We start from the raw sequence: 281,152 nt of genomic DNA, 5'->3' as shown, positions 1-281,152 counted from the left end.
AAACACAACATATCTATCTACATGAGCATTTTTCCCCAAACCATCTAACCTAAATCTTTCTGTCTGCAAATTAAATCATTTTCATCCTTTCTACCCTCTTTGTAATGAACATTAGCACACTGGAAGACTGCTTAGTTTTCTATTTTTCAATGTTCTTTTCCAACTTTTCCTCTCAGTGATCTCTTCTCCACTTCTAATTCTTTTTCTCTTTATGACTACCTTAATTTGTGCATACTGTTTTTCTTAAAATATGATATGTCAAGTTGGACAAATATCCCAGCACCAGCCAGAATGGAATAATTATTGTAGGAGTTATCTGTAAAACAAAAACAACAAAACAAAACAAAAGAGCCCTGTGATGCAGCAGCAGTGAAGGTTATGTATTTTTCTAGGCAATGTGGGGAAAAGTTTATTCCATTCCACTCTTTTTTTAGTAGCTGCTTGCTTCTGATCTCCTGTAGCCTGCTCTTCCTATCCCAGAAACTTCCTTAGCTGTGATTCCCCTCTGTCTCTGTTACCTTGGTAATGTGCCAGCACGGGTTATTTGAGGACACATCTTGAATTTTCACTAATGTTAAAAAGGTGCAGATTGTTTGAAGTATAAGTTTTCTGTGTAAAAATACAATACCAATACAGTTTTAACATTTTCATTAATGAGCTGGATGATGGGACTGAATGCAACCTCAGTGAATTTGAAGACTACAACATTGGATGGAGCAGACCAAGTAGTTGTGCTGCTGTTCAGAGGGACTTCAGTGAAACAGAGAAATGAGCAGAGAGGAAGCTCTAAGTTCGTAAAAGCAAAATGTGGATACCATCACCTGGGGAGGAATAACTCCTCCCCAGAGGAGGAATAAGACATAGTACAGAGACCAGAGTACAGAGAAAGACCTAGTCGCTAACAAGTTGAATATAAAACTGTAGTGTGTTCTTACAGCAAAGAAGGCCAACAGCATCCTGAGCTGTATGAGGAAGAGCATTGCCAGCAGGTCAAGGAAGGTGAGTCTTCCCCTTAGCAGTGGTGAGACACAATTGGAGAGCTGGGAGCTCTCCAAAGCTCTCCAGAGCTCTCCAGAGCTTTGGAGATTTGCCTTTCTTCTATCATGTAATGATCTACACTAGTCTTTAATTCCCTCTTGTTTTTCCTTCTCCCTTTGAATTTAAGCTGTTCTGAATTCCATCCCCATCCTCCAAACTGCTCGTAGGTTGCCTTAGTTCTGTCCATCACTGAAAAATTTTGTATACATGCTCTCTATTTTGCCCTTCAAATTGTTAATATTGAATGGAATCTGACCCCAGGACAGTCTCCTACTCCTCTTCCTTCTCTGTCAACAACCTTGAAATGTCTTCTGATTTCAGCAGTGGTAATTCACGTAGGACATGTTTTTTAGCTATACTCTAGGTCACTGGTCTTCAACCTGCCTGTGGGCAACTGTACAGGAAAAGTTTCTCACCTGTGGGCCTTGCTTTATTTCCCAATCAGTATAAATTCAGGTGGTCACCAGTAAGGTGTTATATAACACAAACAACAGCCAGCCATACCTCTCTTAAATTACCTGTGATAATTCTTAAACCCAATCAAACTCGATTTCCCACTGCAAATGGGGGAAAACCAGGTTGAGCAAAGCTAGTTTAAATGCAAGATCAAATCCACTTGGATTCCTAAAGGCAAGCCTATGGCTTGCACCAGAAAAGCCTCCACTTCCAGAGCTCTGATTGTGTGGCTGGGTTCACAGCTTACTAAGGAACACTTCTGGGCATGCTGATGCTGTGCAATGCCATTGGCACAGTTGCTGTGGCTGATGTCCCTTGTCTCTCAACATACTATTACTCTCCCAAACTCAAGACTTTGGAAGGCATAGATGGGGTTTCACTTCGAAGAAGCTGGACCTTGGATCCTTGAAGCACGTGTGCACAGTATTTGAAGTAGCACAGGTTTCTGACGTGCAAACCTGGATTTTTTTTTTTTTTCTTTTTTTGCTAGAACTACATAATTTGGGAGATGCTCCTGTGTATTCACTTAACATTGGCCACTTAAATCTAGTGTGTATTCAAGGAGGCTTATCTCTGCAGGACTTCTCTTCAGTGAAGGGAAAGAGGTCCTTGAACAGGCATTACAGGGCACTTAAATTCATTTCTGCTCTGATTCAGCCTCTGCAAGCATCTATCTGACTCTGTTGATTATAAAGCAGGGCCCTGGGAATGCTAACTCAGGTATTCAAGGTCAAGCATAGCCATACCTCCTTGAGTCCTGAGTCCTTATCTGGGGAATTGTTGCCATTTGTTGCTGGCCTTTTCAGTTTAAATGATTGCTTAGTATGCCTTTTGACTTGAACTTTTTTTTTTTTTTTTTTTTTTTGGCAAAATATACTGGCAAGCTCAGCATTTGGTCAGCTGCTTCAGCAGGAGTACAGAGCTCAGATGGTAGGCCAGGCAGGATTTGTTTTTGTTGTAATGACAGTAATAATGTTATAAGATAGTAGCTGTCCCTTCATGGGGTAAGAGACCCTATGTACACAAGTGATGGGAGATCCAAATAGCCAGAGAACTGGAGGAAAATATAAGTTACAAACCATCTTGGCTGAGGTCACACAGCAAGTCAGTAGAGTTAGGACCAGCCAGGTCTCCTGACAGCAGCAGTTAGCTACATTGCCTTTCTAGATGCTGATGCTGCAAAGCTGTACATACGAACTGAATCCCAACAGATCACTTGATAGAGTTGGTCAGGTATTTGCTAGGGTTGTTACATACTGGGAAAAATAAATGAATAAATAAACAAAGCCATCTCTGGAGACCAAATGTGGTTGCTCATGTGATTGGCACTCACAGAGCACAAGCAGCAGATGGTTTGTATGTACCTGCACAACACACAAACCACACCTTGCTCCACACCTGGGGTGGGGGGAAGCTGGTTCCCCTTTAGCTAACTCACACAGTGTTGCTGGAAGCCTTTTGATACTTGCTTTGTATGGATTTTGGTGTATTTCATGGACCTACCTACACATCACTAAAAACTGGTGTTGCTTGCTGTGTAACAGCCTCACACGCCTCAAAAACAAGTTGTTTTACACAAAACTGGGGAGAACGGCAGATGACTTACTATCTTGTTGCTTTAAGTCTTGGAAAATGCCAGCACCACCACAGCTGCAATGAGTAGAAATTTCATTACCAGAGATGCAGAGGGGGGCTCCTCTAGCAGGCCAGAAACAGATAAATCTCCATGAATTTATTGGTAAGCTAGTGCCTTTAAGCTATCGTATGTAAAAAGGATGCGGTTTAAATAGCATCCAGAAAGTTATTTGTGGAACAGGAATTAGCTGGTTTCAGCAAGGATCTGCCCTTCCAAACTGGGCTCTGACTGTAAAGGCTGTGACAGAATTTAATGCTTGGAAAAATAATACTTGTGTGAAGCAAGTGCTGAAGTGGTACAAGTATCCATATTTTGTCTAAAATTGTGAAAAGCCTTAAGGAAATGATCAGTCATTTCTTTTTAAAGTGGTGTTAAAGTTCACCCACGCTTGTACAAACAGCAGCACGCAGGTAATGCTGCATGCCACCCTGTTTCTCCTGGAAAAAGTAGAAAAGTTTAGTTTTATTGCTGGGTTAAGTATGTACATGCAAACATGCTAACCAAAGTGAGGCAGACACCAGAGACTCTCTTGGCCCAGCTGGGCACAGGGAGCCAAGGGTTCCCTCAGCCCTGTTCTACAAATGCCAGTAGGGCTTTGCTGAGGCTGCTCAGGGCCCTTCCTGAGCATCAACAACACCTGTGACCTCTCCCACACCTGCATGGGGCTGCTCTGAGTGCTACTCCAGCCCCACAGTGTGGGGGATTAATGCTAATGGGCTCCTCTCTGCCTCGCTGCAACCACAGCCCACAAGGGACAGAAGAAGCTGTTGTGGGCCTGCGCGCAGCCCTGGCTCTCCCTGCTCCTGCATGGCTGATGTGGAGGTGAGGCGAGGCCCCGGCATGCCAAGGTAAGGCAGAGGTTTTTTCCAAGCAGCATATTAATTAGGGTACTTGAGGCCTCGGATCAACCCTGGGCTTGTGCCTGGGGAACCGGTTCTTGGGAGAGGCGGGATGGGGAGGTTGTGGGGTTTTTGTTGTTTTGTTTTGTTTTACCTTAGCTGTGAATGACTTTCAGTGCCCTGTTTAGTCAGCTGTGTCTGATTATATAAAGTAACCCCCTGGCTTTTTGTATAACATATAAAGCTTATCACCTTTTTCCAGCCGCTTCAGCACAGTGTGTTCATTAAAGCACCCCTCTGTCGCTAAAAAAAAAACAACTGCCTGCTTTTAGTGTTAAAGATGTGTGTTTTGTGCCTGTGTGTATCGGGCGGTTACCGGTGAGGCCCTGGTGACTGAGGTGCTGGGCAGCGTGCTCTCCCCTGAGGGGCTGCCTGTCCCTGTACCTGGCCCAAACAGAGCAAACTTGTAATCCTGTTTTTTCCAGATGGCTCCCTCTAGCTATGTTTTAATGGCAAGGTAGAAACAGTGGAGAAAAATGGAGTGGAGTGCCTTGAAGCCCCTCCATCACTAATTTCTCACAGTCTTAATATGGAGAAAATAGAGGCATCGGCCTGTGTAACTGCTGTGGGTGTCTGTAGCACGTAATGCAAGTGCTAAAATGAGGAATAAGGCTTTTGGAACTCTGTATTTAGTCAGCCTACTGAGGGATGGCTCAGAGGATGCTTCAGGCACCTTAAATCTGGGTGTGAGCTGGCTCCCTGAGGAGAGCCCTGCTACAGGAGCTGGTGGCTGAATTCACCAACGGGGCTGAGTAACTTGAACATCTCCGGGTGTTCCAAATGGTTCTGGGTCTAACACGTTGCACTTTGCAAGCACTAAGGAGGACTCATTTTGCTTTGGGTTAAAAATAAAAGCCCAGTGTTGTGGGGCTCTGCGTGTGAATGCTGATCAGCCATTGGGGTGGCCCCACAGCAGCCATTTTGGCTCTTCTCAGGCCAGAGAGGTGCAGACAGGAATTTGGGACAATCTAACAGAGAAGGTGTGGAGGTTGAAGCAAAGCTTCATCTACCTTGTGCAAAAAGAAGAGCAAATCTTCCCAGTAAAACTTTGACCCCTCAGTTATGGGTGCTTGGTTGTCAACAGTGTGAATGGCCGCTGTGCTACTAGACAAGTAACAGGCTGCTGTGGATTCTCTCATGTCTAGTAAACACTTCAGTACAGTGGGTTTTTTAAGAGCATCTTCATCCTTTGCCCAGCTGTCTATCCTGTGAAACCCACAGGAGCTTCCTGTCTTTGAAACCTCTCCTGCTCTGTCAGCCTTGGCTGAAGTTTGCCTGTGGCTATTACAGCCGAGGACAGGCAAGTGCATGTTTTATTATTCTATATCTTCCCCCAGTGTACTTTTTAACGTGTGTGCATATATACTGCCACTCCTGAATCAATTTCATGTTGAATCTTCAATTTAGTTTAACTGGCAGAGATGGGAACTTGGAGGCTTTCTTTTCTTTTTCTTCTGACTTGTTTCCATTTACTGTTTTATGAATGTTCCATTGCTCAATAATGGGAGGTGGAAAATGAAATCCCAAGATCATATTTTAAAGGATGTTAATGACTGTGAATGTAACCAATATAGTTAATAACAGTCCATGCAGAGATGGAAGACCGTTCTCCTCTTTTGACTAAAGGCCAACATAGCTTTCTGATTATCCCTTCTAGAGAAGGATCTGGATATTAAGGGATAAGTCATACTAAGTATTTCCTTCTTAGACTCCTTATTCACTTATGCCTACTGCTTTTTTGTCATCTTTAAAGGTGTTGTTTAGCCTGTTTTGAATTACTTTAAAACAAACAAGTCTTTTAAAAAAGACAGCTTTTAAATCCATGGAGATATTTTCTAAATTCTTTTGATTAAAGGGGTCAGATTTTTCTTCTTTTCTGAAACAAAATTAAGAGTAGCTCCTAATTTGGAGGGTGAGAGCGAGGAACAAGGACTCTGGGCTTCAGAAAGCTCTGCTTGGTGGAGGGAGAAGTGAACATTCAGTTTCCTTGTGCTTTGCTGAGTTAAACTTAGAAATATGGAGGCTCAGCAATGGAATACCATGTCACAGATTCCAGTGCAGAATTACTAAGAAAAAAAATGTACTGTTTTGTTTCCATAAACCGAAAAGCAGTAGAAGTTATTTTAAGCTTAGAGCAATGAGAAGATAAGGAAGTACTGGGCAGAGAGAAAAACAAAACCCCTTAGGCTAATGAGCCCCTTGCCTCCAGGTTTATCTTGGCTCCACCTCTCTCCTTTGTCATTGTATTTGTCAGTCTCCTCCTCCAGTCTAGCTGCCTCTTAACCTCATTAATACTTCACTTTGATGGTCTTAAGTTCTTGACAATTTACTCCAGATGTTTGCTACTTTGAATGAAATAGATTTCCCAGATTTCCTGTTTACTCTTAATGTCTTTTGTCTCTTTCTTTTTCTTTGAAAGTGTGACAATTTTTTTAACCTCTTAGCAATCTGAATATGTGAGTCTACTGTTCCACTCCCCTCCTCCTAGCATCCTACTGAAGCTTTGAATGCCTTCCTTAGAACGACGCTCCTTGTTGTCGTCATCTTACAAGATAACCTTGCTCTTCTTTCACCTTCAGTTCTGAACACGTGAAATTCTGGGCTCTATTTTTTTTCCTCTCTCTTGCTGGACAGACATGTGTGTACTACACACATAGAAGAATCGTGGGAGAAAAAGCCCACTTCTTGATATACTTCAGACCAAATGTTCTTATAACCTGGGATTGCCCGCATTGTTCATCCCATTGGGTGCCTTCCATGGATGAAATACCTGGAGAGACTTGAGTAGAAGTAATGGGCTGGCGTCTCCTTGTCAAGCTGCTCGAGGCACACAGCTCGGGGCTGCTCTTGGAGGTACCGACACAACTGCCTAGAGCACGAGTGTGGTTAGAGCGGTGCAGCTGACCTGGGCAAGGCTGTGCTGTTGGAAGTTCCCGTTATAGCAATAAAAACGTGTCCACTTTAAAGTGCTTGTATGGCTTTAATTATTCTGTTGTTTTCTTTAAAAATAAAACCAAAAACAAAACAAACCTTTAAGTGAACCAGTTCTTCAAGTACAAAAGCTGTGCCTAGACCAGGCCTTAGGCCTCAGTCTTGCAAACACTTTCACACGTGCTTAACTTTACCGCTATGAGTAATCCTATTGATTTTAAATGGCACTACTGAGGCAATAAAGAGTGGATTTGTATTATCTGGGGCTTACCGTGGGCTATGTTAGAAGTCAGTCTTATGAAATGAATGATTATGTGGGTGCAATAGGAGTGTCCAATCCAGGATTTAGTTAAAATGTACTCTTCCCTACAGACTTCCTTGGAAGTATTTAGCTGTCTTGCGTGCTCTTCTAAGTGCTGTCTCTTGAAGGCCATTCATTTTTTTTAACTGGTGACTTTTGTTATGATGTCCTTTAAAATAAATACTCAGGTAGCACTTGGCGTACTGTGGCTTTCCATCTCTTCTTGGTCAACTGTAACCTCCTATTGAGGCCAATCCCTATGTTGGTGCCTTTACAATGGCATTTTCTGGTTTCTAACACTGGGTGTACTCATGCTGCAGCTTTCCAGCCTCTGCAGCTCTCTACTATCCCGCTGCCTTTTTTCACAAAACTTGTAGCAACGTGACAGCTCTGAAATTCGTGTCTCTCTATCAAATTGAGCTGAAAGCAACCAGCTCATTCAAAAGTTATTAGAGATGCATGCTTATGCATACCATGATCATACATACGTTATTTTTAAAGGAAGTCAGGCAGGGGAAAAAAAAAAAAAATTGATTAGAGAGAGATGCATTTGAATGTTTCATGAGCTTGAAAAAATGACTTCGTGGCTGGTCTTACAAATATGTTTTACCCCAACTCATCCCCATTGAGGAGAGCAAGGGGAGGGCTAATTTTAATGCAGAACATAGGTGGACAAACTGTTTTGGAAGTCACAGAAGAAAAATTCACCTCTCAGTACTTCAACAACATAAGCAGGCTTGGCATTAGGGCTTAAAGATCTGCACCAGTTGCCAACACGGTGGGTGAGTCATTTCTTCTCAGGTGCTTGCTGGAGAAGGAAACCTTTGAGTTCTGCTTAGTTAGAGAAATACTTGGGGGAAACAGCCCTGTTGTGTTAAAGCACCAGCAATCTGACATCATAGCCAACTTTGTCCCAGCTGGCTGTGCTGCAGATCATTAAAGGGAGAGGGTGTTTCATGCACTCCGGCCTCTTTTCTTCTTTGTTTAAAAGGAGAGATCCTTGATTTTTTTTTTTTTTTTTTTTTAATTAAAAGTCAAAATAGCAAAAACAAACAAAAAGAAAACAAACGAAAAAATGCACACACACACACAAAAATAAATAAAAAATGAAGAGGGATGAAGAAGAGAACATTTAACTTCAGCCAGAGCATGTAGGGGAGGAGTGGTCTGTGTGAAGGGTTTTATTCCTGACAGCTGGAGTACCTGTGTGTTGCACAATCCTATGTGTTACCATTCCCAGTCTTGCACAGCAGGTGCCCTTAATGCAGCAGCTGTGCTGTGACACTCATGCAGGGAATGTGACACCTTTGGCTGGCAAGAACCTAACTCTCCAGCCTGGCACAACTCGGGGCAGGATCCCCACTGAGTTCTGTGTAAGCCAGTCAGTACCGATGGTCATGGCTGAAGCATGGGATTCGTGCTTCATTGCAGGATGCCCTGAGGAAGCAAGGGTGGGGGTGTAGCACAGCAGGTGAAAATTAATGAAGCCCAAGTCTGTCACTTGCTTAATGAACTCTTGGAAAAATTGCTTTGCACTTGCTCATCTCACTCCTTGGATTAGTTCTGGCACTTTGCTAGGATTCTTGGCCCTGTCTGGGTGGATGCTTTGCAGGAGAAGCCTTCAAGACCTGCAGAAATTACAAGATTGATGATGATAACCTGCATATTCATCATTGTTTCCCAGACTGTGTGAGATGGCCTCATTTGAACCCAGTTTGCATGTTCAGTTCACAAGACAAATATCAAAAATCCAAGCTTTGGTAACAGGTGTAGGAAAGCGGCATCTACTCTGATGTTATTTCTTTTGTTGTTGAACAGGGAGTGCTGCCAGTCCTGTTCGCCCTGCTCTGTTTTTAGGAGATCTGTGGTGCTCTTTGGATTGAGGTTATAGCTGGTTTTCCTCCCTCTAGATTGCAAATCCAGACTTCTGGGTGCTGCTTGACCCTCTCTGGTGAGAGATGGGGATCCTGGCTGTTGGACAGCCCAGGGGGCTGCTGTTGGCCTTACTCCTCCTAAGTATTGCTCTTGGGGCACGGCCACTGCTACTGCCAGAACTCGAGGCCCCAGCTCAGCCCCTGTTGATGTTGCTGGCTTGGATGCCTCCCTTGCAGCTTTCTGGTTAGACATTTGTTAGCTGCAAACCTGGGCTGTGGAAGATGGGTCACTGCTTGTCTTAGTTGTTCTCCTCTGTCTCTTTGTTTGATCTTCAGTGATTTTGGAGGTGAGTGTGGAGGGAAGTGCAGTGGGGTAGAAATAATGTTAACTTTGGGAATGAATGAAAAGACTTTTTTTTTGGATCACAGTCTTTGATTAGATTAGGACAGAGTTGTGTGTCCACATCAATGAATCAGTGAATTCAGATCTGAAGGCACCAGCATCCTAGAAGAGATCAAATGAAACTGAAGCTCAGGATAGAAAAAATGTCTTTACCAGGTTGTCAGAGATTTACAACTTTGTAAATTCTTGTCAGTTTTGCAAATCAGCTGTTCTAGATTTTCACTATTAGCCTACAAAATAGTCCATCCCTTTTTCTGTCTCCCACATACCCTTCAGGTTCTGCCCCCAAGGAACAGCATCAGCCAACATCGTCCACTTGGGACCTTCCCCTATTCTGTGCTGTCTGGCAAAACAACACAGTAGAATTTTTAAAGAAGAGATGTTGGTTACAAACTACACATAATGGGCATTTAAAAACATAGAATTTGCTAATACTTCTCTTTATAACTCTTGCATCTAGAAGTCCCAGCTGTGATCCAGGGTCTTGTTGTGCTAGACATCATGCAAATACGTATTTTGTACAAACAGGATGATGCAATCACTTGGAAAACTTTAGAATCAAAGCAGAGAAAGGGCAAGAGGGGAAAGAAAAACACATGGAGTGAAGTGACTTCTTCAGGGCCATGTGGCAGGTCACTGGCAAAGGCAGAAATAGCAGTGGGTCTCCTGAGTCCCAGGCAGGTCCCTACCCACCACGGAGTCCTGCCTCTTCTAAAAGCACCCCCCGTCCCTTCCCACTGCTCCCCAGCCGCTCTTAAATTCTGTCGCAGAACTGGAACGCCAAAGTGGGTCCTGCTAATTCAATTTAACCTTTGTTTGTCGAGCCGCTCGCCTCCCCAGAGCGGCGTGGCTGCGCTGTGTTGCTGGGAGCTGAGCTGGCTTTGTTTGGTTTCCAGAAAGGAAATGGAGCACGGCAGAACCGCCCGTGGAGCGGAGCAGAGCTGGGATGCTGCACTGAACCATGGAGATGCCATAGCAGGAACAACTCATGGTTGCAAACCAGGCTACCCGGTTTTAAGTCACATCCAACTTTTTTTTTCTTTTTGAGCCAGGCAACTAAATATTTCTGAAGCTTATTAAATTAACCAGTTAGACCAAGGCAATATACAAGGTATAGAGGCCAAAGAAAGCAGCGTGGGTGTAACTTTTTGAAGGAGAATTATAGTTGCTGCTGATCATGCTGTTACAGTAAATGTTGTGTCAGTGTTTCCATTATTGGTCTTTTTTTTTTTTTTTTTTCCTCCTTCAGTGAGTTGTTCTGGGGCTGCGTGAAAAGGTTTCCACGTGCTGCAAAATGTAACGTGAAACCAGCAAATCTCTTACCCAAGGAATCCCCATGGTTTAGACTAGGAAGAAGCATCCTCCAAAGCTGGCATCTGAACCTGATGCTGGGCACCCAAAATTCTGGGGGAGTTCAGTCCATGCTCAGCTCTCCCTGATGTGAAACGTAGTCACTTTGGTTCTCGCACAGTGTCTAAAGAGGTGACAGATCTTCAAGTTGGGAAAACATCTCTGGTTCATCTCTGATACAAACAGAGCTTGGCTGTGTTTGTGATTTGGCTTACGCTCTTTGTATTGCATCGCTGCGTGGGGACTCTGCGGCTGACAGTAAGATGCTACACAAGATGACGGTCGTACTGCAAAGACCTTCTGTTACTGAGTAAGCTTTGTGTGTCAGCCCACGCAAACGTGCTGTACTTGATTAATCGTGTTCATTAGGGTTGTATTTTCAGGCAGCCGAGAACAGGGCTCCCTTATGTTGGGCACTGTGCAGATCTGGAGAACCAGCAGTGCTTTGTTTCCTGTGTGATGTGCCAACGTCTTTCTCCAGGCCAAGCCTGCTTTCTAATTCAAGTGACAAAATTAGTGAAAAACTGGTTTGCATCTTGCTCTTCCATCCGCCTGGGCATGTTTGGGAATCCCTTAGAATGACTGAATTCAGTGGTTTAAGCTTTTTTTTTTTTTTTTTTTTTTTTTATTGCACACCTCCCACAATAACTCTGAAGCAGCTTCATAATGGAAATGCTGACACAACACTATCGCCTCAGCCCCAGGAGTGTGTTCCACCTTCTATTGTTTGCCTTGGCCTCTGTATATTGTATACTGCCTCAGTTTAATTGGTTAATTTAATAAACTTCTGAAGTGCTGTATCAGTTGTCTGGCTTAGCTTTCATCCACTAGCCTGATGAAGAACGTATAAGTTTCAAAAGCTTTCCTGTATGAAGTTAATCAAATAAAAGATATCTCCTACTGTACGCTGCATGTATGTCTTGGAAAGACTGCTTGAACCAACACGTTTTTACAATTAAAAAGCATTTAAAAAAAAATCCTAAAAAATCTTCGTTTAGCTAATGTTCTAGGTCTGACCCGCTTAACTTCAGTTAAAAAAAAAAATAATTTTTTTTTTTATTTTTAAGTGTGTTCAGTACTTCAGTAGCCCCATCCGAATTATTTGCCAGGCCAAACTGTACTTTAGATGGACTCTTGGGGTTGGAAAGGATGAAGAGAAGTGGGGGAAAAACACAATTAAAATGATTTGAGGGTATTACAGAGGAGAAGTCTGACACAGGGCTTAATTGCAAGACTTGGGTGATCTGTGCTGAGTTTCTGGCTCTTGCCAAAGCCCTGCATAACTGTGAGCAGGTCCTTCAACACCTCTGTGCTCCATTCCTGATTTGGATGTCTCTCTATCTTTTTTTCCCCCATTTTGTGCATCTCATTAATTGAGGTTTTGAGATCTGGGGATCGTATGCTACAGTGGGGCTCTCTGTTGCATGAGCTGTGATAACAGCAAGGCAGAAAGCTCGGTAGGTCTTGCAGTGCGTTTCCACGGCGGGTGCAGTATGGTCTCTTTCGGGCCAGTGCAGAGAGCACTTAAGAGAGGCCTCATGTGCCACACGTGAGGGAAAATTTATCTGCCTTCAGCCAGCCATGGAGTGCAATGCACATGTAACATGAGTCCAGCTTTATCTATTTTAATCCCCAGTTTGAGCATCGCAAGATTTAGGGGTATTCATCTATCAGGAGTGATTTAGATATACTCGATCATGCCTCAGGGCAGGGGAACAGCCTAGGTTACCTCTTGATATCCCTTCCAGCCCTGTTTTTTTATGACTCTATTAGATCTGACAACAACAGAGCTGTATACTTTGTTCCAAAGGATTCTTCCATTAATTAGTACTTTGTGGTGCACAGCTCCTCTTCCCTTGAGGAGCTCTAAGAGGTTGACAAGTGCTAATTAAGTCCTACAAGAACTGGTGTGTTGGGTAATTATTATTTTACAGGTAGAGAAACTGAGGTGCAAATGTAACCCACAGGAAGTTTTGGGACAGAATCTCGCTCCGATGCTTAGCATTTTAGCTACTTAAAATTCTTGCCGAGCCGTGCCTCTGGGCTGTTTTTGCCAATGGAGAATACTGCTGGTGCTTCCCTCCTCCTGCCCACATCTGAGCTAGCCAAGGCTCTAACAGGCTCGGCAGCCACATTTGGGCTGCATCAGTGTCAGAGGGGGGCTGCTAGCAAAATGAATCTGGCCTGGGTGCCAAAAATAAGTTTATTTTCTCTCTATTTCCAGGCCTTCTGTACTTGTAGAATTATACTGCCTTTAAAGGGGAGCTGCCCCAGAGTCCCAAATCAGGCCTTCTGTACTGGGAGGGAGGTAACCTCTGGCAGTCTACGTTACTCAAGGGTAATTTACAGTCAAACATTTACCCGTGTAATTAATCTGCTTCAGAGTTCTCCGGTGTGAAGTGGCATGGCCAAGTGGCATTTGAGAACCCTTTAAAAGGAAATGGGATGACTGGTTTAGTTCTGGGTCAATAGTATAGCAGGAGCCATCAAGCCAGACTGGTACCTGGGTCAGTGGTGTTTAAGCTCTGTTCAGCCCACAATGCCTGGCTAAAGGGGGGTCTCTAGGTATGGAAGATGAGGTGTGGCTGGAGTGATTTCCTTTGTCCTGTACTAGGGTTATTATCTGCCTCTGTCTACAGTATTGTACTGGAGCCATAGGAGAGAGATCATGGTAGTAGAACTAGCATGGAAAAGCTGCCCCCTGTGCCCCAGGACACCTGTTGGCAAGGTCAGATTTTGTGTGGAATTCCAAGAAAACCTGCAACTTCCAGGAATAGTAATATTTATTGTCTTCAGTCAAACTGTGTCCTGAATCTCCAGCAATTCCACTGACTTTTTTTGGTCTGTGTAGACTGTGCACAAGGATCTGAATTTGATCTGTGGATTCTGGTGAAGCAAATTTAATTCCACTAATCCAGTCCTCAAGACTGCCATCTGCAAATTATCCCCGTGAATTGACCCCTTAGGTCTGTGCTCACACAGCAAGAGCAAGTTCACAAGGGTTTTGCCTGGCTCCATCCGAGACACACAATGCATGCTGGCAACCCAGGAAGCACCAGGATTTGTGTGCTCCATGTGATGTAGGGGAGCTGGTTAGGCAAGTTAAACTCTGATTTGTAGCTTTCATGTGATAGAAATACTTGTCCTGTTTTCACTGTCCGGCTCTGTCATGCTGCTGCACATCAATTCCCTTCGCTCTTTCAGGGTGTGGTCTCGATTAATGTTTGCACACTGTAATTTGTGATGTTGCTCAGTTTAACAGGACAAAATTTGCCAGTCCAAACCCTGTCTTGGTGCGAGGGTGAGGTGCTTATTAAGATCAGGTTTCTTTCGTGATCAGACATCTGTCTCTTGTAATCCCACAAGCCAAATTTGTAGCGCAGCTTCGCACGGCAGCAGTGGCTGGGAGATAATGGGCTGGTTACGAGGAGGTCGGGGGGAAGTGGTAAGAACGAGCCCCACAGATATTTCTTGTATGAACATTGTTTTTCTCCCTTATGAAGAAGCTTTGTTGGGACGCAACGAGTAGGGCCACACAGGTCAGATTTGCAAGAAGTCTTTTTGCAAACCATGCTGGATGTGCAGATGTTCCTGTCTCTTGTCCGGGTGATTGCACCATGGCTGCTCCGATCACATCTGCTGTGCTGCAGTCTCTGTAGCAGCTTCTGTTTATGGGGAAGGCTACCATAGGGTCACAAGCCTTAAAGGAGCTATTTGTGCAGTTCTGGGTGTTTTTAGCAGTCCCTGTATTTTCAGAGATGGGCCTGGTTTCCTTTCAGAGGCAGCTGTTATATGATGTAGAAAGAGGACGTGCATCTCCCAGCTCTTCCCAAGCAGGCAATCCCGACCCGTTCGGCTGGAGCAGCAGCCAGGTGGGGAGGGAGGTACGGAGTGCTGGGACAGCGCCCCGCATGTTTTCTCATGGTTGAAGAGATGAAAAGGCTTGTGAATGGACATCAGCAGCCTGGCCTCCCCCTCCTTGACTCATTGTGGGCCAAACCTCCTCAAACGCGTGTCCTGCTCTGTTGTGTATCCAAGTCTGGAGTCTGTGCCAGAAGGAGAGGCTGAGTTTATGGTTGTGCAGAGGAATGGGGCTGCTATGGGAAGGGCTGCAGTCGGGAGGGAGGCCTGGTTAAGCCGGAGAGCCCAGCTGGGTGGACTGGCCAGTTGCTCACGGCTAAGAGCTAAAACCGCAGAGCAGAACTGTTCCAGAGCGTTGCTGAGGTGGCCAATGAGTCTGTAAGACAGCCTGGCTGAGAGCTGGGCATCTTCAGCCTGAGCACTTGTGTGAAACCAAACACGAAGCACAGAAGGGGATGGCATCTAACTGGTGTCTGGGGAGGGTGTGCTGAACACCCCCTTCCAGTGCAGCAAGCCCCTCTGAGCGCGTTAGCATCCATCTGGTGGGTAATTAGCTGGCTCTCTAGTAGAAGAATCAGCGAAGGGATCTCTCTTCCCACATCTTGTAAAGTGCTTACTCTAATTTTTGTGACATCCAGCTGCAGGGTCTCTGTGTCTGTCATTACAGACCATTAAACTGCTTCAGATCCGTCTATGTGTTTAAGTAGTTCCTGACCCTTGGGTGACAGTGGCCGAGAGGGATCTGACCTTTTTCCAGTTAAGGAACATTAGCTTGGGTGTAATGAGTCAAAACCTTCCTGGCTAAGGAGGGTGAGCGCTCACAGGCTCCTGTCCTGGCAGGCTGGGCACGGGCAAAAACCACCTTGCACTGCGGCGTCGTGTTGTATTGCACTGCCTTTACAACCTGTTGGGTTGCTCCTGCTCTTACTGGTGAAGGGGAGAGTCTTCTCTCCAGTGAGAATCCCAGTCTCGCTCGGGTTTGTGCTTCACAGCACTCTTAGCGTTGGTCGGCACAGATCCGCCTGGGAGAGGCAGGAGGCAGCTGATGTGCTGCAGGGAACAAAGCACGCTGCCCTGTCAGCTCCCGAGAGCTGCGAGGAAAAGGTTTCTTAAAAACAAACAAACAAAAAGCGGATTGAGGAGAGGTTGATGACACTAGCGGAAGGACCAAAAAAGGGAATAGGCCGGATAAAATATTGTTTGACTCAATGCATAATGCTTCCTTTCATTAAAGGGCCTGTAATCTTTTCTTCTTAATTGAAATTAATTTATTATTTTCAGTTCGAAACTATGTAAGCACTTTCAGGCTGATGACTCTTATTTTTTCAGCTGAAGTGACAAATCCAACATAAATTTGCAATGTTTTTGTTGACCCAAATATGCCTGTTTTCTTTGGGCAGGGATAAAAGTTCCAGCTGAGAAACTCAGCCTGCTTCTAATCTGGACAACACCTTCTGCCTAAGGATACTTTCATTCATAAATAAAAAGACAAATATCTGGATGGAAACGAAACCCAGGAAGTCAGTACGTGCGCCGTCAGAGTTGAGAATTTCATACAAACTGACAAAAAGTGAAATTGAAAGAAACTGGGCAGCATGGTGTTAATTAAAACCCTCCAGCGAGCCAAACTTACAGGTTTATTTTCTCAGAGAGAATTAATGATAGCGTGTGTGAAAGAAGCTAGTTGTTCTGATTAGCCTGTCACTGCGTAAGGTGGTGTCGTGACTTCTGTGATGTTATCCCATCTCTGAGGTATCCTTAAGAGCAGTGAACTTCTATAAATCCCCTGAGCTAGAGGTTTGCATAAATCAATTAGTGTGTATGTAGGAATGCGTGGGGCAGCAGGGCAGGTAGGAGACCTGCCATCTCGGCCACTGGTCCCACGTCATGTCACAGCAATGGTGAGACTGGTGTCTCTGTTGCCTGGTCAAAACAGAAGAGTTTTGAGCCTATTTTGTGCTAAAACAGAATCCTCTAGATACTGCACATGTCCAGGATGAAGATACAAGGCTTTCTTTAGTTGTCAACGAGTACTTTCTCCTCACAAAAAGATGACAGGAAAGCATTACAACATTAATTGCTGGCAGAAGCGATTCTCCGAAAGGTGGATCTGGTCTCAGCTGTTTAAATGTTTACTTGCTGGTGCTTGATTAATAGCTAATTAGAGAAATACGATTTTATGTAGTTTTTAAATCTGTGAAATGTTGTGTCATTCAAGGCTGTAATTATTTACCATGCTGGGCTGGACCTGCTGATGGTCTTCACTGATGTCCAAAGAAATAGCTGGCATGAATATAAGCGTGAGACTCCTTGGAAGGGATAACTTTCTGGAGGACTATACAGGCCCATGTGTGCATATGAAATTAATGAACTGGAACTGGTGTTTTTTGTTCCTGTACTTTTTTCCCTTTAATGGAAAGTTAGAGGGTTGGTGTCTCTTCTAAGAAAGGTGGAAGGCACGCTTTTGGTTCTTTGTTTTCTGTTTTCAAGGCGTTCAGAGCTGAATTTAGGTAGCTAAGTAACAGGGTATTAAAGTGTGTCATGTTAGGTGGCACTTAGTAATGTTGGGACTTCTCTGAAAACTGCAGTTGTGAGGTATCTTGACTGTGGGCCAAACTCCTGAGCCATCAGCTCTGGTGCCACCGCGAGCATGCAAAGGGAAGTGCCTTTCCCAGGGGCACTCACTGGAAGCCATGTCTTTGGGTGTCTGCTGAAACAAATTGTGCTTTATGTAAAGATTCAGTAACGAGTAAACGCGCATTTCTGCTACCCTTTAAGACACTTCCTTGTGTTTGGAAATCTTCCATGAAGTCCTTAAAGGCACAGAAGAAAACATAAGTAAATTTAACAATGCACATCAATTCATGCAGAAGGGAAAGGTAAGGGCGGAGGAGTATAATTCTGAAGGAAATCAAAATACACTGGCCTTCTACAAATTCAGAGTAGATAAACTGTTTACCAGTGACTACCTAGTTTGGGAGAGTGATGTATTTTGAAATCCATCTCTAAATAAAAAAGCATTTTGTGCAGTTGCAGTAATTAATGGTTGCTTTCTTGCAATAGCCTCCAGAAAACTAACTCATGCGTTTGACAGCAAACATGAATATGCTTGTAAAACTGAAGGGAATCGTTAGGCTTGTGTGAGCTTGATCACTTAAAAACAAACCGAGAAGCTGAACATGGAAGCATGTTACGACTTAGGGGCTTGATTGAAGTCGATGGGAGTATGTCAGCAGTAAGCCCTATGGAAGGGGTGAGGGCCCAGCTCATTTGCAGCCTCGCCAGCTGGGGCACACGGGTTACACGAATGAGCACAATGTACGTGTTAAAGCAGCACACTTGAGGTGCTGAACTGACCAAGTGACGGGGATTTTAAAAGAGAAAGGAAATTGTAACACCTTTATAGGAGATTGCTTTGGAAAATTGGACCTCAGTGTAAGCTGGTGTGACACGACGGTGATGTGCTGAGATCACCGGGCGCTCTTCTAATGTCACTTCCTTCTTCCTCTGACTACATGGAGTTCCTGTAGGACAAAATCTGATTTATTTACGAGGGTAGAGAAGGGGAGGATTATGACAAACTATGTAAATACTAAAAATTTCAAAAAAAGTAAGCAAAAAGGTGATGCAGATTGCCTCTCTCTTTGCATTTGCTTACTATGGTTATCCCATCCAGTAAATTTGCAGGCATGAGTTTCCAGAAGTGTTCATTAGAAAAGCTTACGAGGAAAAATAGCCAAAAATAAAATAAAATAAAATAATGTTGTGGTGCTGCAGATGATTTTCTTCTATATATCTGGCCATGCATCTCAGGGTCTCTCAAAATTTCTTCTCAGGCAATCTGAATGTTTAAGGTTTGGTCTGTATGTTAGGAAGTTACCAAGGCATCAGTTTTCAAAATATTCTGAACTATAGAAAATTCATACACTGAATAATGTGAAGAAAATGCTATTTATTTGCTTTGTCTGCTCATCGAAGTGTAAGATGGCATAGCAACTTGTTGAAGATGAGGTGCATAAAGTATACTGAGAATAATTCATATTATAGAAATTAAATATCTGTTCTCTATCTGCTCCTAATCTGCATCACGGACTGCAGAACATAGGGTTCTTACAGCCCAGATGCATCCAGGTACACCAAACATACTAGTTACCAGGCAATTTTAAATTTTCTACTTAAAGAGATGAAATCTTCATTTGGTTCTGGGGGTTTTTGCTCTTACTTATAGAGAGGTGAATCAGGAATAACTCCACTCTGATCTACCCATTTGGATAGAGAACAGATCACGTGAGCTGTAAATCAACACTTCTCTCCATAGCAGGGGCTTCACATAAGCTGTTCAGAACATCTTTATCATGTTTATCGTGTAATGGTTTGGGTTGGAAGGGACCTTAAAGATCATCTAATTCGTCCTCCCCACCCCCATGCTCTCTAATGTTGTTTCGAGTTGCCTCTTGGACCACGTAAGAATGCTTTGTCCCTGGCATTACCACAATTATGAGTTTGACAATTTCCTGATAGATTGTTTATCAAAGAAAATATTATGTCAATAATGTCTAAAAGCTGTAGCAATATTGCTCCCACCCCAGAGATGTAAATACTGTGTTATCTCATGGCACAGCCTTAAATGACGCCACACATCTTGAAATAACATGTCCAAATGTGTCAGAGGAAGAGATTGTTAAAGCGTTTGCCTTATATTACCTGCCTGCCAGCAAATGGGTGGTGAGAGACCTAGAGTTTAATTTTTTTCTCCCCCCCCCCCCCCCCCATTAGGCAGATCATGCAACTATCTAAGCACAGTTCTGGAAAACCTGTTTGCTAGCTTACTCACAGCCCCAAATGGCTTTGGGTTGCAATAGTGCAATGCCTAATGCTTCGGGGGGGGGGGATGAGGGGAGAGGGAAAAAAAACACAGCAAACCCAACCCAGTGCACCTTCTAGAACAACATCTTCCAAATTTGTGAATATTTTGGGGGAGGGATGAAGGTGGGGGGGGAGGGGGAATGGCCTGTGTGTGAAACCACGAATTATATTATGTCTGCCAAACCCCTTTGAGAATTGGACCAACTGTCGGTTCAAATGATTTGTGATTATCCAAACTTTACTCATCAAAGGTTTTTATGAGTTCACTTTGGCAAAGGCTGTGTTTTTCCATGTGGTGAAATCATACACCTGGAAAACATGCAGCCAAAATGGTGTGGAGGTTGAATAACCCTCCTTGTTCTCCAAAAGCTCTCGAGTTTTAAGCATCATGGTAGTTCAAGTGTTTGTAGTGCTATAAAATTTGTACAACTTTACTGTAAACCTGACTCTTGCATAACCCTCTTGGCCAGATGATTGGCAGCTTGGTTGTGATCTTGTAACACAAAAAGGAACAAATATTGGCCTGAAGTTTTTACTGTACAGAGGGAAGAAAGCTGAAAATTTTTACCTTTGTACAAGCTGTGTGTGCATGGTGGCATGGAAGACATCCTGCAAAGCAGCAGCCTATGAATAATGCTATTTTATGGTTTGTTTCACAAACAGCGTACAGAGCCTGATCCAAAATCAGGCAGCTCTGGGATGGAGAGCAAGCAAGCAAGGTGGTGGCCGTGCTTCACAGAAGTGATGGTGGGAAGCTGACAGAAGATATTGGCAGGAAAGTCAGGAGAAAGGGTATGTCTCCAGCAGTACTTGATGTTGACCTTGAAGTTACCTTACCCAGTCTGTCTGTGTTGCTTCTGGCAGCCTGTACCAAAGCCACTTTATATCGCCCTCCTAATTTACACGTTGGGCCCTCCTAAGACTTGTTTTGAGGCCAGCTTGCCTCTCCCTGTGGGCAGCAGGGAGAAGCAGAGCTGGGGAGAAGTGGGAGTGATGGCACTGCTGTGGGTTGGCTTCTTTGCCATGAGCCTGTGCTGGCTCCAGACAAGGTTCAGGGCAGCACAAGGTTGGAGGACTGGCAGTGGTGGGAACGATCGCTGATGTGTAACTGAGCAAAGGTCTCAGGATTGAGGTGGGACCAGTGGTAAATCGTGGCTTTGCAACCTTGAGGTTAACCCTAAGGGCTTCCTGGGTATTGGGTGGGTCATTGAGCGTGGCTGAAAAGGCGTAACTTGTTAATTGAAGAGTCCTTCCCCTATATGGTGTATAATTTTATTTTCCAGTTGCAATTAAGCTGGAGTTGTCTAGGAAAAATGGTACAGCTAAATTCTCAAAATGGTGCCATGAAGTAAAAGAGGCATAAAACTGGTGTAACAGAACTTGTGAAGCTGTAAAGGAGTTGGGCATGGCAAACATCAGTTTCTAGAATGCAATGCCCAGTCACTTGCCTTTCTGTTTACACAACAAAATAGCCTGAAGAGAGTTAATATGTTTAGAAGACGGCACTTGCATGTCTTTCTAATGGGAGAGGAAGCTCAACAAATTGATGTGACTCAACAAATTGAGTATACAGAACAGATCATAGCCCTGATTAGGCCATTTGCAGAATGGTTTGAAGAGCGCTGGCCTCTGGCCAGTGAGCTACTTCTTACTTGCAAGGAACATAGCTCATGATCCTCATTGTTTGCCTAATGCTGTTCTAGGCTTTGTCTGAAGCAATGATGATCTCGTACTCACTGCATACGCTCGCTGCTGCCTGCTTAGCATAATGCAGGCCTGCACCACGCGTGGCTACGGCCACACTACAGAGGCTTCACCGCAGCATAACTGCAGACCTCTTCCTCTAAGACTGTATAAATGGCACAGATTAAATATACTATGGGTAACATAAAATGGAATTTAAAAGAATATGGATGGCTTAATATGAAAGTCATGAATAATGCTGCATAAAATGCCTGAGCTATTAGTTCACTTATAACCAGTGTTCCTGTGCACAAATCTGTGTGCTGGTTTTGCGAACTGTAATATAAATGGTCTTTGTTCTTGTCTTTATGTAATAACACCCCTCCTAATATCTAGACACCCTTGTGTATATTTTTTGCATACATCTAATTTAGTTGTTAAATATTGCTCCAAAACCCACACGTACACCAGAAGAACCATATATTGTCAAACTGGTTTGAAATCTATAAAGGAGCAGTGCTTGGGAAGGGAAGGGTTGAAAGCTCAAGAATTAATCAACATTCCTTTCAATTTAGTGGCCTTGTAATATGCTACTGAGTAGGAGGAGAAAAGAATGAGTCTGGTTGCTAGATTGGGTCCTCGTTTCCTGTGTTGACATGGGATGGGTGGAGCAGGATGGTAATGGTGTCCCCAGCCCTGGAAGGAAGAAACTGCCACTTGCTCTTGATGGGACTTTCAGGCTTTAACTCCGAGTGAAAGATGTTAGATTCTCTGCTCAGGATGGTTTTCTCCCTTTCAAGTTAATGCTAATGCTCCTTCTGTTAAATTTTAATCTCTTGCCTTTGAGGAAACCACTTCTTGTCCTGGAATACATCACTGTGGTCTTGACTTGGAGGGTCTTGTGGCTGCCAGGCACGGGACTGGGACCTCCCGGCTCTGTCCCGTGCTGGAGCCGTGGCAAGAGGCTGTGAGTGCCTGGAACCCCAGGGGCAAGCCAGGGAGAGGGAAGAGGCTTTGAATTACCCAGCAATCTCAGCAAAGCCAAAAAACAACAACAAAAAAAACACACTTGGGTTATTGGAAACCTGAACAGTGTTTGTGAATTCAGTGTTGGACTGATGGCTTTTGTCATTATTGCTTTCTTTTCTTGGTGTCTGCTATTGTGCGAGGGCAATAATCTGAAGGAGGAGGAAAGAAAAAAAAAAAAAAAAGCCCAACCCCAAGGAGCCTGTAAACAAAGCTAAACTGTTAACACATGAGTCTGCCCTGAATGAGAAGGGAAGGGGAAGATGTTTTTCATTTTGTGATGAGTTGCTCGCTGGGAGCCAGTTTGCCATCTGTTTGTGGGAAAGCCCTAGGAGGAGCCTTTGACGTACAGCCCGTGGAGTTCCCTACCGCTCCCCCTCCAAACCATTCCTCAGCGTGGAAAGCCGAGCCTGCTGTGAAAGCACTGTGCTCTGGAAGTCTGCCATGTTCGTGCTGGGGAAGCCCGAGGCAAGATGCTTGCTCTGTGCGCCCTATGTCCCTCCCTGCACAGGAGGGACAGCCAGTGCATCCCTACTGCGCAGGGGTTTCGCAGGGGCTGTACTTGTTGTTTCAGGTGAGGTTGGGATGCTGAGTGGTGGGAGAGCATGAGCAAATCCTGAGTGATGGAGAAAGTGGGCATGGGGGATTTGTTCCCCAGTGGGAAGAGGCTTTTCTGCATGTTGTGGGGATGTTCAAAATTAAAAGCTCAGTGGTTGTGACCACCTGTAGATAAGTTTATCCATCAGCTGCAGATGTGCCCCATTCTTCTCCTCTGCATCCTCTCTCTGTCCAGCCAGTTCCCCAAAGAGGTTTCTCCAGAGGCCACAGAGAAGTTACTCTGTGGCTTCAGTTCTCAGGTGCCCATTACAGAGATGTTAAATACATAAATTAAAAACATCCTCCCTCCTCCTGTCCTCCCCCACACCGTCTGGAGCACCCATCCCGTGACCTGCTTGGTAGAGCTGATGATGCAAGGGTAGAGATTACTTTTGCTTGCAAGAATCGCATGGCAGTTCCAGCCACGTATTATAATTCTGTGCCGGTTGGCGCCAACTAAATAATCTCTGTGATAGCCTTAGGAGCAGCTTTGCCATGAGATTTTAGAAATGATATGTTGTCTCCCTGTGAAAGTGCTGATTTAAACAAGTATTGGCAAATTTTCATGACAGTGAAATTCCATTCCCTGAACAGAACTGGGGAATTTTCCTGAATGTGTGGAAATGAGATATCTAGAGGAATACTGTAAATAGTGTGTCTGCCCTTTGGAGGAGACAAAAAAAAAAAAAAAAAGCTGCCCTCTGTTGTTCTTGCTTCTTTGAGAGTGAGAATTGTTCTAAAAATACAAGTGTTATGGTTCGATATGTTCTCTATCACAGGGAGAAAAGAATCTGCAAATCTTTTATTATTATCCCAGGAATTTTGCTCTGTAGCTTTCCAAAGCTAAGCACCTGCCCCTTCTATTGAGGGAAGGAGGTGAAGTTTATTAAGCCTGTTGTCTTGTTGACTTCAACACTTTGATGTCCCCCAGATTATCAAATTCTTTGCATTAGCATATGATAATTCCTAGCTATATTGATAGATAATTATACATGCAACTGCACTGTATCACATGATAGTAAATAAGTGAGTGATTCATCCTTTGTTCCTTGTGACTCTAGAAACTGGGTCTCCTGCCTCCTCAGACTGTCTCTAATTTAGACTCCAAGCTTGAGGCATCAGGATCTGCTGTGCTACATCTATGGTTTGTCACAAGGGTTGTGGATTCTTCACCCAGTTACACCAGTGAGGGCAAGAGAGGTTTCCTCAAACCCAGGCTATGCTGGGAAGGTGGAAAGGCTGAGTCCTCCTGTACCTTTGACTCTTTTGAGGATAGTGGATATGTTCTTCCATTTAATGTATATTTAGAGCAGTGCTGCTTTAAGATCAAAAGAATTGCCCTGGATTTATACCAGGGCAGCTAAACATGGAATCATACATAATTCCCAAGCACATTTGTCTTGCAAGAGCCACACCTGATCTGCCTCCCAGCTCTTATTTACATAAGACATCTTCATTGTGTTGAGAACATCTGGGGTGGGGTTGCTCGCTGCCAGGGTGGGCAGCAGTCAGGGCCATGCGAGCCTGAACCCTACCGCATCTGTAACCGTTGATCAGAAATGCTCACAACCCTTCCTCGGGCAGCAGGAGCCTCTCTCTGCTGGGTCTGTGCATTTCTGTGGTCTTAATACTGTAACCTATTTTATCCCTGAACACAATGGGATGAAATCCTACGGAAGAAAGACATATCTCAAATGTTTCCAGGATGTGTACTTCAGTGATGCATGTGTAGTTTCTAGCACAGAGAGGATTAGAATAAATGCATTCTTTGTAGATGCTGTTTTAATCTTTCAAGCTAAACTTAGATCTCGGACACCTGTCTCTGCAGCAGTCTGTCTCTTGAGCTCATGAATTTTGTGCACAGCTGTCAGTGCTGTATGTGGGGTTCTCTTTTCAGCTGGCTCTATTCCCAGTTGGCTGAAAAGTGGAGCCTGTCTTAGAAAGAGAATTTCCACTCCTGCATACTTTGATGGAAACAAGAAGATATAAAACAAGATTTAATGACCCAGTTTTTTTTCTTTTTTTTTTTTTTTTTTCTTTTTTCTGGAACCATTTATTAGCTGTTCTGTACATACTCAGTCTCTGGGGAACTAAGTTACATATTATGATAAGTATAGAGTGCCTGTTCCCTATGGACTTTGTTTCATGATTTATGTGGATAAAATAAAGCATATAAACTAAATAAATTACCTTGGATAGCTTACTTTGAAATAGAACTCCGGGAAGTACCACGAGGTGGCCAAATGAAATGCTGACCCCAAATCAGTGGTGCTAAAGTGAAGATAGCATCTCTTGCCCTTACTTTTAACTCAGAGATTGAAGATTGCAAAGGGAAGGGGAAAGGCTGTTAGGAAAAACATCCACCTATGTCATCTTGCTTCCTCTGGGACTGATTAGATGGAGGCAATGTGTCGGAAACAGACTGGCTTCACCATGAGCTTAACTGCAGATGGTGTCTGTGGAGTCTGCAGTGTGGCTGGCTTTGCGCTGAGAAATGACCAGCTGAGACGTTGGATCCCACTGTGCTCCACTTGACTTCTTGGGACGGGAGCAAAAGCAAAGCTGCTTGAAATGAAGGATGGCTTGCTAGGACCTACAGCCTGTGCAAGCCTTGCTCCTGTGTAAATGGGTATCTTCACTCTTCTAGTCCTAGTTGGCTTAGGTGCAATTGTTCAGCTCCAGATAAACAAGCAAGTCTGCGTTCTCAAAAAAGGTAGTTACTGGGTGTTCCTGCTCAGGGGGAAATCTTGCCCTCAGATTTCTGCACAGAGTTTAAGAAGTCTGTTGCCATAGGAGGGAAGCATAAAAGTGACGTCTTGTCTTTTGTTAGCAGTAGCAGGGATGTGTTTCCAGAGGAATGCTTGACTTCTTGCTAAGGTCAAGGGTGAGGTTGCAAGTGGAGGTCAGGTTTGCAGAGGTGCAATAATTGTATATATACATATATATGTATGTATGTATATATACGTATATATATGCTAGTAAAATATATATATATTTATATATATTATATATATTTTTTATTTTTATTTTTTTTTTTTTACTAGCCTGTCATGCCCTGAGTAGTAACAAGGTGGAAAGGGAGCTCAAAAGTTTCAGTGCCACTTCTTGCTTGCTGCGAGTTCAGGCAGAACTGGAACTATCAGCAGTTTTCACCGTGCCTGGCTGTCTCTGGAAATGTAGATTGTTGTGCCATACCCCTGAGAAAGCTGGCTTGTTGTTTTCGCACGTTCTGTATGATAACACTATGGGCAAAGTAATTCTATATTTGGGAAGCAAAAAGCATAGTGTCCCTCGGGTGAACACGAGCCACTCTGCAGTTTGCAAGAGGCTACGGAAGCCATCAGCCACGTACCATGGGGGAAGGAGCCTGCTGGAGCCGTATCCTCTCTAGAAAGGAGAAGCAGCAGCCGAAGGAATTTGGCTCGTGTTAGACGATACACCTACACTACCAGATAATGATTTGATCAATCGGCAAGCTTGTCAGATCGGACCCCAGATAGGATGGCGGCGTGCCAGATGCTGGATCAGAGAGACTTTGTTTGATGTTATCGGAGTACAATTAGGTTACACGCATTGCTTCACGGCCTAGGCCAAGCGCGGGCAACCAGGAGGTGCGTTCGCCTGCCACTGGAGGCCCTGGGTGTGCCTGGCACCCGCGTCCCTGCTGCAGCAGCCGGGGGGCAGTGGGAGGGCACCCTGCAGCCCCTGCCCCCTTTGGTTCCCCCCTCAAACCCTGGTCGGCCAGCAGAGGAGAGAACAAGTAGATTCAGTTTCAGGAGACCTCGGGGCTTAGTAAAAAAAAGAAAGCTCAAAGGAATTACTCTGTAGAAGAGTAAAATACCAGGTGTAACATGCAGCTAATTATGCCACTGGTTTACAGGAGGGATTTTAAATGTTTCTTTCTGAAAAGCCTGAAAGGAAAAAAAAATCAAAGGGGAAAGATTGAAAAACAAGTATGAGAAGATATAAAACAAGATTTATATCTAAATAATTTCCTCTAATTGCTGTTAGAAGACATTAATTTTCCTTTTGATGCTCCACTTTACCTTAGGCTTTGCAGTACCTGCCAGGATGGCAGGGAGTCAAAGAGGATTAGCTCAGCAGCTCTCTACCTTAGTAGCCTCTGTAAAAGATTTAGCAATGGGAAGAATATACAAGGGTTTAAAAAAAAAAAAGAAAAACCAACAAAACCCTAATTTAAACAGGCCAACTTCAACCTTCGTTTATCCTGTGTGATCATGATGACTTCACCAGCAACCCATGGGTACAAATGAGGTAGAATCTGGGTTCAAAGTGCCAGGGGTGTGTGTTGCTTTTTAAAGACACAGAAGTGCCTGATGTATATGTGACTGCACAGGTGTCAGCAGTGGTTTCAAAACCATTTCAAGTGGAAAACATTTTGACCATACAGAGAACCAGCCTAAAACCCATGCGCCAATTAAGGTTTACCTAAGTCTTGCTCTGGAAAGCAACATTAAAAAATGCCCAGGGGTAAACTATGGCTTTTCCGAAGGGGCATTTTGCCTGGGGAGAATCCAGACAGAAGCAACATGATAATGTTTAATTTGCCCTGATTTTGATAAGCTTCCTTTCTAGCTTGCACACACGGGGGACATCTCACGCTGTCTGCAGCAGTGTTTGGGCTGTGATTCCACTGTTGTCCGTTTTTGTCTCTTCTCTGTCTGACAATTGTGCAATTTTCTTGATGGAGGCTGGGAGCGCAGGGATTGCAACTTGCCTGGGAGTTTGCTTGCTGAGACTAAGTCTGGTAGCGATGCCAGTTGGATGGGTCAAACGCTTTTTGTTTCACCTCTTTCTTTGTCAGAGATTTTCAGTTTAAGAGGACTTCTTGATCTCTGGTTGCACCTGAAACCCAAAATTGCTTTTAGTGGTTGTGGCAGCTACTTCCCAGCTTGACTCAGAGGTACAGATTCCCATTCAGTTCGACGGGAGTGGGAAAGTCCACATTCCTTAGGCTGCGCTGAATATCTCAGCCTGGAAGTGTTGTTTATCAAATCTTCTCTTAGATGAACCTTGCGGTAATTCTCCATTAATTTATTTCCTCCAGTTATTACAATGAGTTCTGCTCAGGGGTATCCTAGAAAACCACTTGGAAGCATCAGCGGAGAAAAATGAAGTGCGGTTGGCTGTAAGAAGCACCCTATGCCACATCATAAGGCTCGATCCCTTATTTTCCCACTGCTTTAATCTATTCTGTTCTCTGTGTAGGGCTTAAACAAAAGTAACCGAAGAAGATACTGTCTCTTTGTTTTTGTCCTGCATATCATTTTGTACTAGGCAGCGATTCTTAAACAGCTCATAGCTCAGCAATCGTATAGACAGGCCTTTTGGGTGAACAATAAAAGAGATGCAGAAATAATGAGAATCAAAAGCTGCTTTTAAGTTGCAGGTAGAAGTTGCAAATAAATCACCTATGTCAGATGAAAATATAGGAATGTACAGTGTGTACTAACTGTCCGGTTCACTAAGGTCATGGTTTTCATGAGCGTCATTCTCATTTAAGCACTGTAATAAATAGCCAGGCTGTCCGAGAGAGTCAGTGTGTTGAAGACATGCACTAGTAGTTGAGCTCTCCTAAAAATCTGGTCCCACTAAATCAAGAGCAGACAGTCTCCCCTATTCATCTCCTTGTCTGGTGGTGGTTAAACAAATGCTTTTGAGTCTGAGGAACATTAAAATTCTGCAGCTTCCATAAATGACTTTGATTTTAAGATGAACAACGAGATGTTACAATCAAAACCAAAACCGCTGCAGAATGTAGCATTGAAGGAAGCTGTGCTAATTTCTTCAGAAACAAATGTAGAAGTTTGTAACATGAAACAGCTGACCACGAGCCAGATGCTTCAAAGTGATAACAAGTAGTTCAGGAAGCCCCCAATAACTTTGGCTTTCCAGAGAACTTTAAGATCCATATGTATACCTTTAGGGGGGAAAATACCTTGGTAAATACAATAGTTCTCCAGATACAAAAATATGAACGAATAGGCAATGCTTGCAAATGCAGTGAGTGCTTCTGGAAGGGTGGGATCAGTAGACTTGTCCTTTTGAATATCAAGTTAGGTTATTAAATTCTTTTGCACAAGAAGCACCTGCAGAGTAGAATCTGTAAGAACAAAAAAGGCTTTCAGTTGCTTTAATATTTGATGAAATCCCATTACTATCATATTTATAAGAAGTTCACAAATCCCTACCAACATTAGAAGATTTCAAACAACTGCTCAAGAAAACACGCATTATTTTTGATTCTTCATTCCTGCTTCAGAAAACTATTCAAAGGGGTCTATGCCCTCTGTCAAATCCTTTACAGGCTGACCACAGTCTGACCTGTTACACCCTTTTTAGTCACAATATGACCACATTTAGCCCATTTACTCAGTTTTGTACGTCACACTGGGTAATGGTGCAGACTCTGAACTAGGTAACAGTGGCATGAGTTCTAAGTAATAGCAGAGTTACTGGGACTTTCTAGGATCAGACGTTCTTAAAAGGACAGCCTGTTCTGCTGTCAGACTCCTCAGTTTCAAAACAATAGATGAGTGTTTGGGAATTGAGGGAAGGAAAGCTAGTCTCCTACAGGAGATAAGATCTGATATAGAGGCCTCGGAAAGAAAAGTATGGCTGAATTTATAGTTGCTGGAGTGACTGCTTGGTATCTTATTTATCTTTTTTTACATTCATCTGAACACATATTTATTGCTTCTCAAATGATTTTCTGTCACTAAACACATTATGTCCAAAGAATTCAAGGAACTCTTGGAGGGAAAAAAAAAAAAAAAAAACGAACAAATTTCATAAAGCCTCCTACCTGCAGTTTCTTCTGTTGGGGGCAAAACTTTTAAAGGCAGTCAAATTGGTTATTATCTGTCACAACGAGATTTCTTTGTACTGCCAGGTGATGGATATCAAGTCTTCCTGAGGGGACATCATAGTGCTGGTTGCTGTACAAAACAAAGACAATAATATCTAAGTACGTTTCAGAATGTTTTTTATGTGGTCATGTGTCATGCCTAGGATTGCATACAAAATCCTGAGGAAGGCAAAGGAGAGGAAACTGCCATTTTCTAGGAGTGCTCCCGTACTTTATCCAGCAGGCTGATGCACAAGCAGTGTTGAAGTGGCTTCCAGTCAGTGCCCTTATGGATGCCACTGGCATGATCCCTCAGCGGTGGGAGGGATGCTGGACAGGGAGCATGGAAGGGAAGACCTCATGTTCCAGCAGAGATGGAATTCACTAATATCAAATGTTCCTTTTTATCCATTTATTTTTTCCCAACTATCCTCCTATAAGCAAAATTTGAGAGTCACCAGTCAGGGAACTGCAGGTCTTGCTTTCCAGTTTTGTGCATCGTGTCTATCAGCTACACTTGCGAAATAACACATGCTGAAATTCCCAATCTCGGTTTCAGGGTGCAGTGCTTTCCAGTTTCAACTCCTCCTGTCTCTGTCTGGGCCTTTTTTCATGTCTCTGTATCACACAGTGCTATATATTTTAGTATGGTATCTAAATGTCTTTGAATCCTTCCTTCTCTTTCATGGACTTACCTCAGCTCCCTTCCCCTAGTGACTTTGACTGGAGCTGTAAACACTCATAACCTCTGAAAGCTCTGAAAGTCAATCCCAAGCTCTCTGAATGACAAAAGCAAATTAGGGAGTGATTTTTTAAAGAAAAAAAAAAATATATATATATATATATATATTTACTTATTTTGGCAGTGAGGGGCTTATTTACTTGCCTGGGAGCCTGGGGCATAGCCAAAGAGAGACCTGAACATGTTCACAGCCCCAGTTCATACCGGCTGTGCTAGACAGTGCTGCTGCCTTATATTAGAAGAAACTTGATGATTAAAAAGAAACAGCTAGCTATATCTAATTTAATAAGATACAACCCATGTGGATCATAAAAGGGAGATCATAGCTGATTAAAACTGCATGAATTGTTTTAAGTGCATTCCTCAATTTTTAGACTAGAACAAAGGAGATGACCTGATTTATCCTGGAATATGGAGATAGATAAGAGCAACTACCTCGGCTAGACTTTTCCTCTGCCAACTCAGGATTGTATATTTAAAAACTAGTCTGGACAAACACTAGCTGTGTGCCAAGCAGCAATGTTTCCATCGCTTCCCTTGGAAGATTATTCCATACACTAATAGATCTTCTTGTCAGGAGGTTTTTTTCTTGCAGCCTGATTCACCTCACAACATTAAGGAACTGAGGCAAGAGTCTAATAGGTTTTTTCCCTCGTGCCTTGCTCCTCTGCCTGTGTCTCTAGGCTGCAGCCACAGTATGCAGAGTGCTGCTCAACCAGATTATCAAGCGTTTGGGAAGACTTTGTATGAAAGCAGCCTGCTCCGAAAAGCCAGGTTAGAGGCTGCTTAAAAATTGGCTTCTGGACAGCAAATAGAGGATGTCACAGCCAGGAAGCTGTATGGGATGGGGAGGTGTGGCAAGGGTCAATTTTAGCTACGCTTTTGTTTCCTTCATACATAGAAATGATCTTTGCACGTTTTAGGCTTGAAACAAATTGCTGTTCAGGCAAAAGGAGACCAAGAGAGAAGGCTTTTTTGTTAATGTCAGAGTGGTGGTGTGACAGTGAAGTGAGCAGACCTGTCTGTACTTCTGTCCTTATCCCCGGTCAGTCAGCACTTACCCCCTGGGCTTTGTGGAGCTCGAGCATCATCCTTACGTGCTGCAGGTCATCTGTAAATAAATAAAAGCAAAGCAGAAGCAGTTTAAATAGGCTGCCTTAATGTATCGGTCTGATAACTGATTTATGGGACTCTTTCCACTCATGTGAATTGGCACAGCTCTGCTGGCTGAATTAGGGCTGCGCGGATTTACACCAGCTGAGGATGTGGCTCGTTGCGTTTAATATACTAGGAACTCTCAGGCCAAAAATAGCCATAGATACCTTGAAAGGAAATGCCATGTGAAATGCTGACCGAGAACAAGCCTGTTGGGAGGAGGAGGAGGGGAGAGTTGGTGGTGACTAATACACTACGGCCATCTGCACAAATTGGCAGCTGTAAAGTAAAAGCAAGGAGGTTATTGCACTATATATATATTGAAGCATTAAGTGTAAAGCATGTGGATATACTGTATGGAAGCATTCAGCATTAATCAGCAGGGAATGTGAAATAAAACACGTAGGCTATTGTGTGCAGTTTTAGTTACCTTATTATGGGAAGCGTGCCGCACATTTGAGAATGCAGAAGGAGCAGTGTAGGGCAACCAAAGTTATTCAGGGATTTGGGGAATGAATTATAAAGAAAGATTAGCTAGGCTTGGCCTCTCTAACTTTGAAACAAGAATCGTGTTGAGCTGAGCAGCTTGCTTAGGCATGGTGATACTGAATTGGAAGCTCAGGAAAATAATACTCAGCTGAGCTCTTTGACAGACTTGCTGGAAAAAGCACCGTGAAAGATTTGGAGGGTACAGCTCTGTTGCAATGAGCTGAGGCTGACCCTGAATCTACAGGCAGGATTTTAGAGCAGGTGCAGATGAGAGCACAGGGAATTTAACCACCTGAATTTCATTCTAAATTTGAAGTTGGAGGATACTTTTATGGTGAGCGAACAGAGAAAACATGGAACTGTGGCCTGCTGAGGCACTGGTGGTGCTGGCTCTTACCAAGGGACTCTATATTTCTTCTTTGTGTGCTGAAGTCCCAGTCATTGACTTCTCAGGATGTAAAAAGGAGGACCCAGAAGCCTGGACTCAAGTGGTTTTTAATTTCAGTGTGTCTTAGTTTTCATTGTGATGTTTTTAGTCAGGTTTTCTGGAAAGCTTTTTGGAGAATTCAGCCTATTTTTGCCTTTCTGTACAGAGGAGCTCTTTCCAACCTACCCTTTGTATTATTGGGAATTAAATTGGGACACTTAACCTGTCCACAGTATTTCAGATCACCCATCTGTAGTACAAGAGCAAAGACAAATCTACAATACCTTGGTGATCTGGATATTTGTGACTGCATCTGTGCATGCGGAATTTGTGGCTTAATGAACATCTGAGAGGGGATTCGAGGTCCTCAGGTTAAAGGCCCATATCCTGTAAAACACCACATTATGATTATTATATTCCTCTTCATTGATCAGCTGTCAGGGAGACAGACTCCAGTGCCACTTCGCTGATGGAACGGCAGCAATACAAATACCAGCGCCGCTCCGCAGAGCAGCTTGCAGTAATGCTGCCAAGCGCAGCTCCAGTAATTGCCTGGCAGCGATACAGGCAGTAGTGCTGCCCCATTGATCAGCTGCTCAGCACCGAGGCTCCAGCGATGCTCGGCACTGCTGCGGCCTCCAGAGCTGCTCTGCAGACCCAGCTCCAGGAGGTCCTCATCCACCTGCTGGATGTCTTGCTCCAAGAACCACATCGGGCTGCCCAGATGGGGCCTTGATGATTTATTTGGTTTCCCACCTGATTTCTGTCTCAGCCATGGTGGAATATGCTGCACTAATGCAAAGTTGCTCCACTTGAAAGCCTGAGGCTCACAGCCTGATATTCTGAGTACTTGCCACAGTCCCCAGCCCTCTGCTCTGCCATCCAGTACTGCTCCACAGGTGGACAGGAATAAGTCTTTAAAAATAATAAGAACGGAGATACAGCGGTGCCTGCAAGTGAATCGTTCCCTAGTGTTTCAAAGGCTGGGGGTGAGAGGTGGGAAAGGAAGTTGATCTGAAAAGCAGCCAGCACAGGCTGCTGGTATTTTAGCAGGGGACTCCCTAACAAATGTGCTCCTTTCACCTGGCTGATTGCTCCCGAGGAACAGGAAGCGTGCTGCTGGGGGAGGCAGGCAGGCGAAATAACTGAGCACATGAGGTGAGTTGGCACGGGCTGGTTTCCATGCTGTGCCACTGGAAAAGGAACAGATGAAGGTGTTGCTCTGCTGCATCCTGCGGTGGCTGGTCCTGCTCGTCCTGACCGGTCCCCTGGGGCTGTACATCTCTTGCTGGTTTGTGTATATGTAGCAGGGGAAGATGCCCCCATCAAGGCTCCTACGTCTGTTCTTTTTTTTTTTTTTTCTTTCTTTTTTTTTTTTCTTTTCTTATATTCACCTAGGAAAGACGATTTCTGAGTTCAGCAAAGCTTGTACATAACGAAGGGAATCTGGACTTCTGCTGTGAGGAAGTTCATCAACACCAGCTCTGTATTGCTTTTTTCTCCTGGGGTTATGCTGATGAACATACTTCACAGTTAAATTCAGGTGGCTGGTCTTTACTTGGTGTTACTTTTTTTTTCTGTTTTGTTTTGTGTTTTTTTTTTTTTTTTCTTCACCCCAGGACAGTTCAAATGTGTTAATTACCCTGAGGTAAAGGAGACATCTTTTAATGTGAAGGCTATCCCTGCATATGTGAAATATTTAACACTTGGTACGCTGAGACTTGCTCTTCAAAGTATTTTTGTTAGCTTCAGGGGTAAATAATGTTTGGCAAGGAAGATTTAGCAGGCACCGGAGAGAGGGTGCCTTCATGCAAGGAAATCACCCAAACACCCCTCCAGTTTGCAGACTAATTTCAATATACCCTGTGTGTCTTGTTCTACCGTGCTGCAAAGCACAAAGTGCAAAGTGGGGGCAGATACTGTGCTCCATGGGAAGAATCACATTTCATCTTGTAAAGTTTATTAGCATCCTTTCATATGTAGCAAATATTCTATTGGCATTTACAGAAAGAAAACCAGTTGATTAAGTTGTAGATTCCTGATCTGGGACATGCACATGGTTAAACCCCTCATGTTTTCTTTACAAATTAATTCCTGGCCAATTTGGCTACATGAGGCAAAGCCTTCACTGATGGCTCCCCAGCACTCAGGCTTTGTGGAAAACTTTAGCCCACGTGATTAAAGGCTAAATCAACAACACAGAGGTCTTCTGAATCTTGGTATAACTGCAGTGCTGAACAGTTTGTTTCTTTAAAAAACAAGGAAAACTAGAAATAATACCATAATAAAGCAGACAATTAAAATGAGAACTACAAGGAAATCCATTTCAGGGAGATTTTTTGATCCACAGTTACCAAGAAAAGTTCTTTTTTTATATTTCAGAAATTCAAATACTGAAAAACTGGGGAGTTTAGACAAAATACTTCTGGTTTTAAACATTTTGTTTTTCAGGAAAAATAAGGCAAAATTTTTCCACACAAACCAACATTTTTTCACAGCCTCTCATGTTTCCTTGGAAATTTTCTTTAATTTGTTTCTGTTGGAGAACTCGTGCTCCACCACCCCCAGGGGAAAGATCCCCAGCCTACCTGACTCAAGCCCTCAAAAGCAAGCTGATGCAAAGTTACTCCACTTAGAGGTGGTTCTGTGGGCAGAGAAGGGTTATCATCAGTGCAAGCATCTCACAGATACTCCTGTGCACTCTTAACCTTTTTCTAAACCCTTTACACACACTTGTTGCTCCACAGCTCCCAAATGATGGTGACTTGAGGACATCTGATGAGTGCTGTGCATGGCATGCATCAAACCATGGTTATGTGCGTGTTATGGCTTTGCTCGAAAGCTTCCTCCTTGAAGATATCAGGAAGAATTTCTTTCTGGAGAGGGTGGTCAGGCATTGGAAGAGGGCTGCCTGGAGAAGTGGTGGAGTCCCCATGCCAGGAGGCACTGAAGAGACGTGTGGATGTGGCACTGAGGGACAGGGTTTAGTGGTGGGACTCGGTAGGTCAGGTCAGTGGATGGACTTGATAATCTTGAAGGTCTTTCCAGCCTAGGCAATTCTGATCCTTTACTTACTGAAGGCTTGCCTGTGTACCTCAGGGGTTGCTGCTCCCTGGGAATGCCTCTCCTAGTCCCGTGCCACAGCACAAGGCAGGCTCATTGGTGAGGAACAAAAGAGGACTCCTATTCTCCAAATGGTAGCTTTGCCGTTCTGGAAGCTGTGGGTTACAGGAGGAGCCAGGAAGGAGTACACAGAAAAGAGAGGGCTGCTTTTCTGCTGGGAAGAAGTATTTTGCAGGCAAAAATGGTGACAGTTCCTAAAAGCCTAAATCTGTGGTTTTCCTGTAGCAGTTTGGACTTCAAGGAGTGTCTCCACCTTTAGTTACATGGTAAAGGAAGTACTACATATGAAGATTTGCAGAAAATGTGCCTTCCCTGCGTGGTTTCTGTTGCTGAAGCAGGGTGTGGATTTCCCTGGGAGCAGGAGGGGCAGGGTGCTGCTCTCACCCTCTGCCCTGTCCTCCCAGTTGGAGGTCAGTCCTCTGCTGATGCCACCCCAAAGTGGCCGTGTGTGTGTGCCAGTGCCCCTCTCTCCCTGCCACCGTCCTCGTTACAGCAGCATCCAGCCCTGAATGCTGAGGGTTGGGGTCTGGCTTCCCTCTGTGCTCTTTTGGTTGTATTCTGTTATGCTTCAATTTCCAACATGTATTCAGATGTTAGTCAGGAGTACTAAGACGCCCTATTTTTTACAGAAAATCAATGGGGTTTAGCTGTTAAGTGCTTTCACCTGAGACTTTTGAAAGTGTCCCCCGTCAATAACAAAACAAAAGCAACTAGCTGTGTGTGCAAACCGAGAGCCTGCAATCTGGCTTCGGTTGTAGGACTAGCACCAAGATGTCAAAAGGTGCCCACGGACCCGTCTCACAGCAGTGAGCTGCACTGGTGAGTGCAAGGGATTATCTCTGAGCTGTAATTTCCACAGAGGAACAGTTCACACTGGTCTTAAAACGTTTATTCTCACAAAGTGAGTGTGCTGCAGAAGCAAAACACTCAGCCTTTTAATGTCTTGTATAATTAAGGACCACTTTATTTTCTCTTTTTATTAATGACTTACCTTTAATGTTAGCCCGATGACACAGTTGTGTAATTTAATGTGAAATGTATTATTCAGCTAGCTGCCGCCTTACAGAAAGGTTTTGACAGGCTGCAATGGTTTTGGTTTCAGGACAATAAACCATCTTTTCTATAAACGCTGGGAAGAAACTTGAAAAAAGTGAGGTGGCTCTTTTAGTAGTTTGATGGGATTTTGTATTATTTTTTTTTAAGTATAATTAAAGAAAAATACAGCGTATCATAGCAAAGGCAAATCAGTTATTCCGTTCCCAATTCAGAGGAAGCATTTAAGCATATGCCTAAGTCTCACTGGGGACTTGCCTCGATGGAGCTTATGCTCTCTTGACTAAAGACTGAGTTTAAGCAATTATTTACCCTTTGCATAGAGAAATTTGTGGAAAGAGATATAGCATCTTTTATTAAACCAATGTTTTGTAAGGGACTTCAACACGTGCACAGTCTTATAAAACACAAGCTGGTGTCTGTGGAAAAGTAACATTTGATTAAATTAAACAAATTTGTAACTGCTCCCATGGTTTTGTTGAACTGGGGGCAGAAATATTAATAATTAATTGGGTTGCATGAGGAGCTCTCCTGTGGGAGGAAAGGATTTGATTCAGTGACCCAGGCCTAAATTCCACTTGCAGAAGCAAAAACATCATATAGGGAAAAAAAAAAAAAAAAAAAGAGAGAGAGAGAGAGAAAGCTGCTTGCAGCCCTGCACTCAATACTTTCTACTGAGTGAAAATGTGCAATCTCTTTTTAGTGCCATTTTCTTAGAAAACACAGCCAGTGCAATCAGCCTGTGGCACTCAGTTGCTTTAGATCTGATGGATGATTTCCCCCGAATTGAGTGAGCATTTAAAAACAACAACAAAACAACAGTTGACTTAAGTTTTGTCAGAAGAGGTGTCCAGGCAGAGGTGCTCTTAGCCAGGTCAAGGAGTGCCATGGGAACCTCGATGCCAAGGCAGCAGGGGCACAGGTTGGACACGTGCCTGAGCCACGGCCAAGCCCTGGTGGGAGCCCAGGGCCAGGCACACGCCTCCTTCGGGCAGGGGCTCTCTGTTTTTCACCAGCGTGCAAGCTGGCTGCCCTGCACGCTGTCTCAGTCACCTGCATTGATCTCTGACTTTGTACAGACAAGAAACTCATTTGTGCCCATGCAAAGTGCTATTGATACCCATCCCCACCTGTGGGACCCTCATTTCTTGACTGAGTGTGCCTGGAAGCATCGCCTGGCATTGAGCAGTTGAGGTGCACCGGTACAGGTTGCTTCTCCAAAGCCAAGTCCTCAGCACTTTATATCACTCCTCCCCAGCCCTGAGGAATGGGGTGTGCTTGTACCCGGTCCTGTAGCACCCAGCATCCATGTGGTCCTGCCCACCTATGTCCTGGCAGCCTGACCTGGGGGCAGGTGTGTGTTACTGCTCCTGTGCTCAGACCGATGGAGTGCCCAGGGCTGTGCAGAGATGTCTGTGGCGGAGCTATCAGCTGAACCCAGACCCTTGAAGAGGGCAAAAGCTTAAACCACAAGGTCCTGCCTTCCCTTCCTCCCTATAATAAGCAAATAATTTAGAAGTGAGCACATTAAAAGGAGGGAAAGAGAGCTCCGCTGCTTAGGCCGTGCTGCTTGCTGCCTGCCCTGCAGAAAGTCTCAGCAGCATTTCCAGGGCCTCGCGAGTCCTGTAGCTAGACACTGGGTACAGGGGAACAGAGAGGAGTTTGTCTCACGTTCCCTGTACATTAGGCAGCACTGATATGCTTAAATTATGATCTTGCAATTAAAAACTGTATTAAAATCTTCTGCTGGTTCTGGAGTGGGAAGCTGTAGTAAATCAGATAGCTACATGGAGACTCTTAGACAAGTTACGAATTATTCATAACCAATTATGTAAATTCCTCTGGAGCTGTAATAGTAAAAAACATCCCAGAGCCCGGTACAAAAAGTGGGTTGGTTTGGTTACCCCCAGAGAAGGAGAAGCACTATTATTGTTTAAGTCTAGTCTGTAAATGTGTTAATGGATCCACTCTGAAGTATCTGAGGGGAGAAAGAACAGACGCAACCTATTAACTGCCCATGTCCTAGTAATCATCGAATAAATTGACTTTTATTGTATCCAAAAGTAAGAAATCTTCTGGGATAAAAAACCTTTTGCTACTTGGCTGCTGATAATTGGAATCAACAACTCAAGGAATTAAGGAGGCTAGATCAGCTACATGCTTTTAAAATGATTTGTAGCTGACGTATTGCCAGTTATGCACTCCATGGGCTAATCTCTAATTGTATTTTCATGTATGGTTCTGGACTGAGTGGGTGATTTATGTGACACACGGTTTGATCTACTCATCACCAGCCCTTAATATATGGAATTTGCCATTCCACGTCAAGCTATTTGTCCAACAAATCCAATCTGCTGCGTTTGGTAGTGGCTGAAGCAAGTCCTTTCAAGGAAGCACCCTTTGCTGCAGCAGGCGGGCAGAGGGGCTGCTGATAGCAGGGATGGCAGCAGGGATGGCTATGGTGGTACCCTGGCTGTTTCCACCATCAGGCTCCAGTCAGTCCTGACCTCTTTTTTTTGTATGCAATAGAGGCCAGCAGCGTTTTCAAAGGGCTCCTCAGAGCCACAAAGCCTCTGCCTTTGTCCAGTGCTGGGGAGCCATGAGGCAGGAGCTGACAGACAGCACCAAGACCCTCGTGTTCAGAGGGAACCCCTGTGGTTTAGGCTTCAGTTCAGAGGCCAGGAAGCTGTGAGCTAGCTCTGCTCTGGGAGCTATCGAATCAGTTACTCCATCTCTCTGAACTTGTTTCCACCCACTCCTTCTCTTGCATAATTAGACTGTAAGCTCTTCAGGGCAGGGACCATCTTTTTATAATCTGTTTTGTGTAACACCTAGCACAATGGGGTGCCAGTCTCACCTGAGGCCTGCAGGCACTGCTCTGTTATAGATAATTAGGATTTTTTTTAGGCACCACTGTAGTACAAATAACCAGGGTGGTTTTTTGTTGTTGTTTACTCTTGGCCAAGTCCTGCTTGCAGGCTGAAGGCACGCAGCGAGCAGCGGAGCAGCGGATGCACAGCAGGCGTTGTGGCACAGGCTGAGTTTAGAGAAGAGCAAAACACCCGTGTGAGCTTGTGGTGATGCCAGCAGAGCTCTGCAGGCCTCCTGCTTTATTCCTGGCTCGGCCGCTGCTTCCCGTGTTGCTTTCAGCTAGCTGCTTCATTACTTTTCAGCAAAGTTTCCTTTCTAAGAAAAGTGGAATTAACGAGCGGCTCCCTTATTAAGGGCTTTGGGAGCTTTAGCTACAAACACCGAGTTTGTGGAGAAATAGTAAGAAATTAGGGTAAATTCTGTTTAATTCATCCTCATACTTGCATAGATATAAGGGGGTGTTCTCACAGCACATCTGTAGCATACCATATTCTGCATGGGCAGAACCAGGGAGAAATAACAGAAATTCAAGTACCAGAAGTGCACATGTTCATCTGACTGGCCATGTGTGCATATACACATGTGTGTGAGAAATGCCTTTTTTTTTTTTTTTCCCCTTTTCTTTTTTAAATTCATAGAACTGTTCTTTGTTTCCTTAATCTCACCGTAGATGGTTTCCTCTTTGCATGCCCATTCTGTAATTCCCCCAGCAGACATCTGTCAGGAATACACAAAAACTAGCACAGCTTTGATGCAACAACAGAATCCTGGAAACTAATCAAGAAGAAAAAAAAAATTGCCCTTGTAAAACTGGGTCTGTAATTATTATGGGAGCCAAGATATCGAGATAATAAGGAGACAGCCCTAAATAACTTGGGGGAATTACAGAAGGTAATAATGTACTGCACCGCTGCCAGACAGAGTTAGACAGACAGAGTGGCTATGGGTTTTGGCCTGGGTTCTGCATTGTGTTAGAGCGGCTCTGCTGCTGCCAGAGCGAGGAAGGTGAGCGAGGCGAGGGGCTGGGCAGCACTGCCCTGGCGGGCTTTAGCCCTCTGTCCTCCTGGGAGCTGACAGGGGCCGTCGCAGGGCAGCCTGAAACCTGCTGTGATTTCCAGGACCGTCTTTTTCTTCCTGTGGCTGCTTGACTGTGACATCTCGCACCCGCTCGGTGCCAGCAAACCTGCCTCGAGTGCAGGTATCTCAGCCATCACCCCCCGCGACGCGATAGCAGCGTGGTACCCGGCCATGCGAAATAGGGAAATGGTTACCAAAAAAAAAAAAAAAGAAAAAAAGAAAAGAAAAAAAAGCAAAACTGTTGCTGTCTCTGAGGGAGGGAGTGTCAGCTCGGCTTTGCTGGTTATGGTAAACTGTTGTACACAAGCTCGTATCCTCAAACAGGAGTCTCTGTGCCAGAAAAGTCCGATGTAGCCCTGGAAAACAGATGGTGTGGGAGCGAGATAATCAGGAGTGGTTGCCCTGTTGCATTCGTGTGCTGCCAGAAGAGCCAAGCCAAGATCGTGTTGCTTTCTTTCGCAGCCACCTTCAGCGGGGCAAGAGCAGCCGGGTAAATTAGCCTGCAGAGGAAATCTGCTGGGTGCTGCTGCAGCTAGCCTGCTTCCAGTACCGGAGCGAGCTTGTTGAAAGCTGGCATGGGCACCTCGGTGCTGCGGTGTAGACATATCCTTTGGGTGTAATAACAATAGAAAGATGAGATACGTCGTTTTCAGAGGTTTTGGAGCAATAGGGTGTTGAGATAATACAGGCAATCAAGCTCAAAATATATCTGGTGGTGGTTTCTAACCCTACTGGTATTTCTCCTCGGGGTTCAGTGTGTTAGAAGAGGCCAAGGGCATGTTTTAAAGTACTCAGAACCCACAACCAGGAGTGAAGATTTCCAAGGATTTTAGCACTCGTTTAGACAAACAAAAATCAGTCTGAGGTACAAAGCTGCTCTGCAAACTGGGGGCTGAACTTGTTTGGAAATTCGGCTTTTAAGTGCTGCCGATTTACTATTCAGCAAGACAAGATTTTTGCATCCTTTTCAGCAAAGCAAATGCTATTTAAAGGCGCAAATGCACACATCTTATTAAACGACGTTTCTGTTTTGCCGGGTTTCCTTACTCCAGGATGGGGACGTAGGGCTGCTATCCCTACAGACGACTGACTTCAACCCTCAAAACTGAATCTTAAATAGCAACCTCTTCACTCTTCCCCTTAATCTTGGAGATGCATTAAAATACTCTGAAATAGAAAAAACACACGTGTGTGAGCACTGGAAATCCCAGTGAAGCCTGAATCACCCTGTATAGCAGCACTTTCCAGGGACACTTATTACCTCTCCTCTAATGTCCTAGTACTCAGTAATTGTAGGAGCATAGCATGCTACTGCTAAGTGTTTTTAAATTAGGATTTAAAAACTTCTCCTGTGGCTACCCCTGTTGATTACGAATCTGTTTTTTTTCCCTACCAAGACCCAGAATTTTGGCTCCAGCACCCTCATCAGTTGTAATTACTGTGCCCTTTTACATGGAAAATGTGATCAACTTCAGCTTGTCTGAGCTGCTTCATCCATCTGCACCTGTGGCTATGGAGGGAATGGCTCATGCTGGAAATTCTGACTTTATCAGAGCGGCAATTATTAATCCTAGGGAATTGCATTTAAAAATACCTTCCTTTTATTAGTATTATTAAGAGAAGTCTTGTCCTTGATGACCTGCTAATAGCTTATCCTGCTAATTCCAATGTAAAGTATAAAAACCTCTTTAGTTTGAATCAAAATCATGTTTTAAAGACATAGGAATATAGTTGACAAACGAATCTGGTTCACTGGGGGTAAATATGGCCAAGGTATGTTCTTTGACTCCCTGCTCTCTTTGAATCTTATTTAATTCACACACCAAAAAAAAAAAAAAAAAAAAAAAAAAAAAAAAAACAAAAAAAAAAACAATAGTTTGTTGTTGTTATTGTTGTTTTTGGGATTCAGTGGACTTCTGATTGTGTTAATCCCAGGTGGTCTTTATGGCTCTAGGATTCAGGGTGAGCTCAATGGGATCTTCCAAGGTTCGCAGCCATCAGGAACTTGAGCTAACTTTGCCTGCATGTCCTGCATCTTGCTGCAGCTCAGACCAAGGTTGGGATTCAACCTGTGGCTTTGGTTTCAACACAAAAATTTCTTCCAGTCAGGTCAGGAGGAGCTACTCCAAGGTCTGATCTTTTAGATGACTGTTTCAGCTGCTGCTTTTTACCACGGATTAATTGAGGTAAAAAGACAAAAGTTCACAGTCTATGCAAATAGGTACAGACACAAATAGGTACAGACACAATAGGGAGAGAACAGGAACAACTCCCAAGCCCTGCAGCAGCCCTGGAAGGCACTGCATGTCCCCTCCTCCTCTGCAGCACGTGGGCCCCTGCCCTAAAAGACCCGTGCTCAGATTAAACCTGTCCAAGAAGCTAGGGCATCCACCTGCAGCAATCGGGTCGGGCACCAGCTCACACTGCTGGACCCTGATGCAGTTCCCACCGTGCTCTGCCCACGTCTGTGCAGCCATCCCAAAGCCTGCAAACATCCTGTGTTTGCAAGCCTCAGAAATCCGCTTGTGCAGGGGAGAGGTGTGGCATGAGTGCTCCTTTTGCAATAACAAGCTTGTCTTTCCACCGATTCTGCCTGGGTGGCACAGTAACCACAGGCTCTCATCATTAGCAACAATTGGTGGGTCCCAGATTTAGCTCTGTCACCACAAACCCTGTCTTTTGCTCGAGCGGTCTCCAGCTTTAGCAAGTGGCAACTCCCTTAATTATACATTTTTATCTCCTCCACCCCAGCTACTGCACTCGGGGCTGGGGGAAGGGAGGAGAGAGAAAAAAAGGAGGAATCAAAGGGGAAAAGTTAAGTACCCGGGTGCAAGGAGCACTGCAGTCCATCTTACTGGCTATAACTCCATTCCCTGGAGCAGTTTTAGCAAGGGCCTTGGCCAAAAGATTTTTCCTTTCCAGATGTGGGGCCATAGCTTGGGGTGGTATTTTGGAGCTTTTTCCCCCCTTTTCTTCCAGCTCAGGAAGGCTTTTTTTGCAGCACCTCATCTCTGTCTTGGCTTGGGGTGAACCCAGCTTTGTCCTAAGCCCACCGCCCTCTCCTTGGGCATCCTCCTGCCCCGGCCGGGGGCTCTCCAGGGCTCTCATCCTTCCCTGCTCCTTTCTTTTTCTTTTTCCTTTGCTGCCCCCTATCCCCCAGCCTTGCTCTACCGTCTATCACATGAAGCCATAATTTGCTGCATAGGCATAAAATACTGTGAACTGCTGCACCTTTTGCACATGGATAGGTCAAAAAGAAGTGTAGCAATTTGCTTGAACATGTGCACGGGCAGTATTAATGCAGATCAGTTGCAAGAAATAACGTAATACAGATTTGCCAACGTATGTATTGCATAAATGCTGACAGGTGCTGACAGAAGTGTGTGCGTAAACATTTAATAGCACTGTTAATTCATAGCACAACAGTTGCTGTTGGCATGGTTTGGAATTTATTATATTTTTCTATTTATTCCTAGTCAGCTTGTTGTCCATCATCCTTCCAGATGGCATGTCTACCGCGATTCCTTCCTCCTGAAATTTGCATGATGCTTTTCCTGCGAGCAAGGCAGGGTGGCCGATAGCTCAAGTTGTGCTTGCAGACTCCAAAGCCTCCTTTCTTGTTCAATACAAGCCCACTTCACGTCTGCAGAGAATTCCCCTAATCTCTTTATATCTTAATTGCTCTTTGTGAATAGGGGGAAATAAATATTTCATTCCCTTATAGATGCATTTCCTTTTTCTGTTTTTCTTTTATAATCTATTCAGATGTACGTGGTGAAAACCTGGCCCCACCAAAGGCAAAGGCAAAACCACCGCTGATTTCAGTTCAACAAAGATTCACCTTAACTGACTCTGCCTAAAAGTTAGGTACCTTGTCCAAGATAATCATCTAGGCTCCTTTTATAGTCCCTGTCGAAAGGTACTGGCACCTCCAGCATCAATTCACCCTCCCGTCTCAGATAGCTATCTTGGGATGGGATGGGATGAATGGCCCTCCGTAGGTGCAGTTTCTCTCTCCACTGACTGTGGCGGAGGCTGAAAGTTTGAAATTACACTTAGTTTCGGGTGGCTATTTTTTTCTTGTCAGTGACAGGGATGACTTCTTGCGATGTGGTGGCACTCCCCCGTCCTGGCTGAAGAATGCCAACCTGCTGCAACACTGCCGATATATTTCTAGCTGGAGCAAACCTTCAGTGTGATTGGCCTCAGGTATTCCTCTGCAAACACTGCTCAGGTGGCCTTGGATTGTGCCTTGCTCTGGCCACCTGCCAGCCCCACTGCATTAAGTCGTGACAAATTTCAGAAGCAGCAGCAGAAGTGTGTGTATGTGTATATATAAAATATATATATGCTGAGCAGTGCTTTGCTGGTTTTTGCCAAGGGAAAAACTGAAGCAGAAAACTGGAGTGTGGGTTTCAGGTTTTGCTTTTCTCAGTGGAAAAACTGGACACTATCAAATGACATGAACAGCTTTCCAAAAACATTTTCTTTCCAGCAATGAGTGAGAATGGGGCATTTTCACCATTACTGTCTAAAGGTAGACAGTAACTGGGTGGTGTTTCAGGTGGGAGGGACAGTAAATGTCTGCTTGGGGGTCTCAGTGCATCTCTGTTCATGCTGGTCATCCAAAGCAGGGGAGCTTGAATGAACAAGGGTGTGTGGCAGCCACTAAGATAGATGCCTGATAGGATTTCACCCATGACTGAGAGTGCTGGTTAGGAGGTGCCATTAATGAGGACACTCTCTGAAGAAGCAATCACCTTAAGGGATTCATTTAATTTCAGCAGGATCCCCATAGGAACTGCAGTGTGGCCTCCTGGTTGCAGGGAGGGAATTGCCACCTGCCAGGTCAGGGTGGCCATGTGTGCTGATTTACGGCCCTACAAGCCAGTGGGATGTCCCACTGACAAACGAGAGGGAGAGAAGTTTCTTGGCTTTAACGGAGTCGCCACATAGGAAAAGTCAACATGGAAAAAAAAATCAAACCTTTGTTCCTCTGAATTGTGAAAATGATTTCCTCTGGGTGTAAATTGGCGGGGGATATTCTGATTTATCAGGTAAGGAGCTGGTCTAATGGGCAGTAAAAGCTTCAAGTTTTGGCTGTAACTCGGGTTAGTCCTCTAGGTAGTCACACAGGAGGTTTTGCAAGGGGATCTGAAGGTATGGCTCTTGGGAACCCCAGGAAAAATAAACATAACCCAAAAAGCTGTGAGAGATTGTGTGACAGCCTCTGGTGAATGAAAAGTGGCTGAACACCAGGTTTTTCTCTTTCACAGCCATAAAAACCGGGCTAAGGAGGCTGTCCATTACATCTCTTCTATGGTATCACTCCCTGTGTTTGACATAGCTCACATGATCTACGAACTGGAGCCTGGTTTTGATTTAGCACTGTTTATTAACCTAACGGTGCTGACATATTTTAGTGCAACATATAAAATCTAAGGCTTTTTCTTAAGCTGAGGAAATGAGGTTATGTGACATTGATCCAAAATGGAGGGGAGCATTTTAGGTTTCACTTTAACAGACAAGGGGAACGAGGCAAGGGAAGTGTGGTCCTTCTGTCCACCCTGCCAAGTCCTCTGCAAATGGGGCAGAAATACCAAGTTTCGGTAAGTCCTGCACACATTTAAAACCAGCTGTAAATGACTTTAAAATTTTAATTGAGGCAGTAAGAAAATCAAAATAACAGGTAATGCTTCAGATACTCAGCTCATGCCCAGGTCTGAAAACACTTGGACACAGATGCCCTGTGACTACACTGAAAGTACAAGACCTCGTCCCTATTTTACCAAAGAGGAAACTGAGGCCAGAAAGTGGGGGAATGATGAGTCTGACCTTATGGTGATTTGGGGGGTAGAAAGGAGCTTGGTCTTCTTGATTTTGGGCTTTTGCAGGTCCTTATGGAAAGCCACCAGTGCCTGAAATGTCAGTTAAGGATAACATTACTAGAATTAGGGAACTATAGAGCTTACTGGCGCAAAATAGTGATCTACGGACAGGCAATGACAAGCCATTAATAGACCTAGTAATATGGATTTGCATTAACTGTTTGGAGGTATTTTGTAAGCACCTTGGCCGCGTGTCAAATCACTAAGCCTGTACATTGTTCCGACATCGGAGTTACTGTTGTTGGTGTGAGTCCAGAGCTGCTGTGGTTGTGCAACTCCACCAAGTTCTTGCTTTTCTCCTGGTTAGCTTTTGAATGGAAGTCCTTTCCTTGATTTTGATAGCAGCTATTAAGTTTGGCTGCTCTCACTCAACATTGCCATGCTTCTCGGAAATAGGTCAGTGGTTGTGTAACTTCCATTCATCCGTCCATACAGAGCAGTTAATTTCCATTACTGAGGTTTCCCAACATCATAACAGAGTTGCATTAACGTGGCTTATCTGTGATAACCAGTGCAAACTAGTGCAGGAAAATCCACGAACAGAGCCAGTCCTGTTTAATTCAGCCTGGTGACTGAACATTGCACCATTACACTCCACCAGCGCCGCGTCGGGGTGCAGCCACGCCATCGCTCAGCTGCCTGCTCCTCCCCACACCATTCCCCCTCCTGAGCCATGCTGCAGTGTTCAGCCTCTGCTGGGATGCCCACCAGCTGTATTCTGATCCCAGTATCTGCTGGGGTTGGCTGTCACAAGTTACCACCATGTTGTAATTTCACCACATCCCTCTATTCACACCATGGCTGTGGTCAGCCAGCTTTGTCCTGCAGCTGGCCCAGGAGCCTGCTGGTGCAGTCCTGCCTTTCCCACCACCCCAATCACCCCGTGAAGAAGGGCTGAAGGAGCTTGCCCGTTGCCCTGTGTAATCTTGCTGCTAGCTGACGTTTCTCCTCCTTTTCCTATCATTTATCCCAAATCCCTTCCTTTTCAGATCCCTTCATTTCCTCCTGCTCTGTTTTTAAGCCTTCTCTTATGTGACTTATTGTCTAGAACAGCTTCCCTCTGTGCTTCTCTCCTCTTTCAAATCCTTCGTTAAACCACAGCCGCTTCAGCAAGTCCTCCTTTTCAGAGGCAGTAATCCCCATTTATGCCGTAGCCCACAAACATTATCTGGTGTCATGTCAAGCATGTGCGCAGCCTCTAAGGTAGCCTGGTGAGGTTTCTGAGAGAGAGCAGAGCTTCTAAATCCCTTTGAAATGTAATAGAAATCAGGCACCTAATTCTCATTGGTTTAAAAACCCCAAATCTTCTCCTGGGGCAAGGTGTGCGTATTGATCTAGGTGATGTGCTCCGGTACCACTGCACAATGCTATGTGAGTTTTATATTGAACCATTAATCATCTGAATGCACAGCAACGTGCAAGTTAAGAGCATGTGCCCAATATTAAGATGGGCTGATTTAGATGTGTCTCGTGGGGCTGGTTCTTGCTCAATTGCTCATTTCCAGATGTGATTTTTGAGAAAGGCAGAGCTTGCAAGTGCTGTGTCTGTCTTGTGTTAAGGATCCCCCATCTTCAGTACCTATCCCCGTGTAAGTGGGATTACTCCTGGCGGTGTCAGCAGCAGCAGGACTGTAGACACTTTGCTTCTCACTTACTTGCTCACTGTGAAGCAGGTTTGCTACTAGCCAGAGCAGGTGAGTTCCCTCTGTTCCCACTGAGGCTGTTGCTTCAGAAGCCCTGTACAAAAGGTGACTTTAAGCATCGTGGAAACGTCAGGAATTGTTAGCCAGACATGCTTCTCAGAGGAAAGGAGATCTGAGCTAGGATTTATGAGGGGCGTGGTACAATCATAAATGGGTTTAGGGCTAGGACTAGACTCGAGTGTGCCTACAAGGTAGCCAGGTGGATTGTTGTCCGGTGGGCAGAGCAGGTGGGAACAATTTAGGTGGTAACATTTTTGTGGGGAGCCAGTCAGATCTTAAGTCCTGAGCACTTCTGAGAATTTGCAGCCTCCTGATTTTTGATGCATTACATTTGTTCCTGTTGTTAGTGATTAAATCCCCGGGAGCATCGTTAGAAGTAGTCTGTGGGTAGATGGGACTCTGGCTCTTCCTGGTGCAGCTCCCAGGTGACCTTGGCCTGAGAAAAAGTGCTACCCAAGTAAATTCAAACTGTCAGTCATGGGCAGCCCTTAATGAAGGTTGTGTTAGATTCAGCTCAATTAGAAACCCACTTTGGGGGAAAGAAAAAAAAATCTACCATGTCAATGCTTATCCAGTAGAGTAAAAGGTGAGTGCTGGGAAGGAGCTGTGGTCTGCGGGCTCATGCTGGGCTCAGCTCCCCCCAAGCCATGGCTGACAGCAGATGCGACGCAGCACGTTCATGGGATGTGTTCTCCTCCATTAAAAAGATGAAAGGTAAAAGAAGGAGAAGAGGCTAATTCTGATCAATTGCCAAAATCATAAAATGCAGGGAGAAAGGAAAAAACCTGCCGTAAATTACCCCGTGAGTCCATGCTGGAGCTGGGGATTAAACCCAGGTCTGCAAAATTCCACTCAATTACTGCGAGCATGAGGCCACTTGCATCTGCTGACTCCCTGCTCCGGGTACTCCTCTTCTGAAGCAGCAAAGCTACTGCAAAATGTGAGAGTGGCAGAATTTGGGCTAGTCAGCACTGCTTTTCTAGGCGATGCAATTCACACGAGCCCTTGAGTAACTAAGGGGTGGCAGGATCACGTACCCTCCTGCTGCTGGGGCCCTGCAAGGAATCCATCAGCCTCATGAGTTCTTGGGCAGAAATACTGCGCTGGGTTTGCCTGAGTGGGGCTCACTGGTGTCGTTTGTGCGAGCAGGGTGGTGACTGAGTGACTGGAGAGGATGAACAGAAGCGAGGACAAGCTTTCCATTACCAAAGATCTGGATTTATTTCTGTTCAGTTGTTGCAAGTCAGAATCCATTCTTTTCATTTTTATTCTTCCTTGCTGTGACACCTTTAAAATCCACGGTACATTTAACTTTTGATTTTCATTTAATACCCTTTAAAGTGATCTAATGCAGACAGATTACGGATGGTGAGGGATACTGTCCTTTGGTGGAAATACCCTATTTAATAAAATATTGGAAGACAGATTAGCTACTCTGTACATTAAAAAAGAAAGATATCCTAAGTTTACATGCTATCACAGTAAAACTTTATAGGCCTATCAATTTTAGACAGTCACAGTCACCTGAAGTTTTCAAATCACTTTGCAGAGCTAGCTAGCTATCCTAGTTTTGAAATCAGAAATAGTTGTTGATGCAGTTTGCAGTATTTAATGTAGATCTATGTAAATTGCTAGGGGAGGGGGAGGAGAACAGTTTGATCTTAAAATATAATTTGGACTGTTCTCATCTTCTCTTGTAAAAGCTGTTTTGATCATTTGTTGCCACCTCCCAGTTTTCAAACATCTCAAGTCTCTCAAAAAGTTCTGGTACTTTTAAAGATAAGGATCAAATTTTATGTATTTTTGTCTCTTAGTTCTCATGCCTTTGACATTCAGGTTTGCAAACTTTTCCCCCTATCAAAGGGCTTTAACGTCTTTCCTTTTTTATTTTTAAATGAAAATTGACATTCTCGTTTGATAATGTGACTCTAGGAGCCAAGACTTTAAGAAAAATGCCAAATACCACAATACTTATGGGAATTTGCAAACTTATTATTAATAATGGGCTTCTCTCTCTTCTCTGAAAGTCTCCTGAGATTTTGATGTTTTATCTAAATCCACCCAGATTCTTGTGACCTTTGAAGGTGGGGAGACAGTGGAGAAGCACTTCCTTGGGAGAGGAACTGGAGTAAAATGTGGATCCAGTTTCCACGTTGGGCCTCTTTAAACATCTAATATTTTTCAGGTCTAAGGTTCTGTGGCCTGGAGCCTTGTTTTCCCCCCACTCCTTTTTGCTTTGCTGGTAGAATTAAGAATTTGATTTAACGTTATATGCCTGAAAAAATAAAGCATTTAATTTACATTTTACAAGGCAGTTATTGCAGGTTAATTAAATATCAATTGAGTGTTATAGGCCATATTAAGATTTATTAATAACCCAGGAGATAAATCTCCTTGGAATTCAATTAAATGAAAGTCACATAAAAATATATGTGCAATTTTATTCATATAATACATAAAACTTGTGAATTATAGTGAAGCATTGTACAGTAACCTGATTAATGGAAATTAATTGCTGAAATAGAGAAAAATCAATTTAAACTTTCTGTAGCAGATACAGAAAGCAAGGTACACTTCTCCCGTACCCTTGGAAAGCTGAGTTTATTCCTGCAATCACAGTGTCGTGCTCCATACTGCAGGATCCATCTTGGCCATAACTGGGCTCCCTCTCCTTTCCTTTGCTCAGCGTTTTAGGCTTATGGAAGGGAACAACTCTGTACTGCCACTGTGTCCCCGGTGAGTTAATTGTAAGACTGAAGGTCTGAGAGATGAAAGGCAAGGCAGACCGACATGCTGGTGGATAACCCTGGCTCGGGAAGTGCACGTGGGTTCGTGCCTTGTGTCATGGGTATGATGGTCTCTGTCTGCAAGGGGAAGGCATGCAAGTATGTACCAATGGATGTCTTTTGCCCTCGGTGCTTTTTCAAATCTCTCTCTAAACATTCGTAAGATAGTTACCAGCAGAAACTCTGCTAGCCAAATTGCCTGCAAGCTCAGAAGCACACGGTGCACCGGGATTTTTCCAGGATTAGTGAGTATATCTAGTCCCGTTGGGGAAAGCGAAGCTTCCAATATCAGAGATGAGGTTGAGAAGCTGGACTTGGAAAATATCTTTCCAATATTTGCTGAACGATTGAGGCCTGGCGTGCTGCCATCTGTTCCCAGCGCATCCTGTGTTAAATACTGTCAATATGAGATTATGTTCCAATTACGGTACCAGACTGACTGGTTTAACTCCTACCATGAATCTATTTTCCTTTATTACTATGTACTAACTATGTGACTGATGTACCAGACACCAAAAGAGATGGTCTCTGCCCAGAGGGCTTTGTCTAAAAGAAACATGCCCGGAGAAGACAGAGCGCAATAGAAAATGCAGATGAATGAGTAACTCGGTTAAGATTTTCTTTTTAATTTGGGAATTCTTTGCTTGTTTGTGTGTTTGGCTTGAGTTTTAATGTTACTAAACTTGCTTCTTTCAGACATTGCACAAGAACAGAGACTTCCATAGAAACTCAAACAGGGTTAGGCATGCGGCTCTTTGAAGTGTGTGTGTGTGTGTGTTGGGGGGATGAACGCTCAGTACGCACATGGGAACATCGGCAGGCGGAAAACAGAGGAAAAACCACGTTCCAGCTCAGACAACTCCGCCAGCAGACGCCATGGCTCGCGCTGGGGAAGTTTAGCCAGCTTTAAAAAATAGCAGGTGCCTTTCTGTCAGTGCACTCCCTGCTCATCCTCCCTGCTCCTCCAGCAGAGAAGCATGCATCTGTCTCCTCTGTGCTTCATCTCTGCTTCTCCCTGCAATAGTTGTCAGGGATATTAGCATTAAATACTTACTGCCTGGCTTAACTAAGGGGTAAGATAGGATTTAATTTGTATGGCTGAAATCCAATTATATAATGGAGCCCCTGGGGGAAGCAGTTATACCTGCTGAATCTCTTGGATGAGTAATTGTGCACAAAGGCTCCTTTCCAGAAGTAGAAACAGATCTGAAATATTTTTTTTCCTCTTTTTATTTTTTTTTCCTACTTCTGCTGCTGTTACATAATAGGGCTGGGACCCTGAAAAGAAAAGCCAATGACAACCCAGTGCAGTAGAAAGAATTAAAGCACTGCCAGGAGAAAACAAGTTATAATCTGATAAAATCAAGGATCTAACAGGAAGTCTGCAGCAGCATTAGCTTGGAGGAGCCAAACTGCAGTGCAGCCAAAGGAAGCTTACTCATCTTTTTGGAAAACAGTACAGAGGCTTTGCTGTCTAACTTTTTCCCCCACTTCTACTATGTGCAGGGAAAGGGAATCCTCTGCTTGCTTTTGTCAAAGCTTGGGAGGTGGGTAGGTGTAAAAAAAGCTAAGTAGGTAAATTATTCAAGTCCTTTTGAAAAATGCTGCCATTAACTACCTTTAAAAATGCCTGTTCCTTATCCTGTGTGTCATCTGTATCCTGCTAAGCATCAAAATCATAGGTGATGATGAGCAGGGTAGGAAGAAAAGCATGATAAGGTTCCCAGAGAGGTTTCTGAAAGGAGGCGAGCGTACATTGGTCTCTAGGGTAGTATTGGGGCTTGGCAATTATACCACTCAATACCTTCAGTAACTCCAGAGCCCACAAAGGAATAAACCAATGGCTCCAAATGGGACTGACAGCATCAGCTCTTTTACTTAGCCAAGTTTTCTCAAAGGTCAGAGTACCATATTTCATTATATTTTTTAATAAAAAGCAAACTTTTATTCTTTTCTGAGTTACCAGTGGAAAAATAATTTTCTTGGTCTCTTTGGTGATATGCCTACACTAGGATAAAAAGATGAATGCATCCAGGCAGCAGAGGGAGGTCCAAAACTCCAAATGCCACAAACTGAGGACAAACCTGGATGGTCAGGTACCCCCAGCCCATCGGTCAACCTTGCTTTCTGGGTAGGTCTTCGGATTCTTTTTTAAAATAGCTCAAGCCAAAGCTGTTGCAACACTCGAAATCACACGGCGAAAGTACATGTCTCACAGACTTGCAGCTCCACCCAGTGGCTCTTTTTTGGCAAGATAAAAACAAGGCTTCAGAAGCATCAAAACCTGTTGCAGTCGACGTTGTCGTACTGCAGAGATGCTCTGGCAACATGCATGAGAAATTGGGTATATATTTCTTTGTCAAATTCTTAGCAAGCCGTCATTTACCATTTAAATTATAGCAGGAAGCTGCCCAGCTAATTGTTAATGAAATAGAAAACCCAGCAATCTTATTAGTCCCTTTCTGAAAAACTTTCCAGCACAAAGGATTGAGTAAAAAAGTAGGGAGCTGATAACTTACACAGTTCAGCTTCCCACATTCTCTATGAACAGATTGTATTGGTTTGCCCTAAATTTATTTGTCATTTGAAATTATTCATGAATTACCTGAGCAGATGATTTGGGATCTGTGAGCTCATTTTCCAAAGAATTCTCTTGTGAGTATGAATTTCAGTGAAGTTAACTTGGCAGCTCACACGGTATCGCTTCGCTTTCCTTCCTGAGTAATTGCTATGACTAACAAGAAGCAAATCTTGATCATTTCTATCAAAGATATCATGCTGAAACTTGCTTTTTCCAGGAGGATTAGGGAAGTAATTAAAATAAGCTTTTATTTATGCATATGTACATTGTAACTGTAGGAAAACTCAGGAGGTGGTTACATGTTCACAGACTACAGGAATACTTTAAACATTCTCAAAACAACAGAACTAATTTTAAATTTTAACCAGTATTGTAAAAATAGCCCATTTCTCCAAGGTCAGGTGAAAACTGAAATCTGTTGTGCTTAATGTAGGTCTGTCAGCCCCTCTGCATGCCTTACAGGTAGAGGAACTGGCAAACTGATCCGACCGCAGGCTTTGCTTTTGTTGTGAATCCTCTGTAAGTGCCCACCCCATCTGTGCTAGGAAAATCTCTCTGAAATATTGTTCCCCCATGGACTGTAGCTCCAGTGCCACAGAATGAGTTCAGATGCGCTCTTCTGCCCAAAGTTCAGGCGTTATTTAGCATAAATGCAGCCCCCAAGGCCTTCACCCAAGTTGCTGTCTGCCTTCTGTGCAGCAGCTGAATACAGGTTTTGTTTTGCTGCTAGAGTGCTAAAAGGTAGGAGAATTTGAGTTACAACCTTTGTGTAACCACCTCTAAGCTTGGTCAGGTGTCCAGGCACATGGTTAGAATGTAAGGTAGGCTATTCATGGTCAGTACAAGAGACTGCAGGCTTATTTTATAGGAATAACATTTCAAAACAGATATAATCATTCATATGTTAATAATAACAGGAACAATCTTAAAAGAGGTAGCATTTTTCCCTTTTCCAGAGCTCTTTTCCATCAAGCCCTAAAACAGAGCAAGAACTTGCTGGGTTTCCTTGCTCTTCCAGAAATTATCAGGGAAGACCCCTTGAGTGTGTGAGTCGGTTACAGCCATCCCACCAGCTGCCTGAGACCACAGCATGTTGTGAAGTTCAACAATGAGCTCACTCTCTCTTTACCCAAATGTGCTGCTTTAATTCTCCTTCTCATGAAGATGGGGGCAGGATAGGTTCCCTGCAGCTGCTTTCAGCCACTGCGCCGTTCTCTGCTTGCTCTCCTGCCAGGTGAAGAGGGGTTTGTACCCAAAGTGCCTGAAGGCTTTGTCCGTCTCGTAGGAGAAGGTGGTGACTATTGTGTTCAGTAAAGGCAAGTTTAGGAATGGCTGCGGCTTCCAGAAGGGGTACAAGAGGACCTTGATTATCCTGCGCAGGTGTATTATCAACCACATCTTCCAGTAAGGGATGTGCGAACCTAGCCTTATTGAAGGGTCCGTAGAAGACAGGATCTGGTGCCTGACCAGAAAACCTTTTCTTGGAGTGTCATCATAGCAATAATACACTTGACCAGCGAGTAAGTCTGGTCTCAGCTGCAGGTGCCTTGCTGCAAGAACGTGCATCCATGCAACATTCCCTGGAGAAATAAGAGGGAGAGAGAGACAGGCATTCAGGAGGAGCTAGATTTGCCTGTTTCCTCTTAAAATGAATGAGTGCATTGGGTCTGCCTTCTTCAGTGCGCGAAACAGGGAAAGCACTCATCGTGTTACTCAGCTGTACTGCCGAGAGACAGAGTAGTTAATCCAGACCTCCAAGAGCCTTTAAACCTTTGGTCTCCCCTTTGTGCTGGACAATTAATGTTCCTTGTGATACCAGTTCACGCGAAGCGAAAGGGCAGTGTTTTGTAGTGAGAGCAGGATGAATGGGAGGCAGAGCTTGAGGGTTTTATTCCTGGCTCTGCTGAGAGCCTTTGAAGAAGTCACTTGATTTATCTAGGCCTGGTTCTTCCATTACAGCATTTTCAAACTACTGTTATCTGCACTTTTGGAAAAAGACATATAAGTGAGCTGCACAGAAATAACTAAAGCCCTGCATGATTTAATGGTGAGTTACACTCCCCTGTAACGCATTCAACACCACAACAAACTATTTCAATAGGTTTCATGTGTAGTCTTTCGTGCTTGCAAAAATCACTTATGTATTACAGTCTTTTTATTTTTTTTTTCCAAGGAATGTTTTTCCTAAGTTATAAATAGTTAATGTAATTTCTTGTAATGAAAATATGTCTTTTCAAACAACAAAAAACATTTTAAAAATATTCCCAAATTTCTGTCTTCCCCAATAAAATCATTGAAACGTTACCAAAGAAAGTTCCTATTATTCTTTTCTGCTATTTTTTTTCTAAACATCATTTTTCCCTACATTGAGGGGAAGAAAAAAAAGAAAGCCCTTCGCAAGAAAAAAAAAATTAAAAATGTAAACATCTATATTAAAAATTCTTTTAGCAAGACCAAGCTTTGTGGTTATAAAAATATTTGTGTTCAATCCCCATACTCATCTTTCTGTCATCAGGAGTTATGGGTAAGCTGCAATGGAAGATCTCCGGGGACCAGAACAGCCTGGCAGCACCACAAGCAGAGAGATCAGTCACTCACCCACATACGTGGAATTGCGCTCGGTGTTTTCAGGCTCCAGGTAGTTTAACACATTATTCCTGGCTTTGGCAAACAAATACAGGTCTCTCAGAAATGTTGCCTTCTCCCCATATACTGTGTTCGCACGGATGATGCAGGTTGTGAGTTTGCCACCATTGCTCAGCTGAAAAATCGGGGAGGGATGTTAGTGAGCAATGGATTCAGAGCTAAAACCTTCCACAGTGATGTTGTGTGTGTCAGATGAAACCAAAAATCTTGGGGAAATTGGGCTAGAGGAGTCAACCTTTGCAAACTTCAGCTGGGCAGCTAGAGCCTGGTTTGGATCCTTAGAAATGCAATGAGGTGCCCACTTGATTTTATTTATTTATTTATTTTTAACAAAGCACACCTGCATATGGGTGGTGTTCACTGAGAAAGATCAGGTGGAGGGTGCTAACAGCATTAACTCCTTCTGCAGCTGAGGTGTGAAGGAGTATTTGCAACAACCAAAACTGGGTTGACCTCAAACTTTAACCAGGAGAGAGAGGTGCTCCAGGCAGGACAAAAGTCGCATTTTTATGTTCTGGTTCATCCTCTAGAAGGACTCATCTGTCTGCTGACTGCTGGGAGTCCGAAACAACTAGGCAGCCAACTTAGGTAGGTGGCTGGGTCTGGGTAATATTTCTGATTGTTAAGTCACTCAGGCATGTCTGAAAATACATCTTTATGCAGTACGAACCAGGTGAACCTGGTTTTGTAGGCCTTAAGTTTACACAGTGCTTTTCAAAGCCCCACTCCTTTTGGTGGAGTTTAAGCATAGGCATGAAGGGCAGCACTCTTTGATCTTGCAAGTGCTTGGCAGGCTCAGCCTTTGGTAAACTCTGGGGATTTTGGTATGTATACCCAGTCGAGGAAGCAGTTGGATATGAGCTGTGGGACCTTTCTAACCATCTGTCTCCTCCCACTCATCCTGTGCTGAAACACCAGGGGTGCTACCATTGATTTTTGTACCTTTTTTCCATTGGCTTCAAATACAAGTTTTTCTGCCATGGCCTTCGTCTTCCCATAAGGAAGCTCCACTTCCCCACTGTATTTGGTGTCCTCGTTTCCTCTGGAATAGATTGCAAGATGCTGGGTGACTGTGGAGGTAGAGCTCGGGGCTGGGAGACGTTTGTCATAGCATGATTTACTCTGCAGCCCCTGCCCTCCAGGGACTTACCTCTGGTGGGGAATTGAATGGGTCTAAGATCCTTGCTATGGTCTGGGAGAAATAAATACCAGGCAATTCTGCAGGGTTAGGCAAAAGTGGGTTCATAGGGCAGGTTTGCATGATTTGATGTCTGAGAGTTGGATTTGCTTTTGTCTAATACCATGTGATTGAAGCAAACAATATGCTGGCAGGCAAATTAGAAGGCAGTGCAGTTACCTTTTTAAGCAACTCTCAGGTGGCTGAGCAAGGTGGAAAGAGCACAAGATGATAGAGGGCAGGAAAATGAGAGCAATCCTACATTTTTTTTTTTTTTTTCATTAGAGGTAGCAAGAAGCCTCTCATGAGCTATAAACTAAAAGAAGCTGCTGCTGCTTAATTTTCTCATATTGTAGATTAGAGTTGGGAGACATTTGCTGGTGATGCAAAAGCTGCTAGTGGGCTTGTGGAAGGTGTGCAATCACCAGATTTGTGCTGAGGTTATTCCTTCATCTTCCCTAGCAGATTGTGCTTGAGGGAAGAGCAAAAATGTAGGTCCACGATCTAGGGCAAGCAGGGCTTGGAGCCATCTGGGGACCCTTGGCTGTGACTGCGGAGGAAGGCAACATGCTCCTCAGCTGGCCGTGCCTCCTAACTTGCAGCAAGGAGGAGGGGAGTCAATGGGATCCAACAAATAACTGCCCTCCCAGGCCTGGAAATAATTCCAAGGAGAACCAAGAAAGCAGCTGCTATTTTGTCCCGGTGTTGTAGTGCACATTAGTCCATTCTAGGATTTGGTTCAGAATTTGCATTCTTCTCATTTTTAAATTATTTTGCTCTATATTTTGCTCTCCTACAGAAACTCACGCTAGGCAAACACCAGGCTTGGGATACCCCTACGTAGGGCAGTGAAGAGCCATCGTGCTCCTGTTGCAGGTGGGCTCAGAGCCACTTCTGGAGAGGCCTGCAACAAGGTTGTGCAGCCAGACTGCAGCACGGGTCTTTTTGCCAAGCTCTGGGCCTCAGCAAAGCAAACTCTGACTCAGGCTCCCCCTCTGACCTTGGGCAACTTGCTTGCTCTTTTCTGTGCTCAGATCCCCACATGTAAAACCCGGATAATGCTGCTGCCTTTCTTCTGCCTGTTTGGCAGTCTGGTATCTCGTGTGTCAGATATCCCAGCTGAGATCAGGGCCGTCTTGTGCTGCAGCAACAGAAATAAATTAGGAGCTTCAGAAATACAGCCTCCCCGTGCACCCCTGGCTTTTATCACAAAGCCCTCCTCCTCTTCCCTGTGTTTACGGGTGATGAGCAGGAGACAAACCAGAAAACAAGCACGACAAAAGATTGATTGTGCGCGGTTTGTTGTGACCCCAGGAGAGGCTCAAGACAATTAGGGGGGTTATCTAGAAGTTCTAGTTTTAATTGCTTTCTTTTTATATCTGAATTTATTTTTTGCCTTGCAAAGCTTTTAAAAAGCAGCAGCTTCACCAAGGGGCAACCTGCCTGTCATTCCTGGGCTGCAGAGCTCTGCTCGTATTTGCCTTCCCCCACCCCTTTTGAAGCTTAGTAGTAACAAAGAGCTCAGCATAATGCTCTTGCTTTTCAAAACGATCACAGATAACTGAACGCTAATAAGACTGGAGCAGCATTGTCAGAAGGTATCTCAGCGGTGGCTGTCTCAGAGGGATTGAGACTGACAGAGGCATTTTCTATTATTGTAGGATGCTGAGGTGTGAGCATTATCCCTGCACCCATCACCCTGTCCAGACACTAATCATCCTTTGTCTGTGTCAATTCCCCAGCATGTAAAAGTGAGTTAAATAAAATTATACAAGGAACAAGAGAGAAAGGGGACAGAGAAAGAGAAAAAGAAATTAAGGCAGGCTGGATCATGCTCTGAGAGGGAAAAGAGCAGAACAGATTGGGTGGGGATGGGGAAACAGGACCTGTGCTTTCAGCCTGGACATGGACATATTACATTGCCTTGCAGTCGTCACTGGGTTCCCTAGTGGGACAAGTGGTGTAATTTTTATGTGGGTACCTCTTCTCCCACTTTAATTCCAGGAGCTTAAGGTGAAAATCATCAGAGAACAAGAACCACTCTCAAAAGCAGGCTTTCTCCCAGCACGATGGAAAAACATGAATGTGTTCTGTAAAATGAGATAAAGACGGTGGTTTTATTTGTGTTTGTGACAAGGAAGGATTGGGAGTTGGTGGGGAAGAGGATGGTCAGCTCCGTGAATGAACCTCAGTGTGGATGGGTATTTGCTTGTACCCACTTGGGCATCATTACAAGGCCAAGGACTGTCCTCTCAAGCAAGATTTGGGGTAGATTTCTCAAATCACCTACTCACATGCATCTCAAATCACAGGGCTAAAAATTCAAACAAGGACATACATTCATTTTTAGAAGTGATTTAGATATGTTAATGACCAAATTCCATAGCCTTTCAATAACACCAGATCATTTTGTACTTGTGCTCCCAAGTGGGTTGAGGTTTCCTGCTCTTGGGGATTTTTTTTCCATAAGACATTTATTTCTATGGATTTGGGTGCTTAAATGCTGTTCATAACAACTGGGTTATGCCTTAGTTTACTTGCAAGTATGAAATTTAGGCTTGTAGGTCATTTTAAGTTATGTCTTAAGCAGCCTTTTCTAGCTAGGCTCAAATTTCTAGAGCCAAGAGACTGAAGCCAGCTGTGTCTAGACTGGCTGCCTGTAGAGACAAAACTTGGTTTTGAGCCAGTTCCCCTTGTACACAAGTTTCCATGGTTTGAGCAGTCTGTATAGATACAACTGTGCTTGAAATCAGCAAGCAGGCTTACAATAGTGCATATCAGACTTGCCCCTATCTCCACCTGCCTTCAAATGTAACGTGGCTTCAGCTCTTGGTCTTCAGTAATATCAGCCCAGTTCAAGGTGCATGTCCTCGTGCCCCATGAATATAAGAGGTATCCAGATCCTGAGCAGGAATGTCAGCTGGTTGTGAAAGGCTATTCTGGATATCAAAGAGAAGAAAAAATACCCACCCCAATATTGGCATCTTCACATTGTTCCAAATCCTGTCTTTTGCCCCAGGAGGGCTTCTAAGCTCTACTACATCCTCTGAGTCTGTGGGTTAGTCTTGAAGGAGCCACATGCAGAAGAGATGGGTTGGGCATGTATCCAAAAGCAGAAAGTCCAGGAGTTAACCCTGGCAAACACCTCCCAGGGAAAGGTATTTTGAGGGATAGGGTGCCATTGCCAGGTCAGAGCCTGGTCACAGAGAGTGCAGCTACACACCAAATGCAGCTGTGGCCCAAGACTATGTTAACAAAGTACCCTCTTCTGAGGTCATGCTAAAATAGTTCATATGCATTTGATCTCGTTACTACAAGCTTGGTACAGGTTCACTAGCAATTCACTGTGGAGCTGAAAAAGAGGAAAGTGGGTTGGTGACAGAGCATCACCTGCCCTTTGGGTCAACTCAGAGTGAGGTAAGTGAAAACTCAGACCCAATAGCAGGGTAAAACTCAAGCTTGTCAAACCCTGAGCAGCTCAGATCTAATACCAAAACTGATTTTAGGGCTTAGAGGAGCAGGTCCATAGCACATGGACGGCTGCCTGGAGGTGCAGCTGGGTCCTAGATCTCTCTGTCAACTTTATGGTCAAGTTTTGGCTGGGAAGGGCTGTGATTCTTGAAGAGCAAAGAGGGATTTCTAAGGAGGAGTAAAAGAATCAAGAGGAAGAGGAATATATGTTGTCCTTTGGAGTCACAGCAAAAATCTCCAGCTGTTTGCAGCTTCATTGCTGTTTAACTGGAAATCCAGAGTGATTCAAAAGATTTGTTTGGCCTTACCTGCACATGGGCTCACACAAGGTGTTAGGTCCCACCGCAGCGATGGAGCTTGTGTAGACAACGTATGGGATGTTCAGGACACAGCAGGCCCTTAACACGTTTTCAGTACCTGAGGACAAACATCATCTGCCTTGCTTTGGTTTCTGTTATGCAAGTCAAATGAGATTTCCAGACTTGAGATTCTGACTTGGACTAGATCCATCCTTTTCATGGCCAAAAAAATGTAAAGCCATAGGTCAAGGTTGCTGCTCCTCAGGTACATTTGCACAGGTATGGATGTTTTATAACATGGAAGCCACAGCTACATCTTTAGCTATAAAGTGGCTTAATCTCTATGGCTATTAGCATCTAACATAACTTTGACTTAATAGTTGTTAAAAAAAAAAAAAAAAAAGCTGACAGCTTGGCAGAGCAAAATTCCATGTTGTCCATCTTTTTTTGATACATGAACAGACTGGCAAATGGTGAATTGCAGCCTTCTGGCAAAATAATTGGTGTTTTAGTTGCATACATGTATACTGCTCTATGGAAGTGACTGTAGGGTGAAAAACATTGCAACAGACTCCTCCTGGTAGCTACTAAACATTAAATAAAATAGTAAGTGCAGCTTACAAATCCACATGAAATCCAGATGAAACTGAAGCATGGTTTGGTTCAAAAAAACCATGGGCAGAAATCTCATAATACATTTCATACAGTCCTAGGCTGAGTCTCCCATGTGAAACAAGGAAACAACAGAGCAATTTGGTACCAAAAAGCCCCCCTTTTTTGCCATCTTTGTTCAGATAAAGTATTTATTCCTTTTTAGGAATATAGGAACAGTATCTGTCTAGGGGAGTAAGGACAGATTTGACAGTAAAGATAGTAAAATCCAGCACTGATCTTAGCTTGCAATGTTCCAAGTGTCATTAGTTTGCACATGTTATGGACAACCTAGTGACTTGTGTCGTGTTTTTTCAACTTAAAAGAGCTGAGAATTTGCTACTTGAGTGAAAGCTGTAACTGGTTTGCTTCAGGTAGTGTGGTAACCAGACAGCAGTCAGGTTAACTAGTACTGAGGGCAGTATCTATGCTTCTTCTGGCTGAACTTGTGGGTCAGTGTGTGGTTTTGTGTTTGTTTTTTTTTTTTTTCTTTTAAGTGATTCGCAACTCTTACAGGGAGGGTTTTGCAATTATCATGATTCAATCAAGCTGATTCTACAATAGCCTGAATGACAACAACAAACCCATGGATGCATATTGATGGGCCTTCAAATCTGATAAGGCAGATCTTAAAGGAAGCTGCCGATAGAGTTGGTTTCGGGAAGTCTCTGCACTATTCATACCTGACTAATCAGGATCTGCCCTTGAGCCATGCTGCGGATCTTGCTCAGGAGGGCTTGCAATTTCTATTCTTGTTCTTAAAGGCATGATCTTAAATTATCAAGGAAATCCTGAGTTTAGGATAATTTCAGAGAGCATGAGTCAATATGAAGACCTGGTAGAAAACAATTTACTTCTTCATTGGCCTGTACTATACAAAGTTTACTGAGAACCCCTGTAGATAAATATCACTGGAAACAGATAAGTTAAAATCCATTCAGCTTAATAAAAAACAGATTAAAGAGACTGACTAGATGGAAAAAGCAATTCTTGTAGGAGAGGGCTCCTCGGTCTAGTCAAGACTGTAACACAATTCAGAAACCAGTGGTTGAAACAGAGAAGGAACAAAGCAGAACAAAGGTGTAAATTTTTGCCAGCACTAGTAATTAGCTGTAGCCACACTAATACTCCTAAGCATCATTATGGCTTGCTGAAAGACTTGATAGATAGCCCATTAATTTGCTGTCCTTAATTCTAGGCAAAAGTCCTTTGAAAAGGCATAGCCAATTTAGCCACAAATTACTGGGCTTAAGGCAGTAATTGGATGAATTTCTGTGGCCTGAGCTGCACAGAGGAGCCAGCTAAGATTATGTAGTTGACCTGTCCTGACTTTCCCCCCCCCCTTCTATGAAGTTTACAGTAGGTGTCAAATACAATTCAGGTTTATTCTTTTACCTGCTATGATTAATGGAAAAGTTCAGACTAATCTCTGCATTTAAGACTCTGAGTAGTCCTAGTGGAGGCCGCAGCCTTAGTTTGGGGCGCCCACATGAAGCCATCCAAGGGAAGGCACAAGTGCAGAACAGATCAGCTGCAGGTGAGGCTCCTGCTGAGCCACCTCCAACTGCTCCCAAAGAGACACTCAGCCACCAGTCACGTTGCAGAAACATGGGCTGTGCGATGTTCTGGTGCTGTCAGAAATATCTGACAGAGGTTTGGTTTGCTGAACAGGGGAGTTGCCCAAGTTCACTGTTATCAGTGGAAACCTCAGTGCACTAAAATACCTTGCTCATAGCAAGCAGACAATGAAGAGGAAGATCTCACAAAGCCATTAAAAGGCAGCAGGAGCCCTCAGGCTCTGGGTATTCTTGGTACACACACACAATACAGGCTCTTAAAAGCATCTGGTTTTGAAAACAACTACAGCAATGAATGGATGGAATTTAAATGTTGCCCTTGAATATATCAGAAAGTAGGAGTAGCCCTAAGCAGTAACCAAGTGAGATGTGTGCATGCATGTATATACAGTATGCATGTGTATATACACACACATATCTATAAAATTGTTTCCTTGTGGTTAACAACTATTCTAGTAGCTAACAGCCTGAGGTGCCATTGGAATTGCTGCTGTAATAGGGATTTCATTATCTTTATAGCCCATACTTATTTCACAGATTTATGATCAAGTTTTCTTTAAGCAGATCTTGCACTTAACATGAAATCAGCTCTTGGTGATAGAAAGAGTCATGGAGATCTTGGCTGTGTGTGGCTTGTAGATATGTAATAGTTGCAACCTCTGTGACTATTAAAAATAACATCACTCCCTTATAGCATGGATGCAGCTCAACTGATAGCTACCCTGTACCCCCACCCATGCAAGACTATTTTCTGACCCCCGGGGGAAGCCACAAAGTATTTAGAACAGGGGTTAATTTTTGATCACTGTCTTTCTCACATACCTGTAGTGAGAAGAAACTGGTTAGTATGTTCTGAATCAGTATTACTAGTGAAAGTTATACCCCTGATTAGAATAACTTACATAGTATCTGGCTGCACATCTGACTTCATGAGATTTAGCTTTACAGCTGTGCAGAGGAGCAGCACAGCCTGCCCTGAGCGACAGAGGGAAAAAGCAGAAACCCCCCTGCTGGAAGTGCACCTTTCTCATCTCACAGCAGAGTGGTGCTTGTGACATTCAGGGGACACAGGAGCACGAAGTCAGAGAGGATACATATGTTGTAGCCTCTTGTATGACTCCACACCAAGGCGTGTGAATTTAAGTCTGTATTTAATTGCCTGTTTTAAAGAGCTTACCCCCAACGTTGACAGCTTTCATTTCCCAGAAGGGCACAGTGTTTCTGTAGTCCACAATAGCAGCTGTGTGAATAACCACGTGAACACCCCGCATGGCAGCAAGGAGCAGATTGTAGTCTCGAATGTCTCCTTTCATCACTGTCACATGAGTGGTAGCTGGAGAAGAATAATATAAGCATAAATGCAGGGGGGAAAAAATACAAAACAGCATCCTCACCTTCTTGCAGGATGAAGATCCTGCTTGGAAAGCTTTCCTCTCTGCAGGGCAAGCAGCAGCACGCTGACAACTCTGCCATTTGAATACATCACACTGGGGAAAAATACATCCCCGCTTTCTGAACCCCAAGAAACCAGATCTGCATCTGGTTTAATTCAGCACAGCACTTTGCCAGTTTGCACCAACTGTGTGTCAGAATAACTGCAGCTGTCATTGCACATCACTTACATGCAGCCAAGGACAGAGCTGAGCAAGGCTGGGAAACGGCTGGCCCAGAGCTGCAGCTGGCAGCAGGACTGGCTGCAGGATATGTGAACGGGGAGGCTGTCCCACACAATTTCCTTAGGACAGAAGCCTTCTAGAGCATGGTGGGAATAACACCAAGCAAACTTGAGGGACATAGCACAAAGCTTTATTTAAATTGCAGGTAGTATAGGTGGGAGTGGAAAATAATGTAACAGGTCAGATGAAGTTTCATAGGGAATTCCTCTCTTTGAGCCATTCAGAAAGCTGGTTTGTTGTTTTTTCCTTCTCCTTGTCTCTCAAAATAGCTGCTCCATACACAGCTATTGTTGGCATCTACTACTAGTTTTCATGCTTTGAGATGGTGTTGTAACATCTCAGTGGGATTTTTCCCTTTTTCTATGGTTGGGAATAGGCCAGCAAGAAGCTGGGTCAGGAAGCTGTGCTCCCCAGGACTTTTGTAACAAGCCAGGCAGCCACAGGGCTGCCTTGGGGCAAAGGTGTCTCCTCTGCCCTGGGCTGGGGGCTTCCAGCAGAGCCCCACACAGCCAGGAATCAGAGTAGCGATTTCTGAAGGATCAAGCAAAGGAGCAGCTCAGGGAATAGTGTGTGACTCCAGCTATGGAAGTGTTATGACATGGAAACCCTCGGTGAACTACTGTAAGTACAAGGGGATAAAAGATCTTGTCAATTCAAAGTAGGGAGAAAACTGAGGATGCTAGGTTTGCATTTGCCAAGAAGCAAGGGACATAGGGAAAGGCAGAAGTTTAACAAAAGCATTAAGCTGATTTCTTAAGTAGCATCACCAAAATTTGTTGAATTAGTCCATAGCAGTAGGATATTTAATATTAACAGAGAGAGTAAATTCAGCACAAATAGAGGGGAAGAGAAGGAAGATATTGCCCATATAGCAGAGAGGATACGCTTGCCTGGAGAACAGAGGAAGATGCTCCTGCTGAAAGGCTGTGCTGGTGCTGAAGGGGGAGTAGAGTCAGCAGCCTCATGGTGGGGGCAGCTTGCTTCTACTTAGCCATGAGGAAAAGCCTGCTACAAGTTGGGCTGAAGTGTTATATAGCTCCTTTCTAATCACTGTCTTAGGGCAGCTGGTGCAATTAAGACCAAGGAGAGACCAACAAGAGCTCAGCTGTAAGGAGGGAGGTGGCAAGCACCAAGAGAAATTTTCAAATTGATAACACTGGTGAGTGTTATCCAGGACTGCTAATGGGGTAATGGATGTAATTGCAGCTTTATTGCTCTATCAGATAGTTTGGAGGACTTTTGGAGGAGGTGTTGAAGTAGAGCAAATGAAACACCTGTGCTTAGAAAGGAGGTAAAGAAGAGCCAGGGAATTATGGAACAGCTTAACTTCAATGTGAGGAATTTCAGGACTTAAACAACATGTGTGTAAGCACCAGTGGGATAACCTGGAGAATAGTAGCAAGTGACACAGATCTGGCAAGAATGAATCATGTCAGATAAATCTCCTTTGCTCTTATGACAAGCTAGCAGGCTGTGTGGATGTAGTGGAACAGGTCAACGTCATCTATCTTGATTTTAGAAGGGCTTTGGAAACTCTGTGTCATTCTCATACGCAAGTCAGTCAAACGTGGTCTAAGCAAGCCACACGAGGGTGAGCACAAAGCTGGCTGAGTTACAGCTCCCAGGGAGCTGCCAGCTGTGGGAGGTGGCTGCCCGGAGGCTCTCCAGTGCTTATTGCTGTATTTGGGTCTTTTTATTGTTTTCATCAGGAACCTGGCATATTTGTTCATTAAATCAGCAGATAACATCAAACTGGGAGGGACTCAAAGTGCGCTGGAGGATTAGAGTACAAGCTGATTGTAACTAATGGAGTCTGAAGGAAAAAAAAAATAAGGGTGAAATATGAAAATATGATAGGGACAAAGAGCAGATACTGGGCTTAGTAGGGAAGAGGCAGCAGGCCCAACCCAATTCATGAAAGGGTTAGGTTGGGCTAGATTGCCTATTGCCACAGTCATGCAACTGGGCAAAAGGCATAATTGTATCGACAGGCATAAACGGGGAATAGATTGTGGGACAGAAGAAAACTCCTGGCTTCTGTCTTGCCCTTGGTGCCACCTCTCCAGAAGAGAGCAGTGCCCAGAGATACAAAACTGTGAAGCACGGAGAAGGAATATCAGCCCTTTTAGCCTAAGGGCTAAAGGCAGGGATTATGGGAGCTCCTTAATGGTTAAACAGCTTTCCCCTTCAGTTTTGGGTACTTTTAATGCAACTGGCTACATGAAGCCCGAGGAAAGCAGTATGGTGATTTCATCTGCGGAGGAAGTACTTCTGATAGTGACATTTCCCTGAGAATCTTTTAACTTGCTGAAGTCCCTCTCCTCCTTATCAATACCTCTTATCAGGTAGGAGCTCCCATGTCACTTTTTTTTTGTCTCATTCGAAGCAGGCTGAGAGTTTGGGCAGCCCACCACCAACTGCAGAGAACTGTGAGCTGTGTTGGCTTGTTTGGGGTGGATGCTCTCAGATCCAGTAAAACGGGTTGCTTTTCCCCAGTGTTATCTCACTGTAATCAGCCCTGCTGAAACTTCAGAAGGCAGCACTCAGGATATGATCAAATGGATTAATTTAGTATCTTGGAGCATATTTACTGAGCCTCACCTCTTCCACTTTTTGCACAGCACAGTCAGACTATAGGTTTCTCTCAATTATTAATTTATTTCATGATATCTCTAGCAGACACTGAGCTTCTGAGCACTGATTCTATTATTGTAAGGTATTTGGTTGTCTTCTCGGAATTTCTAACTGGTTGGAGCAGGTCAGGAGCATGGGGGTTTGAGTGGGTGAGCAGAGCCAACTGGGCAGCCAAGATCCGGTGTGAGGTACCCAGGGAGTGTTTCTCCTTACAGCTGGTACTTTGTGGGGACTCGGCTCCTCCCTGTGATAGACCGGCTGCTGCTGCTCCCTGTGGAGCATTTTGCTTTGATGTGGTGCAGTGCTGAACCCGCTCCCCTCCCCTCCCCCCCAAGCTGGAAGTTATGCTCCATGCAGGCTGTTTAATCCAGGTTCCTTCCCCATAACTGGCATCTCCAGTAAAATACCCGCTGTCTTGAAAGAGGGAGGGTTATGGCTGCTAAATACAAGATGATGCCCTTGCCTTACCTGGGATGATTTTTTCTTCTTCTCTTGCTCCTGAATCAAAAACTCTGACCTCTTTGATGTAGTCTTGTTGAGACAGGAGCTCTACAATCTTTTCACCAATAAAACCACATCCTCCTGTCACCAGGTAGACCTGGGCTCTATCCGTTTCTGAAGACATTTTTGTGGTTGAGGAGTAGAGAGAAGGTTGCGGCCAAGATCCTATCGTGCACTGTTGATCCCTGTGTGTTTTCTGAACGAAGTCTGAAGTTTAACCTTCACAAAGTGTAACTGGCTGAACATTAACTCCAACCAGTAAGCCAGGTTTTTGTTGGCACAGTCACACAAGCGCTGCCCCAGACACACTGATGCTATGTACGGGCCAGTTCTGGGCTTTCTGACTCAGCCTTTCCCTTCCACCCTGGTAGCGTGGGATCAGTGGGACACCTCCAGCTTATCTTGGTACGTGGCCAGTCTCAGCCCAAAATAGTGATGCCAGGTGTTCTCCATCCTGGACAGCCCTGGCCCATCATAGCCTAGACCTCTCTGGGGGCTGTGCAAAGGCTGCATGTCCTAGAGATGCACTCAGGGCATTCAGCTTTTAGTATGAAGCTACAAAAAGATCTCATGTGCACGCACTAATGACTTTGTATAGACGGTGAAACAGCAGCAGATTTAGCCAGTGCTTTGCCACATTGTGAAAAGCACAGGCAGGCTCAAGACCAGGCATTTGTAATGTCACAGGCACCAGCTCTAACTTTTTGGGCCTCCAGTATGGCTTCCATGAATTCATTCTCTGAGTTGGACTGTACACACATGCTTGCACATTTAAGAGGAGAAAATCCACTTAATTTGAAAATGTCTAGTAGTAAAGGCACTAGCACAGCCCTCAGCGAATTGTTGCAGTAGTTAATCATTGGCATTGATAAAGGAGCGGATGGACTGCTGTGTTTTATCTGCCAGACAGTGGCCAATATGCCTTTGCCTTACTACACTGTAAAGGCTGTGTGCTATCCAGCGTGTCATGTGGATCAAAAAAATGGGATTGGGTTTGTCTAAGGGTGCTTGATCTTATCCTGAAATGGGGGGCAAAACCTGCCCTCTGGCACAGCTGTTGGTCACTTTCCAACTCTTGCACAGAGTCACAGAGGTAGCTAAGTTGGGCCTCATCAGCTGCCAGTCTTTCTTTAAAGCCAAGCAGATTATTTCCTAAAGTCTAGTCAGGTATCTTCCAATCTGTTTTTGAACCAACTTGTCACCTTTTGTTTTTCTGAACTGGGTATACAGTATCCTGAGAGAGGTAGCAAAGGCAATCAGTCATGCAATCTCCCTACTTACTCTTTCTTTATAATACACACGGGTGTTATAACCCAGGGAAGCACTGTATGGGAATGTCTGGCATCAGGTTACCTTGAGTATGTCCTCAGCCGTGTTGCAAAAATACTCTGCATGAGGTGGAGGCCTTGACTCTGTGGGCATTTCCCACTGTTTACAAGACTTAGCTTTTGCTACATGATTGGCATCTGCATATCTACAGTGTAATCTGATCAGTAGGGAAACAAATTAGCTGCAATTTATGCATCTTGTTTTCTTTAGGATGCAAAAACGAGTTCAGAAACCAGACCTGTCACCTCTGACAGACACAGCCCAGGTCCTTCCCTCACAGGGGAAAGCATCCCTGTGCAGCCAGCCAGGGACTTGCATCTAAATGGGTAGCTGTTCCCAGAGTAGGAAGCATTTTAAAAAAGACGTTCCCAACCACATCCTTGACTGACGGTCACATGAGGTGAAGAGTCTGCAGTGTGTGTGCATCTGTGTGTGCATGCCTGAATGAACCCAGAGGCAAATTCAGAGACAGCACAAAAGCAAAAGCAGCTGGTGATGGAGGAGACCAATGCCCAGTAGGTACCAGAGGGCTGCAGGGAGGCAGAGGAGGGCAGCTGTTGCTCCTAAATTCAACAATTCGAATTCCTTGAACTATAAGAAAACAAGGAAGGGAGGCAAGTTGCAAGTAACAACATATTTTTAATGCCCACTCCTAAGCACTGTACTCTCTCTGTCTGTTTCTCCCGTTCCTCCTGCATCCCCAGGATGCAGTTCACTTGAACTTGCTTTGAACGCCGTAAATACAGGACACCTGACATCATACTCATTTACAGTATGTTTATTTCTCAGTGCATTACATGAAAGGTCTTTGGTATTTGTGGGTTCTTGAATACTGTTCCCACTCTGCTCTGTAAGAAAATGCTGAATACAAAACATTCCATATACAGTAACAAAACCCATAGCAAATAAAGAGAAATAGATATCTTGAACAATAACATAGCAATATGAAAACAGATAAGTAACCATGCAAGAGGTGGAACAAACAGGTTGTGTTTACAACAAACATTAGAGCCTGCCATAAATGAATTCATCGTGTCAGAAGAGAGTTATTCTTGTCCTAATTCAGAACGTACACGACTGCAGAATGCTGCGTATGGCGTAACGACCAAATGGATGTATAGCTTATTACAATGGGAGAAGCTGGGACCGTTTGCACACATACAAAACACACTGATATAAATAAAAAAATACTGTGTAAAATAACTAGTGAAAAAGTTAACATTTCCTTCTATGGGTGGGAATGTGCTTTGTGGACAATTATAGCACCTTTGAATTGCTTGGTTTCAAAGCAATCACAGAAACGGCAAGTAGTTTAAACCCTATACCAACAAACACCAGAATGGAATGTAGTCTCAAATAACACAGAAGCTGTAAACATGGAAGAGCATGAATTTCCACTAAATTGTATTGAGAAGTAATTCCCGAGGCTGAATGTCTTTTGGAAGCCTTTGTCACAGTGGTTAGGTTCTTACATTAAAATAGTTCATTGCAGGGACTGGGACTGAACCTGAATCCCAGCGCCAAACTTTCAGAAAGCCACCTGTGAGCCATACGCTCGGCTCCTCTGAAAGCAGCACCCGTTCATGCTACCTGCAGAATTGGATCTGATTTTTATAGCCTGTCCCTGTTCCTGTGGAAGGTGATGGCAAAATTATTGTGGAGTTTGGTGGGAGCAGACGAGGGTTCTTCTATTTTTTTCTTATTTCCCTGGGTTGCTATCGATTCTTTACAGTAAGTGCAGGTTGGATACTCTGGAGAGAAGCATTCTCCACCTCCCCCGGAGTACCAGATTGCTGGTGAACATCAGGGTGCACAAACTGCAGCGACTGTCAGTTGTGCAATGTGCTGCTGCTGCTTCTGGTTAGCTCAAGGCAAGGAAAATGCGTTCCTACTACCAGAACTGAGCCAAGTCAAAAACACATTGGAGTCCAAAGAAACATTAAGAATTTCAATGAAGTCTTAGGAAAAAAAAAAAAAGGAAAACAACACACTATGGTATTGCACAGTATGCATGTAAGATAAAGCACTAAACATTTCATTAAAATATATTTCTAAATGAGCACGCATCCGAAGTAAATCCACTCTCTAAGTTACATAGACATGGCAAGATGCATATATGCCCTGGTTAAAATGAATCTTAGTATCCTGCCTAAGATGGAAAATGTGGTTGGAGTGGTTTGTTTAGGCATGAACATCATTAATGTCAGCATATGAGGCTGTGTTCACCTTTAAAGCGTATTTGAACTGGGACTGCACAAGAGTGTGGTCCAACTGTTGTGTAAGTAGCGAGGAATGAAACCCCAGCTGAGAGAGAAAGTCCAGTTGGTGTAATCTAATGTCACCCAAATTAAAGATACAGTACCACATAAAAGAAGGATGTAGCTAAAAAAAGCAAGAAGTGTGGGGAGCAAAAAAATGACATAGCTCATACAGAAAACTGGAAAAATCAATAATTAAAACTGTTGCAACCCAAACCTAACCAATCTTGTGACAGCTTGGCAGGAATAATTGCAAACAACTTCAATTAAATTTCCCATCATCTTGCCAGTGATTTGTTTTAAATAATTTCTTAATTTAAAAATCCCAAATCCTAGTCACTATGAATGAAGAGAGTACTCATCAACCTAATGCAATAGCTTTGCATTCATGAAGACAAACTTGGAGGAAGAAAAATTTCTCTTTCAATTCAACATGAAGGCTCCAGAATATCAGGAACATGAAAAAGGCCCCATTGTACTCCTCCAAATTCAACCCTGTAGCTGCAAGAGCAGTGAAACAAATTTTGCTGTTTCCCTGTTTAAAGATTGCTTTGTTTTAGTTTAGGTCCTGAAGGGGCCATGAGAAAAGCTTCTTAATGCAGCGAGCGCCTCTAGCTTGCACCAACCTGCCCCGCACAGGCATTTACCTTGCACTGTGATTTCTCCTCAGTCTTCAGGGTCTCACCTTGCAACGCCTGCAGGAGGCATAAGGGGATATCTCCCACGTGCTACGCCCTGTAATGGCCGTATGATCAAGACCAAGCTAGTCCCTGTTCAACAAGGAGGTAATCAAGCACTTCTCAGTTCCCACGTGGCAATCAGCCTGTAACTGGGGAGACATCTTTTTGTGTGTTTAATTCTTAAATGGGAAGATTATTCCAGGAATGTACCAGTGGCTGCACCAAGTTCAGCTAGGCTAAGCAGATGCTCCAAGTCCCCTTCAAACTCTTTCCCACAGGGCAGTGAATGCAGGGATGTGACCTGCTGAACAGCCCTTCGGTCAGTTGCTGATTGTTGGGAAGTTGAGCTGCTTATATCTGTGAGCTTGAGGCTGAGAGCTGGTTGCCAGCCTTCTCAAAGGCACTGATTAAATTCCACTTTGTTTATATATGTGCTGTCATTAGAGGTAGCACTGGACTTAGAGTTACTGCTGGATTTGAAACTCAGATTTTTTCCAGAGACTTTCTCCTCAAAGGATTATGAATACAAGAGCACTGCCTGAGCTCAGTAACCTGCTTGACTCAGATGTTTTGACTTGTTTTCTTATCTTCTGACTATATCACACTCAATCTATAATTCAGAGTGCAGGTAGACAAAGGAATACTGGAGCCCAGAGCATCAGCTCTTGGCAAACCTTTGTGTTCACTTCAAAAGTTGGAAAAAAAAAAAAAGTTGGGGAAAGAGAGCACCTGACTATACCTTGCCTTCAACTCCCAGCACTTTTGCAAGGCTTTGGACTTGTTTCTTTGAAATATCCAAAGGAAAACTTGAGTGAGAAACAACGTGAACTACACAGATTTATTGCAGAGCAAGATCCCACAACTGGCACTGGTCAAGCAGCGTGAGGATTCAAACACAGGGTAAGTGCATGTACTGCAGCCTTCAAGCCAGCTTATGCCCTGGCTGGTTTTTATTTAGCTGTATAGCAGTAAAAACCTTCTCTATGTGGGCAAGTTTCTCTGCTGCCTGCTCAGCATCAACTTGCACCATTTTGCATGTTTTGAGAGGGATGGTTGGATTTCTGAAGAACAGGGCCAAATGAACCCATCTGGTGAATTCATTCATTATGGAGTAGCCTTTACCCTATTTATTTCTGAAAATATAATGCTCTTCAGAGGAAAGATTTGGATGTTGTGATGCCTTCTGTATATTTACGATGCATACAGAAAGTTAATTTAACGTGTGGCTAATGGGCTGGCAGAGCTCCTTCATTTTAAGGCTCATTTCCAGTGTAGCACGTGTTTCTGTTTTTACCTTAGGATGAGCACTTTGGGCGATGAGGGTTCCTGAACTCATGGACAATACAGTTGTTGGTCTGCAACAGCTTTTGACAGAAATACTTGTAGGAGTATAGTGTTTTTTTTCAGCTAGCTGTATCTTGCACTAGGAAGCAGACAGAATGAGACCAATTTACATGACTGACACCATCAAATAAAAAACACAATTTGCTCACTTTTGTTCTGGGTGGAATTTGAAAACTTGGCAGAACAGTTAAAAATATATATACATATAAATAAAGGTAGTACCATCGGTTCTGTTGATTAGTCTTACCCTTTCCAACAAAATTCACTGTCTCCATGAATGACTTGTCCAATTTGGTTTGCACAGCAGGTGCAGTGTTTCGTTTGTCACTGAAGGGCAGGTCCAGCTTCTTAAACCTGGATGCTGGGACTTTCCCCAAAAACTTATTATTGCAAAAAGTAAAATGACTGTACTTAGCTCCTTAGTGCAAGATAAGCTCTTGACAAGACTAATTCCACAGGCTGTGATTTGCTATTACACTGTCTCCACATTCAAATGACAAGGATTTACCCACAGAATGATAAAAAAAAAAAGTGAAAATACTTTTCCTTATTGATGTAAATTTAAGAAACTATTGTGAAGTATTTGAAGTATTCTTTTCTGTGAATAGTTATTGCTACTACTTAAAATGATTTTCTCTGGATGTATGCACAAACTGAACACAGTATAGGAAAATTCTTTTGTAATTCCATCATACCTCATACATACTGCTCTAAATTTTCACAGAACAGTCTAAACTTATTGAAGATAGAGAGTCAATATACGCCATGAACATTTTCATCAAAAGTCCTTGCTCAGCCTGTCACAAACAGAAATAATGTCATTCACATGCAATCAGCAACATGAAAAGCCAAGATTTTGATGGTAAATTGCAAACAGTAATCTGAATTTTCAGAGTAACAGCTTAAAATGTTCTTTGAATTTTCCAATTTGTTATTTGCTTAAAAGAAATCCTTGCAGATGAGACTGCTTTAATGGCCTGTGAAAGTGGTACCTTCAGCTGAAGTCAGCGTGACACCACCACATAAAATAAAAGCGGATGCCACCAGCTATACCAACGGACAAGACTAAGGTTTGGCTTCGAGTCTAATGGGATTGAACGTCTCACTCAGTTCAGCAGGGCTTTACTGAAGTAACTTTCAAGGGCTGTGGGTAAACGAGGGGAGGATTAACTGCTGGAGACACAGTCAGGAGGTGTCACTTCTGTAGACAGCTTCTGAGGATACCTGCCACCTGGTATTCCAAAGGCAAAACAACAAAATCAAGAAAAACATTCATAAGACCCTCTCTGAGCTATGGATAAGACATTCCCTGCAATAAGGGCATAGTGTTGGACAGGTAAGGGAATCCAGTTGCCAGCACTACAGCCTCCTACCCACTTCATCTGCACTTAAGCACTGGGATACTGTATCTTTAACTGGTGAACCGGCACGGAGGACACGCAGATGCTCCTACTTCATCCGATTACTTCTCCTTTTGGCTTCACCGTCATCCAGCAGTGAAGAGAGGATCTGGTAGGCTTGCGGCTGCTGGGGTCCTCCACGTTTGATCTTGATGCTGGTTCGCAGAGGGGAGCCCGGGATCACATCTTGTCCAGAGCCTGGCTCAATGGAAGACAAAGAGTCTGTAAGGAGAGAAAGTCACGGGAGAGCGCTATTTAAAAGGGGAGGCTAAGGAAAGAGTAAATGGGCCTTTCTGAATGACGCCTCTTCTGGAAGAAGTGTTGTCCCTCCTGATGTCTTTCCATCCACCAAGGAACTGCGGCTCTACATTTGCTGTCATCATCCTACTCCAATATTAGGCCTTTTCCCTCTGCTCTGTATAAACTCCTCAGGGTAAATACTATTATTGCACACAGCACAGCAGGTCCTGTTCCCGTTTGTCACTCCATTTACGAAGCACTGTTCTTTTATTGATCATAATCCACCTTGGGCTACAACTACTACTCAGCACTGCCCACAGATTCCTGTTATTGAAGGATAAGGCATTGCCAAGTGGTCACAAGGAAGTGCTGTTCCTGGGGGTGTAAGTACCATTTCACTCCTTGTAAAGGTGCACATTTTGAAAGGCTTGAGCCACCCGAGGCTATAGACAAATTAGCAATAAAACTGGAAATAAATATTAGCTGTCCACTCTCCCAGCATGCCTCGTGTTAACATACACCTCCTCTGTCTACTGCATCCTGCCCTACAAAGCTAAATATACATTTGACTACGGCCACACTTTTATTTTCCCAGCAGTTGGCAACAGATGCTGATAGCATGATGCTGCCTCATCCTTTGGAATGCCCCAGTTTCTTTTTCCTTTTTGCCTTCAGCGCTGGACATGGGCGTGTTTCCCTGCTAAGAGTCCAACCTCACAAGCCAGACACTCAGTCTTGGTTCATTCACATGAGGCAGCATTTCTATTTCAAGGGAGCGCTTGGCTGCAGGAGGATTTGTGCTGTGCTTGCTGGAAATAAACAGTGCCAAACAATCTGGGCTTTCTTGTGTCCTTCTGGGCTGCTCTCTGTAGTTTGCTAGGCCAGATAATCTCAAGCTGCCCCCTCATTGCAGAGCAGAGGTTTGTTTGCTGGTATGTTTTGCCTTGTTGCTTGGGTGGCTGTGGTTTTGGAAACCACATTGATTGTGAAGTTTCTAGGGAAAATGAGAGCATGCGATTGGCATTTCTGCGTGGGTTTCTAAAGCTGGGTGGAATTGGGCTACCCAGGAACCTGTGGTAAAATTCCTGACACCTATGGTGGGAACCTGACCAGATAGTTGGTGCTGGGTGATTTAAAGTTGTGGTGCTGTTCACTGCAGGGAGGTCTGTGCGCAGGGAAATCCTATTTTGTTATTTTAGATCTTTTCAGTTTTTTATTTATTTTTTAAACATAGTCACATACAGGGATGAACAAAAGGGAAAGAAAAAAAGCCTTACTTTCCAAGTTCTTTTTCTAAGTGGTATTTTTGTAGGGCCTCAATATGTCTTAAGTTAAAGAATGGAACTATTTCAAAAGCACAGAGTAAAAATATAATTACCTATACTGTATTATTGGATAAAAAGGGAACTATTTATATAAAGACATGCAACAGAGGTGCTTAAACATGGCCTAAACTGCACTATACAATTAAAGAAACATCCACTTTTTTTGATGTACTTACATTAGTATAGAGTGTATATATATGGATATAAGTAACTGATCTCCATCCCAAACAATAACAGAAAATACGTATTTGTCAGTAAAAATGGTTTGCTGAAATAGCTGTGTCAAAATAGCAGCACCACACGCCTGGTTGCTGTGGTATTGCCAAATATAACGTATAAAATTGGTAAACAAGGCAGCTCTGCTGGGCAAATTGGTATCTGTCCCCCAGTTCAAGCCCCAGTGTCTATATAAGCTGCCCAAAGAGCTGTTTTGTTGGTGGTGGTGGTGGTGTGTTTTTTTTTTTTCCTTTTCTTTATAGTAGTATAAATGAGGTACAAAGAAAAAGACCATGTAGGGCCAGACTCTGGGTCCTGTATCTCTGTGCAATTCACTGACTGTACTTACAGATTAGGTTCCCCTTCCACTCTTACCAGAAGAACATACAGGCTGGGCATGGGTTGCTGCCTAGGTAACCTAGTGGGCATCCTCCTGGTACTTCCATCATGTCAAAGCAAACAAGCATAAAAACATCTCTTCCTGCCCTTGGTCTATAAAATCTGGTGAAAAGCTGAAGCAAACTAGGAGTACTGTAGAGGTAAGGTCAGGGTGACTGCGGTTAAATCATGGGCTCATGATTCATGATTTCCCGAAAAGCTCTTGCTGCTGCTGCCCATTGCTTCTGGAAATAGTACTTTGGGCCTCCAAAAGACACATCTCCATTGAACAATGCAGAGCAGTGCAGAGACACAAGCCAGTTCAGCCACACAGTGTAGCACTCTACACCAACACTATTTTCACTTTCACGTCCCCAATGGCATTTTCATTTGAGCACCGTGCTGGCTCCAGAAGTGGCTGGTGGGCTCTCAAAGCCTGCTGCCTTACTGCACCATAATAGGAGTGCTTTATGTCACTTGCTTAGGAACCTCTGGACAGTTTAACTATGTGTTTGCCACATCCATATCCAAAGGCCACTTTGGAATAAAGGCGGATGCTGATCTGAAGGAAGGTGTGGTAGCAGTTCAATTTACAAGCAAGGCCAGGAAGGAGGTTCCACATCTGTTGCAGTGTGAAAAGTGTCGTGGGACTTAGTTAGAAATGCTCAGCTTAGTGCCAAAGAACAGGCCTGTTTCTCAAAGGCTGGGATAGTAGATCCAAGTAGTAGTATTTTGCCACTGATGTGTTTCTGAAGGGAAGAAATTGGCACAGCAACTTTGGCAGCTGTGCAAGACTTGAACCTCAAGTGGCATGAAGGGAGAAGTCTGACCTGTGATGACTGCATGACCCCACACTCTGGTTAAGGGCAGAAAACACTTACGGGGTGATGCCACGTCCTGCAGCAGTGATGGGAGAGCAAATAGCCTCAACAGAAAACTTACATTCTATTTGAACGAGGAACGTGTGAGACTTTCTTTAATTGTGATTGAGAAAATAGGTTTTATGTAAGTTGTAATGGCAAGACCTTCACGGATCATTTGTTCTCTGGGTAACCTGCAGCACTGTTAGGGCTTTCTCTGTAAACTACAGAGCTATACCAGGCAAGAGCCTCAGTGGTATTAAGGTGACTTAGACGACACTATTAACAGCATTAAAAGATCTTGACTAACAACCTGAACAAGCACCTCCCTGAGATGCTGGTAGATGATCATGGGTGCAGCATGGATTAAGACACTGTTCACTCTAAACTGTAAATAAAAATTATCATGGGGGGTCATTTCATCTGCTGGGGTAAAACCAGAGTAACTCAGGCAGGTGGTGGACGCTGTAGGTCCTCAACAGTTGCAAGCATCCTTTAAGTCATGCTGGGTACCTAGTTTTGAGAAGGATGCCTAAATAGCTACCAGACAGCTTTTGACATTGACAGAGAGCTTAGGAGACTGGGAGGATATTTCATCATCAAGCAGCTGCCTGAATAGAGTCCCACCTGTCTCGAAAAGAAAATTTTAGCAATGCTTACCATGAATTCCTATCATGTGCTCAAGAATCAATACCCTCTCAGCTAAAATCTTCAGAGCTTCTCGAAGTTGTTGAACACCTTCCCCCTGCAAGAAGGAAAAGAAAACTAACATCAGTACCTGTGTGCAGAATAGGCTTCTTGTTCATGATGTTGGCTGAGTAACACCAAACTATGCAGTGTGAATGCTTTAAAAAAAAAAAGAGAAGTAGTAAAAAGTGAGATAATCTGCAAGGATTAAGTTGGAATGCAGAAGAAATTCATATTTATAGAAAAGTCTCCTCAGTTATACCCCACACTTGCAGAGCCTCTGGCTCAAAGCCAAACTTTTCACTTTGGTTCGTGTTCTTGCAGTGGGCCAAACGCAGGGTGTATATCTGTGTCAAACCATTACACCAGGCAGTTTATGTTAATAACAACCTGGCCGACCAACTGCACTACCTGGAAAACAGGTTTTGCTCTCCTCTGACATTTACTCTGAGCATCAGGGAGTTATTTGGGCTTTCCCTTCATTGGGACACCAGGAAACTGTTTGGCAAGCACCATCCTGTTGTTGCCTTATAAACTGGAACAGTGGCGTGTATGCCCATCCTGACGGGCTTCATGCTGCTTCTCTTCATGTTCCTAGGTTTGCCACGTGCTGTCTGAGCCTGGTCACTTACTTTTACATATGCCGTATTTCATTGCCCATGTTTTCTTAGATATGGGCTTGAAGGGACAGATGGATGCTGGGGAGTATTTTAGGGTGGGAGAGCAGCAATGTGAGAACTCCAACTCTCTGCACATCCAATTTCATCTCTTCTGGGAGGCTGTTGCTGTGCAGTAAAACAGGGCAGCCTTTCCCTACCTTGTAGCAGCTCGGTGTGGGATAACAAGCACTAGGGATTGAGGAGGTGTTCAGCGTGCATGGTGAGGAGAGCAGCTGACAATATGGCCAAGCAAACCACAAAGACCTGGTTTTCTAGCATGCAGTAAGGTGAAAGCCAAGGGTCACATTATTTCTGCTGCACTTTTGTGACAGGACCCTTGCCTCTCTCAAACCAGCCCAACAGAGGGAATGTGGTTAAAAGACAGTAAAGAGATAAAAAGTTAAAAAAAAAAAAAAAAGGCAAAACAAAATGGTAGAAATACATGCTTACATCAGCACCTTTATCCCCTTCCTCACCCTTCTTGCCCGGTTCACCCTAAAAGAAACAAGAAAGAGAAATTTGTCTCCATATGACTGAGGATGCTGTCCAGGATTACTTGTATCCCTTCCCTCCAAAGGACCAAATTAAAGGCAGAAGAGTTGAAGCAGCAGCAAACCAACTGACTGCCTTCATGAGCTCTGTCCTGGCTCCCACCAGCGTCCCAGCAGGTCCCCCCCTATTTCTGACATTGATGAACTTGGCTGGGGGTGGCCAGGCTGCAGGAGGGGCTCGCTGCCATGGCCTGGCCCTGCCACAAATCTCAGCAAGCAACCTCTTAGGCCACAACACTGAGATAAAAACACTGTTCCCCTCCCCCAAACATGCATAGGCACATCTTTGATTTAGACCATAAAAATCCTCCATTCTGCTTTCATTAATTAGTCATATCACTTTCTGCCTCTGAAGATGCTCATTAAGCTTTTCTTGAACAAAGATCCCTACGTGCTGTGAACATCGGGCTGATGTTCCCCCTAACCAGGAAGTTTGTGCGTTTCCCAAAGAACAAAAGACACGAAGAGATTAAACCACAAGCTAAACAAAGAGGAAAAGCCTAACAAATTGCTGAATAAAACAGAGTGGAAATGCCTGGGCTCCTCAGACTTGTTTGACATCCTTGAGATATTTGCAAAGCAGGGAGTGGGGATGGGAGGCAGAACTGAAGAAAAGGCTGTGGGAGTTGCACAAAACGATGAGCTGGAATTAAGGAAGGGTGAAGAGAAACCTCACAGCGAAACGAGCAGCTCTCTGGATGCTGCCAGTCAAAACAACCAACTTGCTCCACTTGCTCACTTTCAGCCAACCTTCAACTCCACTGGCGTGTTTGCACACTAGCCACAGGTGCCTGTGCAGACCTCTCCTGTGTGTGTCTGTTCAGCTATCGCCAAGGAATCATTTGGCCAAGTCTCTTAATCTCATTAAAGGATTTCCAGCTCAGCTTGGCAGATCAAGGTGCAAGAGGTCGTTGAGAGCAGCTGATGCACTTTGGGCTAACAGTGCCCACCTTTGGGCTCTGCTACTGCCAGGACCCTCACAGGGCAGGGAGCAGGCTTCTGTCTGCCAAGCTTTGGCTGGAGGGGGATCTGCAAGCACGTCTCTGTTGGTGTGATGCCTTCATGACCACTGCTTTCCACCTCTGGAGAGCAGGACTCGAGTCACCAGTCCTTTCCTCCCCTTTATGCCACTGACTGCCCTGTCGACAACATACCACTAGCAGAAGCCAGCCAGGTAAGTCTGTGGAGCAGAGCTGCTAGCTTGCTGTGCGCTGTGCAGTCTCTCTCTAAGAGAGCCTAGAGCCAGCATTCTCCCCACCTAACTAAATCAATGGGAATCTGTCTGCTCTGTCCTCTGTGACGACTTTTTATGACTGACTTCTGGCTCTGGGACCAAGCCCCTCAGCTGGCAGGGCACCAGCTCCATCCCTTGAAGCACCCAAGGTGAAGAAAGCCCATCAGATCGGTCTGATGCACTCTGCATTTCAGTGCTATGCCTAACACGCAGGAAGAGTACGTTTCATTTGCAGAGCAACACTAAGGTAAGGCTTCCTATTGAGCAAATCTCTGAGCTGGAGACAGCTGACCTGGTTGTTGTGTCTGAGAGAGCTGGCTGAACCAGCTGCAGTCCAGCTAGGTGGTGTTTATGGTGCCAGGTGTGCCAGGCAGGCACCAAAACCATCTGAGTCTTGCACACACCCGCAAGTGCATCACTTACAGGAAATCCCTTAATGCCCCTCTCTCCAGTCAGACCTGCTTGCCCCTGTTGGAAATAAAGTAAGTGTCATTAGGAGATATTTTTCCATTTGACAAGAACATAGTGTCATTTCTACTAGTGGAATTAAGATGGCTTAATGAAAAACCTTACACTTGGGATAATATGAAAAAAAAATATCCTTTCCCTTGACATTATCACTTAAAGACAGCAAAAGAGGGTCATGGTTTTCTGTCAAGCATCAGCTCCAAATCCTATCACACTTTGGAGAAGTTTGACTCAATACAGAGCTACTCCACTCAATACCCTCTCAGTAAGATGATTAGCAATTTTTTTGAACTTTACAGCAGTCAGTTACATTATAGCGGGTAGGAATTTGGCTGGAGATTTGTTTCTTACAACGCTACAGCATTCTTCTCTCTAGTAAAATGGACAGGCTGATGCTGCCCAGACAGCAAACAGAGCCCAGGACTCCCACCGAGCACTGATTTAATCTGCCTCCTGCTCACACACATCCCCCTGTTAACCCCAGCCGCTACCAATCAAAACACACACAAGGTATTTTGGTTGATTTGTTTCTTTTTTCTGTTGTGCTAATTTCACATTGTTCTCAGTGCTTCATCTTCTTTTTCTTTTTTCTTTTTGTGAAACTGAAGCACTTAGGAATGGCAGGTGTTGGTGTGGGGTGGGATGAAATGCCATCAAACCGAGCAGCTTTTTTCTCCCTGTTTTCCTCCATAGCTTTAGTTTCCCACCCTGGGGCAGGGCAGAATCACTGACCAGGAGAAGAGTTATAGATTATTTTGTGAGAAAGCAGGAGCAGGAGAAGAGGAGGCAAAATTTAAAAGCATCTTTAGAAATCTATTGATGAAACAACCACGTATTTAACCTGGCTCTTCTCCCCTAAACACACACAGAAACAAACCCATCCTTTTGTTCCTAAAAAACTATCTAGCTGGCGGCAGCTTTTTGTAGCATTTGCCAAAAAAAGGGAGAGCTGCTTTTGTTCCTCTGTCCATCCAACCGCTGCTTTGTGTAACACAAATGGGCCTCGGGCATCTCAGAACCATTACCGGGGAGCCCTGCGCAGCACACAGCTACCAGCGCTACACGAAGGCCCACATCGACACCAGGAGCACCAGGAGAAAAGCCCAGTTCCTCAGGTGCTCTGAGTGCCTTCAAAGGGAAATGCTCAGATTCTGCACTGGAGGGAGTAAGGGCTGCAAAAAAGCACAGGCAGGCAGCAAAGCACAGAGCGGAGACATAACAACACGCTGAAAATACATAAACAGGCTGTGCTCTGTGTCCAGGAGGAACAGAGAAGGATGTTATCAGCTTAAAGTGGATCAAAGGATATTTAGGCTGAACGTTAGGAATATCTTTCATCCCAGGCCCTCAAAATCTGTACCTCTGAAGACTGCCTGGAGATGATGTGGTGCATCCCTCACTGGCACTGTTTAAGAATACGATGAACAGAGGCTGATCGCGAGCAGCATGCACATAGATGTGCCATCCTGGGGATGTGCTCAGACTGCTTCAGGTCTCTTCTACATCTGTTCTCTCTGAGATTAAGCAGGAAGAATGTATAATAACATTTTCTCATACCTCAATAGATATTGTCAACCCTCCTCTGCTTTTCTTTGCAGCTGCACAGCTCCTCCGCTCAGTGTAAAGCTAGCCCTAATTTGTATCCACCAAACCCAAATTGCAGCATGTAGTTGTCAAAACCAGCATTCAAATCCACACTCACAAAAGACAAAAAGCATACAGAACATCCTACAGAAATTCTGCCAGAAAAAGCTATCAGCTTTGCTTTGCGTGCTAACAAAGAAAGGACAGGAAATAGAATTCACTTTTTCTATTTAGCAAGGCATTGTGATATTTGAAAATCTCATTTGTCCCAAACCTAGAAGGAGAGTTACAATTCTGAATATCTACAAGGAGAGAATGAAATCAGAGTCTAAAGTATGCACCTGTACTGAACGGACACAGTGCAACACAGCTTTTGGTTCAAAGGAAGTATAGTGATAGTCTTAGCAATATGGCTGAGCACAAACTAAAGCACAATGTTAAATGAATCACTGAGGAAGAGCTCTTATCAGTTTCCTGGATGGAAACTTGATGCTTTGTCATATACCATGCTTTTTTCTTTTTCTTCTATTTTTTTTTCTTTTAATTTCTTTCCTTTTTTCTTCTTTTTAAATTGAAAATTAGCATCTAATGGTAATGAGCTGTAGGAGCTACACATTATGAAATCTCCTCAGTTAAGGTTTTAGTCTCTGATAGAACCTTAAATTCTTGTTCCAGAATGCATCAGAGACTGATCTATTGGTGAAGCAAATAAATGCCTGAAGTGGATGATCTGCACAAGGAAATTGTTATTAAAATAATACTGTCTTTTAAAATGGTCTCTATCTTTCAGGTGGCTGCAGGTGATTTTTTTACGCAAGAGCAGGAACAAAGCACCCCACCAAAATGTGCGAAGATACTCAAATAAAACTGAGCTTTTTGAAAGCCTGTGCACTCCACCCTCAGATATCCACTTCTCTTCGACATGAAGTGCTGCAGGAGAAACAAGCCACCTGGGCCCTGCTCACCTTGCACACAGCCTGGATGGAGGAATGTAACCTAAGTCTGTCGCTAGGTATTCTCATGAATTTGGGAAGTCGTCACATTGGAATTAACCTGTTTGTATTTGCCTTTCTTAGCTCTTTCAGACTTCCCTCTGCCTTTTGAATTGGAAGAGCAGAAATGAAGGAGAAAAGGAGACACTGTCAGATGGGGGAAGCCCATCACCCACAGCCACCCACTGCAGACAGTGACCCCCACACTCACCTCCATCTATTGACGTGGCAGTGAAAGTGGCACTTGGAAGAACGGGGAATTTGTTTCCTACAGCACAAGGCTGTGCCTGTGTAGCCACCGCTCTAGACACATCATTTTACAGGTACCAGCCAACATTTTTATTCTCCATTTTTCTTTAATGCTTTGACTTTGTTCCACACTAGGGTCTTAGCAATGCTCCACAGTCCATCTGTGCCCACTGCTACATTTGGCAGATCTAATTGCTGAATGATTCTCCACCATGTACTAAGTTCTCAGATAATTTTGTGTGCCTAGTGTTCTATGAGGCAATTTCAAAGACCATGGCCTTTTGGAGAGTAAGCTTAAAAGAAACAGCAGTAGGCCTAAGTGCCATCTGAAACCCTTCCTGGTGCTGAATGCTGGACTGGGAATCTGACACAGATATATCTTCCTTAGGTTTTTCTCCAGTATTCCCTAAGCTTCACCTGTTTGGAAATAAATTCAAACAGCCCTTCTTGCTACAGTCATTAGCACTTCAAGGCCCATCAAGGACTGAGGTATAGCACATTTTCTAAACATATTAAGAGCATCATTTAACCTGGGGAATGGCTTTGGTTCAGGAAAAGTCTGATGAGCTTTTACCGTGTTACTGTCACAGATGGAAGAAGTCAGACCATCTAACATACTCCAGACTAAAGAGCTTTGGTTGGCAGAAGAAAGCTGGCTTCTGCCAGGCTGAATATTCCTTGGATTTACTACCTGCATCTCTTTAAGGAACACCAGACTCTGTGCAAGCAATTCAACCTTTTATCTGTTCAGTAACCCCTCATCTTGTTTTTTTTTTGCAGAAGACCTAGAAACTCTGCATTTAAATTTGGCCATGGCTGCAGTCCCATGGAAACTGAAAGACCTGTTGTATGTAATTTCTAAGGCATTAACCCAGATCCTGCTGGGAATCAATCCACTGTGTAAAACCTTACTCTCTCTCCTCGGTCTCCTTTGGAGCCTTTTGGCCCGGGTTGTCCTGGAGAGCCTGGTAAGCCCTAGAAGAGAGGCAGAACAAGGAGAAATTAACTTCTATCATGAATTCTTTATGAAGATGTAGTGAAAACATTTCCCGGTGATCCTCAGCTCCTGAAAACCTCGTATACCCATTAAGTGATTGGGCTGGATTCTCTTTTGCCCTCAAGCAGCAACAATGGAAGCTCATTTTGCAGATATCCCGAGCACTATATTTTCTGCATATCCCCTCTCTTTGGGTCTTTTAATGAACTGCATGCTACTGATGTAGCATTTTTTAAGGGGTCAGTGTGACAGGATAGTTCTCGTTCTCAGTGACTGAGAAGAAATTAATAAACAGATGGTATGGTTGGCCTAAAAATCCCCACTACTTTCCTCCTCTTCATAATTGCCTCAGTGGGTGGCATGAGTAAGCATACATACCTGAAAATTAATTGGATCGTGCAGTGGAAATTATTTTGAAGCGATTCACTCACCCTAATAAACAATTTTCAAATTAAGCCCAATCTCTACTAATAATTTTGCTCCCTGGGTTGAATAAATCTATAAAGCAAGTCACCAATGGATAAGAAGGGCATTGTCTCCAGACTTCCGCTAATTGAACTGGTTGGCAAAAATCTATCAAAATTCTTAAATTACACACCCAGTGAAGCCACGGGTATAAACCAGGCAGGAAGAGCACAATATTGTTTGTTTATATTCTGCATGTCAGTTCCGCATGACCATATGCAAGATGCTTTTTTCCACCTCAAGTGACTTGCACATCTCCTTGGAGACTGCAGCAAAAGAGCCCCTTGCTCCACACCAGACAGCTGGTGATTTAAGCCAACCTGCTTAACAACAGCCCCCAGAAAGCACCAGCAGCCAGAGAAATGGGCTGTCTAGGCACAGCTGCAAGGAGCCTCATCATCTGGTTATGCAGCTCAACAAGATCAGGGACTAAAGGAGGAGCATTCTCCCAGCTTAGAATCATAGAATATCCGAGTTGGAAGGGGCCCACAAAGATCATCAAGTTTAGATCCTGGGTCCCCAAAGCATGCAGCTTCAGCTGGGAGGTAGCAGTGCTCCCCATTAACATGTTGCTCCTTGCCTGCACTCAATCATCCCCAAAAATTCCAGCCTTGATTTAGGAGGTTAACTAGAGCTGGCAAAGGAGATAGGGCACAAACCAGACTTAGCCCCATGTCAAACACAGAGCATGAACAGAGCTCAAGTGCCCATAAGTAACCTTTGCACTTGACAGCTCTCAACACTGAATTTTAGTGTACTTTTACAGAGGGAAGCTCAAGAACACTGAATTAAACAAATCTGTTGTAAAAAATAAAAAAATTATAAAGCATGCTGCATGTGGAAAAGCCAGACTCTATTACAGAACCTATTTATGAATTGCGAATTACCTTATATTTAATCACGTTAAACTGCAACCGTCATTTTGCTGCCAATTTTCCCACTGTGTTCATATCTATCTGGAGTTTCTCACCGTTCTCCAGAGCATTCACTAATTGAAATGATTCTGCTACACTGGCAAAATTTCACTAACCTGCTCTCCGTTGCTTCTTCAAAGTGATTAATAAATACATAGTAAAAGTCTCCTTTCTCTAATTTCTAGCAATCCCAAACCTGTCATATCAGGATCTGAGTTACATCCATCGTCTAAATTACTTAACCTTTCCCTCTCTTCTGTTCTCTTCAGTCACTTCATCTCCTTAGGCAGGTCAGATACCTTTGAAATATTTGGTGTCACTGGTTTACCTCCACAGTAAGAAACATCCTTCCCCAAACTGGAGTCCCCTTGTATCAGCCAGACACCATTTGGAGCAGCTTGGCAGTTCATTATTCATCATAATTTCTTTTCTTTTAACCTTTTTTTCATCCATATGAATACTTTGCCCTTCTATCATAAATTCTTTTTAGTGAGGTTATCACACTCCATGTTTATCTTCCCCGCCACAAATTTTTATCAATATCTTATCAATCAAACTGATCGTAATTTGTGATGTTTTTTATTGAATGGAAAGTGCTATTTCCAAAAAATTAGGCTTAAGAAATTCACTTTGGTGAAATGGCGAATTCTCATTGATACATTTTTATCCTTTTTATGTGTTCCACAGGAAACACAGTATTTTTCTATCACTGTTTTAGTAAAGCCTATGTCAAATCCTTTGCATCAACTCAGGCTACAGTAAAACACTTTGACAGAGTAACAGCAAGATGTGTTGTTATGATTAAGGGAAAGCCTGGGAAGTGCAACCATTTCAACTTCTTATCCTACTTCAGGATGAAAAACAGGTATTAAAATCACAGAATTTCACTGGGACCAAGACATCAGGTCCAAGATTTATAAAGTACTTGCTCTCTTTCAGCAATGAGAGGATTTTTCACACCTAAACCCCACCTCTCCCCCACAGCCCCAAAGCACTAAAACTCTTACTTGTGATCCAGGGACTCCGATGGGTCCTGGGGGCCCTTTGGGTCCTGATGCGCCTGGCGGCCCTGGTGGGAATCAGCATTTGAGACAAGTTTAAGGAGACTTGGAAGGACCCTGAATTCCAAACACATGCACTGCCTTTCATTGTTCTTCATCTCTCAATGGGTGAGAGCCATTCATCGGTCACAGGACTACAGCATAAGCACTTCATCATACACCGGGTTCCTGGACACCCCCATCCTGATATAATACATCCCTATGCCCTAGGGAAGACCTTAGAACTCTGGGAAGAAAAGGTGAAAATAGGGCAGGAAGGATGTCAGCAACATGTTGCATTTCCATTGCTTAAAATAATAACTCTTTGGAAATCTTAAACTAGACTCATGAAACAGCTCCATCAGAGCAAACTACTCTATCTGCTGTTTCTGAAATGGAAGGGGTCCTGTAGGTGGAAAGTCTGCAAGCTGCTGCAGTCTGGCTCCCTGGTTTTGTCAGAACGTTGATGATGAACATGAAGGAGCCAGGGTTTGGACACAGCCTGAACAGGAGGCCAACTGTTGCAAAGCAAAGTGCTCTTTTGGTCTTTGCATGCTCACTCCAGTGGCAAGAAATTAATTTTAAATCTGTTCCACAGAAGTGGTTGCTTCCAGGCCGTGTCAAACACTTCCTAAACAGGTCAAATTGTTTTATACAGTCATGAAACAGATTCATTCCTTTCGGAAAAATTATTATATCCCAACAGTAGCTGTTAAATTGTACCTGCAAATGGGAGACAGGATATTTGCTTAGTCTGAACTTAGCAATACTCCTCTCTGCTTTAGCTGTCACAACCCTTGAGATGAAACAATGTGGACATTGCACACAAAGTACAGCTGAATCAGCCTCAATCATTAATGCCCCATACAAACGCTTAAGTCAGAGAATAAAGGATCTGAAGGATAAATGAAAGGCCCTCATAATGAAGGGAAAAGCCTTTTCTGCAACCGATGGGAGTTCACTCCTAAATATGCATCATACAGGGAAGTGCTGATGTTTGCAGAAACATTATCATTTAAGCCACCCATCAGCACTGAGAAACAGAAGACTTGCTGCTAAATTTTCATCCCAGCTTCTGATCTCAGTTACGCTGGTGCAAATCTGGAATGGCTCAAAACAGATCCAAAGTTTGCATAGATATCACTGAAGACAGCTGCCCAGATCCTGCTCAGTAGAGCTCCACAGCAACAGGGCAGGATTGCACCAGCAGTGAGAACAGCTCTGCTCTCACAAAGGAATTCACTGGACAGCCCATTCTTAGGCACACTCCAATGATTCCCTTCTCAGGATGTGCCCTGCCAAAGCAGTAAGGAATTGTTATAAGGTTAAAAAAAAATAAAAAATCTGCTGCTATCCACAGATAAGAACCGGTTACTTCTTGCCACTTTTCCACTCCTGGACCCGTGGCTCCACAGTCCTTCCAGTGCGGACCACTTGCTTTCCCTACAGGCATCCCACAGAACACTTCACTCTCCAGCAGAAAACTCTTTTGCTCATCTTCCCCATCAGTACAGCTTTGTGGCTCAGCAGAGTGTTTTACCTGGTGGCCCTATGGGCCCTGGGGCTCCCCGTGGTCCTGGCAGGCCAGCCATGATGGTGTCTATGACGGTGGAGGCCAGCTGGGGTTCTCCGTCTGTGTTAAAGAGCAGAACAGTTAGCGGCCCTGCAGCGTGAGCTGCCCCGTCCCAGCAGGCAGGACTTCTCTCCTAAATCCTCTGGCGCCTGTTGCTGGTAAAGGGCAGGCAGTGCTTCTGGATGCAAAATCTGGGCTTTTTGCACAATTGTCCTTTTGCTCTCTGAGGGCACAGGCTGTATCCCTCAGACCTCCTCATCTCACCTCTGCTAGCCCCTGGAAAAATTCATCCTTTCTGTCCCAAAATTGGTGTTCACACCCATGCAACCCTACTTTTGAATGCCAAAGCAGTTTAAGAGTAGCTCTGCACTGTACAGCAATGACTCACCCCAGATTTGCCATCTCCAAAATGCATCTGGTTTCTGGCTACCTGAGAAATCACACATGGATTTGGAGCTCCCTCACGCCTGGCATCAGTGAACCGCTGAGAAAAGCTGGCAGTCGGCAGCGTGGCCACCAACCCAGCGAGCTCACCCTGCCACACAGCTGCTGGGAGACACCCCAAGATCTGAGGATGAAGGAAAGCTCAAGGAGAGGCTGTGCTCTGCCCCTTGCACATAAGCAGAAAACTCTCTGGCCAGCCTGTGTAGGTCTCCTGAGCTCTGGGGAATAGGTGGAGATGGGAGCAGAGCAGGGAGAGGAAAGCCATTAGCAGGAACTGGAGGAACTTTGTGCTTTTCCACATCTTTCTCAGTCACATCCTGGTAGAAATAAAAATCAGCCTGTAGCTGCCCACATCATCCCTCATCTTTGAGCCAATGTGCTTACCACTTCAGTTGGTAACTGAATAGAAACAAACAGAACTATATAAAATAAAAACAACCCTTATCACTTACTGCAACACCAAACCCACAATCAACAACCCTGTTCCCTGTGGATGTGCTCTGCAGCATGCTGGCAGTCTGTGGGGGTACCGTGTGGCAGCATCTTTCATCTCAGCATCCCACAACACGATTTAACAGGTGTGGAAACCAAGGTGCAAAAATTCCACAACTGGCCAAGATACTAGTAACACAAAGCAAGGAAGGGAACCCCCACGTCCTGATGCTACAGAGATTCACAATCCATCATCCTGTCGGGGCTATCGGACCCACAGCAGGTTTCCTGGTGCATTTAACCTGGATGAAGATGTTGACTCCCGGTCACTGGAATGGTGAACCCTCAGAAAGTCCCCATTTTCCACAGCGGGAGGCCGACATACCACAATAATGCCCATCTCCTCCTGCCCATGACCTCAAACATACTGGTGTTCCCTTTCACCCATCCCTTCAGCTCATAATGCTTAAATTCAGGGGAACTCTTTGCAGGTGTAAAAGACTGCAAATGGCTCGCTGCTGCACTGGTGTGAGTACCAGCTAACACCAGCAGGATCAGAGTGATGTTTGCTTACTCTGAAGAGTCCAGCCCCAACGACAGAAGGTGAAACCTCCAGAAATGTTAGCAGACACATCGTGAAGCCTTTTCAATTTCTGGAGTGCTGGCAATGATAGAGAAGACTTTCAAGCTCGGTGTTTGAAAGCAGCTCCTAGGGAAAACTGTAAAATCTCTTTACCTGCCAGGGATGACAGAACATCTCTGCAATGTCTTCCTGGCAGCAGAACAGCACGAGATCTAACCCAGATCCCTCTGAGAACCAAATTTCAAACCTAAAGCCTGAATGCAAACAGGTATTTCTTTGACTATTGTTTCCAGACCCATCCATCTTCCCTTCTTTACAGCCCTGTAAAAAAACAACTGAGACTGTTTTCATGTTCAGAAGGGAAGGTACCCAAGTGAAGTGTGTAATCCAATTAATTTGAGTTTTATTTGACCATGTCAAAATCCATCACAGCTTTGGAGCGAGATGAAATTGGGAAATGAGCACTGAACAGCAATTGCAGAGTCTTTTGTTTTTAAGAGAACAAGTGGTCAACAAAACCAAACGCATGTCCGCTGAGGGGGAGAGAGGATGGGCTACAAACAGGATTTAATCACTTCTGGAGGTAAACTGGGGATAAAGGCTTGGGTTTCAAAACATTCCAGCTAAACAATACATTATTGCGCCGACAGAGTTATTTCCCACAAATCCACCCATCCTGACATTAGACCTATTAGACTCAAGTTATTTATGGAAGGTGATTCAGTAACTGTGACACTGAAGTGAGCTCAGCTCAGCAGCCCCTGAGCTCAGCAGCTTCTGATTTGCACAGAAGCACGGACACGTGGGAGACCAGAGAGGCTCCTTCCTAAGCTGTCTGGCCATGCAGAACTCACCAGGATTAAAGTTTTCTTCCAGGAGCTCTGAATGAAACACACTGTGAATGAAATGGGATTAAAGCATGTTAAAACACAACCCTCACGTGTTTAAGGGACTCTCTCCATATTCTCACAGAGCAGCAGGAAAAAAAGCTCTCTGGTCTTCCCATCTCCCTACATGCAAGGGGAGATTCTGGGGCTCACTGGTGCTGATCCCTTTTCTACACCTATTTCATCAATGGCACGTTGGGCACACAGGCAAGCCTGCTGCGCTGCAGCTTCCCTTTGTAAAATAGGTTAACGTTACCTCTGTGTCCTTTGCAAACTGAAACTTTTGTGATATTAAAAACCACAGCCCTCAAAGATCTGTTCTTTTTTCTTCCTTTTTCATGAAAAGCATCTCAGCTTTAACACCGAGCTGACTCTGGACCACATACCTGAGCCACTCATTGCCAAGTGGCAGAGAAAGAAGCGACGCTTGCAGCAGCCCCAGCAGCGGGGTAGGGCAGGCCAGTCTCTGGCCAATATCTCGTGTTTCTGACTCAGGGATAAATTCCCCCATTATAGGCTTGATTTGCTGAGACAGGATGGAAATGAAGTAATCCTGTCCTAATTTCTTTCTGCTACCTGATCCGGAGGGAGACAACTGGGACCAATTTCTTCACCACAGCACAATGAAACTGTGAGAAAACGTCTCCCCATTTTGGGCTTCTGCCTGCTGATAAACACTGCCAACAGGAACTTGTGATTAATAAAGGCACACGCATTAACCATGTTCAGGCGGAACCAAACGCCGTGCTGCTGCTAATAATCCAATACAGCTTTCTCACATCTCTGTGGGTGCACATGCCCATTACAAGGAATATGCTTCCCTCTGCTGTCAGCAGCTGGAATCTTGTGTTTATAGTTTTCAGATGTGCTCCATTAAAAATAATAAAAAAAATAAAAACAAAGAAAAACCTACCCAGGATTTACAAGGCTAAGCTTTATTGGTTGTAGAGGATCAGCTTTCCACCAACCCCTGGTAGGCAAAATCAGCCAGCGTGTAAGGAAAATGGTAAGTTTTGTAAGAAAAATGGTCTCAGTACTGCAGTAACTTTACCATGACCAGGCAGATGACTTAAACAGGCAGGGAGACTTGGATAAGACATTATTTTTAAACAAGATGACTTGCTATAGATTTTGGGCTTAGAGACCCAATGTTAGTACATCAACAAAGCCAGCTTGCTCCTGCACGCGTCAGTGCAATCTTTGCTGTACACATCTAGAGGAAATTTCATCTCCATGGACCACTACAGAGTCCTGCCTCACACATCCCACACCCTGGAAGAAACTGGATGAATAATGTGACTCCAGCAGGCAGCTCTGGTGCTTGCTACTAAACCCCAAACTTCGGTGATGACCAGTGAGAAGAGCTGACACTGCCCGGCTCGCTCAGCCACCCACCAGGACCCACGGGAGGGGGCAGAGGAGACCCTGGGAGGTGTGGGAAGGACAAAGATTTCTAAATTTGTCAGATATGAGGCTTAGGATAAAGCTGTTGGTGGCTGGCAGAAGGCATGGCAGCTGCATAAAGGGAAAGACCAGCGCTGTCTTCTCTGTCCAAGCACCAGTTCGCGTGTAACACTCATTTATTTAGTCAGACCTCTGCTACAGACACCACCAGGGAGCACACAGCTTTCTGCTTCTTACATGACCTGGGTTATAAATCCAGGAGAGCTTGAGAGCTCCATCAGGGCCAGTCTCTGTAACAGCAATATTTTAATTCCACACAGGATTAGGCCTTAATTTGGAAACCTCTACACCATCAGCTCCCTAGTTCTTCCGAGAGCAGATAAATCAAGCCTCGGCAGCACGCACTGCTGCGACAGGGTCCTGGCTTCTCCTTCTGCATACCAAGAAATCCCCAAAAGGTAGAGAAGCACAGGGCTGCCCTAAGGATGGAGCGGTCACCATCTACTCACAGACTCAAGTCCTTGGGAGCCTTCTGCTGCCCAGTGTGGCTGAGTTAATGCAGGTATTTATCCACTCATTTATCTGCTTCCCAACTGGGGATAACACAGAGGTTTCCCTTCTCACACATCAGCTGGGAAGGCCATGCAATCTCTGCCTTTTCATACTTGTAAGTCTTTTCAATACCTTGTAAGAAAGAGTTGAATTTAAAGGGTAAAAAAAAAAAAGGGGGTACCTGGGGGGTACCAAAGCCACCCTCCAGGATGCTTGGAATAAAAGGCTGAACACAGAGTGACACCAAACAATGCAGCCACTGCTTGGTGTAAGGCAGGGAGGTGGCTAACAAAAAACTTCCCTGTTATAAGGCTTGTGAACGCAGCAGCTCAGTCTGTGTTTTGGGAAAAACCTTCGCACTGAACCACAATTAATTTAATCTTGCCCATACGTGTTAAGTAACTGAATATGAAATAGAGCTGTTAAAGTTCTTCCCTAATTAAAAATACATCTGTTCACTTTCAGGAAAAGGAATCTGGAGAGGGGAGTGGGTGGAAGGAAAAGGAAAGCTCTAGAAAACTGTCAGACACAGGGAGAATTACTAATCCTTGGCTGCAAGCAATACAACTGAGCTTTGAAGCTGGACATGAGCAGAAGAGCTGGGGAAAAGGCACAGCTGAAGTCTGGGGGAGTGGAGATGGGAGACCAAGCAGAGCTGGGGCTCCAGGGGTTTACAAGCCAAGCAGAGATACATCTGAGTCCTGCTTTATCATTATTAGATGCCAGGAATACAACACCAGATCAGAAGAAATCAGATCAAGCCCAGGTAGGATTGCTCAGATAAGAGCGCATGATGTGCGTTTCCAAGAAAGCCTTTTCTTGCCACGCACAACACAAATCAAGTAAATATATTTTTAAATCACCATAGGCTCAAAGAAACCCTGACCTTCCAGCCATAGGGAAGAGATAAATTACAGTGCTGGTCTGGGCTTTTGAGCCCGCAGTTCCGTGTTTTGCATGGATGTGGGATAAAGTTGCTGTGCCAGAAACACAGGTGGGGAGACGTGTCTGCGGGGGCAGGAAAAGAGCTGCACTTAACAGATGTCCCTGTTACGTTATATAATTTCAGAGCTGCAAACATTTAGTAGTTGTGCATTTCTGAGCATCCCCGAGCACCATAACGCTTCAACAGCAGCACCAAGAGGCCTTACAGCCACGCAGGGTCATTGCACCAGCACCCCGTTGGGAGGACACGCTGTATGTCTCTCCCCATGTGTCTCTCACATGATGCTACCTGAATGGAAGCTTAAAGGACACTGAGTTGCCTCCTCAAAGCTATGATAAACCCAGAAAACCAGGCACAGGGAACAAACACGAGCCCCCCGAGCCCTGTACTCTGATGTTTGTAGAAGAGCAACAACTTAGTTCCTCGATATGGTGAACCCACCTAACTTCTGACATGCTTTGTCTTTAGCAGGAACGCCCAAGAGACCCACACGACAGAGGCAGCTCATCTTTCTGCTCCCAGGGAAGGCAGGGCTATGGCAGAGCCCAACAGGGAGGTGGGAGGAAGATCTGAGCTGCTCCAAGCCTGTCTGTTCTGCTGATATACCAAAAAAAAATGGGAACAGTGAAAGAAACTTACTTTCTTTTTCAGCCGTGGGCTGAAGTGAGTAGAGAACCCCTTGTTGGAAGGTAAGAGGGAGGCTTGGGGTGGCTGGTGGCCCTGGAGGACCCGGGGGACCTGGGATCCCAGTTTCTCCTGGAAGTCCTCTTGGTCCTTGAGGTCCCAATAGCCCTGTGCAGAGGCAGGAGAGGATCTGTTAGTGCATTTGAAGATCTGCTGATGGATGCTACCATGTAAAAAGCAGCAACAAGCCCATTCACTCCTGGAAAAAAGAGAGTCTAGATGGTAGTGATTCCTCCAGGACAGCGGTGAAATGCTACCTGAAAATAACCATCACTGCCAGACGTGATGGAGGAGTAAAGCATGCAGAGAAATGAGAAAGGAATGACAATTCAGTCTCAGAGTTGTTTCCATTAAGCAGCAGATATCCTCTCATCTGGTCCCACCATGGCCTGAGATTACCACAGCATATTCTTGCCCTATTAGTAAACGGAGGGTTTCTGTTTTGACCTGCAATTGTGTGAGTTAGGGAAAACAATGGAAAATTGGGAAGCTGTTCCTAATTCCCTTTGGCTTCTTCCTCTACAAAGCAGACAGCCTTGCTTAGCTCAAAGGTGCCGCAAAGTTTAATTCCTCAAAGAGTAAAATCTCGCCTCTCCCTGAGGCTCAGCAAGAAACTAAAGGCAGCAAGGCCTGAAAGCAAGCACAGCTCTTTCTCTTCCCCTGCACGTACACCTGTGTGTCACCTTACCACCAGGAAAAGCATAGAACGAACACCAGAAACTCAGTCAGTCCAGCAGCAAATCTATTCTGCTTCCTTTGGGACTGGAAAGCTCTCGCTGCAAATGGAGAAACCAAAAAGCAGACACATCCTTGGCCAGACTTGAGCCATTGATGGGTTGCCAGAAAATGCCAAAAAACCGTTCAAGGCTGCTCTCACATTTTAAGGCATGCTCCAAGTTTCAAATCTTTCCTGAGCTCAGATTTACAAGGCACAGTCTTTGAAACACATGCAAAGCTCAGAGGCTGAGGTCTGGCACCTATTGTGCAGTATCACCTTCATCAAAAGATTTAGGAACATTTTGGGGATGTAGAAAGTCTCCGAGCTCAGAAACGGAGTGTACTGTGAAAAAATGGCCTCGTAACCTTTTCCCTTAACGTACAATAGCATCATTAGTTTGACATTCTGGCATCTGACAGCTTGACACAAATGGTGGAGAAAAAAGGCAGTTAAAACAGGCACACAGCGAGGAGGTTGAACAGGCAATGCTCTTCTCCGAAGGCCGACAGATCACAGACGGGTTTTCACAGCTCCCGAGCAGGATGAGGAAACATGATCCTGATATTCTGCTTTCTGGGAAATCCCAGGGACCATCATAGGTCTGCATGCAGCTGCTTACCCACTGTAAGGGCTGCTGGCTGAGTTCAGTGCCCAGGGGACTTGCAGGAATGGATTTAATATAAACCAAAGATGCTCAATACCGTGTGTTTCCCAGCCTTTTGTGATCTATTTGCAGAGACAATTTACACAAAGTGAAATACATCCCAGCACGCTGGCACTGCCATCCCCTGGGACTTACCTGGTGGCCCTGCTGGGCCCCTCTCGCCGGGTTGTCCCTTCTCGCCTTTTGGTCCCGGCGGTCCTGGAAGCCCAGTTGGTCCAACCGGGCCTGGAGGACCAACCTGTCCTGGCAGCCCTGAAAACGTTCAGAGAGGAAATTAGTTGGAGGTTAGGACACTACAGAGGTTGGAAGGTCTTTAGCAACCTGGAAACCAGAGGCGAGGGACTCACAGATGCAATGAGGAGAAATGCAGCTTGGTGCAGATAACGCAGATGGGGTGTTTCTGGTGGCAGGAGCCAGCCAGTATATACGGGAGAAAAGCCAGATTGGACCTTGCTTCTCTTCTTCCTCCAGTCTTTAGAGGCACAGGAGCATCCCCACACCCAAGGTCCAACCCCACCAGCCAGCAGGACTCCTCCAGCTGGGTCCAAGCTGACCTGAACCCACAGCTGCCCCTTCACCAGGTCAGAGCAGCTCTGGGTTGGCCGGTCCCTGAAGCTCCCCTTTGCAAGTGCCATCCAGACGTGCCTGTCAGCTCCACAGTAGTCCCAAAGTATCAAAACACACAAAATATATTCACAAAAGCAAATCAAACCCTGTTTCCCTTTTGCTCTGGCCGCCCAGAGATTCTGCGTCACAGATGTCTCCTTGTTTTCCCCTATTTTCATTTATCTATTGAGTGCACCACGCTGTGCACAAACATTTTTTCATTCCCAACAGAAATGAATGTACCCACGCTTTTGAAGTAACTAGATGTTATTAATTTATACCGATAAGCAGGGTGCTGAGCAATCCCACCTGGAAATGTCACTTACAGTAAGTGCAGCCCCTTGGCACGGCTGCTCAGACCCCCGGTAAGCCTGAGAGAGGTGCAGGCAGTGTTTGTAACCTGAAAGTGACTATTTCTGGTGACAATAAATAAACCCTTAGTGCTGCTTCCATTACACTATCAAAATAGAAACAACACTTGGCAATTTTACAGTATTTTTCGGAAAAACACTCTGAGTCTTTTGCTCACAGAGGCAGTAGCTGCCTTACAAAGATATACTTAAATACTGGGCAAACATCCTTAAAGCCTTTAATACCTCAGAGAGGTGTGCGAGTTATTCCGTCTACTCCGATTAGGTGGTTAATGGTTACAATAAAGACATTAGCTGACAGCGTTGGGAGAGTCACAGGTTCCTGGTTTCTGGTCTAGCTCTGAGTATTTGACAGTGGTGGCAGACATAAGCTCCATAGCCAGAGGAAGACCTGAATCCAAGTTTTGGTGCATTCAGATTTCAAGTTTTAGTCTCTGTGCTACGTATGAGCATAACCCAGCAGAGCACAGATTAAATTGTGATTTATTTTTAGTCGGCATCCTTCCCCAGCCCTGGTAATGAGAAGAGGTACTGGCCCCTCCAAGACCAGCACCAGGAGAATTCGTGGCAAATGGGGAGTGGAGAGGGGTGGATGGGAATGGAAGGAGAGAAGGAGAAAAGGAAAAGCTGGCCAGCTAGCTCCTCCATGGCTGCCCCAAAGGGAACAAGGCTACATAATAAAAAACAAGGCTCACAGGATTTGCAGCTCCAACATTTGGATTCAGTTTCCAACCTAGGTGTGGGATAGCCTACTTCGGGCCCAAAACTGTGTTCCCCCAGACATTTATCCAAACTGTCTGCAAACTGTCTCAGAGCAAAGCAAAAATCCCAAATACCAGACCCCTTGTAAGATTCCCCTTCCTCTGTTCTTTTATTGCCATCTCTGCATCTTGCATCTCTGGAGAGATGGCTAAAAATATTTTTCTTACAAAAATGAAATCTATCCATCTCTAATCCATGGTGAAACCTGACAGACTGAAGAAAGGAGATTTCAAAGGTTATGTGTGGGAGCACATGCCTGTACTTTTGTTTTATTCTGTTATCAATGAGGGTCTAATTTAATACAAGTACTGAACAAAGAGTTAAGGTAAGGTTTTCATTTGCATCAGTTTGCTTACCCATGGGACAAAAACTGCAGACTTTTCTGTGAATAGAGAGGCTCTTTTAATGGATCTGGGTTAAAATCCCACCCAACACAGCAGATGCTGTACTTGGCAAGCTCAGGCAGGTGACCGGGAGCCCATTTAACAGAGCAAGACCATTAGCTGAGAGAAGTGTGAACAGCTTCTTCCACCCTACCAAAACCCCCAAACTTTAGCACAGCGAATCCTTCCCAGCACAGAGGGAAGAACAGCAGAAACAGTGCTCTGCAAGCGAGACACACTGGGGTGCTGAGCAGGGGTCAGAACGTTTCCTCAGTCGTGTAAGTCAGACTCAATCCTTCAGTTCAACCTTTATAAATCAATCCTGTGAACCTCAGCAGACCAGGAGCAATCGTTTGCTGCTAGCATCCTCAATCATGCTGCAGCAGCGGAGCTTTAGAGGAGCTGGCACTTACTTCCCTGAAGGTGGAAAGTGCTGAAGGAAAGGCTGGGAGAAGCAGCACTGAGTAACGTGTCAGGCAAATGCTCATACTGGTGACAAATGGTGTTACCAGCATAAAAGAGACAAGTGCAAAATGGAGAAGAAAGAGGGACGGATTCAGGGAAAAGTGGTAGGAAAACCGAACAGGCCAAATCTTCAGCTGGCATAAATCAGCTCTGCTGCAGTGACATTCATTGCTTTCAGAGAGCTGGAGCCCCTGGAAAGCATTCATTTCCCAAAATAAATGAAAGAAAAACCCAAGGGGAAAAAAAAAAAAAAGGTCGAGGGTAAGCATGCTACTGCTCACGACCAAATAAGATGTGCAGAGACCTGGATTTTCTTCCCGGCCCTGTCATTAACCTGCAACACAACACCTGTTCCCCTTCCTTCCCCGAGGTCTTGTCTATACAGACAGGAGCACGTTATTCTCCGAACAGAGCTCAGCAAATCAATGCCCTGACCATCGCCAGCAGCTTTCAGTGCCCCTGGCAGGCGATCCCAGCGATAATAGCGGTGCCCTCACCCTGCACGCAGTGTGCCCCATTTCCTCTTGCCATGTGTCCATCACTGAACTGCCTCTCCCTCGGGCAGCGCTTCCCAGCCTTCGTGTGCCGGGGGAACCGAGCGTCTCCACGAGGATAAACCTGCTGTGCTGCCTCCCGTGATCAAATAAAACCCGAAGAAGAAATCCAGCCCCTGTACCTGTGAGGTGCCGAATACCTGAGGACTCCTGGCCACAGGACACTTCTGTTTTTGGGATATATTACATACGGGACCGGGCACAGCAATATTTTGTGCTTTGAAAAAGGAAATAGCAGAAACCATTCACTTACCCTGCGGTATTAGCTGCTCCTCTGCACCTCTGTGTCCTTTAGGCTCTAATTAAAAGGGTGAGGGTTAAAAAAGAAAAATAAAATATTAGGTCTTTTGCTGCCAACTGGCTCAGGCAGAGCATATATATTTTCTTAATTCTCAGTAAAACATATCCTGTTGATTAACAAGCTGATCAGAAAGGCCAGCGGTGCAGCTGTCTCAACAGCTCTGATTGCTTTTAAATGATTGTCTGTTCTCGGCCCTGCCACTCACAAAAGAAACAGCTACCCCAAGAAACAGTAGCAAGTTTTCCTGGACCTCAGCCTGGAGAGGCATCAGCCAACTCGGAGCTGTAAGGTCATCCAGAAACACTCTCATTGTTCAAAGCAGCCAGTCCGTATCACCCGTCTTTGTGCTAGGCACCAAGATCCTGCCCTCAGTCCATCGGGTTTAGAAATTTGGCAGCACACAGGCTGGGACTTGGATTTGCTTTGGCTGAAAGAGTAGAAGCAGGGCAAAGCAGGCGGTATTTCACAAAACACGCGGGGGAAGGGGATGGGAGGGACAGAAGCATAGCTTTCCACAACCCCAAATCACACAGGGCACTCGAGTGTGACTTCCACCTAATCTACGATCACACGTAGTGAAAGATCTCCTGAGGTCTGCAATCACTGCAAGTGAACCTGGGGCGAGCCTGAAGCAGCAAGTGACAGAACCATGCTGAAATCATGAAAAAAGGGGCAGTCCCCACCACCCTACGCCAACTGCATGAAATTCCCTACATTTCACCAGAATCCCCAGTGCATTTTTTGGCTGGCTTTGAATTGTAGATACAAACTGATGTTGGGAGGGAAGGAAGCCAAGTGTGAACCCTGATCCGTGAAACATCCCCACAGCTCCTTAGCAAAGCAAGCACTTCAAGTCCACAGAGCTCAGCTGGGGCACTGAGGAGGCAATTACATGTCAATAAGCAACTTAACTGATTACTTCTAATTGCTGAAAGACATCGCCCTGACCTGAAACGCCTCAGTGCATGCCTGATTCCCAGTTATTATGCTGGAGTTGTTATTCCACGCTAGGTTAAATAAATCAAGGCTAGAAAAACACAGGGCAACAATGAGTAAGGACTACACCTGGTGGAAGCAGGCAGGCAGGGCTGTAACGCCTGCAGCTGGCTGTGCACCCAGCCTGGCAGCCTGACTGAGGAGACAGAGCACTCACGTACAGCTCAAACAGCATTGTGGCTTTTGGAGGTGCTCACTAGCTACCTGGATTTACTGCCGGGGTAGAGGGTGCTGATATTGGGCCATGGAGGCAACCCGATGCAAGTGCTACAAGAGATTGTTGTGTTCTGCAGCACTGCCAAAAGTCTGGGGGAATGGCATTCATCGCTGCTCGCTGAGCAGGAGGTGGTTATCGCGTGTACAGAGCCTCAGAGAGGAAAGGACTTTGAGTGGAAGGGACAGAGTCGTCAGTGCTTCTGCGAGATTGACTTCAGTACAACGAACTGCAGGTGCAGAGATACTGCAAGAGCAGAAATAAATGACACGGAGGAGGCAGAACGAGCACATAATGGACACTGGGGGAAACTGCTTTAATTCAGTTCCTGGCAGTCGTCACTGTGGTTCTGAAAATACTTTGCAGAACATATTGTTAGTGAACCTCCCTCCATGTTGTGGCATCCTGTCAAATTATAAACATGGACGACATCTGGTCTATGTTGGTTGCTCCAAGTCTGCTGCAGTCATGAAGGGCTGCCATAATAAACTGCTCTGACAAAATAAAGGGGGAAAAAAGAGAAAAAAAAAAAAGGAAAGTAGGCCCTACAGAGGATAAAGAACTGCTCAGGGAGCAAGCAAAGCAACTGACAGACAGGGCTTTGGAAGCAGAGAGCAGGGATCTTGAATTGAGAATGCCAAGGTCAAGGAAATTCAATGCGTAGTGATCTGTCTAGCCAAGTGGGCTCAGAGGGAGATTTCTTGTAAGTGTATTTTTTTTTCATGCCACAAGAGGGATCATAAAACAGCCCATTGTGTTTATGGCAAATTTAAAAAATATAATGCAGAGTGCAACTGATGTTGCTATTCATGGGAAAGTTTTTCCTCCTAATAAAAGCAAGAATTACCCCTGGCCCAGTCCTCTGCCGCCTCACACAACTCCCCATGGGGAAACACTGCATTTAGTGCTCGGGAGGTGAACACAAATGGTCCCCCTGTTCCCCTGCTGGCTCTCTGGAGTTACCTCTGGAATGTTTCAATCTGTCTAGGCCTTCAGATCCACAGGGACACAGGCATTGTTAAACCCTCAGACTGAACAGCCCCTGCTTTGGAGGAACCGTGGCTCTGGGGCTAACTAATGATGGTTCTGACCCTAATGCTGAGGATGAAAGCTCTCTCACTGCCTCTCCACAAGGCGCTTTTCCTGCTGAGCACAAACCCACCTTGCAGCAAGCACTTGCAGCCTGGCCAAAGGTACAATGGTGAGGGTGCAAAGCAAACAGCAGGTTGAGCCACCTGTGTCAGCAAGGCTGCCTGCCCGTACTCATCCCACAGCACCAACAGCTCCCTGTTGGGTCACACCAATGACAGCAAACATGCCAAAAAAATAATAAAAAAAATCCCATTAGTAAACCTTAGAGTTAGAAAACCTTTACAGGGCTGAGGGAAGGTGCTGGCAGACTTTCCCTCTGACCCCTCTCCTGTGAAGCTTCCAAAAGTATGTCAGATCAGCACGGCCTGTTTCATAGGCACCCTACAGGAACCGTAGGGTGGGCTGACCAACTTAGCAGAGAGCAGGTCCAGCTTACCGGCAGGTCCCACCGTTTTCCTCAGGACGGTCCCGGGATTTAGCAGGGGAAAGGCGTCTGGCAGCAAGTCATCGTACCAGGTGGCTGTCGTCCCGGTGATTGGCAGGTTGTTTTCTAACGGGGGGCTTCGCTCCGCCGCTTCGAGCAGGAGGATCTGGGTAGGGGATGCAGAGAAGTCAGACAAGGTCAGCAGGATGGTTTCACTCACGGTCTCAGTTCTGTTAGGTCTTGAAACTCCTCTCCTTGCCAGCAGGAGCTGTGGATAACTCTACAGCACAGACTGCGGGGTTTTGGTGCTAAAGCTCCATTGGTTTTCTGAAAGAGGCAAGAATTACCCCAGAAATGAGTCGGGTGACGTTGCAAGAGGTTCCTTAGAGAGGGCTTTGCTGCTTGCAGAGATCCAGCCTCCAGTGCGGCTGTGTCCCCGGCAAGGAACAGAAACACAGGGAACAGAGCTGGGGTGAGGACACGGCTTCTCACTGCTAGGTTGAAGTCGGGTCAGAAATCACTGAGCTGGAACAATGTGAGGGGCTGTGGGATGTCCTGGGTGGCAGCCTGAGGTGCCTCAGGACAGCTGCTGGCTGCAGGCCACAGGACAAACGCTTAATGAATTAAATGAAACAGAGAATGTGAAGCTTTTAAAGAGCTGAAGCGCTTTAATTTGGGAGCAAATAAAACAGAGGCAATTTCCTCAAAAAGCTCTGCTTAGCAGTAGTAGGATATTATTAAAACTCACAACTGCTTCTATACCTTGTAAACACACTACCTTCAAATAAATCCCCATCCCAACGTGCGTCCCTGAGCTCCTTGGGCCATTTACAACCTGAGCTCCTTGGCAAAGCGATCCCGTTTTCCCCGTACAATTCAGAAGGCTGTTCATCGAGCTGAGCTCCCCCAGCCACTGGTGGCCCATATGAAACTGGAAATGAGGCTTTAGCATGGCTGCAAAATCCTCCACGTCCCCAAGAAGTGGAGGGAGGGAAGATGCAGGTGGACTCTGTCCGCTGACAACCTCAGTTAAAGTGAAGCCCGCGGGAGCCATCACTGCCATTTGTAACCAACATTTTTATTAGAGCTTTCTCAAAATGCGATTCTTTATAAAGTATTTTTTCTATTTTAATCTGTATGCTTCCCAGCCACTAATCAAGGACGGCATAACGAGGCAGTCTGCAGATGTCTTTTACAAAAGCAAAACTATTCCTTCAACTACCAACCCACTAAGCCCAGTGGCCTGGATTGCCAAGCCCCCACGCTCTGCTGCAAATGAGTTTTGTCCCAGTTGCTAGACATCACCTTGCTGCTAGCCATCATCACCCCATCAGCAGCACTTGGGATGCAGCAGCAGCCCTGCTGCCTGCCCAGAACGGGTGCAGGATGCCCATCCTGGAGCAGGGCTGAGGCTCCCAGAACCAGAGTTTTGCTGCAGACATGCCACCTAACCAGCAAACTCACCGGGAAACGGTTTGGGGAGTGCACCAAGTGATTAGTTATTGCACTGTTTCTTCCTGGTTGGAAACCACCTACCCAAATACTGATTTACGGATAAGGGAAATAAGAGAGAAATCAGCTCAAACTTTCCACTAAATCCCTAGAAGTTTCAGCTTTTACATGCTGCGCTCATCTTTACATAATGAAGTCACACTGCAATTATAAATGAGAGTGACTTGGCTCCACTCATTTGTTTTTAACTTGCAATTATTGCAGGGTTTATCACTTATTTATTACAAGGCCTGGTGAGAGCCAGTATTACAGCAATGCCAGGAATGATGAACTTCCTGCAGAATGCACTGGCCTGACAGGGGTGAATCAGAAACTAATTAAACTGGGAGCTAGCTTAAGTGCAGGGGAGCTATACCTCAGCTGCTGCAAACAAACAAAATTCCTCCTCTTTATTAATGGGTCCAGAGCCTCACTTTAGTAGTAAAAAGAAGGCAAAGAGGAATGAGGCCACCGCAAGCCCTGCTTCCATCCAACAGGCTTCTCTGATGCCAGGCAAGGCAGGAATCAGTTTGGTGTGTCTCACCCAGTGATTTACTTCTCAGGCTTTGAAGGAAACGTGCTATCAGTTCAATGAACACTCAGCCATGTGCCTTACCACGAGCGTGCTTAATTCCCATTGACGTGGGACTCGAGTGAGCATTAAAGACGTTCTCTGAACCAATTTGTCCTGTTATATGGTTCTCCTGCTTCCCCAGCAAAATACCTGGATGCCGCTGCCAAAGTACACTCAGCAAGAGAGGCAAAACTACGCCTTGGGGTGGTGCGTGAGAGGGGCCAGAGCCTGGCCAGGGTTAGGGTGCTCCTGCTGGGGGGAAGAGACCGACACGGGCTGTCTTGGGCAGTATTTTATCGTGGCCCAGCGGTGCTGCAGGAAGAGGTGCCATGAAAGCGACAGCAGCACTGGGCAGAGACCCGCAGGCTGCGGGGGTGCGCGGCCCTCGGGGGCAGCGTGAGCGGAGCTAGCACAGCTCGGCCGAAGGTTGCATCTGGAGTGGAACAGCTCCAAATCATTTTTATGGGTGATAATAAAAACGTGTTACCACATAATCAACACTAAACAGTGGCAACGGTATCCTTTTCATTAAAAAAACATGGCTTAAATGAGCGCTGTGCTGATAAACGCCGGAAAAGATTTAAAGGCGTGCACAGAGTAATGTAGTGTGATCTTTTATATGCTGACTGTGTGTACTTCATGGTCATCGGGGCTCGAGCCATCGTAACAAGTTTATTTTCCCAGGGCACAAAGTGATAGAGGTTGGGAAGTCTCTGGACTTGAAATTGCTGAGAAATTCTAGTTTTTATGACCAGGACTGAAAATGTGCCCAGAAGATGTAAAACAGCAAGAGGACAGCTCACATCGTGAGATCCAGGGAGCCAAAGCGAAGGAGGAGAAGCACGAGGGATTTAGTCACACTCAGAATCTCAAAGCATACACACTTCTTTCAGCAAGGAGTGTCCTTTTATAAGCTAGCACAGCACACAGCACAACCAGGGTCCTTCGGCGTTATTACAATAGCATTGGAGCCATTCATCTATTCTCTGTCACGTTCTGTTTTTCTTAAAGCTGCCATTGCCATAGTCAAGGGACTCGAGGAGAATTCCCACTTTCATTAAACAAAAAAAGAAAGTTTCTAGCCCTCTGAGTAAACTGCTGGAAAATGATACCACAGGGGCTCACAGCCAGAAAGCAAATTAGCAAAATGTGCAATGTATTAAAGGCCCAGTATTAAAGTCTTGGTGTTTGCTCGTCAGTAGGGCTGAGGTGGACAGAAGGCTAACACCAACTGAAGAAGGCACAGCTCTGCTTGGGAATCCTCACTGCCAGCAGTGTCCATGTCTGTTACTATTACTACTTGCAATGCAAATGTTATTACAAAAAAAAAGGGGAGTGGAGGCAGAAAACACCCCAATGACACCAAGACTTGTATCTTGATGCCAAGGATCACGACAGTCGCCCACCCAACTGAGCAGAAGCGGGTACAGGGAACTTCCCGAGGAGCAGCACCTGTGGTGGCAGGGGGGCAGATCGCTGCAGGAGACACGAAGACCTTTCCTCCCAGTTTGCACGGCATTGCGCAAGGGGGAAGGATGGCCTCGAGTCAGCAAAGCACTCAGGCTTTTGTCTTTTTGCACGTACAGAAGTGAAAAGTCAAATCTGAGCCGAAATGGACGCGTTGAACCGGAGCCTCTGGCAGCAGAGGTCCCACCAGCATGAGATGAGGGCTCGCCTCTGGTTTCCAGACCCCACCTCTCAGATGCAGCTGAACTGGGTCAGAAAGCTGGAAGGATCTGAAACGCTGGGGCCGCGTCCCCTGCCAGCACCGCCGCGGGAGACGGGCCCGATGCAGGAGCCGGCGTGCGAAGGCGAAGGGAGCGCGGGAGGGATGACGCACTGCCCTGGCCCAGGAGCTCGCAGGCCAGCGCCAGAGGCAGAGGTTATTGCCTGCAAAAGTCACCCCTGGGCTTTCCGAGCCCCGCAGAGCCACCGGGCTCACCTCTGTACAGCGTCTGGCGCTCGCCCTTCTCCCGCGGCTCGAAGCCTGGCTCTCCTCTGCGCAGGGCCCTCAGCAGGGACGTTAGTGTTACGTGCCTGAAGCTCGGTCCCAGCTTACTCAACCCAACTCCCCCTCTTCTATTTGCCAGCATAAACTTTCTAAACTTCAGACACATACCACATTTCTTGCGTCAGATCAAAAGCTCAGCCCAGGGACAATGGAAATGGGAGGAAGGTTTTCATCTTCTTGAGATGTTCAGTGTCTGAGGATTTTTTTGGCTTGCAGTGGCTTTTGAGAACCCTATTTTGGTTGTTCCCACACATCAAAAGAAGATTTCACAAAAACAGCCTCCTCCCATCATCTGTCCTCTGCTTGCATTCCTGATGTCCTGTAACTAGTAGGTGCTAGAAATGAGGAAAGAACAGCCGGGCGTCCAACGATTTCAAAATTGATACAACAGGGCTCAGAATGTTTTTCTTTGGATAAAAACCCATGGAAATGCAGGGGGATCGTTTGACACAATCCAGATGGATATTATTAATTAATAAACAGGGGATATTTGCTCTCTTGAAGCATTGACAGAATGAACTCCCCTCCATCTCTTTCTGAAAAGCAGGGAAAAAAACGTGCATGAATCTAGCTCATCAGCTAAAAATTCGAGTGTAAAATAAGATTCTCTTGATCTTGTAAAGACACAAGCTGATTAATAATGGTAATTGCATAACTTGTTGGACATATCTTTCTTTATAGCAAATTATTTGGCAAAATGTAAGAGTTTTTTAATCATTCATCCAGACACAGAGCTAAACAGGGAGTTTTACAAAGCCTGATGGAGAACGGTATCTCTCTTGCAGCATTATGAAACCTGTGAACGCAAGGCTCCAATGCAGACACAGTTGTTTGGTTTCAGAAGCCAACAGACATTCGGTAAGAGTTTGCTACAATCTGATGAACCGGGTACCCAGAGAGAATCTGGGTGACTTCATCCTTATAGCATCTTAGAGGCTACAGCCAAAGGGGACAAGATAATTAGTGCATGGAGGAGTTCTCGGGATATTGATAAATTATGTAGGGAGCAATAGCTGATGTCACTGGACTGACCCAGCGTAGACCAAAAGGTAAGCTTGATATCATCAGCTATTGCACTGAAGACGGAAATTTGGACCAAGGGCTTCTGCCAATCCATAGGTGATGCAGCCCATGCTCTTTCTGTGGAGGTATTTGATTTCTTTGTACAGTTCTACAAGACTTCCAAAAACAGAGGATGCAAAAAGTGACTGTTTCAGCAGCAGGTATCTCCTAGGGGGGAATCACAGCAGAGACAACACGAGAGCACGAGCTAACCTACTAGTTCAGGTGAAATCAAGGCAAAGTCCATCAGACCATCAGACCATTGAGGCTTTGCCCCTCAGGCTGCAGCAGGACAAGGATTGGCACTCGCTCACCAGGTCACTGCCCTCAGAGGCACCCAGGGAGCTTCTCTGCTGCTGCCACCACCTGGGGGTTCACCTTCGCTGCTGTACGGCCACGCAGCCGGCCATCGCTGGCACCCCTACGCCTGAGAGCCGGGGAAGGAGGTGGATGTGGAAAGGATCCAGCAATCCTCCCAGTGCCGTGCTAAGAGCTCGTTGCAGAGTGAAGTACACAAAGGAGCTCAGAGTGAAATCGGATTCCCCACCATTACTTTAAAACACCTGATAAAAATAAACTGCAGCTATAACCTTCCACCCTCAAAATCACATCATTCTTCTCTGCCCAATTTATTGCTTGTCACCTGCTGGGGATGTAGCAGTGTTACGGACGAGGAGCCAGGCCAGCCTGAGATGAAGTCAGTCTCCAGAAAGTAACATCTGTTCTCAGCAATGGCTTTGAGATCAGCTCTCTGCTTCTCGTCAGGTGAGAAGCCCTCAGCTCTGCCTGAGACGTTCGCATCGGCCAGCTCCAGCGGGCTGAGATTCCTCCTGCGCTCTCCTCCTGTGCTGGGCTCCACGTGAAAAGCTGCTAGAAGAGAGCAGCACAACTGCAAAAAGTCAGAGGTTTGGGCCTTTCCTTGTTTGCCTTGGTGCAGGATGAGAAAAGGACCTTAAGCCACTTTTCTCGTACTATCAGATTTTCGTTATGAAGCTCCACCAGAATTCCTGGGTTATTCCTGACTGGTTCCTAGCAGGGTTAGCAAATGATCCGAGCACTTATACTGCCTTTGCTGTTACCTACTTTTTGGCCACAAGAGTATTTCTCGTGAAAAACAAAGCTTGCAAATGTAATACCCTCAGGTAGTAAATATACTCAAAGTATTTCCTAATGCAGACATAGGATTCGCTTGGCAAATTAAGTTGCATGTTAAAGGACAATGGAATTTTTCAAAGTTATTTTATGAAAATGTCAAACATATTTGATTAAAAATGCCAAACCTGTAACTAAAAAACTTTCCAGGAGGGGGTGGTGGAGAGGGAGGTCTTTGAAGCCTTTTTGTGGTTCTGGCAAATGATTTACAGCATTTGCCAAACACATGGAACAGCCTTAGGGGACCAATTTCTCCTTCAATCCAACAGTGATAAGAAATAAGATCCAACAATTACCAGGCTTGAGAATGAAAGGATTTTAACTGTCATTCTGGAAGACGGAAGCATGCCCAAGTCAGAGAAAGGCCAGTATCTGAACTGCCTCAATGTCCTTGGCAGAAGCGTGATGATTGCTTGCTAGAAAAATGCCAAGGAGATGGATGTGAAGCTCAGAGATGACCTTTGATACAAAGTTTGGTTTACCCACTAGATTTTGTTTCATCATCTCCCCTTCTTAAGCATCAGTTTGAAGATGTGTTTTAGTCTTAAGGACAAAACCTGGCCTACAGAAACTCACCAATTAACTTAAGAATTTTACAGGGATTGATTTAAGTTTGCTCGTGCTACAGCTACCTGCAAATTAACCTAAATACTCCCTGAATTCAATGCATTGTTGGAACTGGAAAAGCAGATTCTGCACAGGGTCACCAGGAAACCTCAGAGATTTCCTAAGCTACCTTCAATAACTGCTAGTGGCAATCAAATGTACAACATGGAATATCCATGAAAGTCCTTGAAATACCAAGCAAGCGTTACTGTCCGCTCTTTGGGAGCAGCAGCAGCCTCACGGCCAAGCAACTCGGGTTTTGCTCCTGGAGTTTCTCCCAGCTATGCTACAGTACCTTAAAACATCTTCTGTTTTGCAAATATTTCTGCACTACAGCAGGAGATTGTTTCACATCTATCAGAGAAGGAAAAGACAAACCCCACAAAACATCACAGACAGCTGCTTGGAGAAACAGGCAGATAGAAAATCATTTCATACAAAGATTTCAGCAAAAAATTCCAAGTAATGGTGCTTTGTAATCAAAAGACATGGGTCGTGAAGGTGCTGTGTGGAAACCTGAGCTACATAAATGGGGTGATTTCAGAGAAATAGCAACGGATCGATTAAACCTCTGTGTACAGTACAAAGATTTTCTTTAAAACCTTTCAGAAATTCCTGCGCGGGGAATCACATTACAAGGACTGTTTTCATGCAAGAAATACGCATGTCATTTATCAATCACACAATGAATCAATCAGACACTAGATATGTAATGCTATCTCCTGCTTTAAAGCTGTGAGTGAAATGCCACGATCCTCTCAAAAGCGGTGTCAGGAGATAAGGCTGGCTTATATCAACGCAGATCAAATGCTGTGCTCGAGCTCCAACCGAAAGTTGGGATTAATATCACACTGCCCATAACTCCGTGGTGCGGTTTATTAAAAGAAACTGGGGGTTGTGGAGAACAAAATGAGCAGAAAGCTTTAGGCAGCTGCCTGCTTTCCTGCTAGCACTGCTCGCAGTGGGAGCAGCGCTGCAGCGCTCTTGAGTTTCAGCACAATTTGTCAGGGCTTTGTCCTGTGTCACAGGAGAGCAGCATCAGGCTCAGGACGGCCAGAAAGAAAGGACTGTACACTCTTCCCACTTAGAAACTGGGCTGGTATAACAAGAAGCATTGTATTTGAAATGAAAGTCGGTTGTGGGAGGCTGTAATCATGTTGTATAGGATGTCACGGGAGAGAAGTAAGGTTTGGCATACCGGGGAGGTGAAGCTTTTGCCCTTCCTTGCGTACTTTCTTGCCCTTTGCCCCAGCCTCAGCACCATCTTCCCTGATGTAGATTCCCCAAGCTTGTAGATTTCAAGCTCAGCACCATCAAGTGACAAAATGGGTCTGGTATCAAGCAAATGGAGCGTGCCAAATCCATCCCATGTTGATGATGGGGTAACTCGAAATGGGAGAGATGAGAAGGGACCCAGACTCATCTCCCTTCACCTCTGTTTATGCAGCAACATCTCACGCAGCCCCAAGGACAACCTACAACAGTGTTAAGGAGGGCACAAGGCACGTGAGGACTTTGTTCTGTCCCTAATGAGTCATTTTTTCATTCTGTTTTCTCACGTCTCACTTTCTATTCCAACTTTCACATTACAAAAATCAGAGGGCTCCTTTTATTACCTCATTTGGACACTGACCTTACAAGTTGGATGAACCAAATCATCCTTGCATTAAGAAAGACGAGAGCCGTCCTCGTTACAGCCCTGTTTTTATGGGGACAGCTGTGGTAGCCTGCAGAAGAGGAGGAGGGAAAGAAGAAACAACAGACTTGCAGCCTCTTCTTCCACGGCTGAGCTTATTTCACATACACTTGCCCTTCACAGCCACCGGAGGACAAACGCATATTTAACTTGTCCTCACACATACTGGGAAGGGCTCTTGGCTCCTCCTCCGCTTTGCAGAGGTGTGAAGAAGAGCCTGTTTTTCACTTGTGCCTAGCCTGCTCTATTAAAGCAGCATTAAATTCCTATTATATTCCTATCTATTAAATTCCGGGTTGAAATTCAAAAGGGCAAAAGCAGCAAAGTCATCCATGGGTGACCTTTTCTGATTTACACTCTGCAGTTGCAAGTCCCCCCCTCACACCGCTGGAATGCAGACTCCCCGTCCATTTGGGATTGTCATAAATAATCCAGAGATTATCTCCAAGTTTCCCACACAGGGTATTCCAGCCACAGCCCGTGCACAGCAAAGGAGCTCTGTATTTTCTCATACCCAGTAAGACATTTCTGCATCCCTTCAGAACTGAAAGCTTTCAGGGGGCAGCTATCCTCCGGGTATCCTGTGGCCACTTTCACTGACGGCGTATTCAGATACCATGGACTTCCTTCTACTTACTGCAATACAAGTGCAAACGGGCCAACAGGCAAAAAACAAAACAGAACAAAAAAAACAAAAAAACAAACAAAACAGCAAAAACCAAGAATCCATCTTTGTGTTTTCTCCTCCCACTTGTACTCTTACCTTGCTGTAAAAGCAAGGAGAGAAAGAAGGCTGTGGAAGGAAATCCTGGCCCCGAACTGGCTGTTTCCCACCTAGGAAATGTAAGAATTAGAAGGAAATGTCTTTCTCTGAATGTGAACCTTCCATATCATAGAAATACTCTGTGGCTGCTCATATGGCTTCTACTCAGGCATCTTCAGGTCCTGACATTATTGAGCATCAGTTGTTTCAAAACAGGCATCTTTCTCCAAAACCCAGAGCAGGAATAGAAGCAATACTAAATGAATGTAAGCACCTTTTTCAAGGGTGCTGGCACTTACTGCATTACAACAACTGAGGTCACTACATGGCTGTGTAGATCAAACTGAACTTAAATTAACATGGAAGAAAGAGTGAATCAGCACATTTCTCCTGTGCACAGCCTCTGTGCTCATATAATGTTGCTCCACTCTGCTTTTAACTGCTACACGCCACCAGTTTTTGCACAGCACCCACAGCTTATCAAACAAAGTAGAAGGGCGAAGATGAACAACATCCTTGCTAGGCTGTGCTGCAGAATATACTCTCCTAGCAGATACATGATTTTACACACCACAATACAAACAGACAACTCATTGCCCTCCATAAAAGTAAACCTCTTGATGAGCTTTGCTCCCAGCTTGGGTCTCTGTGGGAGCACAGCAGGGTCAGAAGGAAACCCATCACAGCAACAACACAAATTGCCTCATTAGCTCCCCAGAGCTAAGGTGTTTTCCTTGCCTTCGGTACTGGGTAAAAAAATCAATGAATATAATTAGCTAGAGAAAGGTCAAATCAGAAACACAAGCTTTCCAAGCTGTAACTTTTTAAACTTCTTTGAGGACGAGGTGTCACTCACAAATGCTCACATTTAGCATGGCTAAAATAGAGCATGAAGCACTCCTTCTGCAAGCCAGACAAGCCCCAAGCAGCAGCACTTGCTTAGCATTACGAGGTGTCCGGGACTGCAGCGTGCTGCTGCACTAAAACACACAGACACGATGCACCATGCCCAAGACAGCTGATGGAGCTGATCAACACCGCTGAGGTGCTCCTCGTCTGCTGAGCTCAGGCTCCACCAGCTGATCATGTCCGTGATTCTGCAGACTTCCAGCTACCTGGAGACTTGGAGGGCCACGGTATTCATGAGGTCCTTCTGGCAGGAGCCTGTCACTCTGCAACCTGTGAGTCTGAGTCATCCAAAGTGCTCAGGGAGGCAGGGAGAAGGAGTTGGACTCGATGATCCTTGTGGGTCCCTTTCAATTCGGGGTATTTTGTGACTCTGTGACTCTAAGGTGCTCTTTGCTCGTCCATGGCTGGGACGAAGCCAGTACCTAAACCCTTCACAAGTCCAGCTGGTAACATCTTGGCACTGGGCTTTGCACACATTTGCCTCGCTGATCCTCATGTCAAAGGGTTTGCAGGACTGCAGAGCCTTCAGCTGTCGACACAGCGCTTGTTGGCTGCCAGCTCGGTGCTCCCTCCTGAACACAGGGCGGGTGGCAGCATGGTGGCTGCCAACACCCAAAGCATTTCCTAGAGACCAGCACGCCAGGTTTGCCAGCCAGGGGACAAATGCCAGTTGCTGCACAAGTGCCCTAGGTCATGTTGCTGCCTTCACTAGAGCTCCCATGCACAAGTCGAGCAGGCAGCACTTCCCAAATACCACGGGCATCAGGCAGGTGGTGCCCACTCCAGAAAGCGGATTGCTTTTAGGTGACAAGAACCTAAAATCACCTGTTTTAAACCAGCTGCCTACCTGCATAACAAACCCACTGACCTGGGGGCACTTTCATTGGCAGTCAAAGACTTCTCAAGGGGGGTTTGGGCAGGTGGGAGCTGCCTCTTCCTCCGCCAAGTCCTGCCAGGGCCCTGGCTGAGGCTGGCCTTTGCCTTTTAGGCTTTGTTACGCGGCACAAGTGCTGAGCAGCACAAGTGCTGAGCAGCACAAGCCAGCAGAGCGCAGGTGCTCTGATGTCAGGACTTTTATGAATTTCCAGGGAGTCAAATACAGAAAGTCCTGGAAAGCGAAGGAAGGTAAAGCTGGCTACAGGCTGAGCATGGGAGGGCTGATTTACATCTCTCTGAGGCTGGTCCATGTCTTACTTGGACTCGAGACTACACGCAGAGGTCGGTCACCAGCCCCTCTCTGCTCTCTGAACGCCTCCAGCTCGCCGCTGCCAAAGAACACCCACCTGCCAGGTCCTGCTGCTCCGAGAAACAGCCCAGCTCGTCTTTGTCCTTTGCACTACAACAGTTGTTTCCACTCGAACAATACAGAATTCCCCACATCTTCATCCCCCCTCCCCTTTCATTTTCCCCGAAGTGAAATATAACTGCGAAGGCTTTGAGGAAGTTCCAGACAACGTTGCTCACTTCATTTCAGCTCAGACAATTCCCAAATTACCAGAATCTCATGCACTGGCCTCAAAATCACCACACATCCAACCTCCCCCCACCAAAGGTTTCTCCCCAAATTCTTTTATGTCACTGATAGCCATATGTTAATGAATAATAAGAGCAGCACTTGCTTAAAGCAACCAAAGCATCGCATCTAACAGCCAGGACTGGGCTGGCACAGGGACATCACAGATCAAAGGGGACCAGCTCAGCTTTTTTGTTACTAGATTGGAACAAGTCATCTGAATCCCAGTAGGTAGAAATTACAACAATTTGCAGGAAAAAAAAAAAAAAAAAAGAAAAAAGAAAAAAAGAAAAAAAAAAAGAACAACAACAAAAAAACACAACAAAGTGAAGGTCTGCACTTAATATTTTTCTCCACTGAAGTATGCACAAAAGCTTCCCATCCTTCAGAAGAGGGATAAAAACACAGGAATGGATAAGAATTGAACAGCTGGCTGAACAACTGTCCTTAGAAAAATCTGCATGCCCTTACTGCTCTGTTTTGTGCCCTACAAGGGTAAGGTTCCACAAGGCATTGGAGTGAGCAAGACCAGAACTGGAGTCTGCTTCTTTCCCGAGCCAGGGGAATCGCTGCTTTATGTCCCCGTGGTATCAAGCAGCTGAAAGCAAGACATTTATCACACAGCTCCATCCGCCCGCTGTTCCTGGAGCAAAACCTGAGTGCTATTCAGGAGGAGCTGAATTAATGCTCACGCAGACCCATCTTTCACCAGCCGCCAGCAGTACAGACGGGGCTGAGTGCCTGTATCTGCTTCAAGTGTTTTGTCCTGCACCACCCAGGCACCTCCCTTTGGGCTTGTTTGAGGCAGACACATGGAGCACTTGCTGCAAAGCAAATGGAAACAGCACGAGCTGCCTCCCTGGTTATTAATCCCAAGAGCTGAGCTGAGCAAAGGAGATGAGCAGCTCTCTCCTTGTGCACCACTTGGTGTCACACCAGCTGAGCTCTGCTGTCCCTGCTTGCTGTGCAGACTGACAGACACCTCCCCTCTCCAGGGCTGCTGACTCAACTTTTTCACTGGCAACGCTTGGAAAATTTTGCCAAACAGAAGAATAAAGGCAATAAAATCCTTACCTTGGCCTCAAGCGTGTTTAGCCTCTCGGTCATATCTGCTAGTCTCGTACAGTTCATGCATTCTGGAAAGAACAAAACAGAATGATGTAAAATCTCTGTGTACTTCGCATTCTAATCCACGGCTTTCACTCTGCGGGCCCTGATCCCTTTTTGATCCAAGGCACACAGGAAAGTGCTTCAAGATAATAAGTTATTGGGGGTGGGGGGTGGAATAAACATTCTACATTATTATGCAGGTAAGCAGCCACAGCCACATTATGAATGTTGTTCGGGGACATTCGGTGGTGCAGTGTGAAATCAAGTTCCCAACAGGTAGAAGGTAGGCAAAGAGAATTTTAGTTTTAAGACTTTTCCTGGTGCCAACCAGCACGACCAGCTGTCACCAGCAGAGACATGGTCTGTCACTGGTACAAGCTGGCGTGGCACGTACCACCTCGCAGACCCCGGGCTGCACAGCTGCTGCTCCCACTTAGCTCGGTGCTCTTTCTCTCCTCTGCTCTCAATCCTGGTCAAATCCCGAAGAGAGCAATGAATGCACAGAACGCCCGTCTCTGCGGAGCCCTGCTCCATCCCCAGGCCCTGTAACCACTCCCACAACAAATCATCAGTCCCAGCAACAGCGAGAAAAAACAAAAGTGACCCCAGGGCTGACGCAGAGCAGACCTGCAGCACGAAGTGGTTTCCATCTCACTTTGCCGCATAGAAGCAACAGATCGGCAGCAAGCACCAAAGGGGTCTTGACAGGATGCCTTACCGAGAACAAACGTTAGCTTAATGGGCTCTGAGTGCAGTTTAAAATGATTGCTTGGTACAAAGGACATCACTTATCTAAACAGGAGGCCTGCTGCTTTGCCTCTGTTTTCATTTCAGCAGTTTTAAAGTGAGTGAAGGAGGATAAAGCCCTGAGCAGAGATTTAATCAACAAGCACTTTCCCAGCACGTCACAGCCGTGTTGAACGGCCTGTTCCCAGCTCGCAGAGAAGCGTTCCAGCCCGGCCCGCTCACCTATCACAACTGCTCAAGTGCAATGGTTTTTAAAAAGGGAAAATGACTCGCAGCGTGAAGTCTTACAGAGAACAAACCAGCCTTACTCAGGAGACACATCGTGGGACACAGCTCATGTCCCACAGAGGAGAATCCCTGGGTGCATTTCTGGGCTCCTTGAGGACCAGGGCCAGCTCACAGTGATGACCACTGATGCAGGATTTATGCCTGGTATTTCCATAGGGCTGGGGAGATTGACCCCTAAGTCTTGAGCCACTAACAAACCATGCAGGTGTGGCTCAGGCTGAGGGTGCACTGGGGATTTGTGTAAGCCCAGTACCTACCGATGGAGAGCAGTGGGTGAACCAACATCCCCAGGACACCTGGGACTCAGTTCTCATCCCTAACAAGTGTCCCCTTTTGCATGAGGACCCCTGAGGAACCTCTCAAATCTTCACCCACAAACACTTTCCAGTTTATGAAGCACATGGTATGCGCCGATGGCTCTCAGCCACGCAACGATTTTAATACGTGGCTCGGAGGGCCAGGAAGTTTGGCTGTTCCCCTTCAGTGATTTACAGCCCGAGCAGATAGTCTGAGTACTGACAGCATCCAATCACCCACTGCAGAAACCTTCCAAAGAAATTCTCTCCTTGACCCCCTGGGGGCACAGAAAATCTCCACGGGGAGCTGTGCACCTTCCCAAAGGAGGCAGACACGCAGCCTCCATCTGGTGGGGCCTTACCTTTCGCAAACAAAGCGTGTGATGGTTTGGGCACACTGCGATCGAGGGCTTTCCTCGCAGGTCAAGACTGACACAGACCGTCTTCGGACTAACAGCATTTGTTTATTTTTATTCTCTGCAATCAATTTTGGGGATCAATAATTTTGGCCTGAACTGGCCTGTGAATACACGAGTGCCACAGGCGCACTGTCCCCGGGGAAGGAAGTGGACGAGGCTGGTTTGGTCTGCATCTGCTTGTGGTGTGCAAAATGGGGAATTATGTTCTGTTTGTAACCGGCTTCATGCTTTTGATCTTGCTCATCCCCATCGAAAGATAAGACTGAATAAATCCAGAGCTCCCAAGAGCCAAAAGGCGTACCAGATGTGTTACAGAGCAAATAAAATATGGAGTCCTAGTCTCCCTTCTGCTGGCTTGCACATATTAATAACCCCCATAGGTTTCAGAGAGACTAACTTGACCTGTCTGAAAACCATCTCTGGGGCAGATTTTGAGATGAATTGGTAAGTTAAACTCTATTTGGAGAGCTCAGCTTACAAAAAAAGACTCTTACTACTCCTCTGCATAGGGGCGAATCAACCAACTCAGATGAGAAGAAGCTCTGATCATCTCTGCTGGACACCAGTCCAGCAGCCCCTCTGCTCTTGAAGAGCATCTCAAGCAGTACTCTTATGTGCATTTGCTGGACAAGACATTAGATTTAAATAAGCAAAATAACAGAACTCTGATCCTGTCCTTCTCAAAGCACCTGGAAACCCGGATCCACATCCAAAGTACTTAGCCTGAACCCAAAAGACATTTAACTAATCCAGTAAGTGGAAGTCCTAGTGCAAAAAATCTTCTCACTGAGGAAAAAGAGTCCTGCCAACAAATCCTTGTGTAATTTATCTAGCTAACTGGCAGATGGACAATGCTTACAAACACGAAGAGTGAGATAAATGCTTGGTACTTCTGATACAGAAACTACAGTCAAAGCTTGCTCGCAACACACCAGGGACCAGCCTGCTTCAAGATCTGGGGGTCATTATTTGTCCTTGTAGAGAAGTCTGAGGATGATGGTGACAAATCAAGCTAACAAATTATCTTCCCTTACTACTATGCACTTAAGTATTTACTTTCTAATCCTAATGGCTGGTGGTTCCAAGGGCTTGCACTGCAAAGTCAAAGCATTCTGCCTTAGTAAAGCTAGCCTGAGAATCTCACATCATTATTCCACAGACAGTGAATACAATGTTGGGGCAAATACACACGCTCTCTGACCTGAAACTCCAGAGCAGACGCTATCCATATCTGCAGAAATCCATCACTTGTTGCTACACAGAACCACAGTTTATTTCCCCCAGATTCCTAGCTGGCAGATTTGTATTTTTCCAGCTAAACTCTGAGAAAGGAGTTGTGATTTCACTCTATGAAGCCCAACCTTAAAACACATGGTAGGATTTGTTTTAGAAATATTCCAGCAGGGAGGATAAATAATTGAGATAATAAGTGTAAGACTGTACCAGCATATCGTGTGACACCCAGTCTGTCTCCAGAACATCTTGCTGTCCCTGTCCTAGCACACCTCTGCCTTCCTGCCCTCCTGTTCCCCCCCTCTGGCCGCGTGGGTGAAGCAGTACAACTGGAGGGAAAGGAAAGATGTAACATATCAGAGATGGGATAGACTCAGCGTGCTGGCAGATAGCAGGTCACATACCTTGTGTCAGTGGTGACCTATTTAACTCTGACCCATAGGCTGCTGCATTTGATCAGTCTTCAATTAAAGGCTAAGAACTGGCACCTCCTGCTCTGCACAAACAGGCATCGGGCTCTGGACGTGTTCCTGCGACAAGTGACTGACAACGGTGAAAGTCTTCCTTCAGGTGCTTGCTACGCTTGGCATTTCCACATTGCTTGAGCAGCATGAACATAATTTCATGATTAAATAGGTGCATATTTTGCCTGATCGAGGCTGAAAGCCCCACAAGTCTTCCAGCTCCTCACTCAAATCGAGATTAACCAAAAAGGCATGATAACGGCTTTATACCGACAGGGCTCTAATGATTTCAGCATAATTATCACAGTGGTACTGAAGTGAGTAAAAAAATCAGGCCAACTTTCACCATGGGGCCACAGGTCAGAGAGTTCTGCGAAACGGCAAAGAAACCTCTTGGCATCTCTGCCCCATTTCTCAGCCCTGACAGCCCGCGCTCATTTGTATACCCAGAGTCTCTGCAGAATATTAAAAGGGCTTTTGGTTTCCCTACAGCCAGATGCTCAGTAGATATAAATTGCACAGCTCAACTGAAGTCAAGGGATCAAGGCTCTGTCTCTCTTTTTCTTGATAGATTACTCCAGAATTCATATTTCAGAGAGGAGGCGGAGGAGGTCGTTTATAGCATATGAAAGGGGAGAGAATTCTGGAATCACAAAGCCTTTGTTTAAACAAATAAAACCTTTGCAGCCAGCTTTTTCAAGGTCATATTTTGCCATTACTAGAAAGTCAAACCCTGCAATGCAGTGGGGTGATTTGGAGTATACTGCGCTACAAATCTGTAACACACAAGCTGAGTAGGTCCAGTTTGGAGAAAATGTTGTTCAGTATTCTCTGAACAAATCTGGAAGAGCATCAGTAAAGTCAGCTAAATTAATCCAGGCAACTGTTTCTTTGCAAGGAGAAAAGAATGAAGCTCAAAGCTCCTGAGGGGAGCAGAAAGCATGGCTAACTTTACAGTAAACTCTGTGAGCAGATAGGGAATGAGAAGTGACAAAGACATCCAGGATCCAGCAGCGATGCAGCAACGTGTTTCACTCAGGTGACAACAGCATTGTCACCATGCCCAGGCTGTCCAAGTCCCATTATCAGGCTCAGCATGAAACACCCACCAGAGGTGTTGTACTTGGACACTTCAAGATAAACCACTGGACCACTGCCCCTTCCATCCACTTGTTCCCACACACATGCATACGGCCTAGCCAAAAAAGAAAAAAACAAGCAGTGATATTTGCAGGCACCAGAAGAAATCTCAAGTCAAATTCCACAGTAGAAATACGAAGACAGACCCCCTGCGCCTACCTAGGTGGCCCTCGGTGGGGGACAGCCAGCCTGGGCTTGCATCTCCACCCCTCTTTAATTTGTCTGGTTTGACCCTTCCAGCCTTTTTACATGGATACTGAGTTTCCCTAAGTAGTTTATGTTCTGGCCCTTCGCAAAAGCTTTCGCCAGTGCTTGTGAAGGATAGCAGGCCCAAGCCATAAATCACAGCCAACCTGGGATCTGTTTTTTCAACACGTTTCCTCTAATGAGAGTCAGATGTTGGCTAGATAGACTTTATTAATTGTACTTGTTTGGTATCAGTCATGTCTTTAGCTCTGTAACGGAGCTGGAGCAAGCGAAAGGCAACGGGCTGACAGCAACCGTGGAGAGGAGGAGGAGCGCTCGCGTGGCCCGGTAGCCTCTGGTTTGAAGAAAAAACGGGAATCAAAGGTTGGGGGAGCTACAGGAGGGATGGGACCCTGACACGATGGTGCAGGCCCGGCCACCACACAGCCAGCAGAACCAGCCCACGAGGCTGGAGCAAGGCCTGCTCGCCACGGTAAGCACCCCGGGTTTTGTTTAACGCAAGATCCATGGGACCCAGCTGCCACAATGTCTTTGTTTACTGCCATGGCATTTACTCGTTGTATACGTTGTGAATTTACACCTTTTGGCAAAGGCAGTGGTTGGGAAGGGGCCGCAGTGGCTGGGGTCCCACATAGCAGTGGGGTTGGGATCCGGCTGAGGCAACCGATGGGGAAAAGCCAAGCTCACCACATCCCTCCGCTTCCCATCGCTTCACATCAAGGCCGTCTGTCCTCTCACCCCCTCTCTGGGGCCGATAGCTACCCAACGCCACGAGCCTCTCACTTCCAACAAACAATTCCTCTGACCCCATGTTCAACACCAGCACCGACCAGCCCCACAGCACTGCCGCTGAGCAGGGCCCTGAACGTAATTAAAGCACTTCACAGGTAACGAGCCTCAGGCCAAGGAGGCTCAGAGAAGTTTAAAGATGATCTCATTGACCAAATAACGATGTTTTGTTCTCTCCCACAGTTTTGACGTCAGGATTTTACAGGATGCAAAGCTTTAGTTTCACTCATAAATTGTAAATTATTAGGCTGCCTATCAATATGAAACAGAACATCTATAGAATATTTCTGCAATTTTAGCATCATTACGGATAATTCATTGTCCCTACCAGGAGACCCTTATCACTGCCAAAATTTCTCCATTTGTGATCTCTCTTTCTCCATTTAATATATATATCTATCTATTTTAATAACCCTTACCCTTAACTTTACTGGCTATCTTTAAAAAGCAGCTCAAATTTCCCTTCTTATGAGAACTGCTATCTGATCTTTTTCTGCTTGTAAAATATTCATACTTAATTTTCATGTCTACTTTTTTCTACCTTCTTAAACAGGAAAGGGACTTTTTTGTTCCCCAAAAAGCAATAAATATTTCTTTTATCATGAAATTCTGTGATTTTGAAGGCTCTGTAATAATAAATAAATAAATAAATATAAGAGCAAAACCGAGTGACAAGGAGATTTACCACAAAATGTACTTTTGGAATAACAACTACTATTTGAGAACCCAGATAAAATCTGGTATATAGCTTCAAGTGGAAAAAAATGGGGTGTACTTTGCAAAAAAATTCTGCAGTACTTTCTCTAGATTTTTTTAACTGATTTTCAGTTTCTTAGTGACGTTTCGGTCTTTGGTCTCAAAATGGTATTTATTTCAAAACTCACCTAAATTAAAAATGAAATTAACTGATTAAATAGTCTTAGTGAAACTAACTGGTTCACTTTGGGTCAAATGAAATAATTTAGGTTGACCCAAAGCCATATTTTAGTCATTATGTTGTGTCAAAAAGAAACCCTAAATATTTCCATTTCAGTTTGTCCCAAATCATTTTTCTTTCCAATTTTTGGTTTGGCAAATAAACCCAAAAAATCTCCATTATTCACCCAGGTCTATTCTTAAACAGCTCACATCACTCACATTGTTTTATTTAAAATTTCACACATGCACACTCCCACACCACTAACTAATTTTATACATAATTGCTCTCAGCCTGGGGATTTGTGCTCTTTCACAGTGCCAAAGATCTATTTTGCTGGTTAGGCCTGTGCTCTGTTAGCATATGGAATTAGATCATGATCATTTATTCATAGGCAACCATGAGCTGTGAGATCCGTGTTCAATCCATCTTTATCTGTCAGAGGAAAGTTTAGCAGGGAAAGGCTGGCTTTTGGGGTAACACATTTTGCTAGAAATGTATTATCTATTATTTTTAGAAACACCAAGGACATTTTACTAATATAGCCTGAAGACTGAAATGACCCCGACGAGGAGGAATTTTCCCTATCCAGCACTGGTTTGTTAAAGCCTTGCTGTGTGTGAGCTGCAGAAGATGCACTCCCAGATGATGCTGATGGCAGCGTGGTGCTCAGGGCTTCTTGGTGCCGCACCAAACCTCCCTCCTGGCAGCTCCCCTGCTGGCCATCACTGCCCGGCTGTAAAATTCACCAAAGCAAATAAAACGCCAGAAAACAGGCATGCAGGTAGCATCAATAACGTGTATGGACAAACCTCTCACAGCAAGATGTGGGTGTATATGAGTGCCCCTGACCTAAAGGGAAGGAGTCCACAAGCCTTCCTGCCAAGGCAGCTGAGTGCACCTGAGCCCCCAGGGGCTGGGGCTTTGTCCTGGGTGAAAAAACCCTCCTGGAGATGCTCCACTCCCCACTGCAGCCAAAACGCAGTGTCCCATCCCCACAGTCATCGCATCAAACTCATTCCTTTGGCACTGCGTGTTGCAGATCAGGGAGTGATAGTTCATGGGACCTGGCTAACTCATCCGACCCCAGCCCAAGCATGCATGGGAACCACAATGCGCCTCAAAGTTCACCTCAAAGTGAGACGGTCCCACATCCCTTCCAGAGGAGACTGCTTTTCCCTGCTGGGAGAAGTGATCAGGGGAAAAACGCGCTCAAAACACGGCATAACGTAACATGAAGTAAGGAAGCAGACAGGACGAAAGGAATCAAGGCTCACCATAAACTCTGGAGGGACTCCTATAATATCAGCTCTGCACCTGCGTATCACAGGTCAGAGAATCTCTCACAGTCTCGAGCCAAACAATGTGTGCTAACTGGACTATGTCTCTCAGAAAGACACTCTAGAGCCAGACAACCTAGGTTTCTTTAGCAAACTGCATCCAAGGCTAACCCCTGTGTTAAAAATATGCATCCTGTTGCCAGTTTGGACTTCTGACATCAAATTCTACCCCTGCTTTGTTTTATCACACTTCAGACTGCAAGGACTAAAGACACCTCTAAGGTTAGATGCCTTCTCTCCGCGGAAAGTCCCTGTAACCCATAAACATGTTACATTTAGGATGCTCCATCAAGCACTGGTGTTTCTTCATCCAGAACATTAGCACTGCCTTCCTTTAGCCAAGACAAAAATTAGCTGAAAGACCAATAAGGAAAGCGTAGCTTAAGCTGCTGAAAAGAAAGGTCTGAATTCAGAAGAACTTTTCTCCCTGAAAATCAAAACTGCACGTTTGCCCACACTTACTATGGAGAATGCACTCTGATTATTACTGTTATCAGCCCCAGGGGCACTTTTGCAAAGCCTCTATTTCCCTGATCAACATTTCAGCTTCAGGTTCGAGCCAGCATGCTTCATCCATTCTGCCATGCCTGTCGCCCAGCGCTGCAGGGACAGGATGCAGTCCAACACGATGCTCAGCCTCTTGAGGATCATTACTCTGCCTGATTCTGCTAATTACCTTTTGCTAGCTTTTGTCTAAATCCCTCTGAGCTGTGCTATGGTCCTCAGAGATCTGAGCAGAAAGAGGAATCCCTTCCACATCTCCCCGCAGCTGCGACTTCGCTCTCTGGGACACCAGGGAGAAGCAGACCCAGCAAATCCCCGATATCATCTGGTCCCCATAACAGGAAGAACAAGGTAACAGTTGCATCAGATTAGTGATTAGCGCAAGGCTGTGCAAAGGAATTTTTTTTTTTTTGGTTTTGTTTCCATGTTAACTTATGGATGAAGAAAAATTAGCAAAGGAAATATCCAGCTGGGGTCAGCCAGGCATGTTTCATTTTCAGTTTCAGATTTTTAACTCTTCGAAATAGCTGCACCAGACTACTTTTCTAACTCATTTTAGGATGAAGAAATCAGAAGATATCCATCATACTGCGCGGAATCAAAATGTTTTCCAGAATTCCTTCATCCTGTTATTTTAACCCAAAACTTACCAAATGCTTCCCACAATTGGGGACCCAATTATTTCCTGGTGGAACCAAGCCCTTCCTCACCATTTGTGCTTCCTCTCAGTTATGACACCTACACAATAACAAGTACCATCACATCTCCTCCGAGACATCGTGCTAGTGGTAATTAGAAGAGCTTCATTTTGAGGCTCTAGTTGCCCCCGCCTCGAAATTCTCCTACAAAATGCTTTAAATGGCACATTTAGACTCAGGAATGAAGGCCCAGCAATCAGGGGAGATCTCTCCTGGAACACGGCGAGCACTGGGTAAGGCTGCATGTCAGCCAACCTTCTCTCCCACGCCATTCACCCCACGCACTCAGCCCCAATATTACGTTTCTCTTACAGCTGTGGAGGATTTGACAATGAATTCTGAACCTCCCTGAGCACTGATGGGGAATGGGGAGAACAGCCAGAGCCTCTGAGTCCAAAATGGACAAATGCGGAGTGGTGCAATTTGTCTGCAATGCACTGAGCAGGAATCGGAGATCTCCGGAGAACCTTCCTCCCGCCCCAGCCCCATACCTTCTTCTTACAACAGAATCGGTAATTATTCCTAGGCAACAATACACTGGCAAATAAGCTCAGACCAGGGCTTTAAAACTGCACAGCTGGAGGATTGGGAGGCTCAGTGCATGGTCACTGGTGCCCACTGCCACACGATGCCTCTGGCAGCAGGGCTGATGTTGGCACTTCTCAGTTTCACACAAGCGTAATCGTCCCGCAGTGAAAAGCGCTCCCAGACTTCATAGCCACCGAGAGCTTAGCCCCAACAGCATAATCAGGAAACTCGAGGGTACTTAAACAAACCAAATCTCTTAACTGGTTCAGTTTATCCTTCTCCATGAAAGGTATCTGGAAGACACTCTCAAGCACTTCACCAAAGCTGATTGCTCGAACCCAAACCATCACATGCCACAAATCCTTTACACTTTGAACAGCTGCCAGGCACTCGTTTGCTCGCAGCCACGGGAACAGCTTTCTTATCAATAAATGAGGATTCCTGTGTATGCAACACCCAGTAATGGCAATGGAAATGACTCGGTCAAATGCCTCTGCTTTGAGATTAGGAAATGCCCAAAAGGTTTTAGGCAGCAAAAAAGTGCTAAGTGCAGCTACAGGACAAGCAAGATGCACATTCAAAATAAACAATGGAGCAGTCCCCTTCCAGAAGTGTGAGGACAGCCAGTGTGGGGTATGCTATAAAAACGTCGACATTTGCTATAAATTGTTGTGCTTTGAGACCCAAGATGCTACAGCACTCCTCAATAGGAAATAACTGGGATATCTCCAAAAGCTGTTGGTAAATGAGGACTTTAATGGTGACAATTGCATCAGAATAAGAGCAATCTCCTATTTTAGCCCAATTAGTGCTGTGCTAAATCATCGGCCAAGGCCCTGCCTTTTGCAGTTGAAAGAGACACATCTGTGAGGCTCTTCTGTCGCATGTGTTTTATATTATACTCTAGCACAATATGTATAAACTAACGCTATTCTACACTTACACAGCACCTCATCTGGAAATCTGAAAGCGATTTATGAATGGTGGGCATCTGTGACATTTTACAGATGGAAATTGAGGCACGGAGGGATTCAGTAATTAGCCCCAGACTTGCACAATGAGTCAGCTGCAGAGCAGAGCCTATTATTTGTTGTGTGGTAACATCTAGTGTCCAAACACACAGGGACAAAAGTCTTTTTCCTCAAATAAAGCATGCAGACATGCCCAAAAATGCCACCCAGGTCTGCATTCAGACCTAAGTTCTTGCTGAATACTCAGTCTGAACACATATCCCAAAGCACAGCCTCCCCTGGCAGACAGATCCCTCCGTTCCCGAAGCACAAATGCAGACCAGAAGAAGGGTTAATATGCCTGAAAGTTTGTCTGCTTTTTCCACATCAGTTGATCTAATAAAAAAGATTGATTCTCCCTGCAAATCTGGCCTCGCTTTAACAAATCATTTGATTTGACACAAAGGACTATATTCAGATAGTTTAAATTCCACTTCAGTCCCTGGAAGTGCACTTTCTGATGGACTGAACGCTTGGAGACAGCCAATGGGAAGCACCAGGCAGAGACACCCACCTCGGGTAGGGTTTACATTGTCTGAGTGTGGCCAGAAGCATCTGCAGATCTCTCCGTGCTGTAGTGCTTATGAGCCTACTAGGAACGTCACGGTGTTAGAGAAAACAGACAGCCCTTCCTATACCTCCTAGAAAGACAGCAGCAACTCACATTGCTGAAGCACTTCCAGCGTGTGAGCGTAACACCACGTTACCTTCCCACCTTGCCCAAGGCAGCAGGCAAGATGCCTGGAGTGACGCTCCCAAGGTGTGGGGCTGCAGATCACCAAGGGGGAGAAGAAGCCCATTAAAAATCCAAGCAATCCAGACACTTGGGTTAGAAAAACTTCAATTGCTTTAGTTTGAAAAGACAGGAAAGCATCTGCAGCCAGATCTCTACTGCAATTTAAAACAGATCTAATTTGCAGCTCCCCATTATTCCCTCTAGGTACTGCCTGTATCAAAGTTAATGAATGTTGAAGTTGGAAGGAGCTGGTTTTAGTGCTCCTGTCCTCGGTATACCTGTTCTCTACTTATCTGGCACGTTTCCTTCTAGAAAGAAGAAGAGCAAGTCTTCATGTGGTGTGGTGCCACACACAGCCTACACTGAACAGGAAAGCTGTGGAATACCTCCTGCACGTTTCATTGTCCCTTTCAGAGCAGTCATCTCCCTCCCCAGACCTCAATGAGCAAGTCCCAGACCCGCTAGGAGCAGTACATCCCTGCCTTCCTGTCTGTCCATACTCCTAAAGTGTTTAGCCTACCCAAAAACTCAGTGCATCACTAGGAGGCTAAATGACTAAGAGAAAAGAATAGAAGGAAACATCTTCAAACACAGGATGTCTGGAGGAATCCTAGGCCAAATTGCTGATAAGGAGGATTTCTTGCACAGAGGAAAAACATATATGTATATATATCCCTCCAAAAACGCAGCCAATATCCTCCAACCCCCATTGTCAGGCTATCAGAAGAATGATAGTATCAATTAGATTTTGCCTGGAAGAGAGCAACAAGGTAAGCCACATTTTAAATAATTTAGTAACTAGTCTCCTTCGGGGTCCCAGATGTGCTGTGGGCAGGACCGTTCCTGCCTCACATGGCCACAGAACAGGGCAGATGTTGAAAAGTATACGGCTGCCTCGAGGGAGGAATCAAAGCACAGCGTGGAGACACCAAGGAACTGAAGCAGCAGCCCCAGACAACAACTGCAGGGGAAGAGAAGTAAAAATCCTTCACCTGAACCAGGGTTTGCCAAAGATATCTTACAGGGGATTCTACACACCAGAAAGGTTCTTCAACTTCTTTAAGTTAGCAGTGAACACCTAGAAAAGGTGCAATTCTTGGCAGGTAGAAGTCACCATCACCTCACTGACTGCAGTCAAACTGCAGATGACTTCCACCAGCTCAGGACCAGCCACAGGTGGCTCTGGGGGTTCATCAGGCCCCTGGATGCTCGTTTCATTTTTGCCAAGCTCTAGAAATGTCCCTTTGGGATCCCGCAGGAGAGATGTGCTACTGGTCAACCCCCTGTTGCTCCCGGGTGAACAAGCTGTGAACTCCCATGTTTGGGACAACGAAGCAAAGGATGAGGTGGGAATCCCCAGGCAGAGAAGACTGAATTGTCTCAGGGCACTGGGAAGCCAGATAGTGCACAGTCACCTCCAGGCTTATTTAATATTTAATAAACTCTTCTGCAGGGCTTGTTATGAAATAAGGTAAAAAGTGCTATTGGACAGATGATAGCAACACACTGCCTGAGATGATAAAAGCCAAGAAGGGATCACAGCAGGTAAGGACTTGGCAGTAAAGTCACTTACAAAAGACAATCCAGAAACAAGATTATCCTGTAGCGGGACCAATAATAAGGAATTCTGAAGATTTAGATATAAACCCTGCTGACACAACACTTTTCCCACATCCTTGGACAAATTTAGTTCCTTCACATGGGAGCACCAATTCGAGGGTCGGTGTGATTCATGGTGCATTAATGGGCCTGGACAGGGCCAAGTTACAGAGGGGAGAAGAACCGGATCAAGGATAGAGGCAAGAACTGAAGGATCCTTCTCTCCCAGAAGGGCTGGGGCTGACTTCTCTATTCAGACATTTATTTTTTTCCTGATGCAATGAGAACTAAGAATTCCAAGGAAGGACCTGATGCTATCGGCAGCCAGCAAGGAATGGCTGTTGGGCACCTTCAGCCTCGGGGTCCCACCCCAGGGATGAGGCACTGCAGGTTTGGAGGCGCAGCCTTCCCAGGCTGCCATCCCTGCCCTACCTGGCCAGCACCACTCCAGCTTGTGCTGAACAGCCACGGTTAACAAGGAATCAGACCTGTTCTGTCCCTTCCATGAGCACAGCACACAAAGAGAGAGGAACTACAGTTGGAGCACGAAGCACACCTCCAGTAGAGGTGGGAGCAGAAAGACAGAAGCTTGGCCTGATTTAAGGCTTCATTGGTGCTTATGGGCTCTGGGACACTTATTTTTCTGCTGAGTGCACGTTCAGGGAGGAGAGTAAAGAGGCAGATCAGCATGAGCTCTTCTTCCCCTTGCCACACTGCTGCTTTCACAAAACCAGCCTTGTAGGAGTGGTTCGTCTGCTCAGCACATGTGCTGCTCCTGAGCTGGCGCGATTTTCATTGCCCACAGAACCTGCACACAGCTATCACGTACAAAGGCTCCTGCATCAATCCCTGCTGCTTTTTGATTAACCATGGATGGAGATTGACAGTCGAGTTTAAAACCTCGGTTGGACTTTCACACGTGCACCACAGCACTTTTACACTACTTCTCCTGCCAGCTTGGAGGCACACAGTCCACGCAGCACCAAGTGATGCTTTGTTGCTGGCCCCCTTCAGCCTTGAAAACCACCTCAGTTTTATCAGGAGAGGCTGCTCAGAGACACCAATGTGAGTGTCACCAAGAGACGTGGATGTGAGGAGACAGCAGGCTGCCGATGACTGATGAGCCTGTCCCCTTACAGGAGAGCCTGCGGTTACAAACAAGGTCATGGCCTTATTCCCTCTGAGAGCTCTGCAGCACCACCTCACCAGGCTGACCCCACTCCTTGTGGCACCTCTCAAAATACCACCACCAAAGGTGAACAAGGAGCACGATGAGGTCTGTGAAAACAGGGCGGAGAGCTTTCATTGCAAGGAAGAGTGCACACAACAGGCAGAGCCCCACAGACACCCCCCCCCAGTGCTTCCCCAACAAGCAAAGGGCATCCCTGCCTGCACAGCCCCCTGCCCGGCCGTGCACCCGCTGTGCTCTTAGGCTCTGCTTTTCCCTCGTGTTCAAGTTGCCCACTTACGGTCCTGGTTGTAAAAGTAACCGTGCTGGCGGCCAGATGAACCTGCGGGGGGGAGACAAGGCAATTATCACCGGGAACATGTCAAACCCTTGCCCTGCGCAGCATCGGTTCAGCAGAGAAGAAGTTTACTCAGCTTGCGGAGCAAAACTTGGTAAGGAATGAAAGCGCCTTCGCTCTCCCCACTCGGCTCGTTTGCGCTCGTGCCAGCATTTCCCCCCCTTCCCACCCACAGCAAGACATGCAGGCACAGACACACACACTCGTGCTCTCGAAGTGCTGAAATAAGCCTGTAAAAGAGCCCCATGCCTCTGCTGGAAGCGATGCTTCCAAAAAATGCAACCACAGAAAAACCTACTGAATGGAACAGGCTGCAGCAAGCCGTTCCGGTTGGACATACGAGGGCCTTGGGGTTTGTTTTGGTTTTTGTTTTGTTTTGAGGATTGCATGCTCTGGGGGAAAACTGCCCCAGGTTCAAGGAGGGAGAGCAGCAGTCGGTGTTTTGGCTGAGCCGTGGGGAGAAGAGCCCAGCACCTTCCCAGCTGCTGCTGTGGGTGCTAAAAACCAGATTTGTGGCAGAGAGAAGGGAAGGAACCAAGTCAGGAGGGGAAAGGGATGTAGCAGTGCCAGCACAGCAGCATCTCCTACTGTCCAGAAAACCCAGGGACACTTCAGAGAAGCGGGTTTGCCCATGAGGTTACCTCGCCTCTAGAGATTTTTCTATCTCCATGTGTAAAACCAGAGATGCCGACTCCAACCGCCTTTGTAACCACTCTGAGGTCTGCGAAGACCTAATTATTTAAGTCTGTGAGCCACAAAAAGCACTTTCATCTGGAAAGCAAAATAGATGAGCACATCAGCATCTATGTATTCTTACACAGAAGGGTAAAAAAAGGAAAAAGAAAAACGCTAAACAAGCTGAGGAAATAATTGTCTTGGTACCAAAAGCTTCCCACAGCCCTGGCGGATGACGGTCACACTGGAGCGACGTACATTAGTCATGATCAGCACACACAAAGTCATCTTGAAGATACTAACTACAAACAACTGTTACAAGATTTTACAAGAGCGTGTTTGTTGTACCAGTGTCTAGAAACATCACATTAAAAACAAACAAACAAGATCAGATAATTGCTTCGAGTATGGTTTTGGTTAGGTTGGGGTCCTGGATCTTTTTGCACATGTGCCTGGAAAGCCGAGCAGCAGGCTTGCTGACTGCCCTGCTCCGATATCCACCAGCAGGACTGGGAGACGTCGGTGCAATTCCACCCGTGCAAATCTGGACAAAGCCAGAAGGCCCTTAAGACCCTCAAATACCCAACTAATACCCACACAGTTCCCCTTGGAGGGCCAGTGCTTTACACCAGTGTTACATTCCTCCAAAATCTACCTTCTGAGGGAAGGAAATGCAGACTTGGCTGCTGCTGTCACTCCCAGCAGCCACTTCCATAATGCTGTGGCAAGCACGGGAGACACAAATGAACAGAAAACTGCCCTGAATGAAAACCAGCCCTATTCTGTTTCTTTTTTCTTAAAGAAATTCTGTCTCAGAGGAGACAGAAGTCCCTCACAGGCTGCCCAGTGGGAGGAATCTTTTCACCTGGTTTAATCCAAGATGCAGGGTTCAAGTCACACTTACTGTGCACAGAGATGGCAAATCAGATCAGGAACCCAAGGGGATGCTCCCAACATGACCACAGCACGTGCTGCACCACTCACATCACTTCCAGTCCCACCAACTCAAGCCCTGGCAGCTGGGAGGAGATGCCTTCTGCTGAAAAACCCCGTACAGAGAAGACGGACCCTCCTGCGAGCATTTGTGATGCCAGCACGTGTTACAAGCTCATCTCTGGCTGCAGAGGAGAGAGCAGGATCCAGGACATACCCTAAGCCAGAGCAGCGACCGGGCTGGACCAGAGCATTTCTGAAAACACGACAGAGACACAGTGCTTAACCAGGCAAGAGTTTCCTGCTGCATGGAGAGGGGCAGTTTTGCCTCTACGTGAGCAGCAGTTGTAATCTTCCACTGACGTGGAAGAGAAAATTAATCCAGCCGTCCAGTGCCAACGCCAGCTTTGAGGACCTATTGAGGTTTTCATGAGATTTCTGGGAACTGGTACGTGCAGAAAATGGGCATGAGATGGAGTGAACAAGGCACTTCACTACAGAAAGCCTTGCATCAGCACAGAGTGTTCAAAGTGCAAGCCAGAACAAAATCTGCACAACATAATTTTGCACTCTTAACAGAGTGATACAATAACCAATATGCAATACATTTTCTTTCATTATTCTACTATTAACAGAAACTACAAACCACCATGTTCTACTTCGAGGGGCAGATAATGATTCCAGTTCAGTCTCTTCCAGTTAAAATTAGATAGATGTTTTATGCCTTCTGCAAGATCTGCAGAGTCAACAGAACCACCAAGGGCCAGCTCCAGAGGTGTCCTGTTACTGACTGAAGACCCAGCAGAGTTGAACCACATCCCTGGCGCAGCATAGGAAGCATCTCTCTTTGCACAGCAGTGCCAGGCTGAGATCAATGACATCAAAAAATGTTTACATGGTCTTTTCTGTAACAGCAACAAGAAAGAGCAAACTAAATCACAAGAACTGAAGAAAGAAAGGCCACTCAAAGGTAGAAATCTATTCCACAGCCCTGCGCAGGGAATCCATTTCTGGAGAGCTGCCTAAAACTCTGCATCCGCCTTGTGCTGGCTCAACCCCCACTGCTCTTGGCAGGTGAGATAGAAAATTGGTTATAAAATGAGCCCTATATTTTATAAGTTTCATAAACATTTTTTTAAAAAACTGGAATATGAGGTATTCTCAGGGATCCCGTGCCAGAGAGTAATGTGGTCTAACTTGGAAACAGAGTTACCACCTGTTCATGGCAACTACTCTTTTAATCTTCATTTCTATTTTATGAGCTGACCAACACTATTTTATTAGCTGACAATTAGTTTAGGTTGATTTAATTAAACTGAGTTGATTACAAGCCCTCTTCCATCCAGGGCAAACTTCCTGCAGGACTAGGGGCTGGAACAACCTTGACCCTGTATCAGTAAAGCTGTATTCCACATCTCCTTGTCAAAAGCGGTCACACGACAATTCAGGTCAATGTATGTCGGTGGGCACAGAGACATTTGAGGTATTGGGTAGGAAAAAAAAAAAAAAAGCAGGATCTGGCTTCCTTAAGCTTAACTGGTGTAAAAACTTGCCGCCGGTTTCATAATGAGTGCATGCATACCACACAGATGGACAGTAAACCAGATGGGGAAAGAGAGATGAAAAATAACCCAATTTAAATACCCCTCAAATTTATTATTTTACAGGAAGATCAATTATTTAAAGCATGTGGCTGCAGAGATGCCTGAGTCAGTGGAACAGCAAGGGCAGAGCAGGGGAGGGAGGCATGGCAGGCACGGTAGAGGGGATGCATCTTAAGCAAATGCTGCTACTGCAGAGCGGTTCATTTAACTAAGTGCAAAGATAATCACACGGTCATAAATGAGTTACTGCTTGGTCTAAAGCTTGAAGTTGATGACAAAAATCTGTTGACATCAACAGGCCAACAAATCATGGGCATCTTGAGTGGACACCTCTGAAATAAATGTTGCATAGTAGGGAAAGAAAGGTTTTGGTAAGCATTTACTCTTCTGTGAACACACACATTCATGCATCAGCATTCAGCATAAAGTGTTGCATCTGCAAAAGTCTGGTCTACAGTGAAAAAGGTAGGTTTGTGGGTAGCATTACTCACACAGGGAATGGCTTTACCTGCAAGTCAGGTAACAGATGGACTGAGAAGAGAAAGCATCCATCCATTCATCCAAACGGGCTGTATAGTTATATCTAGCTTATTTTAAAGATTCAAAGCAATAATTAACCACCATCAGCAGCATTAACAGCCTTCTGAGTATACCAAGCTGAGCTTGAGTGAAATGATCAGGATGAACTTTCTCACGTCACAGTTTCACAAGGCCCATTTTGCAACAAGGCAGAACCCAGTAGTTAATTATACCTCGGAGCTTGCAGTAGAGGTTGTGGCAACAACTCAACCTTGGAGAATGGATAAAAATGACTGTAACAGTAGTAGGCATTTGGGTGCAGTTAAGCACAGACAATGTTGTAGTCAAATGGCCATCCTGCATGATACATGTTGCCTTTGACACTTACTGAACCTTGAAAAGTGAAACGCCACTACTAGTTACAACTCCCTGGCAACAGGAGCCCTAATAATTCTGACTAATTGTCATGGAAAGTTACCCTGATTGAAAATTTGACAGTTATAAAAATCCAATTTTGGAATTCCAAACAGGCCAGGAACATAATTAGGCTCCACATTTTAACACCCTCTTGATCAATGGTGGGGTAATGGAGACTCTTCCAAGAGCTTTGTTTTGAAATGAATGGCGCCATATTGATGAAACAACTTGGACAGAAACCAGAAATTAAATTGAAAGTTTAAACAATGCAGCTGTATTTTATCATCCCGTATTGTCAAGCTTTAACGAAAATAGCTCCTAAACAGAGCCACATGTTTTGCCTGTTGCCCAAAAACTGAAGGTGAATTTTAAAACCCTTTCCTAAACTGCAGGATGCCAAGATTTTTCAGCTAGAAGTTATTATTAGGACGCTACAGTATTTCATAGAAGTCTTGACAACAGTTTTGCATGGTTTCTGTAAAAGCAACTTCATTTTTTAAATCAGAGATGGCTTAGATGAGTGACGCTTCAAAAAAACGGAACCTCTGTTGTACATTTCTTTTTGTTCCCTATACATACGGTACTAGCAAAAATAAAATCTAATTATTATCAGTAGAACAATCAATACAGGGAATATAAGAAGGATTCCCCCCCTCATCCTATGTGTCATTAATAACATTGTCAGCTGCCTTCTAATCTCAAGACCTGGAAAGAGATCAAGTGTGGGTGTATCGTGTGTTTAAGTGTCATTGAGAAAACTGCAGTCAACTCTTAGTCTGAGAGTATCTCTTGCCTTTGAGGATTGAGATATGATGAAGAAAACCACCACTGTTACTTACAACGCTCTGAGAACCAGATCTTCGATAACTCTAATGAATTGGTTAAGATACAACAGACAGAAAATGTATAACAAGACTTAGTCTTTTTAATATCCAAGCTGGATTTGTACAGCTGGAAAATTAGGAAGAAAGTTCTGGTTTTTGGCTTTTCATCTGTTCAAATAGCCTAGCGGATTTTAGAGGTGTGCAACACATAGAAATTAAATGGTATTCTACCACATTTATTTACTGCAGGTATGGTATAATGTTGCAAGACTCAGTTCCATGTTGTGTGAAAACCTATTGAAAAACCAATACCACATTAAGTTCTTCCAGCCTTCCCTGTAAACGTCTAAATGTTCAATCTCAGGTTTGAATCCCTGTAATCCCAGAACCAGGACAGAAAAAAAGCTCTAGGATTGCAACCCTCCAGCTGAATAGGTTCAATGGCTCAACTCTCACATGTGCTACAAGAATGAGGTATTTTAATTGGATCTATCAGGAAGCTTGCATAGGGGTGCATGCGACTTTCATCTCAGTCCACCGGATGAAGGAAGGGAGAGGAGACGTAAAGAGATAAAAAAGCTGAGAACAAAGAAGTCCGCACGGTGTCACTCAGCCTCTCTCTTGCTGGATAAACATGTCTGTCAGATCCTGACAAAGAGAGGTCAGACTAAAACCTCTGAAAATGGCGGTCTGTAAGGCTGAGTGGCTTTTATCTTCCTGTGTGTTACAGGCTTCCCAACAGCACACGGAACGACTCAGTTGGATAGCTTCCATGTATTTCTGCACACTGTTTTTTTCTTGTGTGCTCCTCTGTGTAATGTGCAAGCAATGCATGTAGGTATTATATGTTTTCGTCAGTGTGACACCTGAAAAGCTGGGACCAAGCAGCTTCAGAAGGATTAAAGCTAACAAGACAGACTAAAACCCAAAGCAAGTTAAATCCCAGTGATGATAATCTACGTGCTATCCAGTCACTTGTAACACTTCAGTAAGCAGAATGCAGCCAAGTACCCTGTGTCACAGCATTTCCAAGGTGACTTCAGGCCTTCAAAATGTCACCTACCCTTCCCCACAGTGTGTTTCACCCATCCATGCACTCACATGCAGCGATACGGAGACCACTCCTGCTGGAAGACCTGCCCATTGCTCACTGCACGCCTGCTGCCTGGCAGCACAGAAAATAGAGCATGGTGGGGAGGGTTACGGGCAGGCCGCTACGCTGAGATACGATTGTTGTGACAATGTCAGCAGAGTAGCCTTCTGATTTAGATCCCTGTCTACTAAATGCAAAGGTGATGCATCCTTTCTTTGCACATATTAAGTATGTTAACTGTACTACAGAGGCTGAAAAAGTCGCTGTGGTTATGGAGGTCACATGCTCCTTGGGCAGACCATGAAAAATGAGCTTGTGTTCATTAAATGGTATCTAAAATGTCGGAACTAGGAGATGGTTTTTAATGAGGTTGCTACTCCCATTCATCTGCCACCGTTCAATATCTCATAGCTTTTTATCTCTCTTAGCAGACTAACAAGTCTGTAAAAGCAGCAAGATAAATGCCAGCCAAATAGCTTAGCTGCTGTAGCCAAGTATGTGAACATGGACTTCAGAAGTGCACCAAACTTTACAGCCTAGGGCTTTGCTCAAGTGGCTCAAAGGAGGGCTCGGAGGAGGGAGCACCTACCTGTACTGGTCTGTGCTGCAGCAAGTTTTCTTTGCAGTCCTTTCATGGCTAATGAACATCCAACAATGCTTGATAGAAACAGTGTCTGCTACTGATCAAGTACTGGTTGCTTTGTATCACACTTGAATCTAACAGGAAGAAATGTCCAAGAAGATGTATTGTCTAAGTTCAATGTTTTATCAGAACCATATGAGCACACAGAGCCCAAGGTCCTGGTCAAAAGCCAAAACATACAAGCAGGAAACTGCAAACGGGTAAAATGTGACACTCAAAAAAGGGGTATGCCAAAAACAAAGGCATTTTTACCATGATGGTGGTGTATCTGGAACACCTCTGCCTCCTGAAGCAGAACACAGTGGCTGCTTCAGGGCCTGTGTGCCAGGCCCTGCCGAATGGAAACCCCTTGCTCAGACCACCTCAGGGTGATGGACTCCAGTGCCTTTTCTTTACACATTCATTTACACAGATGCATACACATGTGCACATACCCTTGTGTCTGCGCCGAGAGGAAAACCACTTCCATCACTGCTATTTTTACGCTCTTCAGACTACCGCTGAGAGCTTTCTGAATGATTTCCTTCATGACATGGACTTGGGCTTCAGTGAAGAACCTTGTCTGGTGTTCTCCTTAAAGACATGCCCTCATGCCAGAAAAAAAAAAACCCTGCAGGGCAGAGTGGTTTCACACTGACTTTCCAATCACCACTCTACCTTTGCTGTCCTCTCTCTTAGCTGCACTCTCTTGGCCAGTCGTTTTCAGTCTGAGTCTCCAGTTTTCAATGAAGCCAACTTTGGAGTCAAGATGCAGAGCAATGGAACCATGTTCCACTTAAAATGGACGTGGCTTTTCCAATGCAAAACCCTAGCTTCTTCTACAGTTTCATCAGCTCCCAGCTGCTAAGAAAACAAGAGTTTCAGCAGCACTTACTGAACCCATGTTTAACTCCCAGGACAGCCAGCTCAAAGTACCAGTTGGCTTGTGGGCTTCGGATACCTGCCACATGCACTTACGCAAAGAGAGCCTAAACTGTCTGTGACAAGAACATGAGGGGAATATAATGCACTAACCATCACTAAGCTACGCTAGCACATTTTTTATGTGCTAAATTGTTGTTTCCAATTAACTTGTAGCAAGAAAACATATCCTGAGTGAGCCTGTCACATTCCTGCTAAGGCACAATCCACCACTGCCCACAGTGAGAAACACTGCAGGGCATCAGGAAATGCCTCCAAATCCCCCCCAGTTCCTCACTCCCTAACCCCCCAGCACACACAGCACTATCCCAGCACAGCCCTGCAAAACCTATTTGCATTCTGCACCTTGAAAAATAGCAGCAGAAGATTCCTGCTGGTCCCTGATCATTTTGTCTGTCCAAGGTAGAAAGTCTTACAGCAAAGGCACTGCCACTTCCACTGCCACGTATGCAGAGGCCACAGTTCCCTCAATACCATGCCCCCCATTGCTGAAAAGTAACATAGCTGTTGGAAAGAACTGGAAAATAGTTTTTAAGCTTCATTAAAATATTTCAAAAAGTTACTTTGATTTAAAAACCCACCTTAATAAAGCCATATTTATAGTTTCTTTCCACAGTCTTCATCCATTTATACAGCTGCAGTTCCTCTAAAAGACAGTTCAAAGAAATGCAGCTCCAGGCACCCAGTCAGAGCCTAAAAATCCATTGCTGAGTTGCCCAAGATTTTACTAATAAAATTTGTCTTCAGCAATATAAATTGAAAAGTCAAAACAGAAACCTGCTCACAATCTACTGCAGTGGGTTTTTCAATCCGCAGCTGGACTCCGTGAAAAAAAGGTGTTCCACATGCCCTCAGATTGCTGGGGGGAGATAAGGAAAGAAGCACAGTGAGTAGGTGCTGAAACCTCCCAGAAACCCGACCATACCCTGGGGTATTGTCCTCTTCTCAAAGAAGCAGGCACTCTGCTCGTGATCCCAGATCAGCGTAGCCTCTTCGTGACTTGTAGGAGAGCAGGCCAGCTTGCAGCGTCTCCTTTCACTGCCATTCTCTGAGTTAAAGTTCTCATACAAACCCTCTTTTTCTACCAAAAAAAAAAAAAGATTTTGCTTCCCCTTATCGAGGTACAAGATGCCCCAAAGAGAGACAGCAATGTGCGAGAGTCCAGCACACCAAGGGCAGCTCTCCTGGAGCTGCTCCAGGCAGTGGCAGGGAGATCCGTGGCAGCTTCGTGGGGTAATGAAAAGCACAAATAGTATTTCCTACTAGTGCTTGGGACACAGCCTTCTGGCTCACCCAGTGAACTACAGGTCAGAACATAAGGTTGAAAATAGTAAAAAAGGGTTGGAATTGCTAGACTCATCTCTCCTAATAACCAAAAGCAACAAGTTTTATACTCTGCAACTACATTATGCTACTTTAATATTAGGGTAGCATCAAAAGGTGCTCAGAGCATTTAAAAGAAGATATTTGTTTTCCTACATTGCTATCCTTCAGCTACAGAAGACTCAAAGGCTTTGCAAACTGGTTTCCCAGTGAGAGAAATACACTGCACAGAATGTGGGGAAGCCATCAGGCAATTCCCGACCTCTCGTTAAGAAAGCCCCCCCAAAGGCAGCCCTGAGTTCAGAGAAGCAAGTCGGCCCCATGCCCAACCAGAGCAGGGCAATCCCCAGCCACGAGGTCTGGAACAGCCACGCCAGCTTGCATCTCGTCACCAAGCCCTCGAGCCACATTTCATCCCTCTCTTCCAGTCTTTTGGGACAGCTCCTCTCGTGCCTTCAGTGCAGCAGGCACACGGTGCCAGGGCCATGCACACTAGGCAGGAACTCTCCCCGAGACGCGTGGTAAAAAATAGGCAGAGCTCCAGGAAGACACAGCTGATCTCAGAAAACACCGTTTGGATAGCTCTGCTCTAGAGGAGAAATAAACCAGGGAGAGAAAAATTTTCTGCCGTTAGTAACTGTTCCTTGCATAAGACGCGTTTTGCCAAATCCATCAGTGCAGCACTTCTTCAAGGCCTCCGTTATTCCCATGCAAAACCAGGAATGCTCGGGGCCACAGACCTGCATCTGGCAGCTCCCACTGTGCCGGAGCTCGTTCAGCACTTGCACGGGGCCCTGGCCCGAGTGCTCTCCTGGTGCTACTGGAGCACTGCCGCTAAATAGCAGCGCGCTGCTTAGCTTGCAAAGCCAAGCAGTGCACGAGCAAAGTAAGGCTTGTGTGTTGTTTGTTTTTTTATTTTAAAACCGTACAAGCTTATTGAAGGGCCAACATATGACAAATAGAACAGGCTTGTCAAGAGTGCTACCAGAGAATGGGGACAAGCAAATCATTCTGAGCTGGCAGTGCAGCCTGCTGACTGCGAAATGCTGGAACTGGACTGCTCAGCAAGTGCCCGTCAGACCAGCAAGGCTGATGAGAACAGCAGGACTGGGGACAGCAGGGCCGTATCTTTAACGTCCAGACTTTACATCCTAAAATTCTTTAATTTCAGTTACTATGAAATTCCAGCGCTCCCTGATAACATCTAGAAGGCAAACGTTGCCACAGCACAATCTCCAAGGAAGCAAATTTTAAAACTGAAATGACCTTTGAAATATTTGCCTACATTGCTTTTGCCAAGAAACCTGGGGCAGTTTCGTCTTTCATCATTGCTGATTCCCAGCTTTTGGCAAATAGCACACGTTAGGTTGTTATTAATAGTAGTATTTTTAAATTAGTGTCTAAGAATCCATTTGTGTCCTCTGGTAGCGAAGGAATTTGAAAGAAAAATAAATAAATAAATAAATAATACCCCCATCTCAGAAATTAGAGTTCGCTAGCAAGCATGCCTGGATTCAATCTATAGCTCCTCAGAAATCACAAGCCAGTGGAAGATTAACCCAAAATCATAGGATGGGAATGCACATGGATTTCTCATTCTGCTTACGGGAGGGTAAATTACATTTTTTCATCTCCAAAGCTTGGTTGATGTTTCAGTTGGTCCGTGGTTGAAAGGCATCTGCCCAGCCACCTCCCGTTGCCATTCGGACAGGACAGATCGCTCTGTTTGCATTTCCCTTCACATAAGATAACGTGTCCTCAGCTCTATCCCATTCACGGCACAGGCAGGAAAATCCTCTGCCTCAATACCAACACTGTCCATGCTTTTCAAAAGTGAAGGCACCTTCCCTGCTGCTTTCCCTGAATAAAAACCATTACTGACAGGGTTACAGTTCCTCAGGGACACAGACAATTGCTTTCCTATTTCTCACCTCTTGGATACATGCATCTAACACCAGATGTCTATGGAATACTTCACTATGTAGAGGGCTACCAATTCCCCTCATCATTTTTCAATTAACAAGCAAGTAGGTTTAGCACTGGCTGGGACATGGGGTGTTCTGAGCACGCCGCAAAAAAAATTCAGGAGGAAAGTTTTGCAATGAAGTCACACCTCATAAGATAACACGAACAGGAACCTTAAATGCCATCATTTTCAGAACATTTTTTGTGATGACATTTCCCCCACATGAACCAAGACAACCTCAGGTTCAGACAAAGCACAAAACGCTGCCCAAGCTGTGAGCACTTGGCTAGCAAAATACAACGTACCACTCCCCCAGAGAACTTGGCCTTGCCTATCCTGGTCCAGCTGTTTTATTTTGTGAATTAGAGTCTAAATGCGTAAGCAAAAGAACCACACGAGTTTAGGTTCGCTGATGCACAAGGGGATTTTCTCTAATAATCCCATACATCATTACGGAAGCTAGATGTGTGAACGATGATCCCCTAATATCCTCTGGGGAGAGCTAGGAGTCTCGTATTCAGCAGGCCATTCAGGGGGGTGCATCTGTGGATATCAGAAATATGATTAAGTGCCTTAACTAGAGGAAACTGTTTTCTTTCTTTCCTTTTAATGAATAGCTCAGAGTCCAGAATATGAGGAAGAGACAAAATGCCTGAAAACAGTCAACAATGCATCAAATGAACCTGGAAATTTCAATTTGAGTTTCTTCCAGCTACTCGCTGCCTATAAGGCTAACAACAAATTTACATCCTCTCTCTCGTACCTTAACCTGAAGGGCTAATGGGAGAAGGTCACACCTCACAGAGCTGAGAGTCTCCTTGCCAGGACATAACCATGCAAAAGGGTAGTGAATATTTTGACATATCAAAGGTGGATCCATGACAACTTACACCAAAGCAGAACCCACCCCTTTTACCATCAACTCAACAGACAATTCTCCCATTCTATGCATACAAACATAAAGTCTTACATTAACCGAGTTAATGATGTCATGGCTAGTAACTCTTCCCTCCTGACTTCCAGTTATTTCTCCGTGTTTTTCACAGATCATAAATTGCAAGTTCACTAACCACCACTGGTAACTGTATGGAGTTTTTCCCTTTTCTTTCTTCTTCCCACTTTTTTTTTTCTTCCCGTAAAGAGCTTTAGTTATATGAAAAAAACTTACACTGATTGTGACTGAATGTAAGATGGCCATGGGGACACTCCAGCGTTGTGTAACCTCTCTATAATGGGTTCACCCACAGCCTTGAGACATTCAAGACCGGTGACTCAGAGCACAGAGCTGGTACTGAGAAACATTATGATGAGGGATCTGATAAAAACAACATGAAAGATGAAGCAGAAAATCTGCTTGCTTTTTTTTTTTTTTTAATTGGCGTGGAAGGGCAGATCACAGTAAGCATCGAGGCCAGAAGACTGGCAACCAACAGCTCAACTTCTGCGAAACAGGCACCAGTTCTGCCACTCTGACTTGGTTCTCAGTAAAACATGCAGATCAAAGAGACAACTTGCTTGAATTTCTCTCTCTCACGGCCTACATTAATTATTACTTAATGCAATGTAACATTTTTCCCATTGTGTTCTAAAGGAAGCCAAGCAACACTGGAATACAGTTCTCATGGCAAGGCTACTTGGCTATATTGCATATTCTACATATGTCATCATATAGATTTAACATATGGGTCATTCTTACAGTGTAAATCGGGAGTAACTTCACTGGAGCCAACAGAATTACACTGCCATATAGTCAGCGTGAGACAAGAAATGGGCCTGTTGCCTTTGAAGCTCAGCTATCTGACTGGAACACTGGATTATGTAATGGGGAAGGCTCTTTTTAAGACCAGAAGAGGTGAGAAGGAAAAGCAATGTAATAGAATGCAAAAAGTTTGCATTTCTTGACTTTGACCTCATTGCCTACTTGCGCAAGCCACAGAAGTTACTTCAGAAACTCTGGGAGATATTGGAGTTGGACGGTGCTTTTCTCTCACGCTTTGTCCTTACAAAGGTGAAAGGGAGATGCAATGGCATGGCCTCTATGCTTTACTCCTTTTTGCTAGCTAAAGAGTCTACAGCACGTAGCATAATTCCTGTTACAGGAAGGAGAAGTTAACGTTGAATCTGGAGAAGCCAGGGAAGTATCAAGAGATTTCCAACAGCTGACGGCTGCTCTGGAGAAAAATCCAGCTGCTCCTTTCCGTGCTGTGACCTGTTAAAGTTGGAACAGCAAATTTCCAAACCAGTCTGTAGCCATGCCTGGAACAATGAAGCGTAAATAAATTAAATTCTTATCTCGGAAAAGCTTATGAGTGTCTCACTCCGTATGCAAGCTTTTCAGGAAATGGGGGAGGGGGAGAAAAGCTTCCAAAAATTCAGCACTACAATTATTTATACTTTCTGCAGTCAGAGAAAGGGAAAGGGAAAAAATGAAAAAAGAGAATAGCAACCTTGTGACGGACAGAACAAGCAGCACTGTCTCTACGGGAGCAGGAGAAGGCCTTTGGATTCTGGCACAAGCCCTCACCGAAGGTAAGAGGAACTCAGCCACGTGTGCAGCCGTGAGTGGCACAGACTTTCTGTGTGAGCTCTGCCAACAATTCCCCCACAGAAAAATCCACTGAAGGGTATCTAGTTCTGGAAATAACAGTGCATAGCCTGCACACATGGTCTCGAAACAATATGTGCACAAAGCAGTGCCAATTCCAACCCCAAAAGCTTATATTCCCCCCAGCCACGGGAACGGGCTGGCAGCAGAGAGGCAGGACAGGAGGTCACTCAGCAGCGTGCTTGCTCTGCATCAGAGCTGGACTTCCATAAACTGCAGTCTCTTGCCTTCTCCTCTGAAAGGACGTAACTTGCCAACAAGTTTTAATGCCTGAACGATCTTTCCAATGCTTTCACGTTTTACGTGGATGCTGAGCGGTCGCAGTGGCTCCAGGTTATGGAACGGGAACATCAAGCAAGCTTGCGGCAACGTGAGGCAGCTACACGTGTTGGGCAAACACCTGAACGAAAACCTGGAGGGCTACTGCAAACTGCTTACACTACGGCTATTGGAAAGCTATCTTCTTGCAGACCAGAGCAAAACCAACGTTAAGCCTGCTGCTTTTGCCTGGGGATAAACTTTACCACATGAAAATGGAGTGCAAGATGTATAGACAAAGAGCACTTATGAAATGAAACAAATGTCTCCTGAATTCAGTCATTTCCCAGAGGGAGCAAAAGTTAATCACATAACCTAAAGACCAGGCAACTGCATTTAAAAGTAATGATGCAAACCATTCTTGAAAAATAAAAACTAGATCTTTGCCTGTCCTTAGATTTTGACATTAAGACCATTATTGCAGCTTGACCTCTGTGTCACCTGAGAGAAAAAAAATAACCCTCGCTATCATAAAACGATACTGCTACAGACACTTGTATTATATTTATCTTATAGTTTTGTGAAAATATTTCTCCCAAGAACTCTGTTCAATATCTAGTGCTTCCTTAACTAACCAGAGATTCTCAGTCAAAAGGAAGATCAAAACTTCCAATCCAAAATTCTTAATTCCGGACTAAGCTTTCAGAAGAAAACTATGGGAAAAAAAAAAGCAATTCAGTAACTTTTTAAATTTAGACTAAATGTCAGTTCTCTGCCTTAAAAACGTCAAAGGCAAATGTTCAAACATCCTCCCTAATGCTAATTTTATTAATACTGTCAGCAGTTCTCGGTATCTCAATCTAGGACAGTGAGTCAGGCAGCAAATCAATCCAATTGCCAAATCTCCAGAGAGAAAGAAACAACAGAGGAAGCAGGCCAGAGAGATCGCTGATAACAGATATTTAGTCTCCATGTGGGACAAATACTTTGCTACTTCCTCACACTCCTTTTGCTCTGTTACACGGGGGGCACCCACTTAGTTGTGGCTTAAATGCCTAAATTTAGATTACACTGCCTGGAATCGTTATATGGGAAGAATTTTTGCCTTCCACTCCTCGAGCTGGTTCTCAGCTGACTCGTGGGACATCTCACCACGTTGGGGGCTGCGACTTTCCTTACTGGAAAGGATGATGCTGTCTCTATGGTAAGCAAATACAAGAATTAGTTCAGATAACACAGTCCTTCTGAACCTTTATTTCTCCTGCAGCCCGTTCAGTGCAAGCATACCTCTGTACCCACACCTATAATGTCCCCATTATAACAAAGAACAATTCCACACACAACAAGATTCAGCAATTTCTTGGCAGATCAGAGTGACGCTGAGAAAGATGAGAAAGATGAGAAAGATGAGACCTGAGACCAGGTCTCATTTTTCAACTGTTTGAGCCACTCAAACAATTTGGCTATGAAAACTCGGCTTTCCCCTTTGCTCTTGTTGGTAGAAAAAGAGCCAGATGAAGGTTTTGCATTCTGGACACAGAGATCATGCCCAGCAGCCCAGGGCTTTTAGACCTGTTCCTGACAGTTCTGATTTTATCAGCTTGGCAGGACACGATGGCATACGCTGACATCCTACTTCCCCCAGACAGACGTACTTCCCTGAAATCAACCCCTGCCTACGTCGCAAATGTAGGATTTCTTTGCACTAATTTGGGCACCTGAAAGCTAGACATGCAAATCCGAGCTAGCTACCCTGGCCTCTCTTCAAGCTCGAAGGCAGAGAGCAGGTACTGCCCATCTCCCTGCGACACACCTCCCAGCCAGCTCACACAGGTGGAGCCACCAATTTTTCTGCATGGACTGTGCGAGGAGCATAGCGTGAACTCCAGCGTTCACACTTCACCCAAGGAGCTCGCAGCCTTACGTTAACCTTTGCTTTTTATGTTCGTTGCTACCAACTTTTTATGCATGCCTGCAGCCCGTAAAAGATTTTCAGCTCTTAAAGCAAACAGGCAGCAAGGATTGCCGATGCAGCATTAACAAAAAAAGCAACGCAGAAGAGTTTGAGACCTGCTGGGCACTGTGTGCCTAATAAACATACTTGCATTTTCTTGTCAGCATTATTTTGCCTGCTTGGTTATGTTTAGCTAAGGGACTAACGAGAAGCTTCTACACATGCCTGCATGGGGAGGTTTTATTTCCTTTTCACGTGCGAACGGAGCTCATGTTTGATTTGTGCTGACCCTCCTTCCCACACAATGCCAGAGCTCCATCGCCTTGGCTGCGGGCCACACGCTGCGGTTGGAGACGTGGTCCCTCAGGTAATTATCTGAGGAACATTTACATGGAAATCGATGGTACAAACTCACAGCTGTCTGCCGGGCTCTGAGTTTGGCTGAGCCAGAAAGGGATTCAAAGAGAAAAGCCAGCTTCTAAATATAAATTACAATGTTTATTATTATTATTATTATTATTACTAATTTTATTTTCCTTATTTTTTCTAGGCAAAGAAGTGAGAGAAAGGTGAAAAGTGGTTCTTGGTGAGACAAACCTTAGATCCCTCAAGATGTCTGGATATTTTGATCAAATTACTTTGTGCCTTCAGCTGTTATCATGCAGGACTGGGCACTCTTTCAAAGGGAAATTGCACAGAGACTAAAGCATACGCTCATTGGCACAAAAGATCAACTCATCTGTTAAAAGAATTTGGACCTCTTTGAGAAAGTTAAAACGTTTTGCACCAGTTATTGTGTTAAAGCGCTACAGTAAAAAGAATCCAGTAAACCCAAACACAAAGTGCAAAATTAATAGGTAGGATATCCGCTGACTCATTGTGATTTTTTAGCAAGGCCTCCAGTACATACAGCCCAGGGGCTTTCCCTTGCCATACTTGGGCTGACTTCAGTCAGTGTCCTTAAGATCCTCTTTCCAGTTTCCCAGGTTCTTATATGCTTTCTTCCAGGGAGGGGGGGAAAGTTGGTATGCCCTCACCCAGCTGGGACGCTGAGTTTCTGGGTACAATCAAGGTAGTGTTGTAAACTAAAAAAATGAAAGTTTTCCTTGTTTTAACGTGACACTTTGCAATGTGTCCCTCACAAACTTGCTATTCAGAGGACAAAATCTTGTTAGATATCACCTTGATAAGTGAATAGTTAAGATTCTGATTACAGCACCTTTGAGGGCACTTAGAGAATCTCCTGCTGAGCCACTGATGGTCAAGTTCAAGAGTTTTTGGAGGACAGTGGGAGACCAGAAGCCTGGGCAGAAGGAAGTGTGATGCTTATCTTTAAAAATGGAAAAGAGAAGCCAGCCATTTCTGTATCAATATGCAGAAAAATACAACACTAAATTATCAGACTATTTATAAGCACCTGGAAGATAACAATCAAATCACGTAACAATCAACATACATCTGTCGAGAACAAATTGTGTCAAACTAACTTAATTTCCTTCCCTGATGAAATACCTGGCCCCTTGAGGACAGAGACAAAACAGTAGTTTGCACATATCTTCATTCTGGTGTGGTTTTAGCCCTAGTTTTTTTGTGGCATCTTCATAAGGCAAGTAAGGATACAGAGCCTGCACGAGTCTGCTACAGGGGATATGGGCAAGCAGCAGAGAATCACCCAGCAGTGAGCAACATTTCCCTGCCAAAGGGACAGGATGCAGTGAAGGAGGCTCCACAGGGCTCTGCCCCACTGCAGGTTTGCTCCATCTTCTAGTAATAGTGAGAAAAAGAACAAACCTGATCAAAAATGGAAAGCTTACAAAGTTAGATTAATTGATACCATGTTAATGACCAAGCATTAATGATTAATGATTGCATCAGCAAAACAAACCCAGTGAGAAAGAATCCAAAGCATAATCTGAAGCAAAAATGTAGATTTTATAAACAATAAAAGTGAAAAGTATCTACCTGCAAGGATGCTTACTATTTGCACGTTACACAAAGACTGGACTATAAATGCACTGATAGACAAGAGTAAAACCGAGGACAACTCTAACAAATCGGCGAAGTTGCCTGAATAAAAAGAATAAAATTAAAACTGAGCAAGTAGTACCCATTGTCTGTTCACAGGATGAAGAACGCCTGGCTAAGCACTGGTTCTGATAAAGGGCCTTTGACAAATTAAACATCAGACACCCACACCACACCATCACAGACTACAGCAAGCCCCAGACAGGGCTGGACAACAGGCATGTAGATGGCAGAAAGGAGGCTGCTGCTCTCCTTAGCAGAGATAAAGCGTCACTTATATGCAGCTTCAGGTATTTCACCCCATATAAAAACAAATTCCTTCTGGTTTTGTGTGAAACAGAAAATAAGTTAGCACCTGTTTAGAGAGACACCACTGCAGCAGCAACAGCAAGCCTGGGAGAGGCGAGTTGTCCGACCATAGGGCAGGGACCTCAGTGGTGCTGCTCAGCCTACTCGATTTGTTTGTCCCTTAGATCCAGCAACCCTATTTTAGACCATTGCCTACACACGCCCTCAGTTACCTCCTGACTTTCTGCTAACGAACCAGGAATACAAAGGGGCTGTCGGGCAGAAGCCGTGGGCTGATGGCTTCCCTTACTCATGGCTGCAGGCTGGGGAAGCGCGGGCAGGCGGCTCATCAGCCGGCACATCCCAAAGGAAGCCCCATCAGTGCAGAGCTTCCTGACAGCTCCTGGCCTCTCTCTGGAATGTGTTTAATTTAAAAGAGAAAAAGAGGGAAAGAGGTGGGAGCAGGGGGGGAAGAAAGGAAGAAAGATTCCAGGCCTAAGATTTATGGAGAGCCAAGGCAGTGGGAAGAGGGAATTAATAACTAAGGGTTATAGGGTTTTGTGTGCAGATGATGATAACACACTGGGCTTTACTTGGAAATTCACAAGATATAACCAGAATGGGGAATGAACACGAAGCAACCAAACCCATCTGCGTGGCTGGATCCAAAACTGAGGCTCACTGGTTCCCCAGTATGTACGTGTGCTTTTTCCCTGCTTCTTTTCAGAGGGAGATGTGTTTGAGGTTAGTTGGGGACTGGGAGCTGTAATCTGCTCCTCCAGTATTTTCCTAGGGGCCGATCTGGGAAGGAGCAAAGACCACTCACGTACTACCCGTAATTCTAAATGACTTTGTTTTTCGAGTGATCAGAACTGCAACAACAAAGGCTTCAAATAACTTGATTATAGTAACCAAGGGCATGACACAAAGGTAAACACGAACACTTCACATGGCTTTTATATCCACATTCCCAAATCTTCATCTCAAACAGGAGCAAGAAGAGCCAGCTGCTACCTCCACCTCCTATTATCACAGTAGATCAGACAGAAGAAATGCAGAGCTGAAAAGCATCAGTCGCAGAGCTGGCCTGTCACCTGCACTATCAGAGCTCTCCAGTTCAGGTTTCACAGCCTGCAGGCATTTGCCTGGGCTCCTGTTTGGAAACTCCTCATCAGCCACCCACTTCCACTGTTACAGGACATTACAGGACAGCAAGTCTGGTGTTGTAAATGGTTTTAGTCCCACAGTGTGGCCACCAACTCTCCGGGCCAGGCTGAAGCACGTACCACGGCTCAGGGGGCGCGCTCCCAGCCCTCAATAAATGGCTTAAGAGGAATGCAAGGGATTTACAGTCACTGATTGCCTATAAATCAATTAAATGATCTAATTTCAGCCACAAGTACAGAGCGCAGTGAGGTTACGCATGGAACGGAGCAGGAACGCCTTCTCCTTTTTACAGAAAGCGGGATGCGGGAATAAAGCGACTCTTTCAGTTCTGCTCTGCGAGAACGGCGCAGGCAGGGCAAGAGCCTCACGTTTCACAGCACAAATTCTTGCAGCATTTTTTCAGAACTCATTAACAACCCACTGAAATAAGGGAAAGCACTTCAGTTTGAAACCATTTCACTGAGCATCACCCTCCCCAAAGAACGCTCCATCAGCCGGGACAGACCCGACACCATCAGGGCATCTCTTCCCCTCCTCCTCCTTCTTTTCTGCTTTCTGGAGATAAGCATTACTGTCTGAGCCAGCCAAGGAAAGGAAAGGCATCCAGGCTCTTTAAACAGTCAAACACCAGACTTTTCTTTTTTTTTTTTTCAGCCCCTTTATGGAAGAATCTTCAGTTTGAATGCAATGAGGACAACAACGTATTCTTGCTGAACTCAGGAACTCTCTGGTGGCCCTGCCTGTCATTGAAGAGCCTCAGAGCTAAAAGCTCACATTACTTGAAGATGATCTCAATTGAAGTATTTTCTGCTGCGTGCGTTAGCAGCTGTCAAGCACCCTGCTCACAAAGCCAATACGTAATATTCCACCGCAGTTTTTATTAATGGTATCTCATGAAAGGTACAATAGCATCTTGTAGCTGAAACGCTGGAAAACACACCTTAAGGGACAGTCTGTCAGAAACGTTGGGAATGGTAAAGACAGATCTGAATATATATTTTTTTTTGCTTTCTTTATGATAAAAAACTAGATTACAGAGATTACAATGTAATTTTAAGGCTTGGCCTGATGGGACCCAGAAAGGAATTGGATTAAGAACAGATTGTTTAATTCATTATGTATATTTCTGAACCTTACAGCTCCAGCATTTGAAGAACCTATAAATATTATTCTCCCAATTCTCTCTGAAATGGGAATGCATAAACTCCCTTTAATATACAAGAAAACAAGATGTCTTGACCGAGATCAGAGTCTGTGGAAGAAAATTGCTTCTTCACGTAAGATATAGTTAAACTGTGTAACAGCTCACCACGGATGGACTGTAATGCTGTGCCAAGGATGTTGCACTTGACTGCATTTTTCACGGATTCAGAAAGGGTTGGACCAAGTCACAGAAAAATCCAGGAAGGCTGCAAAATGGAAAGAAAGTGCTAAATGGAAAGAAAGTGCATATCACCAAGTGATAAGATGAGGGGAAATGGCCTCAAGTTGCGCAAGGAGAGGTTTAGGTTGGATATTAGGAGAAATTTCTTTACTGAAAGATTTGTGCAGTGTTGGAATGGGCTGCCCAGGGAAGTGGCTGAGTCACCATCCCTGGAGGTCTTCAAGAAAAGTGTAGATTTAGAAGTCAGTAGCATGGTTTAGCAGCGGGCTTGCATGGGTTAAAGGTTGGACCAGATGATCTTCGAGGTCTTTTCCAGCCTGAATGGTTCTGTGACTACGAAATCAGCTCAGAGCTAAGGAAGTGATTGAAACATCACATGTTGGATGCAGGCTGGCAGAGCAGTGCGAAGTACTGCTACACACTTGCCTTTTTACTCACATTTTTCCATTGGTATCAGCTCCTGGCCGCTGTCGAAGTCAAGAAGCGGGGTTGTACAGATATTTGATTTGATACGATGTGACCAATGTGATCCTCCTATCTTTATTCTCCATCTACTATCTTTAGCTTCCAAGATAAGAATAATGGATATGGAATTTCTGTTCTTTATCACAAATTTCTAAGAACAAAATGCTTGATGTGGTTGTTTTTTTATGTCTCCAGAGACTCTTTTAGGGACATCAGCACACTGAGGCTGCCAGCACAAAGGGAAAGGAGAGAGGAATAGGGTGAGTCCTCACCTTGTCAGGAAGCAAGTGTTGCACCTTACCAGTGACCTCTTGGACCCTCACAGGAGGGTCCTAAAACATGCAGCTTTTGAGGAGACAGCTGCTAAGGATTTTGCAACAAGCAAAACCCATTTTAATTCTATCGTGATTTCCCTGCTCTTTGGGATAAGGAAGACAAAAAGAGGGATCAAGGAAAAAGTACCTGGAAAGTGTCTGCTCTAGCAGGACTAAACCTCTGCTGCTCTCTTTCTAGCCTGTAATGCCGGGGGCAGAGTGCCAAGTGGCATCATGTCAAATCCTCGTTGTAGGCACCTGGTGGAAGCTCCACGAGCAGCTGCTCCAGGAGGATGGGCTCAAAAACCATCAGGGATTGGGACTATGGCCAAGCCTTAACGTTGTGCTGCTTCCTTTGATCTGTTTAGACAGTGCTTTCTAGACGGCAGATGATGCCTGGAACAGACCCTCTCCGCCTGTGCACAAAGTCACCATATCTTCCAATTTATACTTAAGTTCTGCAGAGATTCAGACTGAGGGGGAGAGAAGCAGCATTTAGCTTCCAGCTAAAAGCAGCTTGCTGTAGGGCTGAGGGATGAACCAGCTCAGGGAGGAAATGTGTAAATAGCACGGACACGAGTTACTGAAGGAAGCACAGTGCTGCAGGAGGCAGAGGCTCAGGGAAAAAGAGCAGTGCCTGCTGAGCAAAGGGAGAGCAGCTGTTGAGCAGGGGCTGTGTGTGGTGAAGGGTGAGACCAAGACCTGCCGGACTCTCCTAGCAGATGCAGACAGTCTGCCTCAGGCCCAGTAATGCTCAACAGTGGTTGACGGTGAGGAAACTGCAGTTCAACTGAATAAAACAAGGTTTATGGATGTCCAAGAGTGCACCTGAACTTACACATGCTATAGTAACTCCAAACACCACGCAGATGCGTCATCAACTGCAGAATCAGGATGGACAAGTACACGCAGGCTCACCTAACAGATAAGTGCTTTTCAACAGGGGCTTTAACATGCGTGGTATATGAAGGAAGACACCACTAACAAACTTGTGGCTCTAGTTTTGGGGCAGGAAGACCTTGAATGGGTTGCTGGTGGCCACGCACCAGCCGCTCAGCTCTTCCCCTGCCATTACTGCAAATTTTCTCAAGCAAGATGCACAAAGGCAGGCAAGCAGATATATATGGCCTGGCTAAAGAGAGTCTGTGAATTTGAAAATCACCTGGGCAAATCCAGACAAAGATCACTGCAGGAACTCTCCTTGCGCAGTTACCAAATTACTGGCAGGAACAGCAGGACCACAGAGGCAGCTCTCAGCTGAGCCGTGCACAGGCTGGGGCTGCTTCAGACAGCGAGGCTTTCAAAGGCAGCAGTAGCTTCAGCTGATTCTGGATGACCCCAGGAGTTACTGGGCTAACACATGCCTTCACCTAAACTGGGAAGAAAAATAAATGCAGCACAACAAGGAAGGCTGGAAGGTTTGGTTGGGGGAAAACACATTTTTGCTCCAGGTAAGGGATTACCAGTCTCTCAGGAAGGCCTCGTGGGATTTCCAGAAAATTTCACTGTAGCAGCAAGAAGCAATTCAGTTCCAGTAGGAAAGGCTACAGCTACAGGGCAGATAGAGCTACATGTGTTTAGTCTTCAAAGGTTTAGTAATTTCAGCCACTTGGCCAGGCTCGCTTTCTCATGTTGTTTATCCTAAATGATTGTTTGGAGATGCATCCAAAAAAAAAAATCAGAAACAGAGTAGTCTGGCGTAGACAGTCATGGAAAGGCTCCGTTCCTGAGTAAGCTGTAAATAGACTCCTGCCTCAGTAATTCATTAGGAAAGAACTCATTTTCACCAGCACTCCAGGTTAGGGGTCAGCTTCTGGGGCCTGAAGGGCTCAGCAGGTTAGCCACAGACTCCTTGCCTCCAAGAAGAAATGCCAAGTTATTTATTTATTTATTTTTCTTACTACTTTTTTCACGCTTTCTCACCCTTGGTCAGAGGCTTCCAGAGAAGAAGCAATCAAAATGAAGAAAGCAATATGTAGTGCCTTTGATAAATTACAGTGCTGGTGAGCAGCTTCACCAGACAGGGCTTGGAAGATGAAATTTAATTCAACGCTGTCTCAAATTACTGACTAAATGAGGCAGCCTGGGAAACAAGCACAGTGGATGGACTTAATTCATAAACTGCATTTTTTTTCTTAGTGCCCAGGAATCAAAACTTACGTCTGTTTTGAAAATCCCAGCTGCTCTTTGAAGTTTTCCTGGGCTGCCCACAGTAAGTAGCAGGTATCAGTCACTGGCAGCCCCCAGAACTGCTTGCTGACATCAGACACAATGAAAAATATGAACTATGTACCCAGAGGCATTAAAACGTCTTTAGAGACCTGGTCATCTTTTTCATAGCAATATTAAAGATGATATTTGTTTGGAAAGGCCTAGATGCAGAAATCTGCCCAAGAAAAACCCTTTCATGAAAATTTGTCCTGTTTTTAACTAGCTGGGCTTATTTAGGGTTTGAGCTCTTTTTTAATACGATGATGGAAGAAAGAAACATGGATTCCCATGCCACGTTCACTGTTATGATCTACTCAGAGAAACATCCCAATATTAATGTCTACATCCCAATATTAATGTCTACTCAAGTTCACCACTTACCCGAGAATGCCAGAAATCATTTATTTTAAATGAAATTTAAAAAAAAACAACACACTCAAGCATTTCTTTTTTTACTTTTTCTAAATGTGGACCTCAAAAGAAATAGAAAAGCCCTTTAAAAGGACCTTCCTCTAAACACCCCCAGGAGGAATCCCTCGCCCTCTCTTTAGGGGCACCCACTCTGCACCTCTGTGAGCGAGCTGACTGCAAGGGGCTAAAGCTGGGCTGGCGGCACGGAGCCTCCCCCCACGAGGCTGCCCATGCCTGGGCTGAACACGATCCTCTCAGCATAGTGGCTGCTTCCTGGGCTTCGAGGAAACTCTTCTGCATCCCAGCAGAGCAAAGGAAGGCAAAAGGAAAGACACATTCCAAGCTTTCCTCTTCATCGGCTGCTTTTCACCGAGGTAGCTTGGTGGTGGCCGGGGGCTGTGACATGGAGTGAGTAAAGCAAAAAAAAAAAACAAAAAACAAACAAACAAACAAAACAAAAAAAAAAAAAAAAAACAACCCACAAGAACAAAAAACAGCCTCCAAACGCAGAGGAAACAAGGAAACAAAACACTGAAAACAACACACAAAGAAAATTACAAAGAGCATCTTGCATTTGTTGATCTTTCCTAAGGTTCACTGACTTCAGAGTTTCCTGTCTGTAGACTAAGAAATAACACAACTTTTGTAATTTGTCTTAGTCACTCAGCATAGGGCCTCTGTTCTCAGCTTGTACTTCAAATCTGCTCTGCAATATATACCACATGAGTCAACTGTGTGCGAATAGCAGGCGCTTCCCAAGAGAGCACGTGTGTGTGTTTTGGGCTGAAAGTCACCAGGATATTTAAATAACTTGGTAAGTATGCACAAACATCGGTAATTCTAGTGTAGCCATAAAAATTACACAGTATGGAAATATACTGAAAATGAAAATTGGTACCTTAGACAGCCATAAAACCTTAAACTAGCCACGAGTTTGATTTTAGGAGACCAAAGGTATCTTTAAAAAAAACCATCAGCTTGTTGGAATAAACTTTGCTGCGAACCACAGGAGAATGTTACAACTCAGCTCGCCCCGTGATTTTTTTATTTTAATGCTGAGTTAGAACAGATATAACCTCAAAGTTACTGAGCCACCGCTCCCCAACTGCTACCATACTGGTTTCCCCTTGTTTCCTTTTCCACCCTTTTTTTTTTTTTCTTTTTACTAAACCCTTCTCCTTTCATATAATATTTCCTACCTACGCAGTCTGTGCTGCCAATGTATCAACAAGCTCCTTTTGCTCAGATCACCTCTTGTTATTGATGCTTAAAACTCACATCACGCTTTAGAGAGAGAAGCTGCAAAGCCTTTACCCTGAATCTCAGATCTGCGACTCCACAATCCCTGCCCTTCTGTATTCAACTCGTGCTGCTACGGCACGTCCCTTTCGGCACAAGCCAAATTAAAACCCCAGCAAGAGCAGCACTGCTGGGGGCCAGATGGGTTGGAGCCTCCCAAAAAGACCTTCCTCTTGCTGTGTCACCCCACTGTCTTTAAAACCAAGACTTCAGAAGGAATGTGTATTTTTAGCCTTTATTCTCAAAGCTGCATCTCTCAGCAAAGCCTAATCCAACCCCATCCCTCTACAGCTCTGACCCGCACGCCCACCCTAAGCTGGGGATGGCCACAGCCCATTTTTGGAGATCCCAAAGCACGCTCCTTCTTCCTCTGCTTTGCGTCCTCAGCCTGGGAAAGGGCGGCCACGTACTAAAGGAACGTGGGACTGATGGTAACTGCGAGGCTTTACAAATTCAGGGCCACGCTCACCACTTGAAAGTGGCTGCTCGCAAAGACCCCGCTCAGAAATTCCTTCGCTAACTGGAACCGCAGGGGAAGCTTGGGATGGGCAGGATTTCATCTCGTGAGAGCATCTGGCTGAGACCAACATCAAGGCTGACCGTTTTGCCAAAAGCACTGGGAAGACTAAGTCACTGCAAAAATAAAGATTAAATCTCACAGTTAATGAAACGAAACCTCAGCACGGCACAAGGCAGTGACAAGTTCTCTCCACCCCAGCCCACTTCTCCCTGGCGTAGCTGATGGGAACCTTGCCCCGTCGCGAGGCTGGGAACATTGCTCACGCCAAACACTGCCGTGCCTTTAAACCCCAAATATTCACCTGCAGACCCACAACTGAGCCCAGCGATGGCCGATGGAGGGCTCCTGCCTCTGCCTGTGGAGGGGGAGCAGAAGGGAAGCACCCTGCAGGCAGTTCTCAAGAGGAGGAAAACCCCCAGGCGATTCTCCCTGCCTCCACTCAAAGGATTGCTTTCTACTACCAGTCACTGCAGGAACAGCTCCATAGGGGAATCCCCACACCACGAAGCTCCTCGGGACCTTTGTCCTTGCTTGGGCAGGGCAGCAGAGCTGCCCAGAAAGCAGGTTTGCTCCCCAGCTCCCGGATGACCTCCTTTATGACCAGGGCTTTCTGTGCCACAGTTTTTCTAGCCGTAAGACGGGAACAACAATGCCATCTTTTGCAGTTCAGGGATTCACAAAACCCTGTGTAGGGGTGAGGTATTTTTGTTATAATTCAGACCTGCTGACAAACACTGAAGCTTTACCATGACGGATGCCTGCCTGGGTACATGGTGTAGCCATTCTTCGTCGAGCTGCTTGCGAAGTCCACAGACCCAGCTGCCTTCAATTTGATGCTTACACTTATCCAAGGCTATTTATACATCGTGGCATTCTTAACCTCAGTGGCTTTGCATCTCCCCACATCTTTCAGTGGTGTAATTGAGCTGATGAAAAGGTCCCTGGTGTATTTATTTCATGATACCATTATCATGACTGCACAGCACAGATACCCAGCGCTGGTAAAGCTTTGGAAAGGGAACTGCAAACACCAGGCGACGGCAGTGCTCCAGCCAAAGTCATCTTCTGTTGCCATTCACACAGCGAATGACAAACGCAGAGGATGAATTAGGCGCACAGCACACTGTTCAATTAGCCAGGCCAAGAGCTTTGCAATAGCTTTCAGTGCTGACAGCTCGGTGATAATGAAGCTTAGTTAGTCGCTGCACTGCAAAATGCAAAGCAGAACATCCAACCTGGAGGAGGGAAAGAATAATGTTTGTCTAATTTATCATGTTTCCAACTGACAAATAACTTCGGCTCATAAAAATAAAAAGGAAGTGAAGCTTTAATCCCCTCTCCTTTCCTGCTCGGTGGAACGTTTTTAAAGCATCTCTCCGCGTTCTGGACCACGGATCGCTGATCCTCCTAAACGCCGCAGCGTATTAGTGGTTTCACACACTGGCCCAGCCCTGTTCCAGCATATTCAAACCATAAGGCAAGCAGAAACGGGGCATTTGGGAGGAAGGGAGACGCAGGAAATACCCTTGAAAGCGAGGGAGATGGGGATTTTATCCCACTTCATAACGCAGCAGAGAATGGAATTAAACAGGCTGACCACATAATGAGGAGCAGTTCTTAAAAAAAAGAGCAAATCCTTCTCCTAAGCAAGAGCATTTGTATCGCATAACCTTGGGACACAGCCTACACGTCTATGTTTGGTCTGGTCTCCCTAGGTTGCCTGTGATCAATGGACAGACGAGTGAAATCACCTTCTGGATCTTTATCAGCTCCTGTTCTGAACGGACCCCCAGGGAAACCTTTCCTCCTGCTCTGATTAGGAAGGGAGCTGTTGCAGACAGGTCTGGTCACTCACGCCGACGTTCCTGACGGGAGGGCTGCGAGTCCTTCCCGGCAGCGGCCGAGAGGCTGGGGCAGGCAGCCCACACGCTTCTGCAGGAACAGGATTTATCCACACGTGCTTCATTCGCTGGGATTTTTGTTCAGCTTTTTGATTCGAGGATCCAAGGGTCAGCATGAGAAACAGGAGGGTGATGCTGGCAGTCGCTGCCACCGGTGTGCACGACCTTAATACTCACTCAGAACAAAGATCTGCAGCTTCTACGGTTCAGCACATTTGAGACAAACGAAGGCTTTCAGCTCCTTGATCCCTTTTGTACAGGCAATGCTCTGCTGAAACAAGGCTCCCTGCCCTGATCCCGCAGACACAGACCCTCCCTGGATCTCCCTGTACATTTCATGCAGTGAACTCAAAGCATTTTTTTTCTTACCCATAGTCAATTTCTATGGTTTGAACTACTGGAAGCTAAAAATCATCACTTGTTTCATGAGCAGCTACTCAAAAATAAAAGTGCCATCAGTGACTTGCAAAAGATGCCATGGTAAGGGCAGTGATGGGGCAAAGTAACTTCTGGAGTCTGGTGTCCCTGTGGTATCACATAGGATGCTGTTGGCATGGTTTTGGTACCAGGCACTCAACGATTCTTCCAGGTGTTAAGAAAAAATACACATCGCTCAGTGGCACTGCCTGACAGCCCCTCTGGTGAGGCAAGGCTGGTGATATCCTGCTGCAAAAGTTGGGGGTGGTATCCTCTGTTTTGAGCAGTCACAGGTGAAGACTAAGCTACTTTCACAGGCTAGCAAATAAAAAAAAAATATTTTTTTATTTTTTTTTAATTTATTTTTTCATTCTCATACAGTTATGCTGAAGATTTTAAAAACTTAAAGCTCTGCAAAACTGCACTCTTAATTACAAGGTAGGATTTGAGTCTGCACTTCTGAGGTACTCAGTTCAATGCAGACAATTCCAAAAGTCAATGCTCACCCTTTAAAACCACTCTTCTCTGTCCACCTCTGCCTTCCCCTCCTCTATGTTCATGCTGAAAATGTAAAATAAATGCAGAGTGGAAGAGGGAGGCAAACTTATTTCAAAAGTCTGCCGTGATGTAGGTGGGATCTTGATGACACCAGTTAAAATTTCTTCAAACTACTGCAGAGAAGTATTCCCATACATCAGGTGTAATTTCTTACTCCTGTATTTCTCTGTTAAACTACAGTAAGTACCTGTCAGTCACTGAAGAGCTGAATCTAACCACACACAAAGGCAAAGGCAGACAAAACCAGGAATGGTGTGTCTGAAAGGTGTGTCTGAGGAACTCACAGCCAGGCGATGCAGGGGGATGCTCATCTTCTCTGTCACAGAGCAGGAAGTGATGCAGAGAGGGTCATTTAGGATGCACATGGCAAAGCCTGAGATTAATCCCTGGCTCTTCTCACCACCATCTAGCAGCTTAACCAAAACGCCTTCCCGAAATCCTGCAGCACTCAGCTGCTAACAGATGCAGCAACTCCGTTTATGAGTCCCTGGACAGGAACACGGGTGGCAGGAGCGAGCAGGGCAGCCTGGGACACCGAGCACAACTGCAAACCTTACATACCACATTCTTCCTCCCTGAAATCTTCTTCTTGAGGGGCTTCTGCAGCTTCTTAAGAATGCTTCTAAACATGGCAATTTTCAGCAAAGCTCGCTCAAGGCTATTGCCCCACAGCCTTATCCCTGCATCCTCCCTCCCGTCAGAGCAGGGAGGACCCAGGCACAGCAGCCATGTGGGGCACAGCACCCGTAATTCTGAGTTGTGTTTGCTCCTGCGTGTACACATTCTCACTGATGCAGCAGATTCCTTCAAATAACCTCCGCAGAATTAAAAGTGATCTACCTATAAACAAGTAATGCAGGAGCACAGACACAGAAGTGGCTTAAAATCTCATACAACCTCCAACAACACCAGGTCCTTCTCGCTGCTCCATGCTCTCACCTATAAGAAAAACACATGGAAAAGGGCCACAGTCCCCTGCTGTAGCTTTTTTTGCTCTGACAGACAGTGGCCAAAGGAAATTACAAGAGCTTAGATGAGTTACTAATGTCAAAATTACTAACACCGCTGTGACCAGAATGGAAATTTTCACTGGGCTGTGGAGGGTGGGGAATGAAGACTCGCACGGACTGGAATCCTACAAGAGGCAAGAGATGAAATTCAAGCCTGACCTCAATCAAAGTCTGCATAGTCCAGAAAACGCCACTAGGACTTTCTCCAGAAATGAACAGCAACGAAGAAGAGCTGTTCGGAATGGAACGTTATTAAATCATTTCTGGCAGCATTTTGGAAAGAATTACTTGCATGTTGGCACTTTTACACCTCTGCTCACGGTTCTGGTAAAGGTTTTTGGAGCCCAAAGGCTCTATCTGGAAATTATTGCTTATATGATCTTTGATATTTCCTCAATCAGCCAGCCAGCTGGAAGGTGGGTACATACACCCACACTCTAAATCTGAAGCGACTGTACCTTGCTGCTGAATTAATTGCCTGAGCTGCTCTCACTGCAGGAGCAAGTCTTGTTATAGGGATTTATAGGGCTTCTGCTGCTCTCGCTTCTTGTCAATGGGACAAAGCACGCACGGTGAACGCTTGTTGCTGAATTGAGATTTAATCAATAACTCTCCTGTGTTAACTTTGGTCTGACTTCTGAACTCTTCCTTTGTAAGAATCTTCAAGAAAAAAATAAAAGCTCAAAGCCCTCCCTTCCTAAGCCACATACAGCTTTGCTTTGCACTGTGATGGTACTGAAGAATCTGCCAACAGGCAGAGTTGGAAATCAAAATGGATTGAAAATAATTGCAGTAAACTTCTGTGACAAAGCAGGTGTCGCTCACGTCACGCCAAGAAGCAGAGCTGGTGTGCTGCCTGTCCTGCCTCCAAGTGCAGGTGCCACAGGACACGTACATGCAAGCCTTCAACATTGAGACAAATGTGTTAAAAAGAAAGAAAAAAAAAAAAAGAAAAAATAAAAGAGGATTGTCTAGACAACAAAATACTCAAGGAAAACAGCAACAGGCCTGGGACTGCAGTACCAGAAGATGCTGACCTTCCTGAAGCTCCCAGCGAACCCTTCCCATGGCTGGAGGCAGCAAGTCGCCGGCCACAAAACCTCTGAGAGCAGAAGGGAGGTGCTCCAAGCGCGGTGGGAGTGGGAGATGACAGTCATCTCCCACGTGTCCGCCGTGGGGCCGGGCACGTGCGTGGGTGGGCCCCAGGTCAACCCAATGACATCAACGTCCCCAGCCCCTGCTGGCTCCCTGCCCTGCAGCTGGGAGCTGGGGCTCGCCAGCAGCTCCCTCCCCAGCACGTCCCGCTGCCCGTCCTGCAGCTTCCCAAGCCTCTTCCACGATGTTTTTAGGCTGAGCGTGGCTTCAACACCTCCCAAGGGCTGTGCTGCGGCACCAGGCATGGTCCTGGTCCTGTGGGGACAGCTCAGCCAAGCAAGTCCTCCGCTCCCAGCAAGGAGACTCCAAAACGCCGTCCTAAGCAAAGCTGGGGACGAGAGCGGAAGGGAAAGGCACCCCACGTACCTATCACCTATTTAGCTTCTGCTGAATAAGCCTTTTCGTACACATTGCCCAACTGAGAGGAATGGAGGCTCTTCTGAGTGTAACTCAATAAATTTGAGAGGAGGGAATGCCAACACACACTTCCAACTCCAACCGCTAAATAAGGAAACATACGTGGAAATTACAGATGAACAAATTCTAAACAGACCTGGGGGAGTTTTCTCCTTTTCATCCAAAAAGCCATAAATGTCACAGGGCCGAGCAGCAAATCATTCAAAACAATGTAGCTTACCAAGCACGCTGTCAAAGCAAAAATCTGAGTCACTTAAACAACTGGATGCTATTTCAGGACTTTTTTTTTTTTTTTTTTTAAAGGCTCAAATTCCTCTTTTGTACTTGCTAATAACGGGCGTGTTTCTTGGCTAGAGCTGATCTGCAGAGGTCTGATTTGTCTTTTATTTCATTCTGAAATGCCTCCCTGACCTCCAGCCGTGGGGCCAGGACCCTGGGAGGCCATCTGCCCAGCCTCTCCTCCCAAGGCAGCATCAGTTGTGCTCTTATCATTCCTGACATGTTTGCCTAAGTGGTTCTTAAAGATTTCCAACGCTGGAGGCTCCACGACCACTTCAGGCAATCTGTGTGTGTTTTATATAAATCAGCAGCTCATCTCAAATTGAATGCTACATTTAATTTTGCTCGCTTAGGTCCAACAAAAACGTTTAAAACATGCATGCTAACGTTGAAAGATTGGAGAGCACATGCACATAAGTGCCCGCCGCCTACGCCGTGCTCCCCAGGATCACAGCACGATGCTCCCGCTGCTACAAACCCAGGACAAGTCAAAGGACCCCAAGAAATACTCGGACCAGGCAGGTACACGGGTTAATGACTGCAAACTGTGCTGTGGCTGAATCACCCAAAGCTACAATTACGCTGAGAGTTTCCCTCAGCTGGGGAAGCTGCTGCACTGCGGACCACAAAACCTGGGGGGATCCCAGCGCTTCTCCAAATCTCTAGCTCATTCCGCATAAACACTTGTATTTTTATCATGCTGCCAGTATAAATTCTACTCTCTGTAGCTTGACTTGAGAATATAAAACCCAACGCTATTCATACAGCTGTTTGACCAGTTCCTTAAGGAATGTGCAATCACTTTATCTGCCTGGTTCATCAGTTCCTTTCTCACTGTTTCTAGTCATTGAGCACTTCACTGAATCCGGTCACTGGCCAGGCAATGATTTCCTTTACAGTTCACTCCTGCAAGCCCATGGGTTGCACTTGCTCAAGCAAGTCCTGGGGGGCTCCTCTGCACCCTGAGCCCTTCCACACCAGCACGGAGCTGCTCGTATCCATCGAACAGGGCTACACTCATGGCTGGGTTTGGTCATTTTTCTCCAAAGAATGTATTCCTTGTTTCTAACAAGCACAAACTCTGTCTGGCAATATCTTCTTTCTTTAATTAAATTTAATTGATTTTCTTTCAAGATCATCATTTTCTTTCATATATCTGGGTATTTGGTCAAAATGTAAAAAACATGTAACTAAAAGCAACACAAAAACCTTTGTATTATGGGAAGCACTGCCAGACTCAGTGTCAGAAATTGTAAGCATCCCTCAGAAATTGCTTTTTGCTAGCTATTTTTTCCCAAATTATCAATATATTTGGCAACTTAAATATTATTCCTTATCATTTTAATTATGATTTTTTTTTGTTTACCTTGCATTTTTTGTATATTCAATTATATACGCAGTAGATCTGGGCAACGCTTTCTCTGAATTGATTTATATACAGAAAAATCCTTTTTTTAGCCTCTGTTGGTTTATTTAGTTACTTCCATTCTAATCCCAGGTTGAGTTCCAATCTGACAGCATATTTTTTCTATTTAACGTAAAACACCATTTGCAGTAAGCATTTCCTTCTAATTGTAAAAACACATTCTCGTGATAGAGCAGCAGTTGTGCCAGACTAGAACCGCTTGGCTGACAAATTAATTCGGGAAGTTTCTATTTACAGCCTTTTGCAGAGATTTCTGATCCCCAAGTTTCAGCCACTAATGATGTGTTAATTACTAAAAGCATTGATTAAAACATTGTTTGATACTAATCAAACGAAAACAGTGTGAGATGCAAGCCATTTGATGAATGACAAGGCTCTGCCACTTATTACAGTTCCCCCAGCGATGCAATGAGAGGGACTTAAGTTAGACAAGGAGGGTGAGATTTTGGGGAATTCTCGGGGTTTTTGAATCCCAGTGAATTTGGTAAGGGCTGCACATGCTCAGCAATCTCCAAAAAGTCAGGCAACAAACCAGAAACAACAAAATCCACAGATTTTCATGCCAAAGGGGGACTCATCCTTTCCTGGAAAGTTTTGCTGCTCTCAAGTGAGAACCAAATTATGGATTGCAAATGACTTTTCTTCCACATCGCCCTAAAAATATATATTTTTGTCTCTATCTATAAAAAGGAGCTAAATGAACCAGGAAACCGCAGACTGCCAAGTTTTAGATGAAAGAGGTACTGCACATCAAACAGCGACCCAAGCAGACTGTCCAAGAGGGGGTGAGTGACGGCTGTTCTTCCACGCGCTGCAGTTACATGGCATATTGCACCCAAAGCTGCTTCCAGCATCTGCGATGGCACGCCACAGCCTGTCGCTTGCCTGCTTGCTTCCTATTCATCTGCACAGGAATCAAGGGCAGGCGGCAGGGGAGCTGTCAGGGTGGCAGGATGTATGCTGTTCTTGTGGACGTTATACGCAGCCGGGATGGTAATTTAGAGCCTTTCTACAAAGAACTGTGATCAGAAGGTAACTGTTTTTCCTTCCATGCCAGATGAAAATCTAGGCTTCCTCTAAAACATGCTGAGTCAATGTGGAGTACGGAAAAGGAGCGATATACTGTCCAGACTTGCACAAGGGATTTCCTTGTCCTTGGGCAAGCAGAACGGGAGACTGGCAGAGCACAGTCCTCCTGCCCAGTTCGTGCACAGTCTGAATTTGTTCCAGACATCTGGGCTGCGGGATGTACATTTGGACACAGGTCAAGGACAGCTTGGAAAGAAAGGTGCTCCAACAAAAAGAGACCACACATCCAACCCAAAACTGCGATAGAAGGGAAAATTTACTGTCTGGAAAAAACTCAGCTGTGCTTTATACATCTGGTACACGAGATACACTTTATGACAGACTGAACTGTGTCTTCTGGATTAAGGCTCACCATGTAACTTAAAGTACTTGGGTTGGCTTGGTAAGCCTCACCTGGGTCTGCCTCAAATCACCACCAGTGCACTCAAGAATTGTGACATTTTCTTCAGGCTGCTTCCACTCTGCAGCTCCTCCAACACGTCGTTGTCTTTCATCTTACTGCACCTAAAGCAGGGCTATTTTGAAGGTATGCGAGCAACACACATAAGACCTCAGGTTTAACACCTTGAGTTACTTAAGGTTACACAAATGATCCTCCTGCATTCTGTCTGCATAACAATCTTGGTATAATAGGTCACACAAAGAACCTGGTTCGTAGTGAAGAGGAAGAACTGCAATGGGGAATAGGAGGCAATCATTGACAAAGTGCTGCCTGCAAACATGTTAAAATATGGGAATATTCAGGAAGAGATAACTGAGTGCCAGCAACACCTTAATTTGATTTGGTGAACAAGGAAATAGGGGTTCAGACAAACTCCAGGACTCATACTAAGGCTTAAGTTGACCTTGTCTGGACTGAGGGAATAAGGAATGGCTCAGTGTGCTACCTGCTAGCTGAGATGCCAGCCACAGCAAATGTAACACAGCTGCCTCTGTGAGGAACCGAACACATAAAACATCACTGTAAGAATATAACCTAAAATGGGCAGTCCCATGCTGCAGCTTTCCTAGGAGCCCAATTTCTATAGCAGGCAATAGCCACTGCCTGTAGGAACGTGCAAGAGGACAAGCACATGGTGATACTTGCACTGGGAACCCTCCCAGCCTCCACTGGTTTGTGGTTCAGCAACTTCCCTCGGCTGAGCTCAGCGACACGGTCCAGCCTGTGCTCCCACCCAAGCATGCACTCCCTGAACAGGCCAGTAGTTTTTTTCTGCTTTGGTTGCACTGCATTCACTGTTTGACAATATTTTTCATGAAAGCAACTGCAAATCTTCCATGAAAATTGAACGCTTGCAGTGTGAGACAGCAGATGGGAAGTGCCAACATGCTAGGTGCCTAGGGCCATTCTCCAAAAAGTTGTAACACCGCGCCACCCCTCCTGGGATCCCACCTCATGGACTGCAGAGACCCCCCAAAAGAAGGAAGGGCAGCGACGGGCTGTTGCTGGAGACACAGACGGGAGAGCAGAATCTGCAGAGGAAGGGAAGGGGCTGAAAAAATTTACTTCTGACATTTTTTGGGGTAAAGATTCAAGATACTAAATTTGAGCTAAAGATTAGAGATGTTGCCACATATCATAAAAAGAAAAAAAAAAAAAACAGAGGAGAAAGCCAGGGTCTGATCATTCCCAAATTCCAATGACTCAGACGCGGGTTGGGATGACACTAATGGCACAGCGAGGCAGGGGTGAGCATGTGTCAGAAGAAGAGGAACTCCCTAGTGCGACTTGCAGAGCAGCCAACATGAGCAAACACTTGTGTTCCTCATCTTCAGAATCATGCTAGGCATAATTACGTCCATCAGATGTTTGGAGGCATTCTGGTCTTATCAGCAGATCTGAGGAACTCATGACGAGATAGTATGCACTTGAGATAGGAGCGTAGAGGCTTTTGTGCTATTTTTTTCCCCCTTTTGAGCTGCTAGATTCAAAGTCCCTTGGAGAATATTGATGAGGAATTCACAGCATGTCTTGCATTAACTGAAGAAAAGCAGGAAATCCTCCAGGAACAGCTAGAACAGCTAAAACTGAAATCCAGGCAGGTGCAGGAACCAAGTCAGGAAGGCAGAGCTCCACCAGCTCACTGTGGCTGCAGAGGAGCAGGATGCTGTATGGTTATGAAAGTTGCCCATGTTCACCTCTAACAAGGTATCCACAATCAGTCTCATCACAGGAGCAAACAGGAGATCTCTGAGAGAAGCACGAGGGGTAAATACCCACGAGCAAAGCTCTAGCCCTGAGCCTGGAACAGCCTGCACTTCGGGTGTTGTGGCAGCAGCCCCTACGAAGGAAAGGCACCCAGAAGGGTTGGAGTTCAGCTACAGAGCTAGGCAAAAGTTTGGTGTTTGGGAAATAAGACCAAACAAACTGAAGGTATCTGTGCTTATTTGGTTTGCTTATGAGTGCAGTGTGCACACAAGCAAGAATATTGGCCAGGAGAAGAATAGCCAAGAAGTTACGGAAAAGGAACTGAACACACTCGTGCTGGCAAATAAACCATCAGCTCTGGTGAACTGACAGGAAGAACCCAGTCCCACGGGGTGAGCAATGGCTCAGTTTCTACTGACATCTGCTGACTGCTAGCTCGGGGTTCTCACCGTAACTGGATCCCATCCTCCACGAAGTAACATGACTCAACACCTTCGAGGAAGGATCCTATACACAGCAGTGCAGCCAGAATCAGGTGCCTGGCCCCCAGGGCATAGCTAACACGAGGAAGAGCTACAACAGCCTCCGCTCTTACACTGCACACATCCTCACACATCAGAGCACCTTCAGCAGCACGATTCTGACTCGCCTTTGTTTTCTTAGTCTATTTCTAGACAAGAAGCAAAGGGGCAAGATCAGTGCCTGTACATCACCACAAATCTCCACTTCATACTTCCACATTCCTGGATACTCAGGCGATTCTCCATCAGGCAGTAAGAAATGGTTTGTTCCAACACAGCATTTAAGATACTCTCGTCTTGTATTAACGGGGCAGCCAACTCACCTGCGGCCTTTCCAAGTCTCTTGTGCACCCAAGTGAGTTCTCCCTATGGGTGTGAATCCAGTCAGTGAAACCAATGCATAGCACGTGTGGTCAGCATTGGACCCCAGCCTCTTGAGGTTTTAAAATCTTAAGCTTTATAACTGTTTTTAAATACATTAAAAACAGAAACGATCCAATGGACAAAGGAGATCCTATAATTGAGTTTGAGACCAACAGGCATGCTTCTGAATAATCAGAGGATGTAATGTGAAAGCAGTCAGAAGATTCTCAGATAAAACTACGATGTATGGAGCTTATTCAGCCAAGTACCTCTTTACTAATCATTTCCCCCTATCTTAATTCAGACTGATAATTTGCAATTACAGTTGTGAAGGGCTCCAAGTGAAAAGCCCTTTTATCAGATGTTTCTGCTGTTAGTCAACTTTCCAAGAGGGAATCAGATCCAGATGAAGGTACAGAAAAGTCCAAATCAATCAGCCTTTGACAAGAATTGTAGCCCTCCAGCAAATCCAAATAAAGCATCTTGATTTGGGAAGACATGAATGCAATTAACTGAGGAATCCACATTCATTTACTTCCCTTTGTAAATATTGTTTATTTCCTTAACAGGTTACAAAAATGGTGACACACTGAAAATTCAACAGCCCTAATCACTGGGCTAACAAGATCTAAATGATTCCAGGTCCCCCAAAGGGAAGTCAGCTACTCTCAGATACCCACGGACTGATTGTCCCTGTCAGAGAAGTATTGGCTAACGTTTATTAACCCATAAAAACCACTGTCTGAAAGGGGCATTGAAAGTAAAAAACCTTGGCCCTCCAAAGTTTACATTTTTCCTATGTGAAGCATGCCAGCTCTTTGATTAGCAGCCAAGAAAACGGACTCCATTCCATTCCAAGTCTTAAAAAATTGTATGAAACAAAACATTAGCGAAGTGATTTTTCCTTGTTTTAATGTGGTTTTCAACATTAGGTTTATTGTTTTGTGGTTTTCTGCATGGAGAGCATATGCTTGCAATATGTTTATGATATTCTGGGTTTTTAAAGCTACAGTATAGCCATTTAAAAAGAGAAGATCCTGCAATTTTGGGAATCCTCTAATTAGACAACAGCTGATGTTTTCACTGTCCTAAGTGCCTTTGCAGGAGGTAAAACTAAAGGTAAAACAGATTCCCTGTTTCTGGCTGGTCAGTCAAGTACTTTCTCTGCTTTTGAGATCATGTTGTAGAAGCGTTCTGGCTCTTTTACAAGTTAGCAATAATCATTTGTCCACCTGTTAGAAGGCACTCACCCTTTAGGTCTCAGTTAATTCAATAAAATAGCCACCTCGTTAGGTCTTTCAATACAAGGACAGTACAAGTCCTCTTAGGGTTGGGATGATCACAAGTGGATCTCTGATGGATTGGACCCAACCGCAATAAAACCAGAGAAAAAGTTTTGGTTCTATCTCTCCATCTGCGCTTGCTCTTGGTATTTGCTTAATAACAGTCAAACCCAAGGAATGGAGAATCTCAGCACACGGGCTACAGATATACCTAATGGTGTAAGCTGTCATACTGCAGAAAACTGGACTTTCTGAGAGATCAAGTCTTCTGCCTTACACATGTACCAAGTAAAAAAAAAAAAAAAAAAAAAAAAAAAAAAAAAAAGAACACCTATCTGCCACAAGTACTAAACACGACACAAAGATTTAGGTTGGACAGAACCTGTGCCTTCAGACTAAATCAGGAGAGTTGTCCACATACAGATTCAAAATAAAATTTACAGGTGGACCCTTGTGATTCCCGTGAGTTTTTGTGCTTGGGGTATTCAGCACACCACCTAACTCCGCACCAAAACACAATGCCAAAATTTCCGAGTGGAAATAAACGAAATAAATATCAACTGCAGAACCTTGGGGTACAGACAGAATCGGCCGCAAGAGGAAGAACAAGAGCCAACAACTCCTGAAATGTTGGCTTCAGAGGTGAGTGAAGGAAAACAGCTCGTGGAGGAGTAGTTACTCCATCTCAGAACGACACCACGAAGGCAATCAACACGGAGTTTGGAAGACAGTCCCATATGAGGAACAGATAGCATTTATCTGCCTGTAGGCTAGGTGGCCTGGGCAGGCGGAGGTCCATTCCCTGGTGGTCTGGGTCCATTCCCTGCAAAAGGAAGCGGCTGTGCTTAAGGTTATCTGCTGAAGTCTGACACCCAAAACCAACAGCACAAAGCCAGTGCTTGCTTTGGGAAGTTTGGCTGCGAGCTGTCTTCAGTTTGACAGAGAAGAGCACTGTAACCTAGCAAGTAGCAATGGTATTCATGGTACAAACACACACAAAAGGGAGACAACCACATAAAACAGAGGTAGCATTGTAACTATCCACTACAACCAACTCAAAGTTGTGCAGTGACAGCCAACCCTGTCTGCAACGTGAACACACTAAGCACAGCTAGCAGGTTCCTTCACGTCCATGTGTCCCCTAAGCTCTGATCCGAAATAAGCAGATGGGGAAGAAACTGCTGACATGACACTCTGTGCACAGCCACACACCCTTCCCTCACACCTCCCCCAGATAGCCTGGCTCCAAGGGCTAGCGTCAGAAAAGGAAAGAAGCATTTAATTTTATAATTTCTGCTCCAGTGATTCACGAGGTGCTTTTGCAAATTGCAAGAAAACACCCTATGAATCAGTCAGTGACAAAAATAAGTTACATTAATCCATAGTAGTAATATGCTCGGAGTGCTAGAGTTTCAGTAGAAATGAGCTCATTTGTTAAGCTGCCTGCTCAAAGCATATAGGATGGCTTTGTGCCGTAACATTGTCCCATAAGACAAAGGCCCAGTTTCCTGCTGGAAGAGACCACATATCACACACCAGATCTCTATATTTGATTTTAGACATTACAGATTGGCATCCTACTATTCAGCCGCCCTCTCATCTTCTTCATGCCAACAGCCATCTCTCGCCTACTAATTGTGGCGTTTGTTCTACATCAAAAACACTGAATTAGTCAGCTAGAAATGGGCCAAGATCCAAACCCCATAACCAAGGGCAGTGGTCATGGCTGCACAGGAAACTCTTACACTTCAGGATGAAGAGAATCAAGCCACTGATTCTAAAGGTGAAGGTGAACTCTTTAATTGCAAGTCAAAATTCAAGAGCAAGACAATCATCACATCTGGCTTTGCAAAAGCTAACAGCAGCCCTAGCCAAAATGACATATGAACGTTAGAAAACTGGAGTCTGGAGTCTGGGGCTCTTTGTGCAAGCAGCGATCTAGACTGAAGTGCTGAAATAATGATTCTCAGGGCGTCTTGCTTTGCTTCACTGCTCTTGTCCCAACAGCTGAGCCCAAAAAACACAAAGGTATGAGCTGCAAACAGACATGCCCGCGGAGATTAGGGAGGCTGCTCCCCGTCTTCATTTCAAACACCTACTGTCAATTCTGAATGACTTAAAAAACAATATCCGATCCCTCAGAAAGCTTGCTTCAAAATTCTACAAAACACTTCAAATTCAAAAGAAAGAAAAAAAAAAAAAAAAAAAAAAAGCTATGGAAATGTCAAAAAGTTTGAAGGGATCCTGACACTGAGTTCTGTGCCTTCCCCCTTCCTATCCTATTTAAATAAGACTCTGTGAAACAACTGGTACCTGTAAGAAATAGCACCGGCAACCTGAATACAAGCGCTGCTTCCAAGTCTTCTCTGAAGCATGACTTGACATTAAACAACTTGCACCTCGATTTCCAACAACAGCTTCATTTTAAAGAACTGCTGGAAAATTCATGATCAGGTCTATGAAAAATTACAGTAACTACTATGAACACATTCCCAAATGAAATGATGGTCTCAGGCCAACTCCACAGTCTTCGCCTTTGCCCTGACCACAAGTGAGGAATGGTGCAGCCAGTGTCAGATTCTGCTGCGTTTTTTCTATCTGCTGCAGCTCAGTAACCATAGGATGACCTGAATTTTCCCCCTTCTAGGTAGATGTGGGGATCATCACAACCTAATGACTAAAAAAAATAAAAATCCTCCTTTCAGGTATCTAATATCTGATGCTTCAGGTATTCTGTAGTTACTGCTGCAATAAAATCTGGTTTTAGAATAGCAGACAAGTGAACGCAGGAAAAAATGCATACAACCAAGTGGTCATACAATGCTCTATTGTGAAGGCTGACTTGCAATTTTTAAAAAATAATGCTGTTTTATGAACTGTTTGGGACAGCATACCATAAACTAGGATTGGCTCCCCTTCTCCCTAGCGTCTTCATAGCATCGTGTCTGTATTAAAGCAGAGACCGAGAGGCCAGGTGCAATCTGTATGGTACGGCTCCGTGCTCCTCCCCCGTCCCGCACAGCACCCGGCTGAACTCACAAACTGTCTCGTAACAGAGAGAACATCATTTCAACAATGAAAACAACGCTTCGAGCAATAATTCGGATCCAGTCACATTATTAAAACGTAGACTTTTAGAAAGCATTCCCTTCTCCACGTTTATTACGCTGCGTGGTTTCAGATTTTGCTTCCCTCTGAAAGACGGCTGGTGCTGGCTGCCAGCTCCCAGCCTGCTTCACCGAACGGGTCCTACAAAATGTGGGAGCGCCTGGGATGTAAAGGATACCACGCTCTGTAATGTAAAGGATACCACGCTTTGTACTGCACACACTCCTTTTGGTTGAGGAAAAACATTTCTCTTGGTAGGACATTTTTCAGAGGGAAAAAAAGAAGTTCGCCTAAATCCAAGTCTGAGAGAAATGTGGCGTGATGTTTTTGTGAGAACACGGGCCCTAAATTTGGGGTGAAATCTGACCTTAGATTGTTCTTCTATGTCTGCAGATTATTTTGACTGTGTGGACTATTTTTCCCATTTTGCTGGGTCGCATTTTCTTGTTAGCTTTTCAAATGTTGCTCAGCTTCTGACAGTTAAATGCCAATCCTGCAATTCTTCAGAAAAGCAGTTCTACGTATAGAGACCAGGTTCACTACTTCATCCCAACTTCTGCAATTTAAGGCTATATCCTACATAAAAGCAGTGGTTAAAAGCCTGTGATCCTTAGACCACTAGAGGTCCATAGAGCTGTTTCTGCTAAAGCTGTGAAGAATGCACGACTTAAACAATAGTTTTATTCCTCTGGCCTTGCAAGTTTCAAGTGTCTCGTTTTAAGGGTTGAACTTCTCTGCACACATCTGGATGGTTGGATTATTACATGTAAAGTTTTAATAAGCCTCTTATTTTGGGGCGTGTTACACTGGTATAAACTCAACCATGGACAAGTTTACAGATGATACCTAGGACAATGAAAACTGAAAAAAAAAAAAAAAAAAAAAAAAAAAGAAAGAAAGCAAACTGCAAAGTAACCTGCAGATATTACAAAAAGCAACTGAGCCAGATTTCTTTGTTCATTAGCTGAGCAAAATTTCTTTTGATGTGAATGGAAGGTTAGCACTATTTGGTACCAAAGTATTCAAGTCACAAAGATGAGAATCGATGCTAATATCCACAAAACGTCTAATCCAAGAAAGCAAAGCTAGCCCAAATACACAACAGAATGGAAGCAATCAAAAAGCCATAGCCCCTTCACTAGGGAGAACTTTTTTGTTCAGGCTCCTTCAGTCTCCTGCAGTTATTTTAATGAGACCAAGCTCTACAGTTTTGCATGGAAGAGGTGCGGGGCTGTAGCAGGTGGAGGGGGAGAAGAGCTGTCCCCAAGAGGATTACTCACGGTAAGCCCATGCTACAAAGAGTAATCGGGTCTCACCAAACAACACAGAGTTCAAAGGATGTTAAATGTTGTCTGAAAACACATCCTGCACTGAGGCCATCCTTCTTACGTTTCACTATTTCGCAGGGTGTTTGCAGGACAGCATCCTCCAGTTTTTCTCCCTGTTCCATGTCCTTCCCACCTGGAGCTCCACCACGCTGTCCAAGCTGTCCCAGCGGGGTGCTGTGAAGGGGCTGACACTGTCACAACTCTCACAGCCTTACTCCAGGTTAGAACAAACAGCAGGAGCAGATCTTGTCAGAGCCTCTTCCTTAGCAATGGAGAAAGCAGAAAGAAATTGGAATTAGCTGGCAAGAAGAAGGTTCCCATTCTCTATTAAAGTGCCTGAAGACTTGCGTGACAGTCCATCTCTGTAATGCCACCATGCCAAAGATAAGCTAAAGATCATATGTGAACTCATGCACAACTCGTCAAAAGGTGCAGAAAAGATAAAACAGGTTTAATTTTATGCTACAGTGCAAAAGTAAAGGAAAACACATACATATACGTAGGTCTCTTCTTACTTTCTCCCTCTGGTGCCCTTCTGGCATAAAAATGAACCCTTCAGTCTCTAATTCCTTTCTTACTGAAACCTTATCATTAGCTTACTCATATACTTCCCACATAATTATAACTGTAGTATTTAGGGTAAGAAACACTCATAAAATCCCTATTAGCAAGGAGTGTTTATCTTTTGCACTCACAAAGCATCTCCCAAGTATCAGAAGAGTTAATGCTTTCCCTCTGTGCCTTCAGTAAAAACCAGGTTATTTTCTACAGCTGCACTGGTTATAGAGCAGCTACAGCGAATGCCTCGGTCTTTTTATGTCTCCAGCAGCTCTTTAGGCACTATTGTAATTAAAGGGAAAACAGCACAACTCTCCTTTGAACATAACTTTTCCACAGGTAAGCTTTTGCTGTTGCTCTGAAGTTTAGAAGCTGCAACTCCCGCTGAAACGCGCTGCTGGGTTTTATGAAATCAGCAATATTTGCTTGCCAATGCAAAGATCATAGGACTGTCCTGGAGCATGAGAACTGAAAACGAAACAACGTAAATAAGGAAAATATCTGATCCTGTGCAGCCTTCCCACAAGTAACTTTTCTTGATGGAAGACAAAAGCAGTGCTTACTGTAAAATCTGGCTGAAATAGGGACCTTTCATCATCCAGCTGGGAAATTCAAGTGGCAGCAAACAAAAAATCAATAGCAATAATTAAATTGTTTAAAAAACAAGTCACCTCCCAATGTTACAAAACAACTTTGGATTATTAAAAGCAGAGGAGGCTTAAAATAAGAAGTCGTTTGACACCATCCCTTTTTTTTTAAAGAACAAATATTCTCATCTGCTCTCTAGATGCTAACCTATGGTTTCAGTAACGTCTGCTCCTTCCAAGGTAGAGGTTAATGACAATGTCTGAAATGTGGTAATCGGACAATCTAAAAGTTTGGCTTCGTACATGAAGGATAAATGGCAGGAAACTGGAGGAAGAATAGTTTTAGCCAAAACTGGATGACTGAAGACCAAAAATACTACCGTAAATAATTCACAAAGGAACACAGCCAGGGTATAACTATGTAAAGGCTTAGATCTTTTGCAGGATAATAAATTAAATGGAGATGTCTCTGATAGCTTGAACAGTGCAGCACAGATCACTAATTGCAAGTGTTTGCAAAAGGCTGAGCACTGAAACACAAGCATATGGTTGGAAGGGTGGTCTGATGACTGCAGCAAAGGTCTCAGTTTCTATTCCCCACTCTGCGACCAGTATCTTTGGCAGACCATAAAAACATCTTTTAATTTATCTGTCGTATTCACTGAAAAGAAAGACTGAAATTCGCGTTCTTCACCTAGCTGTCTGGGACGTTAGCAGGCTTTGTATTTGAGAAGTTTTGAGTGTGATAAAATATCAGAAATTTTCAACATCTTTTAGTTCAATTTCTTCAAAATTCAAAAGAAAAATAAGGAAAAAAAAAAAAAAAAAAAAGAATGCTGCTTCAAGGCTCTAGGCCTCTTGACAAACCTCAGGAGACAAATCACACAATAAAACCCAGCCGCTCAGGCAGCTGAACTCCAGGCAATTCCATCACCCAGGCAGACAAGAGAAAAACACCCCTGGGCTCCCCAGAGGCTCCCCCTCCTCCCTCCGCCAGCCCGAGATGCTGCATCTACCTCGAACTGTGCCAAGAGCAATTAAGATAGCACTGCCCCATATCAAGGTAAGGGATAAATCCTAATGTCAAGGGCTCGGAGAGTAAGCAGTATGCCAGCAAAACATTTTAAAAATGAGATGACTTGCCATATATCCACCTGGCAAGGATGCAACTACCCCGAGTACAATCCACCCATGAGAACTTCACTCTTATAGCTGCAGCTCAGCACTGCCACATCCCACAGGCACAAACCCCATCTCCAGCACTCAGTGTTGGTGCTGTTCCATAAGGTCTAGCATCAACCCCAATTTAAAGCAGCTATGGAGACTAGCTGGATGTCCCCATTGCAGTTTTAGCTAGTAGCTGACTAGGGGGTCTGGATGGAAAATGGCAAAAGATTAATTTATTACAATTTCGTAAGTTATATACTCAGCACCCAAAGCTGTGCTGTTTGTCTGCACTGTCTCATGTTTATATCAAAACATCAGACTTTGTGTTTGCAGCAGGCAGAGAGGGTACAAAAAGTCAACTGGGTAAATCAATGAGCTGCAACTCACTAAGCTGCAGTGATGATAACAGTTGCCCAACTATACTCCTGATGTAATTCCAAAAAAAGCATACTCGTTTTTTAGCTGCCTTGCAAGCACCCCTGCTTCAAGCTGCTAACAAGATGTGCACTGTGTAGACACTGATTAGGGGGAAGGGCACGACAGTGTTGTACAGAGAAAGGCCTTGATCTAAGCTTTTTTAAGGTTGCAAAGGAGAATACCATTGCGCCTTCAAATTATTTTATTTAATATATTCATTTAAGGAAATTTTCAGAAGTAAAAGGAAACTTGGAGGAAGTTTTTTTGGCTGGTTGGTTGGTTGTTTTTTTGTTTTGTTTTGTTTTTTGGGGGGACGGTGTTAGTTTCTTTTTTCACCTCTGTTAGACCATCTTGAGACTATCCAGTATAACATCTTCAGCACAGCCTGCTTGTGAGGGGGACTTTTGAAGGGGCTTCTGGCAGGAGGGGGTAAGCCAAAAAAAAAAAAAAAAGAAGAAGGAAAGAGCTCTATCTGATCACCCAGCCTGGAAATCACTGCGTCTGCACAGCCCTGTTTCAAACCTAATTATCATAAAAGCTTTGGGGAACATTATTTTCAAAATGAAATCTTCTGTCAAAACTTTCATTAATAAGTTATATTTTTTAGTATATTTCTTAGGGTATCATTTTACATAGAGTGCCCAGAGATCTTGCAATGTGGAACAGATTCTTTTTAGATGAAGTACAGTATATTGTTTTAGGATTGTGGTAACTTAACATTTTACTTATGTTTTTGAACCAGAAAAGTTCTCAAACTTTACATATACGTATCTGAGAAATGCATTTCTCTTGGGCAAGCTTACGAACAGCTTTCTTTGGGGCTGAGAACCCAGAAGAGGAAACGGTAAAAGCAGAAGTTAGCAGATTAATAGGAGAAGAGAAAAGAGGAAGAAAGGGAAAAATATGTATTTGCCATAAGGAAGATCACAGTTAGTACCCATAAGCTTTTATGCCGATTCAAACTCACAAGAGCATTAGCAATCTTTCCTTTCTCTCTGGGTCCGTCCTCCCCACCTCCCCAAAACAAAACAAAACCAAACAACGTGCAATACCACCACGCTGTAATGCCATAGCAGGACTCAGGCACCCAATCTGGGAACACGAAACACATCACGGGAGCAGTCCTACGCAGTAAATAGCAAACAGTGGAAGTAATTGGCTCATTTGTCTTACTCCGTCCTCACTCACTAACCAGACTGAAGAAGGATTTGGGTTTCACAGACAACTCCAAATTGCCAATATTTGGGTGGTTGTGCCGCGGAAGAAAGAAAACCGCTGACGTTGCAGAGCTCCCGGTGGCGTGGATGCACCCACAAGGATGCCCCGCAGCATGCCCAACCTTGCCTGCCCCAGGGCGCTGCAGCAGCTGGCAAATCAGGCATTTGGCTGACGGATGGCTGTCCTGCTCAACCCTGGCTCGAGCGAGGAGATCAGGCAGCTGGGAGGCTGGTCACCAGCATCACTCTTGACTGTCTGGATCCCATCAACAGCTTTGACAGGTCTCCCACAACAACAACGAGATCCCGTGGAGTCAGCGCTTTCTCATAGCAAACAGCTCTGTTGGGAAACTCTTGTCCAGCTCTAGATGCAAGATGAATTACGGAAGGCTCAGAACTATTTGTACCCTCAGGATAAATCTATATTTTCCAAAAAAAAAAAAAAAGACCAGATGCTATCCACCATGAAAGCCATAAAATCCCCCATCATCCAGGGCACATTCATCAGGTGGCACAAACGCAGCTGAATGAAATGTGGCCATGATTAAGCTGCATTTTTTTAGTTGTGCTGTGGTTCAGGACAGCTTCCTTTGTACAGTGCAGATCCAACAGTATCAGAACAAAGGATATGAAAGGCTGGGGCAGAAATCTCTCAGCTGCAGAGATCAAGATGTGGAATAAACATTTAGAAGATGGAGGGGAATCAAAAGGGTTGGGATTTAGACCCAGGACACATTGCTTTATCAAAAAGAATGTTTCTGCAGAGTTTCTTAAAGCTTTTCAGACATAATTAGAACAGAAGTTCCTTTCTTTTCCATCCCCCAAAGACCCTATTCTCTACAATGAGATTTTTTTTACAGCGTGGAAGACTACTAGAGAGTTCCCTGCAGACAACAGACTTAAGCATCTCAAATTAGGAATCAATAGCTGGGCACTGCTCTGAAACTCAATACATGCAGGTTTTGTGCACAAATGAAGTGATTTCTATAGATAATACACCTGCATCCCACAAAGAGACCAGAACCCTTCATGTCATTGAAGCCTTGCAGAATTATGGATACCTATTTATCCCCAAGCAATGAATGCATTTTTCCGTATTTGGACATGTGAATAAAATATCCTCACCAAAAAAGAGCCCGTTTGGGGCCTGAAATTGGAAAGTCTTCCTTATGGTTCCACAAGGTTGCCTTAAAGTATATCTTAAAAGTACAGAGTAGGCAGGTTTGCTTTGGATCAAGAAGCTGATCTCTGTCCCAAGGGCACCAAACTGTGCAGTAGTTGCTATGGTACTGCAAGTATTTTTGTTTGTTAAACAGTAGATTAAATAGTCACATAAAATGATTAGACTGCACGTTGGATCATTCCCTGGGAAGGCTTAAATTACAAACTGGCTTTCTGGGGAAATTATTTAAGCTTTTCACTTAAAAAAAAAAAATGTTCTTTTCAATCTTAGGATGGTGCGTTTAAGAGACTCTGTTCCCTACTTCGATTTAAGCTTATTTGTGCAGGCAGGTAATATAACAAGGCACTTTTATACCTATTAAAAACATCGCTGCATCTGTTGGCTGCACGCAGTGAGCTCTTTAATAGCTCCGGTATTATCATTACTATCATGAATGGTCAGGGCTTGGATTACAATTCCTTTGCAAGATGCACGGATGTCTTGCCTTGGGTCATAACAGTGCTGCAGTAGAAATTAAGGATGAAGTGCGAGTCTGCATTACCAGACAGAACAACAGATTCCCTTAAAAGGTCGAGTGCACATGCATTGTCTCCAAAATAAGCTTATTTGGTTACAGAAGTTACAGGGGGATATAAAAACTTTTGCTTATTTCATTTACCTGCTTTGGCATTGATATTGCTCTCCCTTCATGAGATCCAAGCACTACTATGAGAGAGATCCAAAACTAAGCAGAAGTATTTAGTGGATGATAAATGAGCCCTGGACTAATTGCTCAGGTGACTTAAAGGACTTGGGAGCAGACGGTCACCTAGCATAAGTCAGCACAAATGTCAGCGAAAGATGTGATGGTTACACAAATGGTCAATCTGTCCCTCTATCTCATGAATTATTACCTTTTTTGAACAGTTTACCTGAGCTGCCAGCCTGGCCTGGCAAAGCAGTGCCAGATGAAAAGAAACGTGTTGTAACTTCTAAAGCTGACTAGCAAAGAGCATCCAAATATCTTCAGAAACTGTAAGAGGTGGCTGATGGCTTACTCCAGAAGGTAACTTGCGAAAAACACAGACAATTAGTATTAAAGACCCAGTCCTGATGCAAGAGAAGTGAATCATACACATAAATATCAACAGAGATAACTCTGGTTGCTGAACAAAGATGTCTGATTTCAGAGGACTCCATGGCTTTTTTCCTCTCTCTCTCAAGAAAGGTCAATCTAAGCAAAATAATATTAACATTAAGCAAGTACAGCTGTAGATATCAGATAAGAGGAGTTCTGAGGATAATATTTGGCATATATTACACTGTTTCATCTGTTTTTCCTGTACCCCCATAAATGATGACAGAACTCTCTTCTCTGCAAGAGTTCCCACAACCAAAGGCATTGATCACTGGAGCTTCCAAAAGAAAGGCAAGAGGAGCCAATACAGGCTCCAAAGAAAACAAAACATGTACCAAACTCACAAGAAAGAAGTCATAAAATTCCCATCAAAAATGCCAGTAGGACTGAAGCAGATCAACTGCAGACAGACCTGGAAAGTTTACTGCTGAGTTCCCTTCTCGAGCACGGGTGTAACAAACCAGACGCTGAACAGCTAAAGTTACAGAACCAAACACTCGAGGCAGGAGACAGGAATAGCTCGGGCGTTTATCACAGCTAGAAAATGCAAATTAAAATGCCCTTTCCCCAAAAGCTACAGCTTTCTGCCTTGCTTCAGCCACCTGGGTCCATGGTCACCATTCAAAGCCCCAGTCCCTGCTGTAGCTTTGCCAACGTCCTCCTGGGGTTATTGCTTTGGAGTAACCTCACACTGCCGTTTCCTTGGGACGAACACCATCCTGCTCAAATTCAATACTCCCCATCCAGCCTCCCCCGGAGAACAGGGCTGTTCCAGATGACTGCACGGATGTGAAAAATAAACTGGAGAACGGGAACACCCATGTTCAGAGAGGACAAGACTCGCAGGAGTCTGACAAGAAGCGCTCTAAATAAGTTCAAAACAGATATTTACACAGCATCTTGGCCCCCCATAGAGAAAGGGCCATCATGAAAGTCTTGGCACCAGATTTCTGAAGTCTGCTTCAAAACTAAGTTTCCTTGGAGGAAGCTAACTTTGCAAACATCATTTTCTCCTTACAGCAGCTAGCGGGGATAGGCAATTTTTTGTAACATTCTTATTTCACAGAAGAAGAAACAGACAAAGATGAAAGTCAACATTTTCTGGTGTGGAAAATTAACTTGGGAACTGCAGGGTTTGGGTGTCTTTGCTCAGGATGCCTGAGCAGCAGTGGCAGCAGGGGGTGGCGTGTGTTTGTTTGTTTAAGGCTCTTTCTACCCCAAACCACTGATGAAACTGCTTGGAGTTGGCTACTCCCAAACCAGACATCCCAAAGTTATTAGCTGCTTTTGAAATGCTGGCCTGAGCACTTTGGTCCACAGCACACGCAGGAGTTGGTCACAGAGCCACAAAGCAGAGCTGAGGAGCCTTCGCTTCACAGCTTGCTCGCAGCCCTGGGTCGCAGTGTATTCAAAACACACACAAGCCAGCTCTTGGATGGCTTCTGAGGAGCTCTGAGAGCAGGCAACAACTTTCAGCTCCATTTCACATTTTCCAGCCTAACTGGACCCTTTCCCTCTTCTTCCATTTTTCTCTTTGAAAAGATGAATTCCTCCACTTAGTTTTAATCCTATTTTCTCTTCCAGAGCTGCCAAAACACCCAACCCGGCTCACCTCAGCCAGCAGTTCATTTCTTTGGGGGGCGAACAAGCAACCGAACCGAAACCCCTCCTGCCCTGTGTCACCTCCCAGAGCCATTCAGCCACAGCTGGGCCAGCGCTGGATGCGTCCATCCTGCGGCCGGGAGCTGGCGGCGCAGCCAGGCCTGCGCACCACCACTAGGCCCTGCTCGGCTCGGCGGCCCCAGAGAGCAGCCCAGCAGCTCCTTTATTTACAACCTGCTGACAACGGAGTGGAAATTGATAGAAGCTGCAGGCTGCGAGTGACTCCCTGTCTGTCAGCACCGAAGGGCAGCTCCTCTGCTTACTCCTCCGGACAGAGCTCGTTAACTCCTTTTCCCTCACGCAGCCCGGGACTCCCAGGGGTGCCGTGGGCCAGCACTGTGCCCCCAGCCATGCCAGCCTTACGCTCGTGTTCTCCAACCACCTCCACTTGAGCTGCTCCTGGGGCAGAGAGGTGACAACACGCCAGGTCCCCCCGTTTTGACATGCAGCACACAGGTGTGTTTGTAGGGCGGGTGCTATACCTTCCGATTTTATTCACGTACCAACACAGAGCACAGTTGAACAACTTCACCGTACTCAGGCGGAAGAAATAAATCGATGTTCCTAAAAGCAAGGGGCTTGTCTGCACACACAGGCTCAGAAAACACTATCCACATTAACTGTGAAGTCTGACCCTAAAAAGTGAATTAGCTAAACCACACTGAACCCTATATAGGCATCTTTTTTCCAGTTAAGTGGCCGTCATTCCGTTTGAGTTAGTTCCAAAGAAAATCAAATTAAGGTTGATTCAATTCTGAATAAGTGTTTATGCAATTCTCTTCAAACTCGTATCTTCAATTAATGCAGATTATGTAGACAAGGCTTCTTATAAAATTCAATAGTTATGATTTCAAATACATCAATATTGTTATTTTCAGTCCTAAGGGGGAGAGAATGGGGAAAAAAAATTACATTAACTCTAAAGACTGCAGGCTAAATAAAAGTTGCCTAAATATGTGTAAAAATCCTTAATTCTCATACATACACAAAGGAATCAAACACGAAATCTGAGTTAAAATCAGAATTTCTCTAAACTGAATTTTAAACCAGACCACCCGTTTCCACCAAAAATGTGCTAAACAAGGGAAACAAGCTTTCCTCCCCACCCTAAAAATCATTAGTGTGGTTTGAAGTCTTTCAGTCCTCTCCCTGTCCCACTGCCAACATAACACTGCTAAATGACTCTCGCTTGTGCTTCTGTGCATCAGGAGGCATTTCTGCAGGGTTAGCAGAGGTGCCTGGCACACCCAGCTCACCTCCTGTCCTGACCACTGCGTACCAGCCCACGTTCCCCAGCTCCCTGCCATCCCTCCCTGATTTGGGGTGCAGTGCCTACCCCACTTTATCCAACCTTGGTGCTTCTGAGGTGTGGAGCTGAGGGAAGAGATGGTGGTGGAGGCTACAGTGCCCCAAAGCAAGCCTGTGCTCCATCACCACATGCAGCACCATGGGTCTGCCAAGTAGGAAGCAAGGTACCTCGAAGGGGGTGATACACCCTCTAACCCACCTATGCTGTTCATGAATTTGGTCCAATTTCAGCTTTTATATTCAGCTGGAAGATACACACCCAAGCGTGCCATCCAACCACCTACATACACACAGGCTTCTACTGTTGAGCTTTGAGGCCTGAACTGGCCTCCAGTTGCTCCAGAAAGACGTGATGTCCCTAGATGACATCAACCAGCCACTGGATCATATCCTCTGCAGTCATCTCAGGCACCCAAGGGCATCTGAAACTGGCACTGCCTACCTCCATTAGGGAAAACAAATCGCTTTCACTTTGGCTCTTGGACACGCATCTTAAACACAAAACAGTACTTGGCAGGGTGTTTTTCTTCCCATGACCATGTTCAATCCCTAGCTCTGCTCCTTCTCATGCAGGTCAAGTGAGCAACCAAGTCCTGAAAAGACCATTAAGCCCTGACCTTTTCAGGACTTGTTCCTACAAGAATATTGTGAGAGTCCCAGTTCACCCAGGAAATGCACTAGTTTTATGCCAATGTAACTTCTCTGAAATCAGATTACATGCATACAGCCTCCAAAAGCAGACAAAGTGAATATAAACACAAGATACAACTCCATGGTAAAGTGGAGTAATTCTAAAGTAAATGGTTTTAGGTAATCCTTTGTCCCCTGTGGGTACGTGCTGTGAGATGAGCCATTGCAGCCACAATAGCATCGCTGTCTTAGTGAGGAGACATGTAATAAGAAAATTGGACAAACACCAAACTCCTCAGCAGCAGCAGCAGCCTCTGCTTGCTGTAAAGGCAGGCACCAAACAGCACCAGAAGATCTGTGCTGAAGACCTTCCTGTGCACGGGACCCGTGGCAATTAGTCTCAAACAGAAGTGAATCCCATAAATTAATCCAGTTCACTCAGCCTTCTGTTGCCACGAACAAAATCACGACTTACCCCCCCATAAAATCAAACTTGCTGTGTACACTGGGTCCAATGGGACATGAGAAACACAGAAAGCGCCTTGTAAAAAGAGCTCCTCTTGTTTAACCAGACTTGTCCAAGTCACAGAGCAGTTGGGTCAGGTTTGAGCTGTTCGGAAAGGTACGAGCAGCATTTTTAAGTCCCATTTGATGATTCTCAAGATGCTAATCAGAACAAACAGACAAACTTGCCCTTGATTTATGAATCTCGCATTAAATCCATTGCAACTGATGAGATGCTCACCCTGAAAAGATGAGCTGCGCTCTGCAGGACATGCAGTCCCAAAGTAATTTTTCAAATCAGCTGAACTAAGACAGATTAAAGCTCCATATGCCATTAAAAAAAAGTTAACGTTTATGGAGCAAACACAAATTTTCCACTGGACAGCTGTTTCCCTGCTTGGGGAAAATATATGTTACTAATAGGAATTATATCCTGTTTCCTCTCTACTGCATAAAACATACAAACAAATTATATTTCAACCTAAAGACATATTATTCATAGATCTTTTACTTCACTGGAATATACAGTTCAATTCCAAACCTGTAATTTTAAATGTTGGCTGTTTTTCTAAGTAATTCACCAGAAGGGGGTCCCAAGTCCCCTCGTTCCTCCTGCCAGTAAGAAAAAAAAATCCCTGCCAACTTCCACATAAATTGGTGTAAATCAGAAGCCACACCACTGAAGTGCCCAGGCCTGACTTTTCCTTTCACATTGGAACTGAGCAAAAGTAAGGAAAAAAAATTAATAATGCAGGCACATATTGCACGGAGCCTTTCCTCCTCCAGGGTCACACAGCTGGTGCTAAACTGGTGGTAGCAGAGCGTGGAGGCCAAAAACACCAAATGCAGCATCCAGCAACTAGGGAAAATATTACTAATGATACAGCATTCGAAGGGGGAGAAAATCTGCTACCAGGGCATTACTGCACGAGCCCTCTGCTGAGCAGGGCACAGGGCACAACTCAGCGCACATCAGCTAGGACAGGATGATTTCCCAGCTGCAATAAGTGGTGTCATGGGACCCCAGGGCTGCACGCCCATATTCCTGTCCCCCAGGCCGGTTCTCAGCTCGATTCCTCTTCCTTGGCAGCTCGCAGGAGTGAATGCATGGAGACAGAGCTCGATCCGAGAGGTCTCGTTGTCAGAAGCTCCAGTCGAGTCCAGGGGAGTATTTCGCTCTCACCCTCTCGAGGTCATGGGGGCTGCTTCCTTGCTCTGCATTATGTCAGTATATTTTATAGCAAGGAAGGGTGGAAATAAATACCATCAAACTAGCCCTGCCTTTCCTCCCCCACGCTCCACACAAGAAAATCCCTCAATCCCTACAAAACAAGCGGAGCCTTATGCCAAGCCCAACAGAGCTCACACAGACATTGTTATCTTTTGAAATGACACCTTCAATTTAATTATCTGAGATTAAATCATCTCTAAGCTATTAAGCAAAATAACTCAGTGGTGCCAAAACACTGCATCACTCCATGACTTCTCCTCTCTCCTAACCCCCTTTAAACCTCCCCTCTGCCGGGATATAGCCTGGATATCCAGCACGGCAGAAGTGCCCAGATCTGCGGTCATGCCCAGCCTCCCCAACTCCAATTCCTGCCCACACTACTTGCCAAGTTTCATATCTTCTTCATGTCTGACCTTAGCTCCACTGGTACCAATTCAGAGCAGTTCCTGGGGCTTCAGGGGTAGCAGCGAGCCAAATATAACACGCTGGATCATAGGATGTGCAAGCAAGAGTAGCTGAAAGTGTACCAACTTCAGCTGAGAAAGTACAACAGGAAAAGCAATGTTCAAGGCATTTTAAGAGGCTGCAGCCTTGGTTGCTTCCCAACACGCATATCCTGCTCCCCACTGCATGCTGCACTTCCCCGTACAACTCCATACCATCTGCTGCCTACTATGGTTTATTATACACACTTCTTAGCATATTTCCTGCATCCTACAGTGCTCTTGGAAGTCACGTCACCAGCAACATCGTTTCTGACCAGCCCAGAGATCAACATGGGAATGGCACATTTTAACTTTCATTGAATTTGGGACTCTGTAACCAAAATAAAAGCATTTTTCTCCCTTCCCACATCACAGATATCTGCTTCTGCACTGACAGAGAGGGATGTAGTGGAGTGCCCAGCGCCCAGCACTGCCACTGAGAGCAAGGACAGAGATCTCCTTGGTCTCACCACACAGCTCCGGATCACGGGAGGTATTTGCCAAGAAAGAAATGATTATTCCAGCCAAGCTTGTTAGAGCTAGAGTCCTACACCACATGAAGGCATGCAGAGCCACATAACACTCTCTGAAAGGGCAATAAACAACTGCAATCTTCTGCCCACAGGAAGGAGCACATACAGCCCAGGCAGCGGTTCACTTGGCTCTTATAAGCTGCCAAACCAGAGTGTGGTTCTCTAAAGATGATCTGAGAGGAAGGACAGCCACCTGACAGACAAAGGGCTGGATGTGAACCATACGCCAGTTCTGTCTGGACCCCACGAAGGCCAATGAATTCAGAAGCTAAAAGTTTGGGACAACAGCTACACACATACAGAGCGGAAGGGCGCACAAGCCTACACCAGATGTACCACATTAAATTATCAGTAGTACTGCACAAAGTTGGCTTGATCTAGTAGAAAAAGGTTAGGAGGGATAATTTCATGGGAACAAAGCAGCCTACAGTGTTCAGAAATTTACCCTTTCTGTTCCAAGGGAAGAAAATACAAACTAGATTAAGAAACTGGTTTTCCATCAGTATCTTCAGCTGATGGCCTGTTTGCTAACCAAAGGCAAGGCTTTGGAGGCACGGTACCCCTCGCTGTCCCGACCCATACAGCAGATAAAACATGCTGGAGCTTGCTTTTCCTGCCTCCTCTGGTACAGGCGCTCACCCTCCTCCAAAAGATCTCAAGCTGTTTGTCATAGCAGGACAAAAGGGCGGCCACCTAGGCCCTCAGCAGCATCTACCTGCCGCAGGCACCAGCCTGCAGGGTAAGTGCCAGGGAGGATGCATTTTTGGAAGGGGCTGGGATCAGTTGCTTTGAAAGGAAAGGGGAAACCTCCCTACATTTTTGTGATCTTTTAATTAAAGCAGATGGTAGTGTTTTGGGGTTGGAGACCCTGTTCTGCATGTATAGCACAACACAGACGCAATGCCGTTATTCACAATGCAGATAACTCTGCTTTCTCTCCTCCTTCTTATCCTCCAGTATTTCCTATGCCTTAACAAGAAAATTAATTGCTTTACTGGCGTCTCTGTTGTTTGCTCTTTCATATTCCCCTCTATCTCTTCTTACAGAAGAAAGGTGCTGAGCTGTTTGGAGATGGGTAAGAGCTTGTCATTTCTACAACAGTTTTTCTTTTTAATTTTTTTAATATTCATTTCTCTGGAAAGAAGAGGTCCTGGCACAAGAGACCTGTGTGTTAACTGCATGACACTGTATTGGATTGAACTGAACTACAACCCTATGAATGAGCGTGCCTGCAAGTGAGAGGCAACTGATGGGGGGCAGAGTGGGAGGAAAGGAGCAAAACATGATGTCAAGCCTAAGAACTCACCCGTCTGAGTTATCAGGCTGCTCCAAGTCAGCAATTTATTTTATTAACATTATTCCCTCTGGTCTTACATCTTGGTTACCCTGGCAACGCATTCCCAAACTCCCTGTACTATTCACGTGCTTAAAACCAGCACATACTAAAGAAAAAGTACTGATAAAGCAAGAAGCTTGGGGCTCCAGCTAATGCTGTCATTACTCGCCTCCACTTCTCAAGCCTCAAGATCAATGCCTCCAAAACCAGACACAAACCAGACAGAATGGGGTACAACACAGGGAAGCTGGGACACCACAAGGTAAGTTGTCTCCTGTGAGATCCTGTGATGAATAAAAGAAAGAGGAGGAAAAACAATTTTTTGCCAAGATACTTTCTCTTTAAAACATTTCCACAGGTTTAGCACCACAGTTGGTCTATCCTAAAACTCGAAGGCCATGCTCAGGGTGTTCCTTGCTCCCTGCAGAAGCTGGGCCAGGCTACGATTGTAACATCCTACCTCACTGCACAGTTCACACTTGGCACAGGCCGAAGCTGACATTTGGATAATGCAGCGCTGAGGGTATGTAGGACTGGGCTGCCATCATTCTGGGTGGGATTTTAAAAACATGGCTGAGAGAGAAGCAAAAGGAATAGACTCCTGCTGAAGCTATCAGGCAAGTAGCCACTGCCAATTCCTCCCCACACAATCATACCGCAATCAAAAAATACCGCCAACCTCCCCAGCTTTCAACAAACTTTGTGTCCCTGCTTCCCTCATCACCTGTGAATGTCATCTGCTGCTCAAAGCCCATTAATATCACCAAACAGGAAAAAGCCAGTTAAGGGGTTTTCATTCTTTCACTTAGGGCTGGCACAGAGTTTTGGTACAATCAGATAAAGAGGCTCCAGCAGCAGCCCTCTATTTCCATGGAAAAGGAGAGGTGCATCAGTGACAGCTACTTCTCAACATATTTCCTGAGAACTATGAGTGTCATCTTACATAAGCACTCAAGGATAGGTTCATACAGTGGGCCACTACTTCTGTCAGGTTTCCTAAATAAACCAAGGGTGTAAGAGATGCAGCCTGCTGTACCAGCATCCAGAGCTCCTAATGATCCTGTAGCTCACCTTGAACTACAAATAAGTTGTTTTTCTTCCTATAAGTCTTCTTGCTTTTTCTACGCATCAAATCTGCAGAGACTAACCTGTGTGCAGAGCATGACAACCAGAGCACAGAACATTTTCAGAAAAGTTCAGGATACGTTGTGTGGTGTCCAGTTCCAAAATGGCATAAATTACATCCTGGAACGCATTATGTCCTGCTAAGTTAGACAAGAGGAAATGTGGTATACAATGAAATAAAAGACATCCTGGAACCTATTACATACTCAAAAGACAAAAGAAAGGACATTATAGGATCGACGTGGCTAATAAATGATGTGTTGGCATCTCTTTTCTACCAAGATGTGGATTAACAACAGATGTATTACACTAATGTCTATTTGTACACTAATCTAAAACAACTGCATTGCTGTTGCAGACAGGAATTTGATAAATGCAGCCCCCATTCCAGCTCCATGAGTGCCGCTGAGCTTTAGGAAAGGTGGGGAGGGCAATGAGCCCCTCCCAGAGCTTCCCTTTGCAGAGCTCGGGCCCTTGCTCTCACCTCCTCCTCCTGCTGCCTTGGTCCCTGCTGATCTCCCTCCTGCACATCAGGATCTGAAGGATGCTGCGAAGGACAGGGGTTGCCTTGCAGCTCAGCTGCAGGAGATTTTGGAAGTTAGGACTACTTGGCTTGTTGAAGGGGAGTCTGCTTCTGATCTCTAGAAGCTAAAGGGTTAAATCGTAGAGCCTCACAACTTCCAAAGTATCACTTTCCCCCTCACAAGCCAGCAGGCCTCCTGCATTTACATAAAGCCCTCCAGGGAAGGCAGCTGCAGAAAGCATGCACAGAAGATGCCTTCCTCAGGTGGCTGAGGCACAGGACAGCAGATACTGCTCGTTCGCCCTCTCATTCCTTTCCACAAGGAGCAGCTGGAGAAGAGGTAGAGGCAGAGCCTCCAGACCACTAGGACAGCTACAACCGCTTGCTCACCTTCCTTCAGCCTCAGTGGACAAGCACAAGAGAGCAGATCTGCACTTCTGGAAACCTGGAGGGAGGTGCTGAAAATGATGGTGATGCTTAGCCAACCGCCCTCGCAGTGCAGGTGAAACTCCATCTAGTGCCAGCTGCAGAAGAGGCTTCTCCAGGCACCTCTGCTCTCCTGCAGCATGGCAGGACATGAGCCTGCCTGCAGCACCTGAGCTCCAAGGGGTCACAATCCCAGGAGGATAAAGTCACCTCTAGTTCCCTCTGATCATTCCCTATTAATGGTCCAGAAGGGAACAAACAGTTGTAGGGTACAAGTGGAGGAGTTTGGCATACCTGACCCTACAGACAGGGACATCTTACTGGTACCCAGAAGCAGCTGGGAACGATGGCACCAGTGGGAGCTGCTGAGAGCCAGCAAAGACTGGGCAGAGAAAAGCAGCTGAGGCTGGGAACTGGGAGCCCACATCAGCACCACCACCCCAAAACTGCGTGGTTTGCCTGTTCCTGACCCAGGCTGTGCCTTAACCAATGTAAGGGAACAGGAACAATGGGTCAGGGGGAGGGGGGAAGAAAAGAGAAGAAACAGAAGCGTAAAAGTGAAGCAGAGAAAGGAATGCAAAGCTGGCTAGATGAGAAAACCTAGGTGAATATATCTGATCCTTCCTCCCCAGCCAGCAGAGGCTTGCTCTGTAAAAAAGATTTTCTCTGAAATAATTTGCATTTGCTTCCAACCTTAGTGCTGATCTGTCACCAGTCACTCAAAGCTGCACTTCAGAGCTCAGATGGAGATTATGAAAAAATGTGATAGGGTCTGTTCCCACCGCTCATAGCCTGGCTTATGGTACGGCTAAATGCACTGTTTGGGGAACAGGACTGCCCTATAGAGCCACACGGTTACATGGCTCAAAATGCCAACACGGGTCATCAGTTATCATACAAATAAAGAACGTGAAAATCAATAAGCAAAAACACAAGAAAAACAAGTGTATCCACATATCTGTATACATTTTTATACGTATATTTACCATTTTATACCAACAGAAGTCACTGTTCTGTGTCAATCAATCCAACCATCTCCTTAAGGTCAGCATCACTATGGGTTTTACGCTATGCTCCATTTACAGCTTTACTTTTCCCCACAGCTTTTTTTTTTTTTTTTTTCCCCTGAAAGAGACTATTTCTACTAAAATTAAACACAACCCTCCATGCAGAACTCCTAGTGAAGATGTTGACAGAGATGAGGTTAAGATCTTATTGATGTGAAGCAGAACTTCCTACCTTAAGAGGTTATCTGTGCACACACAACTGAACGCCATCTCTGAACAGAAGGTTGCAGAATAGGTGTGTTCTCCCCAGAGATCATATTGCTTCCTTTTCCCATAAAAATCCTACTAAAAAATGAGGCCAAAGAGAATCTCATTCCAGGCCATGGTCTCTGGCTAAATAGCTCTGGTTCCCATTTTCATTTTTTGCATTTCTCCCACTTTCCCTTCCCTGGATGTACGTCAATGCCCTTAAGGTGCTGAAAAAACTAAGTTACTCCACATGGAGCAGAAGTAGGAAAGCTCTCCAGCTTCCACACAACTCAACGTCCCAGAACAATCTGAAATTTTGCTTCCTACATCACTTGCAGGAAGCAAGCACTTGCAGTGCTTTGGAGCAAGTTAATTTTCCCTGGGGCAACAGGGTTTGCAAACTTCCATGTTCTGAAACTTGTTGGAAGGAGGCGCACGCTGACACTGAAGGATGTACGTGACACTAATTGCACGTGAGAAGCACACGTGGTGGTCTCACCGAACGCCTCTCCTTGTTGGCACATGGTCAGCACAGGGACAAGTCTCTGCTGGCAGCCTTATTCATGAGGCGATGGTTGATTCATGAGCTCACAACGGGGCCACTAGTCAGGATTCTCACACTGATGGGACAGGCAGCCTAAAGGCTGCACTACCACATCCTCTGCTAGGTAAGGCTCAGAAGGTTTGCTTCTGTCTTGCAGGCATTTGAAGGAGACACCAGGAACAACAGAGGATGGCTTTTACAGCAGGTTCAGAATCCTTTATCCAAAGAAACCGTTCCTCTGCTGCAGTATGCTTCCTAGAAAAGATAGAACAGGGTGGCAAGAAGACTTGCCTGAAGCAGCCTTTCTCCATACACCTCTTCCAGCCCCTGTACAACGCCTGCCTCCGCTCCCTGATCCCATCAGCCTAGGGAGGTGACCAGTGCCAGCCAAGTCTCAGCTTTCTGCCCTTGGAGCTGCCCCAGAGGGACATATCCCTATATTGCTGGAAAGGGAGCAAACTCTACCTGGGCAAACAGGAACATGAAACCAGGCTGCAGAATTGGAAAGATGGTATGAAAGGGAAGGTGTGGTGGGAAAAAAAAATAGAAAAAAAAAAAAAAAGTAAAAGGTGTAGGGACAGCCGGGGGGACAACACATGGAGGAATCTATTGCATCCTGCCCCATGCTACACAGTTCTGGCTGTAGCCCTGTCCCTAAGCGCCAATTACTTCATGTGAATGAAGACCCTGGCCAGGGTGCTGCTATAGAGCTGGATCTCTGCTGCTTTCCATCTGCTTGCACTTGAACTGGTCAAGAGTCTCACACAGGAAAAAGCACCTCCAAAAAGCTACGAACATGGGAAAGCTGGGACAGAACAAGTGGATATCCTAGAAGTGTGAGCGAGGACAAACTTTGGCTGACAGAGTATTTAGAGCTGTATTAACACTCTCCTCCTAGTTTAATAGCTAAAAAAAAAAAAAAAAAAAAAAAAAAGTCTATGTAGAAAAACAATCACTCCATTAAAACTGAAAGAGGGCCCTGAGGCCACCTCAGCCTGTGTAATCTGTTGGAAGGGTGCAGAGTCTGGAAGTTTTAATTCCTTGAGTACTCCTAATACACCAAAGTGTTTTGGTGGAAGCATCTACTTCATGGGCTCGCTGTGCACTATCATCTTGTTTATTGATCTCTGAAGATGTTATAACCGTTTGTGGTGCAGTTCATTCAGAAGTACCACAAGGCTTGTCACCTAACTGCACGCTGCATTAACCACTAAGGACATTGGGTGCCTTGCAAGTCGCATGCAAAATTCACCTTTGCAGACAACAACACAGCTGGCTGCAAATGCAGAAAAGCAGTTAATGCAGTAAAAAGGTGAATCCCTTCTGGGAGAGGCAAAGAGGCCAGAAAAAAGCAATTTATATAAATACAGCCAAACAAAAACAAGTCTTGATGTGATTCTGAGAAGCAGAAAAGCAAAGAGACCCCAGGCAAATTGAGACTTTCTGATCGCAAACACCAGGCCAGGACAGGAAAGTTCCAGCAGAGATCTGACATTTAGGGAAGGCAGGGAGGTTGATTTGGTCACTGTGTGCATGTGCTATACAAAAGACAGGCAAGTGGGAGTGCCCTGAGGCTTATGGCTCATCCACCTAAGCTTGTAGATGCCAAAGAAGTCTCTCCTTTGCAGCAAACGGGGACACATCATGTTAACGAGATGCACACATGTACACCCCCTTGGAAACCAGAGTGTTGCTGCATGCACTGAAAACAGGGTAAAACTGGTCTTTGATATACATCAAAACCTGTCTCTATGGCAGCACGCAGAGAACAAGCTCTATACCACCAACCGCCACCTCTGCTCGCCGAGCATTAGAAATCATCTCCAGAGAGCTGCAGTGCAGACAGCTTCCAGGAAATGAACTAATGTGATTATGGGAGAAGAAAGATCGTGAGAGGCCCAGGTACGATAACAGAGATCCAGACACAGCTACCGGCCTGAAGCAGAAGCCTTACCCTCAGGGGGACACGCAGATGGCGGAGCAGCTCCCTGGGGAGAGTGAGGTGTGCTTCAAGCAAGAGCAGGCATAGGATTTGGACCTGTGAGCAAAATCCCCAACTGCTATCTACGTGGAGAGAGAAAAGAATCTCTAGACAGCAGCTTGCCGTAATGGAGATGACTGACACGGCTTACCAAGAGAACTTGAGCCCAAAGACCAGTTAAAAAGGAAAAATGCTCTTGCCAAATTCCTTCACTTGAGGACTGTGTAATTAGGCCAGGAAAAGCACAACAGAATATGCTACAGAGAATAGTCCTGTACTGGCTGCTTAGCCCAACAGGCCTCTTCCATCTCCAGAGTCTGCATTTCATAGCAGGTGCCCAAAGGGTATAGATTACACCAAGTGGTAAGCCAGCAATTCCAATCCCATCATGAAATTAAGTGCAGGCCAAGTGTGGGGAAATATATATTAAAATTTAAGCTAATAGACTAAGCTAAGCCTTTTTTAACATGGGAAGACTCCCCGTGAAGTCACTGGAATTCTGCCCAAATAACTGACGGTGGACGGGACATGGGACTTCTGCACGTGCTTTCCTGTGCAGCACCTGCAAGAGCCATCCCCTGGGCTTGCAAGGCCTTAGTCCCCAGCTAAGGATTGCCCAGAACATCTTATCTACACTCCACCATTCACGTGCAGAGCTCGTGATACTCTAAACAGAAGTTCAACTTGCATAACCAAATAGGCAAGTCTGCTGTAAATACAGCCCAACTTATTCTTAAATACAAGGCCCAGGCAATGCTACCAGTGACATCAGTTGCTGAGGCTAGAAACAGTGAATACTTCTGCAAATCAACTATCTGGGCACCACAGTGGAGTTCCTCTCTTTCCTCCACCACCCCATAAAACAAATCTATCCAAAATAGTGAGCTTGATTTTGAAAAGGCTGCCATATATCACCCCTTGTGTGACCTTGGCTGAGTCATGACTGGACCCACGACTCTTCCTCTCTAGTTCTCTGCTCTAGGTAGATGGCTACACTGCTTCCCCCGAGACCCAGAGAGGCAGAAATAGGAAATGAAATGGAGAACAGGGAGGAAATTCCATCTCCCAACACAAAAAAATTAAGAGGCAGTCACAGAATTCTCCTGGTAAGAGGTAAAGAAATACGTATGCAAGAGTGAAGGCTAGAGACACAGAAATATCTTGTTAAATTTTTACAGTTTAACCACTGAACAAGCTACTTTCTCTCCATAATTTATACCTGAATTGTGTGTCTAGACATGACATCATTTTAAGGTATGCCTTGTGTTCTGTGGTAAGTTTACAATAACCAGAACTTATAATTGCCGTGGTTCAGGTCAGCAAAAGAGGAAAAAATATCCAAAGCCCCTTCTAAGCAGCTGTTCCTGGTAATCATTTTAGTCTGTTGTTTTCTGTCAAGAAGACAAGGCCTATCAAATGCTAAAAGCCAACGTTAAACCAACTCCCCTTCCTAAAAGTGACGAATACCATAGATAATCTTCAATTCTCAGGCAGCTTTATTTGGTATGGTTCGTATTAAAAGAGCGAAGGACAGCCAGATAAGCAAGGGCAATATAAACATCTACTGCCTGCCTAGGGAGATGGATGGCTCCAGGCACACCAGACCCTGCTGTATGCCCACAGGATAAACCAGTCATTTCAACGCAGGGAAATAAGTCGGGGGGTCTCAGGTGGGATAACGACAAATACCGGCGCAATCTCACTACTGAGACACAAATCCTGAGGCTATGAGGGCTGGAACCACAGCACAGCTTACACGGATCAGCAGCGAGCCCCGTGGTGATAAGGGCTGCTGGCCAAGGGACTCGAGTCACATGAGGAGCTGCAATCACTGCCCTGGAGAGAGTGGCCTGAAGCGTCCTATATTGCATCAGTAAAGTGGAATTTAAACAGTAGAATGCAGGGAAAACAGCCTAACCTGAATGCTAAATGTCATTTTGGTCCTGGTTTTATTTATTTTTTAAACTGTCATAGTAAGCACAGACATGCTAGGTGTCAGAGCCTGCCAAGGAGGAGCAGGAGCCAGAATCAGAGCACTCAGGATGCTGTCACATCCAAGGCAGCCCAAAGGTCCTAACGAGATGAGAAAAATGAAGCATCATGCACCTGTAGATGCGGGGTGTCCAATAAGTGGAACTCAGTCCAGAATATGCATCTCAAAACATACAAGTATGGCACATATGATTTTTTGTTTGTTTTTGAAAACACAAACATGAATATTCATAAGAGTGAAAGATGCATGAAGGTTACAACACACCATTCCTTTCCCTGTTATCTCAATGATAAGACAAATTATAGCCCTGGAGGTATCAAAATAAGGTCAAAGATTTAGCTCTTCTAAGACCCACTCAGGAACAGGGAAACTCTTCAGCTAATAGCAAACAGGAGAGAGTTTGTGGTACTGTACTAACAGGACTAAATAAGAGGTTGATTACAGTACCCAGACTGAAGCTAGCTTCTACTCAGCTAGCTCATGCAAATGCAGAGCTATCACATCCCTGCCTGGACCAATCTATGTGGATCTGATGCCAGGTCACACAAGAATCTGTGCCAGAGCAAGGCACGTGGCTCCCATGGTCCAGGCACCTTTTAAGTCATCTGCACAGCATGGACTCACACCTGGACCTACAAACCCCATACACCATCGCAACATGAGGCATGTGCAGAGCAAGGAGTAGCCCACACCGTGCCACGCTGCTTAGGGCCATGGCAAGAGCTGGAGAGCAAAGGAAAATATTGACAGGCACTGGTAATGGCTGCCCTGAGATACCTAATGCTCATGAACAGTGCTGAAAAGGAGAAAGCAGCCATGGCTTTTCAGAGATAGATAAGTAGAGAACAGCGGTGAGAACACCATTGCTCACAGGATTCCAAGGGAGCAGGCACATCCCCGCCCAAATGGTGCAGCTGACCCATTAAATCCTTCCTGTCCCAACCTGAGTGTACATTAGGGTCTACAGGTGGCTTATAATGAAAATCTGAAGTCAGCAGGGCTGTTCTGGCTCCAGTTTTTGTTAAAGATGTTGAACATCAGCCCAGGTTTGGTCAATAGGTTACACAGGTTTTCAAATCATTTCAGCTTGCAGTGACCAAAGGCTGACTTAACTTTACCAGAGTGTATTCACGTTGACAGTTCCACAAGCTGCCATAAAAAGCCAGGTAAAGATCTGAGTTTCTGCCGATTTGAAATTTAAGGAATAAGCAAGATACAAAACCACATGGATCGAAAGAGAGATACTCACTCACTCCAGGATCATCACAACTCCAAGGCTGAAGAATTGATCATCTTCTTTTGATACACTTCAGGAGAGTGGTCTTCTTCCTCTTATCAGCTTTCAGTGAGTTAGAAGAGTGAAACTTACTTTAACTCTTTCTCTCATGCTTAAATCAACAAAGTTCAAAGCTTACAGACAGGCTTCTAGCACAAATCATATTCCGCAACCAAGTTTCATATTCCAGAGTTGACACTATTCACATTTGTCCAGGTCTGGGAGACCAGTGCTGAATGTCAAGGGGCACTCATTTTAGAAGAAAATCTGCCACTGCACATTAAGAGACATCTAAATCTTCATTCAGATTACCCTTTACATGCATGAAGGATCTTGTTACTTACACAGTTCCGTAAAGACCGTAGACTTTTAAGGTTATCTTCCTAGTTACTACCGCTAGTAGGCATCCTGCTTCCCTAGGACAAGCACAGGGCAAGAATAATACCTCTTCACATACACATCAAACTATGTATGAACTACTCACATGGTAAGAAGAATGGCTTATTTTCCTGTGTAGCTAATAAAAAGCTGCTGTCTTGCTGTATGAGTGCTATTAAAAAAAAAAAACAAGAATCTTGGTGCTTATGTTAGACAAACCAATATCCACACTCTCCATCTCACCCAGTCGAGATGCAGTAGACATAACTTATGTTTCCACAAGGACTACCCAGCACACAGTGAAAGGACCACGTTCAAGGCATCTCTGTGAAACCACAGTGGGAGATGCACTTAGCAGATAACAGAACTGGAGCTTGCTGGAAAAGCCACTGTTTGCTTAATCACTTGAGGGTAAGTTTGAAAAGATCAAATAAGCCAAGTTTAGGACTAGCTTGTTCCCCCTATATAATGGGCTGTAATGTTTTACAGTGCAAAGCCCTGCCGCAATACAACTAGCTGCAGCGTTTGGAGCCATCGCTACACAAGCGGTGGGAGCCATATGGATTTAACGACTCTCACCACCAGTAAAGAGAAAACCAGAACCTTGGTTGTTTAAGCACGAACCTCCACTATTTAAGTTAAAAAAACAACACTGGCTGACAACAGCAACAGGTTTGTATCTGTCACCCAAACTGGCCACTGGAGAAGTACTAATTAATCAAGATACTTCCCAATTTCCATCAGCATCCCACTGGTACCACAGCAGTTTCTACAGCTTGGGCTGTAGACACACTTCTTTTGCAGGAGAACAAGGCCTGCCACCTCTGACAGAAGCTCTGGCACTTGACCTAGGAAGCCACATTTGGCACCATCACTGGCAGCAGGAAACAGCCCAGTTAAGATCCCACTGCCATGAGCAGGCTGGCCGGGATCAGCATTCCCCAAGGTTTGTAAAACGAAGGACTACCCAGTAATCAGCAAAGGCCCCTGCACTTTCTGTAGAGGATACCCATGAAGGACAGCTTGGCTATTACTGCCACAGAAGTTTCCATTTACAAACAAAAAGCCACTGAATTTTAAATCCTCAGTTACTGGCTCTGTATTCTTCTTTTCTGTTTGTGTCTGTATGAATACATTCCTCGTTACATTTACAGGAAAAGAAAAAAAAAAAAAAAAAAAAGCAGGAATTTCTTCAACCTTCTCTTGGTATCTTCACAACCAGGTAAAGACTAGGACCTCTTCGAGCCCTGTATTTCTTCTAATCCTGCTGAGTTTCTCAGCATTGCTCTCCAGATGAATGCCAGTCAGTGCCGTGGGCAATCCCGCACCCTGCTCATTACCGTAATGCTCTTCTGTCAGATCTGCCTTCGGTAGAGGCAGCAGCCACCCGTGGCATTGGGTGAACAACAAGTAAAAGTCACGAGCATAATTAATTTTTGCATTATTCATTTGATGGTACTAGCAACGAGAAAACCGCAAGTGTTATAAGAATTTTTCCTGTCAAGAATGAACACATGTAAGATGTGGTTGCATCTGTAGTATGACCCTGATGTTGCCTTTCCTATAGGCTGCACCCATTGCTACGCATCTTGAAACATCTGTGCCTTTCCAGTGACTGATTATCCAGAGACACGCAACAGTGCTCGGTATCTGTAAGAGGCCGGGGACTGAACCCTGACTTTATTACAGAAAAGAGCTGGAGCAAGCTGCTTGCCAAAAATCCAAACTGTAGCCAACAAGTCCCTCCAGGCTCACTTGGAAAGGTCTTGTAACCTCATTGCCGTATGCCTGCTGGGCTCAAAATGAAATGCAAACTTGCATGTTACTTGTGGATTTGGATGCATTATCCAAAGAGACAAATCAGGAGGCCGGGCAAGAAGCATGTTATTAAGAGTCCAGAAAAAAAAAAGAAATTACCACAGTCTTTAATGAACTTCATCATATGGGATTTTTGCAATGCCATTCCTTAATGTCTTTCCTGCTCTGGTGTTGAGGAACCAAGTATGACCTTTCCAAACGGGGGTTTTACACATTCAAGCATTCTGATGAAGTCCTTTAAATGATGTTTGAAAACTAGTTTTAGGGTATGTAGAAGCAGAGCTGATGTCTTCAGAAAGTTCAGCAGCAAGCTCTACCCAGCCTTCACTTACTCTGGAGTTTTCATTTATTTAAAAACTGCAAAGTTTCAGCAAACACATACAACAAGTGCTCCTTGTGCTGCAGTGACGACCAGGATGTCCAGCAATGCTATGCTCATTAGGGAACTGATTAAATGTTTCCTACTGTTTGTAATCATGTGCATGCGGTCATTAGAACAAGTCTATGCCTACTTCTTGTCCAGTTTTGGGGGAAGAAAAAAAAAAAGACAAAAGTTAATATAATTGGTAGCCAGGAAGGGCTACTTCTAAGTAAGCTGATTTGTTCTGATGCTATTTTTAGTTTCATATGTAACATGCACCTACCAACACCTCTAGCTGGTAATTAAAGCTACCCAGTTATTTAACAGTATGGCACCTTCAAACATTAACTAGGAAGGGCATACTCCTTTCCTAACCAAATACTTTCCTTTACAAATGCAACAGGCCTCTTGCAGTATTTATAGTGCAACACCAATTAGGACCAACTTTCTAACTAATTGAGCGTTCACAAGGCTGGAGTTATTGTAAGCGCTGAAACCTGACCCCTCTGAGGAACGCTGACACGTGCAGATACCCCTGGTCCATAGCATACCTAACATTTTAAATGCTGTGTGTCAGGTGGCTTCGTGGATGCCTTAGTTGTAAGCGTTACATGTAGTCAGAGTACTTGTAGCACCAGGCTCCAGCATGGCATTTCTTCTCTCGAGTTGACAGCAGAGCTTTATTTCACCTTCTTCTACAGCTGGGATCCTGCTGTCTTCCAAGTCTCCATCCATTCAGAATTTGTGAACTCATTATTCCTGCCTTTGTGACTGTCCTTGACTGAATCTCACTTTATGGATTTTTGCTCAACTCCACAGCTTATGATCAAGGTTTGACTGCGCATTTTAATCCTAGTCTACTGCATGTTCCTGGTACTGCTCAGCCTGTAACACACAGAACTGATTAGAGGTTCTCTCCATTCCTCACACCAACTTTTAAATGAAATATCAAACCACACCGGACTGAGAACAGTCCCATTTGACACCTCCACCCAAACTGACACAGTCTGAGCTGTTACCAATTACACTGCAGTTTCTTCTGAGTGAGCTGTGTATTTTGAAGTTGCTCCATCCAACACACATTCCCGTAGCTTCCCAGATGGAGCTGCACTAGCTTTGCTGCTTTTATGCTGCTAACTAGCTCACAGAGAGAAGACATTACCTTGGAATGACATGCAATGAGCAAGCTTTTGTCTCACACTTTTTAGTAGTAAATTGAAATTCAAGTCTACTAGAAATTATTCTTCAGATGGACATCTTTGGTTCCCCTTTCATTAACAAGGTCTTGAGGAAAGAGTACAGCCTGGGATTCAGCAACATGGGACGGCGATGCCTACCTCTTGCTTTCACTTCAAAGTCTTACAGAAAAGATGAAATCATGCAACCCCAAACTTTTCTGGCAAATTCATCTCTGTTCCTATTCCTGGGCTTGCAATCCCATTTCCAGCTGCAAGTCCCACTTCTGCAAGCGAATTTCCACTGTTCATGAACTTTGTCATAAGGTGCTACATGTGCAGCCTTTATGTGAGGTGACACCTGGTGAAACTTCTCACTCATCACACATACCACTGCAGATAAAACAAGATGCTCCAGGCTGCTGGAAGGAGCTACAAGGTCCTGGCTTCTGAATGGGTCTGCCTGCCTCCTTGTTCAGCCAGACCCCCAGTTCATTAACTTTTCCAACAAAAGGCCATCTTTCATTATGACTTTTGCGACTGAGGAGCCAAATACAAAACCTCCTGTGGCTGACATGTTACAGTTTTAGCTTGTAGGACTGGCAGAACAGAATCTTGATTTTTTCCCCTGAATCCCCACTAAATGACAGCAGTATATCCTCTCCAGCAATGTGTAGAGATGTATTTGTAAAAACATATTTCAAGGCACCAGACACCTATACATTGTAGCTTTTAATCATCACTGTTAGGTGACACCTAAAACTCCAAGCAAACCACTAGGTCAAAATGCTTCTCTCGCTGTCAGGTCTTACACCTCGGTAGTGCAGAACACCAGCTTAACACATGCCCAGGACTGCAGCAGGAAGGCAGAAATGCTGGGCAGGTCCATGGAGTTCAACCTCTTGGAGAGAGCACCAGATCGGATGCGTGCTGTCACACAAAACTTGCTGCAACGTCCCTGTTTAGAAGAGCTCTTAAAACTATAAGCTCTACTGCAGAAACACAGCACTTAGCCCCTACATACATCCCTTTCAGAAGGTAATTCCTTCCCAATTACCACAGCACACTCACAAGTCTCCTGTACCAGGCCTGATGCAATCATCAACCTCTTGGATTAGGTTTCTAAGGCATACACACAATATATCCCTTTCTCTCAAGTTGCAGATAGTACAGCTTTGAGGATGGGGCAGAAAGTAATACCTGATTCATCTTCTGAGGACTCTCAGAAGAAAATAATTTTCAGCATGGTTCCCCTTGAGAAAGAGTGAATCTGGTAGACGGCCAAATTGTGTTCAGGAGCTCCCAATGTCCTTTGAGAGCTACCCCTGGAAAAAGATATATTTTATTTACATCTGTCAATGAAACGACTGGCTCAACTGAAACCAGAAGAGCAGAAGTGTCAGCTTCTCAAGGGACTACAATACAGGTGGCCCACCAACATAAAACATGTCCTAAACCAGAAACTTCACCATGCCATTCGGTTCAAAGAGTTAAACAATCAGAGGCATGAAACAGGGAAAAAAAAAAAAAAGAAAAAAAAAAAGAAAAAAAAAACACATTTTAAAAACTAGTTTCAAATATTTAACTTGCATTACAAAAATATGGTGTTGCTTGCATAGCAAAGCATCCCAAAATACCTGCAACAATTCAGGTCCCCTTTAAATGTCTTCTGCCTGAAGGTTTGTGTGGATGAGGCTAAACCTGCTCAGGTGCCACACTTGCACACACTCACCAGTATCTCGATGTTTTCAAACAACTGAGAACTGAAAATAGTTACCACAGAAAAGACACAAACGCTATTGTACCGATTGCTTTAATTCATTTAGTGAAAAACCTACTTAAAAAAAAAAAAAAAAAAAAAAAAAAAAAGAAACCCTAAGGTAGAAACAGCAAGATCCCCAAAGACCAGCTCCAGTCCAGCTTGCTTAAGGCTTTCTGCTCTGTAGTGCAACACCTGTACCCTTCTGACCATTTACACATGCGAACAGCTCGCACTGCCAACGGCTTTGTTTAAAGTTACTAGAAAACATGAAAAGAGTACATTGGCCTTGAGAGGACACAGTGGATGATCTAATATGTCCCATCCATCTGCCGTCTGTGGAATCCTGGCAACGAAGCCCCCTCTTGTCTCGAGGAATTTCCCTTACTCTCATGTCTTTAACCTCAGCAGCATGAGATACTCCTCCGTCACTCACACACAGTGACAGCTCAATATTAGAACAGCTTTGCACAGGAATCCAAAAACTCTGGTGCAAAACATGTTCTCATTTGTCCTGCGGTACTTGACAAGACAGAAGTAAGAGATGGCAGCATGACACTGAACACAGTCACACCTAGAGGTGAAGCTTACATACAGGGATAAAAACCAGGACCATTCCCCTCATCTCCCCCTTAATCTCACATGCAGGGTAACGAGAGGTAAGTGAGTTACTGGACTTGTAAGAAAAGAGATGGCACTCTGCATGTCAGGCGTTACTTGGCCCCTCAAGTATTCTCTTGGAAGAAATCCAACAAGTGCTTCCTCAAGGAGCCATTCCATTCAACACTCTGACAGCAGCATTAAGTCCACACATTTCATAACTATTCTCTTGAAAAGCAGTGGGGAGGGAGCTGTAATTTCTTAAGTGTTTAATTTTTGAGTGCAACACAAACCAGCTGGTTAAATGGGCAAAAGTTGTGGAAAGTCACTGAAAGAAGATCCTGTTCTTTGTTGCCACCCCTTCCAACTGTAGGCACTTCATATTGACGGCCTAAGCCTCATTTCCCATTCCTGATAAAAACAAACATGTTATTGCAGCAGCAAAGAAGCTCAGATACTGCTTCATCGGGTGGTTTTAATTCTCCTTCATTGTTATCTACTTTTTACTTGAAAGGCATCAAAACAAACAGTGGACACCAATTAGGAACCATTCCTCTCTTTTAGCACTTCCATATGCGACGGGTAGCGTGGTGTGTGCTACAAAAACCGCTGCTGTAAACACACCCCACCCTTCCTCCACCACCTCGGACAGGAATTTCTGCAACCGAGAGAAACAGGGTGGAGATTCGGGGGGATAATGTTTTTATGATTTTTGTACTCACCACATTCACGGGACTGACAGCATTACACGTCATGGCCTCCTCTTTTCCAAAAGGAGGACAACACTGGCAGCAACATCGTGAACTTCCCAGCACGCTCCACATCAGTCCAAAGTCTCCTTGTCCTGGACAGAAGCGATGGCTTAGCTAAGTCCCACGGCCTTCTGGCTTTTTTCACCTGGCTCTGAACAATAGCAAAAACCTGCTCTGTTTAAACAAAAATGCTCATCCTTCCTCTATTAATGAGCCAATGACATCAACACATCCCTCTGGAGGGGGATGGGAAGGAAGGCAGGTTGCAAGAAGTAACAGCCATCAGAAGATGTCTCCAGATTTGGGTACTGGCAGTCAAAGGACCCAGCCCTTACACAGAGCCCACCGCCTGCAGAAGCGGCAAATATGCCAGGTGGGACATCTCCCCAAGCTCTCAATGCCCTCGTTAGCACGCTTATACGTTTTAAACCTCAGACTTCTCCAAAATGCCAGGAGAACGTTTTGCACAACACTTACATTAGGATAACCTCTATAGACTGGTCTCCAAGGCAGATCATCCTGAAATCTGTGGCTTATGAAGATGGAATATTTAAAAAGAAAATGGAAAAGAAAAAAGGAACATCTCCTGGAGAAAGTACTGTATCCTAAAACACATAGGATTGAAGAAGGAAATTACAATGAAGACAACACTATCCAGACCTTGCATGGACTCTTCAGAAATCAGGCCTCAAGTTTTATTCCTAAGTAATTCAAAAGCTTATCCAGGTATAAAAGTTACAATGGGTAACTGATCAACTAGAGATGTGTTTATGACTGTTTATACAAATCTAACTACATTTCTTAAAGGATTTTAAGTCCACTATCACTGAATCTTTGGTCACAAAAAACAAACGAAAAAACCATACAGGACCCAAAGTCTCCATGCTTCTGCTCTGCTGGCTGTTCAAATTGCTTCAGTCAGGAAGTCCTAAACTTTCTCCCACTGCACCCACCTGTCCCTAGAGAACAAGCCTATTAGTCATACCTGCACCCACGGGCAAGCAGAAGTTGGTAAAGAAGCCCCACATGCTTGTCTCTTTTTAGACAAAAATCAGCTGAAACCTGCCAGCACAGTGAGAAAGGATCCAGGCAGGGAAGAGAGAGCCTCGCAGCCTGGTCCCGTACTAGCCCTATCCATGGTAGGGTTACATTCACTCCTGATTAGAAGTAGAAGAAATGAATAGGAAAGCATTAGGTATAAATAGATGTGTCTGTCATTTGTGAGTTAAGAAATACATAGTGCTAAGAGGAACAGAAAATATCCGTCACGTTTGAGAAAGCAAGCAAATAACTTATCAAACTAAAAAAAAAATTAAAAGATTCTTTCCACACCACAGTAATTTGATGGGAGCTAAAAAATGGGACAACGCAACAGTACGGCATACAGCTTTTCTAATTATGTTAAAATAACATCTGTAGATATTTAGCACTCCAAATATTTTGACATTAGGTGCTGAATAAAATTCTCCCCATTCAGATTAAAAAGGTCCAAAAAACATTAAACGACTCAGATGCTGGAATGCAGTGTCAATGTCTTTGGAAATCTGTCAGGGATTTTATTTTATTTTATTTTTGACTGTATATCGAAAGAGAAGATGAACATTTAGAAATTGTTTAAGTAGTCACACAGCACTGATGCCAGAAAGCTCTCTCAGCAGGCTGCATATTCTTCCAACTGTGACCACACACTCCAGGAACTCCTCAGAAAATTTGATCAAGGGTGACACATGTTCTGCCTGCAGCCAGAGGTTGCTGCATGGTCAGCAGGCATGGGAGTGGATCAGAATCGGGTGACACACTGCACGGTCAGGAGACTTCTGGTGGCCCTTCTGCATTATATTGAAGAGAAAACCAGGAACACAAGCATCTGGAGGTATATTATATGGAGGAGTAGGAAATATATGCTATTGAGGAAAATATTAGTAGATATTATCCAGCCCCAGTGTACCGTAGGTACGCAAATACCATTCCTCAGAAAGCCACCTTGATGCATCAGCAATTCCATCAAGGATGATCAACGTGTTTTAACGTTTTTTTCCACAAAAAAAATCTTTGAAGATAAGTCTACAGAGTTAGTTACCACATTTTACTACCTACTTACCTCTTTGTTAATTAGATCATTATTAGGAAGTGCAGGTTGAATGTAGTCAGAACATTCACAGAGCAAACATAGCTAACAAACATCAAACTTCCAAATGAAAAGGTATTTCCAGAAGTAGGTTTACTATGAGGAAACATATTTTTCTCTCATATTGAGACCTTTCTTTCAGACACATTTCACTAAAGAAATTAAAGCCATTCTCCACCAGAGAACTACACACGTGCAAGGATACGTGCTAGATCCAGACTTGAAAGGAAGCAGCCTCAGTTTGCAATGCATTTGCAGCATTAACTGCCCTGCTAACCAGATAGCACTATGCTATCTGGAAGATTTCCCCATTCAAATAAAGTTTTTGCTTTATGGCAGCAATAGACAGACTCCATCGCTTCCAAATGGTGGTGGCTACAACCAAGAGGGAGAAACAGGAAGGAACCGATGTACTGGAACAGACAAAACTCACAAGCTCAGCTCCTGAACAGAACTACGGTGATGGTCAGTGTTACTCCACAGTCACCATGTTGTGCTTTCACAGACTGACAGGTCTGTGTTTAACAGTCCACAGGGAGCAAACTAAGACCTGAGTAATGAGGTCCCACCAACGCTGCACTCAATGTTAAAATTAAAGACCTAAAAGTTTGAAAGCCCATGAAAGTGCTCTAAAAGCTTTAAGTCTCACAGTCTCATCAAATTTTGTTATAACTGCGTTTGCTAGCCTAAGATTTTCCCAGCAGTTTTGTTCCACATTTCTCCTCCTGAATCCAAAAAACTTTCTGAACAGGCAGCAGAAGGATTTTGTGCTCTCTCATACCAAGAGGAAAGATCCTATTTTCTTATGCTGCTTTGAAAACTGTAAGCCCATGGGAAATTAACAGGTTTGGAAAATATCAGGATAAGATACAAACAATAGTTTTAATTAAAAAGTAGATTAAGAAATCCAAGAACTGGAAGAGGTGTGGGAGGGAGTAAATTCTCAAATTAAAACATTACTTGAACAAGACCGCTCAAATTTCCTATCCTCCTTGTATTCCTATGGTGTTTTACCAAAAAAATAAAAATAAAACACCACATACTGAACCCACAAACAAAAAAGAAACATCAAAATAAAAGCTTGGAGTCCTAATGGAATCACTTTAGAGGTGCCAAGGTTAGTCTGGAGCTGCTTCTTGCCCAAATAGCTAAGCTGTCTCCCATCAATCTACTTCTGGGGTAAATAGGATACTGGCTACTATCCCAAACTCAAGCAATGCAAACAATCAAGAAAGAAATCTATGTGATATTCATAAAGTAAAATAAGATATTGCCTAGCTGGAGAGCTCTAAGGCTTTGCTGAGCCCCTGAACTTCTTAGGGACACTTTTCCTCTCCCAAGAGATTACACTTGCCTTTGAACTTTCAGCCATATAGAAAAAAGGCTGAGTTGAAATGTCAGCATCATCTTGGATTCAAATCAATCAGCTTGATGCATGATTGCAATAGCTAAACCACTTCACCTCTGCACTGCCCTCGTCCATATGTTCTTTATATCAGCAGTCAGCAGACTGGGTGGCTCAGTGGATTCATTTCCTGTCCTAGGCTTGGGCTCCAGTTTAAACAAAACAAAACAAAAAAAAGGAAAACTGAAAAATAAAAATTAGCATCTACTGACAGTTAAATTCACCAGGCTTGTTTGCATCAAGTCTTTCTCTGTCCAAGACAGTTGAAATAAACCCTTCAGTAAGTCCTGGTACAACCGATGAGTTAGTCAAAACTAGCTGGTCACAGCTCTACAAAAACAGCAAAAGAACTAGAAACCTTTCAGATGTTGACATACCCTTGGGTGAGAAGGCAGCAGCAAAGGGACAGGGGGAGAGCCCTGAACAATGTTGGCTTTAAAAAGAAAGCAGATTACCAAGGTGGGGATGGCTGCTTCTAAATTAATAACCCACTGAGCAGCAAAATCTCCACCCACTCTCAGGGCTGGGCTTCCTCCAGATGATGCTCTTCTTCAGCTCCAGTGCAAGAGTTAAATTCCCAAGATAATGTAAATCTAAACAATGTGCAACCTTCAGCATTAACATAGGTGCCTGCCAGCTGGTGACAGCTAAGTGGTTACTTTCTCGAGCTAAACTTATTAGCTAAGGGTCAGGACACTTTGTAGTACTCAAATTGCATTTAACAGCTTGCTCTATTGGCATGCAGTCTGTTACCAGGGAAGGAGAGATTTCTTATTGTGGGTGTGTTACAGCAAACCAGTCACATCAGGAGTCTGCCATCATCTGGGGCTGGCCATCCCCACTGTACTGTCACATTTGGAAATATCTGCACTACAGCGTTTGAGTGATTGCAAGTTCTTTGACTGTTTCCTTGCTTTGTCCTCCCACCACCTTATCTTCCTCCATAAAATGCTAAATGAAGTAAAACAAAGAAAAAGGGCAATGAAGGCCTCCTAAAAAGACAGCTAGTAAAAATAATCCATCTTCCAGAAAGGCTACAGTGTCTCCCCCAAAGACACTGTTACAAAACAGGACAAAAAAGGATGAAGCATCAGCCCCGCTCCCTGGCGATTAAAGCAGCAGGCAATGGCTGGGATGCCTCAAGCTGCAAAAGGCACCGCCAGTCCAAAGGGACCCCATAGCTGTGCCCACGCCCATACAGCTCCCCAAACTACTCTGTGCTTGATCAGTCCGTTATCTCCTGGCTTGAGCTGCCCTGTTCACAAAGATGCAACCTTTCTACTTCAGAGAGCATTGGAAAAGCAAAAGTCTCCTTTCTGTCTCTGGAAATAGGCGGCATCTCGACGCAGAAGTGCAAAGCCATTGTGGTTGCCATTCTGTTGACAGTGGAGACAGTGGCTGTCAGAAAATCAGAGCATTTGCTACACAGCAAGAACACAAGTCAAAAATAATGAAGGCCCAATCTGCCTTTAATCGTATCTACCTCACAACAACTTCAAAAGCTCCAGCTGCACAAATGAAATATTGAGATGAAATCTAATTGATACCCAAAACGTGACAATATTTTGAGACTCTACCCCACTAATTTGCTGCAGCTTCACAATTGCACTGTTCTTGTATTGTTTGTCTAGCTCTGGTTTTTGTCTGCTGTTTGCAGTAAGACCCACACTGATGTAAGCACCCTACCCTCTCACCATTCACAGTGGGAGAGAGTGCAGAAAGGAACGAGTACAAAACGCTTTGCAACAGGTTGCCAAATGTACCAACTAGTACTGCCAAAAGGCCCTAAAGAAGTCTTTTCATCCTCTTCTACTTAGAGTTCCAGGTGACACTACCATTAAGGACTTGTATAAGGATCAAGTTAAGTACTTTGATTTTAAAACTGCTGCCTCTGGACATCCACTAGAATCAATATTGGTGCTAGAAAGTAAAGTGGCACAACTCTGCTCTACTAGAAAGGGCTCTTTTTTCTTTCTTTCAAGAATATGGGACTGTCAGTAGCTCCAGATGTTTTATGGAGGGGAAAAAGTAAAAAATAAAAGCTAAAAAAGAGCTCCTACATGAAAGTGCGAGCTTGCTACTGGCTTTCTGCTTGCACTCCGCAGCCCGTATCTGAGCCCAAATGCACAGTTCCACCTTGAAAGCCGGCCGTGTAAAATTGTCACCTCGTTCCACAGCCCTGCTCCTGCGAGATCACTGCTGCCTTTCTCAAACAAGCTTATGTTGGCTTTTTATTTCCACTGAACTCTGCTGAGACAGATCTGGCACAGCGGGAGGGAGCTGGATTCTCTCCTTTACACCGGCAGCACCACTGCGCTGTAATCGCTCACACCTGTCCAAACCCACAGGCAGGACTGGGCTGCACACACGGGCTTCTCGGGTCCTTGGTCAGGTCCTCGGGCAGGCTAAGCCCCGGCTACCTGGGGAATAACAATTCTGCCCCCATCCTCAGCATCCCTCTCCCCTGCCGCGACAGGTAAAAAGCCAAGCTGAATGCAGCAAGTTCCCAAGCTCACTTCTTTCAGCAGTGTGAAATGTTGAATTTCAGCTAAAACACAAAGCTCTCCCCTGCACACTTCAATTCAGGGCAGCTCTGCCACACCTTAGACTTCTCTTGAGCTTCTGGGAAGCTATTGTTTCCTCAACAGCCTGAAGGGAGCTGCTGTCTGTAACCATCTTTGCAACTGTAACAAGACAACTTCCTACTTGGAGATTTGCCTGAATTGTGTGATGAGCACAATGAAAATAAGCTGTAGCTACAAGCTGCAGTCTTAAGAGATGTTCGGTGCTCCCGGTGACCCCTCGCCAGCCAGCAGAGGCTGGCAGCAGGGACCTGATGCAAACGAGCAGAAAACCTCAAGCCTGTTTCTCTCCCATCCATAAACCATGAGCGGAGACTCAGCTGATGCTTTGTGCCTACAAATGAATTTTGGTGGAGAAGCAGACCTTGTTTCTAAGTCCCAGAAGCAACAGTTAAAGCAGAGAACAGCAGGAAGGAAAATATAAAAACATGCCCTTTTTATGCATCATGATGAAAGAGGGAAAAGATTTTCCCTTCTAGCTCTGGAAAGAGCCCTGTGTTTTCTTCTATGTGAAGGAACAGGCACCAAACCCAAAACTGTGTTTTATATCCACTGGGCAACCTGAACGTTGTACCAAAAAGGCAGGGAGAGGGTGAGAAGAAGGAGGTGCCTCGTTTAATTCAGTCCTCTGGAAACACATATTGTGTCTGGACCTTACAAGCATAAATCTTACAGGCAGCCATTCAAGGACCAGCTTTCATCAGCTACAGCAACTGATGGTGATGACAGCGGACATGGAAAAGAGACAACACTGACACGGTGAAGGCACATTTCCTGAAGTGGGGACACCAAATACAGACACATCTATAAGGAGGGCACCCCTGAGTATCCATTTCTTTATTTCTCTTCTTCTTCTTCAGGCTGATTTGCAAGCATTTAGCGTGGACTGATTTCCAAGATCGCCCTTTGGACCTTGTGTGCAAGCCCTCAGATAATGATGAGGAGTGAAGAGAATAGGCAATTTGCTCCTGTGTTTGAGAGGCACGAAGCAAATGAACAAACCCAGCTCAACCCATATTGTCGATCCACACGTGCCCCTTTGTGCTCTGTAAGAGCGGATGCGTTGCTGGATGACTTACCCTCTTCGCAGTTGCTCCCCGTGAAGCCAGGACAGCACCTCCACTCCAGCGTGGTCACCGTTCGGTAGGACATTTTGTACGTGGGCCTGATAAGAGTCCTGTAACTAACACAAGCAAGCAGTCAGTAGGATGCACTTTTCCACCAAGTCATAGCACATCTTCCTTCCCAGAACATCCTCACACCCAGTCACCCCCAGCTTCAGGGAAGAAAAAAAAAGACACTTAAAATAACAGAACAAGTGTTTACCACAGCATGGATCTCATTCTCCAGCCCTTATTTTTCTCCTTAAGCCCTCGTACTCTTGGTTCTTCCTCTCCCCCAGGTAACACCAGTGTGCTTTATGGTACTCTCATCACTAGGAAGTTCTTTCAAGTAGCAGAGATGACTCGTTTCCCTTGCTCTATCTCCATGTGGATTCTCTGATGTTTAGCCTTTCTTTGCTAAGTACTCAGAGTTTAAAAGACATTATTTCCACAAAAATTGCATAAATCTCTGCCAAATGTCTTCCTTTCTCCCGCCCTTGCCACTTAGACCTGGGGTCTACTAACACACCTGCATGCCACATCACACCACAGCACTACACCAGCGATCTGCACGCAGCCTTTTCCCAGTTAGCTAACCCATGTCTCTGTTTTCTCTGTCTGAAATAGGGTCACACTCTTCCTCAGCACAGCCGAGGTTCTGCAGGACACCTTCTGCTCTGCGGACAGCACACAGCATCCTCGGGGGTCCATTTTAAGCCATGCCCCACTGGAAACCAGAAGGCTGTCTGCAGACACGAGCAGATCATTGCAAGGCACCAGCCTTGCCTTCTGGAGTCAATGCAAGACTGACAGTCGCATAAGATCCAGCTTTTGTTTTAAAACACTGGCCCTTCAAAGCTGACAAATCGGAGTTTTTCCCACACGCAGCCAGACAAGTCACTGCTGCTATTCATGCAGTTGAAAGAAAGCACAGAAGTTGTACTCTACAAGTTCCCCTCAAAATTCCTACTCGTACTTAACGGCCAAAGGAATTTGGCAGGCACAGGGAGAGGCTGAAGCACTGGGATTACGGCGCTGCAGCCTACAGCTTTCTGCTTCTCTCTCAAGGCTGGGCAGATGCAAGCCCTGAGCCTCCAGGTCTCCACAGGGAAGAGCATCCCCAAGCAGCACCGAGAGCCTCCAGGTACACGGTCACAGCCTGCAGCTCTTCCCCAGCCCAGCTGTGCAAAAGGCCAAGACAGGGCTAGATGTCTCATGAACCTAACCTAAACACCTCAGGGAAGCGCAGCAGGCACGTGTACATCCAAGACAGCACAGCAGTGACAGCAGTGCTGTTAATCTGAAGAGCAGTAACATGCACTTACCAGGAGAGGCTGCCCATGTATGGCTTGGAAAACAGGCAGCATCTCACTCGTGGGTAACAGGCTTTGGGGAACTCGTTTCTCAGGAAGCTGTGGCTGATTATTTATGCCAGCTGCCAAACACAGAAACCAACTTCTCCCACTGCCACTGGATAAGAGGATCTGCACGAGCTTCTTCCTGAGCATGCAGCCGCCTGCACTGGGAACAGCATTGCCCAGGGATGGGAGAGCAATGCTGTCTCCCTTGAACGTTATGTCTTCACCCTCCAAGTTGCCAAGAAGCACACCAGTTACTGCTAATTCCAGCAACTGTGATCCAGGCACTTGTCTAATAAGGGCTGGACAGAGCCAGCTCATTCCACCTAGCACTTCTCATATCCGCATTCAGTGGCATTCAGGAGTCTGCAGCCACAAGCAACCCCGAGGACTTGGCACCGTGTTGGTGTAGGTGGTGTGTTTTGCTTTTGTTTGGGTTTTGCTTTTAAAACAGAAGGACCTAAGTCACAGAGGCTTGAAATCTCTTTCTGAGCATCTCTCAGAACAGCTCTGGCAAACTTCAGGAGCTGAACCCAAGTCTCCCAACTCCCAGTCTTGGAGTTGGACTTGAAACATCTTTCCACACTTAAGCCCCGAACCATCAGTCAGAAGTTCATGACTTTGTCACTAACACCACAGTTGGATTTGACCTTGAGATGAAAGTCTCCAGTCCTGTTACCAGTGTCTGGAGCCAGCCAGTCTCCAACCACACCGTGATTTTAAAACCATGTTTCTGCCAACACCAAGATGTTAAAGCTCTCTCAAACTTCATTATGAAGTGTGGAGAGTAGCTTGAGCCAGACTGGAATCTTGGCAGCAGTTCTGTGATGGGGAAGTAGATGTAGTTTTAATCCTCAAACGAGAGAGGACTTCTCAGGGCATGACAAACTTAGAGCTCAAGCATCACAGCCTACCACCCACCCTGAATTTCCTGGAAGAGTCCTGCCGTTTGCAGCTCTGTTCAGCGTTGTGCAAGTCAGGCACGTGAAGGAGTCCCAGCTTGCTACCTCCACTTTGCTTTCACGTTGCTCTCCTCTTCAGAGCATCATTTTGTGACATGGCAGCAAGGTCTGCTACGACAATCTCAGCACATCACACCATGGATATTTCTAGCTGCTGTTTGAGGAGGGGAGTAAAGAAAACTCCTCTAACAAAGCATAACCTGTGCTTCTGATAACCAAAGTATTCCTTTCACATTCATGTTGCTCTTGCACTCAAAGGAGAGGAAAAGCCATGCAAAAAGAAAAGAGGGTAGGGTGCCTTTGAAAGATAAGCCTCAGAATGAAAATGTGTGGAAAACATAACGGGTAGGAAAGGGGGCTGGTAGTGGAATAGGAAAGCCTTGCCCTTGGATGCCACCTGGGCCACAAACACTGGCACAGAAATACTGCAAAACCATGGTAAGAGAGGAGGTTAGGACAAGCTACGACCTGCACTTCTTTTGTTCCCAGGTAGCTGAAGGGCATGCTCAGCACATGCAGTCCCGTTCAGCAGAAGACCTCTAAGCACAGAGAAGCGAGCTACCAAGACCTGCAAGAAACACCACTGCAAGAACACACATCATTTACCAGCACTCTTGCTGAGGCTCACAGCCAAATCCCAGGGATCAGGGCAGCACGGGAGGAGGAACCCAAAAATCAATCTCAACCAGCAGCCATCATCGTTACTAGATCAGAAGGGATTGGGAAAGCCAGGACTCCAAGCGTCTACCTTCCCCTGCAACTATTCCCATGGCAATGAGGTATCAACCCAGTAGATCCAACCCTGTCTGTGGTTATATAGCTATCATCTTTGGAGCACTGAAAATCCTTCCAAGTTAAAAACTAACTAAATAAATAAGTGCTAACTCTGCATTAAAAGATCAGAACAAAAAACTTTTGGTAATTCTCCTAATATCTGGGGCACATGGCCTGATTTATGGACATGCCAAAAAACTTGAAACGCCTTGTGGAAAATCAGCACGTTCTGAAGTCGCACTTCCAATTTGTCAGGCTGCGCTCATATCCTGAAATGCTTGGCTGCCCTGGAGAGATGGGAGGTTGGGAAGGGTTGGGCAAGTGTTGACATAGAAAAGAGTATCCTGTGGGTACATCCCCGCAACATATCCAAGGAATCCATTTCCCCAAGAAGCTATTAAGAACACATCCGATTCCCAACACCATCCCACTCCAGGCAGACCATGATAACTACCCCCTAAACAACTACCCCCTAAAGCCTACCAGGCACTGGTTACACCAGGTAGCTTCTCTACAGATCACCCACAGGATACCTTCACCCCAAACCAGAGCCACAGCAGACACAGGGGCGGGGAGTGCCTTTATCATCATCTTGCTACTTACAAGCATGGCAGAGACTACTACGCTCTGAATTTTTTGTTCCCTGCAGTCCTGCCAGCCTTCCCAGCACAAAGCCTGTAGATCCCCAGGTAAGAACATAACCAGGGTTTCAAATATGCTCCTTCAGACACCAGACAAAAACCCAAACCTGCAGCTGCAGGACTGCTGGAGGCCATTGCACATGCCCAGCCTTTGCCAAAGGGGAGGAAGGGAACTTGTTTTCAGTTTGCTCTTTGCTGCTTTGCAGAACTTATCAGCAGCCTAAAACCCAGAAAATTGGCACCTATATGCCTCCCATCTCATGCTAGGCAAAGCATTGAGCCTGTAGCAATTAAGCCTTCAAAAGCAGAGCAGACTGAAATGGATGATTCTGCAGAATTCCTTCTTTATTATTCAGCAAACTAGCTTGTAAAATACCCCAAGGAGCAGAAATGTGCTCAGTTTAAATAAAAGTTTAAACTTTTCTTAAACTACATCCAAAAATATGGAACAGCAAGAACGATCCAGGCAAGACATATAGCCTGCTTACATTAAAAATACCATCAAAAGCACACACCTGTGATAAGCCACACCACATAGAATGCCAAGGGGTGAAAAAGATGCAATGGCCGGCAGTCAGCAAGGCACTGCAGCTCATGGGGATTGTCTTTACTGCAAGAACACTCTCCCACCTCTGCCCACCTCTGAGCAATGTTCAAAGACGACTGGTAAGAAACTTGTTTGAGGTTTCAATGTTTGAGGTTTCAATGGCTCTTGCTGAAGCATGGGAGCCAGGTAAGACCATCCCTGTACAAGCCAGCTATGGGTTTCCAGAAAAGTATCCAGATTCTCTGAATCCAGACAGTGCTACAGAGAGTGGATGCTCAAAGGCTAGAGTGAAATGGAGCTATATGACCACTAAGCACAGCAAAAAAATAGATAAAAACCTCACACAGCCTTGCTGGGAACAATCATTCTTCTAGGATGAATCAAGTAAGAGAGGAGTCAGAATATCCTACCATAATCTGAAGAAGCAGGCTTCTAGATTTGATATATGGATTTTCATAGCAACAGTTTGAAGAGGTAAATGTTTGCCTTCCAAAGGTAGTGCATGAGCTGTCAGGCTGTTCTCACATGCTCTTAACTCCAGAGATACTGTTTTATTGTCCACAATAGTCACACACACAGGCTCTAAACAAAATTGGGCTCATATTGCCACATCAGGGCAAGAAATTGTACTGCTCTCAAAGTCATAAGCCATAGTAAGGCAAAGGAAACACTAACTCATAATATATTCTCATCTCTCAGGAGAGGTAACATCACTTGACCAAAGGCACAGGAAGACATAAAACCTCTTGCAACTAAACACAGGTCTTAAATCCGTGCCTAGTCTACGAAACCATCATTCTCCATGAGCCTCAGGGAGGGCTTAGTCCCAGGTATGGTAGAATTGTGCATTAGCCTACAGGTGCTGCAACAGAATGACTGCTCAGAAGAAGGGTCACCATTTGGGTGCCTGGGTTTACCGGCAGCTGGGTGCAACCATGAAGGCAGACTCCCAGTGATTAGGTTGCCACTGAAACACCAAGCAAGAGACTTTATCCCTTCCTTCAGACAGATGATTAGCATGCAACTTTTCTAAGTACATTAGGAGCTTCAGCCAGACTGCTGGAAAGCTGCCTGTTCGCTTCGTAGTGTGACAAAGCAAAGGCATATCCTACGGCATGCAGAAGCTGAAGCCTTCACAACACAAATGGAGAGAGTTCAAGAGCAGAAATCTGCTGAAGGAAAGCCTCCAGCCAAGACCACTCCAAAGCAACTCAGCACCCAAGCTAAATAAAGAGTCTGGGGTGGAGGGCAAGAAGAGAGCAGCTCATCCCATCCCAGCCAAGATGACGACACTCCTGCAAAAGCAGCACAGCTGCCAGCTTCCCAAGAGCAAGTGAACAGACAGCGAGGACATCGCGCAACCAAAGCTGCTGGGCTGGGGATCTCACAGATACTCCCCTGTCAAATGCCTGACCCTCAGCGGCAGTTTGTGCAATGAGGAAAAGAAACATAGCACGAATGAATGGGAGACAGGAAATTGACTAAATCCGTGTCTGGCCACGCTGATGTCTGCTTGTAAGCAGCGTCTCTCTACCAGAGAGCCCCTCTCAGCTGTCACCGCGCAGTTGAGAGATGCCTTTTTTTTTGGCTGGCGTCCCTTTTGCTAGTGAGCAGCCTGATAACGGGTGCTGGCAGAATGAAGGCTCTCCCTGATACGGTTGACTCCCTGCAAACAAGGAGATGAAAACAGTTTATTTCAAGTCACAGCTGGGAAAAATACTATAAAGCCAAAAATAATGCCAATAGCTTACTGACAATTTGCTGTGCTCACAATCAAGCATAACACCCTGTGAATCTGCCTGTGCATCCCCTTCAAGCACAGGCACCAGAAATCTTGCTGATAGAAGAACAGAAGGGCCAGAAGATCATTAAGTCTGTCCTTCAGGCAAAAGAGAAACTTGTCTATATAGTACCTGAGCGATCACAGGGATATATAGAGAGAGCTCACATCTAGCCTTAGACAGACTTTGAATAAGCCTGACACACCCCAAAGACCAGACTTGCAGAAAGCTGGAGCCACAGAGGTGCTGATACAGAGTAGGAAAGGAGGAAACAAGTTATTTGATGGGAACGAAGCATTGGTTGGGTAAAGTACTCTTGCTGGAGCTGTCTTCTAGTGCAGATACATGCGAGTTTATGGCAGCACTGAGAACCGTAGATAAAATAGAGAAGTTCCTTCATATTACAGGAACAAACTTGAGGACTGGTGAGCTACAGAAGGCAATAGGTAATAGGTTTAGTGACACAACACATTTTTTGGTTCCCTACCCATGAAGCACGTGCAGGTTTCCTCCTGAGGTTTGGGAAGCGTGAGGACAGGACACTATCACATTTGATACCATTTACTGCTTTCCTCTGTTGAATGTATCTGAGAATATCCTTGGTACCAGGAATTGAAGCATTCTGCAATTCAATCCTGCAGTACCAGTATTAGATGAAACATGAGCACGGGTGACCTTTGCCATTAGAGGCTAAAGGCACATGGTGGCTAAGTGGACAGCCCACAACTGTTATGCCACATCTCTCATTCTTTTTTGGGGAAAGAGTTGGTTTGAAACACAAAAAGAGGCAGTATTTGCCCTGACTGCAGTGCCAATACTCACAGATGCTTTTGCCCTGCACAACAGACTCATCAAAGGAAAGAAAAAAATGAAAAAAAGACTCCTAAAAGCAGGGCAGCAGAGTCACCCAAAGCTTTCAGACATGTGAAGGTAGCTTCTGGGATTTGGTTCTTTGTTTTGAAAAACTAAGTACAGAATGACTCTCAAGCCCAGTAGTTACTGCAGAAACTGACACAGGACACCTGAGTTTAATTTTCTGCTCTGAGGAGTATTCTGTTCATCTTCAGTGTGAGCTTTCAGAGGCTTCTCCTAGGAAGTCCTGCAGTATGGAGGCTGGTATAAGCTTGCCTTTCTCTTCAAAGCCAATTTCCATGGAAAAAGAAGGAAACCACATAGAACTTCTCCACTGTTAAGGGAGCTTCACTAACAAGTGAGGTGCTGAATAGAATAGGCACTCAACTGCCCTGCAACTTCAGGGAATTTCTCATTGCTATCCTTAGGAGTTTTCACCTGAAGACAGAAGATAGGTTTCACCTGAAACAGGAGAGAGAAAAGGGTGTTTTTTTTTTTTTTAAAGACACAGTATTCATTTTATTGAAGGTGATGAGAAGTTTAGCTGTTAAAAAATAATAATTTCAGCTTGACTCCTAGACTAGAGAAAGCCAGTTATTCTCACATCCCTAGGTGCTGGCAGTGTGACAAAGGCAGGCAACAGCACAGGCCCAGGAAGTAAGACTTCAACCAAAAATTTGCATGCACAAGTTGCACACCACAACATCCATGAGTTTCAGTGCCTGTTTTTCATTCTATCAGAAGTCAGATGCCAAAAAGAAGCAACCACCTATAAAAGATGTCTAGGATTAGGATAATTTATTTGACAACCCACTAAACTCTTGGGATGCCTGTGGCTTTGACTTCATTGCCATTTGTTCCTGGGGCTTGCTCTCTCTTACAGCGAGAGCACAGTAAATGATAAGGAGCTGGCACGTGCTGCTCCAGCTTTACCTTTGTTGATAACTGGGTGGGCTCCAGCACTTGCCAGCAGCCTTCTGGAGGTTATTGGGAATGAGAGGTGCAGGGTCTCTCTCTTTTTTTGTGTCACATGATGCATAATTAGGACAAATTATATACTCATACCCTTAGAAGGGTGCTGTTGGCTCTGGGTCCTCCCGCTTGTAAAGGGAGCAGAGCATTAGCATCTTCCCATCTCTTCTGGAAGGTTTCTTCCAGTGATCATCTTCCAGAAATGCAGCTCCCATCAGCTGAGGTTTCATCAGCTAAGAACTTAAATATTAATAACTCCAGCTTCCTTGTGTTATTTTTCACATAGAAAGAAAAATTGTGAAGTCTGCTGCCATTCTGCATTGTTTCCAAACAATTGGACTCGTCAAGCAAATGAACCAAGCTACATTTCAAACTGAAAACATTTTGTGAATAACAATGTCACAATGGCAGACAACTCCTAAAGTCTCGAGGTTAATAACGTAAGAAACAATGTATAACAGTAACTGCAGGAGCCCGCAAGAAGGATTTTTACCAGTAACATGATCAATTGTTTAGTACTCGTGAAACTGCAGTTATATTAACAAGGAAAAATATGCAAGATTTTTGGCAAGTTTGGGAGACAAGGTGAAAGCTCACAAGTTTCTAATGACAATTATGTGTGTAAAACGTCTGGGAAATTAAAAAGCTTCAACAGAAGTTTGGCCATGACAGTGTAAAATATTAAGTGTTTCAACCACAGCCTTGCATAAAACAAGACCAAAGAGACACCAAAGCAGATATATTACAAGTGAAAAAACTTAGACTGACCAGTGGCCAAATAGAAACTAGATAACCAACTGTGGTAACTGCCACATGGAAAATGTGAATTCCAGATGAAAAGAGTCTCAGGAGCAGATCAGTGCATGCAGGAGGCACATAGCCCGAGAAGATGGATCTCTGGGTATTTCTGTTGGTAGCTCAGCCACGTGCTGGCTAGGCTGTCGACTAAGAAGACCTCAAGCTGTGGCTGAACTGGAAACAACAGCAACAAAATGACTCGACTATGTGGGAAATTCATGTGAAAGTGAGATGTACATCTAGAGGACAATGACTTCTCTGTGCCAGCTCCCAGATGGGTGGGTAATGTTATTCTGCTCTGAGGATACCTTCAGAGAAGGCAGGACCCAACACCACAGACACTGTACACGGGAAGGGAAGGTGGCAGCTCAGGATAGCTATTGCACTTTTTTTTTTTTTTTTTTTTTTTTTTAATATGGATCCTAAGACTGTAAAGGATTGAAAGGCCAAAGTAGGCTAACAGCAGGCTACACAGAAGCTGACAAGCAACTATCTCCAAGATTTGTTTCTCATCTAGGGAGAGATGACATCGTGCTTTCATGCATGTCTCTAAAGGATATGGAGACACAGGAGTAAGAGGTGCTGGATGGGAATTCCTCGCTGCGAGGATGCTGCCTTTGTCCAGCACTGCCTGCAAGGACTTTGAGCAGAGCTTTCCAGTATATGTAATCAACATCCCCCTTAAAGACTTAGGTATGAGGACTTGATACCACCCAGTGCCATTGGGACAGTATCCCCGCTGACCCTGTTCAGTCACACTGTACTCTGATGGACTCTGTTTTGCTTCATGCCTAACAGCAGCCTCCTGCATGTGGATGTACAAGCTGGCATTACAACTCAAGTTAGAATTGTTTCACACAGCTTGCCTCTAATACTGCACTTCCTTACATGCATACAATGGGCATTCCTTAGTTCTACCATCATGATGTAGAAGATTGTCTGACCCACAGAGCCCACTGTACAGTACTTAAAAAGCTAGGCAATTTGATGAGAAGTGCAGGGAAGTGTGTACAGGCAACGTGAGACATGAAGATTTTTACCTCACTAAGTTGGCACAAGGTCCAGGCCACCGGCAGCTCTGATAAACTCGCTGGATCACCGTTTCTGAACCATTCTGCACTTGGCAGGAAACTGTCCGTGTGACCGTGTAGTGACACCAATGCCTGTGGAAAGAAAGGACGATGTTAGCTCCAGTAAGACAGCAAGCTAAACCAACATATTTAAGACTGCTTAACTAACTTAGTTCCCTTTTACAACAAGATTACCCAACCAGTAGGCCAAGGGAAGCCAGTAGATGTGATTTCCCTTTTACTTGAGCAAAGCTTTCAATACTGTTTCTCACGGTATCCTTCTGGACAAAGTGTCCAGCACACAGCTTGACAAGTTCATAACATGATGGGTGAGCAATTGGCTGATGGGTCAGGCTCAAAGGGTTACAGTAAATGGGGTGACATCAGGCTTGCGGCCAGTCCCAGTGGGGTTCAACTGGGCTAAATGATTTCGATGAAGAAGTCAAATCCTAAGTTTTTGGATGATACTAAATTAGGGGAATCTGTTGACTTCTTGAGGGCAAAGAGGCCTGGCAGAGAAATCTTCACAAATTAGAGGGCTAGACAACCACCAACCACATGAAACTTAATAGGAGCAAAAGGCACATTCTGCACCTGGGATAGGGCAACCTTGGATATACGTACAGACTGGGGGACAAGAGGCTGGAGAACAACCCCACCCAAAGGCATCTGGGGGTTTTGCTTGACAAGTTGAATACAAGTCAGTGTGCCCTGGCAGCCAAAAGGATCCACGGTGCCCTGGGATGATGCATCCAGCACAGCACTGCTAGCTGGTGGAGGGAAGGGATTGTCCCACTCTGCGCTGGTGCAGCTTCACCTTGAACACTGTGTGCAGTTCTGGGTGCCACAAGAGAAGGACATAAACTATTAGAGTGTCTGAAGGAGGGCAAAGATGGTGAAACAACTGGAGAGGAAGATGTAGAAGTGGCTGAGGTCCCTTCGTTTGTTCAGCCCAGAGCAGGCCAAGGGGAGGCCTCATGGCGGCCTGCAGCTCCCTCACAGGGGAGCGGAGGGGCAGGCACTGAGCTCTGCTCTCTGGGGACAGCGACAGGACCTGAGGGGATGGCATGGAGCTGGGACAGGGGAGGGTCAGGCTGGGGGTTAGGGAAAGGTTCTGCACCCAGAGGTGGTCGGGCACTGGAACAGGCTCTTCAGGTGAGCGGTCACAGCACGGTGCCCGCCAGAGCTCAAGAAGCAGTTGGACAACGCTCTCAGACATATGGTTTAATTTTTAGGTAGTCCTGTGCAGAGCCAGGAAACGGACTCAAAGATCCTTGTGGGTCCCTTCCAGCTCGGGATATTCTACGATTCTATGACTGCAGTAAAAACAAAGTAACTGGGGGTGGGGTTGCTGCTTCTGCCAGCCATAATGAGCCCAACTTGCAGTCTTCCTTTCCCACCCCACCTCCTCCTCCCCATAGCTGCAGAAAGATTCCCTGCTTCTGCCAACCTGAACCACAAGAGATCCAGTAATGCCTCTTGCTTGGTCCTCAGAGGCCAGGGTTTTACAGTACATAATTTAGTTCTGTAATTTATCATAAACAATAGGATTTTAGAGGGGAAAAAAGGAAAAAAGTCTTCCAAATCTCCTGATAGTCAGCTCCCATTGTACTGGTCTTAATTTCATCCTGCTCGTTATGGTATCACTCCCCAGCCTCCTAGCACTCCAAGCAACATCTGAGCTGGAAACTTCTGCTGCTGGTGCGGCGGGGTTCACTGTCAGCAGGGCTCGAACAAATGGGCTGCACTGGAGAGGTTGCAGTCTAAAATCAGGCAAGACAAAGTACAGGGGAGGGAGGGACTGGAGTACTGTCTTAGCTCATAAGTGAAGAAAATAAGAGCAAGAACTCCACCACAAAGCATGGGAGAAGGCAGCAACTGCAGTGCCAGCCCTGGGAATCAGCACCCATTCAATCCTTCCACCTTCTCTTAAAGACCTTTTTAGGTTCAAATGTTGTGCTTGGGGAGTGCAGGGAAAGAATAGGGCACTTGTATTTTCTCTTTGTAAACATCACTCATACTCGCCCAATTCTGGTTCATATTTTTGCCTCTGTAACTGCAGAGGTAGCAGTTTTGAGAGCCACCTTGCCACTGCTCACACAGGGACAATAGGCACATCCCCTCCTCCTTCCCCATCCCACCTCCCCAGTGGTGGTCCATTTTCTTTACTATTTATCCTATTTACTGTGTTTCCCCCCTCCTTTTTGGACCTCCCCCTCTCTGCAGGAGGCTCCCCGCTCCGTCCCCATGAATAGGAGGCAGGGCTGCCAGCAGCCGAGCCACAATGGGCCGGCCGGGGCCAGCGGGCGGCTCACCCACACCTCGGCTACAGGCAGAGGGGCGAGCGGGGGCACCCGGCCTGAGGGGGGCTTCCACCCAACACCATCAGGCCCAGCAGAAGCACCACGGCACAGCCACGGAGCTTTTCCTGCTGGTACTGCTCCTGCTTGCTGAAAATCCACTTGTGGTCCTCTGCTTCTCAAGAGCTTCCCAGACTTTTAAAGTGAGGTCGTAGAGAGCCCCTTCTGTCAGCTTTATTGAGGGTCTTTGGTAGGTTTAGGGGCAGTCCCTAAAACCCTAAGTGGAAAACAGCATTAAATATTTGTTGCCATGTGCTGTATGGGACCAAAGATTTCACTGCAATATGGCAGGGCAACCAGAGCAATACCTTCTCCTCACCCCAGGTGTTATATCAAACATTTAAGGAGTGAGAAGTGCTTCGGCCACCAGACTGCTCCCAGTACAGATGGAAAGTGACAGCTGCTGCGCTCAGGGTACAAACCCTGGACTAGCAGAGGTGTCTCTGCTAACATCTACAGCAAGGAGCCAGCGGGCAGTGTCACTTCATGATTAGTCCAAAAATCAGATGAACGAAGCCTCGGCTCACAGGACAACAGCAGGTACTTGAACAGGTTCGGCACAAGGCTTAGTGGGCAAAACCAGGAGACACACGAAGACAGGAAGAAGAGATTGGAAATGCAGTAACTCAAAATAAGCTGTTATTGCTGATGGTTTTCCTTTCAAGCATGTGGTGCAATTGGCCCTCATTTCATCTCCCTGAGCCCTACCCACAGGGCTTGTTCAGAGGGGCACTGCTGGCTGAGAGCTGCCCACGCCCTGGGAACAGCCGCGTGAGTATGGAGGAGAAGAGCAGCCAGAAGGGGCGAGTATGAGAGGGGCCGAGGAAACCACAGCTCTATACAATTAACTCAAGTACATGCTTTTAGCACAGCGCTTACAGCTGTCAGAGGGACAGCACAAACCTTCTGCACAAGCCTCAGGACAAAAGCATTTCATGTCAGGCAAAACAAATCGCGCACACACAGAACCAGACAGGATAACGACAGGAGCACACATCCTGAAATTATGAAAACCAGAACTTCTCGCTAGCATGCAAGGAGGAAAGGAACTGGTCCAGCCACAGGGGAAGAAGGAAGCAGCATTTCACATACTGACAACGTGCACCAGAGCAAGGAGGGCCACGGATACTGACAAATTCAGCACACAGTTATTGCTTCCTGAAACCAAGCACAGCTATCGAGGACTCCGGGGCCTTTCCGCACATTAAAAGCATTTTTCTGCCTTGCCAATGAAATCCAAATAAGTCAAGTATTTATTTACACACACTATGCTTTAGCTGTTTTGTAGCTTGTGTACATGTGCCCCTCTGGCCTTCTCCCATCACCGAGTTCCATTTGGGAAAAAAACAAAGCTGTTCCTGCCAGGCCTTTCATTAAGCGGGTGCTGCCGGCATGCACGCAGATTTCCTTTCTGAAATGGCCCAGAACTGCTGGGGTCTCTCACGCCTTTGTTCTACCTGGTCCTTGGAATAAGCTGCTAAGGAACAAACATCCCTCGCAGGTCACACAAATCTGGCAGTCGTGCTGCCGCTGCTGCTTTGGAGAAGCCTTGCCTTGAGCTGAGACTCACCAGACACCTCATTACAGCCTTGTGGCAGAGCCAGGGGCAGCAGAGGGAGGTGTAAAGGCTTCTCCCTCACTTCAGAGCATAACAGAGGGCTGCAGGGGAAGACACCGTATTCCCAGGTTCGTTTCCTCGGCTGAACTATCAGGGGCTTGTTAGAAAAGGAAGGAATGGGGGAATTGCAGGCAGTGAGAGCCTTCCCCGAGGCTCCCTGTTCCTTCGCTGCAGCCATCACCTGGGCTGACCAGGACTGGCAGCCCACAACAAAAACACATCCTTCCCTCGGGGCCTGGAACAGCCTTCCACGGTCTTCAGAGCACAATAACAGTGACAGAGAAATGCAACCCAGGGACTCTTCCCTCGAGCAGAACCACCAAACAAAACGGCCAAACCCCACAGACACTTGCAGTCTGACCTGAACACAGATTTCTCTCATTTCTTTGCCCTTTGCTTCCCATAAATAGCATCACGTTCCTACAAATGCACCTTACAGGGGTTTGGTTTCTATACTGGCACAGAAGCAGGGGAGACAGAACAGGAGCACAGTAAATCATGATATGCAATTGGAATATAGGACTCAGCACTCCATATAGATACAATAGCACAGTGACTATGAGACAGACAGACAGACAAACCTACCCTGAGATTTCTCTTTGCAAGCCAGAAGTCCGCAAGAGCAGCCTCCAGAACGCAAGCAGGCTTCAGACCAAGTGACGAAAGGCCCCATCATGGCTTACAGAGATTATAAATGACCCTTTATATTATATACAGATGCTAGCAAGAAAGGTTTAGGACTTTTACTGGCACACATCCAGGATGGCAGAGAATGTATTACTGCTTATTCAAAGAGAATATTCCAACCAAGCAAACTAAATGATCCAAACAGCAGCTCATTTAGGGCTGGGGCTGCTGGATCTCATGCAAGCTCATCACCAACACATTTAGCACAATGCCCTGCAGTGCCTCATGGAATTGGTCTTCCACCACTCTGCTTGAAGAGGAGAGTCTCACAGTTGCTCTGCTTTCCCCAGCCATTTCCAAATGGACACCCTCCTTTCACAGCCTATTTAATCCTTGGAAGACTTTCACAGACAATTGAAGATCTGCAGATCATGGCCTGTGAGCTCCCAATTTAGCAAGTTTCAGTCCAGGACTGGACCAATATCTCATGTCTTGATCACGGCTGACAGCATGCTGCTCCAGAGGGAACACAAGCGCTGATGCCAGCAGATATCCAACTGTATCCGCTGCAGAGGTTCAGGATGTAGACGTTTCAGGCTAACTAAACATTCAGTGGCTTGCTTCTAGTTGAGACTACTCTGGAAATTGCTATTCTGAGCTTAACTAGACACTCAGGAGATGCTGGAAGGAAGTTGCCCACTCTGCTGGCTCGGCAGAACCACTGACACGTGGCTTTAGGCACCAAAGAGGCAGGAAAGGCCAGCCTCCCATGGCACGGACAGAGCAGGCTAAGAGGCTCTCCCAGGGCTGCTGGACTCACCGGAGGCTTGAGCTGCATTTTGCTTCTGTGGGCAGACACCAGGGAGGAGGCTGTGTTCTGCACCCCAGCAGCTTTCTGGGCTCTGCCCCCTCTCAGCAGAAGCCTCATTTGGATGCCCAGTTCTTCCCCTGGAGACTCTAATCCTACAGCACGAAAGAAAAGGGACTGCAGAAGGTGGAGCAGCAGAAGGTAATGAATTAGCTAAAATACTGAAGCTCCTGAAGAGCCATATACTCACAGATCCAAGCTTAACTCCAGACTAGCATGACTGAATTAGCTCAGAGCACTCATTTTACAGACGGGAAGCCACCAGACAGCAAGCCTCCTCCTCCCCCATCTGGCCATCTGCATTTGCACAGCGCTGTTTGCTAAGGCCACCACCCGAAGGATGCAGAAGGGATGCCCCCACCCTCTCGCCCCCTGTAAATGCCTAAAGATTTCCACTACTGCAAGCTGACAGCCCCATCCCCAAAAGCAACGTCTGTTTCTTCCCCAGCCCAAGTGGCTGGCTTTGATCCAATCTCCTCAGACTCCTGGGGGTCCCCGGGGGGCCTTCCAAGGGGCTTGCGAAAGAAAAGGCAGCGGGTTGTTCGGAGGCTTCGTTTCACTGGACAGGCGAGCACAAGCTGAACGATGTCAGGAACCAGCAGGCTGAACTGATCGGGACTCAGCAAGCAGCCTGCTTAATCAAGAGCATGCAGCTCGAAAATGAGAGCAGCTACATTCTTGCCTAATCACTTGACAGTTCGGCTCCGCACACAGCTGACTCGTTGCTGCGCCCCGTTAGGGACAGACCTACAGCAGGCAGCGATGCCACACACAGGACCTGCTGGCTGACGTGGTCGCTGGAGGGAAGGACAGGGTTACAGCTCCCGAAAACCACGGCCCCGTGGCACAGCATGCTCTGAGCAGCACGATGTGCTGTGTTTTCAGTGGAGAGCACTCAGACTCCAAACAGAGCCCCTTACACTGTTGTGGAGGTAACAAAGATGGAGATTTTACGTCTTTTTAGGGCTTCTGATAAAAACACATGCCATAAAGTGCCACACAAAAGCTCAGATCACCAAGCCTTAACCAGCCAAGAAGAAAGCAAGGTATTTCTGGAGAAATAAATATCTTTCTATGCACAATTAGTTCATCAGCACCTGTTGCATACATTTGGGCATGAATCAGCCCTCCCCATTTCCAAGAAATCCTATAGATGTCTCTCAACAAGCTTGGCATTTCTGATGCCTGCGATTTGCCCTACAGCTCTGTGCTGTGTAAACAACTGCACTGAATTATCTTTCTGTTTCCATAAGGATAACACACTGTGTGTTATACTTAGCAGAGATCAACATTTAGGGCACAGAAAACAGTAGGAGTGTTTTGATAGCTAGATAGATTTCCCCGAGATTCCTCATAACATTTTTCACTGGAGCTATCAGTTTCCCTGCAATCATGGAGAGGAATTTCAATAAAATCAGAAGGTCACCGACTTTCACTGGGAAAAAGTTGCCGTTCTGACTCGATGAAAGCAAACCGTGCCCTTTTCTCTGTGTAAATAGTACAGCATCCTCCCTTGCCAGGACAGCAATCCGTCTGTTGTGTGCTGGAGCCCATCGTTAGGAGGGGTTCGTTACTTAGATACTCCACCAAGGCCAGGAGCTTAGGTTGCCCCGTGCACGCCAAGAAAACTAGCATTCAAAGGCTGCCAGGCTCTCTGTGGCATCTCTTCCTGAACCATCCAGTTTCGCATAGTCACATTATTCCTTTCTTATTCACAAACACACACCTCCCTCGCCACGCTTTGTTTCCCATCAGGATCAAGTTGACCAGCTAGCCCAGCTGCCTGTGACCAGATCGCTCCCTGCTGCTATGATCCAGCTAAGGAGGAGACAATCCCATCGCACACCACTGGAGAGCTCAGATAAAAATCAATCTGGGTTCAAGCATCTCCTGTTCTCAGCCATATCTGAGCTCTCCCTGGGTAACTAGCTTTGGGGATCCAAGGCTGTCATTCGTCTTGCCATCCAGAGAAAAGCCAGCTGCAGAATTCAGCTGTGGGCATCAGTGTCTGTGAAACGAGGATGTTTGGAGTCAAGGAACAGAGTCAGGTCTGCAGACCGATGGACCACTGCTAAGAAATCTACAGAAGACTACCTGGCAGGTGTGGCAGGGGCCGCATACAAGCGTATAATGGCAAGGTTTAGTTCGAAGCAGAGTCTGCTCTTCCATTACAAAGTTTCCAGGGGTCTGCAAATCAGAAGACATGACAAGCCACAGTAATCTCGTTGTCAATATTGATGTTTTACGCATGCCTTACTCCCACTGAGTGCTTCAGGCATTAATAGAGGTTACCCTGACTCCTGTGAAAAAAAAGGAGAAAATTTTTGTAACAGCCTATTCATTTTGGGAAACGAATAAAACTGGAGGAATGCTAGTGCTTCTGAAGCCAGACAGCAGCAGCCATCTGAAGTAACATAGAGCCAGAGACTCAAACAGGACTAAGAGAAGTTCCAGGTCTCCCACTCCGCTGCATCGGTCAGACAAAGACTGGAAGGAGCTCCAATCTTTCTGCCCCCAAGTAAGTCTGAAAAAGAGACTATAAAAATCAGTTCTGCCTAGCAGAGTCAGATTGGACAATTTATCTAGGTACCTCCCAATAGCATAACCCTTCCCCAGGGGCCAATATGTTCTGTGCTCAGAGCACTTCAAATACTCAGTTGCCAATAACAGTCTTAAGTTCTCCCACACAAAGTGGATTATCAGAGACTGCTGGAGGGAGTTCAGTCCTAGAGGAATCTTTACCTTAGGAGGAAAACGCAATTCAGTCTGCACAACAGCTTTAATCTTCAGCAAGTTCTGCAGCCAAGCGCATTTAACTGTGCTTTCCTTCCTTTGTTGTGTGCATGGTTGACCTTCCAAACAGCATTACCTCGAGGGCTGAACTCGCTTCAATTCATAGGAAACTGCACAAAGTCTTGCCTTATCCTTCTGTAGCCATTGAAGTTACAGGGGCTGAGGGAAAAACCTCTCCCTGCCGGAATTACTGAAAGCCTAGAAACTGAATAGCCAAATAGCACAGAGCCGTGGGTGCAACTCTGTTTTGAAACGGCGAGAGAACCCAGCTCCCCCAAGCAACATACAGCTTCCTCAGCCGTGAGGCCATCCCTCTCCTCTTCCAGTCCCACCTCATTCAGCAGGCACCTTCCAGCTGCTGTAACAAAGCGGGGCTCAGAAGGTGATGGCCCTCCTGTTACACACGGCATTCATTCCTGCAGCTGATCCACCCTCTCCATCAGCGCTCACAGAGATTATAACAGACACAGATGGGGACCTGGAAAAGGTTGAGCAGGCAGTATGAGAAATAAAGCCAAGTCTCACAGACTGCGATCAATACCCACACTTCTGTGCCCACGCATGTCTACGGGCACATACAGGAAAGGGCTCAAGGAGGATTTCTCTAGCATGAAGTCCCTGTGCGTTACATCCACCACCCAGCTCCTCTCAAATTGCTAGTGGCACGTTCTGCCTGAACCAAACAAATATGGTTGACCCAAAACATAATTATCCTCATCAGGAAAATGAAAGAGGTTAGCCCATGACTGAGCGCTCAGAAATAAAAGGGGGGTTCACTCCTTTGAAGCGCTTTGCTTTTACAGGCATTCTTTATGCTCTCGACTGTTTTGTGGCTCCCTCCCCCAGGCTTATCACAATCGATGAGAAGACAGTAGTTTCCAGTGCTCACAGAGGGAGGGAAGAGGAAACGTACAGAAATATCTGTGGAATCTGTCTTTGTTAAATTAGACTGACTCGATGGAATTTGGCATTTGATATCCATGCAGCGTGGAAATCATGCACAATTACAACCTAGTATGTCATTTTAGCAACATAAAAGCTCCTTGAAATAGAGCTTTTGAAAAGAAGAACCTGAGCCTAAGCATTTTTGTGCAGCTGGATATCACAGCTGTAGACAGGTCTCCTGCCTTCCAACATGCTCGCAGCTCTGGTCCGGTCATTCCTAGAAAGCTTAGCCTGGGAGGGAGGGATGAAGTTAATGGAAAAAAATTCCATAAGACATTGATTAGAGGTACAAAGCTGGCACGTAAAATACCAAATACTGGTCTGAAATATACCTGTGTTTATAAAGAGCACAGTCGCCATTTGTCTGTGTGTCCTCCTCTGAAAATCTGATCCAGAGCTGCTAATGCTGAAGACAGCAGCCCTGATCTTCATTACAGCGTAAAACCAGTTTTTAATCCAAGTTAATACCTCTAAATTGCACCAACAAATTCATTCAGAATTAAACATCAACTTTGAAGTAGCAGGAGATGGAAGGAGTACGAGTGACAACACAGGACAGACTTATGCCAGCTTGCCCTTAAAAATCTTTGGAGAGAGAAAAACATCAAGAAAACCAGCATAAGGAGTCAGCAACCCAGTAACAATGTCCCATGCTTTATGAATGCTCCTGTTGTGGCTACAGAGCCTCCTCCACCACCCATAAAGCTCCAACCCCTGGCTGTCAGAGTCCCCTTGCTATGTTACATCACAACAAAACAATACTTTGCACAATGTGCATCCACCAAAAAGGCTAGATCAGTCCCCTGCATTTATGGGCTGTACTAGCTGCTTTTCAGCATCTCCTCCAAACCTGACCATGCAGGGCACGCATACATCTGCATGCCTCAACAGCTAGTCCATGTGGATTGAGGAGGGTCTGCTCCTGAATCTATTTTTTTTTTTGCTTATATAGCTCCAAGCAGGCAACAGCACATCTTTGTCCCTCAAATTCAGCCTTCTGTTGCCAAACTCACAGCACTTACCAGCAGCAATGAAAGCCACATGCATGACAGGAACACAGGGACTCAGCCTAGACGAAGCAGTGTTTTTCATTAGCATTATACTGGCACCAAAAACCGCAAATTACAACGAGAACAAAAGGCAGTGTCAAAAGGAGAGCACCGAGTGTATCAGAGGAGAAAAAAATAAGGTGGTACAAACAAGTTGTTGCTCCGTATCAACTGCACCGTGTTCGTCTGCCCATTTAATGTGCACGTTCCAGGTTCTTCCTGGGACTGAACAGTAGGGATAGGACTGTCAGCAAGGAAATATACACTCTTTGGAAAGCTAAAGAGAAAACTATATTGCAGGAGACCCCACAAAGCATTGCTTTTTCTCTTTAAGGGGGATACAGATTTGTTTCCCTGAGCTGTTTCTATCCTCAGAGCACTGCCCTGTGAACTCCCAGCACAACTGGCTCAAAAAGGCATTGAAAAGCAGAGCACCAGCTTCAGACTCACGGACATTAGGGTGCAACTGGAAGTGTCTACACAGGTAAACAGAGCCCAGAGCATTTCTAGCAGCACTTCCTCCACCTGCCATCCCTCCTCTTTGCCTGCGCTGTTACAACCACTTCACTCAATCCGGGTCCCCAATTCATTCAGCAACACTCAAAGTGCTCCGTGGGCCCTGGTACAGAGGAGACTACACGGCAGACCTTTCTAGAAGAGCAGTTTGATGAGTGTCTGCCCATCACTGTGGGGAGCTAGGTTTAATGAACCAAGGGAGCCTCTCCCAGGCTAGCATGAAGTTGCACTGAGTGTGCAGGCTCAGCTTTTTTCCCCCCCCCATCACTTCTGTTTCAGGTGGCTGCCATACAAAGAGCCAGACATAACATCCTCATTGGAAGGGCCAAAGAAACAGCACCAGCCACGGCCTTTCCTTCAATGCAAATTGTAAGAAAACCCTACAACTCCCTAAGGTTTCCTCTGCTGGTGGAGAAAGTTAGCAGTAAGACAGTCCAGACAACTCCATCTACTCGTACTGTGTCAAGACCAACAACCCTGCTTCCCCTTTGATTTGCCAGCTCAGTCACTCCAGTCTAGGCAAGCTACTGAAGTTCAGGTGCCCATCAGCCAGCATTTGCATTAGACCTGAGACAGGGGTACTGATGATGCTTCTGGAAAGTTTTTGTGGGGCAACTGTACCCGACAAACATGCCTGTACTCCAAGAACTAAACCCTTTTCTTCAGTAACTGCTCTATGGATACACCAGGTCATTCTGACTAACGGATGGGGTAGGTGAAGCTGGGGGGCTTTTGCTTGCCCAGCTCAGAGCCCCCAGAGCTGAGCCAGGCAAGGCCCCACTTCAGAGAAGCAAAGCCTCGCAAACGCTCTCTGGCTGGGCATTCACAGCGTTAATCGGTCTGAAAAACAAAACCCAAAGCCTGCGTGTTAATTTGCTATTTAAATTGAAAACTTTTTCTTCCATGTCTGCCATGTCTGGCACAAGGCTGTCCTGGGCGTTACTACAATAAAAAATAATTTGGAAAATAATCCTATTGTTCCAGTCACACCCAGGGGAGTTTCATGTGTAGGGAAGTAGGAACATCAAAACTGAGATCTGCTGTGTGATCAGAGCGCTGAGCTTGCCCTTTACAGCAGTTCCTTTTGAATCCAGTGCATGCTGGGGAGCAATCCCAGCGAGCTGGGGCTGTAGGATGTCTCCATGGCTTTACGGTTACTGATTCCTACTCGCACAACCAAAAGCTTTCAAAAGGCATCTCTAGTGCAGCAAAGTATCAATACTCTTTGCAAGCATGCGTCCACCCCCACGGTCAGTTTGGTGACCCCGTCCTTCCCTCCACTTGTTCCCAGTGTCCATCTAAACGGGCAATGGGCTGCCCTAAAAGAAACCCAGGTGCCAGTCACGAATGTTTTCACCATGCAAAGTGGAAACCATGCCCGGTGCTCCACGTGAACGCGGATGCAGTACTTACAGGCACAGGATATTCAGCCACAGCAGCAGCCTCTGCTCACCTTGTGCCAGGCTCCCCCGCTTACACTTGGCCCGCTGCGTTGGTCTGGCACCGTAAAAAGTATCTGCAGAGCATTTGCTGCAGCTCAGCTCTTCCGCACTCACTCATCCCAAACTCCTGTGAGCGAGGGCTCTGCTCTGCCTCAGCGGGTTTTAAACTCCCTCTTATCCAGATGGTGCACGTTAAATCACACAGCCCGCTGCACGTAGATGGCTACGGACAGCCTGTACGAAGGCATCTAGAAACAAAGTGCTTTAATATATTTTCAGTTAAGAAGGATCTTCTACCTTTGACACATCTTTCTAAGTTTTTACAGGTTTTTGAAGTAGGCTCCATATCTCCCTTCCAGCCAAGAATAATTATTAGCTCTTTTTTGTGCAACCAGGTTTGTTCACTAGAAAAAAAGTCTTTAAAAAAAGTCTTCCTCTCGTGAACAGAAACACTAACACCTTTCCCTGTTATTAAAAAATTCTTGAGCAATCTAAGAAACCGCTTCAGTGCCTCAGCACTTTGGAAACCTCTATTTGGAAGGGAGATGGTCTTGAGGGAGGAGATCTACATTTCGGTATCCAGGTGGAAAATGGGTTTGATTTGGCCAAGTAATAACAGACGAAAAAAATCCTATAGCCTGTGCACGCACGGTAGATTCCTTCGGAATGATAACAGTGCCTTAAGCACTCCCCAGGACGCACACGGGAAAGGGGATGGGGAGAAAGCAGCACCAAGGCAGAGTGAGGTGACAGCAGGAGCCCTGCAGGGGACACAGAGGGTTGGGCAGGGAAAAGCCCTGCCTGCTCTGTGGGGAGCTGCAGGAGTGGCACGTTGTGTTAGATGGGGGCTGTAGGGGTTTGCTGCTGTTGGAGTTTAGAGTTACCTGCCAACGCAAAGAGGCAGGACAAGCCAGCTGTCTTCTCCAAGGCAGGGGAAAACCCCACAGTGTACTTTCAACCAGGAACTGGGAAGGGTGAGGAGTGAGGCATGCAAAGGACACGTGCTCCTAAAGCAAAGGCCTCACCGGCTGCTGGGACTGGAAGCATCTGGAGCTACTGGAGAGAGAAGTGAGAGAAGCCTCGCTCTGCGGCAGCTGACGGAACACACACACACACACATCCCACTTTAGACTCACGCTATCCAAAACTTGGGATCGACTCAAGGCAAAGCCAGAGAAGACAGCCTGCCTTCCTCCCCCTCCACACAGACCTCTGCAGAAGGAGACATCTGGTGACACAAAGGTGTGGAAGATGATTTGAATAAATCATTTATGACCTCAATTTGATTGATGGGTAACAGGTATTTCATATTTTTACCATTTTTCCTTCATCATTTGGAAAGAACAGCATCCTGCTGCTTTACTTACTGCAGGCAGACCAGCAAACCCATGAAAGATACGGCTGCCCAGCGACTGCCCAGCCTACAGCTTATTATCACGCCAGAGCACACACGCAAGCAGCCTTTGCACACCACACCCGAAGTTTGGTCACGCTTTTTCTCCCGCATACACACATATATGGCAGATTCCCTTTACACCTCTCAGTGCAGCTCGGGGGAACTATTTACATGCGGCATTCCAGTAGAAGACGACAACACGTGTCACTTCTTGTAGCAGAAAAAAATGGGATGAATTTGGATTGAGAGCACTCCCACGTGTACGAGTCAAAAAGGTTGGTTGAACCCGAGAGCATGGAACAGGGCGAGATGACAGAACAACTACTGAGCCATTTCCTCTTGCAGTCAACGTGTCCGTGGAAACACCCTTCAATTTTTCAGTCATTACTGGCAAAATCTGAGCCTCAAATTCTGTGGGCTGTGTGCAACTCCAGACAAATGCCTTTGTTTTGAAACACACAAAAATACACAACGGAGCTCATGGTGGCATCCCGCAAAGCGAGCCTTGCCTCCTTAAGGCACAGAGACGCTAACATGCACATCAGTAACCCAGGCGTGGGCAGCACAAGGCGCCTCCTGAGTCCACCAAGGGACCAGGTGAAGCACCCTTTCCAAACCCATCTGATTTTTAGCTGTATTCAGCTCCAAAGCCAAGTTGCCCCAGTCATATCCCACCACATCAACTTTCCCACCGCAGTCACAGCTCTGTCCTCACCTTCCCAGACACCAAGCAGCGACTCCTCCAAAAGGTACCCGGGCGCTGGACGTTTGTTTGCAGTGAAGTTGTGTGGTGGTTTCGAGAAGCTGCTTTGCAAACCTCCTAGTGCAGATGCCTTTAACCACTTGGCAGGGGCTGCCAGACAATTAGAGCTTGATTGTTTCAAAGGCCATTACCCAAGAAGATGAACGTGTTGCTGCAGTCCTTGCAATAAGTTTCCAATGGCTTTGGTTGCAGAGGTTTTGAAAGGGTTTTAGCAGACTTTCAGCTATACTATCACGACTCAAGCGTTTTTCTGGTGCTTGGCAAAACAGGATCTTATTATTTCTGCAACACGCACTCAAAGCTTATCCACAGGCCTATAGACTAATTCCTGCAACTTCGTAATCCAAAATTTTTGTATCATTTGTGATATACATTAGCGACTTCCAGTAACAGTGGCCCGAGAGACAGCATTTTACTATGCGATAGTTCAAACCATTTGGCTCCGTGCTGCAGCCCGAAATACACTGCAGGGAGGCTATATATTTTGCTTCAGGTTATGCTGATTTACAACAGCTCTAGGCCAAGTGCTGCAGCATCCTACAGAGCCAATTTGCCTCTTTCGCTCTCGTACGTAAGAGGCAGCATGGGACCAGAGAAAGCTTGCAGCATCACAGCCCAGAGCTGCCTTTGCCCAAAGGCTGGTGCTGCTTGGTAGCACCAGCTGCCACAGGGCTTTCATCGCATGCCCAAGGGTCACTGCTGCTTCCACCGGTGCGTAATTAATTCAGCCTCCAAAGCTCTCGCTGGAGACGGGGAGAGGAAGCACCACAGCCTGTGCCACTGCTGCTCACCCCAGCCCCGCTCAACACCTCCCTCCCCAGCCCCCAAACTAACCTCTTTGTGTACGCCAGGCACAGACCAACTCCCAAAGAGTAATTTCAGTCATCTGGGCTCCGAGAGGTGCATTAAACAAGGAGCACGACGACCTCCATTCTGTAAGAGTGGAAGTTTACACAAGTGCCAAGTATTATCATGGATAGCTTTTATTATAAACTTCTACATGCATTCACATACAATACGTTGGATTTTGCAGCTTTCCATCTAAGCTCTAACCACACCCTCACGAAGTACTCCCCAGAGCCTTCCTTTACATGAAGGGAAATATTACTATTCCCTTTTTAGTCAGGGGAAAGAAAAAAGTCAGAAAGAGGAAACGTACAAGTCTCGGTTCCCAGACTCTGTGCTGCTCTATAGAATACACTGAGCATTGAAGGGAATGGTCTTTTTCTTGGGAAACAGGGTTGAAAACAAAGCCTTATGAATCAGCCAGCTGATAATTAAAAGCAACCAAATCCAGATCACTTTAAGCTGCACATGAGAATCTGGACTCCTCAGATGCCGAATTCCTCTGCCGACCAGAAAAGCCAGGGTCACTTGCCCAGCTGGTCACCATTGTTCTGTCCAATAAAGTTCTGGCAGGAATGCATGTTTAACAAAATACAGAGATTAGGCATAACAAAGAATGCGGCTCCCCCCTCTCTGTTTAGGTTAGTTGGGTTTGCCATGTTGAAATACTGAGGCTTACACATATCAGATTTTCTCTGTCCTGTACTGCTAGCACCAGTGACAGACACAGGCTGACAGCCCGGTTCTCAGGATTTACACTATTTTAGCTTTCAGTTCATTAAAAGCAGCATAAAAAGCTTGCCCCAAAGCTGCAATGACCGTTAAATCAATGTTTTCTTGGGGCCGTAAAGTACCAAAAAAAGAAAAGCTCCCTTTACCTCCAACACGCCAGAAACAGCAAGTTAGACCAAGCCGAAGAATCAAGGTGACAGATTTCAAGTACCTTGCAACAGGGCAGCTCATCTTCAATTTGCTCAGATTTCCCACAAGAAACCCAGCATCCAGCAGGCAAACGCAGCATCAGGAAGGCAACGATCTTCCTTACACCTGACTCAGCTCCTGACAGTAACCAGGATCTTTCGTTCAATCTCCAACCAGGCATGAGAGATTAGCCAGATGCCAAAACGTCACAAAACTAAGTCACACAGGGAATCTTACAGAGATCTTCAGAAATCTTGTAAGTCTTGTCGGGACACAGCTTTTACTGAGTCAGACACCATGTGCAAGGCAGCCCTGGTACCTCACAGGGCCAGCAATTTCTCGAAGTAATATTAGGTGGACAGAAATTTGTGACCCATAAGTAGATTCTCAAAGGATACCGCCCTTGGAGAGCTGTGTGCAAGAAGGCCAGAAACAGCCTGGTTGCACCTTAGTTATCTGGAGGATAACATCAAGGATTTCTGAGCTGCCATGTGGGGTGGGTATGACAGCTTGCACTGCACCAAGTGCACTTTATAGGTAGGGAGCATCTAAGAGCCTGTTACAATGGCAGTCTCTCCTCCCTTTCTGCCTTCATAAAAAGTTGGAAAATAATTTTCTGTGAGAGCCGCACATTAAACTGGAACAGGTATGGCTGAGATACGGAGCTACCAACAGCCTCATTCAGGGTTTTTCTTCTAGGAGAGCCCTTTTAGTCATCCTAGCACAGCACCAGAAATCACGTTTTAGCTGGTGTCCCTTTCACTGCCACCTGAAAATGAAAACAACTCCAGGTTTGTACAAGGTAGCAGTGATGAGATGAGCAGCCAAACGGCCCACCCTGAGCAGGGCCACAAAAAATAGACCAGGAAAGCAAAAGAGAATCAGGCCAGAGGAGAGCCTGGAAGCCAAGCAACCTAAGGGAAGAGGAAGAGAAGTGGCAACAGATGAAAAAGCCTTTTCCTGTAGAGCAGATGAGCAGCATTTCCCTCGCGGTGGAAGGGAGCGTTCACGCCAAGCCCTTCACACACCGAGGCGCGCTGGAGAGCTGCTGGTGGAGCTGTCACCCACTGCTGCCTCGAATAAGGATTCGAAAAAGCTCCCTGTGCTCTACTGTGTTTACAGCAATAATGAGAGCCTGGAGGAAGGGGTTAGGAACATCTGAGTTTAATAAGGGCTGAGCAGCACACAGCAAAGAGAAACGGCTGCCCTTCCGTTCAGGGCTACCACACCCCACCAAGCTCCGCAGCACCCCGCCAATGGCAGGCTCGGTGCGGAGACGTTATGTCATCCCAGCAGCCGCAGCAGCCCATCTGCCCCAAGCCTTTTCGTGATGAGAAGAAGCATTTTGAACCAAGCTGAGAGCTCCCAGCACCACTCTTTTGAAGGGCTAAATAAGCACAGCCCTGGGGGGGGAAGAGCAGATGGAGACTGACCCTGGGCACAAGAGAAGCCAAGAAGAGAAGGGAAGTTTTTGTGCCTTAACCGAGCAACTCCATCTCACAAGGTCATCGCAACAGGGCAAAATGGAGATCCAGCTCATTTAGCACCCACACTGCTGCCTCTTCTTAGTCCTAAAGAGCTCCAACATCCCAACAGGTCAGCAGCATCCTGCTCTGTATGACAAACTGCAATAGAAGACCAGTCATTTAGCACGCAGCTTCTGTGGTCATACTTGCTGCACGCCCTCTCTCACAGCCTGTCTCCAGAACTGTCCTCCTGTGACGCAGGTATCTTTCCTAAAATGCCTTTGTCTCCAGTGTCTGCGTGATATTCTTTTCCCACCTCATGTATATGAAGTTTTTTGTTTGGTTTGTTTTTTTAACCTCTTTTCAAGTACTACGTTGCAAAGTGGAAAGCAGGAAATGAGGATTGTCCATCAGCAGAGTCAAGAACAATTTACTCAGTAGACCTCGGTTACAGGACCGTGTCCGTGGGGATATTTCCCTACCCCATGACTTCACTACGCTGGTGTTTCTGAGATGCTCTGCACAAACACGTGCCTGTATCTAGTGCAAGTACTGCAAGGAAGATCACTTCCATCCAGTTCCTAGGGGCAGAAAAAGTTGGAAGCAATTAAAAGGACGTCTGACTCCATAACCTGATGTCAAGATTGGACATGAACAGATGCGTTTCTAGGCAGTGGTACCTCGCATTGCAGTTGAAGTTAATGTTTTGACAAATGACTTACTTGCTCAGCACAAAGCTGTATCGCCGCGTACCGACAGCCCCAATCAGCTCTCGCAGGACAGACAGGAGACACGCGGCACAGAGGTAATGGGAAGAGTCCTACATGAAAGAAGCTCACAGATACCTTCTCTTCTCAGCTTCAAAGAGGTTTCAAGATCAACTGCTATAATTGTCAGAGGCAGATTCTCTTTTCCAGATAAACCACACAGATACGAAGGAGTAGACTGATCTGTCCCAAATGCTACGTGTCAGGAAGCTGCCTTCCGCTTTCATCTCAACAGCATCCACACCGCGGGCCTGAGTGAAAGCCATTTCTAAACACATAGGAGAGGTTTCTCCTTTGCCAGAGCTATGATTTCCCTTCTTTGGAAGCTGAAAATGAGCCTTAAACCTGAAATCGCCTCCCTTGTCCTTCCCTCTCAAAAATACACAATTATTTCCAAATAGCGTTACAAGAAATGCTTCCACCCAAGCACGCTCTTTACATATTCATCCGTTCATTTCCAAAAGGAGAAAGTTAAAGACATCCAAAAAAAGCCAGAACATCTCAACCAGATTATTCCACGTAATAAACCACAAGTTAACAAATAATTGTTTCTTCCTAAAAAGGAAGCAAGGAACAAAACCCATACGAACCAACATCACCTTTCCCTCCTTTGTTCCTTTCTGTAACGCTACCCAAGGACTCTAGTTCGGATCAGTGCCACTTTGTGTACAAATACACTGTGAAGGAGCTTAAATGTTATTCAATTATATGAAAAGTTGAAAATTCACAAGACAGTAACCCAATTAGTAACGTTTCATTATTTAATTTTTGCAGCTATAACCCTTAATAGAATCTTTGCGATAGCTTTGGCACAGGCTAGCTTTAAGCTCAAAGCTTCAAAATAAACATTACGCTTCAGTGGAAGCAAATTTAAGCACTGCCTACATCTAATTAAAAGTGAATTGAGAGCTTTGAGCGTATTGCAGAAATGAGGTCCAATGAATTCTAACACCACACTACAGGAGAGGCAGCCCACACTTTACAAAACAATCATGTTTCCAGACGTGCTAGGTCTAAATCAAGGAAGCTAACCCATTATTCTAACTCTGTAGACCTAAAGCACTCAGTGCTTTCAGTTTTTCATCATTTTTTAAAGACATTCATATTTTTTCCCCCTTTATCAAGGCACAACCCAGTAAGATAAAGCAGACATGAGCTAGGATCCAAGATTCAAGAACCCCAAGCAAAGCTGTGAAGTTTCTAACCTGACATGTTTCAACTAGGATTTTAGTGCACTAACAAGCTCAGCTTTGAGAAACTGAACAAACAAGGGTTATTGAAAGAGACACGTTTGTTAATTTATCCGAGGGGAGCACAAGTTCACTGCCACCCATTGCTTTGCCTCTCTGCTGCCTTTTCCTTCCTCGAGCTGGAAAATGAAGCATACATGAGAGGAAATGATTCACACAAGCATCTGGAAACGCAAGACAGTAGGAGATTTCCTAAATGAATACAATTTACTGCAGTAACTACAGTCACGTCTGGTATTTCAAAGCCTTTCCAGTGTTGCTAAGTCCTTACACTTCCATCAGCTTCGCTGTTTTAATTGCTTTGCAAAGCTCCAGCACTGAACCCCGCAAGTCAGATGAAGATCAGATGGCTGCAGAGTCCAGGAAACAAACACCGGATGGTTCAAGGGTTTGGTGATGAGCTCAGGACCTTCTGACCTCTTGGTTACCTGGGTAGGGCACTTCAAAGGGGAATTAGCGCCGAGGACTCAGCATGACACAAATCCCAGTTTGTTTGCTTGACATCCCCACGCAGTCTGTGGCAAACCATAGAAAACCAGCGACCCCAGGCAATGAACGGGCTATTAGGTGATGGAGGGAATGACTCAGAGAGCAAGATTCTCTCAGAATAGGGAAAAAAAACATTTCTCCAATATGTATACTCCACACCCACTTAAGAGCCACAAGAGGTTCAGAATGTGGGGCTGAAATTAGGTTCAAACAACCTTTCTCTGGGAAAGAGAATTAACAGAGAGCCATCAGGAAAACTGCAGAGATAGCGTCCTCAAAGTGCTCTGAGAGACTACATAAATCAGGACACTCGTTTATAGGTCACCTTTTAATGCCAAGAACAGGCTTCTATCGCAGGAAGACACCCACTCTTACTTGAAAGCACAAAAACCTCACCTAAGAGGCTGCATTTCGTTATGTTACAGCTTAGTTGTGCACAGTCCTTTAGATAGGGCTGGGGAGGGCCAACCCCATTCCTAGCAAATGTGGTTGTAGGACCACACATGACACTGGCAGGCATTTTGAAAAGAGCAGACCTATGGCAGGTCCACCCAAACACCTTGACCTTGAAAGCCAGCCATTCAAGCGTCCTGTTAGGAGACTGCCCGATTCAACGGGAATTTCAAACAAAATAGCCAGGCTGCTACACTATACAAGGCCAACAAGCACTGCTGCTCAGACTTCAGGCATCAGTACTTGTGCATCCCCTGCAGAACTTGACAGCAATTCAAGCACGTGCCAAGATAGACTGCAAGCATCTTAACAAATAACCAAGATCTGACACTAAATCCAACCAGAAGCTTTTTTTTTTTAAAAAAAAAAAGAAAAAATAAAAAAAAAAAAATAAAAAAAAAAGAGACAAGCAAGCAACGTTTCCACCAGAACATTTCCATAATTTCATTCTGAAGGACGTGAATACGCCTTCTGCTTCCCCCTCCATATTTCCCCTACACACACCAGAGGCTTTTCACATTGCTCAGGGCCTCAGCAAAAGCATCCAGCAGTCCTCAGAGCCTTGGGAGCCCATCTCCAAGACAGCCTGCAACCTGGATACCAAGGCCTAAATCAGCTCTCAAGCTTGGAATGGTTTCCTACAAAGACAGGATATTCCAGAAAAATTGTTGCTGTTGTTTGTTTTTTTCCCTTGGAGAGATCCAACTTTCTTGACAAGTCAACTTTTAAAAAAGTGACCTCAGATTGCCAAACAGCTCAATCATGTCTTCACTTGCTGATTAAGGACAAAAAGACAACTGCGGGAACAGGGAGGGTCTCGCATCAGGAGCCGTCAGCTGCAGAGCATCACATCGGTAGGACCGGGAGCTGCAGCAGGACCCTTTGGTGCTCTGGCCTGCCGGCGGGCATCCAGGAGGCACGCCAGAAGTCACTGGACAAAGCACGAATGGGAGGTTTGCCAAAACTGAGTCTGCAGAAAGGAGGTGAGAGCGGCTGCTGTTGCCTAATGGCAGGCAGGTGCTGTAAGGTCACCCATTTGGATGGCAAAGGGGGCACTGAACAGTGCAAAGAGCAGTTTGTACCAGACTCAGTCCCCTGAAAAAAGTCTTCACATCCACATAGATCAATGTTAAATTTTAGAGCAAAAAGCCTCGTCCTTCATCCAGCACCACATTCGATCCAGACGAGCACAGCTACCCCGACCTGAAGCTGTGCCCTGCAGGAGGCTCCCCACCAAGGTCCAGCTCTGTGGCTGGGTACAGCTTTCCCACACGGACTTTCCCAGCAGAAAGTGAAGCTGTTAGACATTTGCCAACAACAAAACTCCACCACTCAATGGGAAATTCAAGCACGCAAAGATTGCTTCAACGTGTGATACTTGACTAAGTACTCCAATTTTTTATTTCAAAACATCCACCAGTGATTTTTCCCTCCCTTCAATTTATTTCTCCCCCTGCTTTAAACCAGAACGGGAGATACTCGCGTGGCAGAGTTCCACCAGACCAAAAAAAAAAAAAAACCTAAGAGATTTCCCAACATCATTGTTTAAATTAGCCTTAGATGGTTTTATACAGCCCTTTATAGACTTGGAGAGGGATGTGTTCCCCCGGCAAAGGGTCGGCTATCCAAACAACTGAGGCCTGGGAAAATCAAGCAGGAGTGTGAATTGGGGAAGGCCTTTGGTGAGCAGCGACACAGTCCTCGCTCATGTAAGCGTGGTAGCTCTGAACAAAGATCTGCAGGCTAATAGATATGTAAGACAAATGACATGTGGTTCTCATTGCAGCTCATGCTCGGGGAAGGGGGTACCTTGGAACGGCTCCAGCTGGGATAGGTTTATCCCATTACTCTCCTATAATTTTCTGCTGTTTCAACCCCTTTGACAGTTACTGTAGTTTAACATCACACCCCCTACAGACTGAGGCCTGTTTGACAGGCCAGCAAACAAAACCACCCCCACTTGGAGAAGAAATATGCACCATATGTGCGGGCTGTGCGAGGCTAGCACCCACTCTCGTGCTCGTGACACGGCGATCGATGCGAATCGCCACGCAGGAGCCCCAACCCCGTGCCTAGCCCAAAAAGCCAGGGCCAACGAACCTCCTGCACAGCAGCAGGACTCCACACACCGGCTATTAACGAGGGGAGGGGGAAGGGGGTGAGACAGGATGGACAAGCCCTGAATATTAAATTCCCAAGTTCCCATTTAAGGGAATTGCAGGAAAAAAACAGTGAAATTCAAGAACAACTGGAATCAGGTTAAGCCACTCTCCCGCTTCATACAGTGCGGCTCATTCATGTGAACAGCTGTTTCACCTCCAGAGAAATACCCAGAGAAAACAGAGGGGAGGGGGAGAAGACTAAATTGTTTGCTCTACTGAAGCAGCAAGATACAGTAAATCAAGGCTGATTTATATTGTCTACGAGAAACCGGCTGGGGAAGGGGAGGGGAGAGAAGCGTGAGCTTTGGTTTTAAACAGCTATTTGAGAGCTGGGGCTCTGGAGGACAGCTCTGTAATTAAGCTCTTTCCTTTGTTGAGCTGACCAAGTTGTTGCAGCCGAGGGCGAGCACGGTTCCCTCTGCCGGCACCCACCGTGGCAGGGGGCTGCGGGGACACTGCCCACCGCCCCCCATCCCTCCCCGGCGGAGGGGCAGGCAGGAGGGCGGCTTTGGGCCAAAATTCAGCTTTCACTCACCGCTGCTGCTCCGTGCCCCGGCAGGTACGGAGCCTGCCCACGCAGCCAGGATGGAGCAGAGCAGCCCGGCACCCCCTCGGCCCCAAAAAAACCCCTCCGTTGCTACTCACCGGCGACTGGCGAAGCCGCTGCCCGGCGAGCCGGAGCTCTGCTCGGGGTAGTTGTGCTGCAGGCTGGACGCCGGGAATTGATAGAGGAAGCCCGTTCCCAGCGCGCATCCGTGCAGGCAGCAGCACCAGGACAAGAAGAGAGCGAACCGCATTTTTGCACCGCCGGGGGGGCTCCTCCTGCTGTCCCCGCTTGGCTCCTGGGGCGCTGCGGGGGGCACCGGGGACCCCGCTCCCTGCCCCAGCCCAGCCGAGCCCGGCGGCTGCTGCCCGCGCGGGGTCCGGGGCTGCTCGGGGCGCCCAGGGCGCACTCCCAGCCCCCGGCTGCCTTTTCAAATTTGGCGAGGTTGGCCCCATTCCGTCAAAGGGGGCGTGGGGCTTCGGCGTTAACCCTTGGCAGGCCTCGCAGCAAAGCCCGCTGCCGAGGGGAGGCACCGGCAGCACCCCCGGCACCCGGGCACGGGCAGCGCCTGCCCGGTAGCGGAGCCGAAGCGCTGCCCCCGGCTTCCCCGGCTCACCCCAAGCCCCTTCTGGGGAGCCCCCGGCACTGGGGTGCGGGAAGAAAGCTGCCCCAACACAGCCAGGCCGGTGCCTGCTGCCACACCGGGGCAACGGGGTTACACAGGTGATGTGGGAAACAAAATCCTGGAGTCGTTAGGGTTGGAAATGCCCTCCAGGATCATCTGGTCCAACCATCCCCTACCACCAGTGTCACCACCCAACCCTGTACCCAAGCACCACGTCCAGCCTTCCCTTGAACACCCCCAGGGACGGTGACTCCACCACCTCCCCCGGCAACCCGTCCCAGTGCCTGACTGCTCTTTCTGAGCAGAAATGTCTCCTCATTTCAACCTGAACCTCCCCTGGCACAACCTGAGGCCATTCCCTCTGGTCCCATCACCAGTTACCTGTGAGAAGAGGCCGACCCCCAGCTCCCCACCCCTTCCTTTCAGGGAGTTGCAGAGAGCAATGAGGCCTCCTCTGAGCCTCCTCTTCTCCAGACCAAACACCCCCAGTTCCCAAACAGGTATTTTGATCCCACGGAGATAATATGAAAACAGCTGGGCTCATCCCCTCCCTGGGTGAGCACCTACCCCTTCCCCCACAGTGCCCACCTCCAGAGCCTGCACAGAGATAAATAGCCCCTGGCTGGAGCCTGTAACCAGACAAGTTTAGACTGCAAATGAGGCACCAGGTTTTTAAACAGCCGCTGTCATTAATCACTAGAGGAAATCACACAAAAAGGAAGGGGTAAAGCTGCAGGGCAGCTCAGCATAGCCTCCCTGGGCTTAGCCCACAGCTGGCCTCAAGGAGTCCCAGCCCAGAGCAGAGGATGGATCAGCACCCTCTGGGCTCAAAGAAAGCTCAATGGGTCCAGCCCAGCAGTTTGTGAGCAGGCTTGGCAGCTCAGCACAACCACTATTTATTTGCAAAAATCCCCCAGTACTTGGGGCTGGGACATAGCAGGACCATTTGTCCCCAGCCCTGGCTCAGAACCACCACAGAACCTTTCTCTACTTCAGTTCCCCTCAACAAGGGGAACTTCTCTTCCCTTCCACTCAAAAAATAATAATAATAAAAAAAAAAAAGCTTGCCCAAGGGCGTTCAGCCACTCTGAGCCATTTTGCTCAGAGCCAGCCCATAGGAAACCTCTGTTCAAATTGGCAGGGCAGTGAAAAAGAAACCTTAGCCTCTGATCTCCCCTCTCAGTAGGGGAGCAAACTGCTCCCAAACTCACCTTTCTCCTAAGAGCACACTCAGGAGCTGCTGCATTTCCAGGACACTACACAACTCTGAGACTCCTCTACCCGTTAAGCAGGGTGACCATCCTCACCTGTGAGTGACCGCCCTCAGCTGCAGGCACACAGCCATCCTGGGGGCAGCTGTGCCAAGCCCCCACACTCCAGCAGGTTACTGCAGCTCCAGGCTGTGTGCTGAGGGCCCGTTTCATCCTCTTGTCCCAAGCACACTCAGTTTCCTGCCCTGACAGGCTGGGATCAATCATTTATCGGGATTTAGCTGAATAGCACCAGTGGCTTTGTGACCCATTCTCCTGGTTTGGGTTAGTCCCTTCAAAAGCTTTTAGCAGCCTTCATGTTTTAACTGTCCAAGAAGGTTTTATTTCTGATTGCGTGCAAAATTTGCTGCTTCAGCCTTCACTGACTTTGCAAGACCCTAGGAAGAGATATTAAATACAGGTGATTAGATAAGATATGATTCTGGCAAATTGTTAGAGACATCTGTAGGAAGGTAATACCCTTCCTATTTCATGAACTGAGACACTGGAGACCAGAGGTCAAATGACTTTGCTGAAGGCTGCAAAGAGCAAATGACAGCACCAGAAATAGAGCTCAGATCTCCAGGCTCCCATTACTCGTGCCCTCTCCCTAACGCACACTTGCCTCTATTTTGTATGTCTGATTTAAGATGAAAATGAAGAATTAACTTCCAAGCTGTTTTTGGAAAGAGAGAAGAAAGGGTGATATTGTCTACTGTAAGGGGAGAATTAAAGATGACATTTCATTTTTAGTCCTTTGGATATGCATAATATAATCAAACACGATAGCAGTAATAAATGGATATTTTTTCTCCCCACGGTGCTTATGAGTGCAACATATTCGAACAATTTCTCAAAACTATGTTGATAAATTGGAAACGCAGTGATGGAGGTAACAAAGACAGCCAACAAAAACATAATTCATTCAATTTATCAGAGGGACTAGTTTTGAGAAGAGAACCCTTGAAATATGAACGGCCCTATTCTTACAAACCAGACATACTATATTTCAAAAGATAAAGCTACACTTTTTAGGCCTGTGCATGTTAATTAAAGATTTGCCTAGACAATCAGGACTAAATAAATTACTTGGAAGTATTTCACCAACTCAATTCAAGATAGAAGGGGCAGGGATGCATGCTGGAAAGCCAAAATGGATGGAAGCATAGGAGGAAATGGAAAGAGGCAAAGGCCAGGTTTTCAAAAAGCAGCCCCAGGAGGGCCTTCCTCCTGCACGCAGCTCACTTTCTACGCAGGAGACAGTCTTGAACCGCTGTGTCAGAGAACTAATCTATTGGACATGTGGGTACATGAGGTTCCCCATGGTCTGGAGCGTTTTTCAGCTCCTTAGTCCATTTGGCATACCTGGGACATAAAACATCACAAAATGTTCTGTGAAAATATCTATAATCTCTTTAAAGATATACACCACATGCAAGCCAGACAACAAATGAAGTGGGGGCAATAAAAGGAACACTCAGTGTTTAGTCTGATTTTTGTTCAGTTTAGAATGAAAAAGCAGTGGAATGATACAGCAAAAGAGGGATTTCTTTTCTACAAGGTCTTAAGGTGGCATAGAAAGGTAGCAAAGCACTGTCATACCTGTAAGAGCAAAGTCCAGCCCAGAACTGTAATGTCGTCTCAACTGTTCAGGATCATTCACAGTATTGCCAAAGTCAATAACAAGCTGAAAAAAAAAAGAGTTAGATTATTGTTAGAGAACAAAAGAATCATGGCAAATAAATTTTGAGGCCCATTCCTTGCATTTTGTGAGTGCACTTTTCATGTGTATACTAAGTTGAGACCAAAGCAAAAGCAGCTTTGTTCTACTTGATAAAACCTTGTGAAGTTTTACAATTATTAAATGTCCTTTTGATGTTCGATAGAAGTCAGTGATTAAGACCATCTAAACCCAAACATAATTTGGATAAAACCCTTGCAGCTTCCTAAGGAAGCTAGATTATTTCCTTGTGATCTAACAAAGCAATCAAGGAACTTTGGAAAATCAAAAGAGATGGGTAAGAGCTTAGTGACAGTAAGAGTTAAACATCTCTATTATAAGTTAAATTATGAGATTACTAAGTTTATTGTAAAATGTCTATTATTAAGGCGTCAAACCAAACCTGAACCAAACTGAAAATCTAGAGGACTGTGTATTTTTTCTAAGCTAGGAGGAAGGCAGTGTGTTTTTTCCTCAAGATTTCTTGAATCTGACCTGGCATAAATCAATCAAAATGCAATAGACCTGAAAACAGTCACACAAGTAGTTTGGCATATGGTAAACAGAATATCCAGTGGTATTGTATGAAGCACAAGAAATGATCCAGAAGTCATGACTTTGGCAAAATTAATTGACCTTAGAGAAGAATTTTGCCTGAGTGAAGCACTTGTGTGGGTATTATAAAGCAATATAGTGGATAAAATATCTTAGATTGAAACATAATTCAGCCGATGGAAAATTATTGATTTAAAAGATCAGTGAGACAATGCCAACATGGAGTGGATTTACACATATTCTGAGCATTATTGTGTCCTGGGATGAAAAAATTATGTGATCTTTGATGTTAGGCAAAAAATCCCCCAACTGGCCATGCAGTGACGCTCTGACCTGCACATGCACAAGGCCTCTGACACACCCCTGACGTCCGGGATTCACCAAGAAAGCTATAAAGCAGGGAGTCCCACAGGCGTGGTAAAGCCCATGCACAGCAGCACCAGGACTATTGCGCTCAAACCTGCCACAGCGGAGACGCAAATAGAAGCCAGGAAAGACTGGAAGTTGATTAATGCCTCTTCCTTCTCCCTGCTAGAAGGCAGGATCTATTACACATAGATTACTCTTGGCACAAATTTGTCTGCCTTGTTCTGAAAGGCCTCAAGACAGAAACTCCCCATGCTCTTCTGACAACATACTCCAGTGCTTCCCTCTTTGTACGGGTAGTTTTTCTTAACATCCAGCCTCAGTCTGTTTTGTTGTAATTTAAGCTCTCAATGTCTTACTTTCTCCATTATGGACATAAAAAATGATCCTGTCTCTCTTTGAGCAGACTTTTAATTCCTCAAAGTACTTTTTGAAATGTTTGAACACCTCTCCTTGCCTTCTAGAAGCAAAACAATCCAAACTTCTTAAGACTTTCCCTGTAGGTCATATGTTATATTCTTCTGATTCTTTTTTGTTATTTTCCCCTAGTCTTTCAAGCTGGTCTACATCTACCTCATAGCACAGCACCTGTAACCTATACCTCTGTGCAATATCTTTTCTGCACAGCCCTGTTGAGGATTTGCCTTTTTGGCATCTGTACATCATTGTTAATCCATGTTTAATTTGGGATCCTCTACCTTTTTTCTGAAGAACTGCTGGCCTGATTTTCCCCATCCTTTATTTGCTAGTTAAAACTATTTCTGCCAAAGTGCAGTGCCCTGCAGTTGTCCTTAATGAGTTTCATCTTATTCTATTCAGATCACATCACCAATTTATCAAGACCATTTAAAATTTTAATCCTGCCTTCCAGTGTTCTTGCTTTCAGTCCCAGCTTCGCCTCATCTGCAGATTTAATAAGCATTTTTCCTCTCCCATCACTGAGATCACTAAAGAAAACATTGGGAGGTCTGTCTTCATGTCGATATCCTCAAATTATGTTCCTGATCATTAACTGTTCATTAAGCATTATTCAGTCCCAGAGGGCTGCCTGCTTCCTTGATGCTGTACAGGACATAAACACCGACCTTACAAACTCTCCAAGCCATGGACAATCCTGAACTTCTACCACAAAACAAAGCACTTCATAACACGTGGTGGAAGAAGCTACCAGATGGCAAGTCTGCAGTTTTCAATGGAGTCACTGACAGCAAGATATCCAAATCCAGTGCTATCCAGACACTTATCTGATTTGAAAATCTATCTTGACTCATGGATTCTCTCTGAATCCCAGAGAAGCAGGGACTTTCATGAAGAAAGAATGTTTCGGTTTTGGACTCTGGCCCTGAAATCCTCCTACTTCGCAAACTCCCTATGGATCCAGACTGTCTGACTTGAGCACCCCACCATGACTGGGAGTCCAACATCCCTTTCGTATTGCGCAAGTGACTTAAACGGGTGTGGGCTGACCCCTTTCCTAACGAAAATAAAGGCAAATAAAACAAGAAAGTGCATCTGGAGAGAAGTACCCTCCTCCCAGACCCCGTACACCCCAAAAACCTAAAATGACCTCAAGTTTCACCCTAGGTGTCTGCAGGTAAGGTGGATTAGTACCAGGCTCATGCTTTCTCCCTCTTCTCTCCTTTGCCTTATTCCACAGGTTCCCCACCTGGCAGCCATCTGTCCTCGCACACCAAACTTCTTGCCAGTCAATGCCTTCCTGCACTATCTTTGCCTCTAGTGGACCTCACCACCCATGCTGTAGGGCCTTCTGCTGCCTCGGTGCTGCAGGTGTTTCCGAGCTTGCCCTGGCATGGCTTTCAGCATTTTATGTGTCACTGGTAAACAGACAACCACAATCCGCTATCATACGCGTATTTTCCTTACAGATCTACCCTCACCTTATTATGCTCTAAAGCTTCTAGTTTCAAGGGACCCCACCAGTAACTGACATTACATATTTCTTGAAGCATTCACATGAGCCTCTCCCTTCTCTGTCCTCATTCTTTTCCCAAGATTCTGTTTTTTAAATTAAGTCTCCTTGTTTTCATAGACTTTGTCTGTTTCAACGTGATTAATCCTCTTCATTATTTTAAAATCATTGACTGAATCACAGAAAGATCTCTTTTTAAACAAGATAATACCAAAGCTCTTCAGTCTTGCTTTATAACTTAGACCTGAAAGGCACAGTATTATTTTCATTCTCCCTGCTTTATCCCCTTAATCATATCCTTCTTAGGTAGAGTGAGCACTACTGAAAAGAGCACTCTGAACAAGAACTCACCAGTGTTTTATGTAATAACAGTAACACCTCTTTTGATATATACTCTGTTCTTACCGTAATGCAACCCAACATCCTGTTCAGTGGTTGGGGTCTTTTTTCTACAGCTGTGTGTTAGGCTGAGAGCTCTGGGGATTATTTAAAGAGAATATTCTCCAGATTTATCAATTTACCATTATGAATATTTTGCTCCATTCATCCTGAGGTAAGTAAACCCCAACGCTGCTCAGTGGCACTGCCTTGCTCTTTAGCTGGCTCTCTACCTAATCTCCTCTCTTGAATCTTACAGATTCCTCCATGGAAGCAATAAAATGGCCACTAAGGTGCTAAATGCGAAAGAATCATTGTAGGCATTAAAGGCTAAAGTCACTGCAAGGCAACTGGATCCAAGTATTTCTTGGCTATGCACATATACACTAATGCTAGCTTAGGTGTTCACGGAATGCTCTATTGTCACTAATGGATACCACACCTAATGGGCCTGGTATTCAGAATCCAGCCCTCTCCCAGGGCCCCTGAGTGGCTGTCAAACCAGCTTTAGTCTGAGCACCTTCCTGAACCAGTTGCATACAGATTGCCCTCCCCTCCTGGCTTCCATTTCTAGACGACCCAAACTGGAACTTCTGAAGTGTGCTTTGCAACTATTCGGCTCCTCACATAGACTGCAGGTCTCTTTTTCACCACAGGAAAAGCTTCGTCTCTCTCTGCTTTCTCTTCTGCCTAAGAGAGATCAATCTCTCTACAGATGCAAAACCAATCCCTAAGTAATCCTCTGGGTTTACACAGGCGCGTAGCCCCTCATACCACCAGGTCCCAGGCAGGTTGGATACACAGGCTATGAGCAAAAGGAATCTGGTTCAGCTCCCTGACCTACGAGAGCTCTCTGTCAGTGCCTCTCTTTACAACTAGGTTTTAGTGCTTTGTTGCATATCATGGCTATTGTAAGGATAATAGGAATGGAATAAAAAACAGCATGGTATAAAACAGTAGAAATCATGGAAGAAAAGAAGAAAACAAATAAAGGAAACAAGATGAGACATAATCTAAAGAGATAGATAAATTGTTCTTTTCTTGGCAGAAAGGAAATGATGAAGTCTATAAGACGCTATAAAATGTTTAGGCTGATTGTTGCCTAAAAAAAAAAAAAAAAAAAAGTAAAATCTTTCAACCAGACTAAGCAGAATTTTGGTGTGCAATGGAATGGTAGGACGAGACTATCAGCCTCACAGTGTGCCTGGAAAGAAGTGTCTCACAGCAAATATGGTTTGGCTCAATTCACATCTTTTGTATTTAACTCTAAGATTGTTGTGAAAAAGCCACTGCAGTGCCCCAACCGAAGGGTGATGCACTATTTTGCATTGAAAACAGGTGTTCAGCTGGCTGGCTTTCTAGCAGAGCACAGCAGATTTGTCCCAGATTTTCCGTACATGATCTCTAGGTAATACTTGCCTTTTCTTCACATGTTTCAAGAAAATTAGATAATTATTTTCCATGTTCTGAGACTTCCCTGAACTGACTGACAATAGATTTGCAGAGCTAAGCTGTATGTTGGGTGGAGAGGGAGTCTGGCCAGCTTACAGAGGGGGTGAGTGGACTTTGGAAAACGCAGTGCTGCACTTCTGGAGCATCTCTGAGAACAGCCACAGCTTGTAAGACGTGCCCAGGCTCACTGCAGTTACAGCAGTGACCTGCTGAGGCGCAGTCTCTGGCTGGGGAAGACAAGGGCAGACAGTCTTGATAACCCAAGCACTCATTTCCTTAATTTTGAAGCTGTGTTACATAAGGAACTACATTTACTGAAACTTCCCTCTGTGTTTATTCATTTCAAATGGCTTTGAGACATAGTTTCTTCAAAAGACCTTGCATAATCAATCTCCATTGTTCTGTATATATTTGCAGAAGATAACGACTTCATTAAAATATGGCGGGCTATTAACAGCAGTAAATATCCAGTGCTAAACCTTAAGATGTAATGCAATTAAAGAAGAAATACGAACCTAAGGAGGTTAAGTGCAATCTACCATTGACAGTTACATTTGATTTGAATTAAAAAACACACACAGAGGGTAATAAAGGGCCTCCGTACATACTTGGATAACAGGAAATCCCCTGGATGTAAAAATAGTGAATTTAAGAATGGAGAGTATAAAGGTCTAGTTCAAATTAAAGATTTTATGACTGAGGACTCCATTAAATCTTTGAACACTTACAGTAAAGAGTCTGGAACACTTCCAGTCCAATTCTTTATGTTCTCACAAGTGACAGATTATACTTCTGAACTTATACAGCAAAAGAAAGAAAGAGTGATTGTGTTAATCCATCTAAATCTGAAGCTTGTTAATTAAGATGAAAACTATAAAAACCTGTGCTTAGGTGAAGAATAGTATTTTTATAACCCAGCTCATGATAACCTCGCTAGCTAAGCCAGAAGTAAAAGATTTTAATTCTCAAATTATTGAGAACAGTAAAATAATGAACCACTTAATACTACGTGATCAACAATCCGTACTAAATAGGAACTCTTTGGTACTCCTCAGTCTATTTCTCTTTCTATACTTCCAAGTCATTCCTCATGGTGTTTAAAACACACAGTACAACATGCTTCTTCTAACTCCACTCCCACCTGCAGAAATGCAAGGATCCTCAACTGCAGCAAGTCCACAGTGGCAGGCCATGATCGCGTTGAAGTGCCAGTCTCACACAATTGGGTATTTATAACTCTAAGATATTAGGGAGGACCTTGCAAGTGAGTCGCACTGGAAAGTAATGTACTACCTTTCCCAGGCTTCAAAGGGAATTGAGACAAAATTATCAAGGCTTTTTTTTTTTTTTTTTTTTAGTTGAAGGTGTAGGTTTAAGCATTCATCACTGCATTAAGCAAAGCAGCAAGGATTTGAGATCTTGTTTCAGACTCCTCAAAACATACTAATTACTGGTATAAATCTGCTGTCTCTAATGGCAGCCTGCCAAGGGTTAATTGAGCCTTAAATGAAAATGAATGTGAGATATCTGAAAAGACAGCTGATGTGGCCCAGAATGTTAGCAGAAACAAAATGCCTGGAAGGACTGTGGGGTTAAGAAACTCCTGGGTTTGGCCATAAGCTCCAAAGCAACTCACAAGTCAAACAGAGAATAAAAATGAGAGAAAACAAAGTCTTCCTGTTGGGAGGATGTGTTCTCCTTTAGGACCACATGGCAGTCCCTCTAAAAAGGAATCCACCCTTTATTTGCTTGCTTCCTTGAAGTTGTTGAGGATCTGGCCTAGGGTGAATAAATAGAACAGACAATGTTAATAAATGCAGACTCTTTCCAGACCAACAGGGGTGGCAGACACCACAGCTGTCAATGGAAACAACATTTACTTTGAAATTTTTGTATTGAAAACAAAAAGCATATGGGTCTAATAGAAAAGGTTGCAAGAGCTCCTGCGAATCACAGTTATCCCCTTATTGTCTTGTCTTAGCCATCCAGCACCCACTACTCTACCACCTAGGAAATGTTTTTTACCACGTATGCAGTGAGGTTTTTCACCCAGCCCACCAGGGCTGCCGTGCCCTCTTCTAAGAGCAAAGGGTGCCCAACACATCCCTGCACAATATTCCTCACCATCAGGCTCTGTTTCTCTTTGACTGCTTTCACCAAGAGGTACTGAGAACACTCAAAGTAAGAGTTCTCACTAATGGTACACCCATATGCCCAGCACGTATCTGCACAGTAGCTGAAGGAAATAGCCCCGTCCTTGTCCCACTTAGCCGTACCTCCGCTGGTCCTTGTTCCCTTCTCTCTGTTAGTAGCACCAGGCAGTTGATTCAACTGAAAACTATTCTCTCTCCTTTCTTTTTTTCTTTTTTTTTTTTTTTTTGGGTGGGATAGGGGATGGGGTTTTTCAGCTGAATTCAATTCCCTCTAAACTGGTAACTGGAGCAGGACTAAACAGATTTGCGGATGTGAACGGAGGCAATTCTATTACTTTGGGCGGGTGGTGATACAAGTTTATGCCAGATGTAAAAGACTACGTATCCACAGCACAAATTAAGAGTCCAAGCTCTGTCAACAGGCAATGAAGATTCTCCTAAACAAATGTTTCCGAAGGGTAATTCAGAATACCTAAACCAGAAGCCTAAACCAGAAGATTAGGCAGCATGAATGTGACAAGACCGTAATGTCCTAGTACTGTAATTCCCACAAGGAATTGAAGCTCTGTTTACTAATGCAAATGATCTGGGTTAAAGCAGAAATACTTTCACTTAATGCTTTTTTCCATGGAAAAATTGAAACTTTCCCCTGCTAGGGGGAGAGAAGACCCTCTGAAGGGCTCTCCTGCTAACACAATAAACATCTGTGGGTTCTTTCCTCTCAAACGCTATTTTTCTAGGGTGTCCCCCTCTGATGAAATAGCAGTCCCAGTAGATGATGGCAAACAATCCTGCATACCACATCTTAAGCAATGGTACTGTTCAGAACAGATCGGTTTGGTCTGCCTTAATGCAGGCAAGTTAACACCACGTTATTAAATGCACCGAGGTCACCAACCTCCATCAGATGATCTGCTTGATCCTTTTCTATACAAAAAAAGAAAAAGAAAAAGAAAAAAAGTTTGGATTCCATACAGAAATCTGAGTCCTCCAAGCTGGAAGTAGTAGGCCTGGCCACTCACAGCCCACCCACCTACAGATCAAGATGGACTGGAACAACCTCCTCCAAGAGCCAGAAAAGTGAAGGGGGCTGGGAGGTGGGAGGAAGAGTTTCGTATTTCATCTACCACTTCTAATAGAAAACAGAGCGTGGTGGGGGGTTGAAAGGAAAATGGCAAATCCCTGGAGATCCTAAGTGCTGGCCTCTCAAGTCAAAGCTGTCAATCACACCACGTCCCCTCCGACTCGTGCTTCTGGCAGGGAGGGAACAAAAGGAGGCAATGGACTGGCACGTTCAGCCACTAGGTGTTACTGTTGCTCCACAGAAGGGGATCGGAGCAACCAGAATAAGCAGAATGAAACCTATCAGAGGCATCTGAAACAGCTTTAGCTTAAGAGGTAAGCCATCAGAGCTAAATCTTTAGCTTCACGTACCGTGAACCAGAAAAATTAGAGCATTTTGGTGTGTTGTCTTGGAGGGGTCATGGAGGTAGACTGCTGCTCCCTGGGTGTTGTTTATACATCATTGTGTAAATGCAGCAAGTCAAATTCATGCTTGGGAACCACCACTGGCTTTGATGAAGGAACACAGGGAGAATTGGGTCCCTAGAGATGTGGCTGACTTCACGTCCACTGGTCAGAAAAATACATTGGCTACCGAGTTGTCTGCTTCCCTGCCTCTTCTGTGAACGGCCACAACCTGCCTGAAAAAAACTTTGCACTGAAACTGAAACACATCTTAACCAAGCTAGTTCTGCTGTCAGCCAGGTGGGCTCCTCAGGCAAGTCATTTAAATTTTTTATGCTTTAATTTTTCCATCTGTGAAGATCCTGATCTCCTCTGGAGAGGACTTTGAGATAACAGATAAATCAGAGCTGGTACTGTTCTTCTTAATGTAGTCCTTAATAATCTGTTAGTATGAACCAAGCAACAGGTTTTGCACGAGCCTTTTCAACTGCTTCCAGAATAGGTTTTCAGAAAGAGAAATACTGAACAGATTGCTTACACCGCCCTGGTAGCCACTTCTAAGTGAAACAGTCTCATGATAAAGAGCAGCACTCCACCGCACCCCTGTCAATGTGCCTTAATGTCTTGTTCCTGTTTGGTCCTTTTACATAGCTCTACTGAAACTTTATTATTTTTAGGATAAAATAAAATTATTTTATATATTTTATCATGTTTAGGACAGCCACATTTCATCCAACCCTTCAACAGCCTACCTCAGTTTACCTGCTTAATCAATGAGGCGTTGAACCTCAGATGGATATCACTTCCCTGAGCTTCTTCAGCAACATGCTTCCAGTTTACAACAATACTGTTTTTATTGTTAAGTTTTAATAGCAAGCTTCAGCACACATGAATTGGTGTTTCTTCTTTTTTTTTTTTTTTTTCTCATTCTATGCCTTGCCCCAAAACAATTGGTATAAATAAACAGGACATATAATGCAGGTCTCCGCCTGCATCCATTAGAAAGCTGTTTCTGCACACACACACAGTGTCATGCAACACACAGCAAACAGGCAGAGCATTTATTCTCATGGTAAGTCTTGCCATGTGGTTGTACTTCTAACCAAGACATTATTTTCACACACAACTTGACTGCTCCAGGGTATGTTTCCCAAAGCTTGGAAATATTGTTACAGTGCATTAAACAAAGTACCAGTACTGAGCCACAAACTTATGAAAGATTTTTTGAGTTGTTTTCATAGGAAAAAAATTATATGCCACATTAAACAAAATATAATGCAAACTTAAAATACTGTTCTCCAAAAGACTGAATGATTTGCAAACGCTAAAGTATTCTCTGAAAGGTGACTGGCACTGCATTTTACTGCTGCTTCCAGTAAAACCTGTGGGCCTCTAACTTGGAGGCAAAGTCCTCTTATCTGCAGTTCAGGCAACAAGCATCACATGCCACGATAAGGCAATCAATGTGTCTTAGTTTGAATTCTCACAGAGATTTCTAGAGTGAAGAATAGTTTAGTGAAATATTATTGATAGCCTGCAATTGTTTCTGGCTGTTGAAGGAAGAAGGAGGATCTGTCCACGGAGAATCATCTGGAGATGATCATTTTTGCTTGCTACCAAACATTATGGTGGAAAAACTGCCATCTAATAAATGCAAGACTTATAGACCATTACCAGTATGGTCTGGAAGTAGTTCACTTACAGCTGGAGTTTTCTCTCTTCTGTAGTCTAACAAAGAGTTTGAAATAAGTGAAACAAAATGGCCTTGCTGATTTGCACACATGTAGTCTCGGAAAACAATACATCAGTAACTAACATAACTTTACTCAGGCCTACGGCAGATGCTGATAACATCAAATGTACTTGACTTAGATGCCTTTCAAAATGTCACCCTGAGTGGCTTGGCAGCTTAATTCCCACTTTCTAAAGCGACTTAAAACCCTAAATCACACGGATAAATCTGAAAATTGCAGCCTTAGACAGCTGTGCTCTCCTTACTCTGCAGTGGCTAACATAAACACACAAAGATGCTATCTGACACCTCATCTAAAAATTAATCCTAATTGCTTTCTGGGCAGCTGCACAAACAGCCAGTTTTACCTCATTTCACTCTTACCTCTTGTTCATTATTTTCCTCTTCTGCTTTGCTGTCCAAAATAGGTTTCTTTATATCACATTTCTCTTCACATGCTTGTGGACATGGCAGTTAAAGGCATGTGCCAGCTAATAAGAGATATGTCTTAATTTCTTCTCTCTGGGTCACCCTTTCTGTCTTTTCTTCAGAAATTACTATGCCTGAAATATGGAAAACAACACAGCAGCAGAAAGCGTTAACTACAAAATGTCCTATTTAATTGTGAATTTGGTCCTGACTCACACAAGGATCTTCACAAACAGAAAACACAGCCCAGTCTGCTACTACAGAATCATCTCTACTGCTAGGACCAACCACCACCTTTTGCATCGTCTTTGTCCAACCGGCCTGAAAACTATGGCTTGTCTTAAGTTTATAATCCCACGAGAAGCGCAATGCCACTGCCACGCTGAACAGCCCTCAACTACCCCATGAAAGCAGTGGAAGAGCCAAATCAGCCAACAGTGTGATAGAAAAGGCTGTACCCCTCAGCGAGGGCACAGAGCTATTCTGGTTCACATTTATTGGTAGTACTAGTAATAAACATTTACATTATGGTAGCGCCTAAAGGCCCTATTTGAAAGCTCATCTAAAACTGTTATTGTACCTGGGCACTAAACAGCTCTGAAGCAGTACATCTGTCTGCCAGATGGGTGTTTGCTGGGTTTTGTTTTTTTTAACGGAGGAGTTGCCTCTTAAAAAAGCCTCACGCTTACCTAGGGAAACTTAATAAGAAGTTTCAAGAGATTGCTGCGCTGTTCGCTCAGGGAGAACCCGCAGCTAAATCTGCTGCAAAACTCCAGGCTGGGACAGCACCTCCTCACACGAGGGAGGGACGCCACAGCCCCACTCGGGGGACACCGAACCTGCGGTCCCCCGGCTCACAGCGCCTCAAATCCGGCACGGGAGCACCTCGAGGCCCGAGCCGGCCCCCCCACGGGGAGCTCCGGCACGAAGCGGCGGCGAGAGGCCGCCTCCATCCCCCCGCGGGGCTCCCCCTCACGGCGGCGGCGCCAACGGCAGCGCGGCCGCGGCCGCCATGTTGAAGGCGAAGGTGCTGCTGGTGGGGCCCCGCGAGGTGAGCGAGCCCCCGGCCCGGCCCTGCCGCTCCCCGCCGCTTGTCCCCGGGGCTCGGTGTGAATCTGGAGCGGCCTCGCCGGGCCCTGAGGGCCGCGGTCCCTCCGGGCTGCCCCGAAACGCGGAGGCTGCGGCCGGGCAGCGGTGGGAGGGGAGGGCGGGGGTAGGGTAGCGGTGAGCTGAGGTGAACGCGTTTGGTTGTTGTGGCTGGGGCGCGCTAAGCTCACAGGTGTGCTTCTCGCTCTCGTTTCTGCCAGGCTGGGAAATCCGTGCTAGCAAATTTTGTCTCGGAGAGCATAGAAGGGATCGGCAGCTACGTCCCGACGCAAGGAGTGAGGTGAGCAGACCCCGTGCGCTGCCGCCCTGGCAGCCCGGCCGTGGCCCTGTGCGCCGTGACGATTTGTGGGGTGGCTGCTTGCTTCCACAGGATCCTGGAGTACGAGAAGCCCAACTTAAACGGTAACAGCAAGGGAGCTGCGTGTCGTTTGGAGCTGTGGGATTGCAGTGGCGATCAGAAGTAAGTCTGTATTGCTGCTGCTTCCTCCAGGTTACTCAATTCCTAATGATTCTGCTTACACAACGTTCTCCTGCTTAAGGCCTAAAACCAGTGATCATTTTGAGTTGAGGAATAGCCCAGCCTCTTTACCCTATTATATATTTTTATAGCTTTCTCCTGTAGAGCATCTGATGCTTCCAGCTGACATTGCAGTTTGTTTTGGATAAGGACTTAGCATAACAGTGGTGTCCATAGCTCCTAGAATGGAGTATGGATACAGCAGACAGAGGCCCAGTCTGCCACAGACTGCCTTTATCTGTTTGAAATTATTACCTGATGGACTTCAAACAATGTATTTATATGGTTGAAGCCCTAATTGCTAACGGATACAATTGAGAACTGGACAGATCTGTTTTTAGAGAAAAAAAATAAATATATGCATTTGACCAACCACTGCATTGTCAGCAAATCGTGGGACCAACTAACATGATAGGTAAACAAAAATATTTAGGATGTCATAGATCCCTGGCAAGATTACTAACTAAAGTAACTAAACTACTAACTAAAGTAACTAACTAAAATAAAAGTATTAACTAAAGAAAAAGTAATGTGTTCTTGCGGAGAACTTTTTCTCTTGAGGAATTTAAAATCCTTAAGTTTGAGTATGTTTCCATTTTCCAGCTATCAATCTTACCATTTTCTGTGCACCTGTTTTTCAAGGTTTGAAACATGCTGGCCAGCTCTGATGAAGGACTCTCACGGCGTAATAATAATCTTCAATCCTGACATGCCCAGTCACCTGAAAGAAATTGAAATGTGGTACTCCTGTTTTGTGCAGCAGCAGCCACTGCTTGATAGTCAGTGTCTCCTGGTTGCACATCACAAGCCAGGCAGTGCAGAGGACACAGAAAATCTATCCTTAGGTAAGAAGATGGAAAACATAATGTACCAGTCAGATGAGTTTTTTATTGATCTCTTTATCTTTAAAATTGGTGATACCTTATAGCTTGCATTTTTCATGACAATCTTCCAATCCAAGAACTCTATTAGAGTGCTTTGCAAAAACAAAAGTATTGAACCTCAAAAGCCAGCTAGAAGGTGAGCAATATCCATGTTTCCCAAAAGGAAAAATAAAGACAAGCAATGTTTGAGTGACTTCTCTAACGCCACATAGTGAGTATGCAGCTGAGCCACGAACTGGAACTCCTGATATCTGTAGCCATAAATCATCACTAACAGTTTTTCTTGCATTGAATTTCACATTCTGTTTACTGACACGTTTAAGCCTGCATTTTATTGATCAAAATAACTTTTTGAAATAAAAGGTTAATGATCTTCCTCTTAAAATTAGTATAGGTATGTTATTATATATGGCAGAATTACTTGTGGCTGTCTTTATATATGAGAATACATATTTCCTCTAAATAGCCTATTCCAGTGCTCAGTGTTCAAAATTTGTTAAAAGTATTAATATATGTTATATATTATGTATTAATATATATTAAGCTTAACATGTATCGTACCATAATTTTGAAGTAATCCAAGACTATCAATTCAATAGTAAAATTGCAATTCAGTGGTGAATTGTTCAACTCTGCCTAATCAAATGTGAGACCAAAACCAATACTTTAAACCTTAATGATGGTGTTTGAAGAATTTAATCTAGCAGTAGTTGCATTTGTTGTAATACCAACAAGTTTTGATACAGTTCTTCCTCGCATTGTTTGATACCTGGGGTATGAAACATTGGATACTACCAAATTCCAGATGACTTCTTCAGCATGAGCTGTCCCTTGACCTTGATCGTAAATGCTCCTTTTCTAAAAGGAATATATCTTAACTATTTTATTTTTTTCACCTTCAAAGCTCACCCACTGAACAAACTGAAACTAATACATTCCAACTTAGAAGAAGATCCTGAAGATGTTCGGATGGAATTTATGAAATATTTCAGAAGCATTATCAACATAATAAATGAGAACAGAGAGAAGGAAGAAATGTCAATTATCTCATAACGTTAAAAGAAAGGGTTGTTTTCACTTTGTAAGCCATGCTAGCCTGTGATAAGGTTCTCACAACAAGAATTTACCAGTCTATAAATGCTTCAGAGAAAACACTGCACAATTTATGACTTAACCAAAAGAACCAAGTGCTGACATCAGATGAACTGTGGTGCCAAATAGATGGCTGCACATCCAGGAATTTGGGTAACTTTAGCTGCGCTTTGGTTCCATTTGGCATCAGAGGTACAGGAAGGTATTTTTTAATGTGTTATTGTAGACCAAAAGAAAAGGGTATTTGTCATCTCCTCACTTAAGAATGCCTTTTTGTAAAGGTACTAGGAGAAGAAAGCCTGACAGAACATAAGATTTGTGGAGTTCTGTTGAAGCATCTGAGTGAAGTGTTCATGTTAGCTGTGTTCCTGGAGAAGTTATGCTTTTGGAAGTCAGTTGAAACTGACTGGAGTAGAGATCTGAGAAGCAGTTGTGGTATGGAATCTAAATTTTAATGTTCCAAATTCTCCTTATCTTTCTGTCAAGCATCTGAGGAGAACACATTTCATATCTATTGCCTTGGCAAGGCAGAGTACTTTGCAGTCTTTCTCATGACTAGGCTTTTCTCCTATTCCAACAAAATTATCCTTGTTCGGGACAATGTATAGGACACTCTGGGAGGGAAAGAATCGAGGTCTCAGTGTAGTGGAATTACTTTGACCTATGCCAGGAGCTCCAATAGAGGGGAAAAAAGTGCTGCATTCTCCAGAGGAGGAAAAGCTGTTTCCAAACTAATATTACTGTTCCCTGTTGCACTAAAATAAGTGGTTTCATAGATGATTTACTTTCTGGTTTGTTTGGTTTGCACTCATCCGTATTCTTAGTGTGTTTTGTTGTGGAAGACATTTTTTGTAATATAATACTAAAGCAATAAAAACACTTTAAAATGTGTCCTTTTTGCTCTCAAAGGGAAAGTTAATTATGTTTTGTGGAACTCTTATCAACTTGTTTAATTTTTAGTGAGAACTGTGATAAGTTTGCAATATATTTCACACTAATTAGATCTAACAGGAGAAGTTTGAAAAAAACTTGTCACAGACCCAAATAGCTGAAGAAATGATGAATGAAAAACAGAAGCATCTATCAATGCTGTTGCCCTTTTTTATTTTTCAAGAGGAGAACTTAAAGGAGAGAGGGCCTGGGAGCAGGAACTACAGAAATCTCTCAGAAGCATCCACTTTTCCCTTGTACGGTAACTCACCTTGTGAGGTGTTGGATCAATGGCTTGTCAGAACTACATCTGACCCACTGCACCAATTTCTACTGGTTGTTTTATTGTAGGTTCCATGTCACCCAGCTGTATTTGAGCTGCAGCTGTTACAGCCTTTGTTCTCTCACTAACGTATTTTAGTTAACATCCATTACAGGAAGTATGTTAAAAAACAAACTACTTCATGCATTTTAGTTCAAGACAACAGGAGTAAGAGTTACTTGGTTTATTTCAGTGATAGAAGTTAATCAGTCCATTATTCCTATTTTCATAGTTCTTTCTCTTCTGAGTTATAAATAGTCTGTTCTTTTGCAAATACTCTCCATTTACCAAGATAGTAAGAAGACATGCCTCAAAAATCTACTCATTTACACATCTTTCTCCTGGCCTTAGCATGTGATCAGGGCTTTCTCTAGCAAACTTCAGTGAGCAGTTGGAGCGTTAAGCCCTGTCACAAACGTGTTAGCAGTAGCTCAGGTCTTTTCCTGGCCACCTCAAAAAGCCCGCAGCACTTCAGGCAAAAAATCGTCATTCCCTTTCTTTTGTGAACTCAGCCCACTTCAGTGGGACTTACTGCAGTAGTCAGTCTAACAATGATTTGACTGTAGCAGCTCAAAATAATTTATTTTTATTGCTTTCAGGTAGGAGATTATTTTTCATTTTTTCATATACCACTTGAAGATTTCTACATTATGCTCAAAATCAACAAGCACATGGAGTCTGAAAGCCACTTTGTTCCAGTTGTATGTTTTGCTCCCCCAGGTATTTTTTTGCTGATTATTAAGCTCTTTATTTCAAACAAAGGCAAGGGAGTCAAAGGATTAAAAGAAGATCTTTTAAACAACTGTAAAACTAATGCAGCAAAACCTACTGAGCTAAGCTTCAGAGAATTTAAATTTCAATGTTATTCTGGTTTGCTCAGGTTGGTAGCAAGCTCATGAAGTTGGTACTGGTAACTCACACCATTCTTTTACTTTGTGCTTGGTGTGTTCACAGTATTTGCTGCCCCAGCCTCTTTTAATTGTCAGATAGCTCTTTCTGTGCTGCTAAAGCTAAAAGCTCCACTTCGTTCTGATGTGAAAATGAGGGGTACTGAAAGAAAACACCAGTGAGAGGAAGGATACCGTGAAAGAAAAAAGTGAAATAAGCAGTAAGAGATGAAAAGGTTGGAGTCAAATAGTGGGAGGTTGGCATTTCAACATCTACATTTTATTTATATGACTTCTGAAATGGCTTTATATGTTTGCAATCAGTGTCATAGGGTGGTCTATTGGAGACAGTTATTGGAAAATTCACAGTCTAACTAGAGAACAAGTCTTTTATATGCTGCCTTAGATTATTTTTTTTTTTGTTGCCAGCTGTGTGGTGTTGGAGCCAATTTTAAAAATATACTGCCTGAATACAGCTTCTCCCAACAGCAGCATTTGGAGAAGGCTGTTGTGAAACCCAGCAAATCTAATTGGACTTGAAATGTAAACCAGTGCTTGAGTGAAGCCAGGGTTAAAATGTCAATGAACTATTCACCACCTTGCTTCACATAAAATGTTAACCATGATCTTCATAGATTCATAGAATCATCTGGGTTGGAAAAGACCTTCAAGATCACCAGGCCCGACCATCACCCTGACCTCCCAAATCCTATCACTAAACCACGTCCCTTGGTGCCATATCCATGTCTCTTAAATACCTTTAGGCATGGGGACTTCCACGGGCAGCCTGTTCTAATGCTTCACCACCCTCTCTGTGAAGAAATTCTTCCTAATATCCAACCTAAACCTCTCCTGGCGCAACTTGAAAACGTTTCCTTGTGCCCTATCCCTTGTCACCTAAGAAAGGAGACCCACGCCCTCCTCACTGGAACACCCCTTCAGGTGGCTGTAGAGAGCGGAGGTCTTCCCTCAGCCTCCTCCTCTACAGATTAAACAACCCCATTTGCCTCAGGCACTCCTCCTAAGTATTTATTCAGAAATATAGTTTGTTAATGATTTATGAAAGGGGTCCACAGAGACACCCAGTTAGAAGAGGGGTAGGAGAATGTCAGATGTGGGGCAGACATACGTTAGTCTCTGTCTGTGCACTTTGCACGCTGCTGTTCCACTGCTATCAGTAAGTCTGGGGAGCTTCAAACACTCCCACAGCACGACATTAGCCAGACTGGGGCTGTGCAGCCTTATTTGTTTGCCTGAAGCGATGCGGTTAGCAAGTGGCTCCATCCATACTTCTGCTTGTGAGAGCAAAGAATTACCCAGGCAAGTTTAAGGAAACCAGGAACATGAGGTAATCAGCCACAAGTTACACAGAAAACAGTTGGCAAGCCACAGGTTTAACTAGGAGTAGGAGCAACTTAGGAACAAAAGAGCAAGCTTGCAGCAAAAGCACTATATTTTAACCCTTCCACACTGAGGATCTTACCACCATGGCTGGAAGTTTGGAAAGGCATTTTGGATGACCTTTCCAAGAAGCGGAAGGGTAGGTAGAGAATCCGTGAAGTCTTGTCAGTTCCACCAGACAAGTGCAGCCTTCTCTAGCTGTCCTCAGTCCCTTAGAGCAAACAGTTTGTCTCCCCTTCTTGTTCATGCCAGCAGCCACGCACACCCAAGCCCTTACTTTGTAGGAATTGTGCACAAACTGGAAGCCTCAGAGTTTCTTTCCCTTTGTGTGTTTTCTTGTCCATGCTGGAATATAGTGGCTGTTTTTTCCTGTAGCTTTGCTGGGATCACCTGCATTGACGTGGTCTGGGCAACTGTGGGTGGATCAGGACATACAACTGAGCCATCATGAGCCATCTTAAGGCATTAATGAACAGAATATTTTAAATATTAATTCACTCAAATAGGCACAGTCTCCACATTGTGGCATCCAAAGACCCCAGGATATGACAAACGTGAAGTAAGAAAACAACCTGTTACTTACACAGGGGTTATTCAGGTGCAACATTATTTTGTCACTTGGCATTAAATATGGATTATCCTGAAAGCTTAAATCACTATATTTGTGGTGTACAGAAATTATTTTCAAGGCTTTATTGCTGTGTAGCTACAAACAAGTTTATACCTAGAGGTGAGCTCTACTGAAGTTCACACTCATCTACCATTAAAGTAGCCAGTACATTGTTGTTTTGGGCAGTTGACCTGTCTGGACAAAAAGTCAGTATGGAAATTTGATGGGGAACAGTCAGACTCAGAAGAATTCTGCAGGATGCAAAAAGCAGAATTTTAAGATGTTGGAAACATGCATAGAAGGTTGATGGCTGTGGCTATCTTGAAGACTATATTTAAGACATTTAAGTTCTTCAATTATAAAATAGAGTCTGTGCAAGTTGCCTCTTACAAGCTGTTTTCTACACACGCAGAATATTATGAAGCCCAAAACTACTGTGATGATGAATACAGTCACAGGCACTGCAATCCAGATGTGTGGCTTCCAGGGCAAAAATCCCACTTGTTTACAACCAAACTTTGGGAGTAGTGGCAAAGTCAAATGCAATACATTTGGACCTTACCAAAAAAATGTTGCTTTCCTTTCAAGTTCTGTGTTTTGAAGGCCAGGCCTTTGGTCTCAGTTGTTCTCAGCAGTATTGTTCTAATGGACACAATAGACATAAGAAACCCTATGTTCCTATTTGTGTTATTGAACTGCCAAGTGACTCTGAGGAAGTCATGTAGGCCAGCACATTCAAGAGTGCCCATCCATACTGAATTTTTGTATGTTCAGCTAGAATTATGAAGGGAGTCAATGTGCAGACGCTTGAGGAAGCAACTTCTAGGAGGTACCCAGGCCCTTTTAAAATCAGATCTTGAAACTACTCAATTTCTCAACTTGCTTTGTACCTTGCTTTGAAGGTCACTTGCAAGTATTTCCTCTATCCCCTCTCTAGAAGTCTTCATTGCTAGAGTACTTCAGTGGTACAGCAAAGGTTCCTCAAAAGATCCATTTACTTTTTTGAGTAGTTGCTTTTCCTGAGATGCTAGAAGAATACTTTGCCAGTAACTCACATAGCTGTAGTCAGCACTCCTCCTGCACACACAGACACTATTCCACTTGTGAGTAAAAGATACCATATGCTACTAGGCCAAGCAGCTCAGGGAGTTAATTCATGTGTATGAAGGAGGCCAGTGGTGAGGTCAGGTGTATATTTGTATTGCCCCAGCTTATGTTACTTACTTAGCACGAGATTCCCCCTTGAGTGACTGAGATTTACATAACTAGATGTATCATGAAGGTGCCCGCTTAGAATTTGCTGAGAATTCATCCTCAGAAAATCAGTCCTCTTCAAAAGCAGCATTATCTGGAATCCTCTTACCACTTCTTGTAATCACCAGCTGAGGGAACTGGCTCCGTGCAAACAGTGTACTGTTTTGGCCACTCATGCTTGGAAAGCTACGATGAACGAGAAAAGGGCCACCTGCATGGCTGAAGAAGAAAGAAACAATTGCATGAGAAGTACTGGGTGTTTTTGTTTGTTTGTTTGTTGTTTGTTTGTTTTTCACTCTAGCAACATAGGGATAGTACCTGTTCAATATCTGTAAATATTTCACAAAGAGAGAAAATTGACTATTTACCTAGACATGAGATAACACAATCATCAGAGCAGGGCAACTGTTGTTGAAAGACTGGACCATTCTAAGTGACACAAACTGAAATATAAAGTACTTTCTTATCATCTGCTCCTTTAGCTAATTCCTCCCACCTCTCCCTGAATTGTAGGAGGAAATAATTCGACCTTGAATGTAAGATAACCTTATGTTTACGCTTTTTTTTTTTTCCTGACAGAGACAAAAACAAAACAAAACAAAACAGGAGAAACCTAATATTCAGGATCACATTACATTTGAGAATAATTTTAACTAAAAACAGTTTTCACACAAGAATATACATGGATAAACTAGTCACTATTCAAGTCTGGTCTGGAAATTGAAGGTTTCTAACAGAGTATCTCAGTAAGAGATGGGAAAACACCTGGTTTCAGAGTGGCACTTAATTAATAACTTGATAAACTAGGACTGATCCTTCCAGCAGCTCTCTTATGAAACCAAGGGGCTTATTTCTTTTTTACTAATGCAAGCATTTTTTATTTATGAGGGTATTTTCCACAGAGGTGACAGTGAACAGACCATCAGCTCCAAAGTTCCTTGAACCTTGAGAAGCTTGGGTTCTGATGCATATTCTCCAACTGGAAATCAGGGGTTGTATTTATACGTATGCAGAAGAAATAAAGCAATTTTATCAACTCATAGTAGAAGAAAGATAATGCAAATTTTCTCGTGAGTCTCACTTCAGAGTCTGCTGTCTGAGGATGGGCACTAGAGTTTGCTTGCATAACCCTTAGACAGGAACACAAAAAAGCCATATGTTTTGCTGAGTTCCATTGTCTCTGCCTTCCTTTGTAAGGAAACGGGAGCCCATTTCTCTACTAGTTTCATGAGATCTAACTGAATCCTGGTAACATGTCTCTGAGAATTCGCTCAGAGGGACTACTAGACGAGGACACACCCTCCATTGCTATGTTGCTGTTACATGAGTTCCAGACAAAAGCATTTATTGTGGTTTGGCAGCAACCATCTATTCCTAAAACCCCAGGACTGCATTGTTCTTTGCTTGTCAAAAGCTGATTTAGTACCTACAGGCACAGAGTGCAGGGTTCATCTTTTTAGGAAGGATCTTCATGCTCCCAGCCAGTAAGACAACTTGGAGGAGTCACACCAATGTCGACGGTGAAGACCAGGCCCTCAATGGAGCAGAAGATCAGCCCTGCAATGAATATTGAAGGATTTTTAGTCTGACCCTAGGTTAAGTGGTAATACTTCAGAAACTGAGTAACCAACTGCCAGTCCCATAATCATAACTCTGAGTCATTAAATAAAGATATGTCTTGGGGAAAAAATATTGCTTAGGCCCCAAAATTGCTATGCTGCATTTGGAATCCTAATAATGGCAGAGGTTTGACTGATGCTCCTAACAATACCAGGATCTTGCAATCTTATCTGTAGCTAAGATAATGAGCCTGGGACCTACACAAAGGTATTAGGAGGCCCTTCTTTTGCTCAGAATGGCATATCTTGACTTTTAAAGCAGATCATTAAAAGTAATATCTAATGAAAGCTCCATCTGTTTTCTATTGAGCATACACATGGAAGCATTGGTTCTCACCCCCCAAGGCTGCATGTCATTTTGCAGCACACAGTGCTGACACCTTCACAACGTAACAAGCCAACCCAACCCTTGATGCAGTTCCGTTGCCCACAGAAGTTAAATATTTGGTATATCTGGATCTATTAGAATAAAGCTGAACTTCTGGACCTTAAATTTCTCCAGCAACTGGAGAGAGGTGCAAAACTTAGCTCACACAGACCTGCACAGGTCTGAGTTTGCAAACCATAAAGGTTATTTTACAGAGCACTAGCAACAAAAACTAAAACTTGCACTCCGTGCACCCTCCCCTACTCAGCTAAATGGGAATTTCCATGGCCTGTTAAGATATGGGGTCTATGACACAAACCTGGGCCATTCTGATCCTATCTGTTAATGCCCTTTAGACATTGCTACAGTTTTCACTACCATGAGCTCACAGAGGCCAAACAGACACAAACACATTTTCTATTACTAAATAATTTGTTTGCCATCCCCATAAAAACCTAGCAGTATTAGATAAACATTTTATCCTAAGTGCCATTGAAGACTAATCTGTCTTAAGAATTTACCCAAGCGTAGGTTTTCTGCCCTCCTAGACAGGTCTTCCTCCCTTATTCTCTATACAGACATGGCTAACTTACACAAGTTTTTTACGAATTTCGTAACTTCAAGACTTATTCTGCAAGATGGGGTTGAAAATAATAAGAAGGGACAAGTGAGATAAACAACCAAACACACAGCTAGAGAGCACATTCTTATAGCCAGGCTAACAGTCAAAGTTAAGTATGAAGGTGGAATCACACGACAATGAGATCATTAACAACACTCGTGTGGTGATCAAGAATGCATGTACACTCCTGGTGATATGAGTGCCTGTGGTTGCTCTTTCTTATGTCATTTGTTGAAGTCTAATGTTAAAAAAAAAAAAAAAAAGTTGGGACATTTATCCTCAATCATCTGCAGTTTCTGTTGGACTCCGGAGACTCCATCTGATATTTTCTTTTTCTTTTACACCCAGACATGGCTGGCCAATATCCACCATCTTTCCAGTTAACAAAGACTTGGAAGACTTTGTCAGAAGTTGTGGGTCATCTGGCTTCCTTTTGTCAGCCCTAAAAGGGGCCAGAAAACAGGAAAGATCCCTTCCAACCTCAATCTGCCAGGCACAGGGGAGGTTCCTGGGTGAGAGTTGGCCACCACGCACACCCTTGCAGCCCCATGGGACAGGGTGAGGCTTGGAGGAGGCAGGGAACTGATGTGGAAGATGAGTTTAGCTGCATTCCACTCCAGTTATCTTTGGCTGCTGATATGTTTGGGGAACAAGGATGAGCAATGTTCAGAAATCACTCATCTGAAGAATTTGAAGGACGTCTCTGCACCACTGTCTGAGAGAGCTGCACGTGGTGTCCGAGCGTGGCTGCTCAGCACTGAAATGTAGTAACTGGGGGTTTAAAATTTCCATTGCTGTCCTTCTTAGGCCCCTCCAGATTCAACTCAGAATCAAAGGCTTAATCTGCCACCATCTAATCTAATGAAGAAATCTGGCTACTTTGCAATGGAAGATGAGTGAGCCCTGATCTCCATCTCTTGTTCTCTTTCCATGTAATAGCTCCTCTTTAATCATAAACAGATGCTACCTTTTATATTGGCACAACAAACATATCACATTCATTTCTGATCTGCTTCTTGCCTTCTTGTCTGATCTATTTCTCTTACCTCTGAATTATTGCTCTCCTTTTTCATTTTTAAGTTAATTTACATTAAGCAAACTAACCTTGCAGAAGGTTAAAAAAACACAGTGAGAGAGACTTCCAGAGCTGTCTGGCCTACAGGACTGTTCTCAAGTTGAATGCAAAAAATTGGATACGTGCCTTTTTTCTTCACTCTTTGTGACTTTAATGTATCAAGAAGGTTTGAAAGAAGCCACTGTGATTTTTTAAAGCTTTTCTTAGATCCTACTCACTTTTTCTAACAGTAATGGAATCAATTTTTTTTTTCTATAGGGGAAAGAGAAGTTATATTTCCATTGTAAAAAATAAGCAGGCAGTTTGAAGAGCTAGTAGGGTTATTAATTGGAAAGATAATGAGAAAGTTAATCAAAGTTATGCAAGTAAAATGAATAAAATCAAAATGGACTCTTCTAATCTCTGAGAAGGACTTGAAAGAAAGGTTTTGTGCTGAAACTCAAGGAAGCCTACAGTTTTGCAGATCAGGCCACAAGAAACCCCTGTTGAACCTTACGACCAGATGTTACCAACATTTCAAAGATCAACATGGAAGAAACAGGGAAAGATTTCAGGCCTCTTACTTTGTACAAACAAGCTAAAATGGCTGTGACCTCCTCACTTTTTTCATGGTGTCCATAACTTTTATATGACCCCCTTAGGCTGTGCAAAAGATCATTCTTTTATAGTCAGTGAAACTGCTGCTAACCTTCCCATTGCCATTCTCAGTTCTTCTATAATCTTGGAAGCTTGACCAGTTCCTCTAATTATCTATGATCCACAAGAACTTTCTCCTTGCTTAATATGACGTATCATGACGTAACGACATAAATGTACCATGTTGCACATTTTAATGACATAAAATGCTAAGCATACACTGTTGATAAGAATTTGCTCTAAACAGCTAAGGTATGAAGGAAACAAGTGAAGGCTGGCTACAAAGACAAGCTCCTGCCTCCTTTACTGGACTTGGCACAGCAGAGCATGTGCACAGCTTCGCTGTAGTTCTATGGAGAAGAAAAGAACTAATCAGCCTAAGGGATGTTCCTGGAATAAGAACAAACACGCATAAATTGACCATGGAAATTAGCAGGTTTCTTCCTATCAAAACTAGGATATTCTGACAGTCTCCCAAGTAAAGTAGGTAACTGAGAGGATAGGAGACACATCAAGGAGGAAAGAGTACATTTTTTGAACAGCACAATCTGTTTATGAAAAGGATTGGGAACTTGGCTCCCTGCAGAAGCACAAGACTGGACTCAGCAACCCAAAAGGTCATTTTTAGTTCTATGTTTCCTTCCTTCCTTTCCAAACCAGAACTGGAGAGGTCTGATTCTAAATGAACAATGATGTATTCTTCATCTGCACTCACCTGTGCAAACATGGAATTTAAAATGTATGGCACCTCTTTTCCATGTCCAACAAGGAAAAAATAAATCTAATCTCATCTGGCCCATACCAAGAATAAATTAAAGATGCTTTAATACGCATTCAGTGAAGCAAAAAATACCGTATTTCATAGAGGTTTACAAATAAAACATATCCTATATGATTGGTCATAAATAAGTAATACCTAAGTACATAGTACTCAAAAAATACATTCTTACATTTTTGTTTTTGTAAGAAAACAAGATTCACACTGATATTTGTTTACATCGGTCAGCCCCAAATAACCCTAGAACTTGTCCATAAATCCCAGTCAACTTTCACAGAGGGCATTGAAAATACTTAATTCCAGCAAATTTTGTGAAAATAGATGGCCAAACGAAGAAGACAGATTATTCATCCCTCACTGAAGAAATAGGCTAAACATGAACTCAATCCCCATTAAACACCAGAGAATTCTCGCCAAAATGCAATCCAAGATATAAATCCATAGGAAAAAAAGGTTTCACTGTTTACAGAACTACTTGTATTGGATGAGACCACAGAGAGATAACATCAGTATGACAGAAACTAATCACCACTCAACAAACCTTTTGGAAACAAGTCAGCAAACACATCTGCTTCAACAGAACCAGAGCCTCATGTGACAGGAAGCTTATTAGAGACCCTGTCTCTCATTATTTTGTTTTTGCTTATAACTTTCCCAGCATGAATATTCAATATTGCAAAATAAAGTGGTTTCCTTCACAGACCATCCAGAATGGAGAAAGAAATGGGGCCAGACATTCCAGATCCTGAAGAAATTGGTGCCTGTGGAGCTATGGATTTCTACCAGCAAAACATCTGGCACAAAGTAATATTAAACATGAATAACTTGCTTCTTTCCTCTTACCATTGGTGTGAGGCAAGAATGACTCCACTGAAGTTCGTTTGATGTATGAAGCCTGCAAAGAGGAGAAAAGACAAGAAAGTCAGCCCTTTAAGCCTAGCAAGACATCTTAAAGGAATGTAATTCAAAATATTTTATTTCCTCAATAGCATAAAATTGTGAGCTGTTTTTCCTGGTTACTACACGTGAAAGGGTTGCTTTGTAATATTATAAAAACAGCTTAGGAATTCCCATTTGATGCTCCTTCATGGCTTCGGTCATAGGTCAGATAAATTCTGGGGATCTTTAACACCACTGATCTGAAAATCTGGCCTGGTGTGGAGCCAAGGACCAGGAAGGGTCATGGGAGCCCCACGTGCTCAGCCCTTCTTAGCTTTTCTTTAAACACTTCCTAAAGTGAAAGGAGTTAATCATGAACACCTCTAAAGTAGATGGTCTGTATGGATCTGCCCTCATTGTGTCTCTGTTACCTCAGTTATTAGAGTGAAAAAGCATGTAGGCCTCCTCCTCACCATGCCCAGTGGCTCATGATTTGGAAGGCTGGGGCTGAGGCACAGGCACGTCCATTTGTTGTATGGCATTGGTCATACAAATGACAACAGCTCCCATTTCCCCTTCTCACTCTTCAACTCTGCAGGACTTTTCCTCACACAGAAAGCAGGAGTGACAGTGGGGCCTGGCAGTGCTGAGTGGTGGGATACCATTAATTCCCCCCGGCCAGCGAGGTCTTGCATGGATGTATCCGCACTGGGACCCTACAGGAGCAGAGAGGTTTTATACAGAAAACAAAACCAAACCTCGCCAACAGCTACACTTTGCAGAGACATCAGGCAGTGCCTTCCCTCAGTGTCTGGGTGACCACTCCTCCCTTCTCCATCACCTTGTGGGCAGATAAAAAGCCTTTCAGGGACACTTTAAGTCAGCCTTGCCATTTCAACCCCACAGATGCCAAAGTGATTTTTATACTCTTCTGCTCAACTAATTGCCAAGCTCCAACAAAGGGACTTTAATGGGTTGCACCAGGCAATAAACCATCTTCTACTGGCACCAGAAACAGGAAAGTAAGAAAGGGAATGTAAAGCTGGAACAAGGCACAGACCCAGAGCAGGTCCAAATACTTGCAGGAACTGATTTATTCGAAGATTTGATACCAGATGTTCTATTCAGACAACTTTAACAAAGCTCCACAGAACATTAAATGCTTCTCATGTTTTCAGCATTCAAGCCACTCCATCTGGGCACTTCTGCCACAGGGCACAAACAAAACACTGTTTAATATTAATCAAAGAAGTGAGTCTTGCTCTGCAAGTCCAATATAAAAAGGGTAAGAGCAAACACATGCTAAGCTGTTCCTGGGAATGCTGAACACAACGGAGAGGCTGTCTTGGATTATAGTATTTCTAACTTATGCCAGCCCAAAGTCTGGTTTTAGGGAGGATATATTACTGATACGTTACTGCAAACACTGTGCTAAACTGGAGCAGTCTGCATCTTTGATTAATAAATATACTGTTCATAGTATATCCAAAATTCCTGCTTCCTTGTTTACTTAGGTTTTCAATAGACTGTTGCACAACTACTATTCCACAAATAAATTGCACGTTTTTACTTGGACATTTATTTGGATGTCACTTCTTCACAGATAATGTTAATTGTTGCCTTTTCCTCAGATTTCTGACCATTTTTAGCCTTGCATTCTCCTTGTTCTCCTATTTGCTCCTTCTCTCTGGCCTCCCCAAATCCTACAGCCTTTTGTGATAAGAACTGCAGCTCATTGCACCTTTCTGTGCAAAATCTTTTTCTGAATCATTTTAATTCTTAAAACCCAGGGGTACCTACATTTGTCAAGCTATATACAAGGCTGTCAAGACTGAGCAGGGGCAGCTGAAGTCACTCCTCCCTTACTTTCTGAGCTGCCAGTGCAACATCCCAGCCTTTTGGCTGATTTCTCTCTACAAAGGGGAAGGATTACAGGATAAGGATCTGGCCCAATTTTCTCATTCTGGCATGCCTCATTCCCTTCATAAAATCAATTTGTTTACTATTCTTGCCCAACCCCCATTTATTGCTACCTCCACCTCGTCCTGCTTGTGTCCATTACTCTCTCAATCATCAATAAATCCAGCTTTTTTTTTTATAAGTTGTGACCTTCCAGTTGTCTCGTGTTTTCGTGACAGACTGACAACTTTGCCAGTCTTCCTTCAGAAGTCCCTTCTGTAACAGACTCTAGCCTCTTTCTATTTAGATCGCCATGGGCCCCACCAAGTGTAGCTTGACTATGGGATAGGCAGAGATGCTTTTGTATCAACGACATTGGAATTTTATGTATTTACTCTGATTAGACACTGGATGGTGCTCTTTGCACTATCATGCCAGCAAAAGCACTTTAAAAGTAAGCGAACGCCCTCTTCTCATGAGAATTGTAAAAATTCCCCAGGGTCAGATACAGTTATACATCTAAGCCTCTAAATCCTGTGGGAAGAGCATGTTTTGACTACATAAAATGTAGCTCAAGCTGCCGTGGAAGAAGCTCAGTTAGGTAAGGACAAATGCCAAATTAAATGTCACTGCCTATTACACACAAATCCACCAAGTAGCGGTTTTCACATTCCTCCTCAAATATTTTATTTGCTAATTGGTTCCTTATCAATGTTCCCCATAGCAACAAGAGAAACCTAAGTGGCACAAAGTGGGCTGAATGACATTATGTCTGCATGTAAATGTAACTTGGATTTTGCATGGAGGAGATGATCTGAAGGAGGTTAACAACATAATGTGAAACCTCCTGTGGTCTCAGAGGAGAAGAGAGCTCCTTAATGCTGTGTGAGTGGTGAGAGAGAAAGGCAGGAAAGCATATCCCAGCAGCAAACATTTTTGAAAGAATCAAACAGAGTTTTTGTAGAAAATGAGTCCATTTGATCTCTTTAAGTGTTAAGAAATATTCATTTTACAACAGATGTTTGTCTTCAGCTATTTTCAAAGGTTGGAAGCTTTTTAAATGTGTAATGAATAAGTAAAGGGAAGAAATATATTTTATGGAGAAAAGAAAAAAAAAAACTCTATAGGGAGGTAGGAGATATAAGTTCTATTTTTTTCCTACTGTGCTGAACTTCTGTGTATCCCTGGGCAAATCATGCTATCTCTCTGGGGCTTAGCTTCCCAACCTTTGAACCTGAGATAATTCCTTCTCTTCTCTTAGTACACTAGAAGAATCTTTCCCCAGTGAAAGGAACCATAAAAGTACAAAATATTTGGTGTGTTGGCATGTAAGGGACACAGCTCTGGAAAGGACACCCTACTAAAATGAAGAGACAAGTAAGAGAAACCATTGTAACTCCAAGGAGAAATCAAGGAAAATAGGACATACAAGGTTCATAATGATGGGATGGCATTGATGGGAAACAGTTGGACTAGCTGGGTCTACCCTCTCACCTACATGTGTGATTTAAGTTTGTACTGACAAGTATTTAGGTAAATCCATCTCTGGACATACAGACACAGGCAGAGCCACAAAAAAGCTCAGGAATCACTGAAAAGTCCCACTTGGAAGGAGGTCAAGCTAGACTTTTAGAGCATCCAGAAATCCTATCTGGACCAAATTGTTCAGAGCGGTGGACTTGTTCAGCTGAAGGATTTGCAGGGATTTGGTAATTCTGTGAAACCCTATCACATCTCTTCAGCTTCAAGGTCCACTGCTTCTACAAAGCCTGCTCAGACTTCTTGGATAACACGTTCTAAATATCTCCAGTGACTGTTCTCAGGGAGACATAGTGAGAGTTAACAGTGGTTGGATTAATAAAACGCTCCAAAGCAAGCACTGCTGTTGAAGTCTTAACACGGAAATCTTTTGGCCACACCATTTAATACAACACACATGGGACAATGAATTTTACGGTACTTGCAACATTCCCTCCTTCTCTTGGCAAGTGGGCAAGGCAATCATTAGAATTTATGGGATATCTGATCTGCTTGTGCCTTAGAGAGAGAAAATGGGATAAAAGGCCCAATCCTGAAGATCTGACAAGACTCACTGATGTTAATGAACTGGTCTTCTCAAGATCAGGAAGTTGAATGAATGAGATGTTAACATGGTCTGTTGTTTTGAAAAACACTGCTACATGTGATACTTGCCACACTGCCACTTTAGTGTTCCCAATTCCAACACATCTATCTTAAACAGCCTCAAAAAGCAGAACCCTCTATTGTTATTTTAGCTTTTTGAAGAAAAGTATAATCCCTTGGAAATTGAGACAGACAACAGAGTTCTCTCTGGGGTTCCATTACCCTTGTTGTCCCCACTGCTGGATCATGTTGGGCTTTGCTGGGTGAGGTCCGATGAGCATGTGGTGACTGACATGGGCCTTGCTGGTGCCTGCTCTCCTTTGTTAGAAATTCCTGTTACAATAACAGGGCTGGCAAAAGGGACTGTGAGTGTTCAGCCTCCAACTACTGCAAAATGAGGTAGAACATCTCCACTTAAATCACTGGTGAAGGCAGATCTGGGCTCAGGATAAACATAAGCACAGTCCTGCTCTTCTCCCTCTGTTCCACTCCAACAGTTCTCTCTAATGCAAAGGCAGAGAAAGCTACATAGCACCAGCAGTTTAAACCACCATGGGAAGGTTTGCCAGGATTGCCTGAACCCCTTTGCATCCTTCTCTGGGTGTCTGTAGACAGATGCAGATGACTGTGTTAATACAGACGTGAGTCTGAATGGTTTATGGCATATTTTTAGATTTTTCAATGAAGCAGCATGGAAGTGCAAAGTGGTGTTGTTTTTGTGCCTCCCTGCAATGACAACTCTAATGAAGTATTGCTGAGCAAAGTTACCCAAAAGGCTATGCTCTTAATGTGTCGTCTGTTATGCACACGTAATGAGTTTCTGGTTCCTTGGTTATTTTGCAATAAGAAAAATTGTTTAGTTTCATGGTGCATCACAGTATTCAATGAGCTTGCCCCTTGGGAACCCAGAGAGCTTTTGAATCTTAATATAGACATCTTTCAAATAAGATCATTAATGTGCATATATCTAGATTTAGAGCCAGTGCAAGCACTTCAGTTTTTGCCTGCCATATTTTCTTTTCTGGCTTCATTTGCTTCCCATATATTCAAAGAACTTTACCACATGGAATCCTTTAAAGGATCGATGGGATAACATAATTTTTCAATTGCTCTTGAAAAGGTTTTTAACCACATAAACTATTCTAGGGTTTGCTAAGAAGTTACCATTGCAAATAATGTAATTGTTCCAGACTACATTCCTTGCATTGCAGAATAACTTTTGAAGGAAAGAGCATGACTGGTTTGGGATTTTTAACCAACCTCTTTATGGTAATACTTAGATGAATGTAAATTTTCTCCAAAAGCTTTGCATTAAAGAGAAAATTTAAGAGAACCAAAGCCTACAAACACTCATGTCTGCAGGACTAATACCTAATGCTAATGAGCCATCAATCTCAACAAGAGGAAAATAAATGTTTAAAAACTGGGAAACTTAGAGCAGTTTTTTATTTAAGCTTTTTTATTTGTTTAAATAAAAAAAAGGAAAAAAAAAAAAAAAAACAGTTGACAAATTCTGGCAAACCTAGAAACATTTAAAGTACAAGCAATAACTTCTGGTTTCCCTCTTTTCTTTTCCTAGAAGGCCAAGTCTGTTACTTGCCTGTTGAATGAACCCAAGGCTTGCTGCTGGGAACGGCTGAGTGCTTCCTCAGAAATGTGTGCAGTTTCTGTTCTCTCGGGCTTCACCTGCAATAAGAACACTTTTTTTTTTCTTTTTTTTTCTGGTCATATGTTTACTTTCTCCATCCAAACCATATCAGGTCTTTATTGTTGCATTAATCTAAAGACAATGTCTTTTTGCGGTTTGTCCAGTGAAGGAGACCAAAACCTTTACTGTGTAATGCCTGCTGGTTGAGTCACCTGGCATACAAGCTGTTGCTCCAAAGTTAGCTCTCCTAGTTGCTCAGGCAGACAGTCCTCACTTCTGCAATTTTCTTCACTGTGGAATGGCTGCGGAGTCTAGTCTGGCAAGCAGCTTCCCAAATCTACCTTGTTACTCAGCTTTCTTGGATGAATTGAATTGAATTAAACAGTGGGTGGTTTATGAGATGAACTACATTGGGGAGCAGGGCCTGTAATTCGCTGCATACTCCTACCATGCAGGGCACAATGGAATCGGACTAATTTGTGGCCAGCAGGCCAGCACAGCAATATAAATAGGAAACAGCACACTTTGCTGGAACTTTTTGATCCCCATTTTAATTCTGTTCTACAAGCCAGCTTCTCATTTGCCACACATCAGCCCCTTTCCACTGAATTCACACCAGATGTAGACTTGGCCTTGCAAGTCAAGAACTTCAGTTTCTCTTTTTAAAGTCTGTGCTTTTTGTAGAATCGGCTTAGTTACGGTACAAAACAACAGTATCTTGTACCATTTGAAAGCAAAGGAATTAGCTCTGTATTTTATTAGCTTCACTTTCCAGTAAAACAAAGCTGCTGTGATCATACTCCTCACTGGTCTGATCACAGTCCCAGTCCCCTGATCACCCACATGGAGGGACTGGCTGTGACTTCTTCCTGAGCTGTGTACTTTGCTTCAAGTGGATGTAAAGCATATGTAATTGGGTCTTGTCCTGACACAGAGTTGGGACACAGCCAGAGTAACTCAACCGGACCTAGGATTTGGGGCTAGTTACACAGATAAAGGCAGCAATCATTACATTCTTCAAAGCATAATGAAAATACATACTTCAGTTGAGATTAAAGTGCTGCAATGAAAGAAAAAGGGATAAAGCAAAGCCACAGAAAAAGATCTTTTTACAAGTTCAAAAAAGTAGGAAAAGTTTTAATTTCAAACTTACGTGTTCAAAAGGACTGAAGGCAGTCAACCACAAGACACAGATCTATCAGGAAAACAGATTTAATTAGCTCTCCTGCTATTTATTTATTTATTAGGGAAAAAAAAAGAAAATGCTTCTTCTCTCCTGGATGTGTTATGTAAATGGGTTCACTATGCCCTACCCAACCAAATTACCACAGTCCCCTTCAGTTTACTCTGGGTCTCCAGACAACCATGGACTGTACACACTTGCTGCCTGTCACTGGATGTTACTGTTTAAACAAAAGCTGCCAACTTATCTTCTGCAGTAAGCCTGCAAGATTAAATTTCAGGCAGAGTGCAAGGTGACAGCTCCTCCTGCAGCTTGCTCTAATGAGCACACACCTTTCTGCCTGCTGCTTGTGGTACTAATGCTGAAAACACCTGTGCTAGACTTTTAGGCCAAATATATTTGATAAAAGTGCATGTAATTCTAGGAGCTTAATTATCGCTGGAGAAAATTATTCTGATGAATGAACAAGTCTCTGCCCACCTGCAGCTCTCTGGAACTAACTCAAGTGTCATTGATTCATTAACACAGCACTTGTCTAACATTTACAGCACGGAGATTGGGATTTGGGCCTTTTGGTCTCTGCTGGTTCTGCCACTGCAAGAGGCCTGTTTCCATGACTGCAAACTGCTGTTAGACTTCACTTTGTGCTTTTCAGGTTTAGCTGAGTCATGTTGGAAAAGCCTTTGAGACCAAGCCTATAAGGACTACAAGTGATTAGCACTAAATAGTACATTTTGGGAGGCACAAAGGAAGTTACCCAGTTGTCCCAGGTTTCAAGACATTGTGAATAGATACTCCATACACCTTTGGGTCTGTCAAGTCCAATTGCCATCCAGAAAAAGGAGGAAAGATTAAGTAAGAACTATACCGATAAAACTAGTACATTGGAGAACAGGAGGGGAAAAAGAAGTATGAGCTCCTTGAGGAGTTGTCTGTTCTTCAAAATTCTGTATAAAACCCATTTAATATTTAAGCTCAGGAGTTTTGATGCAGATTTTGTAATGTTTTCATTCCAACAGTCAATATTTTGGTGGTGGAAGTGATGGAAGGGATATGGCATTTATCCTTTCATAAGTGTTTGTAGGTAGACAGTTATCAAGCTTGATATTATCTTACTCTCTTTGCAGCAGGGAGTGATGCTTAAGGGTTTGATCCCTGACCAATTGGCACGAGCAGGAGTTTTGCCTGGACAAGAACAAGATGAAAGTAGCTGTTAATATGGGTGGTTGGGGGCACTCATTGTAACACACACAAGGATAGAGTTCCCAGACCTCGGTTCCCACAGTTAGGACTGGATTTTCTAAATGATTTATTGTGTTGAATACTTATAATATCCAGCTACTTCTAAAAGAGCATACGCAGGAGCCAAGAAATTTTTGAAATGGAGCTCAAGTGATAGAAACTCAGTCCTTCGAGCATTTTGTCACTAAGCCAGCAATTTTGTGACCATTTGTCAATTCCAAATTTTCCAATGAAAAGAAATGCCTCACATCTCACACTGGAAACATGGATTAAGTAAGTCTTTACTTCGGGACCACTTTTTACAACAGCAAAAACTGAGATTTAATTCAACTTGGGCAAAATAAGTAACTTAATCAAAATTGGCAAAATGTAAAGGAATAATTTTTAAAGACTCCCTCTATTTCACTTTTGTATTTAAGTGAAAATGTAATATGAAATGCAGAATCCTGTCTTGCCATACCAAATAGTTTGATAGCAA

The 281,152-nt window shown here is 44.8% G+C and overlaps 3 protein-coding genes across 6 annotated transcripts; 1 reads left to right on the top strand and 2 right to left on the bottom strand.

Moving 5' to 3' along the window:
• Positions 1-54,827: 54,827 nt before the first annotated feature.
• Positions 54,828-68,440, bottom strand: LOC116497401 (3 beta-hydroxysteroid dehydrogenase type 7-like). The gene is made up of 6 exons (XM_032201136.1): positions 68,284-68,440; positions 64,683-64,838; positions 61,287-61,395; positions 57,273-57,372; positions 56,283-56,445; positions 54,828-55,264 (listed from the first exon to the last, which is right to left on the bottom strand). Exons 1-6 carry the CDS (start codon positions 68,438-68,440, stop codon positions 54,828-54,830), a joined length of 1,122 nt encoding a protein of 373 aa, XP_032057027.1.
• Positions 68,441-71,650: 3,210 nt separating this feature from the next.
• Positions 71,651-243,794, bottom strand: COL26A1 (collagen type XXVI alpha 1 chain). Of its 4 annotated transcripts, none has more exons than XM_032200920.1 (15): positions 243,643-243,794; positions 220,237-220,359; positions 210,488-210,591; positions 116,093-116,154; positions 103,254-103,407; positions 100,468-100,512; positions 97,209-97,325; positions 95,647-95,799; positions 89,727-89,819; positions 88,154-88,215; positions 85,683-85,745; positions 81,901-81,945; positions 80,143-80,187; positions 79,007-79,091; positions 71,651-75,549 (listed from the first exon to the last, which is right to left on the bottom strand). In XM_032200920.1, exons 1-15 carry the CDS (start codon positions 243,792-243,794, stop codon positions 75,377-75,379), a joined length of 1,476 nt encoding a protein of 491 aa, XP_032056811.1. In that variant the 3' UTR covers positions 71,651-75,376. The 4 variants fall into 4 exon arrangements, with proteins under 4 accessions (XP_032056811.1, XP_032056813.1, XP_032056812.1 ...); XM_032200922.1 differs by having other exon boundaries at positions 71,651-75,525; XM_032200921.1 differs by having other exon boundaries at positions 210,488-210,585.
• Positions 243,795-258,588: 14,794 nt separating this feature from the next.
• On the top strand, positions 258,589-262,034 carry IFT22 (intraflagellar transport 22). The gene is made up of 5 exons (XM_032200827.1): positions 258,589-258,649; positions 258,906-258,985; positions 259,076-259,165; positions 259,865-260,067; positions 261,011-262,034. The coding sequence occupies exons 1-5, from the start codon at positions 258,611-258,613 to the stop codon at positions 261,157-261,159; spliced, it is 561 nt and encodes a 186-aa protein (XP_032056718.1). The 5' UTR covers positions 258,589-258,610; the 3' UTR covers positions 261,160-262,034.
• The last annotated feature ends 19,118 nt before the right edge of the window (positions 262,035-281,152 follow it).

The sequence above is a fragment of the Aythya fuligula genome, chromosome 20, assembly GCF_009819795.1.
Source record: "Aythya fuligula isolate bAytFul2 chromosome 20, bAytFul2.pri, whole genome shotgun sequence".
Classification (NCBI taxonomy): domain Eukaryota; kingdom Metazoa; phylum Chordata; class Aves; order Anseriformes; family Anatidae; genus Aythya; species Aythya fuligula.
The sequence above is the reverse complement of the archived record's forward strand: the minus strand, read 5'-3'. Positions and strand labels throughout refer to the sequence as shown.

What these genes read in the sequence shown, in the direction of transcription:
- IFT22 (XM_032200827.1), top strand. Translation starts at nt 258,611, where the DNA reads ATGTTGAAGGCGAAGGTGCTGCTGGTGGGGCCCCGCGAG. An exon ending in GATTGCAGTGGCGATCAGAA is followed by an intron (nt 259,166 to 259,864) that starts GTAAGTCTGTAT and finishes CTGTTTTTCAAG; the next exon opens with GTTTGAAACATGCTGGCCAG. An exon ending in CACAGAAAATCTATCCTTAG is followed by an intron (nt 260,068 to 261,010) that starts GTAAGAAGATGG and finishes TCACCTTCAAAG; the next exon opens with CTCACCCACTGAACAAACTG.
- LOC116497401 (XM_032201136.1), bottom strand. Translation starts at nt 68,440, where the DNA reads ATGTCTTCAGAAACGGATAGAGCCCAGGTCTACCTGGTGACAGGAGGA. An exon ending in AGAAGAAAAAATCATCCCAG is followed by an intron (nt 64,839 to 68,283) that starts GTAAGGCAAGGG and finishes ATTCTTCTCCAG; the next exon opens with CTACCACTCATGTGACAGTG. An exon ending in TTGTGTGAGCCCATGTGCAG is followed by an intron (nt 57,373 to 61,286) that starts GTAAGGCCAAAC and finishes AATCTATTCCAG; the next exon opens with AGGAAACGAGGACACCAAAT.
- COL26A1 (XM_032200920.1), bottom strand. Translation starts at nt 243,794, where the DNA reads ATGCGGTTCGCTCTCTTCTTGTCCTGGTGCTGCTGCCTGCACGGATGC. An exon ending in GGGGAGCAACTGCGAAGAGG is followed by an intron (nt 116,155 to 210,487) that starts GTAAGTCATCCA and finishes TGTTCTTTCCAG; the next exon opens with AATGCATGAACTGTACGAGA. An exon ending in GCCCACGGCTGAAAAAGAAA is followed by an intron (nt 89,820 to 95,646) that starts GTAAGTTTCTTT and finishes TCTTTAACACAG; the next exon opens with ACGGAGAACCCCAGCTGGCC.